The 280,581-nt window shown below is 50.1% G+C and overlaps 9 protein-coding genes across 25 annotated transcripts in view; 5 read left to right on the top strand and 4 right to left on the bottom strand.

Moving 5' to 3' along the window:
- The window catches only part of SEMA4C (semaphorin 4C), a 9,111-nt gene extending 7,248 nt beyond the window's left edge, over window positions 1–1,863 (top strand). For all 4 annotated transcript variants that reach the window (XM_082642659.1, XM_082642660.1, XM_082642658.1 and 1 more), the window contains exons 13-15: window positions 28–185; window positions 274–344; window positions 472–1,863. In XM_082642659.1, coding sequence (XP_082498785.1) covers window positions 28–185; window positions 274–344; window positions 472–1,301 — 1,059 coding nt within the window. In that variant the 3' untranslated portion in view covers window positions 1,302–1,863. The remainder of the gene's footprint in view (window positions 1–27; window positions 186–273; window positions 345–471) is intronic.
- A 1,689-nt stretch (window positions 1,864–3,552) lies between these two features.
- ANKRD39 (ankyrin repeat domain 39) lies at window positions 3,553–9,207 on the top strand. Its single transcript, XM_082642031.1, has 4 exons — window positions 3,553–3,740; window positions 4,789–4,892; window positions 5,230–5,433; window positions 7,970–9,207. The coding sequence occupies exons 1-4, from the start codon at window positions 3,641–3,643 to the stop codon at window positions 8,111–8,113; spliced, it is 552 nt and encodes a 183-aa protein (XP_082498157.1). The 5' UTR covers window positions 3,553–3,640; the 3' UTR covers window positions 8,114–9,207.
- Window positions 9,208–11,117: 1,910 nt separating this feature from the next.
- On the top strand, window positions 11,118–16,777 carry ANKRD23 (ankyrin repeat domain 23; the record flags this gene model as incomplete). Its single annotated transcript, XM_082643010.1, is given in 16 exon segments — window positions 11,118–11,144; window positions 11,812–11,905; window positions 12,197–12,323; window positions 12,517–12,577; window positions 12,779–12,905; window positions 13,325–13,425; window positions 14,050–14,079; window positions 14,083–14,169; window positions 14,418–14,516; window positions 14,607–14,705; window positions 14,803–14,830; window positions 14,833–14,894; window positions 15,037–15,122; window positions 15,124–15,133; window positions 15,210–15,227; window positions 15,231–16,777. Coding segments are annotated over 16 exon segments (1,131 nt in total). The 3' UTR covers window positions 15,306–16,777.
- On the bottom strand, window positions 14,977–45,774 carry CNNM3 (cyclin and CBS domain divalent metal cation transport mediator 3). Of its 4 annotated transcripts, none has more exons than XM_082642030.1 (8): window positions 44,339–45,774; window positions 26,650–26,793; window positions 25,504–25,653; window positions 25,040–25,209; window positions 24,758–24,854; window positions 24,269–24,402; window positions 23,776–23,914; window positions 14,977–16,920 (listed from the first exon to the last, which is right to left on the bottom strand). In XM_082642030.1, the coding sequence occupies exons 1-8, from the start codon at window positions 45,699–45,701 to the stop codon at window positions 16,907–16,909; spliced, it is 2,211 nt and encodes a 736-aa protein (XP_082498156.1). In that variant the 5' UTR covers window positions 45,702–45,774; the 3' UTR covers window positions 14,977–16,906. The 4 variants fall into 4 exon arrangements, with proteins under 4 accessions (XP_082498156.1, XP_082498155.1, XP_082498153.1 ...); XM_082642029.1 differs by lacking the exon at window positions 14,977–16,920 and adding an exon at window positions 20,427–20,623; XM_082642027.1 differs by lacking the exon at window positions 14,977–16,920 and adding an exon at window positions 21,358–21,673.
- A 3,210-nt stretch (window positions 45,775–48,984) lies between these two features.
- Window positions 48,985–84,825, bottom strand: CNNM4 (cyclin and CBS domain divalent metal cation transport mediator 4). 2 transcript variants are annotated; one of them, XR_014295909.1, is made up of 8 exons: window positions 83,329–84,825; window positions 58,585–58,728; window positions 58,164–58,298; window positions 56,982–57,151; window positions 56,623–56,719; window positions 51,792–51,976; window positions 50,579–51,492; window positions 48,985–49,786 (listed from the first exon to the last, which is right to left on the bottom strand). XR_014295909.1 is itself a non-coding variant. In XM_082642553.1 (7 exons), the coding sequence occupies exons 1-7, from the start codon at window positions 84,728–84,730 to the stop codon at window positions 51,295–51,297; spliced, it is 2,331 nt and encodes a 776-aa protein (XP_082498679.1). In that variant the 5' UTR covers window positions 84,731–84,825; the 3' UTR covers window positions 48,985–51,294. The 2 variants fall into 2 exon arrangements, 1 of the variants encoding a protein (XP_082498679.1); XM_082642553.1 differs by having other exon boundaries at window positions 48,985–51,492.
- Window positions 84,826–101,022: 16,197 nt separating this feature from the next.
- LMAN2L (lectin, mannose binding 2 like) lies at window positions 101,023–126,117 on the top strand. Of its 4 annotated transcripts, XM_082641865.1 has the most exons (9): window positions 102,449–102,554; window positions 103,040–103,120; window positions 104,844–104,887; window positions 105,598–105,715; window positions 106,527–106,609; window positions 120,527–120,688; window positions 120,940–121,054; window positions 124,219–124,338; window positions 124,669–126,117. In XM_082641865.1, the coding sequence occupies exons 2-9, from the start codon at window positions 103,078–103,080 to the stop codon at window positions 124,809–124,811; spliced, it is 828 nt and encodes a 275-aa protein (XP_082497991.1). In that variant the 5' UTR covers window positions 102,449–102,554; window positions 103,040–103,077; the 3' UTR covers window positions 124,812–126,117. The 4 variants fall into 4 exon arrangements, with proteins under 4 accessions (XP_082497989.1, XP_082497990.1, XP_082497991.1 ...); XM_082641863.1 differs by lacking the exons at window positions 103,040–103,120; window positions 104,844–104,887 and adding an exon at window positions 101,023–101,221 and having other exon boundaries at window positions 102,436–102,554; XM_082641866.1 differs by lacking the exons at window positions 103,040–103,120; window positions 104,844–104,887 and adding an exon at window positions 104,919–104,989 and having other exon boundaries at window positions 102,537–102,554.
- A 1,013-nt stretch (window positions 126,118–127,130) lies between these two features.
- FER1L5 (fer-1 like family member 5) lies at window positions 127,131–176,042 on the bottom strand (the record flags this gene model as incomplete). Its single annotated transcript, XM_082643009.1, is given in 55 exon segments — window positions 127,131–127,470; window positions 127,580–127,727; window positions 128,015–128,124; window positions 128,313–128,506; window positions 128,582–128,681; window positions 128,914–129,055; window positions 129,222–129,317; window positions 129,577–129,665; window positions 130,831–130,970; window positions 131,190–131,230; window positions 131,232–131,336; window positions 131,538–131,708; window positions 132,111–132,202; window positions 132,443–132,604; window positions 133,098–133,217; window positions 133,541–133,645; window positions 133,782–133,832; window positions 134,614–134,639; window positions 134,792–134,954; window positions 135,035–135,269; window positions 135,460–135,548; window positions 135,795–135,942; window positions 136,231–136,323; window positions 136,619–136,809; window positions 137,356–137,537; window positions 138,426–138,503; window positions 138,813–139,095; window positions 139,194–139,357; window positions 139,903–140,005; window positions 141,034–141,148; window positions 141,474–141,637; window positions 142,801–142,929; window positions 143,903–144,058; window positions 144,134–144,311; window positions 145,007–145,107; window positions 145,940–146,064; window positions 151,678–151,855; window positions 153,559–153,687; window positions 154,664–154,919; window positions 155,013–155,056; window positions 157,336–157,404; window positions 158,615–158,667; window positions 159,090–159,213; window positions 159,444–159,559; window positions 160,233–160,263; window positions 165,247–165,297; window positions 166,042–166,104; window positions 167,276–167,404; window positions 169,511–169,620; window positions 170,074–170,128; window positions 172,197–172,305; window positions 172,992–173,083; window positions 173,675–173,691; window positions 173,694–173,726; window positions 175,958–176,042. Coding segments are annotated over 55 exon segments (6,561 nt in total). The 3' UTR covers window positions 127,131–127,242.
- Window positions 176,043–182,126: 6,084 nt separating this feature from the next.
- KANSL3 (KAT8 regulatory NSL complex subunit 3) lies at window positions 182,127–224,827 on the top strand. Of its 6 annotated transcripts, none has more exons than XM_082641805.1 (21): window positions 182,127–182,173; window positions 183,184–183,448; window positions 186,664–186,834; window positions 196,930–197,020; window positions 197,166–197,351; window positions 204,386–204,517; window positions 204,746–204,862; window positions 205,088–205,189; window positions 205,286–205,357; window positions 206,525–206,599; window positions 206,779–206,936; window positions 209,358–209,421; window positions 209,851–210,051; window positions 210,258–210,414; window positions 213,387–213,578; window positions 214,043–214,127; window positions 214,422–214,552; window positions 215,667–215,776; window positions 216,176–216,398; window positions 216,753–216,886; window positions 222,277–224,827. In XM_082641805.1, exons 2-21 carry the CDS (start codon window positions 183,234–183,236, stop codon window positions 222,295–222,297), a joined length of 2,637 nt encoding a protein of 878 aa, XP_082497931.1. In that variant the 5' UTR covers window positions 182,127–182,173; window positions 183,184–183,233; the 3' UTR covers window positions 222,298–224,827. The 6 variants fall into 6 exon arrangements, with proteins under 6 accessions (XP_082497931.1, XP_082497936.1, XP_082497933.1 ...); XM_082641807.1 differs by lacking the exon at window positions 182,127–182,173 and adding an exon at window positions 182,227–182,265; XM_082641806.1 differs by lacking the exon at window positions 182,127–182,173 and adding an exon at window positions 182,406–182,583.
- A 27,737-nt stretch (window positions 224,828–252,564) lies between these two features.
- On the bottom strand, window positions 252,565–266,914 carry ARID5A (AT-rich interaction domain 5A). 2 transcript variants are annotated; one of them, XM_082641766.1, is made up of 7 exons: window positions 266,731–266,914; window positions 258,825–258,940; window positions 257,260–257,380; window positions 256,849–256,901; window positions 256,313–256,410; window positions 255,898–256,057; window positions 252,565–255,513 (listed from the first exon to the last, which is right to left on the bottom strand). In XM_082641766.1, exons 1-7 carry the CDS (start codon window positions 266,732–266,734, stop codon window positions 254,287–254,289), a joined length of 1,779 nt encoding a protein of 592 aa, XP_082497892.1. In that variant the 5' UTR covers window positions 266,735–266,914; the 3' UTR covers window positions 252,565–254,286. The 2 variants fall into 2 exon arrangements, with proteins under 2 accessions (XP_082497892.1, XP_082497893.1); XM_082641767.1 differs by lacking the exon at window positions 266,731–266,914 and adding an exon at window positions 260,104–260,667.
- Window positions 266,915–280,581: the final 13,667 nt, after the last annotated feature.

Genomic DNA, 280,581 nt, shown 5'->3' with positions numbered 1-280,581 from the left:
CACCCCCCTCCTGTGCTTCTGTGGCAGAAGCTACTCTTTGCGGGCTCCCGCTCCCAGCTGGTCCAGCTGCCCCTGGCCGACTGTGTGAAGTACCGCTCCTGCGCTGACTGCGTGCTTGCTCGGGACCCCTACTGCGCCTGGAGCGTCAACACCAGCCGCTGCATGGCCGTGGGCGGCCACTCCGGGTGAGCGGGGCTCTGCGCATGCTCGGACCAGCAGGGAGGGGAGGGGGGTTAGAGCTGGGATGCTGACGGCCTCTGCTTCCCCCACCAGATCCCTGCTGATCCAGCACGTGACAGTCTCAGACACCTCAAGCATTTGTAACTTCCGGGGCAGTAAGAAAGGTGAGCTGTTTTTCTTAGTCCCCCTCCCAGGGCGGTGGGCCCTGGGCCAGAGCCGGAGTGTCTGCATCCGCCCCCCGGCCTGGGTTTCCCGCACTGACTCTCCGCTCTGCTTTCTCTGCCGCTGCAGTCAGGCTCACGCCCAAAAACATCACGGTGGTGGCAGGCACGGACCTGGTGCTGCCCTGCCGCCTCTCCTCCAACCTCGCCCACGCCCGCTGGACCTTTGGGGGCCGGGAGCTGCCTGCAGAGCAGCCCGGCTCCTTCCTCTACGACGCCCGGCTGCAGGCCCTGGTGGTGATGGCTGCCCAGCCCCGCCACGCCGGGGCCTACCACTGCTTCTCGGAGGAGCAGGGGGCCCGGCTGGCTGCCGAAGGCTACCTGGTGGCAGTGGTGGCGGGCCCGTCGGTGACCCTGGAGGCCCGGGCACCCCTGGAGAGCCTGGGGCTGGTGTGGCTGGCCGTGGTGGCCCTGGGGGCCGTGTGCCTTGTGCTGCTGCTGCTGGTTCTGTCCCTGCGCCGGCGGCTGCGGGAGGAGCTGGAGAAGGGCGCCAAGGCAGCCGAGAGGACCCTGGTGTACCCTCTGGAGCTGCCCAAGGAGCCCACCAGTCCCCCCTTCCGGCCCGGCCCCGAGACGGACGAGAAACTCTGGGACCCCGTGGGCTACTACTACTCGGACGGCTCCCTCAAGATCGTTCCTGGACACGCCCGGTGCCAGCCCGGCGGCGGGCCCCCCTCGCCGCCTCCTGGCATCCCCGGCCAGCCCCTGCCTTCTCCAACTCGGCTCCACCTGGGGGGTGGGCGGAACTCCAATGCCAACGGATACGTGCGCTTACAGCTGGGAGGGGAGGACCGGGGCAGCCTCGGGCACCCGCTGCCCGAGCTCGCCGACGAGCTGAGACGCAAACTGCAGCAGCGCCAGCAGCTGCCGGACTCCAACCCCGAGGAGTCCTCGGTGTGAGGGGACCCCTCCGGCGGGGCGGCGTGGGAGGCGCGGCTCCTACTTTTGCACAGGCACCAGCTACCTCAGGGACATGGCACGGGCACCTGCTCTGCCCCGGACGGACCCTGCCCGGCACCGCCCGGCCATGAGGACCTGCTCTCTCAGCACGGGCACTGCCACTTGGTGTGGCTCACCGGGGCACCAGCCTCACAACAGAGGGCACCTTCCTCCTCTGTGAGGGGCTGTGAATCACAGACGCACGGGACCCCAGCAGCCAAAACCTTTCAAGGTGGAAGTTGGAGATGTGGGTGTGTTTGTGTACATACATGTGTGTCTGTGGACGTGTGCACGTATGTGTGTGTGGGTGTGTGACATAGTCTTCCTGTTTCTGTCAAGTCTTCCCTTGGCCTGGGGTCCTCCTGGTGGGTCACTGGAGCTATGAAGGGGAAGGGGTTGTATCACTTTGCCTCTCCTACCCCCGCCTGTCCCCAGTGGGGGGCAGCCATGTACATACGGGGGTGGGCTGGGCAGGGTGCTGTGCCTCTGGGGGAGTCCAGGGCTCTGGGGTGGGCCTGGTTCTACTCCCGGGGCTGTGAATGTTTTCAGGGTGGGGGGAGGGAGATGGAGCCTCCTGTGTGTTTGGGGGAAGGGTGGGAGGGGCCTCCCGCTTGGCCCTGGGATTCAGTGGTATTTTATACTTGTCCTCCCTGGCAGGGCTGGGAAAGGTGGTGTGGGGGGAGGGGGAGGGGGAGGGAAGGAGAGGGCGGGCATGCTGTGGATGCGGCACATCCTCTCCCAGCCCCAGGAGGAGGGCTTCTCACAGTGTAACTTATTGTGTCCCCGCGTATTTATTTGTTGTAAATATTTGAGTATTTTTATATGGACAAATAAAATGGAGAAAATGAAGCTGTTCCTGTCACGGAGATAAGACATTTGGGCCAAAACCTTCTGGGTGCCAAGAGGGAGACTCCCTGTGGGTTGAGTGGGGCTGGACTGCCCCCCCTCTCGGTCCTGGGGCAGCCGCCCTTTCCTTCAGTGGTCCCCCTCCTGCCTGTGCCCCTCTCTGGAGGGGGGACAGCCCAGGCGCCAATGTTTTCCCACAGTGGTGGTTCGGGCTGGGAGCCAGACCAGGGCCACAGCCTCTTGAGAGCCAGCCTTGGCTTCTGGCCAAAGGGAGAAGTCAGGGCATGGGGAGTTGAAGCAGGAGAGCGGGAGGGGCCTGGCTTCCCAGAACTCTGGGAAGGGGAAATGGGAGTGAGGAGGCCGAGGAGGGGAACTTCCTAGAAGCAGCTTAAGGTGGTGTGGGCTGGCTCGTGTGAGGATGGGGCTCCCAACCAGCTTAAGGGAGGAAAGATGACTTCCAGCCTTTACCCTCCAGACTGTTAGCCTTGAATGCTTCAGCTACACGCCATAGGGAACTTTCCCCATTGCCACCCGGTGGGCACCAAGCCCCTGTCCTATGGAAGGAGCCGTGCAGGGCCCAGAAAAACAGGACCCCGCCCGGGTTCTATAATTCACGCCCACACACAGAGGCAGCCAGTTCTCTGTATACCCTTGACCGGTCTGGGGGTGCCTGCTGTGGCTGGAATAGGCTGCTGCCGGGCGTCCTGCTGTTAAGAGAGGGCTGGCATCTGCTGACGAGCACGCTATGCGTCCTGCACGGTCACTAACCCACAGCCCAGAGAATGTCTTGGTACAAGAAGGTTGATTCGGTAAACTAGGTGCCCACTGTGGGGTTGAGGGTTCCAGGCCCTGCCCCCCGGGCCTACGTGCAGGTCCTCCCAGCGGCAGGACAGGTCATGACTACCTGCCTCCCACGGGGTTTTAAAAAGTGAGCAGGAGGGGCGAGAGGAGGGAGGGTGTCGCGCAGTCTTTCAAGTGGTCACCGCGCCGCCACGGTGACCCGTCTTCCTGGGCCCGAGTGGTGGGGGAAAGGGGGGGGTAAAGGACCTTGGGGTGCTCCCGGCGACCCCCTGCCCTGGGGAGCCCGGTGGGACGAAGAGAACCTGGAAGGGCGCCACACGAATGCTCCCGACCCACCCCACCCCCGCCCCACTGGGTTCCAGCGGGCGCGCCCCGGCCTCCGCTTAGCCTGGGACGCCCTCGCGTGGCCGCTTCGGGCGGGCGCGGCCAGGCACCGCCCCCCCAGGTCCCACCCCACCGCCGCGATTGGCTCCCGGGCTCAGACCCAGACGCTTGATTGGTCGGCTCCGTGGCTCGCGCGGACGCCGAGTGGCCAGGCCGGGCGGGTGGGCAGCGCTGCGCCCGCCCCGCCCGCCGAGGCCGCGCCAGCGCCCGTGCCCGTGACCTTACCCGCGTCCGCGCCCGCAAGCGGGTGGGAGGGCGCCGAGGGCGACATGGCTGTGCCGCGGCCCTTCGCCGAAGGCCCCTGCTGCTCCCGCCCCAGCGCGGCTCCCGGCGTGCAGCAGACGCTGGACGAGATGGACTTCGAGAGGGGTGAGGCGGGCGCGCGGCCCTACCGGCCCGGCGCCTTCCGGCGTCCCCAGGCCCCCAGGGCAAAGGAGGTGGCCGAGAACCGGGGCCCCCAGGGGGAGGCAGCCTGGGGACCTAGTCGGAGCGTTGGCGGGCGGTGGGTTCACCACTCCCGCGTAGTGAGAGCCCGCCAGGGACCCGGCGGGAGCTCGACATTAGAAACACCGGCTCGCGTGCAGGTCGGGAAACAGGCTTTGGTTTCAGGAACTTTCTCCATTGGTGCGGCTGGGCCCGGCTCCTCACCTGGTGCAACCCCAGGACACCCAGTCCTGCTCCCGGGTCTGCCCCTGGGCAGCAGAGCCTGCAGCCAGGGTGTTGCACCCACCCCGTGGGGATGGAGCTTCAGACTGGGGGGCTGCGTGTGGGCACTGCAGGCGTGAGATATGGCAGAGATGACCTCGAGGCAGGCGATGTCATCCCTACCTGTGGGCTCAGCGGGGTAACTCTTTTGCCCCAGACTATCCTTGCTGCTCCACTCGCCACCCCCGGCTTTGTGCACAGAGCCTGGCTCTGTCTGGTTTCTCACCGTGCGCACGGCCGACTTGGCTCCAGACGCTGCTCGCTCAGGCGTTCCAGCCAAAGCCCCTGAGTTGTGGGAGGGTTCTTAGGACTCTCGGGATTCCACAGATGGGGTGACTGTTCACCACTTTGGCTGTGGTTTTCACTTTGCGCTGGCACCTGGCAATGTCCTTTTCTTCCTTTTGACTGTGACTATATATTCAAGCATTTTAAACAGTACTTTATCCAACACTGGTGTGTTTGCAGTGGGAAGAAGGGTGACTGTGTCTGCCCAGTCTCCTGTCCTGGCTAGACAAGCCCCTTGTCTGTCTTGCTCACAGCGATGTCGCCAGCACCCAGCACAATCCTTGACACAGAGGAGGTGCTCGTGTTAATATCTGTTGAACCCATGAATTTCCACTTTATAGATGAGAAAACAAGAGGTCAGGAGGTAAAGGGAGCGCTGGAAGCCCCCAGTCATTCAGCGTTATTCAGTGCTCGGGTTGTCCTGCAGGAATCTGGTCTGCAGCCCTGAACGGAGACCTGGGCCGAGTGAAGTATTTAATCCAGAAGTCAGCGGACCCCAGCCAGCCCGACTCTGCCGGCTACACGGCTCTGGTGAGCTGGGGATGAGCCTCATAGGGTTCCTGCTCTCTGGGGGTGGGGAGGGGATGATGTTTGCATTTTCTCTTCTCACACCCTTCCTCCTCTCCCAGCAGGGTTTCTGTTTAAGCACCGCGTGAACCTGGGGTTTTTTTAATTAGCGTAAGTGCTTTGCATTAGTTATTTAACTTCATTCTCATAAGGATTCTGCGAGGTAGGAATGGTTATTATCTCCACTTTCCAGTGGCGGAAACTGAAGCTAGGAATGAAGGCTCACCCTGGTCACCCAGGTGCCAGAGGGGGCACCCCCCGCCGGGGTTCTGCCCCCTGACCCCGGCTCTGTTCCCCACAGCACTATGCCAGCCGCAATGGGCACTATGCCGTGTGCCAGTTCCTGCTGGAGAGCGGGGCCAAGTGTGATGCCCAGACCCACGGGGGAGCCACCGCTCTGCACCGGGCCAGCTACTGTGGGCACACGGACATCGCCCGGCTCCTGTTGTCGCACGGCTCCAATCCCAGACTGGTGGACGACGACGGCATGACCAGTCTGCACAAGGTGGGTCCCCTCTTGGAAGTTTCACAGGTTGCAAGAACTTGTCTTCTCTCATTAGAAGAGTTATAACATGGGACTTCCCTGGCCGTCCAGTGGTTAGAACTCGGCCCTTTCACTGCCGTGGGCCCAGGTTCAATTGCTGGTCAGGGAACTAAGATCCCGCAAGGCGTGGCCAAAAATAAAAAAGTAAAAGTTATAATGTGTTCACTGTAGAAAACATGGGGAAAACGGAAAAGCATAAAGTAGAAAATTGAAATCATTTGTAATCTCAGTGCTCACCTCTCATCACTTTAGGGTTAACGTATAATTTTCCAGCATGTCTCCTGCGCACATAAATTAGAACTAAACGTATGGCGTCGTTTTCTTTTTCTTCCCCTTGATGACGTGTCCTCAATGCTTTTCCACGTAGTTCTCTGAAACTTGCACCCACTCTTGCCTATCCCTCTAGTCTGCTTTCCACAAAATGATCAGAGTGATCATTTAATTAAATGTTTTCTGACTAGAAACACTTACCGCTGTGAACGGTTTGAGGAGTACAGAATGTCTACCGTGGACACAAGTTTCTTAGCCCCACTGATTTTCTCCCAGAGTGATGGTTTAAAAAGCAGTTCTGGGCTTCCCTGGTGGCACAGTGGTTGAGAGTCCGCCTGCCGATGCAGGGGACACGGGTTCGTGCCCCGGTCCGGGAAGATCCCACGTGCCGTGGAGCGGCTGGGCCCGTGAGCCATGACCGCTGAGCCTGCGCGTCCGGAGCCTGTGCTCCGCAACGGGAGAGGCCGCAACAGTGAGACGCCCGCGTACCGCAAAAAAAAAAACCAAAAAAACCCCAAAAACAATAAAAAGCAGTTCTGACCGTGCCATGCCTTAGAGTCCTTCGGAGGCTTTTGCTCTTACCAAGTCCTTAAGCTGGTTCACAGGCCCCCTGGGGTCAGCCCCTGCCTACCTGCCCGCTTGTCCTTGCCCCGCTAGTCGTCTTCAGTTTCTTGAACCTGCTTCTCTGTCACGTGCAGGCCGTAGACAACATCTCTTCCCATCCGGATGCCTCACGTCACCCTTTTCCCTCTGGCTTGTGTCTGTCCTTCCTTCTGGATTGCAGCTTCTACATCACGCCCTCAGAGAGCCTTCCCATTTCCTCAGAGGAGGACAGCTCACGCACCTGGATGCCCGGAGGCACCCTGTGCTTGACTTCTGACTCTTCTCTCTCTGGAAATTCCCTGTGTGAGCTCCGTCTCACTGGAGGCAGCTGGGATTGGTCCTGTTTCCTGCTGTGGCCTCAGCACTGAGCTCAGGTGCTGAGTGAGCAGCTGGGGGTTGTTTTGTTTTGAGACCCTTGCTGGTTGGAGAGGCAGGTTGCTCGTTTCTCAGTGGTCTAAACTGGTGTTGGCTTGAGTGTTTCACTGCCACAGCTCACATGATGGGTGTTGATAGGCAGGACGCTGCCGTGGTTGGACCTAGCTGGTGTCACCTGCACTTGCGGCATTCTCGTGAAATTGAAGGAATGCATGTGTGTGAGGAATATGAATCGTCCCTTCCTTTCAGCTTGCTTGCCTCCCTCCCTTGCTTCCTTCTGCAAACATTGGCACCTTCTTTTGCCAAAAATTATTCGGAATTCATCTTACAACTGCTCACAACACACTATTGCCTGAATTGAAGCAGTAAAATTGAGAATCCCAGGTCTGTACTCATCAAGGTAATATTTATGCTGAATAAAGATTTAGATTCAAATTTGAGATGGTGTTTGGTACTAACATTAACTTTGATACCTTTCAGGAGCCCCCGTAGCCCTTTAATTTGTCTCTTGGGAGGAGTAGGGAATATAGTGATATGACGTAGCTATTGAGAGTTCGGACTTTGAGGTCAGACAGACCTGGCTTAGAATTCCCCATGCTGCCACATTAGCTCTGTGACCTTGGGCGAGTTACTCAACTTTTATAAGCTTCAGTTTTTTCATCTATAAAGTGGAAATAATGATACTTCCTACCTCTGATGGTTATTGTAAAAGTTAAGTAAGATAATCTGTGTAAATCACTTAACACTGTTCTTTTTTGGAGGATGTAGGTTAGAAATTGACATCCAGATTGGGATCGTTGATCTCCGAGGGGACGAGGAGAAAGCTGGGTACTGGGCCTGTTTCTCTCCGCTCATCTGAAAGTTCCCAGAGGGCAGGGGCCGTGTCTGATGTGTCTTGTGCCCACGGCACCCAGCACCCTATAGACAATCTGAATGTTTGTAAAGATGCTTAGAGATCCAGGGTTCTGTCCTTGTTCTTAATGTGCAGGCCTGGGCAAAGAAGCATGGCCAGTGAGCAAAGGACACAAGGAAGAAAAGCTCAAGCTGACTGCCCAAGTGGCACCAGGGTGCCCCACCACCCTGCAGCACATCATTGCACTTTGGCAGGGGTTAGGGGAAACCGGCTCAGACGGCCAGCGCCTCCACTTCCACGAGACCTTTTCTTGGACTAAAAGGGCCCCAGAAGTGGAGCAAGAAAGTACAGGGCCCAGTGGGGTGCAGCTTTTGATCCGGGCCTCTCTCCCCACAGGCCGCTGAGAAGGGTCACGTGGACGTTTGCTCCCTCCTCTTGCAACACAGCCCAGCCCTGAAGGCCGTCCGCGACCGGAAGGCACGACTCGCCTGTGACCTGCTGCCCTGCAACAGTGACCTGCGGGACCTGCTGGCCAGCTGAGTCTCCCCGCTCCTGTCACGGGCTGCGTGTGGGGTACACGGACGAGCCCTCCAAGCCCCCGCCTCGGTCAGCGCCCGAGCCACAGGGTGGGATCCTGAGGCTGGAGGACCCCGGAAGAGCCCCATTCTGGCCACTGGGGAAGCAAGGGCGGCGATTTGGTGGGGCGGCCGGTGTTCCAGCCTGGACAGATGACCGTATTCTAAATTAGTTCATGTGGAAACATCTCTCCGTTTGGAAAAAATAAAGTTATATCCTTACCTCATCCCACGCACAAAAATAAATTTCGAGAAAAGACCCAAATCTGAAGATACAGAAGTATGTAAGCATGAGAAGAAACTGTGGAATATGTGACAAACGAACAGCTGCTTTCTAGCCGAGTGACCTTGGTACAAGTCACTTTACCCATCTGTCCTGTGTCCTCATTTTTTTTTTTTTTGCCTCGTGGCATGCAGGATCTTAGTTCCCCTGACCAGGGATCAAACCCGTGCCCCCTGCAGTGGAAGCGCAGTCTTAACCACTGGATCGCCAGGGAAGTCCCCTGCGTCCTCATCTCTAAGGTGGGAGTGACTACAGTGGGGCCGCCTCAGAGTCCACATGGGGGTGAGACGAGTGAATATCTGGGGAGTGCTGGGGAGGGTGCCCGGCACCGTGCGGGCCGTGTATGGGAGCTCCCACCTCCCCAGAACCTGACCAACACTTGCGTTTATAGCAATTTCATTCATTTTAACCATCTGATAGACTGCCAAGTGCTACTGCTTTGTTGCATCGCTAATTGCTAGTGAGGTTGAACACCTGTCTTCTGTGACCTTCCTGTCTGTACCCTTTGTCCATCTAAAATTTTTCTCTTTTTTGATTCATAGGAGTTATTTATATATTCTGGATGTTGATCCTTTGTTATATATATGTATGTACATAATTATATATATCTTTTTTCTTTTCTCTTTGATGCTGTTCCTTATCTTAACTGTGTTTGTTTTTATCTGTTCATGGAAATGGGTTACCGCCGGTGTGGATGGCAGTTTGGCAATACCTATTAAAATTGAAGTGAACAGGGCCAATACATTGATTTCTCTGTAGGTCCCTAGAGAAATATTCATCTGTGTGCACAAAGATGTTTGCTTTTGGGGGGTTTTTTTGGCCTCACCGAGAGGCTTGCAGGATCTTAGTTCCCCGACCAAGGATCGAACCCATGCCCCCTGCAGTGGAAGCGCTGCGTCCTAACCACTGGACTGCCAGGGAAGTCCCCAAAGATGTTTATTTACAGAGGCATTTTCAAACATGTGGATTGGAGCATGGGGTGTTCGCAGCACGGGGTAGGTGAGGTTCTGGCACTTTTGAGTGCGGCGTACGCTACTGTGGAAAGAGTGCTGAGTCGTGAGTACGTAAAGCATGTAGAAACGTGTAGGTGCGTACACACAACACACAGGAGGAGCGTGAGGAAGCTGTGTGTTAAGCTGTACCCGTGGCTTCCCCAGGCTCCATGGCAAGAGTACTTAACCAAGGGGGTCCTGAGCTTGATCTGCTGTGTTTGGATTTTTTACCAGAAGTAAGTTTTCTCTTTGATAAGTTATACCAGTATTAAGTTAATACCAATTAGTTTCACGTGAATGCCAGTAAGTCTTCTGCCGAGAATTTCTGATGCAGCTTGTCGGTGCCCTCGCCCTCGGACGCTGGAGGAGGGGAGTCTCTGTGCGGCAGGCAGTGGAGTCCAGAGCTGAAGTCCTGCTTGTTCTTGTCGGTTTCCCCTCACTCTCCTCCAGGTAACCGTTTCCCTCCTCAAGAATCACCTTTGACAAAAACACCCTGGAGCATAAGGATGGAGTTTCTCTCAAAAGCTCTGGGCTCCCTGGGTCTCAGAGCTTGGAAGCAGTCACCAAGAAGCCAGCTGTGGGCTGGGCCTTGGGCTGCCCTGGATCCACGGTTCTCCCTCCCACTGGCTCGTCCTGGTCATCTCTGCTCATGTTGCCCCGAGTCTTACTCACTAGGCAATCTGATGGCTAGTGAATAAGACTCCAGAATCGGAGTGACACGAGCAATCAGATTTCCCTTCAAAGGTCAAGGCAGAATTCAAGGCACAGCTGGGTGGAAGACGTGCTTGGTGTCTTAGGGAGAATTAGGAAGTTTGGCTTTGGTAGCTGCACACTGATTGCTTTGCAACTGGATTAATGGTTAACGTTCGTACTTGGACCTGGAGCGGATCTGAACCTCACCTTCCTGGCGAAGGGCGTCTCCGTGCCCAGGTCCACCAGGTCCCTGGTGGGGGACCTGCGTGTCGGCCGTGGGAGGCTCTTCAGGAGGCATGAGGGGCTGATCACAGGCTGGGCTTGGCTTCTGATGGTGGCCTAGCTTAATCGTTGACCTTGACCGTCACAGTGGTGAGGGAGCAGGGTGGGTATCTGGGGAAGGAAGCCACCACCAGGAGCAGCCTAAGCGGCCTAGAAACTGGCCGGGAGTTGGGAAATCACTTGATCTCCTCCTGTAGCAGCCAGGAAGCTTCCTGAGGCAGAGGTCGGCCTCTTGTGCCTGTCCTTTAGAGGTCCTCTTTAGGAGTCTGGCTTCCTTTTGCCAGGGCAGTTGGGCTGGGTCTCCCAGGGTTTTAGGCGGCCAGACCTACAGCAACGTGGAGGCTCACTTCTTTTTCTCGAGGGCATCTACACTTAGGAGAATGGGAGCTATTTCCCCCTGAACCTGGGCTGGTGGCCCAGCACCCAGGATGTGTGTTTATTGGTTGAATCACTTCTGAGTAGGTGCGGGGTGGGGGATGGCACAGGTGCAGGATGGGGGGTGTCTGAGGATGCAACTGACTCAGCTCAAAACAGCTCTTTCTCCCGCGCCCGCAGTGGGCTGTGTGCCCACACCGGTACTTTGGTGGGTGTTACGGAGCCACGGAGTTGTCTGGCCGGGGCCCGAGCCTCTGCCCTGCCCCCCCGGCCCGCAACAGCTCTCCTATAAAAGGGCTGAGCTGCTCGGCTCCTCACTGGGGTCGTGACGAGCAGGGGGCGCCATGGACTTCGTCAGCATCCAGCAGTTGGTGAGGACGTGGAGCGGAGGCTGGGCAGCTCCTTTCTGGTGCCTGAGGTTTTAGGAGTAGAAACCTGTAGTTCTTTTCCAGCCTGTCTGCCTAGTTCTCGTGTGAGGTGGTGAGGGGCCAAGGAGCAAGAGAGAGAGACAGTGAGAAAGGCGTCTGGCGATGGTAGACGAGAAAATCCTTGAGTGTAGTGGGTTTTGCCCTGGACTGTGATGGCCAAAGAGGAACGGGAAGTGGCGGGTTACCCCGGGAGACACAAGTGTGGCTGGGTGTTGGCTGAGCTTAATTGTGTTGATGGTCTTTGCTGGGGAAATGGTCTGGAGGGTCTGGCTGCCTTGGCTGGGGACAAGGAGAAGGGCGCTCGAGTTCCCTGGGCAGTGAGAGAAGCAGGCACACCAGTGACACTTTGGGATGTCTGTTGTGAGGGATGGGGCATGGAGGGTAGCGAGGCCCGGGGCGTCACTTTGCCCCACAAGCCCCACTGCGGGCCAGGGCCCTGCTGGCCGCAGCCCAGGACAGCCGCTGCTGGGAGGCGGGTTGCAGGGCCCAGGAAGTGTTAGGCTGCCCGAGTTTGCTTTAGAAGGGAATGGAATGTAGTTCTACGTGGCTGGAAGCCCTGCCATCGTATCATTCCAGCCTTTTCTCTCCCCTCAACGTGCTTATTCCTCAGGGCTCCCCAGCCACTGAATCACGGGGCTGGGGGCCGGGGGAGGAAGAAAAGAACGGACCATTGTTGGGTGGGTTCTGCCCTAAGCACAGCACCGGTAAGTCATTTCATCTTTATAGCTCCAAGAGGTAAGTGCTAGTTTTACCCCATTTTATCATGAAGAAACATAGCTTCACGAAGAGTGAAAATTTGAACAGAGGAATTCAGAATTTTATCCGGGAGGCACCTCCTTTGTCCCCCCGGGCTTGGAGTCAGGTGGCAGTGTGGTGTGATCGGGTAGGAATGTAAGGACAACAACCCAAGAGGGAGGCCCTGAGCTCACCTGGACGCAGCCCAGCAGCATAAATAGATGCGGCGTCAGGCCCCGGCCGCAGGGTTCCTGTGACAGGACGGAGTGAGCAGCAGTCAGCCCCCGGGCCTCGGGCGCTGCTGCAGGTGGTGAGAGCCAGCGACAAGCACGGGGGTCAGGGAGCCGGCCGGGGCCCGCTCTGCCATGGGGCTTTGAGAGGGGTCAGGCCAGCTCTCAGATCCACATCCAGATCACTAATCTCTGTACGTCAGCTCCTGGCAGGACCCCCCCGTCTGGCACAGTTGTTTTTTCTAAGGGCTCCTCCTAATTTTTCTGATTCTTTGTCTGTTCCTATAGGTAAGTGGAGAGAGTCGAAAGGAAAGAATTGGGACGTGGACATGGAGTGTCTGATCCTGGAGGCTGGGGCCCCAGGAGGCCGAGGCCCGGGAGAGGCAGGAACTGGACGAGGAGAGGAGGAGAGTGAGTGGCGGGGGGCAGGGGGCACGGGCAGGTGGAGTGGGGGTGCTGTGAGCCCGGGGCTCGGGGTCTGACAGCCTGGGCGCGGCGCTTCTCCTGCGGCTGGGAAGACGAGGGTTAAAACAACCAGGAGCTGCCCCGGGGTTGCCGTGGCCAGCAGCCAATGGCTGGCGTGGGCCTGTTTCTGCCCGCTTTCCGCCCCAGCATGAAAGATTCCACAGTCCCAGAGCTAACTCGGAGAGTTTGGCTGACCTGGAAACGTTGGTTCGAAGACGGACAGTAAAGCGACTGAAACGCAGAGTACGCCAGGGCACCCGAGCCAGAGGTCAAGGTGAGCGGGAAGGCGGGTGCGTGGGAGTCCACACCAGGGCTGGAGTGCCTGAGCAGGAGCCCCCCCACCCCGTCCCTGTGGGAGGCCTGGGGGGGAGTGACACTGCTGCCGCGGCTGCACAGCCCGCACCAGGGGGCCCTCCGCCCCCGGCGTTGTTTTCCACGGCTGCTGCCGGAACCAAGTACCCCAAACTGGGGGCTTAAACAACAGCTATTTATGGTCGTCTCAGAGGCTGGAAGTCCAAGATCAAGGAGTTGGCAGGCAGGGTTGGTTCCTTCTGAGGCTCTGGGGGCGGATCCGTCCACACCTCTCCCCAGCTTCTGGGGTTGGTGGTGTTCCTTGGCTTGTGGCCTCGTCGCCCTGATCTCTGCCTCTGAGCTCACGTGGTCTTCTCCCTGCCTGCGTGCCTGTGTCCAAAGGTCTGTCCCTTCTCAATAAGGACACCACTCGTATTGGACCGGGGCCCACCCTACTCCAGTACGACGGCATCTTAACCGATTACAGCTACAATGACCCCATTTCCAAATAAGGTCACGTTCTGAGGTACTGGGGTTAGGACTTCAACAATATGAACTGGGGGGCGGAACACAAGTCAATCCGTAACCCCGCCCAGTACCTATTCAGTCAGAATCTTCTGGGGGCAAGTTTTTTTGTTGTTGTTTTTTTAATTAATTTATGTATTTTTGGCTGCGTTGGGTCTTCGTTGCTGCGCGCGGGCTTTTCTCTGGTTGCGGCGAGCGGGGGCTACTACTCATTGCCGTGCACGGGCTTCCCATTGCGGTGGCTTCTCTTGTTGCAGAGCACGGGCTCTAGGTGCACGGGCTTCAGTAGTTGTGGCTCGCGGGCTCTAGAGCGCAGGCTCAGTAGTTGTGGCACACGGGCTTAGTTGCTCGGCGGCATGTGGGATCTTCCCGGACCAGGGCTCGAACCTGTGTCCCCTGCATTGGCAGGCGGGTTCATAACCACTGCGCCACCAGGGAAGTCCTGGGGGCAGGTGTTTAAATCTATTATTTGTATAAACCGACAGTGCGCTGGTCCTCCGCCAGCTCTTTGGAACCACTTGGCTAGACTGGTGAGGCTGTGTGTCCCAGAGGCCTAGTGTGGGGAGTGAGTTGGTCTCATTCTTGAACTTATCCAGCTGTAGCCCCTGGCCCAGCTGGAGCCCGGGGACCTGTAGGCGTTCCTGAAGGCAGCTGCTGAGAACCAGGAGGCCCTGACTGACAAGTATCTGACAGACGGAGAGGACCCCAATGCCCACGACAAGGTAGCGAGGGTGGGTGCAAGCGTGCGGCCTTCAGCGTGGTCCAGTCAGAGCCTAGAAAACTGCAGGGCTTTTCTGTTTTATGGGGCACGGGTCCCATGATGCCTCCTGAGTCTGGAGGGAGAGGCCCTTCACACGACGGGGGAGTAAGCAGCTCTGTTCAGGTTACCAGCTCTGAGAACGGGGTCGCGGGTGGGACCTCCGGGGGTGGCCATGCTCCCTGCACCTAACTCCCGTCCGCAGCACCCCAGCTCCACCACACGGCCTGGCACCGGGCCTGTCCGAAGGGTCACAGCCAGCTTGTGAACAAGCTGCTGGAAGCGGGTGCCACCGTGGACGCTCGGGACTTGGTGAGAACCAGGGAAGGGCCATCCCCACGGCAGACCCCCCTGCCTGGCATCTCTGCAGGTCAGGGTTACTTTGGTGCTTTTGTTTTGCAGCCGGACGGGACCCCTGTGTTCTGGGCCTGCTGTGGAAGGCACCTGGACATCCTCAAACAGCTGCTTAACCGGGGCGCCCGGGTCAATGCCCGGGATCAGGGGAGGGCACAGGCTGTGGGGCGGCCCAATGCTCTTCCTGGGGTTGGGACACGGCCTTGCCAGCTTGGAATGACACTGAGCCTCACCACTCCCTTAGATCTGGGGCATGCCCCTGCACATGGCCGTGTGCACCGCGACTGCCTGCAGCACCTCATTGCCTGCAGGGCCTGCGCTGACGCACAGGACAAGGTAGGCGTCTGGTTGTCCCGGGCTGGGGTGGCTTCATCCCCGGGGGCCACGACTAAGGCAGCCTGAGCTCAGCGACAGTAGCTGCTGAGCTGACCCTCCCCGGGAAGTGGAGGTGAGGAGGACGCCGCCCCTATCTCGACGGGAAGGGGACACGGCTCTACATGAGGCGGTGCAGCCCAGCCACTACAGAGCTGTGAAGGTGCTGCTGCTCTACGGGGCGGGGCTGGCCTGAGGATGCGGTGAGTGCCAGCGAGCAAGCGGGGCAGGCAGCTCCGGGGAGGGGAGTGGGGACTCACCTGGAGTCCTTGTCCCCAGGCTTCAGTGACCCCAGTGTAGCTGGCCCAGGACGGGCAGTGGGGCATCTGGGAAGCACTGCAGGTCCACGTGGGGCACCCCCGTACCCAGTGCTGACAACAGCTGATCCTCGGGGCCACTCGCAGCCACCATTCCATCCCGTCATCTCCACCCCCGTGCCACTCACGTGTCTCACCTGCTTGGTCTTCCCTCGGTCACGACTCCCCGCTCAGGGCTGATTCCGTGCCTCCAGGCAGCCCTGTCAGACCAGCCTCCCTGGCTTTCTGTCCCAGGCTGAGCCGGTCCCCGCTGGGGCGCAAACTGGGGGCTGACACAGAAGACCCAGGGGTGGCAGGCGGGTGCAGGAAACAAAGTGGGTCCAGATGAGGGGAAGTGGAGGAGTGTGGGGGCCCAGGACGGAGCAGCACGGGGACAGCCTCGAGCTCCCTGGGGCCTGTGCCAGGGCTCCTCAGTGCCCACTGGTTCTCGGTCCAGGAGGCGGCTAGGCTCTGCCCTGCACCAGGGCCCTCCTGCCACCAGGTGGTGACTCGGTGCATGGCCAGCAGCAGATGCCCTTGGGCGCAGGTTTCTCCAGGGGCCTCCGTGCCTGGCGGGTCTGGCCGTCTGGAGGGGGCTGCTGGACGGCTTTGAGCACCCCTGCACAGAAGGCCAGCCCCAGCCTGCTTGCCTCAGAAGCCCCAAGGCCGACGAGCTGGAGCTGTTTATTTTAGGGAAACCTTGTGCCCTCTGTCGAAGGCTTCGGACAGGCCTGCCCGCTGCCCTCTGGTTGGCCATCTGGTGGCTCCCCTTGTAGGGGGACATGCCCGGGTGCTGGGGATTGCTTGCGGCCCACTCAGCTTTTGGGGCGGTGGCCTGTAACCCTACTCCGCCTCCGGCACTGACGTCACCCCGGCCCTGGTACTAGAGTGCGTGCTCTCACGTGGCCCCTGCAGCCGCGGCCGTGCTGCTCCACCCTAACCCTCGGAGGCAGGACGGGGAGGACTCCGAGCTCACCTGCTCCTTTCCCTCCTCCACCGACTGGGGGTGGCCCGAGGCCCCACCTCCACACGCTCCCCTAAAGCTTCCCCCGCTCACTGTCCTTTCCTGGTCACGCTGCATTGGTGCAGACCTGTGCTGTACTGCTGGCGGGCAAGGTCCTTACATGCCAGAAGGTGAATCTTAGAACAGCTCTGCCCTAAACTGAGAACCACAGGCAGAGGGTGGGGCTCCAAGATGAAGGTTAGCCTCCCTCACATAAGGAACCTGGGTTGATATCCATTTTGCAGCAGTTACTTTTAGTCTAACTGGTGGCCTTCTCAGGCCAAGGACAAGGCAATTTCTATTCTATGAAAAAGCTGACAAGAGCTCCCAACAGGGGCCACACGCCTTCCCCTCACATGGGCACCTCCTGCCCTGTCCTGACAGAGGCCCGTGCACCCAGACGCTGGGGCCATGGGAGAAACAGGCGTTCAAGTCCATGGACAAGACACTTCCCATCTAGGAAATGGGGACACTTAAGTGACAGACAAAAATACCTTTTTATACGTATCAGTAGTTTTTGTTCATTAAAACTGGTTGATTATCCATCACGGCCTGGTTGTTTTTTCTGGGCTGAGAGGGGCCAGTTCCTCAGAAACTCAAGCCTGATAACCATGCCGGCCTGACAGCAAGACAGGTCCCCAGGGGCAGAGCATGTAGGCAGGGCGGTCTGGGGCTTCTCAGCCTGGACTGCCTATTAGAATCAAGAGGGAAGATTTTAAAAATCCTGATGTCCAGATGGATTACATCAGAATCCCTAGGTTTGGACCCAGATATCAGCATTATCATACAGATGACATGCTTGTCTATGTAGGAGATCCTAAGGAATCTACAAAACCAAAAAAACGGACTTTCCCGGCAGCTTAGTAGTTAAGACTCCAAACTTCCACTGTGGGGGGCGGGGGGCGGAAGGCAGGAGCACAGGGTTGATCCCTGGTCGGGGACCTAAGATCCCGCATGCCACGCGTCGCAGCCAAAAAAAAAAACAAACAAAAAAACCCCACTTAGAATAAGGGAGTTCCAGCAAGATCTCAGGATACAAGATAAACATACAAAAACCTTTTTTCTACATACTAACAATGACTCTGAATTTGAATACTAAAATTAAACACACAGTACCATTTGTAATTGCTAAAAAGAAAACCCACTTAGGTGTAAATCTAATAAAACATCTAAGGACCTGTATGCTAAAAACTACAAAATGCTGACGAATGACACCAAAGATTTAAATAAATGGACACATACACATGGATTGAAAGATGCAGCTGAGTAAAGATGTCAGTTCCACCCAAATTGATACACAGGTTTAACACAGTTCCTACCAAAATCCCAACAAGACTTTTCTTTGTATATGTAGACAAGATTATTCTAAAATTTAAAACTAAAACAACTCTGGAAAAGAACAAAGTGGGAGAAATCAGTCCACTTGATTTCAGGACCTAATAAATTGCTGTAATAATCAAGACAGTGTGGTACCTGTGAAGAGATAGACGCATCGGTCAAACAGAACAGACAACCCAGAAATAGCAAATATGCCAAAAGGTGCAAAAGTTATTCAACGGAGGAAAGATATGCTTTACGACAAATGGTGCTGAAAGAACTGGACACCTATAGGCAAAAAAAATTTTTTTAAAGAAACTTAAAATGGATCACGAACTTACTTTCGCTCTGCAAAAGAATCCTGTTAAGAGGATGAAAAAATAAGCTACAGATTAGGAAAAAATATCTGCCAACCAAAAACCCAATAAAGCCTAGTATTTAGAATATATAAAGAATTCTCAAAACTCAGCAGTAAAAAAAACAATCTAATTAGAAAATGGGCAAAAGACATGAACAGACATTTCACCAGGTCAAACAAGCACATGAAAAAATATACATTCGCCATGATGGAAATGCAAATGAAACCCACGATGAGAAAGCACTACACACCTACCAGAGTGGCTAAAACAGAAAATAGTGACAATACCAAATCCTGGAGCGGATGTGGGAAAATACTCACACATTGCTGGTGGGAATGTAAAGTTGTACAGGCACTCTGAAAAAGTCTGGCAGTTTCTTTTAAAACTTAAATATGCAGTAACCATACAACCTGGCAACTGCACTCCTAGACATTTAGCTAAGAGAAAAGAAAACCAATGTTTACACAAGAACCTGTAATGAATGTTCATAGCAGCTTTATTTGGAATAGCCAAAAACTGGAAACCACCCAGATGTCCTTAGGACAGTGAGTATATGATGGAACACCACACAGCAACTAAAAAGGAATGAGCCATTGACACGTGCAACAGCCTGGAGGAGATTCCAGAACATTATGCTGAGTGAAAAAAGCCAGTCCCGATGGTTACATACTGTAAGATCCCATTTATACAACATTCTTGAAATGACAAAATTATAGAGATGATGGACAGATTAGTGGTTGCCAGGAATTAGGGATATTGGCCAGAGGGGGTGGGGTGGGGGCTCTAAAAGGGTCTGCTGGAGGGAGATCCTAGGGAGGAACAGTTCTGTATCTAGATTGCAGTGGTGGTTACACAAATCTACATGTGATAAGATGCTGCAGAACTATATGCCCACGTTGCACCAGTGTCAGATTCCTGGTTTTGATACTGCATTGTAACTATGTAAGATGGAATCATTGAGGAAAACTGGGTGAAGGGTACATGGGACCTCTATCTTTGCAACTTCCTATGAATCTGTTAATTATTTCAAAGTAACAAGTTACTTAGGAAAAAAAACCACAATAGCTCTAAATGCAACTTGGTATCCTGGATTGGATCCTGCAACAGAAAAGGGACATGATGGAAAATCTGATAAAAATCCAAGTAAGGTCTGTAATTAACAGTTTTGTACCCATGTTAATTTTTTAGTTTCGATAAATGCACCAAGGTTATGTGAGATAACGTTCAGGGAAGCGGGTGTGAAGGGTATATGATCTGTGAACCTAAAATAATTTTAAAGAATAAAATCCTGATGCCTGGACTGATTAAATCAGAATCCCTGGGGGGTGGGCCCCAGGTATCAGTATTTTTAATTTGCCAGGTAATTTCCTATGTGCAGCCAAAGTTAAGAACCACTGTTCTGGAGAGAGAGAATTTTAAAGTATCTACTTCCCACCTGGGTTTGCTCCTGGAGAGAATTCCTTGAGAAGAGTCTCTCAGTGAGCATGGCACTGTGTTTTGGCCTTCATTCCCACTGATCCTGGATAAGGACCCAAATGCCTTTGGGAAAGGTTCCAGAAATCCTCCCCCCTCCCCATCCTCGGTCCCCGTGATGCCCTGGTTTCTGCACAGCTGAAGCACTGTGGAAGGTGAGTTTAGGTGAACCAGAAGGCGAGACAAATGCCTTCTCGTTCCCGCTTCTCTAAAACCCGAGCTAGAACAGAAAAAAAGCAAAGAGCTTGAAATGTTTCAGAGATCTAAGAAAGACTCCAATGTCATGTTCTTTTTTCCAAAGGACGGAGAGGGTTCTACCTGGATCACAACCAGCCCTGGCTGCCCTGGCCGCCCTCCGCGCACCTGACAGCCGCACAGCGCCCCTGGGGGGGCCGCGGGCTGCCCTCTCTGGAACCCCACGACCAAGGCTTAGGTGCAGCAGAGCGGTCCCTTCCTCCCACGTGTGACCTTTTCTTAAAACACAGGAAACGACAATACTGTTAGTGGCGACTGAGCCAGGCAGGCGGAGGAGTGGCAGGAGGAAGAGGTTCCTCAGCCCCGCGGGGCCAGCGTGAGAAAGCCACCTGCACAGGCGGGAGCGGGGCTGGTGTGACAGGCTTGCGTCCAGGTTTGGCACATGGGACAGGCTGGGCGCATGCTCTGAAGCATGGCATCGTAAGGGGAGCCAAAAAGGTCACGGTGGCCAAGACCATGGATGTGAACCCCCAGCCCACACTGGTGCTCCTGGTTTGCTCAAAAAGTGCTGCCAGCAGCAGAAGGCTGGCAAACTAAAAGCAAAGAGAGTACAGGTCACGGCCACAGAAAGGCAGTAATTGTGCACTCACATCGTGGCTTGGCCAGGAGAGGTATAAGTACACTGCACTGTCACAGGGAGGCTGGCCCAGGGACTGGAGGTGGCACTGTGCCTTTCATTCCGTTCGGAAGCAGGCCTGGAGGGCTGGCCCCAGCGGACCCCCATCTCCTAAAGGGGGGCAGGACCTGCTGAGGCTCCTGGCACCGGCCTCTGGTTCTGAGGGCAGCCAGGACCCGCATCCATGAGGGCCATCTAAAACGTGGCCTGCAGGGGATGGGGACAGGCTGGCAGGAAGCCGCTCCTTGGCTCGCTCCAGTTCCCCACGTGATTGTCCGTTCCCCAGACTCGGGGCTGCCTGCCAAGCGGTTAAACTCCCGGGTTCCGCCCAGGGCTCTCCTCCGCCGGGAGGCCGGGTCTGCTGTGGCTGGACCCTAGAGGGGAGAGGGGAGGAGGATCAGCATCGAGCCAGTACAGGCAGCGGGTCCTGTGACACCAGGTGTTAAGTCCTCTTTAGGACGGGAAGGGGCGGGGGGGCGGGGGGGCCGAGGAGCCTCAGGCCTCCTCGGGAGACATCAAGGCAGAGCTGGGAGCGTTTAGTTAGGAAAATGCTCAGCCTCATGAGAGAAGACCACTGCCAGGACGGATGCCATCACTGAGAGGCAGGGCTTCTGCCCGTGGGAGGCCGAGGCCATAAGGCCAGGCAGGAGGCAGCTGCCCAGACAACACAGCAGGCACTGGGAGGGAGCTTTTGTTTCCAAGGCTGAGCAGGCATTTCATGGTCCCTCCTGCCCTCCAGAAAAATGAGATGAGAAGTAGCAACAAGGGACAGGAAGCACCCACTCACCCCCATGGAGAAGTGCCCCCCATCTGGGGGGAGAGGTCTGCAGTGCCCCCCAGCAGCTAACAAGCTGGCAAAGGAAAGCAAAGAGAAGGTAAAGTAAAAGGCAAGATATTTACCTTGCGTGTTGTCTTAAAACAAAAAATGCTCACTAGTCCACAGTCAATTATCAACTGCAGTTTCCAAATGTGCCAAAGAGGGAAAGGCCTACTGGGAAAGCTAGAGAGAGGAGAGGGAAAGGGAGAGGAAGGGGGAGGGGGGAGGGGGAGGGGAGGGAGGGGGAGGGGGAGGGGAGGGAGGGGGGAGGGGGGAGAGGGAGGGGGAGGGGGGAGAGGGAGAGGGAGGGAGGGAGAGAGAGGGAGGGAGGGAGAGAGAGAGAGAAGACCAGCTATGGAGCTGCTCCGGCAGAGCCGCTCCACTCGGGCAGCTTGGGCAGCACCACAGAGTCAAGGCCACGGGGGCGAGAGGGGCCCAGGAGGCTCGGTGTCAAGCTCGGACTCTCCCTGGGAATCCCGCTCTGGGACTGATCGATGTGGAGGGGATTTTCCGAATGAAGCAGTGGACCAGGGTTCCGGAAGGTGTTTCTGTAAAGGGCCAGTCTTCTTAGGCTTTGCAGGCCTCGGGGGCAACAAGGCAACTCCACCTGCAGCCGAGTACAATCCCTCAGCAGATGGGCACCCCCAGTAAAACGTTACGAGAACAGGCAGATCTGGCCCTCATGCCATTTGCCGACCCGGCTGAAGGCAGCTCAAAATCATCATGCTTTCCAAGCATTTCAGACACTTCTCTGCTGGGGAAGCTAGAGCCAGTCACCCAGAGGATGGCTCTGACCTGCACCATTTCAGCAGCGCCCCGGGGACACGTCCAACATGTGTGGCGACACTGAGCTCCCCGGGCAGCAAAGCAACAGGTTAACAGAGATAAAATGCAAGACCCTGAGGGCTGCCCAGGGCCAATGTCAGGCCGCACTTAGGGGAAAATCTCCAACATCATGACTACAGGACAGGGGCTGGTTGGTAATCCGTTACAAAGAGGAAATGACCCATGAGCCACCAAAAACGATTCTCTCAGAGGACTGCCTCACGAGCCGCTGAAGCCACAAAAGGATTGAAAAACCCCTGGGTATGTGATAAAAGATGAAATGAAGGGAAAAACCAGGATTCTTAGACTTAAGTTTGTACCTTATACACAACCCGTGCAATCTGAGTAGCAGGTGGAGCCAGAAAAGGCTCACATGTGAGAAAACCAAAACCAAAAGGCTCACATTTTGAAAAACAAAAACGTCCTGGCTTTCGAGACCCGAGTCTAACTTGATGGTGCGAACCTCTGTGTGAGGGGTGCCTCACAAAATAAAAGACCAGTCACAGTGGGTAAACAGAGGAGCGGGCTCCGCCCTAAGAGGTGAATGAAGGGTCCGTTCATTCCAAAAGGACTGCGACCAGGCCCGGATCCAGGACCCAACACAACCCCCCAGGGTCCTTCACCAGCACCACAGATGGAGCTCGCAGGAGTGGAGCCACCGACGCAGCTCAGGAAGCACCTTTCCATTATAAAAACACGTTTCCCTTCTCAAACGTGGGTCCGGTAACCAAGGGTGCGCCCAGCCTCCAAGCCAGAGTGCCCGTCTCTCCCGGCCTCCGACTCTTCACCTGTAAAATGGGCGTGACAACTACCACCTCTCAAAACTTCAGGGAAGTTTTCTTAGTTGAGTCAGGACGAGGAGAGCCCTCAGCACAGCGCTTGGCCTGGGAAGTGTTCAGTAAGGGCTCGGCGTCCCCACTGCAGGGTAAAGGGGATGGAGCACAGGCAGTCAGGCCCCTGCAGTTCCTTCCACGGCCTCTCCCAAGCCCCGCCAAGCCCCGGAGGACCTCAGACCCCAACCTAGGAGCTCGGTCAGCATAAAAGTACCTTCTTGAATAACAAGGACAAGAAAGTTCCCTGCTGTTTTACCACTCCCATCCAAAGCCCACCCTTCACAGGCTCCTTTTTTATTTTCCCTCCTTCCCACTCTAAGGGTGGGGTTTCCCATCCCACTCTGCAAAGTCTGTTTCTTCCTGCTCCCAGTGGAACGCCTGGATGGGACCAAACGCCTCAGGAGGTGGTCTTCTGGGTTTTGGGGATGGTGTCCACCAGCCACCTACCTTCTGAGCCAGGCCCACTGGTGACCCAAATCTTCACTTTCTAGGTGACCTAACCCTAACCCCAGATGACCCAATACAGCGCCTGAACGTGACCATACTCCCATTTAGCAACTACGGTTGACCCCTGAACAACTCAGGTTTGAACTGCGGGGGTCCACTTATATGCAGATTAGTTTTCAACAGTAAATACTACAGTACTACACAGGCTGTAGCTGGTTGAATCTGCGGATGCAGAACCACAAATACAGGGGACCGACCACGTCACACACAGAGCTTTGACTGCGCAGAGGGTTGGCGCCCCTAACCTGCTGTTGGTCAAGGGTCAACTGTATTCTCTGATTAAATCAACCCACCCTACAGGCCCTGGAGAGAAAATGCTGACTTACATGCTCTACTCAAAATGTCAGCTGACCTATAGCTCAGCAGTGACGAATTATTAAAAACACAAGAAGGGAGAGAGAAAAGGACAGGGAGACAAAGGGAAAAAGAACGAATGTAGGGCAGGGAGAGGGCAGAGAGAGCAGGTGTGTGTGTGCAGCCAGGACGGCAAAGGGCACGCTCGCCCTGGGGTCAACGCCGCGGGATGCAGCCGCACGGGGCTCACCTGTGGCTGCAGCTGTCTTGTCACCAAGGAGCCGGGTCTGGCTGCCTGGGACGGCCTGCAGGTCCGCGTTCTCAGGGGACTGCGGCAAGGCCTGGGCTCGGGAGGCCAAGAGTGCATTGAGGTACTGCAGCCGCGTGACCTGGGGCACAGGAAGCATTGCAACTCGTGCAGCTGGACGGAGAAGGTGAGGTGAGGGGCCACACCCCTCCCTCCTGCCCTCAAGCCCCCGAACGAGGGGTGGGGGGTGGGGGTGGGGTGCGGGGCGGAAGCGTTGTTAAGATCTCCAAGGAAGCTGGGTGCTTAGGCCACCAGCAGACAGGGGGGCCAGGCCATCCACCCTTCACAGCAAGTACAAGGTCTTGCTCTGGGAAGTCTCAGATAGACTCAATCAGAATTTATTCTTAATCCACTCAAATGTGTGACCAGCTGGTCTAGCCCTCGGGGATGCAAAGCTGGTTAAAAGCCAGCACCAGTGAGCAGCCCAGACAGTCACCTTGATGAGCTGCAGGTCAGAGAGGGCCCTCACGGTGTAGTCAGGACAGTAGGCAGACAAGCGGGTGCCTTCGGCGGGCTCAGGCAGCGGGTCGTGGCGGATGGACTGGAGCGAGGACACCGGGGACTGGTGAACTATGAGAGGACAGTGGGTGACGGAGCAGGCCAGCCCCACCCAGCCTCTGAGATCCACCCCACAAATCACCTTGGTGAGGGAATACAGCCAGGGGCTCTGAAAAGGATGGCAAACACGCTCCTCCTGGGAAAAGTTGTGCAGGGGTGGGGAGGGCAACAAAGATGAGCCCCGAAGAAACGCTGCCCCACCCTCCATGCAGCCCGGAGAAGGGCCAGCAGGTCCCAAGGCAGACTGCCTTGCAGGAGGCATGGGCTCTGCAGGAAGGACAGGCCAGACGCGGGGCACTGGAGAGCCTCGGCAACGCCCACCCAGCCGCCGGCCCTTGCCTCCAGCTCTGGGACGGCTGCAGCTTACCCGAGGATGGCGCCGTCAGGGCGGACACTCCGTAGTAGGTGAAGGCCCCATTCTCGAACTTCAAGCCCTCTTTCCCGATCTCCACCTCAACCCTGCCCTGGGAGATCGGGGAAGAGGGGGAGGAAAGAGGTGGACAGGTTATCCGTCCTGCCAGCCAAGAGCACAAGGAGAGAGCGCCGACCCCACTCATCCAGGGCGGGTGCATCTGGATGTTCCTTCCTCTTCTCAGACCCTCCCCACTTCCTAAGCAAGTGGTGGGCTCCAGGCCGGGCTCGCAGGTACCTGCAGGATGAGGATGAAGTAGTCCACTGGCTGGCTGCGCTGGTACAGGTAGTGGTGGGCGGCCAGGCGGTCGCTCTCGTCAAACCTCACTTCCTGGTTGACGCTGGGATGCTTCAGCAGGTGCAGCAGGACCTTCTCGGAGATTCGCAGCGGGCTGAATACATCCACCTCTGCCCCACAGGGGAAACAGGTGCGGGGACAGTGTCCACCGGGCCCAGCGCAGCCCGTGTAACCGCCTGCCTCCCGCTGCATGCCTCGGCTCCCCCAGCCTCCCACAACACCCACCCGGCCGCGGCTCCCTGCCACCCACAGAGGAGCCGCTTCAGGTGACCCGAGCTAATGACAGGGCAGCAGAGAGAGTCGCCGAAGTTCTCCTGGACACCCTCCTGCTTACTGGGAATGGGGGGGGGGGTCTCCTGATCCACCGGCCGGTGAGCAGGGATGAGGCCCACCCTCGCCCTCACCTCGGGAAAGGAAGCGCTGGGTGGCCAAGAGCAGCTGAGGCGAGATTTTCACTTTATAGTCATCGTCAGACACCTTGAACAGGGAGAATTCCTCTTTCTGCCTGAGAGGGGCGCTCAGAGACGCAGGCTTCTTCTTCACCACGGTGTCTCCTGGGGCGGGGAGAAGAGGGCCTGCTTAGGCTCCAGCAGTCCTCCATCAACATGACCGGACCAAGGGGCACGTTGCCTCTCCCTCCCCCCAAGGCCTTGGGGCTCCTGGGGGGGGACAGCATCAGGGCACTGCTGTCTTGACGGCACCTGGCGGCCACTCCACCCAGGCAGTGATCTGGTGCCCGGTCAGAGGGGCAGTAGCCTGCATTCCAGCGATGTCCCAAGAAGTAGCAGAGAGGCCTGCTCCCTCCTCGGAGCTGGGAGAAGATAATGCTGATATGAATGGCAGACAGCTTATGTAAAACAACAGGCCCCTCGCTAGAAAGCACATGTTGGAGGATTACTGGTGCCAAACAGCCGCTAACCTGCAGACCCCCTGCCTACGGCAGTCTGAGATGCCAAACCAAAATGCTGCATTTGGGGGGCAGACACGTGGGCAGAGATTCACTTCCAAGCTCACAGGGCAGGCAGCTCAGTGTCCCAGGGGGCCCACGTGAGGCCCGCCGTCAAGCATGGGCTCTGTGTCTGCCCTGCAGACCGCAGCTGCCATTCCAAGAGTCAGGTACTTCTAAAACAGAATCTCGGGCCCCACGATCATCTGTTTGGGGAAGAACCTCTCAGCAGTAAAGAATGGGCTTCTTTGAGAAGACACTTCTATACAACGGAACAAGAGAAAGCAAACGGACCACGGAAGATAAACACTGGGAAAAAGCCCGTTAAAGGCAGAGCTCCGGGCAAGCCCTGGGACTGCAAAGCCACCCATGGGACGCGCCCCCATGGCTCTGCATCCAGGCACAGGTATGAGCCCTCCCTCCTGCAAGGGGCAATCCCGGCCCACGCAGGGGTAAGGAGACGGGGCCTGGGTATGTGACGGCTCTGACCCGAGATCCAGCCCCGCTTCTGACAACACGGAGACCCGCCATCCTCTGATACACACACGTCTCTGTAAGCTCGAAAGACCAGCTGAGCCGGAAAAGCGCGAGGGCCAGGACTCACGGTAGTCTTCAGACTCGTCCAGGATCTCGGACTTGATGATCTCCTCGATGACGTCCTCCAGGGTGACCAGGCCCAGAACCTCGTAGAAGGGGTCACCTTCACCCTCGTTGTTCACCTTCTGCACGATGGCCAGGTGGGACTTCCCTGCGGGGAGGGACACTTGCGTTACAGCTTGCTAGGGGGCCTCCTGTTTTCCTTAGTCCCATGTGACTGGCCCACCACAAGGACAGAAGCTGATGTCTATGTTCCCACAACACGCCAGGCACCAGGAGAGACTCTTCCTAGGTGCCCATGAGGAGTAAGTCTCAGACCCCACGTCCACCTGCCCAAGTCCCCCCAGGCAGCGGCGGAGCTGGAGTCACCGCGGGTCTGTGCGACTCCACGCCGTAAACGTAGTTTAGACAAGGATGCATCCGGACCAGAACTGACACCGTATACAGCAGCAACCGGACCGTGGACACAGGGCGCCGACACCAAAGACGCTGGCTCCCCGGGGACAGTCTGAATGCAGAAGTCGAGAGGGCCACCCCGCCTGAGTCTCCAAAGGGAGCGTTCCCAATTCTGAAGCTACCCTGTATTTCCAGAAGCCGAGGTGCATGAAAGTCACCCAGGGAGATGAAGATGATGGTAATCAGCCAGTCAGAGCCCAAACTGTGCAGGAGGAAGAGCAGGAAGCTGCAACTCCTCTCCTTCCTGCTCTGCATCCTCCTCAGGTGAGCTAACTGCTTGTTTTACGAGAAAATGTAAGCTTGAGAAAAGCCCAGCCTCAGAGTGCTGGGGAGTGTTAGGGAAACTTCAAGAATATACTCTGTTTCAGGTAAGTGCTTTTTCTCCATAAAGCTTTATGCTTGTCCAAAAGCCACAGAATGTGGGACTTCCCTGGCAGTCCAGTGGTTAAGACTTCGCCTTCCAATGCAGGGTGTGTGGGTTCAATCCCTGGTCGGAGAGCTAAGATCTCGCATGCCTCAGGGCCAGAAAACCAAACCATAAAACATAAGCAATATTGTAACAAATTCAATAAAGACTTTAAAAATAGTTCACGTCAAAAAAACCATTAAAAAAAAAAAAAAAAACCAAAAAGAAACAGAATGCAAGTCATACAGGTAATTTAAAACTTTTGAGTAGCTACATTAAAAAAAATTAAAGAGACAGAAATGAAATCAATAATATTTTATGATGAACTCAATATAATCAAAATATCATTTCAACATGCAGTCAATGTAAACATATGAATAAATATTTTTCCTTTTCTGAGTACTAAGTCTTTGATATCTGGTGTGTGTTTGGCACTCCCTGCACATCTCAGTTCAGACTGGTTACCGTTCAAGAACTCAGCAGCCACTTGTGGGTAGTGGCGACTGGACTGGACTGTGCAGGTCTAGGATATGGAACTGAGAGCAAACTCATCTCAACCATGCCCCGCCCCCTTTTTATCAGTATTTTTTTTCACTGAAGTACAGTTGATTTACAATATTATGGTAGTTCACACTGTGTACAGCAAAGTGTTTCAGTTATATTTTTTTCAGATTATTTTCCATTATAGTTATTACAAGATTTTGAATACAGTTCCCTGTGCTATACAGTAAATCCTTGTTGCTTATCTATTTTATGTATAGTAGTTTGTATATGTTAATCCCATACTCCTAATTTATTCCTCACCCCCTTCTCCTTTGGAAACCATAGTTTGTTTTCTATGTCTGTTTGTTTTGTAGAGATTCATTTGTATTATTTTTTAGATTCCACATAAAAGTGATATATAATATTTGTCGTCTTTCTCTGTCTGACTTACTTCATTAAGTATAATATTCTCTAGGTTCATCCAAGTTGCTGCAAATGACATCACTTTATTCTTTTTTATGGCTGAGTAGTATTCCCTTGCATATATACCACATCTTATTTATCCATTCATCTGTCGATGGACATTTAGGTTGCTGCCCCTTTTTATTACTAGTGAATAAAGCACAGGGTAAAAGCCGGCCTGGACCTGCATGTAAAGGGGTGCTTGCTTCAAGAATCCTTTGGTAAAGCAAAAAGTCAAGCTCACCTCTTTGTGTGAATCCTACTTTACACACCTTGGGTTCAATGACAACGTAGTGACTGGGTTTAGAAGCACATGCTTTGGAAGCAGCTGGCATGCCTCTGCCTCATTCTTTCAGCATCCGTGCCCCCTGCCCCGCCCCCAGTAATCAGGTATAGGAAGATCTCTGCTCCAAAGTTGGAGGGAATGAAGATGTCAAGAATCAAGCAAAAGCTATTATTATTAGACCACTAACCAGATATCAAGAAAGGAAGGAGGCTGTAAAAGAATAAAAAGATCACATTTACTGTATGTCATCAAATCCAAGATGTCATCAATCATGAGACATCCTGGTTACAGAGATGTTAAAATGCAAAAAAAATGTGCATCTGAGAATTGAAGAAATGCAGTACAGGGCTACGTCATTTCAATGTGCTTCGCAGATACTGCTTTTTTTTTTTCCCAACAAACTGAAGGTGCGTGGCAACCCTTCGTCGAGCAAGTCTATCAGCACCATTTTTCAGACAGCATCCGCTCACTCTGTGTGTCACATTTTGGTAATTCTTCCAGATTTTCAAACTTTTCCATTCTTATTAATCTGCTATGGCGATCTGTGTGTTACTCTTGTAATTGTTTTGGGGGAGCACCACCAAGTGCACCCACGTAAGACGCGGAACTTGATAGATACTGTGTGTGTTCTGACTGCTCCACCAACTGGTCATTCCCTGTCTCCCTCCCTCTCCTCCCCTCTCTCCCTGTTCCCTGAGACACAACAATATTGAAATTTAGGCCAATTAATAACCCTACAATAGGCTCTTAAGTGTTCAAGTGAAAGGAAGAATCACAGGCCTGTCACTTTAAAACAAAAGCTAGAAATGATTAAGCTTAGCAAGGAAGGCATGTCGAAAGCTGAAACAGGCTGAAAATTAGGCCTCGTGCACCAAACGGCCAAGTCGTGAATGAAAAGGGACGGTTCTTAAAGGAAATTAAAAGATCTACTCCAGGGCTTCCCTGGTGGAGCAGTGGTTAAGAATCCGCCTGCCAGTGCAGGGGACACGGGTTCCAGCCCTGGTCCAGGAAGATCCCACATGCTGCGGAGCAACTAAGCCCGTGCGCCACAACTACTGAGACTGCGTGCGCTCTAGAGCCCATGAGCCACAACTACTGAGCCCACGTGCCACAATTACTGAAGCCCGCACACCTAGAGCCCATGCTCTGCAACAAGAGAAGCCACCACAATGAGAAGCCCACGCACTACAACAAAGAGTAGCCCCAACTCGCCACAACTAGAGAAAGCCCGCGCGCAGCAACAAAGACCCTAAACAACCAAAAATAAATAAATAATAAATAAATAATTTAAAAATTTTAAATAAGAGCTGCTCCAAAAAATAAAAATAAACAAACAAGCAAATAAATAAGTAAATGTGCTACTCCAGTGAACACGTGAATGTTAAGAAAGCCAAACAGCCTTCTTGCTGATATGGAGAAAGTCTGAGTGGTCTGGATAGAAGATCAAACAAGCCACAACATTCCCTTACCCAAAAACCTAACCCAGTGCAAGGCCCCACCTCTCAATTCCATCAAGGCTAAGAGAGGTGATGGAGCTGCAGATGAAAAGAAGCTACCAGAGATCGGTTCATGAGGTTTAAGGAAAACTGTCTCCATAACATAAAAGAGTAAGGTGAAACAGCAAGTGCTGATGTAGAAGCTGCAGCAAGTTATCCAGAAGATTTAGTTAAGATCGTTAATGAAGGTAGTTACACTACACAACAGATGTTCGATGTGGACAAAACCACCTTATATTAGAAGAAGATGCCATCTAGGACTTTGATAGCCAGAGGGGAAAAGTCAAGGCCTGGTTTTAAAGCTTCAAAGGACACGCTGACCCTCTTGTTACGGGCTAATGCAGTTAGCACGTGATTTTAAGTTGACGCCAATGCTCACTTAACATTCCAAAAACCCTAGGGGCCTTGAGAATTATGCTAAATCTACTCTGCCTGTGCTCTATAAATTGAACAATAAAGGATGACAACACATTGGTTTACTGAATATTTTAAGCCCACTGTTGAGAGCCACTGCTCAGAAAAAAGATTCCTTTTAAAGTAGTACTGCTCACCGGCAATGCACCTGGTCACTCAAGAGCTCTGGCGGAGCCGTATAAGGAGATTAATGTTATTTTCATGACTGCTAACAAAACATCATACTGTAGCCCATGGACCAAGGAGTAATGTCAACTTTCAAGTCTTATTTAAGAACTACATTTCGTAAGGCTACACCTGCCATAGATAGAGATTCCTCTGATGGATGTGGGCAAAGTCAATTGAAAACCTTCTGGAAAGGATTCACCATTCTAGATGCCATAAAGAACATTCATGATTCATGAAAAGAGATCAAAATATCAACACTGATAGGAGTTTGAAAGAAGTTGATTCCAACCCTCATGGATGACTTTGAGGGGTTCAAGACTTCATGAAGGAAAGTAACTGCAGATGTGGCAGGACGAGCAAGGGAACTAGAATGAGAAGTGGAGCCTGAAGGTGTGACTGAATTGCTACCATCTCAGGATAAAACTTTAATGGACGAGGAGTTGCTTCTCATGGATGAGCAAAGAAAGTGGTTTATTGAGATGGGAACTACTCTTGGCAAAGATGTTGCAAAGACTGTTGAAATGGCAACAAAGGATTCAGAACATCATATGAACTTAACTGATAAGGGGTTGGGGTTGGCAGGGTTTGACAGGACTGACTCCAATTTTGGAAGAAGTTCTACTGTGGATAAAATGCTATCAAACAGCGCTGGGTGCTTCAGAGAAACCGCTGGTGCAGGGAAGAGCCAATTGATGCAGCAGGCTTCACTGTCATCTTAAGAAACTGCCACGGCGACCCTAATCAGCAGCCACCACCCTGATCAGCCAGCAGCCACCAACATCGAGGCAAGACTCTCCCTTATCAAAAAGTTTATAACTCGCTGAAGGCTCAGATGGTGCTTAACATTTTTTAGCCATAAAGGTGTTTTAGTTAGATTTTCCAGGGGACCACGCTGCCCAGCATGTGGGATCTTAGTTCCCTGACCAGGGATCAAACCTACACCCCCCCCTTCAGTAGAAGCACAGAGTCTTAACTACTGGACCGCCAGGGAATTCTGCCACGTTTTTGTTTTGTTTTGTTTTGTGGTACCCGGGCCTCTCACTGCTGTGGCCTCTCCCGTTGCGGAGCACAGGCTCTGGACGCACAGGCTCAGCGGCCATGGCTCATGGGCCCAGCCGCTCCGCGGCATGTGGGGTCTTCCCGGACCAGGGCACGAACCCGTGTCCCCTGCATCGGCAGGTGGACCCCCAACCACTGCGCCACCAGGGAAGCCCTGCCACGAAGTATTTTTAAATTAAGATAGGTACATTGTTGGGACTTCCCTGGCAGTCCAGTGGTTAAGACTGCACTTCCAGTGAAGGGGACACGGGTTCAATCCCTGGTCGGGGAACTAAGATCCCGCATGCGGCATGGCACAGCAGCCCCCCCAAAAAAGATATGTACTTTTTTTAGACACAATGCCAACTGTACACTTAATAGACTACAATATAGCATAAACATAGTTTTAAAAATAGATCTTTATTGGCGTATAATTGCTTCACAATACCGTGTTACTTTCTGCTGCACAACAAAGCATATCAGCCATATGCATACACATGTCCCCATATCCCCTCCCTCTTGAGCCTGCCTCTCACCCTCCCTATCCTACCCCTCTAGTTCATCGCAAAGCACCAAGCCGATCTCCCTGTGCTACACCGCTGCTTCCCACCAGCCAACTATTGTACATTCAGTAGTGTATATATGTCGACGCTACCCTCACTTTGCCCCAGCTTCGCCCTCCCACCCCATGTCCTCAAGTCCATTCTCTATGTCTACCTCTTTATTCCTGCCCTGCAACTAGGTTCATCAGTACCCTTTTTTTTTTTTTAGATTCCATATATATGCCTTAGCATACAGTATTTTTCTCTTTCTGACTTACTTCACTCTGTATGACAGACTCTAGGTCCATCCACCTCATTACAAATAGCTCAATTTTGTTTCTTTTTATGGCTGAGTAATATTCCATTGTATATATGTGCCACATCTTCTTTATCCATTCATCTGTTGACGGACATTTAGGTTGGTTCCATGTCCTGGCTACTGTAAACAGTGCCGCATTGAACATTGTGGCACATGACTCTTTTTGAATTATGGTTTTCTCAGGGTATATGCCCAGCAGTGGGATTGCTGGGTCATATGGTAATTCTATTTTTAGTTTTTTAAGGAACCTCCATACTGTTTTCCATAGTGGTTGCATCAATTTACATTCCCACCAACAGTGTAGGAGGGTTCCCTTTTCACCACAACCTTTCCAGCATTTATTTATTTATCTATCTATCTATCTACCTATTTATTTATTTATTTTTGCTGTGTTGGGTCTTTGTTTCTGTGCGAGGGCTTTCTCTAGTTGCAGCAAGCGGGGGCCACTCCTCATCGCGGTGCGCAGGCCTCTCACTGTTGCGTCCTCTCTTGCTGCCGAGCACAAGCTCCAGACGCACAGGCTCAGTAGCCGTGGCTCACGGGCCTAGTTGCTCCACGGCATGGGGGATCTTCCCAGACCAGGGCTCGAACCTGTGTCCCCTGCATTGGCAGGCAGATTCTCAACCACTGCGTCACCAGGGAAGACCCCAGCATTTATTGTTTCTAACTTTTTTGATAATGGCCACTCTGACTGGTGTGAGGTGATACCTCATTGTAGTTTTGATTTGCATTTCTCTAATAATTAGTGATGCTGAGCATCTTTTCAGGTGCCTCTTGGCCATCTGTATGTCTTCCTTGGTGAAATGTCTACTTAGGTGTTCCACCCATTTTTTAACTGGATTGTTTGTTTTTTTGATATTGAGCTCCATGAGCTGTTTGTGTATTTTGGGGATTAATCCTTTGCCTGTTGTTTCATTTGCAAATATCTTCTCCCATTCTAAGGGTTGTCTTTTTGTCTTGTTTATGATTTCCTTTGCTGCGCAAAAGCTTTTAAGTTTAATTAAGTCCCATTTGTTTACTTTTGTTTTTATTTGTTACTCTAGGAGGTGGGTCAAAAAAGATTGTGTTGTGGTTTATGCCAAGGAGTGTTTTTCCTATGTATTCCTCCAAAAGTTTTATAGTGTCTGGTCTTACATTTAAGTCTTTAATCCATGTGGAGTTTTTTGTCCTGTTTTTGTGATACGCGGGCTTCTCACTGTTGTGGCCTCTCCCGTCGCGGAGCACAGGCTCCGGACGCGCAGGCTCAGCGGCCATGGCCCACGGGCCCAGCCGCTCTGCGGCACGTGGGATCCTCCCAAACAAGGACATGAACCCACGCCCCCTGCATCGGCAGGCGGACTCTCAACCACTGCACCACCAGGGAAGCCCTGGAGTTTATTTTTGTGTATGGTGTTAGGTAGTGTTCTAATTTCATTCTTTTACATGTAGCTGTCCAGTTTTCCCAGCACCACTTATTGAAGAGACTGTTTTTTCTCCACTGTATATTCTTGCCTCCACTGTTGTAAATTAGGTGCCCACATGGGCATGGGTTTATCTTTGGGCATTCTATCCTGTACCACTGATCTATATTTGTTGTTGTGCCAGTACCATACTGTCTTGATTACTGTAGCTTTGTGGTATAGTTTTAAGTTGGGGAGCCTGATTCCTCCAACTCTGTTTTTCTTTCTCAAGATTGCTTTGGCTATTCAGGGTCTTTTGTGTTTCCATATGAATTGTAAGATTTTTTGTTCTAATTCTGTGAAAATGCCATTGGTAGTTTGATAGGGATTGCATGGAATCTGTAGATTGCTTTGGGTAGTACAGTCATCTTCACAATATTGATTCTTCCAATCCAAGAACACGGTATATTTCTCCATGTGTTTATGTCATGTTTGATTTTTTTCATCAGTGTTTTATAGTTTTCTGAGTACAAATCTTTCACCTCCTTAGGCAGGTTTATTCCTAGGTATTTTATTCTTTTTGTTGCAATGGTAAATAAGAGTGTTTCCTTAATTTCTCCTTCTGATTTTTCGTTGTTGGTGTATAGGAAGACCAGAAATTGCATTATGATTTTTGGCAAGAGTTTTCTGTGCATTAATTTTGTATCCTGCCACCTTACCAAATTCACTGATTAGTTCTAGTAGTTTTCTGGTAGCCTCTTTAGGATTCTCTATGTATAGTATCATGTCGTCTGCAAACAGTGACAGTTTTACTTCTTCTTTTCCGATTTGGATTCCTTTTATTTCTTTTTCTTCTCTGATTGCTGTGGCTAAAACTTCCAAAACTATGTTGAATAAGAGAGGTGAGAGTGGGCAATCTTGTCTTCTTCCTGATCTTAGAGGAAATGGTTTTAGTTTTTCACCACTGAGAATGATGTGGGCTGTAGGTTTGTCGTATCTGACCTTCATTATGTTGAGGTAGGTTCCCTCTGTGCCCACTTTCTGGAGAGTTTTGATCATAAATGGGTGTTGAATTTTGTCAAAAACTTTTTCTGCATCTATTGAGATGATCATATGGTTTTTATTCCTTAATTTGTTAATGTGGTTTACCACATTGATTGATTTGCATATACTGAAGAATCCATGCATCCCTGGGATAAATCCCACTTGATCATGGTGTATGATCCTTTCAATGTGCTGCTGGATTCTGTTTGCTAATATTTTGTTCAGGATTTTTGCATCTATGTTCATCAGTAATATTAGTCTGTAATTTTCTTATTTTATGATATCTTTTTCTGGTTTTGATATCAGGGTGATGGTGGCTTCGTAGAATGAATTTGGGAGTGTTTCTCCCTCTGCAATTTTTTGGAAGAGTTTGAGAAGGATTGGTGTTAACTCTTCTCTAGATGTTTGATAGAATTCACCTGTGAAGCCATTGGGTCCTGGACTTTTGTTTGCTGGAAGATTTTTAATTACAGTTTCAATTTCATTACTTGTGATTGGTCTGTTTATATTTTCTAATTCTTCCTGGTTCAGTCTTGGAAAATTGTACCTTTCCAAGAATTTGTCCATTTCTTCGTGGCTGTCCATTTTATTGGCATATAGTTGTTTGTAGTAGTCTCTTATAATCCTTTGTATTTCTGCAGTTTTGGTTGTGATTTTTCCTTTTTCATTTCTAATTTTATTGATCTGAGTTCTCTCCCCTTTTTTCTTAATGAGTCTAAGGGTATATCAATTTTGTTTATCTTCTCAAAGAACCAGCTTTTAGTTTTATTCATCTTCGCTATTGTTTTCTTCGTTTCTATTTCAGACATGGAGTTAGCATCTCCCCACAACTAAGGCACCTGCTGTCTGCTTGTGGGGGACTCTGACCCCCAAGGAGACGGGAGGAACCCCAGAGTGAACCGGTAGGACACAGGGGGACCGAGGGGGGAGGAGAAGTGGAGGCCAGACAAGATCAGCGCCCCTGAGGCCAGGAGATCAGGAGAGGCAGGTGGGAGGGACTCTCCAGGAAGAGCAGGAGAGGAGCGGAGGGCAATCGCATGGCCCACTTGGGCCAGGGAGCCTGCTGAGCTCCCAAGCTGGTTCCCCCCTCCAAAGCCCCACCCAGGCTGCGTGGGTCCTGGGGGCACAGGAGGGAGAACAGGGAGATCAGGAGAGGCAGGTGGGAGGGGTCCCGCCAGAGGAGCAGGAGAGGAGTGGAGGGCAACTGCCCCGCCCACTCAGGTACAAGGAGCCTGCTGAGCTCCCAGACCAATCCCCTGCCCTCCAAGGCCCCTCCAGGCTGCGTGGGTCCTTGTGGGCATAGGAGGGAGGCCAGGTGGGGATCAGGAGAGGCAGGCGGGAGGGGCCCTCCAGGAGGAGCAGGAGAGGAGAGAAGGGCGTTTTCCCCACCCACTTGAGCCCAGGAAGCCTGCTGGGCTCCCAGGTGAGGTCCCCTGGCCTCTGAGACCAGGGGTGTGGGGCACGCCTGGGCTCCTTCTGTACCTTGAGCCTAATAAGCCCCACCCACCACAGCCCCCAGGGCCTTTTCCAGCCCTGTGGGTCCTGAGCATAGGCCCCGCCCACTGCCCAAACCTTGCCCTTGCTTAGGCCCCGCCCTCCACAGCCAAGACCTTCCCCCACCACCTTTTTTTTTCTTTTCCCTCCACCTCTTTTTTACTACTGTGGTACTGATGTACCTTCCCATTGTTGATTCATCTATATTTTTATTTCTACATTCTTTCTAACATATCTGTTAGTTTCCTAGTCTAATTTTATTTTTTACTTTGTTATTGTTCTTTTTTATTTTTTATTTTTGCCACCCCACATGGCTTGCAGGATCTTGATTTGCAAGCCCAGGGTCGGGCGGAAGCTCCTGTGGTGGGAGCTCTGAGTCCGAACCATTGGACTAACAGAGAACCTCAGACCCCAGGGAATATTCATCGGAGTGAGGTCTCACAGTGTTCAGCACCAAGACCCAGCTCTCTCTACCCAACAGCCAACAAACTCCAGTGTTGGAAGCCTCAGGCCAAACAACCAGTAAAACAGGAACACAATCCCAGTCATAAAAAAAAAGAAATGGCAACAAAATATGTCACAGATGAAGGAGCAAGGTAAAAACCTACAAGACCAAATAAATGAAGAGGAAATAGGCCATCTACCTGGAAAAGAATTCAGAGTAATGATAGTAAAGATGATCCAGAATCTCGGAAATAGAATGGAAGCATGGATTGAGAAAATACAAGAAATATTTAACAAAGATCTAGAAGAACTAAAGAACAAACAAAACAGAGATGAACAACACAGTAACTGAAATGAAAAATACACTAGAAGGATTCAATAACAGAATAACGGAGGCAGAAGAACAAATAAGTGAGCTGGAAGACAAAATGGTGGAAATAAATGCCAAGGAGCAGAATAAAGAATGAAAAGAATTGAAGACAATCTCAGAGACCTCTGGGACAACACTAAACACACCAACATTCGAATTACAGGGGTCCCAGAAGAAGAAGAGAAAAAGAAAGGGTCTGAGAAAATATTTGAAGAGATTATAGTGGAAAACTTCCCTAACATGGGAAAGGAAATAGTCACCCAAGTCCAGGAAGCACAGAGAGTCCCATACAGGATAAACCCTAGGAAAAACACACCAAGACACATATTAATCAAGCTAACAAAAATTAAATTCAAAGAGAAAATATTAAAAGCAGCAAGGAAAAAACAAAAAATAACATACAAAGGAGTCCCTATAAGGTTATCAGCTGATTTTTCAGTGGAAACTCTGCAGGCCAGAAGGGAGTGGCAGGATATACTTAAAGTGATAAAAGAGAAAAACCTACAACCAAGATTACTCTACCCAGCAAGGATCTCATTCAGATTTGATGGAGAAGTCAAAAGCTTTTCAGGGCTTCCCTGGTGGTGCGGTGGTTGAGAGTCCGCCTGCCGATGCAGGGGACACGGGTTCGTGCCCTGGTCTGGGAAGATCCCACATGCCGCGGAGCGGCTGGGCCCATGAGCCATGGCCGCTGAGCCTGCGCGTCTGGAGCTTGTGCTCCGCAACGGGAGAGGCCACAACAGTGAGAGGCCCGCGTACCGCAAAAAAAAAAAAAAAAAAAAAAAAAAAGCTTTTCAGACAAACAAAAGCTAAGAGAATTCAGCACCACCAAACCAGCTTCACAACAAATGCTAAAGGAACTTCTCTAAGCAGGAAACACAAGAGAAGAAAAAGACCCACAAAAACAGACCCAAAACAATTAAGGAAATGGTAATAGGAACATACATATCGATAATAACCTTGAATGTAAATGGATTAATTACCCCAAACAAGACACAGGCTGGCTGAATGGATACAAAAACAAGACCCATATATATGCTGTCTACAAAAGACCCACTTCAGACCTAGGGACACATACAGACTGAAAGTGAAGGGATGGAGAAAGATATTCCATGCAAATGGAAATCAAAAGAAAGCTGGAGTAGCAACACTCGTGTCAGATAAAATAGACTTTAAAATAAAGACTGTTACAAGAGATAAGGAGGGACACTACATAATGATCAAAGGATCAATCCAAGAAGAAGATATAACAATTATAAATGTTTTTGCACCCAACGTAGGAGCACCTCAATATGTAAGGCAAATGCTAACAACCATGAAAGGAGAAATCGACAGTAACACAATAATAGTAGGGGACTTTAACACCCCACTTACACCAATGGACAGATCATCCAAACAGAAAATAAGTACGGAAACATAAGCTTTAAATGACACAACAGACCAGATCTAATTGACATTTATAGAACATTCCACCCAAAAGTGGCAGAATACACTTTCTTCTCAAGTGCACATGGAACATTCTCCAGGATAGATCACATCTTGGGTCACAAATCAAGCCTTGGAAAATTTAAGAAAACTGAAATCGTATCAAGCATCTTTTCTGACCACAACGCTGAGATTGTAAATCAATTACAGGAAAAAAAACTGTAAAAAACACAAATACGTGGAGGCTAAACAGTGCGCTACTAAATAACCAAGAGATCACTGAAGAACTCAAAGAAATTAAAAAATACATAGACACAAATGACAACGAAAGCACGACCACCCAAAACCCATGGGACACAGCAAAAGCAGTTCTAAGAGGGAAGTTCATAGCAATTCAATCTCACCTCAAGAAACAAGAAAAATCTCAAATAAACAATCTTACCCTACACTTTAAACATAACTTTTATATACACTGAGAAACCAGAACACTTGTATGACTTGCTTTACTGTGGTGGTCTGGAACTGAACCCACAATATCTCCAAGGCATGCCTATACTTAGGGCTTGCTTACTGTGTGCCAGCCACCAAATGCTTTATTCATTTATTAACTTACCAAACCCTCTGGCAACTCTATAAGGCACGTATTATTATTTACATTTTACAGTTCACAGAGAAAACTGAGGCCAAAAGAGGTTCCGTGACCCTGCCAAGCTGGAACCCAGGCAGCTGGCTCTGAGTCCACTCTCCTAACACCCCCCCCACCCCACTCAAGTGACTTTCACTGAAGAGAACAAAAGACCGAATCTTAGGAGCCCCCTCCCCTCTGGGAGACAGGCATGGTGCCAAGTGCAGGGCCCCGCTGAAGAGAAGCCAGCAGCCCTCTTTAGGGGCTCTACCATCCTGGAACAAAAATTAAAGGTGGAAATGCCCACATTAAGTTGCCTCCCCCCTTCCCAGGAGGAAGGGGCTAGGGGTCCCTGGGGAACTGTCTGCCCATTCCTGCTGAGACAGAGGCACTGAATGAGGAACTTGGCATTTCCAGACGCTTCCCACCCCTTGGTGTTTGGGCTGGAACGGCTCACACCGGCAGGCAGGCAGCACTGCTACGAGGGCCCCAACAGCTCTGCCACGGGATACAAATCCGTCAGGCCACATCAGGAAGGCTGAGGCTCGACACACAATGTTGGTCAACGGTCTTCTGGGGTTTCGGGAGCCAAAGCCCAGGTTCTACGTGGCCATCTGGGAGCACAGGACCCACTTCAGCCCCCTTCTTCCACAAAGCCAGTCCCTTTGGCAGGTTACCTACAGGAATGACTAAGTTCTACCTTGCTTTCAAAACTTCTATAAAATAGGCGCAAGGTTCTCAGTGATGAGATGATTCAATAATGAACAGAAGAAAGAAGAGCCCTTGCAAGGTCCCCCAAACAGTGGCCACGTGATCTAACCTTAAGACAGAACGTTTGAGGGGTCCAAAAGGCAACCAGGAGAAAGGAGTAAGGGGCACACAGAGAATGGGAAGCTGGAGGGATTCAAGTTTCTCATCTGATAGGACAAAACGCCCTGAAGATATGGAGCCCCCTGGCTGGCTGGCTGACTGCAAACACGGACACAGGCCCCGAGACAGGTGCCGTCAGCTCTCCCCGCGAAAGCTCTACAGAGCCGCAGGCCAGGGGTAGATGGCACACCTGCCGACGTCGACCAGGAAGCTCTGAAAAGCTCTAGAGTTCTGATTTTACTTAGCAGGCTCGAGAACGCTCACAAACGACAGGGATGCTAGAGGACCCTTCCATAATGCCTATTTTCTAGGACATTCCTAAAAATGCAATTGGAGTTGAAATTCCTCTGCCTTCCCTCTTTAGCTTTTTTTTAAAAAAACTGTCTGAACGTATCCTGTGAGAAAAGTACTATGTGACCATCCCTCACAGATGTCTGAGCAGGTCTGACTCTTCAGAGTTGGGGCAATCCTTTGGCTTCTGACAGGCAATGAACCACAATTCAGGGTTTAAAGCCGACTCCGAACAGCGTACCCATCCTAATCCCTCCTTTGGCTGTATGTCCTTGAGGTCACTGGGGGTTGACAAAGAAGGCAGGGGTTAATAGCTTTAAAGAAAATACATGCTGGGCTTCCCTGGTGGCGCAGTGGTTGAGCGTCCACCTGCCGATGCAGGGGACACGGGTTCGTGCCCTGGTCTGGGAGGATCCCACATGCCGCGGAGCAGCTGGGCCCGTGAGCCATGGCCACTGAGCCTGCGCGTCCGGAGCCTGTGCTCCGCAACGGGAGAGGCCACAACAGTGAGAGGCCCGTGTACGGCAAAAAAAAAAAAAAAAAAAGAAAATACATGCTACTTACTACACCTCCAAAGTACGCGCTCCCCCTGGCAATGCCTGCACAAAACAATCAGCTGTCACCTCAAGTCTGCACGGTGACTGAGGGGCACCTCACCGGGGAAGGTGCCTCTCCCAGACTATACAGTTCCAAAACCGTGCTCTGAAGGAGAGAAAGGAACAGGGACCGGAATGGCAATAACTGCCAAGATGCCAGGGCCTCCAGCTTCGGGAATTCAGAGGGACCACCGTCTCATACACTTGGCAGAGAGACAGGAAGGGGATTGGTTCCTAAAACCTCACGCACCAGGGAGGCTGCGATATGCCCTTTGTTCATAAGCAGAGGAATGATGAAGAGTGTTAGGCTAACAAGGACTTCAGCGAGGAAACATAAAGCGATCTGCCAAAGGACTGCACTGCACGGGAGCAGAGAAAGCTCAGGATGTCACAGGAAAGACGTGGCCATCTTGCCCTGAGAATGGCCCTCACTCTCCACGGGAGTCAGGAGGTCGAGGGGACTGAAGAGCCCCCCATTCAACCTCCACACTGCACCCTTCCCCCACCGCCTTCTAGAAGGAGGCTCTCCAGAGCCGCCCCAAGGCTACCACCCCAGAACAGAAGCAGCCTGCACTGGCCTTAACTTCCTACCAACACTCAGACCTAAACCCACTCGACTCCCCCATCTTAAGATCCCCCATCTCAAAACCAAAGAGCAGAAGGCCTCCTGCCCGCCCAGCCTCTCCCAGCCACTGCCCCCTGGCTTACGCTCTGCAGCCATACCTCCCGGAAGGCCTGTCTCCTTGGGCTTGTCATACTTCAATCCCCAGCACCCCACTCCATGGCACCACAACTGCTCTGCAAAGGTCAAGGGCATCCTGGTTGCTGGATCCCAAGGACATGATGCCAGCCTCTCTCCTGATCACTCTCCTTCCCTTAGTTTCCAGGGCATTCCAGGGTCTGGCTCTCCTCAGCAGCCCCTCCTCTCTGCCCTGCACCCCTTCCCTGCTGTGCCCCTCTTGAGGCTCCGCTTCCTAGGACCACTCCAACACAGACGTCCAGATCCTTCCCTCCTGCCTGGGACTTCCACTTGCATTTCACTGCACATCAACTAATCCTAGGAGCCTGCCTCTCGGGCCACTGCACAGCCACAAATTCCAGTGTCCAGAAGGAACTCGTCTGCCTGCCACCCGCCTCCGTCCCCAAGCCCTCTCTCCCCTGCGTGTGCTCTGCACACGAGAAGGTCAAGGCCACCACCAAGCCAAAATCCACATTCATCCTCGGCTCCTCGTCTGGCCCCACAGTCGCTGAGCTGACCACAAAATCCTCCTAAGCCCACCTGCAAATGCCCTCTTGGGTTACTCCTCTCCAGGCCCGCTGTGCACCCCTGTCCAGGCTACCACCACCTCTCACTGCACCCCCAACCACTGGGACCCCCCAACTGTGGTCTCCACACCAGTCAGTGATCTGTGCAAACCACTCAGATGGCGCCACGCTCTGCTCAGCCACCGCCCTGGTGGTCAAGCCCGGCCTCCCCAGGGTCTCAAGCTGGAAGGTGGCAGGGGCAGGATGGCACCCTCCACTGCTGACTCCAGGGCCTGCACGGCTGGCCACCAGACCACGAGAATCCCCACTGCCTCAGAGACTACAGTACTACTCGGAGACAGAGTACTTGCTACTGGGGGGCTCTGCCTGGCCCCCGACCCAGGCTCCTCTCCCCAGTGAAGGGCTGCATGGCTACTCTCTGAGGAAACAGCCAGGAGCTTATCAGAGATTCTCTAGCAGAGCAGCCAGGGCTGCCCATCAAAGTCTCCCACCGAGATCCCCAGATACCGTAATAACAGTTACTGCCTAACTTCAACACCCAAGCATCTCGCAAAGATTAAAGGAGATGGTGCACGAGAGCGCCCACTAGTGGCCGCCATACAGCAGTGCTAATGCAGGAGTAACGTGGTCACTACCGCAGAGCTTGGCCTCCCTGCCCTGACAGTCAAGGGGCTCACAGGGGCCTGGAGACTTCACAGCTGCCAGGAAGATGAGGGGGAGCTGCTCAGTTCTCGGCCGCAATTATGCAGCCTTTAGGGTGAAGCTCATCCAGAGCCCTGAGGTGTCCCCAAGCCCATCCTGCAGTTCAGCTGTGAAAAGCCTGGCTAGTGGCCAAGACATGGCCAAGCTCTGGGAAGACACCAAAGCCCAACAACGGAGAGGGGGACTGCAGGGGAATTCAAACCTTCACAATGCGAGGGTCTCATTTTTTACCAGGGTGAAAGGAGAGGGTGAAAATATGGAGTTAAGAGAGAACTTGAGACCTTACTCGGGGTTTTAAAAAAAAAAAGTAACGGGAGACTATTGGTATCCATCAAGTTGCTTCTGATGAAATTACAGTGGAAGTTTTTTCCACACCTGTAGAAAAATATTTACCAATCATTCCCTTTATCTTCCTTTTACCAATCAGGAAGGTAGCAGCCCATCAGTGACCTTAACAATGATGCCCTGGAAACATCACAAGACCTTTTATATTATATGTGTGCAGACAGCAGCGTCCAGGTACCTGAAGACTATATACTCTTCTATGTTCTTTCAGTTTCTATCCAAGAGTTTGGACCTGCTACAAAGCCAAAGGCCACAGAAATGACCTGGTAAAGAGCTGGAGAGTTAGAGCCAAGTAGACATACCTCCCCGAACTGGGGGCCTGCCAGGAGAAGGGGATTTTTTTTTTTTTGCGGTACGCGGGCCTCTCACCGCTGTGGCCTCTCCCGTTGCGGAGCACAGGCTCCGGACGCGCAGGCCCAGCGGCCATGGCTCACGGGCCCAGCCGCCCCGTGGCACGTGGGATCCTCCCGGACCGGGGCACGAACCCGTGTCCCCTGCATCGGCAGGCGGACTCCCAACCACTGCGTCACCAGAGAAGCCCAGGAGAAGGGGATTTTTGCTATCTATAGCACTGTCAGTTTCGGAGCCACAGCCTTTAAATGATATTTCGAAGGGTCATTCGGAGCTGCAAAGCCATACTCTTCATTAAAAGGGCCCTTAGAGGCTTCCCTGCCCTCCACGGGGGTGGGACCCTTCCCCAGAAGCTTCCCTAAACCCCCACTCCTTCTGTAGGGGGCTGACATGCGAGTCCCCTCCGCGATTCCCCGGCCGTTACCTCGTTTGAACTCCTCCAGGACGGCGTCCAGCTTGGTGTCGTTGAAGACGAAGTGGAGTGGGTGGCTGTAGAAGCGGGTGATTGTGCTGAGCGGCGTGCAGTCTTCGGGGTCCACGAAGGCCAAGTCCTTGAGGTAGAGCATGTCCACGATGTTGGAACGCTCGTCCTCGTACACGGGGATGCGCGTGTGGCCGCTCTGCATGATGCTGGCCAGGACGCCGAAGTCCAGCACGGTGCTGGCGTCCAGCATGAAGCAGTCCTCGAGGGGCGTGAGCACGTCCTCCACGGTCCGGCAGGGCAGCACGCGCTTGCTGAGATCGCTGTAGGGGTCGTTGCCGCCGCGCGCCAGTTCCAGCACGCGCTCGCGCAGCCGCCCTGGCCGCGCCGCCAGCTCCAGCAGCTGGCCCACGGGCAGCGCCACGGGCAAGGTGAGCAGCACTGCCAGGCGGCTGAGGATCAGCGCGCGCGGCGCCAGCGCCAACGTCCAGCGCCCGCTCACGGCGGCCGGCACCACCTCGCCCACCAGGAACACGAGCCCCGCGCTGCCGAGCACTGCAGGCACGGCGCGCTGGCCGGCCGCGCGGTACAGCAGCACCGCCAGCGCCGCCTGTGCCAGGCTGGCCAGCAGCAGCAGCGCGCCCAGGGCGCAACCGGCCCAGCGCCGCGCGGGCTCCAGGCGCCGCGCCGCCGCACGCTCCGCCTCCGAGCCGCTCTCGCGCAGCACCTGCACCTCGGCCGGCGCCAGCGCCAGCGCGCTCAGCTGCAGGCCCCGCGCCAGCGCCGCCAGCGCCAGCAGCCCCGCCGCCCCCAGGCCCAGAGCCCAGGGCGGCGCCGCCTCCTCGGCTGCCCCGCCGCCCGGCTCCACACGCACGGCCAGCAGCGCCGAATGCGGTCGCACGGCCTCGGCGCGCAGGCGCAGCAGCACGCGCCACTCGCCCGTGGGGGCCGCCGCCTCTTCTGCCGCCTCGCCGCTCGGCTCCCCGCGCACCGCCAGCAGCGCCGAGTGCGGGCGCACAGCCTCAGCGCGCAGGCGCAGCAGCGCGCGCCACTCGCCCGTGGGGGCCGCCGCCTCGTCGGACGCCGCGGCCGGCCCGCCCTCGGGGCAACCCGCCCCCTCAGGGGCCACCCAGGACCAGGAGCTGTTGGCGAAGCCCGAGCCGAAGAGGCGCAGGCGGAAGGTGGCCTCCGGAGCGGCCCGCATCTCCCCTCCGCGCGCCCACCCCGCGCCCGCCGCTCCGTCCTCCTCCAGACAGACACCCAGCACTCGCGGGCCGGACGCCGCCTCCCCGGCGGCGTTGCCCAGGCAGAGCGCGGCGAGCAACCAGCCTAGCCGACCCGCCGCCGCCGCCGCCGCCGCCGCCATCGCCTGCTGCCCCCTCTCGGCCTCCCGCGCAGCCTACCCCTCCGCCTCCCCCGGGCCAATCGTCGCCAGCCCTGGCGCCTCTTCCGCCAATAGGCGGCGGGCGGGGGCGGGCCCCAGGGTCGGACTAGGCTGCGCCGGGGAGTAAACAAGCCGCGGCGCGATCCCGGGGCGGGCCGGGGGCGTGGGGCTCTCGGCGTGGGGCTCTCGGCCCCGCGGGGCTCGGCCGCGACTCCCGGGGCTGGGGCTGGGGCTGGCTGGCGTCCGGAGGGCGCGGAGCGGCGAACTGGCCCCCCTCCGCGGGCGTCTGGTTCTCACCGGCAGTCCCCGCTCACCGGGAGGCCGGGCCCGTGCTTTGGGAAGTCCCTGGCTCGGGACTCGGGCCGCAGAGCGGAGCGGCGCTCCTGAAATTGCAGGCAGAGGATTCAGCCAAGGGAGATGGGCCGTTTTCTAAGAAAGGGACCCCCCGAACCACCGACCTAAAGGGCGAGGAGGGCTGAAAGAACCGGTGACTGGGCATCGGAAGCTAAGGTTTATTGAAAGTGTTTCTTGATCGCACCCGATTCTGCTATAGGTCTGGGACGTGACACAGCCCCTGCCTTAAAGGCCCTTGCATTCCTGCCAGGGAGAACGATGGTAAATACGTACACGCACGAAATCACTACCTCATTGGATCCTCACAGCTACTACATGTTATGAATATATTTTACCGGAGAAAAGTGAAGCAGGACTCAGGCACGGATGTTGGGTTTCAACGCGACCGGCCTAATATCCTGTTCGCCATCCCAGCCACATTAGGAGATGGCAGCTCTGTCAGGAATTACCGTACAGTATCTGGTCACTCCACTTCTAGCAGATCATCCTTGAGAAAATAATTCCTAAAGACCAACAAGAACTATTCAAGAGAATCCTCCCAAAGACTGTGTGGTCCTTGACAGTGTGGAATGTTCTTCAACCTATTATATGTGAACTTTACCTGGTTGGAAGGAAATAGACAACCTGCTAACAAGACTTCTCTATAGGCGTCCAGATGAAATGGTTTTTTTTGTATTTTCTTTACATTTTTATGTATTTTCAAGTCTTCTAACATACATAGACTTTCGTAAGGCCGTCCATGTACTTGTCATTTAAAATGGTCTTTACAAGGATTCTATAGAAATTCATGTGCTGTGTCATGAAAACACTTTAAACAACAGTTTAGGCACTGTGGCTGCAATTAAGTAAAATACGTTTGTGTGGAAGGTAATGTGCAAGAATGAATAAGCCCGTGGCGAGTGACCGGCAGAAATATTGTGTGAAAAGTTCCAGAATAAGCCGCCAGCAGAAGCAATAATGACTACTGAGCCTTTCCACTGGGCTGGCATGCCTCTTTTGAAAAAAAATAATAATAACAGTACACTCAACCCCTTTGGTTCACACTTCTATCTCCAAGTCCAGATAAAATGCTGACACTGAGATAGAATGGACAACAGGCTTGAAATGAGTCATGTGCCTGAAAAGTTAACTAGCAAAGACCAGAGGTAAGATGGGGAGAACACTCGGTATACCTAGACAGGGCTCTGACCTTTGACAAGTTACTTTTCCCCTGGTCTCGGGCTCCCTTGGAAAACAACCTGTAACTTATTTGGGAGGGGGGAAACCTTTGAGAAGAAGAACAGTTGGATCACGCTTGGAAAACACAAATAGTGAGTTAAACTGTGAGACCCAAAGACAAAGGATCCGGTACAGAGCAAACAAAGCTGCTCACAAGTGACTTTCTGTGAACAATAGAGGCCCCAACACTGCTTTGCCAGCTTCTTTCTTCCTTGGCTCTGAGTCACTCTTTGGCCCATCATCACAGCATCAGTGGAGACACTTGTCACCGGGCATTCAGTTCCCCCATGGGCGATTTTTCCTTTCTGATCATTTGGTTCAAGGCATTTCCATGTTTTATCTAGTATTCTTGAGTTTCAAACCCATAACTATTGTGTGTGACCCCTGGCTAATTCCTTCTTCTCTCTCAAGTCTGCAAACGTCACTTCCTCCAGCTGGTTTTCCTCAACCATCTTCACTAGATTGGGTCAAGGTTATGGGAGCATTGTACCCCCCTCCAATAGCATCCAGTACTCACTTTCTTGTAAGACCCATTCATTCATTCAACAACTATTTCCTGCATCCAGTGCCTGCAATGTACCAGGTACTGTCCTAGTGCTGGGACTGCAGTGGAAATAAGAAAGACCCTGACCTGCTGGAGGTTAAGTTCTAGTGTGAGGACAACAGAAAATATACAAATCCGTATTTTAATATCTGACAATAAGTGCTATGGAGAAAAACATGGCAATATAAGATGGACAGAGGGACTGGGGCCAAGATCTTTTGGATGGGGTGATGGGAGAAGGCTTCTTCAAGGAAGTAGCATTTGAACAGAGGCTTAGATGAAGCAAGAGGGTGAGCCTCACAAAGACCTGGGAGGAAGTTCCAGGCGGAGAAGACAGCCTGAGGGGTTGGTGGCACCTGGCGCGTAGCAAGGGCTTAAACATGTGTGGAACAGATGGATGAATGAAATTTATTCTTGCCCACCTATGCACAAGACTTTGTATTTGTTATTCCTTTTATCTGAAATGTCCTCTTTCCTTTCTGCCTACCCAGTGCCTCCCTTTCTTTAAACATTCCCCCCACCAAGTTGGCCCTGTCAAGCCAGGCTTGCTTGAGCCCCTGGCCTGGGTGCACTCGACTGCACACACAGGCCGAGGCACCTGTGGGCAGGAGTCTGCCTGGCTGAAGCCTTGGGAGCGGATACAGTGAGGTCCCTCTCAGGCGGGCTCTCCAGCGGTGAGCGCTCCAACTGTGAAACCACAACCAGCCCCTGAGTATGGACTGAGAGGCACCTGCTGCTATAAGACAATGTGATCATACTTTTGGATCAAGGTCCTTTCTCCTTCAGCCCCCAGGGGAGAGGGGAGGGGCAACCTGCCCATCCCAGCTGCCCCCAGCCCTCTGGTGTCCATTTTACTGGATTCCTAATGGTGGCAGTTGAGCACACTTGCCCTGTCTGTCTGGCAGCAGCTGGCACTCTCTAGCTCCTGTGACAACAACCTTGATGATATATATTTTTGTAAGTTACATTTCTGCTTCCTTTTTACTGCTAAACAGTCCCAGAATGCTGGCCCCTTGCCCTGTCCTAGGTGACAGCCAGGCACAGCCACTTCTAGCTCTATGACCGGTACCGAGTATCGACAGAACTCAAACAGGCCAACTGTAAACTCACCAAGATTTATACATATTTCTTTTTTTTTATTACCAATCAAAAATAAATTCCGTATATCGTTTAGCAAATATTATCATTGTTTTGTGACAAAAGACACAAGAGTCATAACAACAAAACTCCCCGAGAGTCAAACTCATAACAATGCCAAAATAAATCACAAAAATATACAAATTAAAATCTTATGCAAAATAAATATGAGTTATTTGCTACGGTGGCTGTAACTCGCCTACCCAACCAGAGGCCGTTTGCGAAGGTCTCCCTTCCACAGGAAGACACGCAGGGCTGGGCCAGGTCAGGGTACTGCTCAGCCCAGGAACCAGAGATTGGAATAGGAGGTGGAAAATTGCACTGGGAGGAGGAAGTCATCGGACCAGTAATATGTGGAAATAATCATGACCCTCTGCACAAAGTGATTATAAATGGGGACGGGAAGAGGAGGGGAGGCGGGACCATCTCTTGAAAGTAACTGTGCGTGCAAAGAGGTAGCCGTGGAAGTGTGTGCACCTGCTCCTGTGGCTTCACACACACTCGGTTCAGGCCGTGAGTCTGCTCCATCTGGCACTCAGGTCCCAGGAACACAGCTCTGCGAGCCCCTGTGTGGACTCGGAAAGCAAGCTGCTCCTGGAGAAAACTAAGGGGTTTTCAGGCCCCAATGGGGGACAAAGGTCTGGTGTCTTTTTTCCTTATGACTTGAGAACCCATGGCTGTCACCACCTTCTCTGCAGACTTGTAGGAATCAATTCTGTGTCTGGAGGACTTTAAAATTACCAGGGGCCAGTATACTTGGTGCAAGACATTTCCTGGTCTCCAACAGAGCACTTGGGGTAACAGGACTCACAGGCTGAGGAAAGGAGTGAATAAATAACACTCAGGAAGGCCTGTGGAGTCTCCCTCGCCTGATCTTGGGCCCCCCCGCCCCCGCCAGCAACTGTTCCACCCAACCAAAGGGCCACCGTGGACCTTGGTCCTACAGCTTCCCCGATGGTGGGAAGCCTGCAGCACAGGGAAAAGGTGCTGGGGCAGGACTGCACGTGGGGCTGGGGCTCTAAGCGCCCAGGACCACGAGCTTCAGCAAAGGCCAGGACGATATCTCACACTAGGATAACACACACGTGGGGGAGACGGGGCTGCCAGCTGTGTGCCTTTTAGTTGGATCTGTAAGCGTGTGAACAAAGCCAGGTGAGCCTCAGCCACAGAGGAAAGGGCATGAAGAACCAGCTTAGGTTGGCTTCCTACAACATCCTCTTGTCCTCAGTCCCCAAGAGGCACTGGCGTTTTGGGTTAGAAACCGGGAGTCCGGAAAGAAGGCCTTGGTGGGTCGGTGGCTGAGACCTGACTTTCGCTGTGGGGTGGGAAGGGGGTGGAACGAATTGCTAACGACGTAGATGCCCATGACCAGGTTCCCTCCTGGCCCCGAAAGGAGCATCGCAAACAAGTCCCCTCTAACGCAGTCGCTCCCCCAGCCTGGGGAAAACCTTTGGTGAAAGTGAGGTCAGGGCCTGGGGAGCAGGGGTTAGCCATCTTAAAGGTGTGAGACCCTAACACTCGGACTCAGCCCCATTACAAAGGGAGAGTTGTCCAGAGGGGCAGATATGAGGGACAGGGCGAGAGTCCTCGGCAGAGCCCAACTCACCAGAAGGGCCCATCAGCAGAGTTCTAGGAGATTCCCGGGTCCAGCGATTACGAGGAGGAGGTGTGCTCCTCTCTGCAGTTGCGAGTGTCACGTGCCTGATCACAGTTCCCAGAATCCCTCGGCCTCGGTGACACCAGGTGAGCCTCAGCGCGTGTCCGGGCAATTGTTCTCAGCACTATTTGGTTCTTTGCTTCCTGGGAAGAACTTTCTTCCCTCCCAAGAGAAATCCTTCCTCCAGCAGGCCCCTGGGATGCCATCTCTGGAGGAGGCGGAGGAGAAGCAGAAAGAGTAGGCTTCCTGAGTCAGGGACATAGCCGAAAAGGTCACGGCTGGGAGCAGATTATGGCTATTGCTTCCCGGGGTGAGAAACCCTACCCCTTTTAAAGTTTTTGTGGGAAAAAAAAATTGTTTTTAAATAAAGTTCCTTAACCCTGTCTTCCCTACCCCATATGGTATTAAAAAGAGGTGAGATGAGCCTAGTTTAGAAGCACTCCTGGTCGCCGGTCCACTGCCCCACAGTCCAGGGTGGGCAGCCACCGGCTCGGAGCTGTTCAGAGGTCCCTGTCGGAGGCCAGATCCCCCTCAGGTCGGGGGCCATCTGGCTGCTCAGTCTGACAGGCTATCTGTACCCCATCCGGCCTAACAGGCTCCCTGTCTTCGTGTGGGCCCACTGGGGAGGCCCCCGCGGGGCTGGCGGGGGACCCCGGGCCCTCCCGTCAGATGGCGCCCTCAAGGGAGGCTCCGTGCAGCAAGGAGTTGCGCTCGTTCAGGAGAGTCGTGGTCTCGTCCACCAGGGGCAGGTCGGACTTGTCGGTCAAGTTCTCGGTACAGATGGTGCAGCCATCCGGGGGGAACTGGGGGCAGTTCTCCATGCGTGAGGCCAGCAGCCCATTCTGGTACTGTTGCCGGGTGATCTGCAGGGGGAAGCGGGACGGCCTGGTTCATTGACAGCAGGGCTGGGGGGGGCCAACCCTACAGGAGACCCGGAGAAACGAGCAGCCAGGAGTCCAGGAGAGAGGGCGTGACCCAGGGGGCGGGGCGGGGGGGTGACCAAAGAGCGAGGAGCTAGCGCAGGAGGGACACGCATCCCGTGTCCTCCGTGCTGGGTGTGGTGGATCAAAGAAAGAAGCTGCCGGTCAGAGGCAGAGTGATCCAGACGCCCAGGATGAGGAGGATGGTGCTGCCCGGGAAAAGGGCCATGGGGAGCGCTCACCTTAATGTACTGGAGGTCCATGAGCGCCCGGACGCTGAAGTCGGAGGTGTACTGGCCCAGGATGGAGCTGCCGAACTGGTTGCTGCTGCCTGCCAAGGGGGCTGTGCTCGACGCCGTTTCTGAGCGGTCCGGGTAGCTGAGGGAGGCCGAGCGGCTGAGGGGTGCGGGGTGGGATGGGGAGCGGTCTGTGGAGGGAGAGAGGCTGTCAGGCCAGGGGCCAGCCTGGTGCCCCTCACAGCCTCCCGTCCAACCTTGTCCATGGACACCCGGGCGGTGGTGCCCCCACCGGCAGCGGGAAGTAGTTCTCGGGCACAAACGAACGGAAGCTCTGCCTGCAGAAGGTCCGACCTCATCAACGCCAGTGAGTTAGTTTGTTTAGGACTGTGGTGCAGTAAGTATTAAAAAGTCTACCCAAACAGATGAACAAAACAGAAAACAAAAACCAGAGACACAGAAAGTTTACGGCTACAAAACCCCTCATTTCCCCAACAGCTGATCAGGCAAGGGTGACACAATGATGACCCGAGCATGGCAGAGGAGCCACTGTCCCTGTCTCGATGACAGCTTCTGTCAAGGGACATAAACTGCATACTTTTAAATTATATGAAAAGGAAGAACCTACAGTTTGCACTCTCTCACCACACATCATACAGCCCCCAACATGACACCCTGTTCACATCTCAAGATGCTCATAAGGGCTCAAGTGTGTTCTGCACGTAACCTGTTGTGTGTGGAATAGTCCTGCCCTGTGTCTGCTGAGCCCAGCCAGTCTGGCAGGGGGGTGGGGTGCAGCAGGTTCCTCTCAGAGGAACCTAGAGGCCCCAGAGCTCCAGGCTTCCCACTCTGGGGTGTCTGGCAGAGCCTGGGGCAGCGGTGTCAGTGCCTCTTCCCGCCACTAGGGGAAGCACAGGCCTCCATTCGGTCGACTGTAACCAGGAGAGGGGAATGGCTCAACCCCCAGCGAGGAAGGAACCAGCTCCTTATTTTGGAAAAGGAAGGGCACACACATTGTTGTACATCATTAGCTCGTATTTTTGGGAACACTCGGAAAACAATGAAATGCACCAAGAAGTTAATTGTGGAGGCATACTGGCTTGTTTTAAACAAACAGGAAGTGGACTAAGCTGATTTGCTTGGTTAACTAGTAAGTTACGAACTACTGAGTTAGCTATTCTAACAAACAGACCAGTGAAAAGAGCAACCATTGAATCTGGGTGGCTGAATCAAGTGCAAATGAATTGAGTAATACTCTACGTTTGAGTTTCATTCATAAAACTAGGAAAATACAGTCTGGATATTCTATGATTAGGTGGTATACAACCACTAGAGGACCATGCGCATGTATCACTCATTCTAACTTAAGCAACACCTCTGATTAAGTTCTAGCAAAGAACAGAAACACTAGGCATACTGCTTAATATTTAACATTAATTATTTGGATGATAGAATGCTTTTAATTAATGCTTATTAACACTCCAGGAACAGGAACTGAATTTAAACCAACATAAATTAGTCACATGGCCTATTAAAAACAGAGGTCTAGAAATATAACAAAATATGAAGTGCTTGTTTCTGAATAATGAAATTATGATGCTTCTTAATTTTCTTAAGATTTTTTTCCACCTTCCCAATTTTCTAAATAAGCTATGTTACTTTTATGATTAAAACAAAACAAAACAAAAAAGCAGGGGGTTTGACTTGGTAAGTCCATTTCTGGAAGAATGTTCTAAGGACATAATCTTAAATACAGAAGAAGTTTTTCCGTAAAGAGGTTTACATCATGCTGTTAGACTTAGAATATAGACCCCCATGAATATGCATAAGGGGGAGAAAACCAAATGAAGGCACACCTGCTTGGTGAAACCCTGTGTAGCTCTAACTAGAAAGCTTATGGAAAAGTGTCTCGGTTCCCATATTAGGTAAAGACATCAGGATTCAAACCATGTATGCATCAACTCCTGGCCATCTATGAGACAAAAGCAAGGGCAGAAGAGGAGAGTGAGGCTGAGGGGTTGGCCAGTGAGGGCTGACATGGCCCATTCTGTTCTCATCAGACAGCCCCCTGCTCGAAGACCATTAATTGCTTTGTACTTCCCATCACTGCCAAAAGTGGGCTGTGTTTGAACGGGCCAAGTGACTTCTAAATCACCTTTTTACTTTTTTTTTTTTTAAAGAGGATCAATTTTAAAAAGTGTGTTTTTGTACATTTAAGATGGAAAAAAACCCAGCTGTACAAACATAATAGGGGAAACAGTTGACTGAAGTGATAGGTTTTTAGCACTGCTGGGGCCCAGCGACCTTCTCTTAAGTTATGCACTGAGACCGGAGCTCAGAGATACCCGTAATGCTCTTCTCCTCCGGGCTCAGCAGCCCAGGCCAGAATCCCGACATCAGGACCTCTGCCGCCGCAGTCTACGTGGGATAGGAATCCCTCGAACTGAGTGATTCTGGGGCCAACACAGTTCCCACCGACCCTGGGACAAGGCTCGGGAGTGTGACATATCAAAGGCCAGAAACAGCATGTTTCTGTGGCTTTCGGAATTTTCCTAAACACTTTCTGATTGGAATGTCACATTTTGGTTGTAATAGAGAAAAAACAAACAGCAACTGAGCTCTAACTAAACATTTTATATCAATTCTCTCACTGCTGCCAACAATTCTAAGAAGTGGGCACATGTATTGCTCCCATTTCACAGGAGGAAACCAAGACCTAGAAAAGGTAAGTCAGCTCCCGGAATCATTTAGCTGGTGTCTACGGAGACCCCATTCAACCAGGGCAGCATGACTGCGGCCACAGTTCTAACCACCCAGCTGATGCCTCCCCCTGGCAGGTGGAACCAGCAGCCAAAGAATGAAAACCAAAGCCTGTGAGGAAAGCTGGAAAGTTTTTTAGAGAAAGCTGATGGGGTGACAAGTCATCCTGCGGAGGCCTGTGAGTGGCGCTGAGCAGCTGGGCTCACTTGGCCTGGCCGGGAGCCACCCTCCACTCCCAGCCTGTCACCTGCGTGCGTGTGTGTCTCTTCTCAAAGACCGAAGGACCTCTGGGGAAACCCTTCCAGGACCTGGGCAAAGGCACATAGTAATTGGGCCCCAGGCCAAGCACAGCTAGCACTGGTCAGGCTGGCCCACAAGTGTGAACAGGTGGGATGGCACAGGTGCTGGGCGGGGACGGGGCCCCCAGTGCCTGCTGGGAGCGGTTAATGCAGCTGCAGTGTGAGGGCTCAGGCGGCAGGTGGCAGTGCAAATTCTCCAGCCATGCCATGTTACCTGAGAGCCGGGAGAGCAGGGAGTTCCGCTAGCCAGGCGGACACCTGACCAGGGTGGAAGGCACTGGAGCAAAAGAGGAAAAGGTCAGTGATGGGTGGGGTGGATATGGAGCCATAGGAACAGGATGGAGAAGCAGACTTGCTGGGGGCCAGGTTCCCTCGAGCAGAGAGGGGGCACAACAGTAAAGGGGGCCCGGCCCTGACAGGGAGGGTGCTCAGAGCCCCCGGAAGTCATCGCCCCTCCCTTCCAGCCACTGCAAGTGGGAACCTGGGGCCTCCACATCCAAAGACAGAGCCCAGGACCCTAACCAGGCTCTGAGGCATGGCTGCAGAGAAAGGGTGCTTGGAGGGACGTCCCGTGACTGTGTGCCCTGCTGCACAAGATTTCCCCAAGCTGGACCGCAAGAGGTGCTCGCAGGAGGGGCAGAGAAGTCCTCCCCAGGCCTGAGGCACCTGGGCAGGGGCCACCTGTTCCAAAACCCAGCTCTGCAGCCTTGTTTCCCACTCCCCTCCCCCAGGAGCCTGCTGACACTGGTGGAGGAGCTGAGCTGTGTCAGCCCCCCGCACGGGGGTCCTCTTTGTCAAAGGACAGTGACAGGCACAGCGTGGAGGCTCCCCAGGGGCTGCAGCAGCCCCCTCACCATGTGCCTGTCCCCGGCACCAAAGGAGACTTTCACTCTCCAGCCCGCGGCAACCTGCGGCCGGAGGGGTCACACGACGGGCGAGGCGCTGAGCCGGGCAAGACTTGGGCCTTGTCTGCAGGGCACCCCCTCCAGCAAGGGGAGCCTGAGCCACCCAGAACTGGAGAAGCAGAGGGCACCGGGGTGGCCAGTGGCCCTTCTCAGAGGCTATCCAGTCCTTTCTTTGCCCCCAGGTCCCTTTATTCCATCAGAACGGCCCCTTAACCAAAAGGCAGTGGCTCAGCCCCCTGAAAAGCTGAAGCCATCTGCAAACTGCGCGGCCGAAAAACGGGCCCTGGCCTGGCCTCCAAACATGGGAGCTGTGGGCTCCCTTCCCCCACCCTGACTCCCCTGGCCCAGTCTTCACAGGTGAGGCCCAGCAGCCTCCCCCCACCTGCCTCCCTCTCGACTGGCCTCCCGCCGTCACGGCTAAGGAGGGCCACTGTGGCCCGCTTGCCCAGTTGGCCCACTGCTGTCGCAGGACCTCCTGCTCAAGGGCCACTAACGGCCTCCTGCTTCGTATCGCAAGCAAATGCCATCAACTTCCTGCAGCTCCCTGACTCATATCCACCCTCTTCCTCATCTCCTGGTGGGCTGGTCTCACCACCTCTGAACACGCTCTCAGCTCCCTCCGGGCTTTCGTCAGAATCTCCTCCTCATCTCTTCCCTCCAGCCTCTGAACTCTGTCCCAAGGGGCGGGTCACCACTCTTCCAGGCCACTTCCTCGAGGCCCCGGCAGCTCTGGCCCTCGCTGGCCTCCTCTCCCCCCGAGAGCCACCTGGGTTATGACCCTTCTAGGCGGCCCTAGGTTCTGGGGGGGCCAGTCCAAGTCTCTCCCCTTCCACGAGTGCTGGAGGGCGGCCCAGACACGGCCCAGAGACCTACCAGAGGGGGACGAGGACAGGGCCATGGTCCCGTAGTAGGAGAAGGCACCCGTCTCAAACTTCATGTTCTCCTTCCCGGCCTCCACCTCCACCTTCCCCTGAAAGAACACGGGTCAGGGTTACAAACAGAGTTGAGAAGGAAAAAACACCTGGGAAGAAAAAGCCTGAGGCACGAGGGAGAAGCGAGGAGTGAACAGGGCTGTGGGCCCCGTGGAGGAGCTAGTTCCAGAGCCCTGGAGACCCGGGGGCTCAACGGTGGCCTTGCAGGAGGAGGACGGGCAACGGGGAGCAAAGGCTCAAGGGCAGGAAAGCAGGTGAGCGGGCAGCGCGGGCACGGAGGGCGGGGCGGGGCAGGCGCACCTGCAGGACGAGGATAAAGTAGTCAGCCGGCTTGTTGCGGGTGTACAGGTAATGGCGGACGTAGTACTTGTTGTGTTCATCGAACTGGAGCTCCTGAATGACGTCTGGGTACTTGAGCAGCCGCAGCAGGATCTTCTCTGACATCAGAGAGGGGCTGAACTGGGGGACCTCTGGAGGAGGAGAGAGGAGCATCTCATACGAGGCCAGGCTGGGCCAGGCAGTGCCTGGAACATGTTCGCTGCTGTGCTGGACGGCTCCTCACTGCCTGGCCCTGCCTCCCCAGAGGGCATGACCTTGGCTCCGGCCTCCGTACACGCAAGTCTGTCACCGGTTGGGCCCTGGACAGTGGCTCCTGCACTAATAAAACAGGACCTCAGGCAAACACCTTCACCCGTGCCTCAGTTTCCTCATCTGTAAAATGGGGATTTAAAACTTCATGGGGTTGCTGTTTGGTGAAATGGGATAACAGATGTAGGACGCTTAGACACACGCTTGCCACATGCGAAGTGCCTAATACACGTGCCTATCACTACTGTCAGTATCCACATCATCAACAGCCCGGCAGGAAAAGCACAGGAGAGGGAAGGGTCACAGCTTTAGCAAGTGAGGGCTGGGAAGGAAGTCAGACTGAGGGGAGAGAACAGAGCAGGCGGGCGTTTTCCGAATCGATCACCCGGGTCTCCGAGGGAGCTTTGAGTCAGGGGTGAGAAGAGAGAAAAGTCATTGACCTAGAAGTCAGGTCCCGAGGGGCCCAGCAGATGCGGGCAGAGGGGAGGCAGAGAGATGAGAAGGGAGCTGGATCCAGGACCTCAGAGAGGATGAGCAGGCAGGGCTGTGGGCTGTGCCCGGGGGGAGGGGGCATACGGAAGGGCCTCCTTCTCCCACCTCAACGGGGAGCCCGGTGCCCATCTCAGGTCCTCCCAGCACAAAACAGCCAAAACAAACCCGGATGGTTCCTGGAAGTTTGTAGCAGCAACCCACTAACGGGGAAAACAAACCGCAGGGACCTTCGGTGGGGATGGAAGGAAAACGCCTCGCCCCCTTCCAGAGGCAGCCGCGCGTGCCCCAGGCCCTTCATCTGCTGTAGCCCTTGTCCCCTGGGGAGGAGTAACCAGAGGCCCAGTACGTCTCCCTCCGGGGCTGTATCCCACCGACACCCGAAGGCCCCCCTCATGCTCTTACCCGTGGACAGGAAGCGATGAGCAGCCAGAAGTAGCTGAGGTGAAATTTTCACCTTGAGTTCATTGTCAGCGTCCTTGAAGGCCGAGAAGTCACGCTTGTTCTTCTCAGATACCCGTTTCCGGCTTCGGTTGTCAGCTGCAAGAGAAGGAATCTGGAACTGAGAACAGCATCCCCCAAGGACCAGGGAACAGACTGGTACCCACCCGCCGACTCCCAGCTCCGTGGGCCCTTCTTCCGCCAGAGGCAGAAGCAGCAGTGTCTGCGCTGAGACACAGATGCCGGGAGGAAGGCAGGCGGCTCCTGCGGATGCTCCGAGCAGCCCTGGTTGGTGCCCAGCCTCCGGTCCCCACGGCGGCCTTCCCACCTGGGGACAGCAGGTGCCAGTCTGAGCAGAGCAGGGCAGGGTGGGAAGGGGACTCACTGTACATATCAGACTCGTCCAGGATCTCGGACTTGATGATCTCCTCGATGACGTCCTCCAGGGTGACCAGGCCCAGCACCTCGTAGAAGGGGTCACCTTCGCCCTCGTTGTTCACCTTCTGCACGATGGCCAGGTGGGACTTCCCTGCGGGGACAATAGAATGAGTCAACCAAGAGCAGAGGGACCAGTCACGAGACTCCTCGACCAAAAGTTAACACATGTGGGGTCATAAGTCCCTGGGGTGGGGTCATAAGTCCCTGGGGTGGGGTCATAAGTCACTGGGGTGGGGTCATGAACGGCCTTTTTTCCCTTTTCTGCATTTCCTGAAGCTTCTATTGCAAACAGACATTGCTTTCACGGAAAGGAAAACCAACAGCATTTTTCAATTTAAAGGCATTTAATTAAGGACCATTTGTTTCAATAGAATGAAAATGGCAAGGCCCTGCCTGGTGCTGCGCATCAGGGGCTCCTAGGACCCCTGGGAAGGGGAGAGACCCACCCTGACAACTCGTGGACAGAGGCAGCATTGGTCAGAGCCCTGTGTGCACCAGCTGGACATGGGGCTCCCCAGGGGGCCCACGCCTCCCCCCCATGGGCCTCAAAGGCCACTCACGTTCCTTCATCCAGTGCTCCCTGGCCAAACTTCCCTGCATGTACCCAGGGGCCGTGATCCTGCCCAAGGCAAGGGCTCTCAGTTCCCAGAGCCATTAACAAATTAGCCCAGGCTATAATTAGGCCAGGCAGGTACTATAATTAGAGGAGGGCCACCCTTAGGAGCAAGAAACAAAGTTAGGAGCAGAGGGTGGGGAAGAAGGACCCTCCCCAGAAGCTCTGTGGGGCGGCAGGACTTCCCAGGCCCTCCTTTGGGGTCCCACACTGCTCTCGTGCCCCTCGCCCCAGCGCGTGACAATGACACGGTGACAGCCAAGAAGGACCCGGCCCCACTCTGGGTTGAACGGGACTGTGTGACCCACACATGAGGACACGGGTCTAGAGCAGCCTAAGGGGAGAAGGCCCGGAGAGCTGTGAAGGTCAAGTCAGGGTCTCCTGCTCAGCTTCCCCTGCATGACCCCGTCTCAGCCCTGACTCTAGCACATGGTCCACAGGATGTTCTCCAGGTCTCTAAGGCCTCAGGGAATCCCAGCCCCAGGATGCATCTCCATAACTCCTAGGGGCCTCTGAGGGAGAAGAGAGACATGCCAGTTCTCCGGACCAGCATTTTTAAAAATAAAGTGAAAAATCGCAGAGTACACCACATGGGGGCAAGTACTGTTTTTTGTTTGTGTGGTTGGTTTTTGTTTTGTTTTGTTTCGTTTTAATTAATTTATTTATTTATTATTTATTTTTGGTTGCATTGGGTCTTTGTTGCTGTGCGTGGGCTTTCTCTAGTCGCGGTGAGCGGGGGCTACTCTTCGTTGCGGTGCGTGGGCTTCTCGTTGCGGTGGCTTCCCTTGTTGTGGAGCACGGGCTCTAGGTGCGCGGGCTTCAGTAGTTGTGGCACGCAGGATCAGTAGTTGTGGCTTGTGGGCTCTAGAGCGCAGGCTCAGTAGTTGTGGCGCACGGGCTTAGTTGCTCCGTGGCATGTAGAATCCTCCCGGACCAGGGATCGAACCCGTGTCCCCTGCATTGGCAGGCGGGTTCTTAACCACTGCGCCACCAGGGAAGCCCTGTGTGGTTGGATTTTTTTTGTGTGAAACTTTTCCACAAGGTGCCGGTCACTGTGGTATCCTTATTTCCAGTCGTGGCCAAAAACCTTTCAGCACTTTGCCAGGAAGAACCATGGGCTCAATTAAAACTTTCCAGTGTCTTCCAGAGCTGAGCCAGCAAGACCCAGAGCTCGGCCAAGGTCCTCAGCAGGCAGCAGCCAGTCAGGGCCAGAACCCCGGTGTCCGGCCCCCCGGCCTCTTCACCTGCCAGTGCTGCCCATGCAGGAGCGCTCTCTGGAGACAGAAACGATGCTCTGAGGGGCCTGGGGCAGCCAGTTATGCTGTGGCATCAGGCAGGAACCAGAATTAGAGCAAGGTAGCTTTTGCTGCTTCCAGACAGCACACCCTAATAAGCCTGGGAGTGCCCGGTGCTGGGGAGACACGCAGGCCCCCACAGGCACTCTGGTGGGTGGGCAGGTAAACGGGCACTCATTTCAGGAGGCCAAGTTGGCGGCATGTCTCAGAATTCAGGGTCCCTAAGCTTGGATTTGGAAATTCCATGGGTAGGAACTTACTCTACGGATGTAATTTTCAAAACGTAGAAAGACAGAAAAAGCAAAAGGGTTCATCAGAACATTCTTTTTAACAACCTCAAACCTCGAGAGCAATGGAGCAGCAGTCCTTAACAGGAGCCACTGCTGTTCTGGGGAGAATGCGGCACAGCCGGATCAACCACGCTGTGGAAGGAAGCCCTGGAGAGGCTATAACGGGACAGAATGCATGCTGCCATCTGCCTGCGAGGGCCGGTGAGGTGTAAACTACCCTGTTAGTGTCTTCGGGGATATTTGGAGTTTGTTATCCCTTACTTTATACCCTTCTATAGTGTTCTACTTGCTAGGCATGTTTCACTTCTACAGTTTTTTTTTTTAATTGAGAAAAAATGAAGGGGGGAAAACAAAATTAAAGTGAACAAAGGGAAACTGGTAAGAGGGGGTGAGCAAGGACCCTCCATGCCTAACCTGCCGCAGACTGAGCCCCGGAGAACAGGGTGGGTGTGGCTCAGTCCGCAGGTCCTTGCTCACAGCCCAGAAGTCAGAGCCCCTGCAGAGAAGACACAGCTCCAGTAATCTGAGAAAACGTCCCCCTCCCCAGTGAACCTTCTGATTAACCCACAGACTCAGAACAAGTCCTGACCCACAAAACAGTCACGGGTCACACTGGGCCTCACAGGGAAAGGTGGGTGGCTTCTGTGAAGGACCGAAATGCCCCTCCTGTGGATGAAACGAACAGATTCCTTGAGCCCCTCTCAGCCCTCCCCGCTCCTCTCTGGGGCACCTTGGTTTGTGGAATCCACTGGTGGGTGTGGGCGCCCTCTAGTGGCAGCACCTTGCAGACAGGTACCCTGTAGGTAAGGCAACCTGGGGCACGGCCCACGGCCAGCCCTGCTCTGCAGGCTAAGAGCTTGGAACACTGCACTCACTGTGGCTGGCCAGTTGGGCCCCATGCAAAGGTGCTGGGCTGGGGGCCAGTCAGTCATCCTCTGCTGGCCCGGGCATAGGACCCTGGGCCATGTCTGCCTTCTTCTAATTTATCTGCCCAGAGGGGCCATTCTTGGGTCGTAGCAGAACCATCTCCCCCCCTGTCAGAGAACCTCTCTTGCCAAGGTCACCAATGACCTCCAACGGTGGGGTCTCAGTCTCAGATGACCTGCCCAGGCCACAGTCTCTGACAAGGGGCCAACTCTCTCCCTCCCCCTGGAAATCCTCCCTCTCCTCGGCTTCCAGGACACGGCTCTCCTGGTGTTCCTCTGACCTCAGGGCTGCTTCTTCTCCTTGAGAAGAGAGGGTCCCAGGGCTCAGTCCTTGCTCCTGGTCCCTTGCCTCTGGACTTTAAATACAAACTATACGTCAAGGCGTCTCAAATAAGTATGAGCAGCCCAGCCCTCTCCTGTGCCCTCCAGACTCACATATCCAGCCAGCTGCTCGCCAACAGCTAGCTCCACGTGGATGTCTAACATCTTGAACTTAACTCGGCCAAAACCTAGCTCCTGCCCTTCCTCCAGACCTCCCCAATCTCCATCCGTCCAGCGGATGAGGCCCTGGAGGAATAAACTTTGCCACCTCTATTTCTTTTCTTCTCTGGCCACGCCGTGTGGCATGCGGGATCTTAGTTCCCCAACCAGGGTTCGAACCCGGGCCCCCTGCAGTGGAAGCGCAGAGTCCTAACCGCTGGACCGCCAGGGAAGTCCCTGATTCCTCTGTTTCTCTACCCTTCTACAACCAACCCACTCAGCGGATCCCATCAGCTCTGCCTGCAATGGACACCCAGAATCCAACCTCTTCTGGGAGCGTCCACTGCTACTGCCGCGTGCTGAGCCACGTGCACCTCCTCTCACCCAGAGGGTGAGACCCCAAGTCTTCATCCTGGACCCGAGTGTACTCTCAACACAGCAGCAAGGGGGACCCTCTTACAGGAGAAGTTATAACGTCACCTCGTGCTGTGCCCCAAACCCTCCAGTGGCTCTGTCACTCCAGGTAGACAGCATACTCCTCGCAGCGGCCTGGGGCCCAAAGCCCTCCTGCTGCCCTGCCCTCTCACACTTGTGCCGCTCGGCCTCCTGGCTCTTCCTCAAACTCCTAAGGCTGCTCCCTCAGCCTGGCCTGCTCCTCCCCCACACACCTGCCCAACTCAGCCTGCTTCGGGTCTTCCTTCACTGCTCAAATGTCACCTTGGCCTACCCAGAGGGCCTCACTGAGTACTGCAACCTTTCTCCAGCCCCGCAACCCTGGTCTTTAGTTTATCACCTACAATAAATAATAGAGGGCTTCCCTGGTGGCACAGTGGTTAAGAATCCGCCTGCCAATGCAGGGGACACGGGTTCGAGCCCTAGTCTGGGAAAATCTCACATGCCGCGGAGCAGCTAAGCCCGTGCGCCACAACTACTGAGCCTGCACTCCAGAGCCCGAAAGCCACAACTACTGAGCCCACGAGCCACAACTACTGAAGCCCACGCGCCTAGAGCCTGTGCTCCGCAACAAGAGAAGCCACCGCAATGAGAAGCCCACGCACTGCAATGAAGAGTAGCCCCCGCTCGCCGCAACTAGAGAAAGCCCGCGTGCAGCAACAAAGACCCAACGCAGCCAAAAATAAATAAATTTTAAAAAATAGAACATGCTTGTTCCTTGTGTTTGTCGTTTTACGGCCCATCTTCTCCCACTAGATTGAGAGCTCCATCATATCAGAGGCTGTCATCTGTGTTCCCGAAACTCAGAACAGCAAGCAGCACACAGCAGGTGTTCAATGAACATTTGTGGAATGGATGACACAGTTCATGTGGATGTGCCTTAGGAAAAGAAACATAACCAATGGGGGAAGGGAGAGAGGGACGGAGACTAGACAAAGAATTATTCTGACTTTTAGTAATCAAGAAGCTTCTGTAGGGACTTCCCTGGTGGCACAGTGGTTAAAACTCCACGCTCCCAATGCAGGGGGCGCAGGTTCGATCCCTGGTCAGGGAACTAGATCCCACATGCATGCCGCAACTAAGAGTCTGCATGCCACAACTAAGGAGCCCATGTGCCACAACTAAGGAGCTGGCGAGCCTCAACTAAGACCCGGTGCAACCAAAAAAAAAAAAAAAAAGCAACAGGGGGGTGATGACTTTAAAAAAAAAAAGCAACTTCTGAACAGTAATTCAGAAATTACTATTAACTGATTTACCATTTAGAATAAGAGGATCAACTTAGGACTTACATTTATGATTCTCATTGTATGGAATTTAAATCTAATATAGAATTTCGTTTTAATGAGTTACCTCATTTGATTATTAGTATCCATTCAACTGGATAATTGGATTTTGGGGTGAGAAGTGGGGTGAGAAATGAAACATGAAAATTGACATAATACATCTACTCCAAGAGCTGAGAATCCCACATTTTCCAAGGCAGTCCTTATTCGAAGAAAAAGAGGCTGAGAAAATGTAGCAAAATGATTATATTTGGCTGACCCATATGAAATTGCTGATATTTGACTATTTTTGACCAGAAAAAAAAAAAAAGACAATTTCAATTCATATGGTTTAACCTAACAGTATGGGGGGTTTCAGTATGGTTTCTGTTTTCTTTTTTATACTTCCCTAAATAGAAATTCTAAAATTTCCATAATCAATGGTATAATTAGAAAGAAACACATAAGAAGAAAGAAACTCTTAACAATACTCTCACACTGCTTTGCTAGGGCTTGGGGCTTCCTCAGCCTTCTAAATTCAAGCACTGCTAGGAAGGGGCAACCTGGCTGTGGGGAAGGGAAGGAGGCACCTTGAAATTGCTGTCCTGAGGTCACCTCTGGGCCACATCTGGCTGCAAGCTTGCCCTCTCCGCCCTTGTCAGCCTTTGTCCAGGTCAGAAAGCTGCACGAGGCCTCTAGAAACCCCCGCAGGATCGGCAGATGCAGACAGCAAGCCTGGGCCTCTCTCACTGCCCTCTCCCACCTGGAAGAGGGGGCAAGCAGAGGGAGGACCTGCCTGAGTCCCTCAACAACCTCTTTACCCTTCCACCAGCCCGTCAGCACTCACTGCCCCCACGCTGCCCCGCCCCAGGTCTTCCTTTCCCAGCACTTGGAAGGCCGCGGACTGTGCCATCGGCTGCCTGGCATCCAGCTCCCCACAGACCAGGACCAGGATGCAGCTCAGCCTGGCCTGCACCGTGATTCACTTCTCTCCACGAGCCCCCCGTCCCTCGCCCGGTGCACAGCAGATGCTCCAAACTCTGCTAGAAACATACAGGGAGGTCTCCAGGCGCCCTGGAAAGCCCAGTCCTCCACCGCCCACAATGCCCATTTTAGCAAACAGCTGTGTCCTCCTCCCCCCCGTAAAAAACCTTTATAGTCTCTCAAAGATCATAAGAAAAACACATTACTAGGTGCTGGGTTTCAAAGTCCACAGGGCTCCGAGAGGCCCTACTCGCCAGCTCCAGTTGCCTTTTCTCATGGGGAAGATCCAGGGGCCCCAGATCAGACGTGGGATTACCGCCACCCAAGATGGTGTCCTTGGCATCTCTCTCTGGCCTCCCTCGCCGGCCTCCCGGCAAGTCCCACCTCCTGCCATCCCAGGTTCCAAGACTGGCCCTGAGGTCTCAGGCACCCCCCACAGGGAGGGGAGCTGGCCAGGCAGCCAGCTGCCAAGTGCAGACCCATCGCCCAAGACATAGCCCTAGGCGATGGGTCTGCACTTGCAGACAACGGGCACCCTGATTTCCTGGGAATCCCCCTCCTCCGCCTCCCTCCACTGGCCAGGGCAGGATTAGGCTGATGATTAATAGCACTGACCTCAGCCAGCAGGAAGAGCCTGTGGCCCATCCCAGCAAGAAGCCAGGGGCCAGGGTGACAGAGGAACCAGAGGGGAAGAGCACGGCCCTCCCAACTCAGCTCCAAGGGGGTGGGAGAGTTACATGCAAAAAGAATACTGCAGAGCATCCAGAGCAGAGAGGGCCGGCTGGACTGGGGAGGGCCGGGTGGAAGTTGTTTAATCAATAAGCCATTTAAAAGAACAGTGAGAAAAAAAATTTTAATTTTTTTAATTAAAAAAAAACACTGAGGAGGTCCTTAATTTTAATATAAATTAAAATATAAGACTGTGGTGACTAAAAGAGTGCAGTACTGGAGAGAATGACATTTTTCCGTCATGACCTGGTCATGACCTGGCTGTATGCGTCAAGATGTAAAATGTGTAAGACCTTGGACTCCACCGTTTCTTTCACTTCTAGGAAAGACCTTAACACAAAGGAAGTGCCCAGGCCATGTGCAAGGTGTGCCCCAGAGGGTCCACCCAGTGTGGTTTATGACACAGTACTGCAGCCACTAAAAAGGCTGATGTAGATATAGATTTATTTTAAGAGACGGTGGTTCACTGTTTGTGTAAAGCAGAAAGTTACAAAACAGGACAGTAAAAGCAACACTGGTTTCTTTTGCTTTTGCTTGATGCATTTTAAAGTCAACATGCATTACTTTTTAATCTTTACATTTATAATCATAAAAGAGAAGAAGGATGTCTCATTTTGAGGGGGAGAAGCAATACAGTTCATTGCTGACTCACTAGAAGAAAACGCAACAAAAACATCTGGGGTGGTAGGATGAGGGTGACTTTGACTTTTATTTCTTAATCATTTTCCACTTTTCTAAAAGTTTCTACAATAAATATATTACTTTTTATTTTAATTAAAAATACAAGGTACACTTTTCTGCACCTCGCGTGTTGCCCTCAGAGAGGTCACTGGAGTGCAGAGCTACTCCCCACTCGGCGGCCCGAGAGCTCGGATTGTGGGCACCAGTATGCATGTGGATCTGACCCTCTCCCTTCTGCTGATGGAGACATTATTGTTGCCAGGTTTTTTTCTACTGCAAACAATGCTGTAAGGATAATCCCTGTACGTCCACCATTTTTGGCCCACGTGAGATACATTTATAGTTGTGGAGTCACAGGTCAAAGGGAAAATTTGATAGAAAACTCCCAATTGCCCTCCCCAGCGTGGGTCCCGGTTTACACTCACCCGCAGAAATTATATTGGGCGGTTCTTGACTCATGCCTCCTTGTCCAGATGAGGCTCAATATACAGCAGGTGCCTGACAGGCAAGCTAGCCAATGAATATCACCACTGAAAATACCGCATTTTAGCGGGTTATGTTTTTGTTTGGTTTTGATAAATTTATTCATTTTATTTTTATTTATTTTTGGCTGCATTGGGTCCTCGCTGCTGCGCGCCGGCCCTCTCCAGTTGCAGCGAGCCGGGGCCACTCCTCGCTGCAGTGCGCAGGCCTCTCATTGCGGTGGCCTCTCCCGTTGCGGAGCACGGGCTCTAGGCGCGTGGGCTCAGTAGTTGTGGCTCGCGGGCTCTAGAGCACAGGCTCAGTAGTTGTGGCACACGGGTTTAGTTGCTCCGCGGCATGTGGGACCTTCCCGGACCAGGCCTCGAACCCATGTCCCCTGCGTTGGCAGGCAGATTCTTAACCACTACGCCACCAGGGAAGTCCCAACGGGTTATGTTTTAAAAAGGAAAGAAATGAAAATGTAAGGCAAGACAAAAGGTAAAACAGAGTAAAGCAGAAAAAATAAAGCAGAAAAAAAAAAAAAGACAGTGATAAGAGGACAGCTGCATGGAAAAGAGAAATGGAAATGGAGACACTGGGGCCCACTTGCCAAAACAGACAGGGGTCTGCAGGTAAAAGGGGTTCTAGAGACTGACCAGGAGATCGACAAGCCGAGCCACCCCGAGCAAGACAACAACGCAGTCACGGCCCGTCCGGGACCTTTCAGAACAGGGTCTCCCAAGGGGGTACTCATCCCTTACACAGTTTCTGTTTATTTTTAATCCAAGATAAATAAGCAACTTTAGCTTTTGTTTCTACACAGACTGACCACGGGTGGGCCTGGACCAGGCCTGCAAGCCAGCTGGTCACCAGTCACCACAGGTGACCACGGGGCTCCGGATGTCCTGCACACACACACTCACTCATACTCCAGCAGACTGGGAGGGAGCAAGTGCAGACAGGGATTTACACACGATGTGGAGTACACGGGACCAAAGCAAAGCTCGCAAAATGGACAGTTGCTTAACAAGATCCGGGCAAGGAAATCCCAGAATGAAGAGCACACATGCCAGCAAAGGCCAGAGCTGCCCTCTCACCACCTGCTGCCCCAACCAGCATCGGGGGGAAATCAGTAAGGACGGAGTCAGGGCTGAGTGATTGGCCAAAATGATTCAAAACAAAGAAAACTATGTGAAACGCAGACCGCCAGCCACTGTCAGTAATGATGAATCCCAGCAAAAGGGTATTTTGTGCCTTGAGAAAGTATATAAAGTATGTGCTAGAGATAATAGGAAGTGATAACGATTAGCAAGACATTTTAAAATAATGGTTATTCCATTTTGACTTCTTTAAAATTGGTTTTCTTTGTTTTATAATATATGTATTAGAAAAACAGTACACGTATATAATTTTTGAATGGAGATACAAATTAAAAAAATTTTTTTTCCTAATAGGGTCCACAATCCAAAAAGTTTAAAGAGCTCTGTTTAGAACAGCCTTGAAAAGGTGGCCACACCTTCGCTGTCCCTTTGCACCATAGACGCTTGGGTGTCCCCCCTCAGGGTCTACTTCCCCCCCAGGCACTGAGCAGTCAGGGCGAGCACTTCTGGGGGAGGAGGGCAGGGTGCTGTCCCGCCCTTCCCCTCCCCCCATCAGAGCATCTCCTACGACCAACCCCACTCTTCACAGGAGGAAACCCTAGCTCAGAGAGGTCCTGCCCAGAATAGCACTGTGAGGAGGTGAGCAAGCTGGGATTCAGAAATGGGACTTCTCCAAATAGCCTTCTTTTAACCCAAGTGCCCCAGGGGTCAAGCTGTTGACAAATGGATGTCGGAGAACCCTAAGGCTGTTCTCTAATTCTCAGGACAGGTCTTCATGGCTTTGATTTTTCAGTTAACTAGTAGTCTCTAATTTTTAACCTTTTATGATGGAAAATAAAAGCATATACAAAAGGAGAGGAAATAATATCATTACACCCTTCACCTACCTTAAACAATTAACAACTCCTCTGGCCAATCCTGTTTCCTCTTTCACCCCACCAGCTCCACTGGTTTATTATGAAGGAAGTCCCAGATCTTATCTGTAAACATCTGTAACTTTTACCCAAGCATTTTGCTAAGTATCTCTAAAAGTTAAGGACCCTTTAAAAAAACAAAACCGCAATAGTATCACCACAACCAAACATATAATTCCTTAAGACCGTCAACAGTCAGCACTCTAACTTCCCCAATTTTCTTGTAATTTTTTTTTTTTACATCTAACTAATTTTGACTTTTTTTTTTTTTTTCTGATTGTGGTAACAAAAGTAGAAAGAAGGAAATTAAGATCACTTTTAACCCTACCTTCCAAAGATAAGTACTGGTAACTGCTTGTTTTCTTTGGTCTTTTAAAATTAACATACATAGATAAAATATTATATATTTTCTCCACAAATTGGATCATAATGTAAATAGTTTTGTACTCCGTTTTTTAAATACTTTGCATTCTTTGTATTTGCCCATGTCACAGAAATATTTGTAAAAATTGAATGGCCTGATAATATTTCATTGCACACATGTGTACATAATCTCAAGCCCCACTGGGCTCTTAAACTGTGTCCTTCCCCTTTTTCTGCCAATATGAAAATCCTCGTAATGAATATATTTGGATCTATCTCCATGTCCTTAAGATGGATTTCTAGAAGGGGAATACCTGGGTCAAAGGAGAGGCTTTTTTTTTTTTTTTTTTTTTTTTAAGTTTCTTAAGTTATCTAAGGAGTGAGCTCAGACCAAGTGCTGGTGTCTTGGTCCTCAGAGATGTGGAAACCTCTCCTGGAGGACACAGCCAGGGATGCTGCAGAGGGTGAGGAGGAACACAGAGAACTAGAGCCACATTACACAGTGGAAAGAAATAAAGTGGAGAGAAGATGCTGGCCCGGCTGACATGCCTGTGAGCGGAGGAAGGCACCACCGGCCTCCTTTTGACTTTGGACCCTTCCAGCAAACTGCTTCTCTCTCTTTCCACCCGTCCTCTGGTCTCAGGAGCCCCCCTGGCCTTTCCCCCTGGAATCCCAGCTCCTGGCCCTCTGGCCTCCCGCCCCAGCCCCCGCCCCCGAGGAGAAGCCCCTTCCTCACCACTCCCCGCAAGACGGCTCACAGACTCAGCACACTTTCTGCCTTCAGAGGCACCTGCTTTTTTGGATCTGTTTGTGCAACCAGCTAATAATCTACGGGCAAATCAACCTAAAAACTGGACCACTGTTAAGGAGCCTACATGTTGCCTGTTATTCATGAAGATATAATAGGAAATTCTCTTAAATGTTGACATCAAGATAACATTAAGTCTGGGACTAGTTTTCTCCTGAACTAACCTAGTAATCCTATACCCCGTCACACAAAAAAAGGTTTTTTGTTTTGTTTCCATTGGTGAAGCCCAGGTGGTTCCTGGTAATCATACACGTTTCCAAATAATTTGTAAACTATTAAAATCATTCTAGACCTTGATATCAAAATCTGAAGGAGAAAAGAAAAAAAAAAAACCCTAAAGAAGGAGAAAAACTGCAGCAACATTGCCCGTGATGTAAGACGCTTATACTGGTTGTCTGAAGGAGAAGCAGGAAACGGGGAGGGAGAGGGTGAGATGATTACTTGCTACGTTCAAATTTGCTCGCCTAAACTGAAATATTAGTTACAAGAGGGAAAAAGACTCAATTATTAAGCAATTATTTTTCCTGCCACAACAAACAAACAAACAAAAACCTAACGGGGACACCTTGTAATAATATCTTCCTCAACTGTTTTTTTTTAATTGTTTTTTTTAATGGCAGAACAAATACTTATAGGCCTATCTCTCTCATGAACGTAGATGCCAAATTCTAAACAAAGATATTGGCAAATCAAATCCAATGACGCGTAAAAAAAAGAATACATCAGACTAAGTCAGGTTTATTCCAATTATACAACAAATATTTAAGGATTAACGTTAAAAAATCAATCAGTATAATTCAGAAAAAAGGAGATTAATCATTCAATCATCTCAGCAGATACTTAAACAAGAATGCCCACTGTCACCAGGTCAACATGATCCTATATGTCCTAGGCAGTGAAAAAGGCAAGAACAAGGTATAAAATATATGAAGTTTAGCAGTAAATAAATAAAATTGCCACTATTCATAGGCAACATAATTATATGTGTACAAAAGCCAAAAGAATCTAAAATAAACTATTTGAATTAAATAGCCAGCTTGGCAAGGTCAATGAATTCAGAGTCACTATACAAAAATTAACTAAATTTCTCTATACGTGTGAAGTATAATAAAGCATATATCTGGTCTCTGACCCTAGTTCCTGGCAGGGAGCTTCAAAAACCCTTGGATTTCCTGAGTGACAGGAGTGTCTTTGTGATGTTAATAAGATGACTCTAGGGAATTCCCTGGCGGTCCAGTGGTTAGGACCCCGTGCCCTCACTGCTGAGGGCCCGGATTCGCTCCCTGGTCGGATTCGCTCCCTAAGATCCCACAGGTTTCGGGGAGCAGCCAAAAATAATAATAATAATTTTGATGACTCTAGCTAGGTGGGACCCTAGAGAGAGACTGGAGACAGTCACCAGTTAAACTAAAGAGGGCACAAAAGGCCCTACCTCCAGGGAAGGCCAATGACTTTATCAAGCATGCTAAGGAAGTCCTGATAATAAAAACTCTGGATCCCAAAGCTCAGTGGAGCGTCCAGGTTGGTGAACACACCGATGTACCAGGAGGGTGACACACTCTGGCTCCAGAGGGAGAGGGCATGGAAGCTCCCTGTCCCTCAGACAGACCCCATCCTAGGTACGTTCTTTAAAATAAAACTGTAATCGTAAGTGTAGCACTTTCCTGAGTTCTGTGAGCCATTCTAGCAAATTATCAAACCTGAGAGGGAGTCATGAAAACCCCTGAGCGTATAGCCAGTTGGTCAGATGTACACAGGTGGAGGGGACCCCACTTGAGGCTGGCATCTGAGGTGAGAGCCGTCTCTGGAGGACTGAGCCCTTACACCCATGGGGACTGATGCTAATGCCAGGTGGTTGGCACCAGAACTGAACTGCAATACACCCTGGTTGGAACAATCTGTAACAAACAAATGAAAAATAAAAATTTAAAGACACTGCTTAAAATCACCAAATACCTAGTAATAAATCAAGAAAAGAAGTGTAAGACTTCTACACAGAAAATGACTATATTATTGAAAGAAATTAAGAGAGCATGAACTAATGGAGGGGTAACCATGTTTGCAGACTGGAAGATTCATTACTATAAAGATGTCAAGTCTTCAAGTTATCTATAGAGTCAATGCAATTCCATAAAATTCCCAGGCAAAAAAGGTTAAGAATAGTCAAGACAATCTTGAAGAACAAAGAACAAAGTATTGAACATTATCAGGTACCAAAGCTTACTGTAAAAGTACTGCAATTATGTCAATGCAGTATTGGAACAAGGAAAAATAAAGAGACCAATGGAAGAGGGTCCAGACCTACATATATACCATGGTTCAGTGAGGAAAGGACAGTCCTTTCAATGAGTTCTACTGAAGTAGCTGGACATCCATACGGATTTTTTTAAAAAAGAATCTTGACCTGTAACACATCAAAAACAAAAATAGGGCTTCCCTGGTGGCACAGTGGTTGAGGGTCTGCCTGCCAATGCAGGGGACACGGGTTCGCGCCCCGGTCCGGAAGATCCCACATTCCGCGGAGCGGCTGGGCCCGTGAGCCACGGCCGCTGGGCCTGTGCGTCCGGAGCCTGTGCTCCGCAACGGGAGAGGCCACAGCAGTGAGAGGCCCGCGTACCACAAAAAAAAAAAAAAAAAAAGAAAGAAAGAAAATTACGGAAGGATTATAGATCGCTAAGGTAAACAATACAGCTTCCAGAAGATAACACAGGATTCTAGCTTCCTGACTTTCATATAGGCAAAGAATCTTAAACAGGGAATCAAAAGCGCTAACCACCACAATAGATGATAAGCATATGAGAATGTGCTCAGCATCATTAGTCACTAGGGAAATCTATATTAAAATCACAATGAGATACTACCACACACCTACCTGATGGGTTAACTAAAATAAAATAAATAAAGAGCCAACAATACCAGAGTTGTGAGCATACGAGTGGAAACAGATACAAGCACTTTGGAAAACTCTCTCCTCTATGCCTATACAATGCCCTAGCATTTCTACTCCCAGGCATATTCCCAACAGAACTGGCTACATATAGTCACCAGAAGACATACCAAGAGTGTTCTTAGCGGCATTATTTGAAAGACTCTCAAAGTGGAAACAATCCAAACGTCCACCAACAGTACCATGGTGGTGTGTTTCTATCATGGAGTACTATACAGCAACGAAAAGAGAATGAACTACAGCTACAAGCAACATGCATGAAGTTCATAACCTTAATGTTGAGCAGAAGGACCCGGACGTAAGAGTATAAACTATACGATTCACTTATAAAAGTTCAGAAACAGAAAAAATTGACCCATGATGATCTGTGGGGCAGGGGCAGTAACTGGGAGGGTGTGCGGGGGGCTTCTAGGATATTGATAATGTTCTATTTCTTGAGCTAAGAGGTACTTACACAAGGGTGTTCCTTTGCAAAAACTAGCAAGCTGAATACTTATGATTTAAGCACTTTGCTTCAACAGAAAGTTTACTTTAAAACAAATCTAGGAGCTTCCCTGCTGGCGCAGTGGTTAAGAATCTGCCTGCCGATGCAGGGGACACAGGTTCGAGCCCTGGTCTGGGAAGGTCCCACATGCCGCGGAGCAACTAAGCTCATGCGCCACAACTACTGAGCCTGTGCTCTAGAGCCCGCGTGCCACAACTACTGAAATCTGTGCACCTAGAGCCCGTGCTCTGCAACACGAGAAGCCACCACAATGAGAAGCCCGTGCACCACAACGAAGAGTTGCCCCCACTCCCGCAACTAGAGAAAGCCCACGCGCAGCAACGAAGACCCAATGCAGCCAAAAATAAATAAATTAAAAAAAATAAAAAATAGAACAAATCTAGGTGGTTGCCGAAAGTGAGAGGTTGGGCAAAACAGGTGAAGGTGGTCAAAAGGTCCAAATTTCCAGTTATAAGTCCTTAAAATTGGGGAGGGGGCGGGGGGAGGGGAGGGGGAGGGCGGGGTTTTTTAAAAGCCCTGGGGATGTAATGTACAGCATGAGCACTGTAGTAAATAGTTAATAAATAATATGTATTGTCTATTTGAAAGTTGCTAAGAGAGTAGACCTTAAAAGTTCTCATCACAAGAAAAAAATTTTTGTAACTATGTGTGGTGATGGATGTTAACTAGACTTATCGCAATGACCGTTTCACAACACACACATACAGCAAATCATTTTGTTTTATACCTGAAACTGACATAATGTAATCTGTCAATTATATCTCAATTTTTTAAAATGTAGAACTGACAGTAAATTTTCTAGCCTGGGGTTACTGGAATATCCCAATCTTCTGATCTCTTTCTCAATACCTACAACCCCCCTGAGAAGTGACACAGAACAGCAGTCAAGGGCTTGGCCCGTGGAGGGGAGCAGTCTGGGGTGGCCACTTAGCTGTCATGTGGCTGAGAAAGGAAGATTCTCAGCCTCTCTGAGCCTCAGTTCCCTGTCTACAGTGCTTGAATTCAGTATTCGACAAAGGCTAACCGTTCATGAAGGCACTTCTTCCTTCTTTAACGATCCCTGCTCTACCCTCTTCCAGAGCTTAGGTCTGGGGCATTTCTGGGGAGACTGGGCCTCTTGGGGAGCCTCAGTCCCTTGGATCTCCCTCTTGTTCCTGCTGCTTTTCTATCACAGCCTCTTCCCTCCCTAACTGGGGCACCAGGGAGGACAGGTGACTGGTGGATCCTGAGATGAAAGAACCCACATAGGGGCGCAGCTGGTAAATGTGGCCACGCTCCTTTCCCAGACATCTCCCCAGAGCAGCGACCCCCAGCCTGTGCTTCTGCAGTGAGCCCACAAAGGCGCTGGCCATCAGGACGGCTGCCTGAACTTTTCCCAACGTGCGGGAAACAAACAACTGAATGAGGAGCATCTCCTCAGTTTTAAGTTACTCTTCTGGACATTTTTTTTCTTAAGCTCTGGCTTCTGTTACCCTTCACATACACGCTAGGGTCCAGATAAGATGCCATCTGAATTAGCGTGCAATTATATAGCAGGCTCTTTTGACCTCAATGTATTCATAATTCCAAGAAAGACACCACGCCCAGACAGTGAGGCAGCTGCCACCCAAGCCAGTATGTAAGAACCACCGTGGCCCAAGTGGGTGTCAACACCAACGGGGGTACCTTTTGGATGGTAATAACAATAATTTTTAAAACCGCTGACATTTATTGCACGACAACATGGTGCCAGGCGCTGGGCTGAGCCCTGGACGTGCCCTGCCTCGGTCTGTCCTCCCCACAACCTCCAGGTTGGGTGTGTCACTCACGTGGACGACCAAATCACCAGTCACCAGAGAGCAAGTTCTCTGAGCCCAAAAGTCAGTCACTATTTTGAGCCTTTTACAAAATAAACTCCACTGCACAGGCGTTTGCTCCCTTTTTAAACTTACTCTCGAGAAAGTTTGATGAGAGACGGACATACATTTAAAGCAGGACTCTAGGTGACTCTGCATATGTGCGTGTGTGTGTGTGTGTGTGTGTGTGTGTGTGAGAGAGAGAGAGAGAGAGAGAGAGGAGAGGGAGCGCCTGCCTGGAGTGGATAAATGTGTGTGTCTGTCTGCTGGTGGGCGTGGGTAAGAGTGTGTAAAAGGATGCCTGAGTGTGTGTGGGATTGAGCCTGCCTGTGTGTGAGTGGGTAGGTGGGTGCATATGTGTGCATGTATGTGTGTGCGTGTGTGGACGTGGGTGTGGATGTAGGTGTGGGGTCGCGTGTGTGCGTGTGTGGATGTGGGTGTTCGTGGGTGTGGATGTAGGTGTGGGGTCGTGTGTGTGAGTATATGGAGGTGGGTGTGTGTGGGTGTGGATATAGGTGTGGGGTCGTGTGTGGACGTGGGTGTGTGTGGGTGTGGATGTAGGTGTGGGGTCATGTGTGTGCATGTGTGGATGTGGGTGTTCGTGGGTGTGTGGGGTCGTGTGTGTGTGTGTGTGTGTGTGTGTGTGTGTGTGTGAGTATGTGGAGGTGGGTGTGTGTGGGTGTGGATGTAGGTGTGGGAGTGAGGCTGCCTGGGGCGGGGCAGGGGTGGGGGGAGGCTTCCTTCCAACCAAGGCTCCTGGCTGCCAGCTGGCCAGAGACCAGGGATTCCAGAGAGCCCGGCGAAACCAGTCTTTCGAGAACCCTGCCCAGGTCACCGTAAATAGGCCCTGCAGCAGGGAAGAGACTCTGGCTGTAACCTCTGGGGAATGCTCCAGCAATCCCAGGTTTAACCCCCAACAAAACAGGCTGGCTGCACACCCGAGCCCTCTGGGCTCACCGTGTCAGCCACAGTCCAGCCCTCAGTCTGTGGAAATCCTCCTAGACGCTCCTCCTAAGAATCCCAGGGATAAAAAGGGATTTCACTTTTTATCAGAGGAGAAATCTGAAGAACCGATCTAAACTGTGTTCCAAAAAGCAGAGCACAGAATTGTACGTAGACAGTGATTTCAATGTGAAAACACGTAAGGGCAGCTAGTGAGAGAGAGCATGGCTGTAAAAATGAAAATGATTTTGAGCCTGTTGTCTTGTTACAAGATTTTTTAAAATAAAAAAAAAAGATTAAATTTCTAAAAAGTTATCAAAGTAAATTAAAATATTAAAAGTGCTTCTTGGGGTTTCCCTGGTGGCGCAGTGGTTGAGAGTCCGCCTGCCAATGCAGGGGACACGGGTTTGTGCCCCAGTCTGGGAAGAGCCCACATGCCGCGGAGCGGCTGGGCCCATGAGCCACAACTACTGAGCCTGCGCGTCCGGAGCCTGTGCTCCACAATGGGAGAGGCCACAACAGTGAGAGGCCCGCGTACCACAAAAAAAAAAAAAAAAAAAGTGCTTCTTTCTAAGTCACAGGCTTCTGGATTGTTTGGTTTTGATTTTTGCCTGTTTTCAAAGGTTCTGATAATGATATGTAGGTCTTTTTAATTAACATTAAGGAAAAGAAATTCCATAATAAATGGAACAGGAATACAGTAAGTAGTCCAGAATCCAGTCTATGAAATGAGCCAGGAGTCCTTTCTGTAGCCACAAAGCCTTTTACAGCTGGATGTCCTGGGACGCTCAGGTGTGATGAGAGGGGTAACCCGAGGTTCAGGACAGGAGAGCACCCTGTCATAGGGCAGCTGTGCCCAGTGGCAGATGGAGGGGCTCGGAGAACAAGGGGAGAGGACTGGATCTAACGGCAGCAACAGCACCAGGAAGCTGCTCCCCGTCCTGTTAGCTGAGGGCCACCTTGGGCACCTCTAGGAAATTCCATAAGCCTCATATCCTCCTGGCAAGTTCTGCTGAGGAGCTCAAAACTCCCTGAGGCCAAAGGAAGGCAGAAAGAGAGAGCCAGCCCTAGGACAGGCAAGGCAAGCTGTCCCTCCCCGCAGGCTGGGCTGAAGGAACCAGGGGGCTCCGCTAAAATCAATCACCAAGTCAGCTACAGAAGGGTCCGGTCCACCCTCCCCCTCTAGGCACACTCCCCTCTAAGAGAGTGTCTGATAAACAGGCTTGCGGCCCCTGCCCTCGAGGAGACAGACTGGCAGGAAAACGTCATGCGAGGCACCATTCCTCTCCCTCAAGGATATCCTAGCTGTTCAGTTACCTGGCTCATCAGTATGACAGCACTACCTCGGGAGACGGGCACACAGTGGTGGCACCTCCCAGCCCCTCTGGAAAGGGCTGAGAGGCGGTCACAAGATGCAGAAGCAGTTTCCCGCAAAGTTGGCACCAAGGACTGAGCAGCTCAGGTCTCACCCTGTGGTCTCGTCCACGTGCCCCCAGAACAAGAGGCACAGACATGAAAAGTGCTGTGTCTGTTCCCCCTCGAAGATCCAGCTGAAATGTCAGATTTCTACTGACAAGACAAGCAAGGCTCGGGCTTCCGGAGGGTCCCCTGCCCCCTATCCATTTCTCCTGCAGGACACAGGAGAAGTGTGGTTTTGTGTTTCTGTGCACTGTTTTCAATATTAAACATCTGTCCAGTACCTCCTGTCCTGACCAGAGAAGTCCAGGAAAACTCTAGAGCTGGTCTTTTGAATTAGAAATACAAGACTTTTGACAAGTAAAGATCTAAGAAGCTCTTATTAGGGCCTGGCTGTAAGGCAGAGCCTTCCAGTACACAAATAATAGCTTTAGGAAGAGATCTGTAAAGAGAAGACGGGTGAGGTGCTCCCAGCTCTGGCTCCTCTATGGAAGCTGGTGCACGGGCTGCACACGTACCACAGTGAAGAGAAAGTGAGCAGCAGCCTGGCCAGTGTTTTGTCAGTTGCCCTGCTGGCATCTCTGCCCCGACAGGCAGCTCCTGTCACTCGCTCAGATATACTTGCCCCCGGGGAAGCTTCTTGAGATCAGATCACCAGCTCAGCTCAAGAGTGTTTCTAGGTGGAGCTGTCTGAGATCAGGTGTAGAGCTGCCTTCGCTCTCCACTCTGGAGGCCGCCCTCTCCCAGAACCTCGTGACCACTGTCCCATCCCACAGCTGGGCTCAGCACTCGCCCTATGCGACCTCCCCAGGAGGCTCCCCAAACCAGGCCTGCGTGGCTCTTTCTCATCTCGCCAGGGAGCCGCTGGGGCCAGGCTGCTCCGTGCCTCACACGCTCTGCCTGCTCTCAGCTGGCTCCCAAACCTTTCAGCCGGGTCCCCGCCTCACTCCCGAGCCCCACGTGGCACTCCCCCTGCATACCTGCCTGGATGGATTGAACCCTCGTGCTGCTTGGGGTGGTCCAGGGCCAGCAGCACGGGCATCATCTGAGAGCTTGTCAGAAAGGCAGACCCTTGGGCCGCACCCCAAACCCACTGAGTTCTCATCTGCGTTTGAACAGAATACCTAGGCAGTGGGACATTCGTTGAAGCGCCAGATGCTCTGGTGCACACAGTGCTGGGCACAGAAGTCTGATAAAGGGTGACACCACCGTTATTATTTAGCACCACCCCTCCCTCCGCCCTCACCAAACTGGCTCTGTTCCCTACTCTGCCCACTCCCCATCCTCAACTTGAATCCCCGGCAAAAACCTCAGATGTTCACAACTACTTCCCACCCCGACTCCAACATCTCCGTAATAATCACTGGGCCCTGTCATTCTGACTGCAGAAGCGTCTGGAGGCCTAGGCTTTCCCGGGTCCCACCGCGCCTACCTGTCTCCCTGGTGGACAGCGGCTGCTGTGAACAGGGCTGTGTTAGTCCTCTGACTCCCAAAAGCTAGCACACCGTCTGACACACAGGCTTCCAAAAGTTAGATGTTTGTTGAACAAATGAAAAGAACAAGCAGGTGGAGGGAAATAAGATACTTAAGGTGCGCCAGATGGGAGGAACCCAAAGCAAATGCAAAAATTATGCAGTGTTCTGTCCAGCCTGTATAAAGTTGTTTCAGGAATAATATTAAGCAGGCGGGGAAAATGTGATGTGACATAGCTGGAAATATGGGAGGAGTTCTCAATGAAATTATTTCTAGCTTTTTCCCTCCAAAATATAACTCACTAACTGTCTATGTATGAGGAGCAGTAATAGGTGCAAGGTTACCCCAGGGGTCGGTGACCAAAGACTAAAGAAGAGCTGAATGCCTGGGAGGGGCAGGAATGCCCCAGAGGGAGGGGAGGGAGGGGCACAGCAGAAGCTGGAGGGGGAGTTTCAATGAGGGGCGGAGCTTCCAAACTCTCAAGTGGAGAGTTCATTCATTACTGTGCTTCCAGAGTCTGGGGGAGCATCTGTGGTGAAGGAAAAACACAGCAGGGCCAGGAGCAGCCCAGGGAAGCCTCGTTTTAAGATTTCGAGCTGTAACCAAACTCAACCCAAACTCCCAGGACTGCGAACATTCTAGACGAAGTTTAAGTGGAAGGACCAAGGTTCAAATTGCAGGAGCCTCTCAGTGGCCTCACAGCTCTCACCAATTAGCGGGTCTTACTCCTGAGGGCCTGCAGCACCAGGCGTCATGTCTTGCACATAGCACGGGGTTCAGGAAACAGTGACAGCTGCCCTGAGTTGGAAGGCAGAAGCGGCTGGGAAGCTGTTGCTTTGGTCCCTAGGCGAAGCTCAGCGCCCCCAGGTCTGCAATGACTCTCTGAGCCTGTCTCTAAGTGTGTAGGCGTGTATTCATGACTCCCACTAATGAGTGAAGCCAGGTCAGCTCCTGATGGTCAAAGACCGCTTATTCGCTGAGAACCTGAGGCACGGGAAAGGAGAACCAAGGCTCCACACTCTGCTTCTCAGTCCCTGATCTGAACCTCTGATACATGTGTCACTGCAGGAGCACCTCCTGGCTTTCTTGGGGCAGCTGGAAGTGTCAAGTCCCTGGATAACAGCACAACACACCCATTTTTCTTTAGCCCTTATCAGCTCGTCAAAATTCTAACACTTCTGGAATGCGGATAATTCTCTCTCAAACCTGACAGGTCATTAGTTCATTCAGTGACTTTTTATTGAGGTCTTACTATGTGCCAAGAACCATGTTACGTGCCAGGGGTATATTGGTGAACAGAACTTAGAGCCCTGCCCTTTGGAACTTACATTCTAGAGGGAAGAGACAGACAATAAAAAACAAAGTAAACTGGTAAATTGTACAGTTGTTAGAAAGTGATATGAGAGAAAGAAAAATGAGCACAGGGTAGGTCAGGGTGGGAAAGGGGTTCCAGTTTTAACTAGGGTGACAGGAAGGCCTCACGGAGAAGGTGACGTTGAAGCAGACCTGAGGGAGGGGAGAGTGAGCCATGCAAAGTCTGGGAAGAACATTCCTGCCTGAGGGAACAGCCAGGGCAAAGGCTCTAGGGTGGGAGTGTCCTCAAGGCCAGCAAGGCTAGCAGGGCTTGCCAGAGAGAGCCATTCGCTTGTTGCTCATTCACTGGTTAACAAACATTTACTGTTAATTTCTTCTGCTAGCAACTGAGTGGAGAAAACACTAATAAGGCATGATCCCAACCCTCGAGGAGCTTATAATGCTGGTGGGTAAGATGGAGATAAAATGACCTTAAAAGAGGATTACACCCGCAGCAGCGGAAAGACTCTGGCAGAATTCAGGACCCTCACCCAACTTGGAGGTGCCAAAGGGTCCCCTGAAGCGCAGAAAAGACCCTCGGCTAGACTAGGCAGGCACCCTGGCCCCGATTTTGGTGCTGCTGCGGACGCTGGCTGTGTTAACCTGGCTTGTTGGGTTTTCTTAGCGAAAAAAGAAGCCTTCCAAACACCAGATTTGTAAAGAAAATCCTTTAAGTTGCAGGTGTACACTAAGCGTTTGCCGCGTCCTAGAGGGCCTTAGACTGAAAAGGTAGATGCCAGATGGAAAGACCTGGCCGAGGTCACACTGCGGGGAGCCCAGCATGGCAACGAACAAGGAAGTGATGGTGTAACACCCCGGGTACGTTCACTCGGGGTGACCATCCCTCACACTTGCATCTCCAGGGCCTCACACTGCACAGGGCAGACTGTGCCTGTGTTTCCATGGAGTTACCAGCACCCCCTCCAGGCCTCGGTCTCAGGCTGCAAGCCTGTTAAGGAGGAGAGTCCAGTGGACTAAAATGTGCATCTGCAGAGCCCCACTCAGCAGTGCTCTGGCCTGAGAGATGCTAGCTCCGCTTCCTCAGCTTCAGGAAGCGGTACTTTTTTTTTTTTGAGTCCAAAGGTGGCCCTGCCAAGACCCAGGAAGCTCCCACCCTGCTGATCAGGGGCTGAGAAGCCTGACCAAGCCAATCCATACAGGTTGGATCCAGATGCGGATTGAAGGAGGCAAACGTGCTCGTCGGGCGTGTCACCAGCAACAGTCCCAAAGACCATGGAGGTGGTAAGGAGGAAGCTGCCCTGGAGAGTCCTAACCCGGTTCCCGACCAAGCAACATGGGAGAGGAGGTCCTCTGGGCCTAGAGGCTGCAGGGTGGGATGGGGCACAAATCCTCAGTGCTCTTCTGTTCAGACTCCGAAGCTCCCCCCAGGCTGTGCCGTCACCACGGGTCCCTCTGCAGTGAGACGACCTTACTGGGCTGTCTCCCACTCAAGTCCTCCTCAGCTCTGACGCTGAGATTCAGTCTGCCAAACTGAAAAAGGGAAGGGACCTGGCCCTGACCCTGACCCTGACCCCAGCATCCTTGCCAGGCCAGCTCCTCCCAAACCCACTCCATCACCCACTGATCCAAGCCAGTTCAAGCTCTCCTCCACTCTCGGTTCCAGAAATGACTGAAAAGGGTCTGGGCGCTTGCTCCCAGCTAGAAGCTAGAAGCCCTCAGCCAGAGGGAGTTCCACCAACGGGAAACCCAGCAAAGTCCCCAGGTTTAGGATAAGGTCCCTCCCCCTCTTCCTCCTTCCCTTTATAAGGACCTTCCCTTTCTGCCTCCTCTCTCCCTTTGGCCTAGGAGGCTTTTACTCCATAATTGGTTTGTTTACTGTCACTCTGAAGGCTTTGGAGTGGCAGAGGTAGGAGAAAAGTTTTGTTGGAAGTAAGGAAAGGGGTGTGTGCCCTGAGCTCTGAGGCTGGTGAGTAAACCCTCCCAGTGTCTCTCTTAACTACCTGAAAATTGGCCAAGAACCCGTGTGAGAAAAAAACACAAGGCAACGCAAGGCCCGCTGAAGATTCCCAGCAGACCACAGGAGGGAAGCTTCTGTTTGGCGCCTGGGGAAGACAGAACAGTAACCAAAACTTGATCGGCTTTTGCTTCTGCTGAAGAGTCGAAAGCGTTACTTGGCATTGTTCTGGGCGGGGAGCCAACTAGAGCCCTCCTAATTTGGCTTCCGTGGGCCACGAGCTCCAGTGACACTGTTCCCCTGCTCCAAAACCTTCCATAGCTCCAAGCTTCCAGCAAGCTGACTGCCCTGACTTTCAGGCTCTTCCTGAGGCCCCGGATGGCTCAGTCTCTCCCCCACTGACCAGTGATCAGCAGAGCCTGTACCCATGGGAACAGGACCACCTGCTGGGCCACAAGCACATCCTTTGCTCCCCAACTCATCTTCTCTGCTCGAGGGGTTCCCTCTGCCTCAAGTACCAAGTCTCCCCACCTTTCAAGGCTCTCCTCAAACGTTCTCTCCCCTGTGAAGGTTTTCCCAGTTCCCCGGCCCCTTCCCCACCCGACCGCAGTGAGACGTGCTGGCTCCGGTTCCTTGCCCTAATCTCCATGCCCTGGTGTTGGCCTCTTTTGAGGCATTAGCTTCCCTCTGTCTGGCTCCCATGTGGGTGAGTGTGTCTTGCTCTGCTTTGATTCACCTGAAGCACAAAGCACAGTTCCTGGCAGACAGCAGATGCTTAAGAACTGTTTCTGCTGCCCTGAGTACCATTCACCTCAGAGGCATAGGAGGTGCTGAGCAAAGGGACACTGAGTCACGCGAATGGAACGCTAAGATCAGCAGACACAAAGCAGGCAAGGATGCGCGCGACACCACAAAGAGCGAAGTGGGAGCTGCATCAGGCCTTACCCTTCTTGAACTCCTCCAGCATGGCATCCAGCTTGGTATCATGGAAGACGAAGTGCACTGGGTGGTTGTAGAAGCGGGTGATGGTCTTGAGGGGGGTGCAGTCATCGGGGTCCACAAAGGCCAAGTCTTTGACGTAGAGAATATCTACGATGTTGGATTGCTCGTCTTCATACACGGGGATACGCGTGTAGCCGCTTTCCATAATCTCCGACATGGTGTTGAAGTCCAGGATGGCATCGTTCCGGATCATGAAGCAGTCCTGGAGCTGGGTCATGATATCCTCCACCGTTTTGGTCCGGAGTTCCAGGGCACCCTGGATCATGTTCAGCTCCTCTTTCACGAGGTCATTATAGGGCTCCGTCACCTTCAACATCTCCATCAGCTTCTCCCGATTGTAAACGGTGCGGATCTCCTGACCCAGGAAAAAGTCCAGGAGCTTGCTGATGGGGAAACTGAGGGGGAAGGTGAGCAGCATAAAGAATTTGGTGAGAATGATAGTGTTGGCGCCCACAGCCAGCCCATGTCGGGAGCACAGGGCCTGAGGCACAATCTCCCCAAAGATGACAATGCCTATGGTGGAGAAGGCCACGGCCACCAGCCCAGACCCGATGAGGTTATCTACAAGGATGGTGAGGGAGGTGTTGACCAGCACGTTTCCCAGGAGCAGGGAGCAAAGCAAATAGTTGCCCTTGCGTCGGATGGGCTCGATCTTGCGGGCATAGCGCCTCTCCTTCTGAGTGCCACAATTCTGCACGATGCGCAGCTCCATGGGGTCCAGGGCCATAAGCCCCAGATTGAGGCCAGAAAATATGCCCGACAGCGCCAGCAGCACCAAAATGAGGAGGATGTGCAGCCAGAGGGGCAGGAACCGCCCAGCCTCCTCCACCATGAAGAGCAGCGAGTCCTTGTCCGTCCACTTCTGCCAGGGTCCGTCCACGCCGGCCCGGGTGCACAGCGCATACAGCTTCACGTTCTCGCTCCTCCGGAGGAACTTGGTGAATACCACCAGCATCCCGGACGTGTCCCCGCGGCTCACGTTGACCAGCTTCTGGACCACCAGGTCCTTGGTGAGCTCGGGGCAGCTGGTGGAGTTGTGGATGGTCTCGGCGTTGTCCACCTCGGTGAAGGAGATCAGGTTGCTGGAGAAGGAGCCCAGCCTCTGGCCGTACAGCCTCAGGTTCACCGTGCTGCCCTCGGACACGAAGATGATGCCATCCGAGTTTATCCCACACGATTTGTTGCAGCTCGCCAGCCTCATGCCCAGGATCGCGCTCCGCTGGGGGTCGCCCTGGCCGCGGGCCCCCCGCGCCCACAGCAACACCAGCAGCACCGGCGCCACCAGGAGGAGGCGCCCTCGGGCCGGCCCGCCGCCCGGGCGCCCGCCCCCGCCCACCGGCGCCATGTTGCTCCGGCTCGGCCGCCGCCGCTCCCCGCGCCCCTCCGCGCAGCCCCTCTCACGCCGCAGCTCCTGCCGCTCCGCCGCCGCCGAGCCAACTGCCCGGGCCGCCTGCCTGACGTCAGGTCAGCGGCCCGCCCGCCACGCCACGCCACGCCCCTCATTTGCATGGGAGGCCCCGCCCCTGGCGCGCAGCTCCAGCGCCCTCCCTTAAGGAGGTCCGGCATTTAAGGTGGCGCAGCGTGGGAGCGCGGGAGCCGCGGGCGAGCGCAAGCCCCGCCCTTCTCCTCGCACGCCTTTCCGCTCTCTCGGCGGGTCCCTCTCTCCTCCTCCTCCGCGACCTGATCTCTCGACCACGTAGTTCCTCTTCCGCAGCCCAGACTGGGCTTGGTTGCTGGGCTCCTTCCCCATCCCCAGAAATCTGCAGCTCGGGCGGTGGCCCTTTTCTGCAAGAACCTCTCGGAAGCAGCACCGCGTTGTGCTCGGGCAAGAAAATTGATTTTCTGCTATGAAAAAAGAAAAGGAGAACCTGAGGGCATAGGCCTGAGGGAGGTCTTCAAGTCCACCGGCATTGTTCTGGAACTGCCGGGGGTTTTGCCCACCTTGTCCCAAGACCAGAAGTGGGTTCCCCAGGCCCAGGCCCGAGGTCTCCTTCGGGGGCCAGTGGAGGGAAAATCTGGGGAACTGAAGCTGTAGGATGTACCCACAGATAGAAGGGCCAGGGTCTGACCTGGGCTTATCTCCTGTCGTTTCCATTTAGGACACAAATATTGAGCACCTACTACGGTCACTTGTTCCAGGCGCAAAGAGTACAGCAGTGAATGAGCCAAAGTTCCTGCCCCCTGGAGTTTGCAGTCTAGGATAGAAAACCGGCAATAAACAAACACATACATAATATTTTTTTAATCTTCCCAACAACCCTAAGAGGTAGTGTTATTCTTTCCATATTACAGATGAAGAAATTGAGTCTAGGCACAAATCAGAGCCCACCCAGACTGTTATCTTAAGAGCAGGTCTGTGTGACTTCGGGTAAGGCAAGTTGGAATGTCTCTCAGCCCCATTTTCTTCATCTGTAAAATGGGGATAAGAATGATAACACAGCACCATTCCACTAAGCTTGTGGGAACAGCTGGCCTAGGCACTGAACAGGACAGAACAGCTCTGTGAATGTTCTTTGTGCAGCTCTTGTGATTGTTGCTGTTACCATCTGCCCTACTGGGACCAAACCCCTAACCCCAAATTGTGGTGACTGACCCTGGGGCAGCTGCCTGTGGAGACAAGCTGAGACGCGCAGCACCAGGCCCAGCCCTGAAATGACTGCTTCCTGGGCGGCCCTACCTCGATGTCAGTCGGCAGCTATGAATTGAGCACCAAGCACTCAGGGTGTAGGGGGGAAAGACCAACCGCAGCTGCCATCCAGTTAGGGAGAAGGAGAGAGACAGACAGACATCCTTATAATTGCAGAGGTGCGCTGACAGGAGGATCGGGTACCAGGTTGACCGCTGGGTCTTGGAGCAAGTTTTTTCCCAGCCCTGGAGACAGAATCCGTTTCACTCTCTCCCTGCAGGAGCACTTGTGTTTATTTTTATTACGGTATACTGTTTGCCAATAAAAGCAACAATCAATACCAGCCGGAAGGAGACTAAACAGAGAGGAACAATAATATAGTGTTTTAGGAGGAGGTGTGGTGGCAGAGGCCTGATTCAACTAAGCCCTGTTAGCAGGGGGAGAGGGTGCTGTGTGCTAGGCCAGCCTGAAGCGACCCCTTGCAGGTGCCTCACTTCATATTCCATAGTGAGTGTCCAGCCTGCCAGTTTTCCAGAAAACAGGAGCCTCAGATGGGCACTGGCCAACACAGAATAAAAGCAGAGGGCTTCCCTGGTGGCACAGTGGTTAAGAATCTGCCTGCCAATGCAAGGGACACAGGTTCGTGCCCTGGCCCGGGAAGACCCCACATGCCGTGGAGCAACTAAGCCCGTGAACCACAACTACTGAGCCTGAGCTCTAGAGCCCGCAAGCCACAACTACTGAGCCCACATGCCACAACTACTGAAGCCTGCGCGCCTACAGCCCGTGCTCTACAAGAGAAGCCACAACAATGAGAAGCCCGTGCACTGCAATGAAGAGTAGCCCCTGCTCGCCACAACTAGAGAAAGCCCGCGCACAGCAGTGAAGACCCAACACAGCCAAAAAGAAAGAAAGAAAGAAAGGAAGGAAGAAAGAAAAGCAGAAAGCAGAACTTTTGACCAGCTGTTCCCTCCCATGTCCACTGACCAGCATGAGCCACCTACATCACCTCGGAGCAAACCCAGCTCTCAGGGATGCTTTTGCCCTCATCTCTTTCCAGCCGGCTTTAGGATCAGTGCCCTCCCCCACGGTACTTAGAGACTTTCCCACTCTATTATCGACCCACTGGCTATTTTTATTTTGCCCTTTTCAGACTATCTGTACTCAGAAGCATTCTATGCATGCCCTGAGCCCAATGACAGAAGCCAGCAAAGGGAAAGAAAAAATAAATTTTCAAGATACTTGGGTTAAAAATGCCAGAGCAGGTGAGGATTTGGTAGGAAAAATCAGTCTCTGCTAAAGTTCATTTAATTATGCCCATCCTGGGCTTCCCTGGTGACCCAGTGGTTAAGAATCCACCTGACAATGCAGGGAACACAGGTTCGAGCCCTGGTCTGGGAAGATCCCACATGCCGCAGAGCAACTAAGCCCGTGTGCCACAACTACTGAGGCTGCGCTCTAGAGCCCGCAAACTACAACTACTGAGCCCACGTGCCACAACTAGTGAAGCCCGCGTACCTAGAGCCCGTGGTCCACAACAAGAGAAGCCACCGCAATGAGAAATCTGCTCACTGCAACGAAGAGTAGCCCCTGCTCGCCGCAACTAGAGAAAGCCCGTGCGCAGCAACAAAGACCCAATGCAACCAAAAATTAATTAATTAATTAATTTAAAAAAATTACACCCATCCATGATTATATTCACACCCATGATTAAGTGAATAGAGCAGATGCAATGAAGTAAAGAAAAGAAATTCCCCTTTCCATGCTACCCAGGCAGAGGTCCATACGCCCTTGTTCTGAGTGCCCATCGTAACTTAAAGGGAAGCTTTCACAATGTCCAGAATGCTTGATGCCCTGCAAATGAAGGAGGAGGCGTCATCTGTTATTAAGTAGTTTATACAGTTAAGGAAGGAAGGGAGGGAGGGAGGGAGGGAGGGATGAGGGGAAAGAAAGAAAAAGAAAGAGAGAAAGAAAGGAAGGGAGAAAGAAGGAAAGAAAGAAATTCTTCTTTGCCCTCCCAGGGCCTTCAATCTGCAGGGGAGACAAGACTCCCTGGGTAATAGTTAAATGATACAACCCAGAAAGAGTCAGAGGAGGTATCTGAGTTGCAGACTGGAGTCCACGTTCATTCTCTGCCTGGCATTTGTCCCTGGTTAGGGCATTAAACCTTTCCTCATCTGCAGAGTTGAGAAACTTCCAGCAGCGTGGTGGGAACAATGTGGAGATGGAGGTGTATTAATGTGCAAAGCAGGAAGCCTGGACCATGTCTGGCTCCTGTGAATGAGGCTGTAAGAACAGCAGAAAGTGATGTGCATGTGAGAAGCCTCTCTCCTTTAGGGGGCAGACCTGTTCCTCTCCCTGGGGTGGAAGTCTTTACTCAGTTGCCTGAGTTGCCTCCATTTGAAAGTAAGGAGTTTGGAGAAGGTCCTTCCCCAACGGCTCCTGATACCTGACCCCCAAGCATCCTAAAGCACTCCATTCACTCCATTGGGCCTGATGGGTTCTTTCTGGGACCTATGGCAGCATGTCTACACCTCCTGTGGTTGAGCCCCCTCCTTTCTGGTCCTGTGTAGGGAGGCAGCCTAAAAGGTTTATTGCCCCTTCTGTACCTTGGCATTGAGCTGACACCGAGGATCCAGTGATAAACAAGGTCCTGAATTAGTAACCTGGGATCTCCTTTCCCACTTCCTAGGCTGGGATCCTCCCAGCCTGGATTCTTAGCCGTTTTCAATCTCTGAGTCTCCACAATGGGGAGCTGTGGGCAGAGAAGCTGCCCATCTGCTGGTGGAGCTCAGAGCCTGAGGTCTGCCATGGCCCCAGGCTGGGCAGGCCCTTGGGGCATGCCGTGGGCCTGGGCTGTGAGAGCCTGGCTGGTAGCAATGGGACACCTTTTCAGAGTGAGACATGGGCTGGTCCACGCGCAGTGATGTTTACAATTAACTGATCACAACCAGTTACAGAGTGAGACATGAACCATCCTCAGTACCTGCCGTGGTCTGTTTCACCACTGTCTATAAGTCTATAGTAACCCTGAGCATTTGCAGGATACATCCGTGCCATTTAATTGTCTCAGAAGGGGGCTTGCCTGGTAGTGCAGTGGTTAAGAATCCACCTGCCAATGCAGGGGACACTGGTTCGAGCCCTTGTCCAGGAAGATCCCACATGCTGCAGAGCAACTAAGCCCGTGCACCACAACTACTGAGTCTGCGCGCCTGGAGCCCGTGCTCCACAACAAAAGAAGCCACCGCGATGAGAAGCCCGTGCACTGTAACGAAGAGTAACCCCCCTCGCCGCAACTAGAGAAAGCCGGCATGCAGTAACGAAGACCCAACGCAGCCAAAAATAAATAAAAATTTAAAAAAAATTTTCTCAGGAGGGAAGGAGCAAGCATGGGGTTAGCTGGATGCTGCCTTTTTTTTTTTCCTTTGGCTGCACTGCACAGCATGCAGGATCATCTTAGTTTCCTGAACCGATGCCCCCTGCATTGGACGCACAGAATCCTAACCACTGGACCACCAGGGAAGTCCCTGGATGCTGCCTTGACACATCCCAACTCAGGTCATCCCAGCGAGTGGGGACATGAGGACCCGGTGTGTGAGACAGATACTTCATTGAGCCAGAGAAGGGGATGAAAACATCAGGTCAGCGGATCCAGGCCAATAAAAGGATGTGCCTCTGAGAAGCAGTCAAATGCCAAAGCAGCAAGGGGAAGGAAGCATTTGTATTCACTGGGTAGGCTTCAAGGCTCCCACGGCCATAGGACAGGTTGTTCTCCTCTGGGACAGACTCACGGGAGGCAGGATGCCCCACCATGCGGGTTCAGGCACAGCTCTGGAGGCACGATGGGGGTGCTGGCTCGGCCACAGATTGCCTGTGTGACCTGGGACTCCGGGACATTCTTGAGTGTGGAGTGAGAGGATGTCTGGCCCATGGTTAGAGCTCAATACCGTGACAGTGATGGGAACGATGCAGCCAGGATTTTTAGAGGACACACAGAAGTCCTTAGCTCTGCTGTGTCTCTCCATCCAACTTCAGCCAGTCTTCTTGTCCTTTCCCTTCCCTTTCCTGCGGAGGGAGAAATCAATAGCGGATGATGGGGAAAACCAGAGGCGAGGGGGAGATCATCGAGGACTGAACAAGACCACATGTGGGGGCTTCCCTGGTGGCGCAGTGGTTGAGAGTCTGCCTGCCGATGCAGGGGACGCGGGTTCGTGCCCCGGTCCGGGAAGATCCCACATGCCGCGGAGCGGCTGGGCCTGTGAGCCATGGCCACTGGGCCTGCGCGTCCGGAGCCTGTGCTCCGCAGCGGGAGAGGCCATAACAGTGAGAGGCCCGCGTAATGCAAAAAAAAAAAAAAAAAGACCACATGTGGCCTGCTTGGGCCTCCGTGCGGAGGGAAGAAAGGAGGCTGGGGTTAGGGGAGGTCGAGCTGGTGGGGGGCAGGGGTCTGGGGGTTACACACAAGCTCTCAGGCTGCTGGGAGGGAGAGAAGCCTCTCACTCGGGATCAGAGAGACCTGACACCCTGCGAGCCCAGGCCTAGGGAAGCCCCTGCTGTTCCAGAGCCCCTGTGGGGAGCCCTGGGCAGCACTGGGTGTGAGAGGGGCCTCCCGGACCTAGGACTCTGCCCACTGTCCTTCCCTCCTGCTTCCCTCCCTGTCGGGTGCACTGGAGCACCCTCCGTCCCCAGGACTAGCTACCTCAGCAAGCTTTACCTTCTGCCTCCCAAAGCAGCTGCTTTTCTATTTTTTAAAATAAATAAATAAATTAATTAATTAATTTGTTTATTTATTTACTTTTGGCTGCATTGGGCCTTCGCTGCTGCACGTGGGCTTTCTCTAGTTGCGGTGAGCGGGGTCTACTCTTCCTTGTGGTGTGCGGGCTTCTCATTGCGGTGGCTCCTCTTGCTGCAGAGCACGGACTCTAGGTGTGTGGGCTTCAGTAGTTGTGGTGCACGGGCTCTAGAGCACAGGCTCAGTAGTTGTGGCACACGGGCTTAGCTGCTTCACGGCATGTGGGATCTTGCCTGACCAGGGCTTGAACCCGTGTCCCCTGCATTGGCAGGCGGATTCTTAACCACTGCGCCCCCAGGGAAGTCTGACCCTTTTCTATTTTAACAGATTAACTGCTCATCGCTAGAAAAACACTAAGAAGAGCAAGCTAACAAATGCTGAGTATTTATAGAGGCTTAAGAACAAAGTTTTCGGAGTCATTGTCCCTAGTTTCTGACCCTTTTGCTTAGTTGGCAGAAATGTCACGGGCTCTGACCCTTACCATCTGGTGAATTGGGGCAAAGTGCTTGACCTCTTAGGGCCTCGGTTTCTCCACTTTAAAAATGAAGATCAAGAGACCCTTCTCGCTGTATTGAAAGGACCAAATGAGCCCTGGTTTGAAAACACTGCTCTGTAAACACTGGTTTCTTTCCCTTCCCCCAGGCCAGGACTTTCACATTGCTGTAACTTTCATTCATTTATCCATTCATGTAGTTTTATATTTTTGCTGGGCTTATAAAATAGGTGTTATACATGTTCATTGCAATAAATTCAAATAACACAGTGTGTATAAAGTAGAACACGAAAGCTCCCCTACCCCCATGCCACTGCCCAGGGGTTGTTTTTCTGTAAAGTATTCAGCCACTGTCTGCCCTCTTCATTTTCTTCTCTTCTCTAATCTGGACTGGAGGCCATTTCCCACTGGGCTGAGAACTCTTCAGGGCAAAAACTGTGTCATAGTCATCTCTGTATCCGGAATACTCAGCATTCCATATGCGTTTGTGGAATGAAGTGGATTTCCCTTTAAAAAGAGGTCAGGGGCTTCCCTGGTGGCGCAGTGGTTGAGAGTCTGCCTGCCAATGCAGGGGAAACGGGTTCGTGCCCCGGTCCGGGAAGATCCCACGTGCCGCGGAGCGGCTGGGCCCGTGAGCCGCGGCCGCTGGGCCTGCACGTCCGGAGCCTGTGCTCCGCAGCGGGAGAGGCCACAACAGTGAGAGGCCCGCGTACCGCAAAAAAAAAAAAAAAAAAAGGACAAAAACAATACTATTGGGGACCAGGGATGGGAAATGAGGAGGAAGCATTTAGCCAGTAGCTTTATATATAAAATTGTAACTTAGAAAGCTGTTTCACAAGACAATATTTACCCCTTGATATCATTTCTGCTCTGTTCTATTTCTTAGGAAAAAAAATCTGATCTTGACCCAACTAAATTGATTTCTTTTTTTTTTTTTTTTTGCGGTACGCGGGCTTCTCACTGTTGTGGCCTCTCCCGTTGCAGAGCACAGGCTCCGGATGCGCAGGCTCAGCGGCCATGGCTCACGGGCCCAGCCGCTCCGCGGCACGTGGGATCTTCCCGGACCGGGGCACGGACCTGTGTCCCCTGCATCGGCAGGCGGACTCTCTACCACTGAACCACCAGGGAAGCCCTAAATTGATTTCTTGACAGGGTCACAACTTGAAAAATACTGGTCTCGTGCGTTGCTCACAGCCATCCACTGGAAGTCCCTTTGGGGGAAGCCTATGAGGATGGTGGGAGTTAGAATGCTCTCCTTGTAAATGTCCTCCATGCCAACAGTGCATTCCATAATCCACATGTGGCAATAAATCAGCCCAGGCAGATCAGTGAGCCAATTTCCTGATTCCCAAACCTTATTGGCTCCTAGCCCGACCCAGAAAGGGAGACTGCCTTTCAGATCTTCATTTCCAAGTGCCCAAACAACTGCCAAGTCACCAAATACCTGTAGAGCCTTCAGCAACCAGCTCATCTTGCTAGCCTCAGGGCCTTTATCTTTAAACTGAGGGAACTGGATCAGATAATTAGGTTCTATCCTAATTTAAATTCTTTGATCTACGATTCTTTCTGGACAACCAAGGGAGGAAGGTAAAGGCAAGACCAGCAAGACCAGAGGTAGTGGGCATCAGTGGTTCTGGTCTGTTCAGCTTCCTTCCCCTCCTTCAGCAAATGGCACCTCCCTTTCCTCTGGGAACCTGTCCCACCTCCATTTTCATGGGTTCTAGTGGGGATGGGCAACTGACCAGGCCTGGACAAAAGTACCCCAGGCCACAGCCATTGACCTACGGTGGGTAGGACACCAAGAAGGGCCAATCAGGAGCCTGGGTTTTTATATAAGGGGAGGGTCCCTACATGGAGGTAATAGAAGCCTCAAACTGTCTGTTACTAGGTCCCCTCCCCCTGCTGAGGGCAGTATTTCTGTTCAGCTTCACCACAGCACTAAAAAGGGGGAACCATTAGTCATCTCCTTTCACAGATGAGAAAAGGGATATTTGGAAAGCTGAAGAAACCTGCTCAGGGACTTCCCTGGCAATCCAGTGGTTAGGACTCCGCACTTCCACTGCAGGGGGCACGGGTTGGATCCCTGGTCAGGGAACTAAGATTCCTGCATGCTGCACAGCACAGCACTCGCTAAAAAATAAAGAAAGAAACCTGCTCAGGATCACACAGAAATGGATTTCGATACTGTTCCAACCTGTCTGGACTCCAAACCTTCTTAGCCCTCCTGCATGCGCTACCCAGCTGAGGACTAGGGTTCCAGGAACAGATCTGTAATTGGCTGACTGGGGAATTTCAGTTGAGTGGGGACTTAATACGACATGGTTTTATTTCTTTTCTAATCAGGGCTTTTAACCAATCTCTGTCAAATTTCCCCCTTCCAGCCCTCCTTGAGGTCTCTGGTGGGTCCACCATCTTTAGTGTGACGTTTAGTATCAGGAATCCAGTCAGGTCCATTAACAACTGCCATCTCATTTCTGACTTACGTCACCTGTGCCCCCTCCCTGTCATCCTTCTCCAGGCGTGGGGTACAGGGTCTGCTCCACGGACTTGGAGTGGGGAAGGGCCTTGGTCAGCCTTTCAATCCTCCAATCACTGCAGCCAGTTTGGGGTGAGTGTGTATGTGTGTATCTGGTGTCAAGTGGAGGGAGTTACTTCATTCTTCCTCTTCAGTGTCAAACTTCTCCAGCACTGGGGCCTGGTAGGGCAAGGGGGCAAGGGGAAGGGCAATTTCTCTTTACTTAACCTCCCACAGATTAGACCCCCTCCCCTTTATGGCTGTTGCTGCTTGACTGAGTGTGGCTTGTGTCCAGTTATTGGTTTCTTATAGGGGGAGGTTTAGCTCAGCTTCTGTTGGGACTCCTTGCCCCCAGCTTCTTGCTGTTGGGGTTACCTTGGCCTGGCAGACAGCCCCTCTTGAGTCCACCCAATGGATGCTGTAGAGACCACTCCACTGATGACCCCTCTCTCTGCTTCAGGTCTTCAGTTCTCTCCTCCCTTTGCTCTAGGAGTCACAGGGCAGAACAGCAAGTCTGGTGCTTATGGTGGTATAAGATGCCAGTCCCTCTTCTTGCAGGAGCCCCCAAGTTTTCTTAGAGCACCCCCTTCACCTGAGTTTGAAAAGTATGTTAGTTACCTATTGCTGCATAGCAAATTATCCCCAGAAGTTAGTTGCTTAAAATAGTAAACATTTATCATGTCATAGATTTTTAGGGTCAGGAATTAGGAAGCACTTTATTTTATTTTATATTTTTAAATAAATTTATTTATTTTATTTATTTATTTTTGGCTGCCTTGGGTCTTCGTTCCTGCGCGTGGGCTTTCTCTAGTTGCAGCGAGCGGGGGCTACTCTTCGTTGCGATGGGTGGGCTTCTCATTTCTGTGGCTTCTATTGTTGAGGGGCACAGGCTCTAGGCGCGTGGGCTACAGTAGCTGCAGCACGCGGGCTCAGTAGTTGTGGCTCGCAGGCTCGAGAGCACAGGCTCAGTAGTTGTGACGCACAGTCTTAGTTGCTCCGTGGCATGTGGGATCTTCCCAGACCAGGGATCAAACCCATGTCCCCTGCATTGGCAGGCAGATTCTCAACCACTGTGCCACCAGGGAAGCCCCGAGGAAGCAGTTTAGCTGGGTGGTTCTGGCTTAGAGTCTCATGAGTTGGAATCAAGACATTAGCTGTGGCTTCAGTCATCTGAAGGCTTGACTGAGGATGGAAGATCCATTTCCAAACTCGCTCACATGGCTGTTGGCAGGAGGCTTCAGTTCTTTTTCATGTGCCCTTGTCCACAGCACTGCTCACAACATGGCAGCTGGCTTTCCCCAGAGTAAGTAATTCAAGAGAGAGCAAGACAATGTAGAAACCATGATGTCTTTTATGATCTAGCCTTAGAAGTGACATATCACCAGTTCTTTCCGATTCTATTGGCTATATGTACCAAAACTGACGCACTATGGGAGGGGGTTATCCAAGGCATGAGTAGCAGGTGTCATGGACTACTGGGGGCCATTTGGAGGCTGGCTGTCACAGGAGGTGAGGGAAAATCCTCTACTGAATACTGATCAACTAACAAACGTCCCCCAACCCTGACCCCCAACAGCTTCTCTTAAAAATTGGGAATACGGTCTTACTGGGTTAATGGTTAGGGTTGGAGAGCCTGTTCTCTGCTTAGAAGTCCAATAGACACATAAAGCCATCATCACCAAAATTAAAATATTGATTTTTCCTTCAAAACATATATCTCTCATAATTTCCCTTCTATCAGTATATGGCAATTCCACCTTTCCAGTTGCTGTGGCCAAAAATCCAGGGTCATCCTACTCATCTTTTTCTCTTATGTCTCTGTCTGATCCATCAGCAAATCCTGTTGGCTCTACCTTGAAAATACATCTAGAATCTAGGTACCTCTCTCCACTTCGGCTGCCACCACCCAGACTCCAGGCACCTTCCTTTAGCACCGATATAGCCTCCTACCTGGCCTCCTTATTCCTATCCTTTCCCTCCCACATTCTGTTCTCAAGGCAACAGCCAGAGTGATTTTTTTTTCTTTTTTTTTTCTGGCCGCACCACATGGCTTGTGGGATCTCCGTTCCCCTGACCAGGGATTGAACCCCTGCCACAGCAGTGAAAGCCTGGAATCCTAACCACTAGGCCACCAGGGAACTCCCCAGAGTAATCTTTTAAAAACATAAATTATAAACCTCTTCTGATCCAAACCTTCCAGAAGCTCAGTTTCTTTTAAAGTAAGAGCTAAACTCCTGACATTGGCCTATACACTAAAGAGTTTTGTCTTAATCCTATCAGGGAGGAACAAAGATTCTTATTGGGGAAGTGATGTAATGGAAACTAAAATTAGGTCAGTGTATTGGGGAAATGGGGTGGGAGTGAGTCCAGCAAAGAAGCTGCCATTGTAATTCAGATGTGAAGGGATAGGTAACAATTAATAAAAGTGACCTCCCATTTATTCAGTGCTATGTGCCAAACACTGTGCTTTCCACACCTTTCCTCATTTAAATATTTATAGCAATTTTGTGAGGTAGGTGTTATTATTATTCTCCTTTTACAGGTAGAAAAACCAGGTCCCAAAGAGGTTACATAACTTGTCCAAGGTCATACAACTAGGCAAGGTCAACAGAGCCATGTATTGAAACCCAAACCTGTGTACTGCCAATGCTTTCCAAGCTGTCATTTTCATCGACAAATGTTGAAACCCAGGGACATCATAAGAGTTTTCATTACAGAAAATAGAAATCTTTATTATAAAACATCCGTGTATGAGCCTAGTTGTTTAAAGAAATTCCAAGTGGAATATGATTTAAAGAAATAAAGCCATGTCTTTATAATTGGGCTTCTTACACATTAATCTTCAGTTTTTGTCTTTTAGTGTGTAGTCTAACCTTGACTTCTTGGCTCTCTCTCAGAGCCAACAACCCTCCATCTGACTTTGGAAATAGCCATCATCAGGCTGGCTTAAGACTTCGGGCCAGGTTAATTTCCGAAGCCACAGGATGGCTTCCTTTGACTCCATGGCATCCACTCATCCTGAAGAGCCTGCCATTCCTGGCAGAGATGGGCTCTGAATTCTCTGCACAGAATGAGAATTTCCATCCTCATCCACCCCCTCCCAGGGCTTCTGTCATAGCTGTAGCTCAGCTGTATCCATGCACTTCTCTACACATCGAACTCCTGGAGAGCTCAGGGCTCCTCCATCTGTTCATCTTCCACAGGAAGAAGGAGAGTGAGGAGAATTATACCCAACAAAGCCTTTACTTAGCTGTTTGACCTTCAAAGCTATAGCTTGTTGTATTTCTAATTAGAAACCCCAGTGATAAGATTTGCACATTACACACTTCCACTCTGCACCCCAGATCCCCAAACAATATCCTCAAATAAGCCAGGGGTTTCTACTTCATTTATAAAACTACTTCTAACAGGTACTGTCTTTCAAAGGGACCAAACCCACTTTCCCAGAACACAGTCCAGAACACAAGTGAGCAAGCCATAGCAAAGCTTTACAAACAATACTAATCTGTATACTTATAGAAGTCTTTAGAGTCAGCAAGGTGCATGTGCATCCTTTATACATTCTTTGGTTTAATGCTGTCAACAATCAAGTGTGGTAGGTTTCATCACACCGAATTTACAGGTAGAGAATTTGAGGTTCAGAGAGATTATGTAATTTGCCCAAGGTCATACAGTAGAGCTGGGTTTCAAAATGGCAGATGTTTTCATCCCAACTCAAACATGCCAGACTTCTCCTCCCCCCACCCCCATTCTGTAATTCTTGGTGACGCTTATATCCCAGCTCTGTGACAAGCAGGCATCTGGATGCCTAGAGGCAGTCCCTAATTCGTAAGAGTTCTCCCACTTCATCCAGCCATCACAGATCTAAGATCTGATCCTTAGGATATTGGTTTTTATTAATTCACTGATGGATTAACAGATTGGAGAAGGTAAGTCACACTAACTAAGCAAGTAACTAAGTGATAAACCCAAATATGAATTTCTTAACTAATACTGTGGCTTGTTGGGAGGTCAGAATTTGTAAGTTGCCACTGGAAAAGAGTTGGCCAGTTAGTGTTGGAGCTACTGTCCCTTGCTATGCTCCAAGTTCTGCTGGGAGAACTGGAAATGGAGGGGGGTGGGGCCAGGTCAGCTGCAACTTTAGGGCTGAAGATGGGCCCAACCCCAAGGCTCAACCTGGATCTCTGAGGAGGGAGGAATGGTCTACCTGGTTTGGGGAGGGCTGATGTTAGGTCCTGCTTTGTGTCCTAGGTTTGGATGAGGGTAGATTTAAATAGACTATCAAGGTTTAGAACTGAAGGGTGGTACTAACGCAATATTGTAAATCAACTATACTTCAATTAAAAAAAGGGGGGGGGGGAATTGTAGGGTGGAAGGGAGGGGAAGGATGGGGCCAAGATTCTACCTTGGAACCTCTTTCATGGGGTGGGGAGCATCAGGCTTTTAGGTGCTCCTGTTTGACCTTGAAGACAGTAGAGTAGGAATCAACCAGAACTCTAGAATTCACAGCTCACTTTGCACACGAATGGCCCCCACCTTGGAGCTATGCAGCCCTAGATTGTGACTCCCTGGAGAAAAAGAGGGATATTAGGCAGCTGAAAGGGTGGTTGGTCAAGACCTGACCCAGCTTTCAGAGGTGCCTCTATGTGTGTGTAGGGCAGTGCTGGAGGGGGGCAGGGCTCCTTTTTCTCTTTCTTCCACCTCCCCTCAACCCCTTGACATGTTGGACTTTATCTGAACCTTGTACTTCTGGAAAGCAGCTACAGTCAAGAAATGCCTCCCCTGCTTTGTGTCCCCCCTCACCCCATTTTGAGTTCTGAAAATAGCCAACTTCAAAGGACTCTCCTGTTCTAGAATATTCCAAGATAAGACTCCCTTCCACCCTTCCTCACTGACTCAGATAAGACCCTCTCCAGCCTTCCTCACGATGACTCCCTTGTTTACCTGCCTCTATAAAACCCCAGTTCTTCCTTTTCTTTGATGCATTCCTCATTAGTGAGCATTCTCCCTTTTGCAACAGTCTGATTTATTGTCCTGTGCATTTTGTCTTTCACACCCTTCTCTTTTATTCCCTTTTTATTCATTGTAATGAGTTTCATAATGAGACATCTCCTGACATAATCTACCAAAAATCAAGCTCACGGGCTGCACAGCAATATGAATGTACTTAATGCCTCTGAACTGTATACTTAAAATGGTAAACTTTATGTTATGTATATTTTACCACAGTAAAAAAATTCCAGCTGCTAGAGAAATACAATGAAAATAATTTTATTCAAAGCAATGAGAATCCCTACTATGTGCTGGGTGATGGGTTAGGGAGTGGGGAAGTGGGTGGGGCCTGGGGTAGGAGATGAGTAAGATCTGCTCCCTGTGGTCCAGGAGCTCTCAGACTTGCTGGGGAAACAAACACATAATCTGCTAATTGAGCACCATAATTCAGAATGACACCCATTGTAATAGACATGTGTACAGCCTGATTTGACTCAGGCTGAGCAGGGCCTTGAATGTTACACTAAGGAGTTTGGATTTTATCCTGTGGTAATTGGGAGGCATGCATGGTTTTAAAGCCAGGGTATGACATGGATAGATGTATTCAATTCCTAATGTCTTATCACCAGTCATCTGCTTTGTGTGGAGTGTGTAAAAGATCAATAGCTGTGACAGCTTTAATTTTAAAAAGTTGATCCCCCATAAAACAGGCTCATAGTCATATATCTCCTATTAAATATATTTATGCTCAGGAAAGAAGGATTTAACTTTGGTCAAGTCTATTGGGAAGACAGAGACACAGAGCTGGCAAGTACTGTGTAAGAAATGTGCTTGGGAACACTGAGAGCTCAGAGTGGGGCACTGCCCGCTGGCTGAGGGAGTCAGGGAAGGCCTCCAGGAGAAAGTGGGCTGGGGCAAAGGAGAGGGAACAGGGGAAACTGGAGCATATAGACAAGGAAGCGGGCTGTGGGCCAGATGGCAGATGGCTTTGTGTGCTAGGTTGAGGGGCCTGAATCTCTTCCCCACAGGTGATGGTGAGCCATACTGGGCTCTGTTAATAATCATGGTGATGCTGCTGACACTCTAGTGCTTACTACATGGCAGACACTACTCTAAGGAGTAAGAGCTTTACCCGTATGGACTTAATTAACCCTGACACTCAGGAAAGTGCATGGGTAGATGGTTTAGATCACTTGGATGGCCATGTGGATAATGGTGGCCAGAACAACAGTTGGGACACTTGTTGTGGTTCAGGGGAAAGACAAAGGGAGGGATGGAACGGATGTGATGGCTTTGAGAAATAATGAGGGATAAAACCATCAAGACATGATTATTTACTGTTTCGGTGGTGGAATTGCTGAGAAAGAGAATGGAAGCTGGGATGAATCTCACTTTTTTGGCTTCGGGGCCCGGATGTATTATTGCACCAACGGGTAAAGGATTGATTACTCTGTTCCATTTCTCAGAGGACTCGCTGAAGTCGCCCAGTGCCTCCTACTCCCTCACGAGTAATTTAGAAGTTAGTTTAATTTCCAAACATTTGGAGATTTCTCAGAAATCTTTCTGTTATTCATTTCTAGTCTAATACTGTAATGATAGGAGAACATCCTTTATGTGCTTTCAATTCTTTTAAATTTGTGCAGGTTTGGGTTTTTTTGGTTCAGATTATCTTGGGAAATGTTTCTTTTGCAACCGAAGAAAATGTGTCTTCTGCTGTTGTTGGCTGGAATTTCTATAAATGTCATCAGGTCAAGTTGTTTGATAGTGCTCTTCAAGTCTTTTATAAATTTGATAATTTTCCTGGTAATTTTCCGACTACTTGAGTTGTGAAGTTGTCTATTTCTCCCTTCAGTTCTATAGATCAGTTGATAGATCCGCACGGTCAGGAGAGTACTATGGCAGAGAGGCTAGAACGTTTGCGTGGAACTGGAAGAAACATTTTATCTCTTTAAATTTACTCTAGAATGTATAGACGAAATGGAAATCACTACGTACCTCAGCAGGCCTAGTGGCACTCAGGACTAATGCAAATAAGGGAATCGAGGCATTCGGCCGCGCCCCTTTCCTGAGTTGGCAAGGCAAACTGGTACTCAAGCCAGCCAATCGGTGAAATGCTCACCTGTGGGGGCGGGGACTCGACGAGAGCCAATAGGACGTGAAGCAGGTGGTTCCATGGACCAATGGCTTGGACGACGGGGCGGGCTTTCGATGAAGGGAAGGCAGTGGGAAAGATGGCGGCGGCCCTGGAATTCTCTGGGTGGTCGCAGCGGTGGCGGCGGCGTTTGTCGGCTCGGGATGGGTCCAGGATGTTGCTCCTTCTCCTTTTGTTGGGGTCTGGGCAGGGGCCACGGCAAGTCAGGGCGGGTCAAACGTTCGAGTACTTGAAACGGGAGCACTCGCTGTCGAAGCCCTACCAGGGTGAGGCGCCGGGGGCGAGGTGGTCGTGCATGGGGAGAGCTTCCGGACCTGAGCTTGTCCGTACAGGCGGGGGCGGTGAAGGGCTTCATGGCCCCGAGGATGCTGCCGGCTGTGGGTGGGGGCACCGGGGGCTCTCGCTGTGTTTGGGAGCCACGGGTACGAAGGGCAGGGGCCCGTTTACCCTCCCTCCCACCCCGGAGTTAGCGCTGGAAGTTTCCAGCAGGTCGAAGCCGCGCTCTCGGATGCCACTAGCGCCGGGCCTGCAGGAAGGGGAGCTTAGAGTTGGACAGGAGGAATGTGGGAAGGGGAGAGAACTGCGACCGATGGGAGTGATTGAGGGCCACTAGCAATGAGCCGGGCTCCGGATGGAGCCGTGGATGTGCTAGAAATAAAGCAGGCGGCAGAGGTAGGGTAGAACTCGGCCGGACTGAGAAGATAAAATTCTGTTGTCAGTTAAGACACGTGTTCTTCTCCAGTCCAGGAGTCCTATTGATGAAAGAGGCTGGTTAGCTTTGCTCTGTTTAGTGTTCGTAGGCTGCTAGGCACAGCTTATCAACCAGAAAATTTACATGGTTAGCTACAAAGAAGACCAAATCAGTGTAGATGGCTTAATTAACACAAGCCTGTTTCCCCACTGGAGGATATGGGGACAGCAAACAAACAAAAACACAAAGTGCAAGAGTGTATACACTGCTGCTAAGGGTGATTATTTACTTAGCAGATGCATCCAGTGCCTTCTCGTTGCTAATACTGTGGGTTATACAGACACAAAGTTCTCTCTCTCAAGGGGCTGATAGTCTGAGGTAAGGAGAAAAGTAGCTTCACGCTTGGATTGTTCAAAGAAAGAATGTGATTAAGCCCCAGAGCCCCAAAGGGTCGAGCTCTTTTGGTATAACTGGGGAAATTTTTTTATTTCATGGTGCTAAAATTTACTCACATACAAAATGGGGAAGAATGGATCTGAACTGTGGCTACTGTGGCATGGATAAAGTGACAGCCCTGATGTGCTCTGGGGTCTTCACCTGAGGAAGTCTTTGTGAAAGGAAACTGTAAAGATGCTAAGGAGTTGAGATGTTATGAGCGACAGAAGATGGGAGATCGAGTGACATGAAAGGGGAAAAAGCAGTGATGACTCCAGCTTTCGGAGGGTCCATGGTGGCTTTCCGAACGGGTTGGTGTTGAAGAGAATGAACTGATCTGCTTCCTCTCCTTAGGTGTAGGCACAAGCAGTTCCTCCCTGTGGAATCTGATGGGCAATGCTATGGTGATGACCCAGTATATCCGCCTTACCCCAGATATGCAAAGTAAACAGGGTGCCCTGTGGAACCGGGTGGTAAGAATCTTTCTCCCTCCTGTGAGGCTGACCCAGAAAGTACTAAAAAGTTCACCGGTGGCATACTGACTTAATTTCACTGTCTATCCCAGTATTCTGTCTTCTGTGGATATCAGGGATTTTCATTTCAGAGATGATCATGACCTTCATAATGAAATCAGATATTTAGGGAGATGCTCTGTTGCCCTAAGTATATTAAATAATCAATTTTGATTCTATTTTGTGAAAATAGAAAAGTAGCAGTCTTTAATTCCTGATTGACCTGATAGTGTTATTTTGCAGGTTAATAAGTTAACTCATGTTTAATTACTTTGCTTTATGAAATAGAAGACTGCTCTTTTAAATTTATCTCAAGCTTCATCCCAGTAACACCACCCCCTACCCCTTGTTATTTCCCTTTGAGTCGAATTTTAAATTTTATTTTCGTGTAAAAGCCACTTTGAGCCCTTGATCATTTTATTTGTCCTTCTCTGGGCCTTTTTTAGCTACATTGTCTTCCTTGAGGTATGGCGGCAAGAAGTGAATGCAGTATTCCTGGTGTGGCTGCACTGTGATTTTGTACAAGTGTAAGATGATGCTTTCTTTTCGGCTTCCAGGGCTCTTTCTCAATCTTTTAGGACCACTTTTAGGAGTGACCTTGGCATCCTTTAACACTTTCTCATGGGTTCGCAGAAGCTAAGAACTTACTTGTACATGGTTTTTATCATTAGTTGTAGACAAGTGAATCTCAGAAAAGGAAATGATTTATTTCCCCTGTTCATTTTGTGTGGCAGAGAATTCTAAAGGAGCAGCGGGATGGGAAGTTTCTACGTGGAGCTATTTGCACAAGCTGGCCCCTTATCCCAGATTACAGTGCTGAACTCGGTCTTGGACAGAATGCAGGGCAGTGTGTTCTGGTAGAAGAGGTGAAGGGCTGGCAGTTGAAAGACTTGGGTTCTCAATCTAGCTGTGTCACAGACCCACTGTGAGCCCTGGCAGTTATTTATCCTCTCTCAGTTTGCAGTTTCTCCAACTGTTAAATGAGCTTCATAATATCTGTTCTACTTGCCCACCAGGGTTATTGTGAGAATAAAATAAGGCAATAGACATGAAAAATCTTTGGAAAGTTAAAATGGTTATAGAAATGTGCTGTTGTTTGTTACACCTCTGTTACAAGGTTCACTGGTACAGGTCTATAGATTGTAAATGATTGTGTCCAAGACTTTGCTGCTGTCTTTCTAGCTGTCTCTACGTAACCCTTTTATGTAGCAGTGATTCTAGTGTAGGATCTAGTTATCTTGCTCTTTTTCAGATTCTCTGATACCTGTGTTTTTTGTTATTTGACTCTCAGAATGAGCTTTGGCATTGTTTCTGAGTTATTTGAATAGGATGGATTTGTTTGAGCAGTTCTCAAATTTGGCTGTCCATTGGAGTTGGTGGCTGGGTCCCACCCCCAGAGATTCTGAAATAATTGGAATGGGGTGCAGCTTAGATACTGGGATTTTTAAAAGCTCTCTAGGTGAATCTAATATGCAGCAAAGTTTGAGACCCACTGTTAGACATAGCCCTGAGCAAAACTGTATAGCATTGCGCTACACAAGGCTGTATAGCATTGCGCTACACAAGGCCAAGGATAAATGGCAGACGCCTCTTGGCTCAGTGTGAACTTCTCTGGCCCTGCCCTTTTCCCAGAGGCATCATACCTACCCATTGGCTATGGGGCAGCTTCCTGCCATTGAATTTCACTCTTGCTATGAAATCTAAATGAAATAGCAGAAAGATGAGAACCCCGAATGACAACACAGGGATTGGGCTCATCAGAGGAGGGAAAGCTATTGGAGATTTCAGGGTTGTTTGGTGAACTCAGAAGTATCCATACCCCTTTTATTTTTGACTACGTACTCCTAATACTAACACTTTTGGAAGATTTCCCAGAAATTAAAAATGAAAACAAAATAATCTAGCAATATGTTGCTCAAGAGCCAGGACAATCTTTTCTTTTTTTGGCCATGCCACGAGGCTTGTGGGATCTTAGTTCCCTGACCAGGGATTGAACCCGGGCCCTCGGCAGCAAAAGTGCGGAGTCCTAACCACTGGACCGCCAGGGAATTCCCCAGAACAATCTGTTTGGAGGGCCTTTGGCTGGACCCCACTGGTCTATCTGCTCTTCTTTTCCTTCTTTCTTCACGGTGAACTTTAGCCAGGAGCCTCTGTAAATCAAATACCCACTCTGGTTTGAAAGTCGGTTAAAAGTGTTCAACTATTTAGAACACTTAACCATCCACTTACCTCCTTCTCCATTTTTCCAAGGTTTTGATACACAGTTCAAAAGAAGAAAAACAAGAGTCTGTTTGGTAACCACCTCCTTAAATGTTTTTCCACCAGAGGCTGTCCCTGTGCTGGGGATGGTGGTGTTCTCCTTTGGTGCATTTGTGCTCCTTGGCTGTGGGCCTGAGGTTGGTGGGGGCATAGCTTACCCCTTCTCAAGGGAACTCTGGGGTGCCCCTCAGCTTGGCATAGGGCCAAGTCTAGCCAATTAGAGTTGTTTATAGCATCTGCTAATTATTCCTGGAGACCTTTGCAGAATGACTTAGCTTATCTTTTTCTTTTGTAATGAATGGGGCTTTGACCCTTCTTGAAATCCAAGCTTTTTAGAGTCTTTCTGTCAGAGGGGTGATCTTAAGTTGCCGATGAGTGTGTTAATTAATCAGCCACCTCTGCTCTGTAGGTTGAGATCCTTTGCTGGGTGGATGTAGGATCACAGTGCTCTAACACGAAGTTCTCTTGTCTTTTCCAACTTTGGAGTGCTATCCTGTTTCTGTTGAGAGATGGTGAAGATAATGGGGAGGTTTATTCACTTTTCATATTAAATATCATATACAGTTGAATGGCTCAGTCTGTTTAATTTTACCACCCAAACACTTAGCAAGTCTTAGATCTCGGTTTTACCCCTTAGCCCCACGTCACCTGCGTTTGTGTTTTCTGAGCCTGTAGACTGTGGATGAGGGCCTGAGGGCTTCGCGTTTCATGTTCCTCATTGATTCTAGGGTCTTTTTCACTTTAGCCATGTTTCCTGAGAGACTGGGAGTTGCAGGTGCACTTCAAAATCCACGGACAAGGGAAGAAGAACCTGCACGGGGACGGCTTGGCGATCTGGTACACGAAGGATCGGATGCAGCCAGGTACTGGGACCCTGGGTTGCTCTTGTGGGGTGTGTGACAGGCCTGCTTTTTTGTGTGCCCTCTTTTTGAGAAGGGTGCGTCTCCACAGTGCCAGCGGTTTTCCCTCTCCCTTGATGTCTGTAGATAAAGACTGGCCTGTCTAGTCTCTAGAATGGGGTCTGAGTCCTAAAAGCAGCTGAACTTGACTCATCCCGGGGTGATTTCTTGCTAATTGGTAACTTCCGCTTTCCCTTTGAAACCTCCCGGCCCGTTGGCCGGAGGAAGGCACTGCCTGTCCCGACGCTGACATTGGGCACGCTGGTTTCTTCTGGGCATGCATAGTGACCGATCTCAGAACTCCTGAGTCAGGAGAAAGGAGAAGAGTTATCTATTTTTCCTCGTTGTGCGGGAGCCATTGCTCCAAGTTATGGCAAAACTCGGCCTGATTTGACCTGATCTCTTCTGCAACAAGAAGTGGAAACTTGGGAATCCAGTTCTCTCAGGGGTGTAGTCGTCACCAAGTGTTTGTGAAGCAGAATTCTTTAGGGGCGCCTTAGCAACCAGTATGGATCAGGGAGCAACTGGGATGCTAAACAGGGTGGTGCTGGCCTTCTCTCTTTCCCCGCCTTTAATGACAAACAACTGCAGGTGCTTACTGGGTGCTTGTTACAGGCCGTGCCCTTCACTGGGTGCTTTTACAGCTGTTTCCTCATCTTAAGGAGAGGCTGGGGAGTCTTTTGAATTTCACTTTTTCCTCTATCATAGTGATGTATTATTCCTTTATCAACTCTTGGCTTTATTTCACTGTTCATCATCTGTTCTCTCTCTCTAGGGCCTGTGTTTGGAAACATGGACAAATTTGTGGGGCTGGGAGTATTTGTAGACACGTATCCCAATGAGGAGAAGCAGCAAGAGGTAATGGCAAGTGTCAGAGCTTAGGTCAGCTGCCCTGACGTCACAGCCCTTTGCCTTAGGAATGTCGTTCAAGAGGAAACAGGGGAAAGAAAGTGAGGGGTTCGGTTCTATTTTCTTCACCTGCTGAACTTCAAGAGTTAACATCTCTGTCAGGGTTTTTTCTAGATAGAACTGTTTATGGTGCACAGTCTTGGGAATGGCTCTCACGAATGGGGGCTTCTTCTTTCGTGTTAACAGTGCGCTCTCTTGTGCACGTTGGGAGCCCCTGGGCTTGAGCATGCGTGGCTGGTTGGTGCGCCTAGGCCAGCACAGAGCAAGCTGAGTTTATGTACCTCCACTCCCCTGACGTCCTGTATCACTGCTGAGCTCTCTTCTGCAGCTGCTCCCCCTTGCCAGCATCCTCTTCTTCCTCTTCTCAGAGGACTGCACAGCAAGTCTCCTCTCCTCTAGGAAAGGCTGTAAAAATAAATTGATGAAATCTCAGCATTTTGTTGAAACCCAGTATCTGGCTGTTGGCAGAAGCTTCTTTTTGTTAGCTGACCCTGAGTGTTCTTAAGTACTGTCTTACACTAGCAACAGGTCTGTGCTCGCTCTCTGCCTAATGGCCCTAAGAGCAGATGGTGGGAAGATGATTAGGACACGTTGTTGCTGGGTATCCTGTTGCTAAATAATATTTAGCAAGAAAGGCAGGATTAGGAATGGAGGCAGAACTTACTTTACTTTTTTCCCCAAAAGTTCTTTATGAAAAATTTCAAACTTACAAAAAAATTGGATGAACAGATCATTGTATATACAACACCCAGATTCAACAGTTTTTCACATTCCCCACAGAGTTCTGCTTAGAGGAAGTGGAAAGTGAGACCTGAGTTAGGAGAGGAACCTTTGTTGTGGGTCAGTTATAGACTTGCTTCTCCACGCTGCTTCTGGGCTCTTCCTCCGTCCATCAGACATCAAGCACTTTTCAAGGTGCCAGGCCCTGGGAATTAGCGAGACCAGCACAGTCCTTGCACTTAGTAGCAGGGGTGCTGATGTAGTAGTGAGGGTGCTGATGGGGGTGCTCCAGGGGGGGCTATAGGAAGACCCAGCAGGAGCATCTAACCTGGGGTGGGACGGTGATGGTGGGGACAGTGGTTGGGAAAGACTTCTTCCAGGAAGTGACATGGACGTTGAAATCTGCAGAATTAGGAACCAGTGCAGAGGGAAAAGCCATGTGTTAAGGTGATAAAGTTAGAGAAGGGAAAGTGGATGTGAGGGGAAAAAGGGGGGTCAGGGAGAGAAGAGGGTAGAAAGAAAAACAGGGCCCTCAGTCTCGCCATGTTCCAGGGCCGCCATTCACATTGCATTCTTTGCTGCTAACACTCTTCCCTCTTGAGCAAGTTAACTGGCCTGTGAGATTGAGCAGTGTCTCCTTGGGGGGTTGGTGACTTGGCTGTTTAGACCGGCAGCAGAGCATCCTGAATGTAGGTGACTCGTCCTCACCGTGCACATTGTGGGGCAGGTTCTGAAGGGTGGTGTGTCTGTTGGGGAGTCTGGGTTTCTAAGTATTTTAAGGGGGTAAGTGCATTAAAGGATTTTAATGAGGGGAATGTCATGAGAAGGTTTGCAGTCCCGCTGAAGAAATAGTGGTGGTAGTTAGAAATACATCTGAATAAGAGGTGTGGGCTTCAGGGCTTGACTAGAGTTTTAAACGTGGCTCCCTGTTTCTCCCAGAAATAAATCGTTCAGGCTCTTTTAGCTTCCATGTCTCCATCAGATAGGAGTAATTCTGGTTGAGAGGGCAGATCTGATGGGCCTCATTTTGTAAGGAGAGTAGATGTGAATCAAAAAAATTAGTTTCAGATGGTAAAAATCGGGACTTCTTTTCTGCCTTACTCCCAGCTGCTCTTGGAATTACCTGGAGAGCATTTAAAACTATTGATGTCCAGGCCCCAAGCTCAGAAAGCCTGATGCTGTTTTGTCTTAGGTGCAATCTGGGCAACCTTACTTTTTCAAAGATCTCCAGGTGAGAGTCCCGTACATAACCAGGATGAAGAACCCCTGGATCAACGTCAGGTCATTGTTTCCTTATTATTTATTAAACAAATTTATTTATTAACACTAAATTTTTAAAAAATGAATAAAAGCGGTTTCTGTTTTTTAGTGGCTGTTATGTGCCGGGTACTTTACAGTTCTTACTTTGATCCTCATCAGATCTCCTTATAGTCAATATTATTTTTCCCACTTTACCAATGCATACACAGAAGACTGGAGCAGTGTCTTGTCTAAGGTGACAGCCACCTGATCCCACGGGCTGCACTTTTAATTACGGTGTTCTGCCACCTGCCATCCGTTTCTTCCTCATGCCAGGATGATTTCCTGGAGAACGGAGATGTTCCTTCTCGGAGTGATCTCCTCTGCAATTTCAGTTCTCAGAGCTTATGCTCAGTGCAGAGAGCGGAGAAAGTGTACTACTCCTCTCTACATCCCAACGACCTGGTACTGTCTTAGAGGGTGAGGTCAAAAATGTGTTTTGTTAGCGGCATGGTTTTCTTTGACATCGTACTTAAAGGTGCTAGGCATTGTTTTAAGTGCTTTTACATGCCTTACCTATTTATCCTAACAACCCCTTGGGGTAGATATTATTATTATCCCTACATTATGGGTAAGAAACTGAAGTACAGAAAGGTTAAAAAAAAAACTCGTCAGTGACACCCAGGTAGTGGGTTTGACTCCAGAGACTGCAGTCTCTTTATTTTGCTTTATTATCTTGAGCTCATAAGGAGAGGGTGACAAATATAGTACCTTTAAAAAATTTGGAAACGTCGTGTGTTGAAGATGTGCTGGACGAGGAGGACAAGGAGCAGGCAGGAGGGGCTGTGGAACAGTTCAGCAGATCCCTCAAGGCAGTGGTAAAATTGTCTCTCTGGTTTCTTGTTTCCTTGTCACCAGAGTGCCCTTGACATCGTTGCTCAGTTCACTGTCTACCACATTTGTTTATGAGGAAATATTGGGAAAATACTAGCAACATTAATGCATCTGAGAAGGGGGTGAGGGAGTTTAGGATTTAAGTTGTGTTTAGGCTTGCCTCCCTGAAATCAGGACACGTTCAAAATCACATAACCTCAGTTCCCCCATGAGCAATATAAGAATTGTTTAGGTAAGTCAAGAGCTTTAGTATTTGAAGAACAGGGTGCCACCTGTGCCACAGTGAGATTGTCAGACCATAAATGGCTGTTAAAATGATAGTTGAAGAAATAGAAAATCTGGATAGACTGAATTGGTAATTAAAAAGTGACTCACAAAGAAAAGCCCAGGCCCAGATGGCCTCACTGGTAAATTCTACCAAACATAAGGTAGAATTAATACCAATTCTCAAACCCATATGAAAAATCAAAGGAGCGGATGCTAACCAATTCATTCTTTTTTTTTTTTTTGCGGTACGGGGGCCTCTCACTGTTGTGGCCTCTCCCGTTGCGGGGCACAGGCTCCGGATGCGCAGGCTCAGTGGCCACGGCTCACGGGCCCAGCTGCTCCACGGCATGTGGGATCTTCCCGGACCGGGGCATGAACCCGCGTCCCCTGCATCGGCAGGCGGACTCTCAACCACTGCGCCACCAGGGAAGCCCCCAATTCATTCTTTGAGGCCAGTATTATCCTGATACCAAAGCCGGATAAGGACATCACAAGAAATGGAAAGTACAGACCAATATCTCTTGTGAGTATAGATGTAAAAGTCATCAACAAAACACTAGTAAACCAAATCTAGCAACATATAAAAAGGAGGATACACCATGTATAAATACACTATGTTTATGCTAGGAATTCACAATTGGTTTAATATCTGAGCATTAATATGATAGACTATATTAATAGAATAAAGGACAAAAACCATATAATCATATAAATAGATATAGAAAAAGTATTTGACAAAATTAAATACCTTTTTATGATAATAAAAATACTCAACAAATTAGTGATAGAAGGGAGCTTAACCTGATAAAGGGCATTTATGAAAACCCTACAGCTGACATCATACTTAATTGTGAAAGACTGAATCCTTTCCTGCTAAGATCAGGAATAAGGCAAGACTATCTGCTCTTGCCTCTTCTTTTTTTTTTTTTTTACAATTTTTTTTTTTTTTTTTTTTTTTTTTGCGGTACGCAGGCCTCTCACTGTTGTGGCCTCTTCCATTGCGGAGCACAGGCTCCGGATGCGCAGGCTCAGCGGCCATGGCTCATGGGCCCAGCCGCTCCGCGGCATGTGGGATCTTCCCGGACCGGGGCACGAACCCGTGTCCCCTGCATCGGCAGGCGGACTCTCAACCACTGCGCCACCAGGGAAGCCCTGCTCTTGCCTCTTCTATTCAACATTGTACTGGAGGTTCTAGTCAGGGTAGCTAGTCCAGATTGGGAAGGAAGAAGTAACAATTTCTCTTTGTAGATGATGTGATCTTATCTATAGAAAATCCTAATGAATTCACAAAAAGCTATTAGAACTAATGAATTCAGCAAGGTTATGGGATATAAGATGAACATACAGAAATCTATTGTGTGTTATATGCTTGCATTGAACAATCAGAAAATGAAAGTAAGAAAACAATTCCATTAACTATCATCAAAAAGAATAAAGTACTTAGAAATAAATTTAACTGAAAAACTTATACTCTGTTGAAAGAAACTGAAAAAGAGCTAAGTCAATGGAAAGACATCCCATGTCATGGATTGGAAAATTTTATATCATTAAGATGGTGATACACTCCCCACATTGATCTACAGATTTGAGGGAATCCCTGTCTTTCAAATGCCTAGCTGGCTTCTTTGCAGAAATTGACAAGCTGATTCTACAATCAGTATTGAAATTCAAGAGAACCAGAATAGCCTCCTCTTGATTAAAGAGGAGCAAAGTTGGAGGACTCACACTTCCTGTATTTAAAACTTACTGTAAAGCTACAGTAATAAAGACAGTGTGGTACTGGCATAAGGATAGACATATAGGTCAATGGAGTAGAATTGAAAATCCACACATAAATCCTCACAATTATGAACAAGTGATTTTTGATAAAGGTGCCAAGTCAATTCAATAAGGAAAGAATCATCTTTTCACCAGATGGTGCTGAGACAACTGGATATCCATAGGCAGCATAATGAAGTGTTTCCCTACCTCACACCATACATAAATGTTAAGCCAAAGTGGATCAGAAACTAAACGTGGGCTTCCCTGGTGGCACAGTGGTTGAGAGTCCGCCTGCCGATGCAGGGGACACGGGTTCGTGCCCCGGTCCAGGAAGATCCCACATGCCGCGGAGCGGCTGGGCCCGTGAGCCATGGCCGCTGAGCCTGCGCATCCGGAGCCTGTGCTCCGCAACGGGAGAGGCGACAACAGTGAGAGGCCCGCGTACCGCAAAAAAACAAACAAACAAAAAAAACCAAAAAAAACGTGAATCACCAAAATTAAAAAGTTTTATACTTTGAAGGACACTATCAAGAAAGTGAAAAGACAACCCGTGGAATAGGAGAAAATAAATGTGAATTGTATATCTGATAAGGGACTTGTAATAGTTCTTTATATATTCTAGGTACAACTCAGTAATTAAAAAGATGGCCCAAGTGAAAAATGGCCAAAGGATCTGAATAGATTTCCCAAAGAAGAGATATAAATGGCCAATAAACACATGAAAAGATGCTCAATGTCATTAGCTATTAGGGGCATACAAATCAAAACCACAGTGAGAAAAAAAAGACCACAATGAGATGCCACTTTATATCCACTTGTCTGGCTAAAATAAAAAAAAAACATGATAACGAGTTTGGTAAAGATGTGGAGTAATTGGACCTTCATACACTGCTGGTGGGGATGGAAAATGGTACAGTTGTTTTGGAAAACTATTCCATAGTTCTTCAAATGGTTAAATGTAGAGTTTATATGATCCAGCAGTTCCACTCCTAGGTATATACAGCCAAGAGAAATAAAAACATGTCTACACAAAAAGTTACATGAATGTTCATAGCAGCAAAATAGCCAAAAATGGATCCAACTCAGATGTCCATCAGCTGATGAATGGATAAACAAAATATATCTATACAATGGGATATCATTCAACATTAAAAGGAAATGAAGCATTGATACATGCTTCAATGTGGATGACCTTTGGAAAGATGCTAAGCAAAAGAAGCAAGTCGCAAAAGACTACATATTGTATAATCCCATATATAAAAAACGTTCAGAATAGGCAGATCTATAGAGATAAAGTAGATGAGTGGTTGCCAGGGTTGGGGGCTGGGGTGGGGAGAGTGCACAGGGTTTCTTCTGGGGGTGATGAAAGTGTTCTACAGTTCATTGCGGTTATCATAATCTTACCTGTGAACATACTAAAACCCATGGAATTGTAGATATTTTTTAAATTTTATTTATTTATTTATGGCTGTGTTGGGTCTTCGTTTCTGTGCGAGAGCTTTCTCTAGTTGCGGCAAGCGGGGGCCACTCTTCATCGCAGTGCGCGGGCCTCTCACTATCGCGGCCTCTCGTTGCAGAGCACAGGCTCTGGACGTGCAGGCTCAGCAGCCATGGCTCACGGGCCCAGCCACTCCGCGGCATGTGGGATCCTCCCAGACCGGGGCTCGAACCCGTGCCCCCTGCATTGGCAGGCAGACTGTCAACCACTGCGCCACCAGGGAAGCCCCCGAATTATAGATTTTAAATAGGTGAATTGTGTGGTATGTGAGTTACATGTTGGCATTGCTAACTTTTTACAATGTTGATTAAAACACAACCTGATCATCTTTTCTTGGCACCAGGAAGTCATCAGCTGATGGTCATCTGTTTCTCAGGAGAGCCCAGATGTTGTTGAAAAGTTGCAGAGAACTCAGTAGCAGTCTTGGAGTAGGAATGTCTTCTCTCAGTTGAAATGAGAGTATGGTGGCAAGGGGCCTTCCTGGAATGAGAGCCCAGAAGTGCAGCCCTTTGCAGCCTTGGCCCTCATTCTTCCCAGTGGGACCTTCGGGCCTCACCCCTGGGGGCAGAAACAGCTGGTTGGAAAGCGTTGCGAGCAGCTCACTGCCCTTCTCAGATCAGGCCAGCTTGGAAGTCTAGTTTGAGGTGCTTCCTGTATTTTTTTAATGTGATGATTGTTTTTCCTCTTTTGAAACTGGAAGAAAATTAACAATAATACGCCATTCCAATTGAAAAGCACATTCCCTCAAGTCTTTATGTTGATGAAGACACTAATCCCTTTTGGTCTCTTTATTGTTGGTGGACAGAGTTTTTACAGTATTAAAGGAACTCCATAACTTTTAAATTCTCTTGTTATACTACTTGGATGTGACTTAGGTTTTGTTTTGTTTTTTTCTCAGTCCTTGGTGAGGCAGTGTTTTCTAAGAGACACTCCTTTGGAAACTAGGTCCAGCAAGCTCTCAGATGTGATTAGGTAGTGAGGCTGAGCTTCATTGGTGAGAGCTAGTTTTCAGGGGAAGTAGAAATGTACGGCTTTCTGGTAGATTTGAATACAATAGGATTTTATATACAGTGTCAGGAGATTCATGGGTTCCCCACAGTAGAACTATAGACAGGATCTCCTATTCCATAGAGTTAGCAAGAAGTATTCACATACTACCATAATGGTGGTTAGCAGTGAGATTAAGGTGTTGCCTCTTAGGCTGTGTTCTGCATCTTGGCCCTTTAATCTGGGTAGGTGGTTATGAACTTCAGTGTTTGGGGCATACTTAGAGTTTAAGGTTTCCTGATTTTACAGTACTCTATTGAAGTCCCCACATTACATGGTTTGGGTTTGTTCTAGTTGGGGATCACAACTAAGATAAATGGGATTAAAATCATTCTGTGAGTTTAAGAGTTCATGATAATTAATGTTCAAGTATGTGAAGCACTTCCAGGCAGTCAGCTGGCCTGGAGGCTGCACTATTCCGTATCCTCCAGTTGAGGAGCTTTGACACTTGGAGACAGAGTTACAGCTAGTCTAGTTTAGTAGGAGTTTGGGGGCTTATGGAGCAGGGGCCTTCTCATGCTGCTTAATCTCACTGATGTTACCCATTCTAAGTAGGATGGGTATTGCTCAGTGAACCAGTCACCTCTATCCAGATTCCTGCACAAAGGGTTAGTTGGATGAAGAGTACTGTAGGACCAGCGACTTAGAAAGTTTTGAAAGTCTGAAAAGTATCTGTCTGGGAAGTGGCAGTGAGTGTGTTCTTTTGGTGAGCCAAGGGGCGGGTCACACGGAGGTGTGAAGGGAGGTGCTGTAGAAGAGGCGTTTGTTTTGTTAATTCTTATTTTTATGTAAAAGCTCATTACAGAAAAATCAGAAAAGACTAAAACAAAAACAGAACTATACACACCTTTTTAAAAATGAAAACATTGCATCATATTTAACATACTTTTTTAAACCTTTTTTTAATTTTGAAATTTTTTAGACAGAAAAATTGAAAGTGTGGTAAATACTAGATTCAGATTAATCATTAAAATTTTTTTAATTTTGATATAATTTCAGACTTACAGATAACTAACAGTAATGCAACAAAGAATTCCAGAATGCTCTTCACCCAGATTTCCGAAAACGTTAATGTTTTAGTACATTGGCTTTGTCCTTTTCTTTTACTTGTATATGTGTATGTTTGTCTGTCCCTGTGCTCATGCGTGTGTGTGTGTGTGTGTCTGACCTCATACATATGTGTATATTTTTTCTGAACTACTTAAGAGTAAATTGCCTTCATCATGTTTACCTAATCCTAAATTCTTCACTTGTTTTCCCTAAACACAATGATAAAAATCAGGAACTTAACATTGATAACGATATTATTATCTAATCTACTGACCTTATTCGATTTCACCAGTTGTCCCCACTGTGTCTTTTATAGCAAAAGAAAACCCCAGATCCTGTGTTGCATTCAGTTGTCATATCTCTCCTTTCCTTTAGTTTGGAGCCATTTTCCAGTATTTCTTTGTGTTTCAGGGTATATTAGAGACCTAGGTTTTTTGTTTGTTTGTTTGCTGGTTTTGGTTGTATCTAAGTATATACCAACCATTGTTCGATACTGATTGATCTTGAGAGCAGTGTGGCGTAGTGATTGAGCCAGGGCTCTAAGGCCAGACTACTTGGTTTCAAACCCTGGTTTCACTACTTAATACCTCCATTATCTTAAACAAGTTTTCTTAACTGTGAAATGCAGATACCGGTACTACCTCTTAGGGTTGTGAGAATTAAATTTATTTATTTATTTGTTTTTGGCTGTGTTGGGTCTTCGTTTCCGTGCAAGGGCTTTCTCTAGTTGCGGTGAGCGGGGGCCACTCTTCATTGCGGTGCGCGGGCCTTTCACTGTCGCGGCCTCTCTTGTTGCGGAGCACAAGCTCCAGATGTGCAGGCTCAGTAGTTGTGGCTCACGGGCCTAGTTGCTCCGCGGCATGTGGGATCTTCCCAGACCAGGGCTCGAACCCATGTCCCCTGCATTGGCAGGCAGATTCTCAACCACTGCACCACCAGGGAAGCCCGGGGTTGTGAGAATTAAATGAACGCATATGTGTACATTACTGAGTACAGTGGCTGGCACAGAGTAAGCTTTCAAAAAACGCTAGCTATTCGTATTCACACCACTAGGTGACATTCCCAGGGACATTTTACCGACATCTTGGCAGTAGCTGGTGTGGCTCTGTGCTCTCCCTCTCCCCTCCCACCCTCCTTTTTTTCACATATAGGTTCCAGGGAGCAAACTTGGCCAGCTTCCTCAACTGCACTGGGGTTTAGGTTGGTAAACCTGCTTTAAGAGAGTGGCTCCTAGATGCTGGTTCATAGACTCATATTGGTTGGTTACAGAGTTTCACTGGTTTAAGAATAGAAACAGTGAAGTGACTTTTCATAAATGAGAAATGTTTTATTAATTATTTATTTATTATAAAATTATATAGTTCTTTCTTTTTTTGGATTAAAATGTTCTTTTAAAAAATGATGTTTATTATAGATGGTTGTCCTGTCATTGATTATTATATTTTAATATATTTAGTAGGCAAAAAAAAAAAGCAAGAAAAGGCAAACCTATTAATCCCAAAAATATGCTTAGAGATTTTAGTGGTCCATGACAGCCAATGGTCTGGGAATTACTGCTCTAAAAGACATATGTTTGGCTTTGTGTTTATATATGAACACCTGTGAACAATATATCTAAAAATTCATTAATTTAGTCATTGGTTGAATGAACATTTATTGACTCCCTTCTGAATACCAGACACTGTACTAAATGCTTTACATATTTCATTTCATCTTCGTAATTAACCCTGTGAGCTGTGTATTGTTCTCCCTGCTTACAGTGAGGAAATAGAATCTCAGAGAGTGGTGTAACTGCATTTAGAACCCAGGTCTCCCTGATTACAGAGGGCCATGTGTGCTCTTTTTTACACCTAGTGGTTTGCAGCCTGTGTGCTTTGCACCTGTGGAATTTCAGCATAGGATCCACACAACCACAAGTTCATGAGTCCCTTTTCAATCAAGTTACACTGAAGGTGCAATACCGTGTGGAGGGCCTTGTAATACAAAAAGTTGAAGACGTCTCCCCACCTTTCTGACATCAACCATTTGGACAATAGGTAGGAGTTCCTAATTTTTGATGACTCTTAAATTAGGAATGAAACTACCACCTTTGCCGGAGTCAGGGTGATTCTTCTGCCTTTGGTTCTGGCTACATATAGGCTGCTTTCCAAGGAAACAAAATGAGCTGCTCTGTCAAATGAGTGGGTACCCAAGGAACCCTTCAAGAACTCCTGACTGGGCATAGACGTTAAGATGGCATTTAAAGACATTGTTAATGTGAGGTGGAAGGTGGAAGGCCAAGTCGGGAGTTGCTGAAGTAGACAGATTCCAGCTCCAAAGCTGTGGGACTCTGTCTAAGGCAGTATTTCTTAACTTGGGCTGCACATCCCAGTCGTCTGTGGTGCCTCTTAAAAAATACATAGTCCCATGCCCCATTCTAGACCTACTGAGTGAGGCTCTTTGACTGCGGGACCCACGTGTATGTGCAGTTGAAAAGCTCCCCCAGGTCATCTTGATGCCCAGCTTGCCTCTGGCTGATACTGGCTGATTGGCTGCTTCACCAGCCTTGGGAAGAGTAAGGTCCCCTTAGGTTAAGGATCGCTGTCCTAGGCACGCCCTTGAAAGTTACAACTTCAACTTCTTTTTTTTTTTTTACAACTTCAACTTCTGATCACAGGTCAGGTGCTGGGGTTGATAAATGAAGCAAGCCTTGGGATCATCAGAGCTCACGAGGGCATTTTCAATCCCTTCTTTCCCTAATTGTTCACTGAAGTTACGGGCTTTCTTGTCAGAAGCCCATCTCTGTAAACTGCTGATAACATACTCATGATTCTCTTTTCCTGAATGATAGTTGTAGAAGAGTAGTTTTCCAGTAGTTTAATCATCCACTGATTCATTTCATACCTTTCTGTAATCCTGTACATATGCCACCAGTGGCACAAGAGAAGAGCCGCTGCTCTGAGGCTCACCCCAGACCCTTGCTGTGGCCTGTGAGGGGCTGGTGTGAGCTGGCTCCCTCCTCAACTCACACCAGCCCCTTCTTCACTAGCTGGGTTGAAGACACCCCTGTCATCTCCTGGTCCTTGAATATGCTAACCTCATGCTTCCTGTGCCCTCAGATTTTTTGGTGGATTCCCTCTAACTACTTGGGTCTCAGCTCAGATGTTGTCTCCTCAGAGAGATGTTTCCTCATCAGTCTCTATTGTGTTACCTGTTTTATTTTCATCATAGCATTTATCAGTCTCAAATGATTTTATTTACTTATTTATTGTTTGTCCCCTCCACTTTAATGTCAGCTCCATGAGAGCAGATGTCTGCCTATCTTGTTTGCCATTGAGCTCCCAGCATCTGGGACTGTGCCTGGCTCGTAACAGGTGCTCACTAAGTATTAGAGGGCAGGAACGCTTTGGGTTCTCCACCTTTGCCCACACTTCCTGTAGGGCAGGGCCGAGCTGAGCTTGTACGGGTATCTCTTATTGCTCGTAGCTTAGAACTGTAGCAGTTTTCTGGAGCAAAGCTCAACATGCTTGAACCTTGTGATTTTTCTTTCTAAGTCTGTCCTGCTGCAACGTTCCCACAGAGCTTTTTCTTGCCCACATGTTGTCGGTTAGAATAACTGTTTGGAAATATATGTCCATAAGGCTCAATTACAGGGTAAATGATCCCTTTGGATTAGAGTTAATTTGATAGCCTCTCAAGTGGTGGGATTTTTGTCTTCTGGGCAAGAGCTATATCCTGAGATCCTGGGCAGTAAAGGACATCTTGAATTTGGAAGAATTTAGCCCTCTTTATCACTCCTGTCCCTCCCCTTGCTAAAGAAATACTGTAGTCTGGGTACAGACCAACTCATGGCCTGACTTTTGGACTGTCAGAGACATAAGTGAGACCTGCTTGGAGAGTGTGATGCTGTGTGTTTTATAAAGTTACAGAGAGTTTCAGGACCCCATGTGGGTTAGAGGGGTCTTCCTAGTGGACCCCTTTGAGAATCTGACGATAGCAGCAGACCCTCTCCTTAGAAAATGTACAAACACCTATGCATATAGTTTTGCCTGTAATTTTGAGGGGTATGAGGACTTGCGAAATGCCTTCCATGGACCCTGAAATTCTGTTTGGGGATTTAGATGGGTTTGCTCATCCACCACAGCTGGGTCATAGCTCTTCCATGGCTGTTTCTTTCTGACTTGGTCTCCTGTCTTCTGTGCCCTCTCTTGTTTTTATAATAACCTGCTGGACCCTCTCAGGCCCAGAAGAGACGATATTCTCCCGGAGTCCAGGTACTCAGTTCTTGACCCACCATGGCCATCCCATACTCCCTATGTGTCCATCCAACATTTGCTACTGTTTAGAATCCGTGTGGCTATTGTCTCAGGAGTCACCAGTCTCCGATTCTGACTGCATCTTCACCTTGCATGTTGATTGTTTAGGACAATGAGGGACTCACCAAAGAAGTGGCATGTCTCATGTTTCCTGTCCTTTCATCCCCCTGCCTCTCTGCACTGCCTTAGCACTGGGCTTGTTCTGGAATGGTTAGCTCATTATTTCTAGGGAAGAATTTGCTCCACGAGTCTATTGGAGAGAGAGGGCCTCTGAAGTAGGTGGGAAAATGGGTGGCATGTGGGGCAACTTTCAGTGGGAGAACCTCGCCCTGAGTATTAGTGGGAGAAGTTATGTGTGGTGAAGCTTAAATGGGCTGGATGGTCTTTTGACTAAGAATAGTCATCTGTGGCTGGAGAACACCACCTTGCAGCCTGGTTCTGACACTGCCCTTTCTGAGTCCTGACCCATTTAGCATCATATGCTTATAGAATTTTAGAATTTGAAATGTTCTATCCTGAATGGAAAGATTTCCCTGATTGAACAGGTATTTTCGCAGTACCTCTGTGTGCAAAATACTTGCCCTGGGCGGGGAAGGGATGGAGCTAAGGTGGACACATGCAGAGAGGCATAATAAATGATTTTTCTCTTCAAGAAGTTTACATGGCCATTACACACACACACACACACACACACACACACACACACACACACACACACACACACACACACACACACACACACACACACACACACGAAGAAAAACAACAGTCTTGGGTAGACTATAAGTGCCAAGTGGCGATCTTTGGGAGGATTGCAGTCAGACTCCAGAGTGTCAGAGGGGCCATTTCAGACCCACCCCAAATGGGTGCAAGGATTCCTGAAGGCAGGTAGAGAGGTCCGTCACTTCTGGGCCATGTCCCTCGAGTGACCATCTCAGTGTGGGTTCTTGGGGGCTGCTAGTGATGAGACAGAGTGGTTGTCTGGTCTGCTGTGAGGAGCTCAGCTTTATGTGCAGAATTCCTGATGCTGTTTGCACAGGTGTTCCTAAGAGTACTTCCTCACCGTTCTCTGCTTTTCCTTCCCTGCTTTCCCAGCGGGTTTTCCCCTACATCTCAGCCATGGTGAACAATGGCTCCCTCAGCTATGATCACGAGCGGGACGGGCGGCCTACAGAGCTGGGGGGCTGTACGGCCATTGTCCGCAATCTCCATTATGACACCTTCCTTGTGATTCGCTATGTCAAGAGGCATTTGACGGTGAGTCCCTGTTCTGAAACTGTTGGCGATATGGGCTGTCTCGCTCCCGCTTCCGTGGCCTGGCCCTGATTTATCTCTTCTTTTTTTTTTTTTTTTTGCTGTACGCGGGCCTCTCACTGTTGCGGGCCTAGCCGCTCCGCGGCATGTGGGATCTTCCCGGACTGGGGCACGAACCCGTGTCCCCTGCATCGGCAGGCGGACTCTCAACCACTGCACCACCAGGGAAGCCCCATCTCTTCTTTTTATTCTAGATAATGATGGACATCGATGGCAAGCATGAGTGGAGGGACTGCATAGAGGTGCCCGGTGTCCGTCTGCCCCGGGGCTACTACTTCGGCACCTCCTCCATCACTGGGGATCTCTCAGGTACTGCCATGTGCACTCCTTACTTGCCCTAACTGAGGTCACGTCTCGATAGGCAGCCTGGGTGAGGCTTCTCAGAGGGGAGAGCCAGCCAGGCAGAGCTCTGGCAAACAAATGCCCTGTGAGCGCCTATCTTCCTGCATTCTCGTGACCAGATCCCTTAAAAGCCCAGGCGGGGGGTTATCTAGCACAGTTGTCTTCAGGAGATGTTTGGTGCTAATGGAAAGCAGTGTTTGCCTCTACCTCAAGCCAGCTCTTCCAGCCTGTGTTTTGAGTTCTGTGCTTTCCTATTTCTTGTGCCTCTTTTTATAGTCAGGTTCCTGTCCTTTCACCTAATGTGCTTAGTTCCCTTTCTGTTAACAAAGCTCTTCCTCGACTCTGCCCTCCCTCTTCCGACCCCCAGACTCTCCCTTGTGCCCAGACTTTTGAATGTGTTGTGTGTGCAGAGGCTTGTGTTTCCAAGACATCCACCTCTGTGAATTTACCACATGGTAAATGCTGCACTCGGGCCTGTGCCTCCGCCCTGCTATTAGCACAAGTATTTTTGTAAAAGCTCCTAATGTTTCTTCGCTGTTCTGTGTGCTTGCTGTTTGTCCTCTCTTCAGCTTGTTTGACCAATTACTCTGAAACCCCTGCCTTCCTTGACTTATGTGGCGTTAGCAGTACCGGGCTTTTCTACTGTTCTCTCTCCTCTGGATTTTCCTCCTACTTGTTTCCGATTAGAAGCTTCTTTTATGTGCTTATTCTCTCCCTTGGCTTTAGCATCAATCATAACGTCTTTTCAGAAGAGGTAAAGCATTAAACTTTTGGTTCTTTTGATATAATGTATTATGAGTGAAGCTAGGATGAAGTAGAGCTTGCTTCTGGCAAGAAAGAAAGGCAAATCCCCATCTGAAATGGGCAGCGTCCACTCAGTTTCAGCCATTGTTGCCAATAGAAAATGTGGGCTCAGTGAGGCCATGTCTTCTAGTTTTTCAAGAGAAGCTGGAAATCTGGATTTTTTTAATGAAATCTGATTCTGTAAATCCTGGCAACTAATTTTTTTAAAAAAATCAACCTTATTGAGATATGGTTTCCACATAACAGAAGTATATAGCGTGAAGAGTTTTGACAAATACTTACATATATATAACCACCATCCCATTCAAGATACAGAATGTTTCCATCAGGGAAAAGTTCTCTTGTGCCCCTTTGCAGCATTCCTCCCTTACCTTGCCTCCAGGCAATCATTGATCTGCTTTTTGTCACTTACAAGAGATTAATTTTGGCAGCTAGTTCTAAATACTGTGCAGGTAGGCCAGAGCTGTGGGACATCTTACCTTGGCACAGGTAAGGGGAGGCACAGGCTGGAGATCTTTGCTATGGAATCTTGTTACGTGACTCAAGTTGAAAGAGGTATCCCTGTCCACAAGTTTCCTTTGAGCTTGCAGGCTTCTGGGACCTGCTCAGTTAACCTCCTGTTGTACTTGTCAGTGGGAAGTTGTTCCCAACTGTTGGAAATGGCCAAAGAGAATAATTTTTTGTTTATCCTAAGGAGTCCTTTGTTCTAAGTTCTTGGCGGTAATGCCTAGGTTAGTACGTCCATGTTCTCCGCCTGTAGGATACCCCTAAATACAAATTGCGTCTTTCTATTAAGGTCTTTCTTGTTAACATCTTAACTTGTTTTGCTGTGGCTTATTGGAAACTGCTGAGAAAGGACACATCACAGCTGTCCCAGCCTTTGATGCCCCTACACTGTGAGGAGCATCACTGTGGCTCTTTATCCTGTCCCGTGGTTTAATCTCAGTCCTGGCAGAGAAAACATTTTTTCTAATTGAAGGTAAATCCAGTTTTTTTTACCTGGGGGTCTGCCGAAGATTCTAAGGGTCCAAGCAGCTGTAAGTGCCATCCTAATAATAGAGATGGCAAGAAATCCAGCCTGCAATAACCAACCTAGCAGCAACGAGCTCCCCTAGCACTCACATTTGTGGTCTCTGAATACGAATACCAGTACTAAGAGGAACAAGAGCGTCTTGGGGATATGGCTATTGCCAGGTCTAAGGCAGGAAATACAGGCTGAAAACTTCCTAGAAAAGCAAGGAAGCAAAAACTTCTGGGTTCGTGTAAAAGGACTTGGGAGCCAACTCCAGTAGGCTCCCACTGGATAAAGTTGGGTTGGGTTGAGCTTCAGTAAGAGATACAACTTCGGTGTATTGAGACGCGTCAAGTATGTTTGACTGTCTGAATTTATAATGTTACTTTAAAAAAGGAGAGAAAAAATTGAGTCCCTAACTTCTTCATCCTTCTCTGGTAATTAATAGTGAGATTCAGGGTCACCGTTACTGCAGAGAATTAGGCACAGTCCAGAAGGGAAGTGTGTTCCAGGCCAATAGCCGTGCCCTGCTCATGGCCCATTGAACAGCTGCTGTGAGGCCCTCTCCTGTCTTGCTTGTGTGTGTTGTCCGTGTTAAAGGGAAGCTGTGGGGCTACTGTGTCTCCTTTCACTAGAAGGTTTTACGTGTGATTGGGGGTTAGTTCTTGTATCGTCTCTAAATTTTATTTTATTTTTATTTATTTTTATAACATTGACTTTCGCTTTTTTATATATTTTATTTACTTATTTATTTATGGCTGCGTCGGGTCTTAGTTGTGGCTCGCGGGATCTTCATTGTGGCATGCGGGATCTTTCGTTGTGGCACGTGGGCTTCTCTCTCTCTAGTTGTGGCGTGCGGGTTTTCTCTCTAGTTGTGCGCGGGCTCCAGGACGTGTGAGCTCTGCAGTTGTGGCGCCGCAGCTCCAGAGCGCGTGGGCTTTGTAGTCTGCAGCACGCCGGCTCTCTACTTGAGGCGCATGGGCTTAGTTGCCCCGAGGCATGTGGGATTGTAGTTCCCCGACCAGGGATTGAACTCGCGTCCCCTGAATTGGAAGGCGGATTCTTTACCACTGGACCACCAGGGAAGTCCCTCTCTAAATTTTAAAATTGTATAGGTAATGCATGCTTGTTGATAAAAACCATAAATACAGGATAATGTAGAATATTCCCTGTTCTTTGTCCTTACTTTTAGATGAGAAACAGAAGTTTCAGTTATTTTTTTTCAGGTCACTGTTTGTTAGCCGTGGATTAGAAGCTTGAACCAAGACAGTCTTTTCAGGGTGGCTTGAGTAATCCTTGTTCTCTTTTTCTTTAGACAACCATGACGTCATTTCCCTGAAGTTGTTTGAGCTGACGGTGGAGAGAACCCCAGAAGAGGAGAAGCTGCATCGAGATGTGTTCCTGCCCTCGGTGGACAACATGAAACTGCCCGAGAGTGAGCACGGGGGATCCTGGGGAAAGGCCCCAGGGCCAGTGAGGAGGTTGAGGGCTGGGGGGGGTCTGGGGTGACATGCAATACAGCTGGCGGGGCTGCCTCTTTTCGGGGTTCTTCTCCGAAGCGCTTGGAGCACTTGCCCCTGCTTTCTCAGTTGTCTCCGTGTTCCAGATGAGCAGACTGTGGGCTGTCTAGGTTTTAAATTGCGGCATCCGGAAAGGGAGAGTCTGCGCTCTAGCTCCCAGAAGTGGGGACTCGATAGCTTGTTGGTTGGTCCTTCCCACCAGGCGGGCTCCCTCATTCTGACTTGCTTCTCTCTTGCTTCCTTAGTGACAGCCCCGCTGCCGCCCCTGAGTGGCCTGGCCCTCTTTCTCATCGTCTTTTTCTCTTTGGTGTTTTCCGTATTTGCCATTGTCATTGGGCTCATACTCTACAACAAATGGCAAGATCAGAGCCGAAAGCGCTTCTACTGAGCCTCCTGCGACCACGACCTCTGTGACTGTCACCCAGGAGTGTGGGAGGAGCAGGCACCGGCCTGAGCACATAGCCAGGCGGGTCAGGGACTCGGTTCTGTCACTGGAGCCTTGAGTGCAGGGACGCTGTGTTCCTCTGGTCACCCGTGAGGATGTCTAACTCTGGATCAGGAAGCCCACCCCCCCGGGCCACGCTGCTGTGATGTGCCTTTCCCCGCAGTCCTGCCACTTGGAAGCGAAGAGGGATGGAGAGCATACAGGCTGTCATGATGCCAAAACCACCGGAAAGAGTTTCACAGCCCAGGCTGCCTTGTTGTTGGGCTCAGAGGACCCTCGTGCTTCATTCTTCAATCTGCAAAGACTAGAAGACTGATAATTCCTCATACCTTCCAGCCATCTATCCACTGGTGTTTGCTTTTTGTCTAAGCCTCTCTCCACCTGAGGAGCTTTCCTTGGAAATCTGGATGGAAACTTCTACCCTGCCTTGCCTTCCTCTCCCTCCATTCATTGTCCTCTGCAGATGCACCCGGAGCTGGAAAAGACATCTGGCTGCCTCCCTCTTGGGGCCTGGGGCTGCAGAACAAACTTGAGTTTCACTGACCTCATTAGGTGGCCGTAGGGAGGGGGCATTCTGCTGGGGCTCACTGCTCTAGCCTGTGTTCTTGCGGGTGGATCTTGGTTCTGTTGGTGTGTTCATGACCCTCCCAATTAGGTCCCTTTAGGCCCTCAGCCAGGTTTGGCTGAAAGCTGGTGTGCAGGTCAAGAGAAGCTTGGGAGACGTCACGGATGCAGTGGGACTGTGAAACTGACTGCTCCACGTTTTGACACCGAAAGCAACATCTGTCACATGATCTGACCACGTGGAGATGTTTCTGGACTCTCTGGAGCCTGCTTAGCTGCATGTTTTGTGTTCATCATAATTTTTGGAATCCTACTTAGAGTGTTCAAAATGTAAGGAAACTTTGTTCTTATAGCTTGAGCTTGGATACTCCCCAAAGAGGAAACCTGGCTTCTCTTTCTTAACAGAGAAGGAATGGTTGTTGTAAATCTGGAAGCAGTAGACCCCCGTCATCCGTGCCTGGAAGAGTTCATTGTCATTTGAGCAGCCGAGCCTGAGTGTCCTCTGTGGGTCAGCCCTGATTCCACTGCCTTACCTGATGAGGTGTCACGTGCTGCTCACCTGTCTGCCCTGTGATTCCATTGCTAACAGGCTGGAGGCTCCCTGGAGGGCTTGGACTCTGAGCTCTCCTAGCCCTGTGCTTCTGTATCCTGAGGGAAAGTCTTAACATGGCTGATGGACACCAAACGTGAACTTCTGAGTGGCGTTCCTTTTACGGGTGGGTTTGGCTGAGCCTTAAGCCATCCACCCTTGCCCTGCCTTCTGGGTTGGGAAAGCCCTCTGCTCAGCCCTGAAGGAAAGGAGGGTTACCTTGTCTGGCTGTGGGTTTCGGTTGTCTTCAGCTTTCTTGTATCCTTCCCACAGGCGGTAGTGCTCTCGTGCAGGTGGGATGACTGTGGGACCCTCCTGACCTCCCCCCATGGCAGAGCGGCTCCAGAGTGCCAGAGGGTCAGCTGGGGCCCCGGGCTTGGCTTTCGGACCAGGTGGAACTGAGAAAGCAAATGGCTGTTCTGTGTTTTTGAGTTCCAGGGGAGATTGGCTAGACCCCTGTAGTGGGAGGACGCCAGTGGGCTCGTGAGCTGGCCCGGGCAGGGGTGCAGGAGGGGCAGCTCAGCGTGGAGATTGTCACACTTGTGGCCTTTGTGTGATTCTAGCTCATGAGGTCCTTGAGGCTCTGTGAAGAGGGCCGGGAAGACGTGAAATGCAGTGCCCCCACTCCGGCCGGCCTCAGAGTAGTGTGTGGTGCAAGGAAACAGTCTGACTAGCGTGGTAGGTTCTGCCCTGGCTCTTCCCTTTTGTTCTAGAAACATGCTTCCCGTCGTGAGTGGGGCCGAAGGTCGTTCTGGGCGCTGGAGTCCCAGCTGTGTCCCAGAGGAGGGGGCCCCCTGGTCACGTGAGGGGTGAGAGCGGCGGCCTCGGCCGGCTGCTTACCCCGCATGAGCCACCCTTCCTCACAGGTGCCCTTCCTTGCCTTCTGTTTTCCTGTGATGTCAGGGTCTCTTAGAGTGGAAGAGTCCCTGGAGACTCGAGGAGGTGCGTAAGGGTGACATCATTCCCCATCCTTGTGAGTCTCGTCTGAGAGCCTGGCGTTCTCAGCCTTTCATGGTGTTGTGAGCCCCCCCCAAATTACAGGGTGGCTCCGTTACAAAAGTTGTTTATTTCAGTGGAAAATTACAACTCTGCCCTTCTTGTTGGAAGGGGTCTGAACAGAATGGTCGGAATATCCCTAGACCCCGGAAACAAGGAACTGGTAGGAAGCCCAAGGGTAGTGCTGTGGATGGGCAGGAGAAAAGCCCGGCAGACACGGGGGAATTAGTCTGGTGGGGCTGGAACTTCTGGGAAAATAGCTCGCAGGTGCATTATGTGTCCCTGGAGGAGTTTCAGCTTATGGCCTGTTGCAGATTTCAGGTTCTGACGGGGAATGGGGAGGTTGGAAGAGTTGGCGTTGCTGGTGTTTAGTGAATTGATGATATTGGCGTATATTTGAACGGGACCATTCAGCCAAAGTTCAGGCTTGACCCAGCTCATGGCCAAATAGTTCTAGAGAGAATAGGTAACAGTTAGCCTGAAGTAGCAACCTGAGGGCTCTCTCTCGGGTCATCCCGAGAGCAGCTGTGCCTTTTCCCCTGTCTCCAGGGTTGTCACTCACCGGAGCTGAATAGATAAAGTTGAACAGTAGAAGCCCCATAAGCAGTATGATTGAGATGGCTATGATCTTGAAGCGGTAGCGTTTCCAGAAAACATGGATGAACCTTGCAATGGGTGACCGGAGCCACGTGAGCAAGGTATGGGTGCGTCTGTGCAGGAGCAGAGATGGCAGAGTGGAGGGCAGAGGGAAACTTCAGGTCAGGTAACCCAGAGCAAAGGTCTTTCATTTTAAAAAAGCAACTGCTGCTTCAGCCCTCCCCCGTCCCCAGCTGTTCTCCCCGATTGAGCCGGAGTGGGGAGGTGGGGGGGATAATTATCCCTCTTTACTTGTCAGCCTCCTTCCCCGGTCACCACCCCCATACAGACTGCTAGGCCCAGCAGCTCAGCTTTGTGAACGAGGAAGAGACTTGGTGCCTTTGCCCTGCAGGACCCTTACAGGGGAGGATGGAGTGTAGGGTATTGGTTGGGTTCCGACTGGCCTCTTCCTGCTGCCTTGATTAAGGCTTCCTTCTCTGTCAGAATCTCCAGGGTCATCTTCATTTTACCCTAGAAACACCATGGGTGGTGGGAGCTGAGCTCAGATGGCAGAAGCAAGGATAGTTTTAAAGGCCTCTTCCCAGGGTCCAGAGAGGGAAAGGGATTTAGCTCAGGCCCCCAGAGTCTGTCAGAGCCAAGTTATGCAGCACAGTAGTCAGCCCTGTTCCTAGGTGATAGGCACCTTCCCCAGCTCCTACCGACAAGCGCCATTTGCCGCCATCGAGGGCCTGGCAAGGCCACCAGCCGCTTACAGTCTTCATCTTAAAGAGGGAGCAGTGCTTGTACTGGAGGAAGTGAGGCCTCTTGGGGTCAGCATCCATCATCCTGATGGAGCATAGCTTGGCGTGCCGGGCCGGGAGGGGCATGTCAGACAAATCCAGCTCCAGGACCCCTGAGCCCAGAGAAAGGCCATCAGCAAAAAGAAGCTCCCTGTCCTGTGGTCACGGGCCCTGTGCCAGGGTCTCACCTAGGAAGTCATCCGCGGAGATGATGTTATTGTCCCAGATCTGGATGATGAGCCGGGCTGGGAACTTCATCACCGTGGGATCCAGGCTCCATATGTAGTCCTGGAGGATGGCAGGAGAGTGTATTTCGGGCCTGTCTCCTCTGAGAGTTCCTATGGCCACTTAGCCGCCCATCACCCAGCAGTGATGGACCGTTGAGGAGGAGGAAAAAGTCGGGGAGGGGGCGGGGGGAGCGGGGAGTGGTTCCACCCAAGGCCACATTCCAAGTGTCTTGGTGCAGCTCGCAGGCTCTGAGGGGAGGGGGAGGAGTGCATCCCGCTCCTGGGCCTGTTACCTTCTGACTGAAGACGCACGCTTGCTCTGCTGCCAGGTAGTCCAAGGTGAAGATGAACCGCCAGTTGAAGATGCCCTCCCCCGTCAGGGAGTGGTAGTGGACATCTGTCTTCTGCATGTCCTTCTCCAGCCCGAATAACCACCTGGGGCCAAAGTCCACTCACCTGGGGTTCACTTGGATCGTCCCCACCCCTAGCTGGAGCCCTGGGAGGAGGGCTGCCCAGTAGATGCCAGGCATGGGTGGAAATGGAGAGACAGAACTGGGCGAGTCTGAGGGCACTCTGACGGAGCCCCGCTCCTCTCCCTCACCCTTTGACATAGATGTTGCTCATCTTCTCGGTACTTAAACTGTTTTCCTTCAGGTCCACGTGGGCAGTTTTCCAGATAATGCAGCGCAGCTCATACCTGTAGCCACTGTTCTCTGAGACTTTGCTGAGGAATAGCTCCCCAGCTGCAGCCTCGGTGAGGGAAGAGGCCTGGGAGGCTGCCCTCTGTGCCCACCCAAGTCATGCTGCGTTTGGGGGACCACAGGGAAAGGAGGCTCCGCAGATTCCCAACAGAGGAAAAGAATCACCGTGACTCAGTGTTGGAGCCCACTGGTGCTCCGCACGCTGGGAAGGCCACGCTGAGTGGTGCAGTTGCTCTGGAGATGGGTGTCACTCACCTTCTAGGCTTTCTGGGCCTAATGTTGAATGGGGGGCCAGGAGGCCCAAGCTGCTTGGGGAAGATGTCCACCCGCATTTGCACCTTTCCCTAGAGTGGAGGTGGATTAGCTGGCTGGGGTTGGCCAGCCCCCAATCTCAGCATCCTGGTCTGGAGGGGGGCGCCCTGTCTCAGCTTCTAGGTCTGCTGAGGCTGTGTTTCCAACACCGAGTGGTGGGGTATCGAGGCATCTGGGAGGTGGGATGGACTTCAGACCGGAAGTCAGCACACCGCCCATCAGCTTCCACTTGTTTCTTTTTTTGGCTGGGAGAATAGTGCAGTAAGGCAGGGAGCATACGACGGCTACGAGGCTGATGGCTGTGGCGCACGGATGTCATGTGTAACTGGGGTCTGGAGGGTTGATGCCATTTAATAGGCCCTGCTGGACAGCCTCTCTGGATGGGGCTCCAGAATGGGATTGGGGCTGCAGTTATTAGCCACCTTAGTGGCCCTGAGTAAGAGTAAACTAGGTGATACCCAGGTCATTTTATGTTGTGGAACCACATCCTAAGGATGTCAAGCTATCCACAAAGCACAGAGGTCTAGGAAAGAAGGGTTGAAGCTGGTAAGAAAAAGGGAGACAGAGAGTTAAGAGGGTAGAACTACCAACAGTGGAAGATAGATCCCTTCAAACCATGTGACCTAGTTTTATTCTTCTGAAATTGGCCCCATTTAATGAGAAAACAGGTTTAATGAGGATGGTTTTTAAAAGTGCTCAGTAGAGAACTTTGTATCTAGAATGTGCTATCAGCTTGAGAGATGTGGAGAGTGAGGTGAGCCGTTCTGGTGGCTGGAGGGTAGGGGATAATTAGGGTGCCTGTGGGGATTTTTATTCCTCCTGTTTGGGGTTCCTTGCTGTGGAGAAAACACAGCCTGCACTTAACAGCCGAGCCGGGGCTGTGATGCCTGCACTCTGACCCCAGGTGCTGCCTCCTTACCCTCCCTCAGGAGAGACTAAGGCAGTGCTGGCACCGGCGGGGAAGGCCCCGAAACACTTCCACAGCTGACACGGGGCCTCGGTTTCTCGTCGGTGATTTTCCCAGCTCTGAATGTCTCCATTCTAAGAGACACCACTGCGACTTCTTGCTTATTAACATGCGCAGAACGTGCCTGTCTTCTTTTCATGTACATCTGTGGGTGCGCAGCCTCTCCTTCCCCTCTTGTCCTGGATGGGTGGGCTTCCCCACCTCCTGATCCAGCCCCTCCAGTCTCATACCTGGTCGATGCCCGGCTGGCTGTCGCTGTACAGTGTGCGGGTCTCCACGTGCTCAGGTACCAGTCCCTGGGTGTGCAGGAGGTACAGCACAAGGCGTTCTTTCTTAGATCCCAAAAAGCGAGCAGTAGGGGGCTTGAGCTCTAGATTGGAGGGGGGTGGAAGGAGGGGATCACGAGGTCATTAGCCTTCCCGTCTCCCACGTAGGCCCCTTCTCCACCCTCAGCCTGGGCAGTGGACTTGGTTATCCGTTACAGGAGAGAAGGGAGGCAGGGTGCCCTCTGGCAGCTCCTCCATCCTGTAGCCCCACTTGTCGCAGAGGCCCGGCTCTGTGCTTTCTGGCCGTGTGCTGTGCTTCTCACCAAAGCTTTGCAGTCTGAATTTTTTCCCATTGTAAAACAGAGTCATCCTCAGGGCTGAACAGAGGCGGAGGCAGTCCTTTCTGCTTGGCGTGGTGTTCCAAGAGCAGGCTTGGGGGCATCTGATCCCGCCACCTGAAGGGCCCTGACCTGTGGGGAAAGGGTGGGGAGATCTGGGTACTGGAGAAGCCTCTGCTTTGAGCTGCAGGCTGACCAGTGCTGGGAGCAGGGGTGCAGACGGACACGGGCCCTGGTTCCCCAGCCTGGGATGCAGGCATCTTCGAGGGGAGCCATGGGCCTACTCTTCCACCCACCCCGTGCTCCCTTGCTCTGGTTCAGGTCCACGCTTACTGGCAGTAGGATTTGGAGAGCCCACAACGAGCTCCAAAGCTGGACAGGAGTCGGTTTTCAAGGTCGATGACTGTGGTTCCAATCTTATCATCAGGTGAAAATAGGTCAAAGTCATATAGCTGGATCTCTAGGTCCTTCTCCAGGAGGATGGTGCAGCTCATTTCAAACATCCTTGGGTGAGGGTGTTGGAGACACAGAGACCGAGGACCATGTTATCTACACAGCTCCCTGTCCAGCATCCCAACCACACGTGTCCGTGCTCTAGCCCGTTTGGCCCTGGTGAATTTGGAGAGCGGAGCCTGGGATGGCTCTTGTCCACCAATAGCCATCCCTCAGTCGTGGCTGGGAGCAACTTTTGACAGGCCTGGGGGGTGGGACTCTGAGCTCCCTTCCCAGGCAAAGTGTTTGAGCGGGGAGGGGAGCGCTGGGCTGCCCATCGATGCATCTTCCGTCTGCTGGACACTGTGCTAGGAACGTGGAGGCTAGAAAGGAACGTGAGAGTTCTCTGCCTCCTGGAACTGCTCCCGGCACAGAGAGCGGGGATGTGGGACTGGGTGCGTTGGGGCATCTCACACGCCAAAGATGGGGTCCAGAGTGTTGGGCTGGTACTTGTCCCGCTTGCCAAGCTTTGTCTCTCCCAGTTTCAGGATCACGTAAGGGTCACACTGGGGTTCAGACAGACGTGAGAAAAGGACAGGAAATGGAGAGTCAGCCCAGGTTGGTCAGGGAGGGTGGGAGTGGGGCAGAAAGGAGCCCCTTGTACCAGATGGGGCCTGTGGGAAGCTGGCAGTCTGGGTGTCAGCCTGAGGGAGCTCTGGGATGCTGGGGTGTAGGGTGAGGGGAGGGGGTGCCCGGGCTGGGGGGGCTGGGGAAGATGAGCGCTGCGGTTCAGGGCTGCTCGTTACCAGGCCATTGGTATCTTGGGGCTGCAGGTTGACTGCTCGCACCACGTACACCCACACCAAGCACTGCTGAGGGAAGTCCTCTTTCTTAGGCCAAGGCAGGAACTGGCGAGGGGGCTTGGGGGCTTCTGGATTCTCAGGAAAAGGGTAGACCCGGAATTGGCCCTGTGTGTGTGTTGGGGAGGGAAGGTATTGGCCTCTGGCCTGGCTCAGTAGAGCCCTCCAGGAGGTGCCCCTGGTCCAAGGTCAGGAGAGTGGGTTGTGTTGAGGATGGCAGGGACGCAGCCTGTGAGGACGGGTAGGGGCACGTGCCACAGAGATGCTCTGCAGGGACTGCGTTGTTGTTTTCCGCTGAAGGGAGGTCTTGTTCCACCCCCACCCATCCCTCGGTGTCCGCACTTGTTTTCGAAGGCTCTCGGGCCTCCGAGAGCAGCACAGGCCCGAGCTGGGACTGAGAAGCCCTCGCCCTTCCTGCGTTGGGTGATGCCACCCTGAGTCCCTGCAGAGGTCAGCCTCTGCCCCCCACTCCCAAGACTGTCAAGCCCTCCGTGCCCCATCCTCATGCCGAGCGTATAGAACCAGCACTCCTATCAGAGTCTTCCCTGGACAGAAGGGGCACGAGGTGACAGGTGCAGCTAGGCAGGGCTGGGACACGCACCTTGAACTCCCCTACCACAGGGCTGTCCAGCTTGGGCCATTCTTGGTAGAGTTTGAAAGTCTGGCAGAAGTCCTGCAGGCCTTGGAAGGCTGGCACGGCCTCCAGCTCGCAGTCGTATACCTGTGGGAGGGCGTGTGGGACCCGGCTGTGGCGGGGAGCTGGCCAGGGCTTGAGGGGACCACTCCTAGGATCAGGGGGTTGAGGGGCCACCCAGGTCTCGCCCCAGAGCATCTGTCCCGGGGTCAGCAGAGCTGCTGCTGGTGGGCAGCCCTGGTTCCTGAAAGGGTGTGGCCTGTGGCGGCGTGGCCAGGCGTCTTGTGAAAAGACGAGGAAGCCACCCCCCGACTTGGTGGTTCCCCAAGGACTCGGGGCTGGGTTTGTCAGCCTCTCCCCGCAGATTTTCTCCATCCTTCATCAGTCTCCCCTCGTAGGGGCCTGCAAACCTTCAGGGTGTGATACTCTTTGTACTTGTACTTTAGGTACTGGGGAGCATCTCCTGTGGCCCAGAACAGCTTGCTCAACCAGTCCACTTCCTGGTCGTATTCATCCTGGCAGTGAGGAGGAGGGGCATTTTGGCCCTTGGGGAGAAGGCACAGTGGCCTTCCTCTGCCCGGAGTCCTGCTGTGCCACCTCCCTGAGCTGCCTGGACTTGTTCCTTATTCCCCGGGGCTGAGCCTACATCACCTCAGCTTTGCTGGACTTGAGCCAGAACTTTTCATAAAGGTAACCTAGGAGCTGAAAAATGATTGCGGGTGAGCAAGGCAAGGCCTGGCCGCCCAGTCCGCCCACCGCCCCTGACTTCCGAGATCAGAAGGCGTTCGAGGCCACGGCTTCCTTCCCTGCCTCCCTTGCCCTTCACAGAGGCTTTTTAATTCAGGGATCCTCAGACATAGGACTGGGGCCGAGAAGGAGGGTCAGGTCAGTGCTTGGTTCTCCTTGCCCACAGCTCCACACTTAACTCTGGAAGGGCTCAGACTTTCAGAGCCTCAAGCCCCACCCTAGGCTTCCTGAAGCTGAACCTGCTTCTGCTCAAGCTGCCAAAGGATTCCTGTGCATTCGAGGTTGACAGGTGCTGCTCTAGAGCAGCAGTTCTGAACTTCGGAAACACTGGAATCACCTGGGGCGGGGGTGGGGCGTAGGTGGTTTGGGCTTGAATAAAATAATTGCTGCTTCTGGTTCCTACCCCCAGCAACTGGTCAGAAGCCATTTTTTTGGTGGGGCGGGCTGTGCAGCACGTGGGGTCGTAGCTCCCCGGCCAGGGATCGAACCCATCCCCCCTGCAGTGGAAGCGCGGAGTCCTAACTACTGGGCCTCCAGGGACGTCCCTCAGGATTTTTAAAAACTCTCGGGCAGTTCTGATGTGCAGTCCAGGTTGAGATCACTGCTTTCGAGCTCTCGTGAACAAGCAGGCCTCACGCTGGGGGCGTGGATATCGGAACCCTGTTTAATCTGTACCCTCCTCAGGCACAAGGGCTGTTTCCTCTAAATGGCACGGGGCCTCCAGCCCTTTACTCACCTCCTGGTACTTCTTCACGGACAGCACTGTGTGGAGAAAGCACAGTCATGAGTCTCAGGAGAAGGGAGAAGTGGGGGTGGGGAGGGCCACCAACCCGGCAGGACAGCCCGGGCCTTGGCCAGTCCCAGTGCCAGCTTGTTGGTGAGGTCTGGGGAGGGGCAAGGAGAAAGGGCCGTACTTGGAGGCCGTGGGGGCATGTAGTCCTCAGCCCAGGGGTCACAGAAGTAGGGCTGTAGGGAGTCAACGTTGGCCTGACCCACCACGGTCTCCTGGCCGAAGTCCTGGTTGTCCACCACCTTTAGCACCAGGGGCAGCGCGAAGGCCTCATCCGTAGGCACGTACTGCAGCCGCAAGGAGAGGCCAGAGCGTGAAGCTTCCCACGAGCCGGGGCTGCCCCAGCCCTGGCCCAACGCCTTCTCACCAGCGTGAGGAAGAGGGCTGACTGGGTGAAGTTGGGATTGGTCTGGAAGTCCCTGATGGGCTCTGTCTGCACGGACTCTTCCCAGCATTCCACCAGGAGCCGGGGCGAACGCACCCGCTTCATGTTCCGAAGGCTCCAGACCAGCATCCGCCAGAACAGGGAGGGAGGGTGGGGAAAGGGGCAGGCGGCCCCTCTGATGGGGTCCTGGCCTGGGAGCAGTGGGGCCCCAGGGGGCCTGCAGGGCCAGGGCATGAGGCTGGGTGAAGGCAGAGTCTGAAGGCTCACCCAGGCCTCCTGTCCTGTGAGGGATGAGTCCTCCAGGGCTGGACGCTGTTGTTGCTCCTCCACGAGGGAGGTGCCCATTAGGTATTGCCCTTCCTCCCCTGCTGCCCGTCTGGCTTCTAATCATCTCTCTCAGGGCTGACTTCCCGCTGCCGGCTGCCTCCCAGGCCCGCAGCAGCTGGAGCGCCCCAGGGTTCTTGGGCACCTCGGTGCTGTCCAGCTCGTGGCTGACCTGGATCCCACAGGACTCCACGGCCAGTCAGCGAGCCAGCACCCTGGGATCTCACTCTCAACAGACAAACACTGGGTACCCCAGGAGCTGTCCACACCCTACTCATTGGGCCGCCTCAGGGCCAGAGTGGAAACCAGCCAGGTGGTCTGATCTTGGCTCCAGTGCCGGGAGGACCTGACCATCTTCCGGTCTTTGCCAGGTTTGTGGCAGGGCACGTAGGTTCTGACCTGGGGGCCTCCATGCTACTTTCAGAAGAGGTTTCAGAGAAACATCCTGGCATTTGGAGTCAGGCAGGGCCGGGCCTAAACTCTGGCGCTGCCACTGAGCCCGTGTGTCACTGTGCGTGGATGTGTTGTTTCTCAGAGCCTGAATTTCCGTCTCTGGAAGGTCGTCCCTACTTTTTGCACAGGGCCCTCATGAGGCTTACATCCGGTAGGTAATGAATGCTAAAGCCCTTACGACCCACTGCAGAGGTTTGCATTAAAATACTTCTAAATGTTCTATCAGAACTTCATTTCTCTCCTGTCTCCCTCCATCTCTCACATGGTATCTTCTCGGGGTCCAAGCTTTGGAGCAGGTAGGCAGGAGGCCCAAGAGGGTCAGCAGAGAGCACACCGTGGTGCTCGACTGCTCTGGGGGTGGCTTGCGCCCTGCCCACCCGCCCTGCTCCACGTTTCATCACCTCAGTAGCCATTTCCTTAGCTTGGGCTGGATGCTCTTGGGCAGGATGTAGATCCCATTCTTCCAGGGAACACTTAAGATTGGCAGCTGCTGTCTGAGACTCTGAAGGGATGAGGTGGGAGAGCAGGGAGCCTGAGGCCCTGTTGGGCTGGTCCTACTGTCCCCCCCGCCATGCAAGCAGGACCCTAAGAGGCTCAACTGCGGCAGCCCCGGAGCCCTATGGGCAGAAGCTGGCAGGGGAGTTAGGGAGAGATTGGCCAGGCTGGCACCTCCCAGCCCAGTGTTCTTGTTCCTGGGCCCCAGGACTTTGCTGAGGGGCTGCGGTTGGGGGCCGCTGCCTGTGGAAACGTGGCAGGGGAGTGGGGCAGGGTGAGCGCACTGAGCACCACACTCCCAGCCGGGCCCTCTCTCCCGGCACCTCAGTCTCGAGGATCAGCTCACAGGATGCCAAGATCTCGCCCTCTTCCTCCTCCAACCCTTTTACAAGGGGGTGCCACCTCATAGGGGGCAGGATCCGGTTTTGGACATCCAGCCAGACCACCGGTGACCACATGCTCCGTCCCCACAAGCTCTCATTGCCCTGGAGGGAAGGGGAAGTTCACAAAACATGGAGGCCAGGCTGGCAGGGGTCTGGCTCCTCCTGGGATTCTGACAACTCTAGGATCAATGCGATGTGCTCTGCGAATCAGGTCCCGCTGGAGCACTTTCTGAATATTCTCCTCTAAAATAAAAGCTCCTGGGCTTCCCTGGTGGCGCAGTAGTTGAGAGTCCGCCTGCCGATGCAGGGGACGTGGGTTCGCGCCCCGGTCCAGGAAGATCCCACATGCTGCGGGGCGGCTGGGCCCGTGAGCCATGGCCGCTGAGCCTGCGTGTCCAGAGCCTGTGCTCCGCACCGGGAGAGGCCACAACAGTGAGAGGCCCACGTACCGCAAAAAATAATAATAATAAAATAAAAGCTCCTCACGGAATTCCCTGGCGGTCCAGTAGTTAGGACTCTGTGCTTCCACTGCAGTGGGCACAGTTTCCATCCCTGGTCTGGGAACTAAGACCCGGCATGCCACACGGCACGACCAAAAAAAATACATTAAAAACTTCTCAGAGCTCTTCCCAGCCCAGCCCACCTTACCTGGGGGTCCCGCTGCCACAGTTCCACCACCACAAGTGGCGGTCTCTCTTTGGTGTCCTGGGGGTTCTCGTACAGGAGGAGGTGCTGGAAGATGAGCGTCTGGGCCCACGTAGGGGCCGCAGAGCTCTTCAGGGTTTGGGTGCACTGGCTGTGGTTCAAGAAGACCAACCAAATGAAGGGCGCTGTGGGTGGAAGGAGAGCCGTGCCTTTGAGCTGCCGAGTGAGGCTCTCCTCTCTTCTGGCTGCTGCCGCCACTGGACTGGGTACCCGGGGAGGCTCAGGCCAGACAGCCACAGCCACTCCAGCTCCCCAGAAGGCCATCTCACAGTAAGCCACAGAGCACATGGGCTTATAGCTAGAGGCCCCTTATACCATCATGGTTGGGGCCTAGCTGTCACAGACGCAGAGGGCCCGGCGGCTCCTCTGGAGCGGTTCTGGGGACCAGGCTACACGTGGCTGCCCTTGCACAGCATCAGCAAGTGGCCTTGGCATCAAGGAACATCACAAGGCCCTCTCGACGAGGGTGCTGATGCCCAGTAGACACAGCTCCCAGCAGACACCCACTGCCCTGGCTCAGCCCCCTCATCCAACAGTCTGGCTCCCAACAAACAGGGCCACTGCCAGCCCAGGGCAGGAGCACGTGACTCACCTGAAACCTCCCATGGGGCCTCCACACAGGGCTAGAAATTGCCACCCCTCCTCCCCACCCCTCATCTTCTGTCCAGCACAAGGGACAAGTGGTTCCCAAGCGTGTCATCCTCTCTCTCGCCTTTGTGTCTCATCCTCCCTCTTCCTTGTCAAGGCCCAGCAAACTCCTCCTTCCTCTTCTAGGCTCAGCTAAGTGGCCTCCAGTGGGATGAAGCCTCCCTGTCTTGATTCCACAGTGTTGGGGACACACCTCAAGAGCGGTCCTGCCTTGTATTCCTTGTTCTTGTGTCTTTTCCCCAAACCAGGGCCATGAGCTGCTGGGGGCAGGGGTCTGCATGTGTGTCACCCCCTCCTCGCCACACCCTTTATACTGCTGGGTGGCCCCATGGAGGGGCTGGGGGAGAAGTGGTGCCCACGCCTACCCTGGAATGTCTGGATGTGGTTGGACATCAGGTTCCGGGCCTGGTAGATGTAGCAGAAGAGCTGGTAGTAGTGGGGCTCTGGGTAAGAGAGGAGCTGTGTCCGCCACCCGCCCCCAGGATCCCCACCCCATGCCCCCTGCTCCCTGCCCTCAGGGGCTGGGTGATCTCTGGGGGAGCCCTCCAGGAGCTCCTGATTCTGTCCAGTCTCCGTGTCGACGACACCATGTCCGCTTCCCTCTTAGCTTGTTGTTTCATATCTAGACTCTGCCCAGGACAGACTCCCTGAGGCTCACAGGTGCCTTTCCTGTCTCCCCCAGCCCAGGCCCAGGTCACCCTTCTCCCCATCCAAAGCCTGAGGATGTGGCTCCGGAGCCCAGGTCCCCCCACCTGCAGTGGTCAGTGCATCTGGCCACACGGGGCGTCTCTGTTTGCCTGGCGCACCAGGGGGCCCTGGCTCCGGAGGTGGGGTTGCAGGGAAGAGACACCCAGCCCACTGGGGCTTTACCAAGGATCCTTCCAGGAGGAATATGGGTGCAATGCCTTTGACCTTGTTGGGGGCCAGCCTGCAGTGCCAGCGGCGGCGACGGAACCGGCTCTGGGGCTGAGGGTTCAGGTGGAACTTGGAGCCGAAGACGCCGTACTCCCAGCCTGCCTCGTCCTCAGCCAGGCTGGGGTGGTGCTGCGGGGAGAGCTGAGTCGCCCTCTCACCTGGCCGAGGGTGGGTCCCACCCATGGTCCCACCAGGTCCCTGACCAGGCGGCCCCTCACCAGCTGCAGGAAGGACAGGGCCTCCTGCTCGTGGCTCAGCCTCCTGTGGTTCCGGTAGCGCACGTGCGCCCAGCGCCGGCGGCGGCAGGAGTAGTAGGTCTTCTCCACCGAGTTCCAGACCTGGGGCAGCCCCGAGGGCGGGATGCCCACTCCGTACTCCCCGCCTGAGGGACCAGGACACAGCCCGTGGGTGCCCAGGGGCCCACAGGCTCGGGGGCTCGGACAGGCCTGAGATATAAGCCCCGGAAGGGCAGGCCGAGGGGACAGTGCTGTCCCTCACGTCCAGGTCTCTCCAGCCAGAAAGGAAGGTGTGGTCACACTGCGTCACCCGGGTGGCCTGGGCTCAACTGCCCATCTTACAGACAAGGAAGGTGAGGCTCACAGGCGTCCTGGGACCCGCACAAGGTCACACAGCCCGTAAGCAGAAGAGGCTGCATCTTGAGCCCAGGTCTTCCGACTCCCAGCCCACCGCCCCTTCCCTGGAGCCACCTGGGGTGAACCAGGCTCTGGACGTGACCCCAGTTCACGTGCTCGGGAGGCGCGTAGCACCTGCCCTGTCTTAAAGCTGGGGCCCACGTCTGTGGCAAGGGTGGAGGCCCTGCTCTCCGGAGACTGAGGACCCCCAGGAATGCAGGCCTACCCCACCTGACAGCCTGGCTACTTTCAGTTCCAGGCCCTGCCGCCCTTAGCCGCTGCCCAGAGGACTGACCCTCATTGTCCACCACGTGATTCAGCTCCACAGCCCAGTTCTTCTTCGCGTGCCAGCCTTGGGGGCACGTCACATTCTCCCAGGCCTCCACGGGTTCTCCATTCTGTGCGTGGACAGAGAGGGTGGGCCAAGGGCCGTCTTGCTCGCCTACTACAGCCATTGTGGCCTCCAGCCCCCAGGAGCAGACCGCTCTTTTTACATCAGACCGCTCTTTTTACATCTGATGCCACCCACGTGTTCACTTAATACACTTTTACTGGCTTGCCTTTCCGAACCGTACGTGTATTTTTTAAAGGAAACTTTATATAAGCAGTGTCAGTGGAACCACTCACCATAAATAGGAAACAACCATACAAAAGACTGTGAAAGCAAAATAGTGTGACTGAATCTCAGCTGGACGCTGCTGCCCGCCCAAGGAGGCTCTTGGGAAGGGGAGACCAGCGTGCGTGACAGATGGGTTAAACCTCACTGTACAATCAGTGGCCACCAGCCTCCTGGGGCTCCTTAAATTTAAGTTCGTTAAAAATGAAACAAGGGCTTCCCTGGTGGTGCAGTGGTTGAGAGTCCGCCTGCTGATGCAGGGGACACGGGTTCGTGCCCCGGTCCGGGAAGATCCCACATGCCGCGGAGCAGCTGGGCCCGTGAGCCATGGCTGCTGAGCCTGCACGTCCGGAGCCTGTGCTCCGCAATGGGAAAGGCCACAAAGTGAGAAGCCGTGTACAGAAAAAAAAAAAAAAGATCAGGAATTCCCCTGTGGTCCAGTGGTTAGGGCTCCACGCTTCCATGGCTGGAGGCCCAGGTTCGATCCCTGGTCGGGGAACTAAGATCCCGCATGCCGTGCGGTGCAGCCAGAAAAAAAGAAACAAAATTCAAAGTTCAGTTCCTTACTGAATTCTGGGTAAAAGCGCCACCTTCGGAAGGGGGAAGGAAAGGTGCCCACTCTGTCGTTCTTCCAGTCCCATTTAGGGGACCTCTCCCCACCACCTTGGGATACAAACCCCATCAGCGCTCACCCAAGGTCACACCAGGGAGCAGGGCTCAGATGGCAACGCCTGATCCAGTGCTCTTTCCACTCAGACACCCCAGCTTCCAAGGTGCCCCCCTGGTTGAATCGCTTGCCCCCCCGCTCACCGCGTCTGTGTTGGGGATGGCGGCAGGCACCCACGCCCCCGTGGCATCCCGGTGCTGGTTCTCGTACACCTCCTCCAGCACCTGGCTCTTGTTGATGTCTGTGTCCAGGAGGAGCCTGGGGGCAGTGAGACCCCAAGTTCCCAGCATATCTCCCTGAGCTAACAGGCCCCTGGGGTCCTCCTCTGTTGGCTGAGCGCTGCCGTACCTGGCAGCCCCACCTGCTCTGGGCAAGGCTGGGCAGCGGGGCCTGGCATGCAGGGTAGGGTGGTGGGCAGGTCCCCCTGTCCTATGCACCCCAGCCCCCGGGACCAGGCTGCAGTGGCTGTGTGCCCGCCTCTCTGGGCTGCTGCCTACTGGCCCTCCTGGGTAAAAAGAAGTGTCAGCTCCAGTGCTGCCTGTCCAGGGGCACACAGGCTCCGGGTCCCGCATCCCAGCCTTACCTCCGCTGAGGTTCCACTGTCCGTGGCCCCTGCCAGTGCCATCCATGGGGCTCCTTGAAATCCTCCTTGAGGAGGGCCTTGTGCCCCATGACGTCCGAGAAGCTGGGGCAGTGCTGCAGCCACTGCTGTCCCCACTGGTCCTTATGCTTGGCCTGGTTCTCGTACTGGGGGAGGGGAGTCCATCAGTGCCTGCTGCCACCCCCAGCATACCCAGCACCGGCCCTAGGCCCCCCACTCTGGGCTGTAGGCACCTCCCAGAAATGTGGTAGTCAGGCAGAGGGCCATGTGGCACCTGCCCAGGGGCAGGAGCTGCGTTGTCGCTTGTAACGGGACGGCACTGCCCCCGCTGTCAATCAGCACAGACAGCTGCCACTCATCAAGTGCTCACTGTGGCTGGGCCCATGCCAAGGGCATTACATGAACTATCCCCTTTCAGCTGCACACTCCCATTTCACAGGTGAGGAGACTAAGGCTCAAAGGTCACCTCTACCCCAGGCGGCTCAGCTCTCGAGGAGTGGAGGGGGGTGGATGCCTGTGTTAGAGCCTGGTGGTGCCTGCGATGTGACCTGTCTGCCCTGTGTCACTGCTGACCCTGGGGAACCTGGTCCTGCTCCACCACTGCCCCGTCTTTGCTGCCTCTGGACCTTTCTCCCACATTCCCCTTCTGGGCACACACTCATCCTAAATCCCTCTCTGTCTCAGCACCTCCAAGTTCTACAATCTATCCACAACATGCAACTTAGGAACCATGAAAACGTTTTGACAAAGTAAGTTAAAAAGCCCGAAACTCAAAACTTATTTCTCTTCTGTTCTCAGGACCTTCGCCTGAGCCACGTCCTCCCCTCCTCTGATTGCAGAGCGGCCTCTGGCCGGCTGCTCACACACCTCCTGGGTTTACAGTTCTAAGGGAACATGCCTCATTTCCGGCTCCTCTGACTGTCCCAGGCCTCCCCCTCCCCGGGACCACCAGGCTGGCCTGCAGGACCCAGCTGGGGTCGGCAGGGGTCCCGGGCTGTCACGCTGATGATGGACGAGACCCCCCTGCAAGCAGTCCGAGCCTTGCTCACCTCACACATCCTGAACTAATTGGGAGAAACTCCCAATAAACCTCCATCTGGGTGAGAGTGACCAGCCCCAGGGGACCATTCAGCTGCTCTCCTGTCACCACAGCCCATGGCTTGTCAACAGGGGACCTCTTTAGTTTCTGCCACCTCTCTCAAGCCCCTTTCATGGTTCTCAGATTCTGCCAGTGATGTTCTTCTCCACCTTCGGAGCTGGGCTGTTGCCGGGTCACCCTCCCGCCGGCCCCACCCGGGGCCCCGCTCACCGTCTCCGCGGACACGACCACTTCGCCCTGGCGGAGCAGCAGCAGATCCTTGCTGTCGGTCACGTTGCCGAGCCACATGCAGACCCGGAGCTGGGCCGGGAGCGTGTCCTTTCCTTCACCCTCTGGGTACTGAGCCAGAGGCAGGTCAACAACCATGGGGGTGCAGGCCCCCAGGGGCAGGGGTGCGGGTGAGGGAGGGGCACACACACCAGCCCCTTCACCCTGAGCCCTGGGAGCAGGGGCCTCACACTGAGCTGGGTGATGGCCATAACAGAGGCTGGTACGGGTTGTTGGGGGAGAGGGTCAGTGCCTCTGGGGAACCTGGGAATGCTCCAGGGAGGACTGGTGCTGATGGTGCCATTGACAATGATGCTTGCTATGTGCCAGGCAACGTGCTAAGTGCTCTGATCCTCACACACCACCACAAGGCAGGCATCATTATCGCCAGGCCCATTTCACAGAGGAGCAGGCTGAGGCCAGACACGGTCAGGAGTTGGCTCCGGCTCACACAAGCCAGTGAGTGGTAGAGCCAGGATTCAAGTCTCAGTGATTCTTGCAGGATGAGAAGGACTCAGGTGGGCCCTTCCACCATGGCAGAAAGGGCAGTAGGGAGCCAGGGACATCTTCGAGACGGAGGCAGTGTCCCCCACCTGCCTCCCAGGGGGAGGGCTGGAAGCACAGGGCCATCTTCAGGGCAGGGGACTTGTGGTCAGTCAGCCTTATTTATGGATTGTGTCTGATATGAGGGGCTGGCACCCAAACCTTATAGGTATTAAATATGTAGATAGCAGCCAATCGTGGTCCACGGGAGACAGGACAGGGACAGGACCAAGTGAAGCATCAGGATGATGGAGGGGACAAATTTGAGGAATACTTATGGGTGGCATGGACTTGGTGTCGGCCACATGCTGATGATCCCAGGCCCCCGCCTTCCTCTGGAGAACTGTTTAAACCCTATTTCACCTGGTAAAGGGCCTGACAGAGAGGAAGTGGGCATGCCCTTGGGAAGCTCATGGGGGCTGCCCGGGGCGGGGGGGTTCAGGGCTTCTCCCTTGGGACGTCCTGGGCCCTCTCCTCCCCTGAGGACCCCTGGCCTCCCCACCTGCAGGAAGAGGGTCTGTGTCTTCCCACAGAACCTGCCGGAGTGCCGGGTCCTAGTCCGGGAGAACAGGATGGTGTGGGTGGGCACCTGTGCATAGGCCACTCGCTGCTCCCGGGACATCAGCCAGATCATCACGTCCGGGAGGTTCATCTGGGGCTGCCGGATGGGAGAGCGTCAGGCCCACGTGGCCGGCTCCAAGGCCCGCTGCCGGCCGGAGTGTCCAGCACCCACCTCAGGGAGCACGGCATTAAGGCGGTACAGCCAGCCCTCTACAGTGGCCACCATGTCCCTGGGCTGGGCTTCCTTGGCCTTCCGGGCCAGCTCCTGCAGAAGGAGGCTGCGGAGCTGCCACCTCTTCTTGTCCAGGTCGGTTGCTTTGGGCTGATCAGTCATGCAGGGCAGTGGGTACCTGTGGCCAGGACCGGGAGGGCGGGAGCTGACCATGTCCCTTGCTCACCATCCTGCCCAGCCTCAGTGCCCTTCCTAGACCCAAGATCCTGCCCCACGCCTGCTGGCCTGACCCGGGGAGCCCTGCCCACCCTCCTTAGGAAGCCCACTCACTGCGGTCCTGGCCCCTGGGCCCTCACCCTTCCCCTTCCCATCCTCCCAGCCCCTGTAGTGTGCCAGGCCCGTGCTCAGGACCTCCTCGTGGACAGAGGTGTGAGCTGTGAGACAGGGGCCAACCAAACCCGGCGGGAGTGGGGAGGAGCCAAGTGGGCTGCCGGGCCAGGAGGAGCAGAACAGGCAGAACCCCAAAGAGGGCCTTGTGGATAGAAGGAGCGGCAGGGGAAAAGGTGCGGGCCGGGACGGTGCCGGGCTTGTCTGGACAACGGGGAGGCTGGTTTGGGGGGAGCACCAGGCATGGGTGTGGGGGCAACAGTGATGGGTGGGGAAGTCAGGGCCATTTTGGGGGTCCCTGAATGGGAGAGAAGCGGCTCTGTGGTTTGGGGAGAGATCTGCGCAGAGCTCATATTTCCTGCGGAGGCAGGGGTGCGGAAGGGTGGCGGTGAGGGCTGTTCTGTAGGGTCCTGTCTGCGCCCCAGACCCTGTGTGAGCCTGATCTGGCTCAGCCCCAGCCCCGGGTGAGGGGCCCACCGCCCCTACTTGCAGTCCTCCATCAGCTCCCTCAGCAGTTTCTCCCACTGGGGAAGCAGAGCCAGGTCCCTTGGATTCCTCATGGATTTCAGGGTGTCCAGATTGGCTTTCTGCTCAGCAGGAGAGAAGTGGCAAGTGAGCATGGGGCTCCCTCAGGACAGGCTGCAGGGCTGATTGGCCCAAGATGGTTTCAGCCAGGACTTGGGGACATTTGAGGGGTAACCTGGGGATGTCAGTCCGAAGCGGTCACACGCCCTTGCAAGGCTAGGATTCCCACCCACCCTCCCAAGGGGTGGCGGGAAGGAGCCAGGACAGGGTGGGACCGTGAAGAGGTTACAGGGCCCTGACGCTGGGCTCCCTTTCTATCGGTGCGAGAAAGTCGTATCTGAGGCGGGGGCATCGGGTGGCTCTCCTGCCTACAACTGCTCTGCAGCTTCCTTCCTTAACCGACACGAAGACCTTTTGTGATCGGACCCTTCCCAGCTTCCCTGGCCTTCTTTCCACGTCACCTCCAGGCCCCCACCACCCCCGAACTTCCTATCACCATGGCTCTGCCTGTCGTTCCCTTCTCTGCACCCCACCACTGCCCCCAGCAAGACTCTGCCCCAATGTCATCTCCTTTTTGAACACCTCCTCTGACTCTCCTCTCTCCCCCGCCCCAATCTCTCTGCCCCCATGGTTCTCCTGCATCTCCACCGCAGCCCTGCTGCACTGCATACCGCCTATTTGCATATCCGACTTCCCTGCTGGCGAAGACTGTGTCTACCCATCGTTGTGACTTCAGTGCCTGTGTCTGGCACGTCCGTCTCAGTTGGTGTGGATTGCATGAGAGAGCTGAGTGACCGGGTTCCTAAGACTGCGGTTCATTTTCCCAAGTCTCCCATCAATGACCCGGGTCCTTCCCTGTACCACCACCCCATCCCCCACCCCCACCCCACTCACCAGGCGGTCCCGAGTGAACTGGAGGAGGTTGAGGCAGTTCATGTGGAAGCTGACGTCCTCCCAGTAGGAGGTCACGGCCACAACGGGCTTGGTGTTGTACCAGGGCACATAATGGTAGATGTTCCCTGAGACACAGAGACACGAGCAGGGGATGGGGGCTGGAGGTCTGAAGGACAGTGTTCCCTCACTGTGTCCCCTCAGAGGACCTTTCTTGGGCTACTTCATTCCTCTAGGATCTGCTAAGCATCCTCACTGGACCCCTCCTACTGGAAGGTGGGCTGCAGGCCAGTCCAGGATGGATGCGCTTTGATGAGCACAGCCGGCTGGCCGGAGCATTCCCTGTGCTCAGTGTCACACAGCCTTACAGAGTCCCCAGTTTACAGGTGGGAAAACCCAGGCTAGTGATTGGAAGTAGTTTCCCTGTGGTGGCACAACCAGGTGGTATAACGCAGGCATTCAGTTCCAGAGCCCGTGCCCCTAACTCAGGCAAGATGTCAAGGCCAGGGGCCTGCCCTGAGGTAGGGTCTTCCTTCTGGGTGGTGGGTAGGCACAGGAGGAGTGGGTCCTGGGTTCGGGAGCCCCAGGGTTTGGTTGACGTGGGCAGACATCTGACATGAAGGGCCTGCCGTGCAGAGGAGCGAGCGTGGACAAAAGCCAATGATGGGCTTGGCAGGCCGGGCCTCCTGGCCATGATCCTTATTGAAAAGAGCGGGGGACTTCCCTGGTGGAGCAGTGGTTAAGAATCCGCCTGCCAAGACGGGAATAAAGGCACAGACCTACTAGAGAATGGACTTGAGGATACGGGGAGGGGGAAGGGTAAGCTGTGACAAAGTGAGAGAGTGGCACGGACATATATACACTACCAAACGTAAAGTAGATAGCTAGTGGGAAGCAACCGCATAGCACAGGGAGGTCAGCTCCGTGCTTTGTGACCACCTAGAGGGGTGGGATAGGGAGGGTGGGAGGGAGGGAGACGCAAGAGGGAAGAGATATGGGAACATATGTATATGTATAACTGATTCACTTAGTTATAAAGCAGAAACTAACACACCATTGTAAAGCAATTATACTCCAATAAAAATGTTAAAAAAAATATAAGGTGGTTCAGCAAAAACAGATGAAGCAAAAAAAAAAAAAAGAATCCGCCCGCCAATGCAGGGGACACGGATTCGAGCCCTGGTCCGGGAAGATCCCACATGCCGCGGAGCAGCTAAGCCCGTGCGCCACAACTACTGAGGATGCACTCTAGAGCCCGTGCTCCGAAACAAGAGAAGCCACCGCAATGAGAAGCCCGCATGCCTCAACAAAGACCCATCGTGGCCAAAAAATAAATAAATAAATTTAAAAAAAGAAAAGGGGGGAAAAGCTAGGTGAAGCATAAAGGAACCTTTTTTTTTTTTTTTTTTGGCCACACTGTGTGCCTTGCGGGATTTTAGTTCCCCGACCAGGGATCGAACCCAGACCCATGAGAGTGAAAGCACAGAGTCCTAACCACTGGACCACCAGGGAATTCCCAAGGAATTCTTTTTATGAGATGTATTGCTGGGTTGAGATAAAAGCAAGAAATCCACAGAAACCAAAAATAAAGTAAAAGCAGAAAGTCTGTGAGGCAAGCGGAAGCAAAGCAGACTTTTCTCCTCTTAGTTTCTGGCAAATCTTGGAGAACCGGTTCTTCTCTTTGACGACTGCCAGGGCCCAGGAGAGAGAGCCGAGCACTGCCCGGGGTGGGCAGTCTAACAGGACACCCCATGTGACATGGGTGGAATTGCATCCCCTATAAAACTATGCTGAAGTCCCAATCCCTGCTACCTTTGCATGTGACCTTATTTGGAAATAGGGTCATTGCAGCTGTAATTAGGTAAGACGAGATCGTACTGGACTAGGTTGGACCCTTAACCCATAATGACTGGTGTCCTTATAAGCAGAGGAGAGGGACAGAGAGATGACAGGGCTGTAGAGACACAGAGACAGAGGCAGAATGCTGTGTGGAGATGGAGGCAGAGATGCAGTGATACATCTACATGCCAAGGAGCACCGAAGATGGCAGGTAACACGCAGGAGCTGGGAGAGAGGCGTGGAAGAGATTCTCCCCCGGGTCCATCAGAAGGAAGCAACCCACCAACACCTTGATTTCAGACGTCTAGCCTCCAGAACTGTGAGATAACTCATTCGTGTTGTTATAAGCCGCCCAATTTGCGGTACATTCTGATGGCAGCCTGAGCAAACTAGTCTGCTATGCAGAGCTGGCACTGCAAACCCTAAGCCCTCAATCAGTGAGAAAGAATCCACCACACGGAAGAAGACAGTAAGGAAACTCGCCCATCTCCAGCGTGGCTCCGGGTAGAGGGGCAGGAATTTTCCCGAAAATTTGTAACCACAAGTGGGGCCTCATGCAGGTTGCATTCTGCACTCATGCCACCTGCACCGTCTGGAGAAAACTTGACGCAGTCTCTGGTTGGCAATGCCCCAGGTAACTAGAGGAGGCAAAGACAAATCCTCACTGGAGCATGAAATTTGGGTCAAGTCCCAAAGGATTCCCACAGATAAAGTTCCAAGAAAACGAGCAGCTAAGAAGCAATATACATACCCTCTACCCCAGCAATTCTGCTCCTAGGTATACAACCAACAGGAAGGCATAGAACAGCATTATCAAAAGAAAAGTGTTCACAGTGGCATTACTCATAACAGTCCAAAGTTAGCAACCACCAAAATCTCCTTCAGCAGTAGAAGCCATAAATAAATTACGGCATTTGCACAATGGAATACTATACAGCAATGAAGATGAACGAGCCACAACTACAGCCAACAGCATCTAGGTTTGTGAATGCATGTCACAAGTAAAATGATGAGCAAAAGAAGCCAGGCACAAAACAATACACACTATAGGATTTCTTTTATATAACGTTAAAAACCAGGCAAAACCAACTGGCAGTTAGGAGAGGGATAGCAGCCCTTGGTAGAGGGGGATTGAGGGGCTCAAGGGGCCTCTGGGATGTTGGGACTTTGTTTCGTGGTCTGCATGTTGTTATGTGGGTATGTTTGCCTTGCGATAGTTCATTCAGCTGGACGCTTTGGTTTGTGTACTCTTCCATAGATGTGTTATACTTGAGTCAAAAGTTTACTCAAGAATTTAAGAAAATAGTGGGAGCAAAAAAGGCAACATACATAAAATACAGTGTGTCAAGTGGTGGAAAATGCTATGGAGAAGGATGAAGTGAGGGAGAGGGAGAGGGATCTGCCAGAAGTTTTTAATAGAATGGTGGATTACCTAAGGCCTCTCCTGAAAAATCTAGAAGAAATTATGCAGAATGCAGCCCAGAGAGATGAAAAACGTAGAAGAAAGTTTTTTTTTTAATGGTCCATATTAAATGGACCAGATTTAGTAGCTTTCTTTTCTTTCTTTCTTTCTTTCTTTCTTTCTTGGCTGCACTGGGTCTTTGTTGCTGCGCATGGGCTTTCTCTAGCTGCGGTGAGCAGGGGCTACTCTTCGTTGTGGTGCCTGGACTTCTCAGTGTGGTGGCTTCTCTTATTGCAGAGCACAGGCTCTAGGCACATGGGCTTCAGTAGTTGTGGCACTAGGGCTCAGTAGTTGTGGCTCACGGGCTCTAGAGCGCAGGTTCAGTAGTTGTGGCGCACGGGCTAAGTTGCTCTGCGGCATGTGGGATCTTCCTGGACCAGGGCTCGAACCTGTGTCCCCTGAGTTAACAGGTGGATTCTTAACCACTGCGCCACCAGGGAAGTCCCAAAAGATTTTAAAATGTGCAGAACAGAATGAGAAGTTCCACAGAGGATAGAGTGAATTCGAGAGAGAGCTAGGAAAGAAAAGGGGAAGAGGTAATTTTCAAAGAGAAAGTATTTTATAATTATCCTGAATTGTTGAAAAGATGCCAGTTTCAGACCCTGGCACTGAGTGAATCACTGGAATGATAAATAAGCAGAGATCTATGACTGGGGCTCTCAGATATGAGCGTGCTGATACAAGACAGCAATTTTCTTCTTCTACTCTTGGAGAGCATACAAAAGCAACAAGGAGAAGGAAAATAACTCCATTTTCAGCAAAACAAGGAGACAGATATAATCTGCAGGCTCAAAATACACATAAGGGCTGCCAAAAGCAACTGTGAGTGCCCTAGGAGCTGCAAATATTAAAGGGTGGCAGAAGTCACCTGCGTGGAATGAATAACAAGACAGACAGAGAGAGTCACGGCTTGATGGGAGCCGAGTGCAGAACGTGCCAGCAAAAATACACCCCCAGAACGAACTCGGGACTCAGACAAGGACATGTGAGCTGGCAAAACTCAGAAAACGAATAGAAAAAAACCAAAAACATCACAGGAAGGAAGACCACATGAAAGGAAGCCCAAGGGACATTAGACTCTGCAGACAATCCAGTGAGAGGCACAGAAATAAGAAAAGCGACCAAAATAAGATGGAAATAAAGAGCCAAAAAGGATCAGGGAGAAAATGACAGATACAGAAGAAAACCAAGGAGAATTATTAAGCCCATCAGTGGAGACCCCGAAGTAGAAAACCTGAACAATGGAACAGAATATTTAAAAATATAATTAAAAAAAACTCACATGGCAAAAGGATAGTCCTTTTAACAAATGGTGCTTGAAAAATTGGATACCCGTATGCCAATTAATTCAAAATGAATGATACAGATAAATGTAAGAATTAAAACTAAAACATTTTAGAAGGAAAAATTGGAGAAAATCTTCATGATCCTGGGTTGGGCAAAGAGTTCTTAGATATGACACGATAAAAGAAAAAAAAATTGAACTTCAGCCAATTGAAAATGTTTGCACTTCAAAAGACACCATTAAGGGGCTTCCCTGGTGGCACAGTGGTTGAGAGTCTGCCTGCCAATGCAGGGGACACAGGTTCGTGCCCCGGTCCGGGAAGATCCCACATGCGGCGGAGCGGCTGGGCCCGTGAGCCATGGCCGCTGAGCCTGCATGCAAAAAAAAAAACAAAAAAAAAACAGGCAGACAAGGGGGATGCATGGGAAGCCCTTCATGGGTAATGAGAGGGTGAAGCTGACAAAGATGAAAGTGAGATTGTGTTCCTCTAGAGAAGTGGTTCTCAAACTTTAGCATGCATCCCAGTCACCTGGAGGGCTTGTTGAAACACAGATTGCTGTTCTGTTTTCTGCTTCTGTAGGTGTGGGGTGAAGCCAAGAATATGCATTTCTATCAGTTCCCAGGTGATGCTGATGGGGCTGGCCTAGGGACTGCACTTCGAGAAACTTATAGTGCCCCATAGAAGTGTCCAATGAGTATACATTGGATGAAAGGATGGATGGGTGGATGGGTGGTTGGTTGGATGATTGGGTTAGTGGATGGGTGGTAGTTGAATGGATGAATGTGTGGATAAGTGGATTCCAGGATGGATGGAAGGTGGGCAGGTGAGTCGTGGATGGTAGCCACATGGCTGGATGGGGGAGGTTCAGAGTAGTAGGAAAGACATGAGGTTGGGAAGCTGTGGCGTGGAACGTAGTGTAGAGAAGGACTTGAAGTCAAAACCTAGTTTCAGCTCTTGTTGTGGGTTCTCCACCTACCAGCGAGCTGTGCAATGTTTGGCAGGTAACTTCACCTCCCTGAAGCTCACTTTCCTCACGTCTAATGTGGGTTGACAACGCCTATGAATGTACCGTGAGCTAATACCATTGAAACGACCAGCACAGAGCCCGGCATGCACTGGCTGCTCTCTGCTCTTCTGTTGGTTCTGACTCTTACCATCATATATCACTTGGCTGTACTGTGTGGTGGAGACGAGAGGCTTGTAACTCAGGTCCATCTTGTTTCCATAGTGACCAATGCTGACCTCGAATTGGATCAGGTCCTTAAAGTTGGGCATCATGGTACAGGAAAGGAAGATGACGCACAGCCCATACTTCTGGTGGTTCTGGTGCTTCTAAAACAATAACCTACCACATCCCCAGTGCGTAAGCCAAGGGATGAACAAGTCTATAGGGACAGGCAGGGAGGCAAACATGAGGTGCCCAGTTTCTTTCAAAAGCTACCTTTGCTTCTATTCAGGGTGACCTAGACCATCACCGAACCCCTGCCTCCTCTCAAAATCCTGCCTTGACTCCCACTCACCTGGCTGATCAAGGGAAGTTCCTCCCAGGACTTCCATCACCTGGTCCCCTCCACCCAGCCAGCCCTGGTTCCTTCTCTTCCTGAAATCAGGCAGGAGGGTCTTCTCCCTGGTCAGGCTAGACTCTGAGTTGGGTCACCCCTACCCCTCTCTGTTTTGCCTAAATGCCCCCCATCGGATGAGACCGAGTATGGGCAGGGGTGCGTGGTGGAGGATGCATACACACACACATCTGCTCTTGGCTTTTCTCAAACCCCGTCCTCCCACCGCGAGTCCGTCTGCTCAGCTCCTCTATCCATCATGTGAGCCCCTCTCTCATTTCCACTGTCAGCCTCTGCCCTGCTTATGCATTCTCCCAGTCTGTTCACTAGCTCAAGTCTCCCCCTCTTAAAAAATAACCCTCCTTCTCCCATCTGAGCCACTATTTAGCTGTAACCTGATCTTATCTCCTTCAACTTTGCAGCCAAGTTTCTATGCACTCGCCTCTATGCACCGTCTGTAACTTCTCCCTCCCGCCCACAGCAGCCTGGCTTCTCTCCTGACCCAAGGCTACTGGTGTCTTCCTAATAACCAGCGCACACTTTTGGGTCCTCAGCCCTTCTCTCCGCCACATTCAGATCACTGATCGCTCCTTTCTGCAACTCTCCCCTCCGGAGGCTGCCTCAGTTCTCTGCTTTGCAGACTCCCCCTCCGTCTCTCTGCAGAGTCACCCTCCTCCTCCTCCAGTCTCATAGGCTGTGCTTCCTGATGGGCTCCAGCCTCAGCTCCCTTCTCCTTTCACTCCACCTACTCCCCAGGGCAATTCCTCCAGAACCTTGGATAGATCCTTGGATGTGTGTTGATGACACATCTGGCTGTCTAGCAGCCTTGGGGATTGGTCTTCGTGGGTGTCTCACAAGCACACGTCAAAGGTGGGATTCATCATCTCTCTCAGACCTGTTCCTCCTCTGGGGAGCCCATGTTGATGTACACCCCCCACCTTCCCACCTCGCCACCTGAGGCAGAAAAGGGGAGTCAGCCTCACTTCTTAGTGTCCTGTCGGTCAGTGGCTCTGATCGTTGTTTCCAAAGGGTCTCTGGCACCTGCTCCCTCCTCTCTAGTTCTCCTCCCCTGTAACTGTGTCCCCATTTCTCCTAAGTGGGTGGCCCAATTTACTCCCTTCCAGTCTATTCCTGACTCTGTTCCTCCTGACCCTTCCTCCCTCAGTGACCCTCCTTGGCCTTCAGGAAGAAATCCAGGCTCCTTAGAACATCATTTCTCCTTAACTGGATTACACATCTCTTAAACTGAAGCCTTGTCTTTACTGGGTCCCCTAACCTCCTGGGATTGGCACGGCAGGAAGCCCCCATAGGGGCTTAGCAAAGACTCAGGTGGATCGACCAAACATCCTCACACATCCAAAAAGCTCATTCCACTGCTGGCCAGGGCCTCTTGCAATGTCAGAAACGGGACCCACAGCAGACCAGGGGCAGGCAGAGGAGCTCCTTCTTCCTGGGTTACCTGACTCCTGTGGTTACCTCTACGCTGATCACATCTCGGGAGAGATCCTTCATCTTAGCATCTTGACGGGACTTGATGTGGGTGATTAACTCCAGGAAGACTCGGCCTCGATAAGCTAAACCATCCTTAACAATGTTGGGAATAGTCTAGTGTTGACAGGAAGGAAAACGGCGAGAAAAGGGATGAGAGAAAAAAAAAAACAACCAGGAAAGTCTCCCCTGAAACCTCTGTAGGAAGGACAGGGTTGTCCTGTAACTTCCTACCTAGGGCCGACCACAATCCCAGGGAGGAATTCCAGAAACTCCAGTCACGGCCATGACTGGAAACCTCTGGGCCCTGAGCCATCTTCTACACCCTTAGGTCCACTCTTCCGCTTCATGCAGCTCTACCTGCTGGCCCACCTGAAGGGCCCTGTTCCTGGTAAACCCCTCATGCTCGGAGGGGACCGTGGTAGCTATTGAATTATCCCAGCCTGGCCAATCAGGACAGGCCCCGCCTCCTCAGCAACAGTGATTGGTCCAAGGGGAGCACACATGACCTAGGAAGGCCAATTAGAATGCTTCCCTGGCCTTCCCTAATAGAGGCTTCTATGGTTCTCTTCCCAGCAGGGAGGCAAGACTGCAGTAGGAATGAATGAGGCCCAGGAAAGAGCAGGAGAGATGAGAGATGGAGCGAGCGTGGGAGAGTCTCCGAATGGCATTGAGGTCCTGGTTTCTGCAGCTCTTCCTCACGCAGATTCCTTCCCAGCCCCATTCCCTTCTTTTGCCAACTGGCTTTCTGGCATTTACCACTAGTCTTGAATAACCCAGTGCTTTTCCACATTTACCTGTGCTGTTTCTTTTGTTGCCCATGACTTTCCACCTGCCGAAACTCTTACCTGAGGTCTCATCTCAATGTCCCTTCCTCAGTGTCTGCCCAGAGCACTGCATCTGTTCCTTTCTTGTGCCACAGCACATGCCGCGTATTTATATGGCCATTTATGTACAGCCTTCAAGTCCTCTACTGGAGTGTGGTGGACAGAAACAAGGGCCTGGCCCTCCCCAGGCATTTCCCAGGCCCCGGTGCCTTACACATGGTTGGTTTTACCTCCTCTCTTCCCTAGAGCTGACATGAGAAGCTTACAGCATCTTCCTCCTTGATCCTGAAAGGGGCCTTTTTACCCCCACGGAGAGTCAGGAAGCTGGGGCCAAAGCAGGGGAGGAAGCCAGAGTACATGCCTGCAAGGGGAGAGGGTGAGAAGGGTCCCCAGGTCTGGGTGGGAGAGGTGTAGGAGGCGGGGCCGGGGGCTTGCTTGCCTTCCATTTCTGCTCCAGTGGACGAGATCTGGTTGAGGGACAGGCTGACCGTCCCGATCTCATCATGGCACTTGTTCCCGGGGCTGGAGAGAAACACACCCTGCAGGCTGAGCCCCTGGCCCAGCTCTGATTTCTTCCTCTCTGGCGTGTTTTCCAGTCTCCACCCAGTTGCTCACCAGTCCAAGACTCTGAACTTGATGTAGCTAGAGAAGCAGGGCAGCTGCAAGGGGCAAACGAGAGGGGCAGTGGGTGCCTGCTCGAATGGCCTGGGCCTTGCTGAAACTGGGATCAGGGGGAAAGTCCTGAGTCTGGGTCAAGGCCTGGCTCGGTTACCAGTGAGCCCAGTGGGACTGACCACGGGAGCTTACGGACCTTTGGCTGTGGGCCCCCCACTGCATCGGCCCTTTGCAAGGGCCTGGGAAAGGCCTTGGACTGTGTCCCATGATCATTTTGTATTCTTATTCTTAAAATGGCCCCTCATTACATAAGTTCCCTAGTGGACCTGGCTTCCCTGGTGGCGCAGTGGTTAAAAATCCACCTGCCAATGCAGGGGACATGGGTTCGAGCCCTGGTCTGGGAAGATCCCACATGCCGCAGAGCAACTAAGCCCGCGAGCCACAATTACTGAGCCCGCATGCCACAACTACTGAAGCCTGTGCACTTACAGCCCGTGCTCTGCAACAAGGGAAGCCATGAAAATGAGAAGCCTACGCACCTCAACGAAGACCCAACACAGTCAAAAATAAAAACAAATAAATAAATGTATAAAATTTATTTTATAAATTTTTCAAAATAAATTGGGTCCTAGTGGACCCGAGTCCACACTACTTTGGGCTGCATGATCGCAGTCCACACACGGCCCTTCAGTCTGGAGGCATGTTTACCAAGCCTCATGGGAAGGTTGTAGGCCTCGAATGTCTTCCTCACATTTAGCAGTTAACCTTTATTTATTTATTTAATTTAATTTAATTTTTATTTGGCTGTGCCCTGCAGCTTGTGGGATCTTAGTTCCCCGACCAGTGATTGAACCTGGGCCCTCAGCACTGAGAGCACGGACTCCTAACCACTGGGCCACCAGGGAATTCCCTAGCACCTAACCTTTAAACAGCGGGACATCTATCTCCTCAAAGAGTAAATCATAATAGCTGCCACTCTGGGGAGGTTTCTGTTGTCCCCAGCATGTCCTGGATGGTCTACGTGGATCACCTGAGAGACCCACCCCACCTACAACCCCAGAAGCCAGGAGCTATGATTATTCCCATTTTCAGACAGGAACACTGTGGCACAGAGAGGCTGAGTTACTGAAGTTCTCATGTAATATGCAGAGCCCCTACCCACTCTGCCATAAGCCAGCAAGGCCTGATTGTCCCTATTTACTGAGCGGGACTGAGGCCCAGAGAGGGACTTGCTTGAGATCGCACAGTAAGGGGTAGAATCAGGATTGGAACCCAAGCTTCTGAGTCTTATCTCTGCTCTGCCCTCAGTTATAAAAACAAAAAATCCACGTATAAAACAGAGCCGTTGGGGGTGAGGCCTGAGTGGGCCCCAAATCCTCTCAGCTGGAGCCTCTTCTCTGCTCACAGCAGTTCCTGGGGTGTGGGTTGGGGTCCTCAGTTCTCCACCCCCCTCTCCTTCTCCCCTTGCCACGGAAGCCGAGGGTCAGGGGGAGCGGGGAAAGAAAGGGCTTTCCAGCTGAATATCTGGTTAGTAAGCTACGAGGAGATCACCCAGGTTAAGGAAGGACACTGGAAGTGGAGAGATGGGAGTCATTGGGCATCCAGGTCTTCCAAAGTACCAAACCCTCCAAACTTGATTTTATGGTGGAACTATCTGTTCATCCATCCTTGGGAAGTCTCCTCTCCTTTACCAGTTCCTTGTCTTGATTCCCCTCCTGCCCGGGAGCCCTTGAACTGCTAACTGACACAGACCATTTCAGCAGCACACCCCCTGCAGCCTGCCTTGCTGGGGCCCTGACCAGCTGGTCTCAGATGCCACTGGCTCACGGGCCCAGCCACTCCACGGCATGTGGGATCTTCCCGGACCAGGGCACGAACCTGTGTCCCCTGCATCGGCAGGCAGACTCTCAACCACTGCACCACCAGGGAAGCCCCATTTCTTTATTTTTTTTTTAACCTAGCCTCCTTGATCATTAGCTGAAATCATCTGGGTCATTTATTGGTTTCCTTTTTTTTTTTTTTGGCCTCACAGCACTGGTTGTGGGATCTTAGTTCCCTGATCAGGGATCGAACCCAGGCCCTCAGCAGTGGGAGCATAGAGTCCTAACCACTGGACTGCCAGGAAATTCCCCCCATTCATTTCAAGTAAGGTTCTCTGTAATATGTCTTGGGCTTCCTCATGCTCCCTATCAGGCAGAGTCCCCGCCCCCTCCCGCCGTGCTTCGTGGCCCCTACCTTCCATCCACACCCCCCCACAAACACCCAAACCCTCTTCTGTTTGTGGTGCAGGAGGAAGAGGGCGGGCGTGATGGCACAGCAATACCTGAATCCGGAAGGTCAGGATCTGGTTCCATGTCGGGTTCTCGGTTTGCATCTGCACCTGTGTCTTGAGCTGGGAACATCCCAAAGCAGTGTCAGTGCCAGCCTGTCCCCTCCTCCCTCCACTGGCCTCACCTCCCAGCCCTTCCGGTCCAGCCCACAGGTGAACCTGTCTGCAGCACAGGGCTGGTCTTGGGAATCCCTGGTCCAAAGACACTTTGACAACTTCTCATCCGCTACAGCTCTGGTCCTTTGAGTAGCTACCTAGATCCAGACTCCTTCATATTTTCCCTTAAATCAGCTTTCAATTAACTTTTAAATAGATACAGGGTTACTAACTTTATTACATCAGTGCAAACACGTAGATTTGGTTCGATAAACTCTAAGATCCCAATAAAAAGTCAGCAATAACAATGCGGGTGGTATCCCCCTTTCCAAAACATCACTTGACTTCATTTTTAAACCTAGCCTTATTCTAAGCAATCATGTCAGTGAAACCAAGGGTCAGTTGATCTGCTTAAACTTTTTCATACACTCTAAGAAAAACACAGAAATACTAAAATTTTTGAAAAAATGTGTGCCCCTACCACCCAACAGTATCTCACCTACTTCCAGGGTTCCTAAACCACTCACTGGGAAATAAATACTCAGTATGGTGGCTTCAAAATATGTCCACACCTCCCTTTGGTACTCTCCCCTTCAAAAGGTGGACACTAACCTCCCTCCCCTCATGTATGGGCTGGATTTAATGACTTCTTCTAATAGGTAGAATATGGTGGAAATGATAGTTGATGAATTCTGAAACAAATCTAACCCAGCATTCCCCACATTTGATCATGCGATCTTTTTTTTGCACTTAACATCCATCAACACCCTTTGGAAGATGCTACCATATGTTCATAGAGGTTCATGGAATGTTAGCAACTCTCTTGCCCAGAACCTTCAACTTCTAGATGAAGAAACTGAGGTCCAAAGCGGACGGTGACAGTTTCAATGTTGTGCATTTGCGGGCATGTTGTTTCACCCACTTGTCCACTCATCCGTGCATTTGGATGTTTGGTTTTCAGTGGGCATCTTCTCTATGCAGGGCACTGGGCACAGCTCTGGGATACAGGCTGACTAAGCCATGGCCTCCACCTTCACAGAGGCCCGGGGCCAGTGGGATCATATCACCCATAAATGGAAGAACTGGGATACAATACCTGGGGTCTTGGCCACATTTCCTCCACACCATTTTTTTTAGGTGCCAATTTCTCTAAGTCTCAGACCATTGTTACGCTTACCTTTTCCCCAATTAGTTCCACCTCCAACATAGGACTCACTGAGTGGTGTTTCTCTAAGAGCAAAGAAGTTAAAATATTTCTGAGATGCAGTATTTTTTTTTTCAGGAGAAGGAAATGGAGAAGTGACAGAACAACTTAAAACCCTCCCCCATAATTTGGTTTGGTGCCCCCTGAGCAGACACCTCCCATTTCCACTCTGTCTCCATGTGCCGTTGTGTGTCCTGGCACACAACAGCAGCGGGGGTGGGGCCTGGCATAGGGAACCTTGAGTCTGCATCTGGGCATCAAAGACAGGGCAGGGGTACATAGCCCATTTTAAAGGGACCTTCATAAAGCCATTCTTGGCAGATTTCAGTCTCCCTCTCTCCCCCACCCCAAATCGTAGTGTCAAAACGGAACTGGGGAGCCCCAGGAGAAACCAGAGTGCCACCGGGAAGGGAACTTCAGGGTCACCCCCTCCCCTGCCCTGACTGACTGAGGTGGAGATCCTCGGCGCAGTAGATGAAGAACTGTAAGTAGGCCATGTTGATGGGCACCACCGATGACTTGAAGATCTGAATGTCAGTGTCATCAGCCCTGTAGGTCAGCTTTTGATCTACCTGGAGAGACCAGAGAGCTAATAGGGTCAGAGTCTTAGGGAGGTCACGGCCACCAGACTTGGCTTCCCCAACCTTCCGCTTGGTTGGGGTGGGGATGGACAACCCTGAAGGGACACAGTGGACAAATGAAAGCACGTGAAGAGCAATGGCCTCTTGAGGGGCCCACAGGGGGCCCCACGGAAGCAGCCAGGGTAGGAAATGTTCCTGGGGTGTTGGGGGGACAGCCTCACTGGTGCCTGGTCTCCCACACCGAGGGCAGCGATGGTGACTTTCAGGTAGCCTCTCACACCACTGCTGGGCTCATTTGGCTGGCAGAGGCCAAGCCATTTCCTCAGGAGCGTGTGACCTGGAGAGGCAGAGGGCCCATGGGAGACCAGCCTCCAGTCTCTATTCTTCTTCCCTGAAACCAGCCTTTGCTTCTATAGGAGATGGGTGTGGAAACGTGTCTCATATATTCTGGTTCCCAGCCAGGGGCAGGGGGAAATGGGAGTCACTCCTACCTTTAAGCAAAAGCTGCCAGCTATTGCCTTTAGGAAATAGGGACCCCCCTTCCCCATCCAGGGAACTTATAGTTGTTACTGTCCTGGTCTGAGAGAGGCAAATATTTTCCCCAACCCTAAGTCCCAACCTCAACCTGGTATGTATTTTATGGTCAGGTCTACTCAAAATTCAAACACTGGTCACACATTGTAAATCAACCATACTTCAATTAAAAGCAATTAAATAAACTACAACAACAACAAAATTCAAACACTGGCATAGAAAACTAGAAATTCAACCCAAGGCTGCAATAAAAAATTAGCATTTGACCCAAAGAGATGCTTTGATTTTTGTAGAGAAAGACGTTATTATAAAACAAGATAAAATACCATGAAGTGCAGTAAAATGTGAAGTAAAATAATTCACACCTTCTAATACTCTCTCCCCATGTGTTGAACATACAGGGATTTTGAGATGATTTCAACACCTGACCTGGCTTTTCTCAGAAGACACACATATTTCCAACAACTGCTACCTACCTGGAGAGTTGTAGATGAACCCAATATCTGTCTGAAAAGACAAGAATAGAGTAAGGATGAGTTAGGGCCTCCAGCCGACCAACGTGATGACAATACACGTACTCGTTCCACCCTAATTCCGTTAATCTTCACAATGACCTGGAAGTTGGGCCATTATCATAGTGGAGGCCATTATCACCTCCACTCTGCAGAGGAGGATACTGAGTTTGAGAGAAGAGCCCAAAGTTTTACAACTAGTAAGTGAGGTGGCCTGGATTGAAGGGATTCTTGACCACCATCAGCACTGCTGGGCAACACAGCATTGTTCTTCCCACCCCTGGGGGGTGGGGAAAGGTGTCTCCCGTCCTGGGGAAGAGGATGGTCAAGGGAGGATTGGGCAAAGAGACTATGGGTTTTCCCTTTCCCCTGGGAGACAGTTTTGGACTCCCTGAGGCCTGAGGGATGCAGTACAGGATTGAAGGTGGTGTGGGGCAAGGTACTAAAGGACATTCAGGCCACCCTTGGAAGGGTCCATAGAGCAAGCCCCAAGTTTTGTATGTAGGCCTGCTTTAAAGCTCAGTCAGCCCCTTGGGTTAGGTAGGCAAAGACTTCTTAGATCCAACAACAAAAACACAATCCATGAAAGAAAATTTTGATAAATTGGACTTCATCGAGATGTAAAACTTCTGCTCTTTGAAAGACACTGTTAAGAAAATGAAAAGAGGGCTTCCCTGGTGGCGCAGTGGTTAAGAATCCTCCTGCCAATGCAGAGGACACGGGTTCGAGCCTTGGTCCGGGAAGATCCCACATGCTGTGGAGCAACTAAGCCTGTGCACCACAACTACTGAGCCTGCGCTCTAGAGCCTGTGTGCCGCAACTACTAAGTCTGCGTGCCACAGCTACTGAAACCCGTGTGCCTAGAGCCCGTGCTCTGCAACAAGAGAAGCCACCACAATGAGAAGCCCGCACACCACAATGAAAAGTAGCCCTTGCTCGCCGCAAAGCCCGCGTGCAGCAACAAAGACCCAACACAGCCAAAAATAAATAAATTTATTATATTTTAAAAAAAAAGAACCCTTAAGAAAGAAAAGAAAATGAAAGGAGACGTCATATACCAGGAGAACATATTTCCAAATCATTTATCTGATAAAGGACTTGTATCCAGAATATATAAGAAAATCTCAAAACTCTATAGTAAGAAAACAAACAACCCAATGAAAACCAGCAAAAGATTTGAACAGACACTTCATCAAAGAAGTTAGATAGCAAATACTTGAAAAGATACTCAACATCATCAGGGAAGTGTAAATTATAATCACAACAAGATACCACCACACATACTTAGAAGAGCCAAAATTTAAAAGATGGACAGTATCAAGTTTGGATAAGAATGTGGAGCAACTGGAACGCTAATATATACTGCTGGTGAGAATATAAAATGGTAGAACCTCTCTGGAATTTTTGGGAAAAAACTACTAGGAATTTTCTTTAAAAGTTAAACACACACCTACCATATGAGGTAGTCATTTCACTTCTACATATTTACTCAAGAGACATCAGAGCATAGGTCCATACTAAGACTTATACATCAGTGTTACAGCAGCTTTGTTTTAATAGCGCCAAGCTGGAAACAATCTAAACGTCCATCAGCAGGTGAATGGATCAACAACCTGTGGTATATCCATAAACGGAATACTATTCAGCAATAAGAAGGAATGAACTATTGATCCATGCAACAACATGGATGAATCTCAAAATAATTATGCTGATTGAAAGAAGCCAAACAACAATAAAGTACATGCTGTATGATTCCATTTACATACAATTCTAGAAAATGCAAAGCAGTGTGGAATTACAGAAAGCAGACCAGTGGTTCTCTGGGGATGGGAGCAGGAAGGATTGGGGGAAGAGGGAAGAATTACAAAGAGGCACAAGGAAACTGTGGAGGGTGATAGATACGATAGATATGTTCATTACCTTGATTGTGATCATGGTTTCATGGTTGTATACATATTTTAAAACATGAAATTATACATTTAAAATATGTATAGGGAAGTCCCGGGCAGTCCAGTAGTTAGGACTCAGCATTTTCACTGCCTTGGCCCGGGTTCAATCCCTGGTCGGGGGACTAAGATCCTGATAAAATAAAATAGTATAATTCATTGTATGTCCATTGTACCTCAATAAAGCTAGAAGAAGACAAACCAAAATGAAACTCAGTCACCTCTAACGAAGCCATAGATCTAGGCAGCGATCATCAATAGCTGTTAACAACATAAAAAGAGACCAACAGTCGTTCTGTGTCTCCTGGTGACATCATCTTGCCAAATAATTGACCCAAGTCTGATCGAGCCTCTAGATAGGAAATACCTGGGCAGAGAGACGTGAGAAGTGATCCCCAGCAAAATCCAGACTGAGGGAAAACTGCAGGACAAACTACCCAGTTGCTTCAACAAATAAATGGCAAGGTAAACTAGGGAGCAGGACCAACTGAATAAAATACACCTAAAAATAACATTTTAACCAACTGCAGTGTGTGCACCTGGTGTGGATCCTGATTTGAACAAACTGTAAATGGAATTCACAAGACAATTAGGGAAATGCGAGCACTGACTAGATAGTTAGTGCTATCCAGGAATTATAAAGGTGTTTAGATGTAGTCATTGTCTTTGGTTGTGCTTAATAAAATCTGTATGTTTTAGAAACAGGTAATGAAATATTTAAAAATAAAATGGTGTCTGAGATTTGATTCAAAATCTGTACGGGAGAGGGAGGGGGCCAGGTGTAGATAAAACATGATGACATGACTGACAATGAATTCGTGAAGGTGAGTGATGCGGATGGGGGAATTCATGATACCATTCTCTCTACTTTTGTGTATGTTTGAAATTTTCCAAAAAAAGAATATATATATTTTTAAAAGCTCAGGTTTTTCACTGACCTCTAAAACGTATTCAACAATCGGTCATCGTCTGGAAGTCGCACGGTGGCCTTTGTCAAAATGAATGGATAAAGAAGATGTGGCACATATATACAATGGAATATTACTCAGCCATAAAAAGAAACGAAACTGAGTTATTTGTAGTGAGGTGGATGGACCTAGAGTCTGTCATACAGAGTGAAGTAAGTCAGAAAGAGAAAGACAAATACCATAGGCTAACACATATATATGGAATCTAAGAAAAAAAAATGTCATGAAGAACCTAGGGGTAAGATGGCAATAAAGACACAGACCTACTAGAGAATGGACTTGAGGATATGGGGAGGGGGAAGGGTAAGCTGTGACAAAGTGAGAGAGTGGCATGGACATACATACACTACCAATCGTAAAATCGATAGCTAGTGGGAAGCAGCCGCATAGCACGGGGAGATCAGCTCGGTGATTTGTGACCACCTAGAGGGGTGGGATAGGGAGGGTGGGAGGGAGACGCAAGAGGGAAGAGATATGGGGATATATGTATATGTATAACTGATTCACTTTGTTATAAAGCAGAAACTAACACACCATTGTAAAGCAATTGTACTCCAATAAAGATGTAAAAAAAAAAGCACATTTTGACCTCCTGCTACCTAGCCACTCTAGAATCTCTTAATTTCTAAACCTGTGCTGCTTCCTTGAGGGTTAGGTGGGGGAGGGGCTGGTCATGACCCTTCGTGTGCTTATTACAAGTACTGTAGTGAGAAAGAAACCTTACTCTGATTTGCCCTAAATTTGCCTTTCCCAAGGGCTGGGCCCTTTTCCATGAGTTGCCAACTTTAGCAAATGAAAATACAGATGGCAGCTTAAATTAGAATTACAGATAAACAATGTGGTGCTTCAAGGACAAAGGACGACCCTGCCTGAAAAAGTTTCAGCGTTACACCCCCCTTACCAGACTCTTAATCACCCTCCCTACCATGTTACAATGGTTAGGAAATTCCTGAGCCCACCTGGGCGACGGGGACCTGTCCCAAATAAGGAAAGGCATCTGCCCTGTCCCATTCCCAGCCTATAGAAGGAAGGTATATGTGCCTCAACCAATCGGTAAAGGAAAATTTCACCTCGGACCATTCCTTTGTTTTCTGGCTATAAAAACTGATCACTAGCACACATTTGGGCTTGACTCTCCCAGATTACTAGGAAGTTGGCCCTCTGTTCTGGCAGCGACCCTTCCCTCTAATAAATTCTATCTTCTTTACATTCTGCCTTATGTCTGGAAATTCTTTTCCAACCCGCGTTCGGACAACGACAACTTTTTTAGTATACGTAGGTCCCAAGCAATATTTCATGAGGAGCCATGAAATACTGGGGACATACTTATATATAAAAAGTACCTGTTGTTTAAGATTCAAAATTTCCGGGGCATCCTGTATTGAATCTGGCAACCCTACCTTTTCCTGATCTTCCTGGATTTGGAGAGTCTTAGTTTAGCCCTTCATGACCATGTGAACTTTCCTCACTTCTCAACCTGGGTCTTTCCCAAAGCAAACCTTTTTACTCTGTCTTCATCTTTCTCTAGGTTTCTCCAGCAATTTGTCTGACCTTTTGAGTCTCTGCTTCCACAGTGTTATAAGTGTGGGGGGATTCAATGTGGCACCCAGTGCTTTCATAAATGTTACATACTTTAATCCTCACAATGACCCTGTGGGTTGAGTATATTATTATCCCCATTTTACAGATGAGGAAGTAGAGGCTCTGAATAACTTGTCTAAATCACCCAATTGGTAGGTGGATCCAAATCTGGATCTCGTAGCATCAAAATCCTTTCCCCTAGGGCTTCCCTGGTGGCGCAGTGGTTGCGAGTCTGCCTGCCGATGCAGGGGACGCGGGTTCGTGCCCCGGTCCGGGAGGATCCCATATGCCGCGGAGCGGCTGGGCCCGTGAGCCATGGCCGCTGAGCCTGCGCGTCCGGAGCCTCTGCTCCGCAACGGGAGAGGCCACAACAGTGAGAGGCCCGCGAACTGCAAAAAAAAAAAAAAAAAAAAAAAAAAAAAAAAAAAAAATCCTTTCCCCTAGACTTAGCACCAAACCGCACCTCCTCCATCCAGTGCTCACTTGGAATCTCCCGATCTCTGCATTGAATCTCATCACTGAGGAATTCATCACCTGCAGGGGAGTTTCCAGAAAGATCTCAATTATTCACAGCCCCAATTTCCCCCAGCCCCATGGGAGGAATCATAAGGGTACATCTGGATTCTCCAGGATTTACTCAATGCTTCCTAATGGCTGACACTTCCATGTAGTTTTTCTCATTTAATTCGCAGAGGAGCCCTGTGAAGTTCATATATTGAAGCTCCATTTTACAGATGAGGAAATTGATCAGAGAGGACAATTCACTTTATCTCCACAAAGCAAATTGTTGCACTCAACTTTCTCCAGTGCATGCTGTCCTGGCTATTTCTCAAGAACATGTAAACTCTTCAAGGGAGAAGCCTTGCTCTCTTTAGCCCTGTGCTGGGCACATAGGAAGCGCTTGATAAATACATGCTCACCATTGTTACCGGGCTCCCTCTGATTGGAGAAAGGGATGTCCCATGTTGAGGGGACATTTGAAGGGTGGCATGAGAATCCTGGCATATGGGAAAGGCCTGCTTTGTTCACCTTGGAGCTGAGCTCAGGGCCTATCAGTTGGCTTTCCATAACATTTGTTGAATGAATGAATGAATGAATGAATGAATGAATGAATGGGGTGTCTGATTGCCGGGGTAAAGAAGGTGGCAGAGATGCTGCCTTGGGGTCAGAAAGACCATCTGATGTGACTCTAGCTCTACAGGTAAGGATGCGGGGCTGACGCATTTTCCAGAAATGAGGTGGGACAAGAAAGTGGACCCACCCTGTCCACCTCTTCACCTGGATTAAGGTGGTCTCGTCGAAGAATTTTGCAGGAACCTCATAAAAATTCTGAAAGAAGATCTGAAGCAGAGAGTCAGGGTGTGGGTAGGAGACATTCCTTCCACCACTTCCCCCAGGGACTCAGCAAGCCTGAAGCCTCAGACTAGCAGGTTTCTGCCCCGCTGTTTGCCCATTTCAATGGCTTTCAGCTCACTACCACCCGCACGCTCCTCCCACGGAAGCAGAGGCCTGCCAGGTCCTGGAGGGGTTTTCTATCCAGAAAAGGGCGGGGTAAGGGATCCCTGGAGGACTTGTCAGGAGCAGCTCAAGGCCCAGCTAACTGCCCTGGGATGGAGATTCAAGCCTCCGCTTCTTTCTAGATCGCCCTGGGAATTCCTTGGCGGTCCGGTGGTTAGGAGTCTGTGCTTTCACTGCCGAGGGCCTGGGTTCAATCCCTGGTCAGGGAACTAAGATCCCACAAGCTGAGCAACGCGGCCAAAAAAAAAAAGATCGCCCTGTCTGTCCACTGCACCCCACTCCCTGCTGCAGCCAGAACCTCCTCCCCCAGATGCAGACCGGGCCCTGTCACCCTCCTGCTTGACTCCCTCCATGGCTCCCAAGTCCCATCCATGATGGGGCCCCAGGGCGTTTTGAAGGCTCACCTCCGGCCACTCCCTTCCAACTACACCAGTGTCTACAGTTCTGCTGCTTCTCCTTTCCAGGCCTCTGAGAACACTATTCCTTTTTCCTGAATTATCTTTCCCCATCCTGCCTTTTCGGAGTCCTCTTCAACCCTTGCTCCCTGCTCCCACCGTGCTTTTATCTCTTCTTTGGTGGTCTAGTCATCAATTCATTTGGCGCATGTTTATGGAGTTCCTACTGTGTCAGACACGATGCTAGGAGGTGAGGCTTCCGCACTGGCCAGGGCTACAGAGGGCCTGCATTTCGCGGCTGCAGTCGCTATGCACTGCAGTCTTGCCCCGTTGTCACCCTTTACGTGTTCACATATGCGGGCGGCCCCCCACAGACCACTGGCTCCCCCCATGCAGGGCTCGGAATTACTCGCTCTCTATTCCCTGTGCCAAGCCCAGTGTTTGGCCCTCCACGTCCAGTAAGAGTTTGTGGAACAAACAAATGAAAGCACCCGTGTCAGGGAGCAAGCTTTCTGGCTGCCGGCAGGAAATGCCCAGCCCTTGGCTGGCCCTCTTGGCCCAAGTGCCCCATTCGGCTCTGAAGGGCGTGTGCTGCCCGCCTCATTGAAGAAAGGGTTATTTCCCATCTTGATCCGTGTGTGGTGCTGGTAGCCTCCGATGACCACCTTCACCACCGGCTTGATGTCATTGCCCATGAGCTGCCGGGCTTCAAACACATTCACTCGGACCTGCAGAGGAGGAAACAGGGGAACTTGACGCTGGGCTCCCCTTCCCCAGTGGGGACTCTTCTCTAGAAGAACAATATGTTCTGATAAGAGACATCTACTGCGGATAGAAAGTGACCCCATGGGCTCTGGGAAGGCCACGGTTCCTTCTCTTTCCTTTTCTGGGAACTGTCACCTCCACTTTGCCCTTTTCATCTTGGGTGTTTCTTGAGTGGTGGGGACTTGTTACAGAATAAAGTCTAACATTTCTCAGTTTGCTGTCTTTTTATGTTTGTCTGCGATCTTTTTAGGGAATCGAACATTTTAAAGTTCTATGCAGTTGAATCTATGATCTGTGATTTGATCTCTGATTTGTGATTTCTTCTTCTTCTGCTTTTATATACTTTCCTGAGACTCAGTAAAGGGATGATGAAGTCTGAGCCTAGAATTAGAAGGTGGGAGGGAGAAGAGCCTGTAAGATCCAGGCTGGCTAAGGCCCCAGGGGAAGGAACTGGAGATGGCGGTGGCTGGCAGGGCACAGTCGTGGGAGCCTGTCGTGACTAGAGGTAGTAACAGCATGCAGCTCTCCCAGCCCAGCCCGTGGATCCGGCCATTCTCCATGAGGCCTCCTGTGTCTCCATCAAGTCCAGGGGCCCTTCAAGGATTAATACACATGCAGCTACCTGACCATCAGAGACAAGAGTGGTCAAACCAGGCAAACAGCCCTCATGTCAGAACTTTGCCCTACGCACTAGTACATAGGAAGGGTAGAGATTTGGGCATGCTGACCTTCTATCCTGTGGCCAGCTAGCCTCGTGAAGAGGGACAGGGCCAATGGGGAGAGGGAATGTTCTCCAAAGGAGGCGACAGCACGTGCAAAGGCCTGGTGGCTGGGGAGAAAGTCTTGAGAGTGGGGACTGTAAGCTGTGCAGGATGTTACAGCAGGGTGGGGCGGGGCAGGGCAGGGGACAGAGTGGCTTGGGGGCCAGGTTTGGGTTATCAAGGGCCTGGGAAGCCATCGTAAGGAGCTTGGGTTATGTCCTGAGAACATTGGGAGTCCTCATTTTTAAGAACATTTTTAGGCACATGCATGGCATGATAAGAAGGACTTTATTTTATTTTATTTTTTTTTGGCCATGGCTCACGGGCCTAGCTGCTCCGCGGCAGGTGGGATCTTCCTGGACTGGGGCACGAACCCGTGTCCCCTGCATCGGCAGGTGGACTCTCAACCACTGCGCCACCAGGGAAGCCCAGGACTTTATTTGTTTTTGGCCGCGTCATGCGGGATCTTAGTTCACTGACCAGGGATCGAATCCATGTCCCCTGCTTTGGGAGCATGGAGTCTTAACCACTGGACCGCCAGGGCAGTCCCAAGAATGACATCTTGGAAAGACCACTTGGACTGAAAAATGGACAGGAGAGAGCTGGGGGCTGGGAGTTTGGGAGGAGCCTATTCAAGGTGGTCCAGAGAAGGGATGCTGTTGTCTGGGACCAGGGGATGGAAGAGGCAATGGAGAAATGGGTGCGGTCAGGTGATATGAAGAGCTAGGACTTGGCCACTGACTGGATGCAGGGTTTGGGGGGTGAGGAGGAGGGGCAGCCAAGGATGACTCCCAGTCTCCTGAGCACGTGGCTGGCTGGGGAGCAGCTCCAACCATGGCAGAAATGTTAGATTACAGGCTAGAGATCAGAAGGAAGTTGGTAAGCCATGGTATGGGGGTTCCAGAATCCACAGTGGAACCCGTGGAGCTTCCCAGGGATCCCCTCGAACTCTCCTGAGCCTCTGCTGTGCAGCTCATTTCTCCTTGCCCAAGGCTAGCCTTGTATGCCACCTCCTGAAGGGCAGGGTCCAGGCCTCAGCCCTACCTCCCCAGCATGGCCAGGGCCTGGTATTCACTGCCCACAGTGCTTCCTGTCGCCTCCCTGGAGCTGGCTCCAGCCTCAGCCACACACAGAAGTTTCCCAGAATGGCCCCTGGAGGAGCAGAGGGTGTGGTGAAGAGCTGAGGACCTGGAGCCCAATCGGAAGCCCTGACCTTCCTCCATGACCTTGTGGAGAGGCAGGGATGGCCTGGGAACACGGTGAGGGTGTTGGCCAAATCACGTGGGCTTTCACCCTGGACGGCCTCGCCTGGAAGTGCTGAGGCTTTGGGGACAGAGCCTTGTGTACGGCGGAGCTGGGAAACTTCCGTTTCTGCCTGGCCACCTCTTGTGCCATGATGGCCAGGTGGTCTTCATCGCCTCGGGAAACATAGTCCATGGTGGGCTCTCAGAGGCTGGGGCTCAGGAGACCTGGAGGCATTTCCCCCATTTCATTGTTCTATCCCCAGTGACCAGCTCCTGACTAAAATCATGGCCAAGAGGCCCTGACAAGGGCACATACCCTCCCCAGACATTCCCATGGTCTCCACCCACCATGGGCAACCCTCACACTCTACATATGGGGGCCCTTGGAAATGGCCATCCTTGCCTCTCTCTGCAGCCCATTAGAGGCTGGGTCTTCTGTCTACAGACGACAAGTGGACACATTGGGAGGACAGGTGACCTCAGGCAGGTGTCTGGAGATCTGGCCTATAGACCCTAACCTGGTCACTATCCTTCTGTAGGGCTCAATGGTTGGGGCTCCAAGATCCCCAAGAGCCCACCCAGCTATGCTTGGTGAAATGCAGGGCTTAGCCCCATGGAAGTACATACCTGTCTTCTCGATATCCTTGTAGGTCATAAAGTCCACCTGTAGGGTGAGAGTGCACTGCAAGGCAAAGGCAGGGGAGCTGTCAGATCCTGCAATCCTTGGCCAAATCATAGCACTGGAACCTGGTCCAGCCTGGCAGGGGCCACACCCAGTCTTCCCGGGTGGAGTGATGCTGGCCATGGCACAGGACCACACCATGGGGGCCTGTGCGGTCTGGGATGGAGGGAGGTTATAAACTGGTGGGGAGAGAGCAATGGGTTACCATGGATGGGGTTTGAAGAATAGAGGAGGCACACATTAGTGGTAGTGACAGAAAAGGATGCAGCAGGGTGGGGAAGAGAGAGAGAGTGGACTTGAGACCAGTCTAGAACCACTGATGCTAACCTCTGAGCCTAACATCTTATGACCTCATGTGGGAACTCCAGCAAACACCTAACTGACCTCCTGCCTGCAAGCACTCTCACTGCCCGTCCATCCTCCAGACCATCGTCAGAATCGACCCCTAAACACTCCCTACATGCTCTAAACTACCAGGGTAAAGTCACAACTCATCAGCATAGACCACAGGTCCTTTACCTCTGGCCCCTGGCCGCCTACCCAGTCTCAGGTCTCCCTGACCTTTCACCCCTTCTGCCCCCTCCCCCGGTGCCAGCAGTGCAGGCAGCCCACCCTCCTGAACCTGCAGTGATGCCTCTTTTCCCTCCAGCCTTCACACATGTACCTCATACCCCTGCCTTGGATTGTCTTCCTTTCCTGTCCATTGGGCAAACTCATGCCCCTCCTTAAAAACCATCCATAGGGCTTCCCTGGTGGCGCAGTGGTTGAGAGTCCGCCTGCCGATGCAGGGGACATGGGTTCGTGCCCCGGTCTGGGAGGATCCCACATGCCGTGGAGCAGCTGGGCCCGTGGGCCATGGCCACTGGGCCTGCGCGTCCGGAGCCTGTGCTCCGCAACGGGAGAGGCCACGGCAGTGAGAGGCCCGTGTACCGCAAAAAAAAAAAAAAAAAAAAAAACCCATCCATAAAGGGCTTCCCTGGTGGGGCAGTGGTTGAGAGTCCACCTGCCAATGCAGGGGACGTGGGTTCGTGCCCTGGTCTGGGAGGATCCCACATGCCACGGAGCGGCTGGGCCCGTAAGCCATGGCCGCTGAGCCTGTGCTCCGCAACAGGAGAGGCCACAACAGTGAGAGGCCCGCATACCGAAGGAAAAAAAAAAAAAACCATCCATAAAAATGGGACTCTGACAGGCAATCTGTAGCAATCAGCTCAGGAAACTAACACAGTATCTATAGTAACTAGCCCAAGAAGTCAGCTTGCAGTGAGTCAGACTCATAGGAAGTCCAACCATCAACTCTAGCAACAAACAGTCGGGATTTGATTAATAACGGATAGATCCCTTAATTTTGTCCCCTCTTCTAGCTCAAGACCAATGGGAGAAAGACAAATATGCACCCCTAAGCGATCACATAGGATGCCCGGCTTCTAGTTGGTCCACTTACAGCTTCCCGACACCAACAGCCTCCAATCAGGGCACACCTGAAGCCTTCCCTTTTTTCTACCATAAAGCTTTCCCACTCCTCTGCCTGCGTTTGAGTCTCTGTCAAAACCAAGTGATGATGGCTGACTCCCTTGTTATATAGCAAGCTCTGAATAAATCGCCTTTGCTTGTTCTCATCTGGTTGGTCTTCATGTGTTTCCACACATCTTAATCACCTCCCCTGTAAAGCCTTCCATTTCCTCCCAAGTGGAATCGTTCATTCTCTCCTGACCTCAGTGAAATAGCTCACTGACCTCAATATACATGTGCTGGAGCACTTGTCACCGAGAGTGACAACAGATGTGGGCTTCATTCAATTTTGTATCCCAGGCCTTGCATAGTTGCTGACACCAGTGGACAATCAACTGAATACTCAATCTCAGTGGGTGGACGAAGGGTGGAGATGTGGGTAGGTGGATGGAGGGCAGCATGGGGAAGTTGGGGAGCTGATGGGAAGTGTGATGGGTCCCCCGCAGGGCAGAAAGTGCTCTCTGGGTTGGGGGCACACTGGGACTCTGCTGGAGTGGAGAGCTCAGCTTCACCAGCTGCCCCCTGCTCCTCCATGCACCCTTCCTAGGGCCCGACTCACATCTGTGGGCATCATGGAATGGTTGAGCAGGGTCAGGTCCTTCACGAAAAGGATCTTACTTGGCTTATTCACCAAGGGCTTGAGTAGTATTGTGGCCAGGCCAATGAATCTGGGGAGACAAAGAGCAGGTATGAGCTCCTGAGCCAGAGGAAATGGTGTCCTTCTCCGTCCCAGGCATGACTTTATCCAGAGATGTCTTTCTCTCCTCGAAGCTGTGCTGTCCACCGAGGCTTAAGGAAGGATGCAGTTGACTGGGTGCGTCCACCAGAGGGCTCTCAACTCTCTGGGAATTGGCTTTGGGGTTTCCTGGACAGTGGGCACCCCAGTTACTGGCTCTGCCCTGCCCAGCCTTTTCCCAGAAGTTCTGCACCCACACGCCTCCGGAATGGGACCTGTGCTGAGTAACAGCTGATTGGACCACGAGGTGGGCACCTGACCAAAGCTGTCCTGGGAATTTTGACCTGGGATGCCATAGCCTCAGTCTCAGAGAGGTACTAGAATGGGGCTGTGATGAGAAGCCACGGTTCGGCAGAGAGAAAGAGATTTGAGATTCTGTGCCTTCAGAAGAGACAGAACTGCCCCTGGGTCCCCAGTTTCCTAGTTCTAGTTGATATGTCCATCTATATACCTAGCCTTCATACACACACACCCCCTTTGTGTTTTTTTGCATTAGCTGTCTGGAGTGGATTCTGGTCCTTGCATCTGAGTGAGTTACAGATTAGAGACAGGAGATGCAGCATCTGCTGTAGCTTTAGTCAGAGAATCAGGCTCCTCCTGTCTCTCTCTCTGCCTTACCTTTCCTTCTTTATTGAGCCCACGTCCAGAAGGGTGATTTGCAGGAAAGAGTCCTTCTGCAGGGGGCGGTTCCAGAGGTGCCAGATGAGGGTCTGTGGGAGGCACAAAGAGGTCAGCATCCTCCCTCCCCCCTCCCTTTTCCATCCTCCTAGGAAATTAGAAAAGATGCAGGGAACGGGCTGGCACTGTGTTTCTCAAACCGTGGAATATCTCTCAAGTCTAATTTCCTAAGAGGATGGCATTTGCTACCTTCACCAAGGGACCAGGCATCCTACCTGGGCTCCCACAGCTTAACTGCAGTATTGTGGGCTTGTTAGTAGCTAAGGGGTTTGGGGACTGGGTGGGGGGACATGGATGGATGGGAGATGAGAGGGGATCCTACACAAGGAGCCCTGTCTCTATTTCAGGTTTCTGGGAACATCAGGACAGCCGGGTTGGACAAGATGGGTCCATCCCCAGAGTGGGTGAGATGGGCCAAGAGCTGTGGGCAGATGTGGCTGCTATGGCCCTGAGACCTGCACAGCCTTCTCAGCTTAGAGGCTACTCGCAGGGCACGATGTTCCAGCCTTGGGAAAGGCTGATGAGGCTCCCTGTCCCCTCCCTAGACTTCTGGGCACGGTCTGAACCCAGCCTCACTGTTGGGCTTGTCATTGCCTCATCTGGGCTTGCCTGATGTGTTTTACCTCATTCCATATGGGTGATTGCCTTCCACCTCATGAGTTGTCCTCTTGACATCTGCAAAGACACCAAGGGGCCGGCATTGGTGGTAGGAAATATTTCAAAGTCTAGGTTCAAGTGAGCAAAGAGAGATAGGACTTATCTTGATGTAGAAAACATCAAGTCTACATTGGCAGATGTGATACAGCACTGATTCTTTCCTACTCTGGAGACTTCAAAATTTCTCACTTTTTATAAGAGCGACATCACCCCATGTGACAGGTAATGTTATGTGTTTATTTCATTTTCTTCCTGGGTACATAGTTCCCAGCCATCTTGCAGCCGGGTGCGGCCGTGTGACTCGTTCTGGCCAACGGAGTATGGGATCCATGCTCACCACAGCCTGGACTGGCTCCTAAAATCTCCCATGAGAGTCTCCGTTCTCCTCCCCACTCTCCACACGCGCTCTCACCATCTGCTGGCAGGGTGGTACCTGGTGACTTTGCAGCCACAAGCAAAGAGCAGCTGGTCCTTAAACTACTGTTTGGAGGAGTCATTCAGGATTGTTGCCTGATCTGCACAGTCAATGCAGCACTTGGTGTGGGCGAGAGGTAAACTTTTGTTGTGTTAAGGCACTGGGATTTAACGGTTCCCTTGTGACCGGTTCCCTTGTGACCGGAGCAAAGCTAGTGTACCCAAACATCCCAAAACATCTCTAATGGGTTGACAGCTCTTTATCCACTAAAATATGCCTTCCCCCAGAAATATCTTTTTATTTTTTTTATTTTTTCTTTTTTTTTGCGGTACCCGGGCCTCTCACTATTGTGGCCTCTCCCATTGCGGAGCACAGGCTCCGGACACGCAGGCTCAGCGGCCATGGCTCATGGGCCCAGCTGCTCCACGGCATGTGGGATCTTCCCGGACCGGGGCACGAACCCGTGTCCCCTGCATCGGCAGGCGGACTCTCAACCACTGCACCACCAGGGAAGCCCCAGAAATATCTTTAACAAAGAACAGTCTATAGCCCTGCAAAGAACCTCTAAATTGCTAAATTTGAGATTCTTCCCAAGGAAAGAATGTGTGTGAGAGAGAAGAGAGAGGAGACAGACGGGGCTGGGGGGAGAAGCAGGGGACTCTCTGTGTCTGTCCAGTAGTGGGAAAGGGGGACCCTGTAGTGGATGGTATATGGGGGAAGTGGGGCTGGAAACGACAGGTGAAAAAGGAATAAAAGATATCAAACAAACATTCAGTTATAAAAATGTGTAGGCAAATCTGGGGGCAAATACAGGATTCTGGGTTGTAGGCATCTTTGTAAGAGAGATTTCTAGGAGGAGAAAGACAATGCCTGGGAGGTGACGGGGAAGATGGCTTGGAATCAGATTGCCCGGCTCACTGTAAAATTAGTTTCAGGGCAAAGACATGCTGAACTTCCACTACACCTCTTTCAACCTGCAAGCTGGGGACATAAACCTACATCACCCTGTGCACCTGGAGTCCTGAGTGTTCCATCTCTGAGTGATAGCATACTCAGCAAGCAGAGTTTCACAGGCCAGAAAAAAATTTAAGGAATTTCAGTCTTCGCTCATTTCTTTTGGAAACTACTGTGTCCTATTTTCTCTTGGCCCCAATTTTCTCACTCCCCACACTTCCTGGAAAACCTCATTTGCCTATGTCCACACGCCCCTTTCTCTCCTCCAACAGACTGTTCATCTTTTTTCCCTTTTCCCCTTTTTGTTCCCAGCTCTTTGTTATATAGATACACTTAACCTTTTTCATTTTCTCTCATAAATCCTTTACACCACCCCTCCCACCTTTCTTGGACTTTTTTCCCTTATCTATGAAAAATTGAGACAATAAAACTTGCCTCATAGAATTGTTGTGAGGATCAAAAATCATTATATTTATGATAAGACTTTGTTGATTATAAAAGTAACTCATACAATTGAGCAGTTATCACTAGAAGTTGTACAAAGATCTGTCTGTATATTATCTTTTCAAATCCTCACAGCCATCCTATGAAGCAGGTACTTGGCTTTTTTCTCACCTCAGTTTGTGGCACAGCCCTAGTTCATAGAAGAAACTCAAGAAGTATTCATCTTCTTTTTCTCCAGTAGCCATTCTCCGGAAAACATAGGAGGCAGAGGAGTCATACCAAGAGAAATAATAACAACAAGGATGATAAATTTGAAAGAGCCAGACGGTGTCTACCTCGCCTTCCTGTGACACAGGGCATCTTTTACCTAGTAGGGCACTGATAAATCTAGTTTTTCATTGAACATATGTTGCCTCTCGGGGCTCCTGGCTCTCACCTCTGAAGTACGCGGACACGCTGGGTCTGGGTGGGGGGCTCAGGGGTGGGCTAATCTTGGCCGACCACACGACAAGCCGCAGCATCTCTTCCACCTACTTCCCTCCATCCTTCTCTGGCAAAGCTTCCTTCTTGGAGCACCTTGGTCCAAGGCTTCTCCCAGGGCTCAGGGGGTGAGGAAGCTCCCAGTGTGTTGCTTAGCAAGAGAGGTGATGTCGCAAAGGTCAGTGGTTCTTGGGTGGTGGTTCTTGGTTCTGGAGAGGAATGAGGAGAATGGGAGGAAGAAGAAATCACAGGGTACGAAGCCAGTGGTTTGAGGTGAACAGGGCTGTAGAAACAAAACAATTTGGCTGAACTTCGTTTCCTCTTTCCGTTCTCTTTTCTCTCTCATTCTTACTGTTCTCCTGATTTCAAGATCAGGTAGAAGGATAATAACTGCTCTTTATACAAGCAAGTTATCTGGAGTGAATCATTGCCAAAGTCACCCAGTTTAGGTGAGAAAATAGAGAAGGGAGGTGAGTGAGAAAAGAAATAAGGAAATCAAAGATGAGTTCAGTGGTGTTTCAGAAGTCCTTCCTAATGTGGAAGCAAACATTTAGGCCTCCTTTTTTCTAAAGGAAACGTGAGTCTAGATATGAGTCTCTCTTTAACCAACAGAAACTAGCTTTCTCATCAGTGAGCTCTTACGCCAGCTGGGTTTGTAAGGTTAAAGAAAAATCTCACTGACATATTATCTTGCTGTGGCATCTAAATTGCCCTCAAGGCCTCTCAGCATGAGGATGGAACGGGGTCATTGCTCTTGCTGTCCCTAAGCTTTTTCTGCTTTAGGGTTGAACATTATATAAATTATACCTTATCCAATAGTTAGCGTGAAAATTAATAGATGTTTTTAAAAAGTATATTAGTTGATGAAACAATTTAGCAGTAAGCTTACTACCCATTCTAAAACATGCATGGGTATGTTTTAGAGCAAAAAAACCCCAAAAAACTGAACGTGTGATCTTGGTGTTAGGACTGCTTTCAGCAGGTTTAAAAAGTACTTCCTGACAGTTTTTCTTGAAATGTAAAAACAACACAATGCTTGTTGCTTTGTTAATAATTTTCCAAACTAAGCATGACACAAAAGGCAAACCCAGGAAAAGGAAGAGAACCATAGATTTGACCACATAAAATTCAAGATTCTTGTACAGAAAAATATACCTTAAAAGGTATATCAAAGTAGGGAATATTTGCAAAAGCTCTTATAATTCAATAAGAAAAAGATGAATACTCCAAAGGAAAATGGGGTAAAGTGTAGATTAGATGATTGTCCAAATGGACCAAAAAAAAAAAAAAAAAGGTGTAAAAAAAATTTCAGCCTGTTTAATAATCAAAGAAACACAATGAGAACTTCCCTGGTGGCGCAGTGGTTAAAAGTCTGCCTGTCAATGCAGGGGACATGGGTTTGAGTACTGGTCCGGGAAGATCCCACATGCTGCGGAGCAACTAAGTCCATGCACCACAGCTACTGAGCCTGCACTCTAGAGCCCGTGAGCCATATCAACTGAAGCCCACGTGCCTAGAGCCCATGCTCCGCAACAAGAGAAGCCACCGCAGTGAGAAGCCCACACACAACAGAGTAGCCCCCGCTCACTGCAACTAGAGAAGAGCCCACGCACAGAAACAAAGATCCAATGCAGCCAAAAATAAATAAATAAATAAACAAATTTATGAAAAAAAATAAAAAAGAAAGAAACGCAATGAGATACTGTTTATCACTTTGCCAAATTGGACTCAGAAGCCCAAAAAACAAAAAAGATGTTAAAAAAATTCAACCTCCTTAATAAGCAAAGAAATACACCAAGATATCATTTATCACCTCCCAAATTGGCAAAGAATGAAAATAAATGATAAACCTGGTGTGCTGAGGAAGGAATAGGGGCAGAGAAAAGATACAAATCCATACACAGCGCTGATCAGAGTATAAAGAAAAAAACAGCAGAACGAAGGCCCAAGATAAGTGCCAGGGAAAGAGAATTAAGCGTGGGGAGAGATGGACCAAAGGCTGCTCTTTTCCTATCATCCTAATAGTAGTATTAACCTCTATATCTCTAAATACATATTTAAATAACATCCCTTGAAGTTTTCACTTTGAGACACTGTCTATCAAGTCATCTCTTTTATATCATCTCTCACTCCTTTCCCACCTCCTAGCTTCTCTCTCCCAAACTTCCCCCAACTCATCACTTTTAGATATTATCTACTGCTGTTTATCACACCATGGCAGCTTTCTTACACCTGCCTTTCCTGCATCCTGTTCTCATAATTGTATCTCATTTGGTAGCTAAATCTATATTCAGTATTTTCATTTTTATAATAATGTATGTTTTTTTAACTGCAGATCAAGTAGTACCCTCCAATTCCACATCCTTTCTTTTTTTTAATTAATTAATTAACTTATTTATTTTTGGCTGCATTGGGTCTTCATTGCTGTGTGCAGGCTTTCTCTAGTTGTGGTGAGCTGGGGCTACTCTTCGTTGCGGTGCACAGGCTTCTCATTGCGGTGGCTTCTCTTGTGGCAGAGCGCAGGCTTAGTTGCTCATTGCTTAGTTGTTTCAGTAGTTGTGGCACACGGGCTCAGTGGTTGTGGCTCACAGGCTCTAGAGTGCAGGCTCTAGTTGTGGCGCGTGGGCTTAGTTGCTCTGCGGCATGTGGGATCTTCCCGGACCAGGGCTCGAACCCGTGTCCCCTGCATTGGCAGGCAGATTCTTAATCACTGCGCCACCAGGGAAGTCCTCCTCCTCCTTTCTAATACAACTTTGTGTTTTTCTGTAATTTACAAATTGCTTCATTTTTTCATTTGCTTGCTTTTCTTAAAAGTCTGACCAAGTCTTCTAACATCTTTCAACAGCTCTGTGATCTCCTTTTAATACAATCTCCCCCAGGTTCAAATCCATCAGGTATTTTACCAGTTTTTTCATTTACCCTGAGTCCTGGGGAGATCTCTCCTGGCCTCCTCTCCTCTCTAGTCCAGCCCTGTAGCACAGCTATCATCCTGGGGCTTCCCTTCTTCACCACCAGTTTTAGAATTCCCCTGTTCGTATCCTGTGTTGGACTCTGTTTCCCAGATCCCTTCCTCTTTCTTGAGTTACTCTCTCATCTTAGTGGAACACGATTTTCCATAGCTTTCTGAATTTTTTGAGTATTCGTAGGTCTGCACATGTCTTTATTCCGCCCTTGCACTTGACTGATAGTCTGGCTGGATGTATCAGTCAGGATGGGATATGTTATGCTGAGGTAACAAACATCTCCAAAAATCTCAGTGTCTTAAAACAATAAAGCATTTTTTTTAATCGCAGCTTTGCTAAGATATAATTCACATACCATAAATTCAGTCTTTTAAACAGTACTGTTCAGGTTTTTATTCACAAGGTTGTGCAACTGTCATCACTATCTAATTCCAGAACATTTCATCACCCTGAAAAGAAACCTCATATTCATTAGTGGTCTCTTCCCATTTCCCCCTTCCCATAGCCCCTGGAAACCATGAATCCACTTTGTCTCTATGCATTTGCTATTCTGACATTTCATATGAATGGAATCATATCATATGTGGCCTTTGTGTCTGGCTTCTTTCACTTAGCATAATGTTTTCAAGGTTCATCTATTTTGTAACATGTATCGGTACATTTGGCCACCCTGAATCCATGGGTTCCACATCCATGGATTCAACCAACTGCAGATGGAAAATATTAAAAAACAAAAATTCCATAAAGTTCCCAGAAGCAAAACTTGAATTTTCTGTGCATCAGCAACTATTTACATAACATTTACCTTGTATTAGGAATTATAAGTAATCTAGAGATGATTTAAAGTATTTGGGAGGATGTGTGTAGGTTATATGCAAATACTACACTGTTTTATGTAAGGGACTTGAGCATCTGTGGATTTTGGTATCCAAGGGGGGTCCTGGAACCAATCTGGATACCAAGTGACAACTGTACATCATTCCCTTTTATGGGCTGATAAATCCATTGTATGGATATACCACATTTTATTTATCCATTCATCAGTTGATGGACATTTAGGTTGTTAACATTTTTGGGTTATTATGAATAATGCTGCTGTGAACATTTGTGTACTTGTTATGTGTACATATGTTTTCAGTTCTCTTGAGTATATATGTAGGAGTGTAATTGCTGGGTCATATGGTAACTCTATGCTTAACATTCTGAGGAGCTGCCAGACTGTTTTCCAAAGAGGTCGCACCATCTTACCATCCAATCAGCGATGTACAAGGGTTTCAATTTCTCCATGTACTTGCCAACACTTTTTATCACATTTTTTGTTGTCACCATTGATTTTTTAGACATCCTAGCAGGTGTGAAGTGGTAACGATTTATTTTTCTTCTTGAACCACGTTTCTTGCCTTGGTGTCCCACTGTCAGTCAGTCAACCAACTGATTGGTCATCAATCAGTCAACACAGGATCCTTTCCCTATATCCTGGCTATGTTCTCTGAAGGATACAAAGAAGGTTAACATCCTCCACTTTAGGATCTACTCTCTCTTTACAAAACACAGAGGAAAATTAACTCAAAGCAATCTATGGTCAGTACCAGAATTCTTACTGGGGCATCTGGGGCCTTTTAGGGTCTGAGTTATGTCTGCCTCTCCAACCTCGTCTCTCTCCACTTATTGACCACTGCTTCCTAGCTACACTGTTCTTGCCACTTTTTTTTTTTTCTTTAATATTCTAAAGCTGTTTTCTGCCCCAGAGCCTTTGTCTTTGCTGTTCCTTCTCCTGGAGAGCTTCTCACCCAGCATCTACCATGTTACCATATTCTCTTCCTTTGGTTTCAGCTTTAAGGTCACCTTCCCAGGGACACCCACCCCATCACCCAAGCCAAGGCTGGCTTGCTGTTCTACGTGCTCAGATCACCATCCACTTTTCCTTATTGCAGTAGGCATGGTGGGGAGTGGAGCTGTGAAGAGGTTCTGAAGCCAGGCTGCCTGGTTCCAGTTCTGCCTTTGATACTTACTAGCTGTGTAACCTTAGGCAAAATACTTGACTTCTGGGCTTCCCTGGTGGCGCAGTGGTTGAGAATCTGCCTGCCAATGCAGGGGACACAGGTTCGAGCCCTGGTCTGGGAAGATCCCACATGTTGCGGAGCAACTGGGGCCGTGAGCCACAGCTACTGAGCCTGCGCGTCTGGAGCCTGTGCTCCGCAACAAGAGAGGCCGCGACAGTGAGAGGCCCGCGCACCGCGATGAAGAGTGGCCCCAGCTCGCCGCAACTAGAGAAAGCCCTCGCACAGAAATGAAGACCCAACACAGCCAAAATAAATAAATAAATTAATTAATTTTAAAAAATACTTGACTTCTATGGATATGACTATAATAGAACCTAGCATATAAAGTCACTGAGACGATTAAATGAAGTAGGTTATTTACGTTACTTAGAACTTGACTGGCATTCTCTAAATACTAGCCCTTATTATCACAATTATAAATTAAACAGTTTTTTTTTAAATTGAAGTATAGTTGATTTACAATGCTGTGTTTGTTTCTGGTGTACAGCAAAGTGATTCAGATATATACGCACACACACACATATATGTATGTATGTTCTTTTTCATATTCTTTTCCATTATAGTTTATTTAAAGATATTGAGTACAGTTCCCTGTGCTATACAGTAGGACCTTATTGTTTATCTATTTTATATATAGTAGTTTGTATCTGCTAATCCCAAACTCCTAATTTATCCCCCTCCCCGCTTTCCCCTTTGGTAACTATGAGTTTGTTTTCTACGTCTGTAAGTCTGTTTCTTAAACAGCTATTTACATAGATTTAAAAAGAAGGCAACTATACTCCAATAAAAATTAATAAAGAAAAGAAGTATGCCAGCCATCCGGCAATGCAACAACGGGGAGAGGCGAGAACAGGGGCTGCAGGAGCCAGCCTCCTCCCTCGCCCTAGTTTGCCCTGCTGAAGATGCAAGAGGCCCGAACTCGGGACTCTGCGCTGTCTTGCCTGCGAGACCGGCTCGCGTTCTGGGGTCTTCTCTTCCCCCGCAGCTATATCCGTTCCGGGTTTTGCGGCTCACCGCCCCTCCCTTCCCAGGCTGTAATCCACTTCCGCGTTTTGTTCGGTGCCCGGGGCGCCGGGGCGTGGAGGCGGTAATGCGCAGGCGCACAGGAATCCGGCCCGGGCCGACCGCGCGGCCGGGAGGTTGCGGGTGAGGGAAGGGTTGGCCGCGGCGGGGGTGGCGGGCCCGGGGGGGCGGAGGGTGGGTGTCGCGGCCCGGGTCGGAGTGGGCGCGGGTCTACGGTGAGGACCTCCGGGCTCCCAGAGCGCGCGGGAACCGGGCGGCCTGGGTCGGACGGCCGTGTGGGGCCGGGGGCGGACTCGGGCCGCCGTGACGCGTGCGCTGCGCGGGGCCGGGGCGGGCGGGAGGCGGCTCCTCTTCGTCGCGAACTCTCGGTGACCTTGGCTAAGTCACTCCATCCCCCTGAGCCGGCGCCTCCGTCTGTAAAGTGCGAATCACAACCCCTGGCTACCAGCTGGCGCGGTTTTGAGGCTCGGTGGCTGGACCCCCGAAGGGTACCTGGAGTAGAGGGCGGTTCCCCAGGGACCACCCCGGCCTCGGTGAGGGAGAGGGGTCTTCCTCGCATAGCATTGTTACAGATTTTGGGGAGGAGCTGTCACCTGTATATCTTTAAAACTCGAGAGCATTATGAAGTCGTTGCGAAACTTTTGTTTAACACCAACAAGAGATGTCAAGGGCTTCCTTGAGGCCCACGTTAAACAGCTGTTCCTGGGATGCTCACTCTCCTGCTGGAGACGGCTCTGGGAAGCTTTCGAGAATGGTGTGCAGCCGTAGAGACCCTTAGCTTCAGAATTATTAGTCTTTGTAATTCCTCTTGTTTGCCAAAACCCGTCCCGCCCACGTAGGAAATTGGGGCGCTGGCCAAGCAAGTTTAGTATCTGCCTTGGTGAACATTGGAGTCCCTCGGCTTTGCAGTGGACCAAATTGTAGAGATTGAGGATGGAGGTGATCCCGTAGCCTTTTTTTGGTGGTGGAGTGGGATCTCAGGAATCCTCCCTCCATGGGCAAGGGTCTGTAGTGTGATGGATACTCAATGACGAATACTGGAAGGTCACAAAAGTAAGAAGCCTGTTAGATGTTCTAGGTTGGAAGAGATTCTGAGCATCGGAATTGACTTAAACTGGAACTTTTCACTGCAGGTGACTAGCATGCAGGTACCCGTTCTCTGACTTGCTGCCCCTCTTCTGACATGGCCCACCGCGGTGGGGAGAGGGACTTCCAGACGTCAGCGCGGCGCATGGGCACCTCACTGCTCTTCCAGCTTTCGGTGCACGAGCGGGAGCTGGACCTGGTGTTTCTGGATCATAGCTATGCCAAGCCATGGAGTGCCCACCCAGATGCCAGTAGTGCCCGCCCCACCCGCATGCTCTTTGTTACTCCCCGGAGGCAGCACGAAAGTACCATGTGAGTTTGGGCTTCTCTCCTAAGGGCGGCCGTTGCCCTAACTGGGCAGTGATCAGATGGTTGGAGATTAGAGCGGATTTTACTGCGGGAGATTGTAAAGGGGGGTGGGGCTTGGATGTTTAATTCAGGTATCACTGTTAAACATCGTGAGGTTATCAGGCCTATGTGTGGTCATCTGCATTCAAGACATCTAATGAGTTAGGAAAACAAGATGTTCAGAGGAAAGCAAACAACCTGTTGCACTTAGCTAACAGGACTTGTCTGGGAAGAGGAGTTGAAGAGGATTGTTTCAACTGTGAAGAAAAAGACTGAAGAGTTGACTTTTTTTTTTTTTTTTTTTGCGGTACGCGGGCCTCTCACCGTTGTGGCCTCTCCCATTGTGGAGCACAGGCTCCGGACGCGCAGGCTCAGCAGCCATGGCTCATGGGCCTAGCAGCTCCGCGGCATGTGGGATCTTCCCGGACCGGGGCACGAACCCGTGTCCCCTGCATCGGCAGGTGGACTCTCAACTACTGCGCCACCAGGGAAGCCCTGAAGAGTTGACTTTTAAAAATTGCTACCTAGGATTAGACTCATTCCCTTAGTCCAGTGGTCTGGCTCCAACACTGGCAGCAATAACCTTTTTATGGTAATTCGATTTGCTTTTCCTGGCTTTACCTGGAAAGTTGAGGAGCATATGCCCAAGACCTTGCTTTCTCTCTTAGCTTGTTACAGAACTGTCACCATGGGTTGATCTTAACCCTTCCTAGGTATGGTTACATAGTCAGCCCGCCTACATTATAGGGTAAGGACTTTTTAATAAACTTGCCGTGTAATACGTGATACAATTACATCTGGCCTAAATAAACTCATTTAGCAGTTCTTTTGAGCTTTAAGGTGTTCTGATTACTGGTGTTTCAAGATTTGTTGATATATTCTATTTTGATGCTTAAATCATCCCCTTAATAATTTTATAAACTTTTATTGGGGAGAGGTTTTTTTGTTTGTTTTACTCTGACCTGATGTTTAATCTTCCTCTGGCACAGGTTTTAGGTTTGTTGGAGAATAGAGATCTCGTGTTTTGCTTTTTTAGATCCCCCAGTGAGCCTTAATGAGCTAGAAGTACCATAACGTGTGTGTTCAACACGTGTAGAATAGTGGTATTTATTTCTTTTCCCAGTGCGGGCAGCATTTTGTTGGCCTACTTTGAATGTACAGGGCATAGGATCTGTGACTTTAGGGAATAATCCAGCATAATCCTGATGCTTCTGGCCTAGGGCATAACTGAAGAGCTCTTCTAAATAGAATTTGAGGTCTTTCTCTTAGTTATGTAATAGCTTCTTGATATTGAGACTCCTGTGTTCATATCTCATGATATTTTCTTAAAGTGAGATTTTGTGGATTTGGTCATTTTAGTACTCAGAAAATTATTTCCTTTTATAGACTGACTCCATATATTGGCCCTGAAAGTGGGAGTTTGGCATGTTTTAGGAACTCTTTTTAGGCCATTGGGTCTCCAGTGTGGTTGCAATGGGGGTGTAAGTGGGAGCTAAGGGAGAAGTTGACAGAGGCTACCTCATGTAGGAATTTGATTCTAAGAGTTGGTAAGAAGTCATTGAAGGATTTTAAGCTAGAGATTGGATTTTTATTTGAAAAGATCACTCTGAATTTTTGTTGAATAGATTATAGTGCAGGAGTGGAATAGAGAAGCCCTGCTAGGAGACCACTGCAGTGGTTGGGGCCAGAGATCATGAGCCTGATGGAGCAGGAATAGTACAGGTGGAGAAAAACGGTTGGCCTTGAGGTGTATTTTGTAGGTCGATCCAACATGCCCTGCTGTAGTGAATTGGAAAGAGTGGCCAGGGTTAAGGGGAAAGGCAAAATTAGGATGACTCAGATTTCTGGCTTGAGCAGCTGGGTGGTGCCATGAGTTGGGGAAGGCTTGGGGAAGATATGGCTGGAATAGTGAAATCAGGAATTCTATTTTAGGAATACAAGTCTAAGTATCTTGTCCAATGTCTGGTCCACAGAAGATAATCAGCTCTTTCACCCACCACCAAATCTAGCTGCACATTATTTCACTTCATTTCATAATGATGTAATTATTCCAGCCATTGGGAATGGATACAATAACATCATTGAGGTCAGAAAGTTAAAGTGATGTTAGGTAGATGGCCAGTAGGCCAGTTTGATTGATATCGTATTTTGGGTGACAAAGTTGGTGCAGTGAAGGACCCTCATGGCACTAGGATTTCTTTAACATTTTAAAATATGAAAGATACTTCAGGTATCCACTTGTGTTTGTTTCTGTCGTAGGCTCCTTACAGAGTGAGTAAGCTAAGGAGTCTGCATTCCAGGTCATCTGTCTTAGACAATCATAGGCTTTTATAGCATATCATTAACTACCAGTTGACTTGCTAAGGAAAGGGCAAGTTTGTATGAATTTATTTAAAACTCTAGACCAACACCGCCCAACAGAACTCTGTAGTGATAGGAATGTTCTATATCTGTTCTGTCCAACATGGTAGCCTTAGGCAGATATGTCTGTTGAGCACTTGAAATGTGGCTTGTGTGACTGAGGAACTGAATTTTTAATTCTGTTTATTTATTTATTTATTTATTTAGGCCACGCTGCACAGCTTCAGGATCTTAGTTCCCCAACCAGAAACTGAACCCAGGCCCTCAGCAGTGAAAGCGCAGAGTCCTAACCGCTGGACCACCAGGGAATTCCCTCTAATTTTTATTAATTTAAATAGTTCCACGTGGCTTATAGCTACTGTACTGGAAAACACGTTTAGGCAATCAACTATATGCTTAGGGAATATATTTGTCCTTTTTAAAAAATAGCTTTCTGTCATTTTTGCATAGGTTCATTTTAAAACAACTTTGTGTTCCCCCAGCACATACCAGCATGTCAGAGGGCAGAGATCTAGACAAGTGTGGGAAAGATGACTTTGGATCATAATTTTCTTGTGGATATAATATGCTTATGCATACTTTAAAGCTGATTAGGGACCTCCCTGGCGGTCCAGTTGTTAAGTGTCCCCACTTCCAATGCAGAAGGCACGGATTCGATCCCTGTTCGGGGAACTAAGATGTCGCACGGCGCAGCCAAAACAAATAAATAAATAAAAGGTGATTATATTAAAGAGACATTTTTGGCAACCAGATGATCGTTAAATACCTGTGTTGTGTGAAGTACGTGTGGCTGGTCCTATTTCCTCACTTCTTTACAGCGAGTCAGACGTCCCAATAGATGTGGAGACAGTCACATCAACCCCTGTGCCACTTTATGACAATCAGAAGGCACGCAGCGTGATGAATGAGTGTGAACGGCATGTCATCTTCGCCAGGACCGATGCGGATGCACCTCCCCCTCCAGAGGACTGGGAGGAGCATGTCAACAGGTAGGCTGCTTCTAAGAGGACTGGGCATTCCAGGGTTAATAGTCACCGCTCTGTAAATGTTTTGTATCATTTTCACTGAAGCATATTTATTAGGAGCTTATTTCATCTGTAGCCACATGAGTCAGAATGTTCTCCTGTCTCTGCATGATAACTCTCAGCTCACTGTGCACTGAGCTTCTTGGGAGGAGAGTTTGTGTCTCAGCCATCTTTCCATCCCTGACACCTAGGACATTGCCTGGCACATAGTAGGCATATAGTAAATGTTGATTGAATAAATAAATGAGTTAAATTTGGTAGGTATGACTTGCTCTCTAGCGTATATAGTACATGTTATGTACTAACATACGTGTATGTCTGAGTTACCCAGACTGCTAGAAAAAAAACCCTGTTAAATAAATGTCCATTTGTATGACACTGTATTTACATTGTCTGTAATTAGGGTAGTGAAAATGTTCTGGAGTCGTACGAAAAGCTAAAAGATGTTTGACTTGAGTGGCTTTAAAAAATAGATTTGTAGTCTGTGGTTTGGGGGGAACACTTCACCCCATTTTCATGAGTTTGCTGCCTAGTTTTATTCTCTTACAGCCTACTCACCGTGGGGACTCAACACTCCTCTTTAGGTCATTTTGTTGTTCATTTGGCAGACATTTATTTCATAAAACTTTATTAAGATAAAATTTACGTACCATACAATTTACCTATTTAATGTGTACAATCAGTGGTTTTTAGTATATTCATCACCACACTCAATTTAATGAACATTTTCCTTAACCCCAAAAGAAACTCCATACCCATTAGCAGTCACTTCCCATTTCCTCCCAACCCCTCCAGCACCTAGCAACCACCAGTCTACTTTCTGTCTCTCGAAATTTGCCTTTTCTGAACATTTTATATAGATGGAATCATACAGAATGTGGTCTTTTGTGACTGGATTCTTTCACTTAGCATAACGTTTTCAGGATTCATCCATGTTGATGCATGTGTCAATATTTCATTCCCTTTTAATGCTGAATGATATTCTGTGGTATGGATGTACCACATTTATCCATTCATCTGTTGATGGATATTTGGGTTGTTAACACTTTTTGGCTATTACGAATAATGTCACTATGAATATTCATATACTTTTTTTTTTAATAAAATTATTTATTTTTATTTATTTATTTTTGGCTGCGTTGGGTCTTCATTGCTGCTGCGGGCTTTCTCTAGTTGTGGTGAGCGGGGGCTACTCTTCGTTGCGGTGCGTGGGCTTCTCATTGTGCTGGCTTCTCTTGTTGCGGAGCACGGGCTCTAGGCAAATGGGCTTCAGTAGTTTTGGCATGCGGGCTCAGTAGTTGTGGCTCGAGGGCTCTAGAGCTCAGGCTCAGTAGTTGTGGTGCACCAGCTTAGTTGCTCCGCAGCATGTGGGATCTTCCTGGACCAGGGCTCGAAGCTGTGTCCCCTGCATTGACAGATGGTTTCTTAACCACTGGCCCACCAGGGAAGTCCCCATATACTTGTTTTTGTGTGGACATACATTTTCATTTCTCTTGTATATATACCCAGGAGTGGAATTACTGGATCATATGATTACTCTGTCTAACTTGTAAGGAATTTTCAGATTGTTCTCCAAAAGGGCTACATCAGTTTACATTCCCACCAGCGGTGTATGAGAGTTCCAGTTTCTTCACATCTTTGGCAACACTTGTTTTTAATCTTTTTCTTTTTTTTCTTTCTTTTTTTTTTTTTTGCGGTACGCGGGCCTCTCACTGTTGTGGCCTCTCCCGTTGCGGAGCACAGGCTCCGGGCGCGCAGGCTCAGTGGCCATGGCTCACGGGCCCAGCCGCTCCGCGGCATGTGGGATCCTCCCGGACCGGGGCACGAACCCGCGTCCCCTGCATCAGCAGGCGGACTCTCAACCACTGCGCCACCAGGGAAGCCCTGTCTTTTTCTTATTATGACCATTCTAGTGGGTATGAAGTGACATCTCATTGTGGTTTTAATTTGCATTTCCCTCATGGCTCTCTCTATATGTATTTACCTACTAAGGGAATGTTAAGATCTTTATATCAGGGGTTGGTAAGTGGTAAACTTGCCATAATGTTGGAGAGCTCTTACTTTATAATAATGGAAGAAAAAGAAGTAACTTGGTAGAAGGAAGAGTAGGAAAATTTGAGGCTGATTGGCATGGTTTATGAGTTTGGCTGGAAGCAGGGAATGAGACTGAGCTGGTGTGCTTATGTGATCAGGATCGTAGCTGTTGAAGGAGGAGCAGTTCTGCACCTTGGCTGAAGAGCTTTTGAAGAAGTTGTTCGGGGTCTTGAATTGGAATTAACATTGTGCCCTAAGAAGGGGAAATGCTCTCTAGAACTTCAGATAAAGAGGAAAACTGCTGTGAATGAAGATCAGCTACTAGAGTATTACCAGAGTCAATGAATTCAGCAAAGTAGTTTATCACCACTGTTACAGTTAATAATACTAAAAATACTGACAATGGTAGTAACAAAAAAGAACTACCAATTGTTGAGTGCTTTCTAGGTGCCAGGCATTGTGCCAAGCGCTTCATATGCATTATCTCTTTAAATCTCACAACTCTCCTAGGCATATCCCTTCTTCATCTCTATTTTACAAATGAAGAAACCGAGCTCAGGGAGTTGAAGAAACCTTAGGAAGTTGTGGAGCAGGGATTTGTTTAAAGTGAGCAGTCTGACTCTGGAGCCCAGTGTTCTCAACTACTATACCTTCTCTTTAAGGGTAGTAAAAAGAGAGACCAGTTAGTTGTGGCTGAACAAGGTGGCCTCACACTTACGTGTCCTTATGGTGTTGGTTGCCTTGTCCTCAGTTTGCAGTTTCAGAAACTGCATGGGAGAATTGCATGAATTTTTCCATCAGTTCGCCCATGGTCATGATCAAAAGGTTTTGGGGGACTCTTCATGTTTACCAAAGTCATCAGAGACTTAATAATACATGTGAATACCAGTTTCTTAATTTATAAGGAGAGATACAACTGCAAGGCAGATGGGACACTAGGGTGGCCTGGCCCAGAGCATTGATTCTCAGTAGGAGAATCTGGGAAGCTCTTTGGTCCCGCAGTGGATGGCGAGTGGACAGTCTGCACAGGAGGCGCCCTCCTTCAGCAAGGTAGCTGGATGCACCCATCTTTGCTCAAAGCAAGACGGGCCCACAGAGTTAGGCCAGGGCACACCTCCACCTGCCCAGTCCTGCAGAGAAACACTGACAGATTCTAATCTTTGGCTTGTCTTTCTCCATGTGGACCTCCATCCCTGTGTTATGACATTGCCACAGATTGATATGATTAATTAGCGCTCAGTTTATCTCAGATTATTTGTCTTTTAGTGTCTGATGAGATTTTGGAGGCGTCCTTCTCCCATTAGCAACAGGCTTACAAACCATCTCTTCAGGTAGGTTACTTTTGCACACAGCTAATTTCATTATTTGATGGTACTTACTGGCTTCAATTTCAGAGGTCACCACTTTATGACCCTGTCCCCAGGTTCTGGATCTGTAGCCTGTTTGGAGGTTGCAGTTAGTTCTCTCTGCTTGATTATAATCATCTTGTTGCCATTCTTACCCTTGATTTGATTGTTAAATTGCTGCTTCTTTTCTTCCTGTATAAAATCATGTAAAATTAGTTTCCCACATCAAGAACTCATGGACTATATAGGACAGCTCCCTAGAAATGTGTTTTTCCTCAGAGAGATTACTGACCTCTCTTATCAGTGGATTCAGAAACTTAATTTTCTTTTCTAGTGCCCTCTTGAATTATTTTAGTAGCAACTGCCTTCAGATAACTTTCTATGTTTAGAAAATGAAGGCCCCCTACCCAGCCCGAACTGACTCTGAGTTTCTCTGTTAATGCCTGATATTTCATGAAACAGTTTAATATCCCTCTCTTCTTGATTTAATTGTCTAGGTCAGGGGTTGGCAAACTATGGCCTATGCGCCAAATCCGGCCCACTGCTTATTTTTGTATGGCCCATGAGCTAAGAATGGTTTTTACCTTTTTAAGCGGTTGAAAAAAAATTTTTGTAAGACACAAGAAATTCCAATTTCAGTGTCCACAAATACAGTTTTATTGGAACACGGTCATGCCCACTCATTTAGGTATTGTCTGTAGCTGCTTTTGCACTACAGCTGCGGAGTTGCATAGCTGTGATGGAAACCATATGGCACACAAACTCTAAAATATTTACTATCCAGTCCGTTACAGAAGAAGTTTGCCGACCGCTGGTCTAGATTGCATTCTTGTGTCTGCGTGCCAAAATCGTGTGACCTGGAGAACCTTTGAAAATGTTATGCATTTGCTGGTGTAGTAATGTTGTCCCCAAGAAGTTGGACCAGCTTTTTCCCCCAGATGTTTGTCAAGTGCCAAGTTTAATTAGATGAACAGCTTTTCAAAGACATTTAACAAAATACTCCTGACATATGATACTTCGGGGCATTGCTCTCAAATGGATTTTAGGACGTTGTCAACATTTCAGTAAAAGAATCTAGTGTCCTAAAGCAGGTTGTCTTATCTTAGAAATCAGAACTTCTGAATTCAATTGAAAAAAATTCTTCTTTTCTAAACTTGCTCTAATTATATCTCTCAATATTGTATGTATCTATATGTTAATCTCAGATGGATGTTTGAAATTTTGAGTTCAAGATCTTTGAGTTGTTTATTTTCCCTCCCTCTCCCTTCCTCTCTCCCTCCCTCTCTCTGTCCCTGGCATTCCTCTCTTCCTTTCTCCTGGTGTTTAAGCAAAGAATTTTATAATCTGAAAAAGTAAGTGTGACCTCTTTCTTCTCTCTGATGTTCTTTCTCTCTCTCTGCTTGCCTTCTGGTTTAAAAAAAATCCTTTAGACATTTTAATATTGAATTAGTATCAGAGAAAGAATTACCTTTGAAAATATCAGGTTCTGGGACTGATGTGACTTTTTGGCTGCTTTGGATAAGAGGAGCCAGAAGTCAGAATGTCATTCGGGTTCAGTGGGAGCGTGGAGAACATTAGTGTCTGATCTCATCTAAGCAATGGAGAGAAGGCATTTTTGCACTCATGAAAATTGAATAGGTTTAGGTGGGGGGAGCCTGTTGACTCACCACAGTTCCCATCAGCTATTTGACTGTTTAGACTTGTATTTAAAATTCTGTCTCCTGTTTTTAAATTTTTCCTTAATTATATCTTTTGTGTGCTCTTAATCTTGGGTTAGATCATTTTTTTCTGCCCACTTAATTTTCCAGCCTCCCACGAAACTGGCAAAATATAGAGAACGTGTTTCAGTTCTTGGAATCACTTTGTTATATATCCAGCAACAATCCTAAGAACTTTTTCTAGGGATTTTAGACTCTCAACATTGTGGTTTTTCAATTTAATTTCAGCTGTCATTGGTGTATGGTAGTAATTTCTAAATAGCTTGTAGTCCCCCTCCCAGGATGTGAATGATTTTGTTCACATCATTTTCCTTGCTCCTGTCATTTCGGGTTTCAGAATAAATGTAGAGTAAGAAAAACAAATAGAGAAGACATCCTGTTGTATAATAAAGAACAGGATAATTTTGGAAACACTGTCGGTACCTCATAAATAAAAATTATGCCTCATTCTCTCTCCTTGGGATTCAGGTTTGCAACATGATCAATAGGCTTTGAGAAAGGTCAAGAGATTGTTGAACATGAAGAAATTGTGTTCATTGTTTAACCTGTTTGATTATCACTGAGCATTGTTGCTGGGGGTAAGGCTGCAGTATAATACTGCTCTCAAGATGTCGCAGGTTCTTTATACGTATTATTTTCACAGAACTGAAATTCTAAAATTTTAACACAGATCTTTCATTTCCACTTCAAGAGATTGATCTTTCAGAGATACTTGCACAACCATGTAAAGATATAGATGGAATAGATGTGTGTTTGAGTGTATTGGGGAGAGGAGGGATGGTCACCGTGACAGTTTATAATAGCAATAAAAGGGACGCAACCTAAATGCCACAAGTAGGGTAGAACCAGCCATTAAAAGCAAAGAAGTTTATTAAAATGGAAATATCCATGTATCTCCAGAGAGCTTTTTATAACCACTTGTGGACATCCTCTGTCTCCTCCCACCACCACCAAATCCCCAAGCCCATCCAAGAATCACTATACATATGAGAGATGCTACTCATGTTAGTGTGTTGTACATTTAAATAATGTTGTGAAGGAAAATGAGATGATGAACCAGTGGGCTGGAAGATGCTGGTTCCCACAAACCTTCCTGGTCCCAAAGTATCCTAAGTCCCAACTTTGAGTAAAAGCTTCTACTCCCCCATCTCCCAAATCCAGAATCTCTGAATATCAAGCCACAACAAAAACTGACTAGATCCTAATGAAGTAGCAGAAATTAAGCCAAGAGAGCTATGGGAAAATAAGAAAAAGGACAATTCCAAGAAACCTGTGACTGCTTCTAGTATGCCACAAGGGGTCATAAAAGGATGAGAGGCTTTGGAGGTTAAGGTGGATTTAGCTCTGGCAACAAGAGCTACTGCAGGTAGAGGGTTCTCCGGAAGAACTCTGTGATCACGGACTTCAGCTGCTCTCATGGGACCTTTGCTCCCATCAGTAGTCATAGCTACCTGAGCTCTTCATTGTTAGAAGGAACCGTAAAGATCATCTAGTCCATCTCTTTTACAGTCAAGGAGACTGAGGGCACACAGCCAGCTCCTGGCTCATAGCTAGTGTTCTCCTGGACTCTGTAACTGGTAAGTTGTCAACCTGGAGACGTGGTAGGTGGAGGTTTTATTTTACAGAAGGAAAGGATAGTGGGATAACTGTGCAATGTGCATAACAAAGGGTAATTTGCCTTCTCTCTCCATGTTTACTGGGCCATGTTGTTAGTGTTAGAGAGATGACCTGTAGAAAAGAGGGTGTCTGGTTGGTGGGTTATGATGGGAAAGACGCTAGTCTGTTATAAAGTAAGAGAAATGGAGATTGCTGAAGTTGTTGGAAGCAACTTCCTTGTGGTTCAGGCACCCTGTATAGTGAAGGGCTCAATTTACGGTTGGCCCACGTGGTGTATCCGTGTTCCTCTGCTGCTCAGGACCCAGGCGCTTCTGTGGTAGGGAGTGAGAGGGTTTGAATTTGTACTCCACTATTTACAGGATTTAGAACATAGTATGTGTACAATTCATCCGTTTCTTTATTCAGCAGATGTTCAAGTCCCTACTCTGTGTCAGACACTGCTTTATATGCTGGGGATATAACACTTAAAATGGACAAAAATCTCTGCCATCTTGGCCTTTACATTCTAGCAGAGGAAGACAAACCAAGCAAATAAATAAAATGGATACAATGTGAGGTGGTGGTATGGCTGGAAGGGGGGATGGGGAATCCCAGGGTGGGAGTGAGGTGTCGGCAGTTTTAAGTACAGGTGCGTCAGGGAAAGCCTCAGTAGGTGACATTTGAACAAGGACCTGGAGATTGGAGAGGGAGCCATTGTTTCACATAAGGGGAATGGACGGTTAGGGCCCAGTCTGTGCTGTGGGAGCATGCAGGATGTGCATGGGGGAAGTAAGGGGAGGGGGCAGTGTGGGGAAGCACAGTAAGCTGGGGACAGTCATGGAGGATGAGGTTGGAGAGGCGGGGGGGCGGGGTCCAGACAGCCCATTGCAAGGACTTGGGCTTTCAGCTGATTGAGATGGGGCCATTGAAGGGTTTGAGCCGAGTGACATGATCTGATTTAGGTTTTTGATTGATCTTTTTCCAAAATTGGTTTTCCAAAAGGTGGTACTAATTTATATTTCCATCCACAAAGTTTGGGGGGATCTGTTTTCTTCCACCCTCACAACAGAGTACTGCTGAGCTTCTTATGACTGCATTTTTTTAAAATTAATTTATTTTATTTTTGGCTGCACTGGGTCTTCGCTGCTACGCGTGGGCTTTCTCCAGTTGCGGCGAGCGGGGACTGCTCTTCGGTGTGGTGCCTGGGCTTCTCATTGCGGTGGCTTTTCTTTGTTGCGGAGCACGGGCTCTAGGTGCGCGGGCTTCAGTAGTTGTGGTGCACGGGCCTAGTTGCCCCGTGGCATTTGGGATCTTCGCAGACCAGGGCTCAAACCCGTGTCCCCTGCATTGGCAGGCGGATTCTTAACCACTGCACCACCAGGGAAGTCCCTACATTTATTTATTAATATTTATTAATATTTATTTATTTGGCATCGGGTCTTAGTTGCAGCACCAGGTTCTTCGTTGTGGTGTGTGGGCTTCTCTCTAGTTGTGGCACACAGGCTCTAGAGCGTGTGGGCTCAGTAGTTGCAGCGTGTGGGTTCTGTAGTTGGTGGCGCACAGGCTCTAGAGCACAGGCTTAGTTGCCCCATGGCATGTGGGATCTTATTTCCCTGACCAGGGATCGAACCCACATCCCCTGCATTGGAAGGCAGATTCTTAACCACTGGACCACCAGGGAAAGCCCAAGGGGGTTGACTGCCTTTTCATGAACTGCCTTTTCATGTTCTTTGCCCATCGTTTTTGTTTTGAGTGTTTTGTCTTTTTCTTAATAGTTTTCTAGAGGCTTTTTCTATTTTAATGAAACGGTAGTTATTTTTTCATTGTATTTTGACTTCATTTATGATACTTTATTTTTTCCTTTACAGAAACTTGAAATTTTTATGTAGTTAAATTTATCTTTCTTCTTTTTATGGCTTCTAGGTTTTAGGTCATAGAAAGTTTTACTCATTCTAAGATATAGATTAGATAGGTAGATAGATTTTTTTAATTACTGTTTTTTCCTAGTACTTTGGTCATTTTATTTTATTTTTTTATTTTTTATTTTTTATTTTTATTTTTTTGCAGTACGCGGGCCTCTCACTGCTGTGGCCTCTCCCATTGCGGAGCACAGGCTCCAGACGCGCAGGCCCAGTGGCCATGGCTTACGGGCCCAGCCGCTCTGCGGCATGTGGGATCTTCCTGGACCGGGGCACGAACCCGTGTCCCCTGCATCGGCAGGCAGGCGGACTCTCAACCACTGCGCCACCAGGGAAGCCCTCATTTTATTTTTATTTAGCTTTCTATGCCACTTGAAATTTATTTTGGTGTAAAGAGTGTTGTGTAGGAATCCAGATTTTCTCTTTCCAGTTGGCTAGTGGTTGTCACCGCCCTATTTACTTTATCCCTGCTGATTTGGAGTGCTACCTTGATCTCATTCCAGGTTCTCATTTGGGTCTGGCATCCACCTAAAATTTTTTAAAGGAGGTTTAATCACCAGTTTATTTTTATGGCAGGGAGAGTTGGTAAACAGTTGGGCATCTTCTGTTACTTTTCTCCTAGTATCTTTAGGAAGATTACTGGCCGGAGTTGGAGTATGAGAGTGATTAAGATCGCCAGGAGTGGGGTGGAGGGGGCTCTAGTCCGCGCCACGCTGCTGTGCTGTGTGTCATTAGGTGGGGACAGGGGCAGTAGGACAGGTTTCTAATTGCAGGGAGTTGACAGCTGAGCTGGAGGAGGAACCATAAAGCCTTCCATAATCGAGGTGAAAGTGTGTCTGCTAGGGCTGATACAGAGCTAACTTATATGGAACAGACCATTCAGAAGTAAATTTGTTAATTGTGTGATATACAGGGGAAAAAAATGGAAAAGGGAGAAAGGTTAGTGAGGAGTGGATTATTAAGGAGTGGGAGAATAGCCACTTCATTTGTTATATTTTCGTTCCTAAAGCTGATTTAAATAGGCCTCTTATCTTAGTCTGAGGTTTCAGTACATTAAAATGCTTTCTCATCCTGTCTGCCTTTTTGTGTGAAATAGTAAACTTGTGAAATTCAAATATGTCTGTGCAATGGTGCCATGCTTCTGTTTACTAATGGATTATATTAGCCACTAGGTAATTAATTACCTTTGCTAGCACCAAAAAGACTCTGTTTGTGACTGGTTTTGACTTGTAGTGTGTATGTTAATACAAGTATACGTTGAGGTGATTCATTGGCAGGATTGGGACCAGAATCTGGGGGTTGTGCTTTAGCCTCGTTCTAAGCTACTTTAAGTTATACTGTTTCATAGTGGGAACAAAAAACATGACATATCTTCTTTGTACAGTGTACATGCATGGCGAGCATCCCCAGGGTTTGACTTTTAATTCCTCAGAGTTTCTCTTATAGGACTGGCTGGACAATGGCCCAGAACAAGCTATTCAACAAGATCCTCAAAGCCCTGCAGTCTGATCGGCTTGCCCGCTTGGCCAACGAAGGGGTAAGACTCTAGAAGACTGCCCACCGTGGGCTCCCCCTAGTTTGGGCCTCACGGGCTAGCTGACCTCACCCCGCTCCCCCCACCCCCACCCCACGTCGCTAACGAGGTGGCCCTCATACTTTGTCCCCCCGCTTACACCTCTCAGGCTTGTAACGAGCCAGTGCTGCGCCGTGTTGCCGTGGACAAGTGTGCGAGGAGAGTGCGGCAAGCTCTGGCGAGTGTGAGCTGGGACACCAAGCTGGTCCAGTGGCTGCACACCACCCTGGTGGAGACGTTGAGTCTGCCCATGCTGGCCGCCTACCTGGATGCTTTGCAGACACTGAAAGGGAAGGTGAGGCTGTGATGGGCGTCTGCCCTGTCCTGGGGTAGCCAGCCTCCGCTGTGGGTTCAGGAAGTGGGGTTGGGCGAGGTCATTGCCTGGTCAGCCTGGAGGGCATGACTGAAGCTAACTGGTTTGTTATCAGAAACAGGAGACATGGTATCATTTCGTGTTTTCACCTGGCGTAAGTGTCTCTAGCCCTCCTGAAAACCAGAGAACATGTTTAGTCTCTGCAGCCCTGCAGCTTGTGGTTTGAGGTGAGGTGAGAACGGAGAAGATGAGGGGTTTACCAGGGAGGGGTGTTGAGAGGGGGGCAGGAAGCAGACCCGTGGTGCTGAGAGTGTGGGGGTGCGCGCGGGGAGGAGTTCCGGAGCAGGGAGCGCCGTGATGTGATGCCTCGGTCTCTCCTCATCATGATGAGCCACACTTTCACTTTAATCACTCTTTATAAAGCGTATCGTTAACTTTCCTTGCTTTCTTACTTTGACAGTATTGCACAAAGTTAAACTGTTTTTCTTCGTGATTGCAGTTTCTTTTGGTTACAGTTATTGCACTGGGCGGTGTTCGGTGTGATTGGAGTCCAGGTCCTGGGGGCAGGCGGCTTGGCTGACCTCATCCTGATTACTAATTAGCTGTGTAATCTTGGATTAGTGCCTCAATTTCCTCATCTCTACAAAAATGGCTGATCCTAATACCTAGCTAGGAGTTTTGTGAAAATTCATTAATCGAGATAGAATGCTTGCCACAAAGTTTGGCACATAGGAAACCTACAGTAACTGTTAATGATTTATAAGTGGTACCATCATGTTTAGAGTGTTTTGCTCCAGTACAGCATGGCCTCAGGCAACTTGGATTAATTCAGTTCTTGACTTTTTTTAAGTGGTTTTCTTTTCCTTTGCAGGAAGCTGGCCTGTTTTGTTGGTATAATTTACCTGGCCAACAGCTTTCCCCAGCCATATTCCCCCAATTTCCAGACTTATTGTTTCCTACCTGTTTGTTACTTGAAGGTTGCTGAGTTTGTTTGAAAGCAAAAGAAGACTGGTTTAGTGTGGAAATAAAACAAAACTCAGGACCAGATGCGTTCATGAAATGCATGGTAGGAAATTTGACATTAATTCATACATTCAACTATCTTGTGCCTATAATGTGCCAGGTGCTGGGATGAGCAAGACAGAAATGCTGTCTACTCTGATGGAGCTTATTTTCTAGTGGAGAAAGAGACAAAAGAAAAGATAGTCCCAGACTTCCCCCTGTGCTGCTCCTCTGCAGTGGAGACCCTGGCCCAGGAGGTGAATAGGGGGCAGGCATGGGCACAGGGTGGGTGTGGAGCCAAGACAGGCCCCTGGCCGACAACAGTGGCGTGTGAGTATTTCAGGCATTTTAAATGTTCTCCACAGCATTCTGCCTGTGGGAAGAGTACGTCACTGGTGAATATCCCCTGAGGGATGAGTATTAGTAGTGCCCAGAGCCCACTTCTCTGCCTTACATTGCATGGCCAGTAGGCCTCGGAGGCCATTTCCCTCGTGAAGAAGTGTGCGCTGCTGCCCGACTGAAGTCACTGTCCGGGTGTTCCCACGTGAATGAAGTGGCGTAAGTGGTGTTCATGTTTACTGAGCGTGACGGACCACGGGCGGGACTCCGCAGGTGTGCACAGTGCATGCTGGCCGGCCCCGCTTCTAGGTCACGGTGTGGGCTAGCTGGAGTGGCAGAGGACACACCGTCAGCAGGGTCCCAGACTGTGAGCCGCTGGCCGTGTGAGGCTCTGCTCTCAGTGGTTCCTCTCCCTTCAGGCTCTTATTTTCCCATGACTCTCAGATTCACAGCAAATACTCAGGTTGTTTCCCACAACTTCTAATGTTCCTGCTGGATGAAAATGCAGGTGGATGGGATCGTGCTCTTGGCCCAGCTACTTTCGCCATCAGACCTATTGTAAGGGGAGCAGAGAAGGTATAGACCCTAGCCTCTTCATTGTCTGCTGAGACGCAGTGCTGGAGAGACCAGGGATGCTTGGTGTGCCTGGCTCCAAGCAGAGAAGTTGGTTATTGATTAATTATTTCTAAGTATTCTTATTTACAGAAAGTGAGTTTCAAGGCTTTGTCATTGGAGAGGTGTACTCTTATTACTGCCAGATAAAAGCTTTTAAAGTCTAATTCGGTCAGATCCTCTACCTCAAGGTGTTGAGTGACTCACAGTGACAAAGTAAGTTACAAGAAATGGCCAGTTTAGGGTGAAGATCCTTTGCAGTTGGGCCCTAGCCTTTGTTACTAGCCTTACATCCTCCTACTTCCTTGCTCAAATTCTCGACTTCAGGCCATCTGTGCCTAGAATAAGCCCTGTTCTTTCTTGCTTATATCTGGTGTCTCTGATTAGAAAGCTTTTCCCCATCTTCTGTTAGAATTCTTCAGAGTGCATCTCACTTCACGTGCTGCATCTTCAGATGAAAATTGCCTGCTCGCTTCCCTCTTCTCTGTTAGATGGTTTGAATCATAGTGTGAGGCTTATTTTTCTTTATGGCGCTTACAGCCCCTCCTCTTTTGTTGTTTGTGTGCTTGTCTTCATTAAGCCTTGTAGACTAAATTCCTTTGCAGTAAGCACTAGGCTGATGTCTTATAACAGCAGTGTTGGCGTTGCATAAACATTTGTTTCCTGAATTAAACTGAGAAAGTCTTATGGTTATATTCCCCTCATTTCTTTTATTTTTAAAAATTTATTTATTTGTTTATTTTTGGCTGCGTTGGGTCTTCATTGCTGTGCGCGGGCTTTCTCTAGTTGCAGCGAGCAGGAGCTACTCTTCATTGCGGTGCGCGGGCTTCTCTTATTGCGGTGGCTTCTCTTATTGCGGAGCACGGGCTCTAGGCATACGGGCTTCAGTAGTTGTGGTGCATGGGCCTAGTTGCTCCGCGGTGTATGGGATCTTCCCGTACCAGGGCTCGATCCCGAGTCCCCTGCATTAGCAGGCGGATTCTTAAGCACTGCGCCACCAGGGAAGTCCCTCCTCTCATTTCTTGTACAGAAATCTCTTTAGTCTTGCTCTTTCAAAATTAGGATCACTGTCCTTGCTTATCATTGCTTGGAACAGCTTATCTTCTTGTCCTATCTTTGCATTTTTTATTTTAATTGAAGTATAATTGACATATAGCATTATATTAGTTTCAAGTATACAATATAATGATTTGATATTTGTATGTATTGCTAGATGATCACCACAGTAAGTCTAGTTAACATATGTCACCACACATAGTTACAAACATTTTTTTTTTCTTGCGATGAGAATTTTTAAGATCTACTCTCTTAGCAACTTTCAAATCTGGAATACATTGTTATTAACTGTAGTCACCATGCTGTACATTACATTCCATGGCTTTATTTATTTTGTACTTTTTGATCCCTTTTACCCATTTCACTATCCTCCACCCCGTCCCTCTGGCAACCGCCAGTCTGTTCTTTGTATCTATGAGTTTGGTTTCTTGTTTTGTTTCTTTTTCTTTAGATCCACATACAAGTGAGATCATACAGTATTTATGTTTCCCTGTCTGACTTAACTTCACTTAGCACAGTGCCCTCAGGGTCCATCCATGGTTTTTTTGTTTGTTTTTTTTTTGCGGTACGTGGGCCTCTCACTGTTGTGGCCTCTCCCGTTGCGGAGCACAGGCTCTGGACGCTCAGGCTCAGCGGCCATGGCTCACGGGCCCAGCCGCTCCGTGGCATGTGGGATCTTCCCAGACCGGGGCACGAACCCATGTCCCCTGCATTGGCAGGCGGACTCTCAACCACTGCGCCACCAGAGAAGCCCAAGATTTCCTTCTTTTTTATGGCTGAATAATATTCGTGTGTGTGTGTGTGTATAGAAAACGTGGCATATATATATATGCCACATTTTCTTTATCCATCATCCATCAGTGGACACTTAGGTTGTTTCCAAAATCTTGCCTATTGTACATAATGCTGCAGTGAACATGGGGGTGCATATATATTTTTGAGTTATTGTCGTTTTCTTCAGATAAATACACAGAAGTGGAATTGCTGGATCATATGATAGTTCTATTTTTAATTTTTTGAGGAACACCCTTACTGTTTTTCATAGTAGCTGCACCAATTTACATTCTCACCAACGTGCACAGGGGTTTCCTTTTCTCCACATCCTTGCCAAAATTTGTTAATGCTTCTCTTTTTGATAATAGCCATTCTAACAGGTGTGAGATGATATCTCATTTTGGTTTTGATTTGTAGTTCCCTTATGATTAATAATGTTGAGCATCTTTTCGTGTACCTGTTGGTCATCTGTATATCTTCTTTGGAAAAATGTCTATTCAGATCTGCTCATTTTTTAATCAGATTGTTTATTTTGTTGATGTTGAGTTGCATGAGTTCTTCATATGTTTTGAATATTAACCCCTTATCAGATACATGATTTGCAAATATTTTCTCCCATTCAGTAGGTTGCTTTTTCATTTTGTTGATGTTTTCCTTTGCTATGCAGAAGCTTTTTAGTTTTGTAGTCCCACTTGTTTATTTTTGCTTTTGCTGCCTTTACTTTTGGTGTCAGATCCAAAAAGTCATTGCCAAGACTAATGTCAAAGAGCTTACTGCCGATGTTTTCTTCTAGGAGTTTTATGGTTTCAGATCTTCATTCAAGTCTTTAATCCTTTCTCAGTTAATTTTTGTGTATGATGTAATATAGTGGTCCAGTTTCATTCTTTTGCATGTAGCTGTCCAGTTTTCCCAACACCATTTATTGGAGAGACCGTCCTTTCCCCACTGTAAGTTTTTGGCTCTTTTGTTGTAAATTAATTGACCATATATGCATGGGTTTATTTCTAGGCTCTCTATTCTGTTCCATTCATCTGTGATTCTGTTTTTATGCCGATGCCATGCTGTTTTGATTACTATAACTTTGTAAAATAGTTTGAAATCAAGAAGCATGATGCTTCCAGCCTCATTCTTTGTTCTCAAGATTGCTTTGGCTACTCAGGGTCTTTTGTGGTTCCATACAAATTTTAGGGTTGTTTGTTCTATTTCTGTGAAAAAAGCCACTGGAATTTTGATAGGGATTGCATTGAATTTGTATAGTAGATTGCTTTGGGTGGTATGGACATTTTAACAATATTACTTTTTCTAGTCTGTGAGCACAGAATATCTTTCCATTTATTTGTGTCTTAGTTTCTTTCATTAATGTCTTATAGATTTCAGTGTACAGGTCTTTTACCTCCTTGGTTAAATTTAATCCTAGGTATTTTATTATTTTTGATGCCGTTGTAAACGAGAAAGTTTTCATAATTTCTCTATTAGTGTATAGAAATGCAGCAGATTTTTGTATATTGATTTTGTATCCCGCAACTTCACTGAATTTGTTTATTCTAATGGTTGTTTTTGGTGGAGTCTAGGGTTTGCTCTATATGATATGATGTCATCTGCAAATAGTGACAGTTTTACTTCTTTCTAATTTGGGTGCCTTTCCTTTCTTTTTCTTGCCTAATCGTTCTAGCTTGGACTTCCAATACTATGCTGAATAAAAGTGGTGCGAGTGGGCATCCTCGTCTTGTTCCTGATCTTAGAGGAAAAGCTTTCAGGTTTTCACTGTTGAGTACGATGTTAGCTATGGACTGAACTTTTACGGCCTGCATCACTGTAGTAGTTTTTATTCTCCAGTTTCTCAAAAAGTTTATTTTTCTGAAAACTACCTCTTTCCTTTCCCCTAGGTCATTTTGACCTCTTGTGGGTAGTATGGGATTCACACAGATAATTCTTCTCAGTGTAAGCATCAGCATGTCTGAAACCTATATTTACACCTCTGTGAGGTCACATTTTTGGTGAATCGTAATGGTGTAATGTGGAACCACTGATACGTAGGGCCAACTGTAAAGTTATACACAGCTTTTCAACTGAATGGGGGCTTGGCACCCAACCCCATGTTGTTCAAGGCAACTGTATACACAGTATAGTAGGATATATTATTTGGGGCACAATAACATACTTTTTTAACACTCCACAGTTTGAAGGCAGTATTCTAGAAGTAAGTGCAGAGTTTTGTTTTGTTTTTAATTTATAAAAAATCAACTGGTGTTCACTGAGGAAATTTAGAAAATACAGATGTCTGAAAAGGAAAAAAATTCATAACTCCATAAAGTTCATTATTAACCTTTTGGCATATTTTCTTGTATTTTTTCTGAGTAGAGATAATTTTTTTTTTTTTTTTAAGATGTTGGGGGTAGGAGTTTTTATTAATTAATTTATTTATTTTTGCTGTGTTGCATCTTCGTTTCTGTGCGAGGGCTTTCTCTAGTTGTGGCAAGCAGGGGCCGCTCTTCATCACGGTGCGCGGGCCTCTCACTATCGCGGCCTCTCTCGTTGTGGAGCACAGGCTCCAGATGCGCAGGCTCAGTAGTCGTGGCTCACGGGCCTAGTAGCTCCGCGGCATGTGGGATCCTCCCAGACCAGGGCTCGAACCCGTGTCCCCTGCATTAGCAGGCAGATTCTCAACCACTGCGCCACCAGGGAAGCCCCGAGTAGAGATAATTTTTATATTTTCTGTTTTACCTTTAACATTTTAGCAAATTATTTTCCTATGTTATTACAAATTGTTTTAAATATTTAAAATTAATCCATAATATCTAATTATGTAGTTAATTTGCTTAACCACTGCCATGTATATGCCTTTGTGTTGTGTCCACTTTTTGACTATTATTGAGAGTGAATTTGTCTTTTGCTTACCCCCCAGCCCCCGTGTGTGTGTGTGTGTGTGTGTGTGTGTGTGTGTGTGTGTGTTTCTGATACAGGTTGTTAAGAAAGGGATAAGAATAAGTTAAAGTCTCTTGATGCGTGTCACCAGATTGGTTTCCAGAGGACTGTATCCACTTATCTTTAATATGATGGGAGGCATATTTTTCAGCCATGCACTTATTTGTACTTTTGCTCGTGAGGAAAGTTGGGGAGCTGTAGTTGAAATCTTTCCTTGGCTCATAGTGGAGCTGTGTCCTCCCACCTGATCCTGGTGGTGGGGTCTCCTACTTCATGCTGGAAGCATCTTTGCTCTCCCTTGCTTCTAGATCCCTACCTTGATTGACCGGATGCTCGTGTCGTCCAACACGAAGACCGGGGCCGCTGGAGCCGAGGCCTTGTCCCTCCTCCTGAAGCGGCCCTGGGACCCCGCTGTGGGAGTGCTCTCTCATAACAAACCAGTAAGTTGGACTTAACTGTGGCCCGTGAACTTGTTTTTAGAATCCAGTCTTAGAACTTTGGCAGGAGGATAATGGCTTGTTTAACTGCTTTCATTAATAACTGGCTGGGTGTCGTGCTTAACGTAGTTTCCTGAGCAAATTAGCATTGGTTGGGATAAGAAAGGTGTTGGGGTTCCATGGAGGAGCACCTCTCATTCACTGGCTCTCTGGTGGGGTCTTTCTCCTTAGAGCAAACTCCCCGGCTCTCCTCTCATTCTCATTGCCTCCTCCGGGCCCTCCAGCTCCGTGTTCCCCACCTCACGCCGCCACCGCTTCTGGCAGTCTCAGCTGTCCTGCTTAGGCAAGGTATGTACTGGGCAGGAGGAACTCCTCCTGGGGAGGATCGAGCAGACAGAAACCAAGAGGGGGTCAAAACGGACAAACTTAAATGTGGAGCGTCCCCCAGGTCTCTTTTTGTCTAGAATGCCCATGGTGCTAACCCGAGGTTGAAGGGATTTAGGTAGGTTAAGCAGACTTGAGAGGAGATTTGGAACTTAGCTCTGCTCTCGTGGCTGCCACTCTTTCCTTTAGGTCATCCCTGTTGCCACGCATCTGCTGAACAATGGCAGTGGCGTAGGAGTTCTGCAGTGCCTGGAGCACATGATTGGGGCCGTGCGAAGCAAAGTGCTGGAGGTGAGAACGTCCTGTTGCAGTTCACTGTGGCACACCCAACATCCTGCACCAGTCTGTGGCCTCCAGTCTCACTGTCTTCTTTCTCTTCCCACAAAGATTCACAGCCATTTCCCCCACAAACCCATTATCCTGATTGGCTGGAATACAGGAGCCTTGGTGGCCTGTCACGTAAGTAACCCCCATCTTATTTGGAGGTTGTCCTGAGGTAGACTGCTGCTGCCCAGCTTGATGATAGTGACTGTTGAGCGCTTTTTAATGTTCCAGAGCACTGTGCTAGATGCTTTGCCTACAAACTTTACTGTTTAACTTTATTGTGGAAAATTTTAAGCAGAAATTGAAAGGGAGGATAGACTAGCATAATAAACCTCTTGGGCCCCTCACCCAGCTTTGCCAGTGATCAGCTCATGGCCAAGCTTTTTCTCATCTTACCTCTGCCTACTTTCAGTCTCCTCCAATTATTTTGAAGAAAATCTCATATCATTGTGTTTATATATATATATATTTCAGCATGTATCTCTGAAAAAAATTTTTTCTTTCTCCCCCTAGACATAAGTACTATTTCCCCACCTAAACAAAACAAAACAATAATTTTAGCCAGCAAAAATTTTCGTAGCTCTGTAATTTGATGTTGTGTTCCTGTTCTTTCCCTTTACAAGGCATCAGAGAACCTTTTCTTTATTATTTTACATACACTTGCATGTATATTAGTTTGTATAAGTGCCTCCGACCTGTCCAAAGCCCCAATTCTCAAGTGGATCAAGTAAGCAAAGTCTGTGCTGCTTCATGTAGTGTGAGTGACATCTAGGGGCGTGAGAGGAAGAAGGCCACCTCCCGGTGCTCCCTGGTCCCAAGGGTGGCAGTACCCTGTCAGCGACTGCTCTAAGAAATTTGGGGTGTCTGGGAGCTATCAAGTTCAAAAGGGAGAGGTTTTCTTCACTTAAGGGAAAAGAGCAACATTTGTGTTCTCCTGATGGCATTTGTTATTAGTGGAGGGAAAAGAGAGGACTCTAGCCTCGCAAACTGCCAGGCTGGAAGTATTAAACTTCCCATCCTATGGTTCAGCCCTCTTCTGGGGTCCGCTGAGGGCCCCAGTTCTCTAGGTGGTGGCTTCTGGTAGAACAGCACATCTTGTGTTCTTTGCTCTTACTGCTGCAACCCTGGCTGGTGCACCTAGGGGTTACGTCCTAACCTAGTTGTGTACACCTAGGGGTTATGCATGACAGCGGGGGAGGAGGTGGGACTGGCTGGTGGGTCTGGACCACCCCAGGATTCTGGGTAGGATGTAGCTGCAGTGAAGTCATTTGACCTTGAGACAAACCGTGCCATTATTTCCAGGTGTCGGTGATGGAATACGTCACTGCAGTTGTCTGCCTTGGGTTTCCTCTGCTTACCGTGGATGGCCCCAGAGGGGTAAGTGCAGGGTGTGGCTGATTTCTGGGTCACTGGCAGGTGAGAGTATGGGAGTGCATGCCTCGCCCAAGCTGCTGTTCAGTGACTGCAGTTGCCCAGCTGACTCTCTTGAGCATGCTTGCCGGGGAAGTACTCAGTGAATATGCACTGGCTGACTGTAAAACCTGGATCTGTTTTAGGATGTGGATGATCCCCTCTTGGATATGAAGACTCCAGTCCTCTTTGTCATTGGTCAGAATTCCCTGCAGTGTCACCCTGAAGCCATGGAGGACTTCCGGGAGAAGATTCGGGCTGAGAACAGCTTGGTGGTGGTTGGGGGAGCTGATGATAATCTCAGGTGGGTAGGTTCCCCCAGAGCTGCAAGAGTGCCATGTTGGAGAGATGCTTATCAGGTGGTGATGTAATAATAGCTAACCTGGTTCAGTGAAAAGAGGGCATTAAAAAACTTCAAAAAAAAAGTTTTTAAACTAATTCAGATTTCTAAAAAGTTGCAAAATTAGTACCAAGAAATTCCCTATACTGTTCACCCAGATTTCCCAAATGTTAACACCTTACATAACCAAAGTGTAATTATTGAAGTCAGGAAATTAACATGGATATGATACTGTTACCTAATCTACAGACTCACATTTCATCAGTTATCTCACTAATGTTCTTTTCTGGTCCAGGCTCAAATCCAGATCACACACTGCTGTTGGTTGCCTGCCTCCTCAGTCTCCTTTAATTCGGTACTGTTCCTTAGTCTGTCTTTGTCTTTCATGACCTCGACACCTTGGAAGACTTCTGTTTTGTAGACGGTCCCTCAATTTAGGTTTTTGACATTATCTTATGATTAGGTTGAGGGTGCACATTTTTGGCAGGAATGCTATGGAGCTGATGTGCCCTCGGTGCACCCCTCAGGGGCTACATGGTGTTGATGTGTCTTATTACTGGTGATGTTAACTTTGATCCAGGAAGCATCTGCCAGGTTTCTCTATCGTAAAGCTACTATTTTTCTCTGTAGTTAGTAGTCATCTTGTGGGGAGAAAATACTTTAAGGTGTTGTAATTATAGTCTTGGCCATTGTGCTTTCACTGGGGTAGGCATTTCTTCACGGTTTGTTCCTTACTGAGGATGAATGTGAACATAGACTTTATTTGTGTTAAGCATCCTTTTATATATTTTGGAGTATAAACAGCCAAAGTTTAGAGAGGATTTTAAATTTATTTTTTAATTTATTTTATTTTTGGCCGCGTTGGGTCTTCGTTGCTGCACGTGGGCTTTCTCTAGTTGTGGCGAGCAGGGGCCACTCTTCGTTGAGGTGTGCGGGCTTCTTATTCTGGTGGCTTCTCTTGTTGCAGAGCACGGGCTCTAGGTGTGCAGGCTCAGTAGTTGTGGCTCGCAGGCTCTAGAACGCAGGCTCAGTAGTTGTGGCGCACGGGCTTAGTTGCTCCACAGCATGTAAAATCTTCCCGGACCAGGGCTTAAACCCATGTCCCCTGCATTGGCAGGTGGATTCTTAACCACCGTGCCACCAGGGAATCTCTGGAGAGGATTTCAGGAGGACATCTTTAGTCATTGAGATGGCCATTCTTCTCTTACAAGGCTGGCTCCCTGTAGAGCCTTTAGTTATGTTTTTATGAAATGTACTGAAAAAGAGGTTGTATCCTTTACTGGTCTCCTTTTTTATATGCTCAGTCTTAGATATTAACTTCATTTGTGTGCTTTAACTGGAGAGCTTAAAGCGAGTACCTATTCCCACCTCTCTTGTCAGTTTCTTACCCAGAGATGCTTTGGAGAAGTCCTCCTGGCCTTTGTCATTTGACAGCTTCTTGTGGACCTAGAATCGAATCCTTTGATGCTCAAGGCAATGTTTGCTTGTAAATACATTATCTTTCTTACTAATTCAGACGTTCTTATCTATAGGAGAATAGACTGTGTGTGTTGAGTCGTGGTGAGGGAGCAGGAGAAGTGGAAATAACCCTTAGAGTTACGTTGTGAGGCTACTTATGAGACATATTTGCATGGTGCCAAGAGCATTGGACTGAGAACTGGGAGACCTCAATTTAGTCTTGGCTCCCTTGCTAAGAAGCTTGGGTAAAATACTTAACTTCTGGGACTCTGTCCTCATCCATAAAATGAGCATTGTTACACAAGGTCAGAGGCCTACAACCAGTAAATTGGGGTGTCAGAATTTGGAGGCTCAGAATGTTGTTCTTCATCCTGTCACTTGGTGCCCTGTTTCTCTCTCTGCTGAGACCCCCAGTCAGAAGCCAGGGGGTTTAAGGCTGGCTGGCTTTCAAAGAGGACAATGCAGAAACTGTGGTCAGTTTCTGTCATCCCTTTAGAACTAACCTGTGGCCACCTTACCTTCCCTCCTGCTAATCTCATTTCAGTAGCACCCAGTAATCTTTTCAATAGCACCCAGTAATCTCAGGGTTTGGGTCTCTGTTGGAGTGGAGATGAGGTCTTAGCAATCAGATAGAGTATACCTGTGAAGCCATAGGTATAGGACTTCTGAAGTATACCATCCCGGGTACTTTCCATGTATTCTTTGGTTCTTTACAAATGTTGTTTTGTGTCATCCCCATTAACTCCATGAGTGAGGTGTTACGGTTCCCCATTTTTCAGATGTGGAAACTGAGGTTCAGAGAGGCTGCAGACCTGCCTGAGGGCTAACATAGTCTTCCTTCTTGGGTCTAGAGAATAACCAACACAGAAGAGAAATGGTGCTGTGGAATGTTTGGAAAGTAAACATTTCCTCTTTTTTGTCTCTTAGAATAAGCAAAGCAAAGAAGAAATCGGAAGGGTTGACTCAGAGCATGGTGGACAGATGTATTCAGGTACACAGTAGCTTTATGTGGTTTTCTCAGCTAGGCTTGCCTTTCTGTAACCTTTTAGGCTCGGTCTTGTTGGCAGCAGCCTGTTGACTAAGGAGGATGGGTATCCACTGTGGCCTCTGTTGGGCCTAAATCATAAGCAAAGGAAAGGGGGAAAGGAGAGTAACGATCTAAGACATGAGCAGAGCATTAGGGGAGGAAGCATTCATTGGAGGAGTGGTAAAGCGTGACCACCCCAGAGTACTGCCTCACGGGTGCAGGGTGCTTCTGCCGGTCCTTGGCTGAGGCTGGGGTTTGTGCCAGGCTTTGTGTGGTAGGAGGGACCGACACACTGACATCAAAGCTGAGGTGAATCGATTTTAGTCGGGACTGTCGGGGTGGTTCCTGTTCTCCAGACAAGGACTCAGAGGCCTTGGCCCCTCTTTACACTAGGATGAGATTGTGGACTTCCTGACTGGAGTGCTCACTCGCGCGGAGGGGCATGTGGGCTCTGAGCCTCGGGATCAGGATGCTGAGAAGAAGAAGAAGCCCCGGGACGTGGCCCGCAGAGACCTGGCCTTTGAGGTCTCTGAGCGGGGCAGTCGACCTGCGTCACCAGCTGCCAAGCTACCTGCCTCACCCTCAGGCTCGGAGGTAATGCGGAAAGGGAGGGAGTGCTTTTGCTGGGGACGGGGACTGAAGAGTTGGTTCCTTCGCTTCCTGGGGATGCCTGTTGGCCTTGGTGGGCCTGTGAGTTCCTACGAGGGGAATTCCTGACCAGGGAATTCCAGGGGGACTTGACGATTGACAGTCAATCTGGACGACATTGGCTTGGCCCTTGTCCTTCTTAATCTACTCAGGATCTCTCCAGTGTGTCCAGCAGCCCCACCTCCAGTCCCAAGACCAAGGTGACCACAGTGGCCTCTGCCCAGAAGTCCAGTCAGATCGGAAGCACTCAGCTGCTGAAGAGACACGTGCAGCGGACAGAGGCTGTGCTGACCCACAAACAAGCTCAAGGTATAGCTGCCTGGCCCGGTGTCCTCTCTTGGGTTCTGCCTTCTGCAGTTGATGCCACGTGGCAGTTGGAAAGTATTGGCATCTGCAGCTTTGTCCCGACATTTCTGTCCAGGCAAACTGAGGCTGAAATAAATACTGAGGGCTGTCTTCAAGGGTAAAATCTCACAAAAGGCGATACTAGTACGACTGTATAGTCCCACTAGTTATAGCTTTGGCTTGGTGTTTGGGAAAGTTAGGCTTTATGAGCTGACTACACGTATATTAGCCTCAAATTTTTTACCAACTCCGGGCCCTGCCCAGCCTCTCCTGCAGTCAGGGAGCTCTTCGGGTCCCGCAGACAGGGGGATTGGCCGTGCTCATCAGATCCTAGGGCAACTGCACTGGTGTCGTGCCCGCCCTTTGTTTTGCCCTTGAAGAGTTAAGAGTCCCACACTGGGACTTCCAGTGAAGTTTTTCAGGAGTCTCTGCAGATAGGTTTTCGATTAGGCTGGGAAACATTTGATTGGTTGAAATTAGAGTTTGGAGAACAGTCAGCACAACGTAAGAAGCTGTGGAAAAGGCGTGTGCAGTGGGTGGAGAGGGGAGCAGCAGTGGCTCTACCCCTGGCCCACTTTGATCCAGTTGGGCAGCCGTGAGGCGAGGTCTCTTGGGCACTGGTGTCTGGTGATGTATCCAGGAGCGTGTACCGTCTGAGGGTCTCAGGTGCCCGGGAAGAGGCAGCAGCCAGGGCTGGCTGTCAGGTGGACGCACAGGAGGCGGGAGGCTCCTGTGCTCTCTTCCCCTGCGTTTCTTTTAATGGAGCCCAAGGATCAGGACTCAGACCAGGCCTCTTACGAGGTTGCCCGTATGGTGGTGCTAACAGGGAGCAGAAGTGTGAGTGGGTCGGCGCAGACGGAAAGGAGGCCAGGCCCCTCGGGTCCACGCGTGACCTGCATCCTCTTCAGTGCGGGCCGGAGCCAGGTTCCAAGTGGGCCTCGTCTTCTTGGGCTTTTGATGAAGAGAGAGCCAGCAGTGTGCCAATAATTAGTGGAGACTGTAAGGAGTTCTGGAAGGCTGACTGGTGCGCCGGGTTCGAGATGGGACCCGGAGCATCACGGAGGAGAGCCGCAGCACAGCAGCCTGGTCTCGGCAGAGCTCGTAGGTGGGGCAGTGAGAACAGCTCATGGTTATGGGCCCTCACTGCGTGCCTCGCCCTCTTCTTGGCACTTGGCTTGCTGTTGCTCGTGGAATGTGGGCAGTGGCCGCATGAGGCAGGTACATTTACTACCTTCTGTTTATGGGTGATTCCATGGTGCTGCTAAATGGCAGAGTCAGGTTTCAAACCCATGCAGTAATTCCAGAAAAAGCCCCTGTTGACCATTTTCCAGAACATTTTCATACCTTTTTCTTACTCCTTCTCTTTTTCTCCTTTCTCTGGCTGGCTGTGATTCTGTAATTCTTTCTGATTCATTCCAGCGCAGTTTGCTGCTTTTCTGACACAAAACATGCTGGTGAGGAAAGCTCTTCCTCCCGGCACCTCCTCCTGTCTCTTTGGTGAGTATTGCTCTTTCCTCACCTTTTCACTCTCTGCTCTCTGCCGCTCTCCCCTTCTCCCTCTTCTTTCTTTCCCATCCCTGCCTCTCATTTGTCTCTGTTTGGTTTCCCCCTGTTCTTTTCTCTCTGTATTTTTCCATCTTCTGTTTATTTTTCTCTGCTGACCCTTTTGCTTATTACTCCACAGTCTTTGCTTTTTCCCCCGTCTTTCTGTTTGCCTCTCTTGGTGTTTTTCTCCTTTAATCTCTTATTGTGGCTCTTGCCTCTGCTTCTCCTGTGTGTGCCTATAGGCCAGTGCCTGTGAGCCTGAATTTCCCTGTGTTTTTCTCCCTGCCTCTGATTTCCTGCTTCCATCCTGGCCTCTGCAAGCACTTACCAAGCATAAACCTGTAACTCCTTTCCCTTTCTCCCTCCTTCCTATTCTGATTTTAGTCGATGCAGTCCTTCCTTTCAGCTGGTTGTGGCCTGACTGTGGTCTGGAGTAGCTCCCTGGGGCCCCATGGCAGCCCCCCGGCCTCCCATTTCTCGTGTGACTCCTGCCTTTCCGCCCCTGATTGCCTGTGCTAAGAAGAAGGACCGGGGTGGGCTTCTAGGTTTGAAGAGGAGGGGAATCCATGAGGAGACCCGAAGGATAACTTCAGAGTCGGGGAGGCTTGGCCACGTGCAGGATGAGTCTGTCTGATGCAGTGGAGGGGGAAGCCCATGTGTGAACAGGTGGCCTTTCTCTGTACTAGTACAAATGACCTGGGGACTAGCTTGTGACATGGGCCACTGTTGCCCTGTTACCTCTGGGCAGGAACTGTAAAGTTGTCTCGGCTGAGAGAACCTGCCTAGGAGTTACTGAAAGCCAGCCTCAAGTCCTGGTGATGACCCTTCCCATTGTCGCCATTTGGCAAGCAAACCCTCAACCTTGGGCTCTGAGGGCAGGGTGGGACTCAGAGCTTTGAGGAAATCTCCCTTGTAGGGAGGACTGGGTAGCCTGCTCCTCTGTTGCTTCTCCAGAAACTGTTTGCTGCCCTCCAGCTGTGTGATGTGGGGAGGGCATGAGAATTGCCACATTCTTTGAGTCTGGGAAGCCCTCCCAATAGTCCTCTATTGTTTCTTTGGCCTTTGCCAGGCAGGGTCAGGATGTCTTCTCCTTTCTTTTTGTTTCCACCAACTCCAGGGCAGGGTAAGGGAAGGGGATGGAGCCATCTTCCTTCCAACTCCAGGGCAGGGTAAGGGAAGGGGATGGAGCCATCTTCTGAGAGGGCCAAGGTGGAGTTGCACCGTAGGTGGGCCCGAGTGAGGCAGGACTGCAGCATTGGCATTCTCCTTGTTCGTGTCGGGATGGTTCTTCCTGGTGTTCCCACACAGCCATGCCAGTGCTGGTATTGGCTGTCAGTATCTGTCGGGCTATTTTGGATTGTGGAGAATTTCACCGCAGCTCCATTTCTTAGTTCCTGTTTCATCAGAACAAACGGAGGAAGCCGAGAAAGAGGATCTCAGGGTCCAGCTGAAGCGGCACCATCCCTCCAGTCCTCTTCCTGGCAGTAAGACCTCCAAGCGGCCGAAGATCAAGGTGTCCCTTATCTCCCAAGGGGACACAGCTGGAGGGCCTTGTACTCCTTCCCAAGGAGGAGCTCCAGAAGGTGAGTTTCTCTTGGCCTCTTTAAATAAACACTGATGGAACTGTCCCAGGCACACAGTATTGCCCTCTTGGTGGCTACTTGCTGGGCGGCTCAGCCTCGCCTTCAGCACAACAGGCACCCGGAGAAGACAGCAAAGGTTGCACGTGGGGGGAAAGAGGGCAGCAACCTCATCTGAACTAGGATCAGGGAGGCCGAACGAGGATCCGAGGAAGCTGTGGGGTCGTTCAAAGCATCATACATTTTGTTCTTCTTTGGTTTCAATTAAAGATCATAAAATATTCCAGAAGGTTTAGAAAGTAGAAGGAAAAAATCATCCCAACTCTTCCTATTCTAATGTAGTTATCCTTCATTTTTCATCTTCCAGTCTTTTCCAAAATATCTTGGATTTAGCCTGGCCTCTGGAACCCTGAAAGGTCAGGACCAAACAGGACTGACCAGTGGCCTTGGGGTTTTCTGTTTTGCAGCCGCAGGAGGGAAGCCCATCACCATGACACTGGGGCAAGCTTCCGCAGGGGCCAAGGAGCTCACAGGGCTTCTCACCACAACCAAGTGAGTCTGTCTCCCGGTCTGTCTGTTCCCTTCTTTCTCTTCACCTTTCCGCTGGTCCACTGAGTGCTTACTTAAAATTTACAAAGAGTCCTGTAGCTCTTGCTTCAAGGCCTGAAGTCTCTCCTTGAGGCCTGACTTTTTTAGAAAGACTAAAGGCTGGATTCAGAAAGTGGGATGAAGAAACCGAAGTTCTAGCCTTGTGTCCATTGCTGAAAGCCTTGCTGGGCCCCATTCTAGACCTTCCCTGTGTTGGCAGGGACCTTTAGATAATGGAGCTCTTACCTTTGTCTCCAGGTCAAGTGCTGCTGAAGGGGGAGTCTCAGCCAGCCCGGCGTCCTCAGTGGTCTCTAGCAGCACTGCTCCCAGTGCCTTGCACACACTCCAGAGCCGCCTGGTGGCCACCTCTCCTGGCAGCTCCCTCCCAGGTATCTGGTAGCTCAACGTTCCCTGCCTCCCAGCGAAGTCTGTTTAGGCTGCTGCTGGAGGGTGGTCCTGGGAAAGCCTTGGGGAGCTAGGTCTGGAGGAGGATGCTCTGGGTCTCAGGCTTGTTGTAGAGGCTTGGCATGGAGTTGGCATTAACTTTGAGGTAGAGGAGTTTGGGGCCTTAATATCTGCAGTGAGTAAATGTCCCAATCTGCAGGTAATGCCTCCTATACTACAAGGAGAAGAAATAGCTGGTGGGAAATGTATGTACTGGTTTCATTTTGGTGTTTTTAAACACATCTGGTTGAATAAAACTGGAAATGGTGCTGTACTGGGCATTAGCAAAATGAGACATTTTTCTGCCTATGCTTGTCTCCTCACTTTCTCTGCCCTCACCCTACACTGAAAGGCTAGTTGCCTGAGCCCAGCAGGGCCAAGGCACTGCAGATGCCCTGATCCTTCAAGAGGACCTTCCTCTTTGCTTTGAGGCCACTAGGCTGTGTGTAAAGTGAAGTGTAAGTCAGGTGTTCGGGATTCTTTTGGCTTAAAAAGTCCTTCCTGGGCTTCCCTGGTGGCGCAGTGGTTGAGAGCCTGCCTGCCAATGCGGGGGACACGGGTTCGTGCCCCGGTCTGGGAGGATCCCACGTGCCGCGGAGCGGCTGGGCCCGTGAGCCATGGCCGCTGAGCCTGCGCGTCCGGAGCCTGTGCTCCTCAACGGGAGAGGCCACAACAGTGAGAGGCCCGCGTATCGCAAAAAAAAAAAAAAAAAAAAAAAAAGTCCTTCCTCTTCCCTGGGAAGGTGGGATAGATTTCTGAAAAGTGGGATTCATGTTCTCCTTGGTTTTCCTTAAACTGTCCAAAATTTAGGACAGGTGGTTTGGAGCAGGTTGGGGTGTGCAGAATGAATCCAAGGCAGTGTGTCAGGAATGGTACCTTTCCTCATGTGGGCGTCCAGCGTGCGTGTTTGGGGAGCCCTTCTGGCATCTTTCTGAGAGCACTGGGAATGTCCGAGGGAAAGAGCGTTGGTGTTTTAGTTGATTATTGCGGGTGGACAGGCACAGCTGCTCATGGAAAAGTGACTGCGCCTGTGCTGATGTCTGCTGTATCCTCTCCTAGGGGCCGCATCAGCCAGCAGCCTCCTCCAAGGCCTCAGCTTCAGCTTGCAGGATATCAGCAGCAAGACCTCTGGCCTCCCAGCAAACCCCTCTCCTGGGCCAGCCCCACAGGTGCACATCTGCCTTCCACTGGGCTGGGCAGGTGTGGGAGGAGGCCTCCTCAGCTTAGTTGGTTTTGGCAGGGACGCTGGGTCAAGGAGAAATAGCCTTCTAGCTTCATGGCTGGGAACTACCAAAGGTTAAGGCTCCACCACTTACTAAGTGACCTTGGGCAAGTTTCTCGATCTCTCTATATCTTTGTTTTCTTGTTTGTAAAATGAGGATAATGATAGTACCTCCCTCACAGAGCTGTTTTGAGGATTAAAGAAGGTAATATATGGAAAATACCTGGCAGAGTACCTTGCATGTGGTAGGCACTGAATACATGGTAGCCGTTAACAGTATGGGCCCTCCACACAACCGTTGCTGTTGGCAACAGCTTCTGATCACCTGGGCTTGTGTGTCCCACAGGCCACCAGTGTGAAGTTGCCCACCCCCATGCAGAGCCTGGGTGCCATCACCACGGGCACCAGCACCATTGTCCGTACCATTCCTGTGGCCACCACTCTCTCCTCCTTGGGTGCCACTCCTGGTGGGAAGCCCACAGCCATCCACCAGCTGCTGACCAATGGGGGCCTCGCCAAGTTGGCAAGCAGCCTTCCTGGCCTGGCTCAGATCTCTAACCAAGCCTCAGGTGAGTCTCTCATGAGAACCGTGGGGACTCCCAGATATGGGATCTTCCCCCAAGACCTTCCTATCTCTCATGGTCAAGGTATGATGTTGAACCCAACCCCACAGGGTCCTGGCCTTCGCCCTCAGGGATTCAGCTGTGTGGGTCCATCCCCCAGAGAGGTTGAGAGAACACAGGCTGTTCCTGTTGCCTTTCAGACTGACTGATAGGGCATAGATGACCCAGCTGGGGAGGAGGAAGCCGAGGCGGGAGGCTGATGGGGGTATGTTACGTGGGGAGGAAACTCTCCAGGAAAGGGAAGTGGAGGCTGTGACAAAAAAGCCTACTCCTCTCTCTGTCTGTCTCTCTCTCTCTCAGGCTTGAAGGTCCCCACCACCATCACTCTGACACTACGTGGCCAGCCCAGCCGAATCACCACACTGAGCCCCATGGGCTCAGGAGCAGCCCCATCAGAAGAGCCCACCTCCCAGGCGCTGCCCTCCAGCTCACAGGTGAGTCTGCCTGGGAAGACCGAGGACACAGCCTCCAATATTGGGAAGCGTGGGGCCGGCTGGCCGACTGGAGGAGCTGGACTTGTAGGCAGACCAGGTGCACATCCACATTCAGAGTTTGTAGCTTTGTTGTTGTTGTGTTTTGTTTTTGTTTTTGTTTTTTGCGGTACGCGGGCCTCTCACTGTTGTGGCCTCTCCCGTCGCGGAGCACAGGCTCCGGACACGCAGGCTCAGCGGCCATGGCTCACGGGCCCAGCTGCTCCACGGCATGTGGGATCTTCCCGGACCGGGGCACGAACCCGTGTCCCCTGCATCAGCAGGCGGACTCCCAACCACTGCGCCACCAGGGAAGCCCTGTTTTTGTTTTTTAATTGAAGTATAGTTGATTTACAGTGTTGTGTTAGTTTCAGGTGTACAGCACAGTTATTCAGTTATATATATTCTTTTTCGGATTATTTTGCCTCATAGGTTGTTATAAAATATTGTGTGTAGTTCCCTGTGCTATACAGTAGGTCCTTGTTGGTTGGAGTTTATAGCTTTGTGACTGAGCAAGTCATGGACCTCTTTGAGTCTCCTTTTCTGTAATGCTCCCTGGATTGTTGTGAGGATTAAATATGTAAATATGTTCAGTGCCTATTTAATGTTTCTTTTTTCTTCCCCTCTCCATCGTTTTCTCCTCTCATTCTTGGTTTCATCATTCAGAGGTTGGGTAGAGGCGAATTGGCTAATACTCCTTCTCTGACCAGCAACTTTCCAGCATTGTGCCATTCCAGATCTTTGCGTTCCTTGCTGTATTTTCAGGGTACAGTTAGGTTTTTAGAGCTCTTACCCGGGAAGTAAGTCACCGTGGATTTCTCTTAGCTGATCTAATTTCCATTATGACCTTTTCAAGTAAAATGTTTCTAATCTTAAATGGTGATCTGAGAGCCACCCAAAGATCAGAGGTTAAAGAAAAAAATAGTTTGACTCCAGTAGTGCATGTCCTTTCCTTCAGTGTCCACTTTTCAGCGGAGGCCTCCTGCCCGGGGCCTGGTGCTGTGCAGGCTGCCCTGACTGAGGGCCTGGCCCTGTGCCCTCACTCCCACCACACCGGCCCTGCCCGGGAGCTGGGCGCCTGTCCCTTCCCCGCTGTTTCAGGAGCTCTTATGCCTATTCCTCTGTAGGGGAAGATACTGCACAGAGGTTGTTGCCTGGCAATCACGGGGATCGTAGCTACCCTTCCCTGCCTTTGTGCAGAGAGGCGGAGGTGTTTTTATTTACTTTATCCCCTATTTTTTAAATTACAAAAGCAATCACTTATTTTAAATAACGCAAACATTACAGAAATAATATAATTTAGAAAATGAAAATTTCCCATGATACCACTCCCAGAGATGATATCCCCTTGTTGGTAGCTTGCTATGCATTCTTCTAGATTCTTCTTTCTATACACAGTACTTTATTTTATTTTTTTGACAAAAATTGGATCACAGAGTATGGCTGTTCGGTAACTAGCCTTTTTGTACAAAACATGTTGTGACGTGTTTCCCTGTTCCTTACATAGAGACCTATCTATTGCTTGTCAGTAGCTGCCTAGTATTTCACTGGGTGGATGTACAAAAACGTATTTCATCAGCTCCCGTTAGAGGGTTGGGTTATATTTTGGTTTTTGATATTGTAAATAATGGTACAGTGAATACCCTTGTTCATGATTTTTGTGTACCTCTGGGAGATTTCTACAGGTTAGAGACCAGTAAGTGGAGGGTCTGTGCATCTAACATCTGGCTAGCTGCTGACTAATTGCCCTTCAGAAGGTTTGCTCATTTACAGTTCAGGCCACAGTGATGAGAGTATCTGTTTTCCTAAGCCTTTGTCAGTTGTGGAAATCAGTATTTTTAATTTTATTAATTTGATAGGTGAAAAATGAAATTGTTTTAACGTGTATTTTCTTGATTACTTATGAGGTTGTGTGTCTTCTTTTATGAATTGCTTGTCATATCCTGAATCTATTTAATTCATAGCAGTTGTATATATGCAGGTGTTAATCCTTTATTTATTATACAAATTGCATATATTTTATTCCAGTTAATTGTTTATTTTTTTTCCTCTCTGTTGAAGTATTAAGTGCTTGTCTTTTAAGTTTTGTTTCTGGATCTTTTATCAAACAGGCATTAAAAATTTTTATGTAGTAAAATCTTCAAATTCTTCCCTTTATGGCTCCAAAGTTTTGGGTCTTAAGAAAGCTCTTCCCATTGCAAGAATATAATCTTATTGTGTTTTTAAAAATTTTTATTTTTAAAACTGTGGTAAAATTTACTTACATACAATTTACCATTTTACCCTTTTCTAGGCTTACGGTTCAGTGGCATTAAATGAATTCACATTGTTGTGCAGCCATCACCACCATGCACCTCCAGAACTTTCCCATCATCCCATACTGAAACTCTGTTTTTGTGTTTTCTTATATTGCTTTTGTTCATCTGCTTACCTTTAGTTGTTCAGTCCACCTTGAATTTATCTTTTTATGCTAAGTGAGGTAAGGATCTAACTTTATTGATGAGTCCATTCATCCTTCCTCTATTCATTTGAAATCAGCTGCTCTCACATTCTAGATTACTGTACACACAGGGCATGTTCTGTACCCTTGGCCTGTCTGTTTCTACACAAGCTTATTATTGTTTGATAATGCAGGTTCTCAGGTTAAGGAAGTATATCAATTATGTTTCTAGTTTGCTAAGATCTTTATTCTCTTCCTTTCTCTTGATAATGGGTTTTAAATTTTGTTCATTGCCCTTTTGGAATCAAATGAGCTGAATGAGTATAAACATTTCCTTTTAATCAGTTAAAATGATGAATTACTTTCAAAGATTTCCTAATATCGAACTGTCTAAATTCCAGATTCAGTACTTGTTCAGTATGTCCTATTCTGTTTGTTTTGCACATACCTAAATTTATTGTGCATGTATAGGAAACAAAACTCCATCAAAGGAGAACAAAAGTAAAAAAGAAAGAAGCAAAGTGCTTCAGAGGAAAAAAGCATGTCTAGTCTTGATTTGCTTTTATTTTATTTAGGATTTTGACCTCTATGTTTATTAGTAAGATTGTTCTATAGTCGTCTTCCTCTCCACCCTTGCTTTTTTGTGTGTATCCTTTCCTTGTCCAGTTGTAGAAAAGAGATAATTCTATCCTTATAGAATGAGATGGGAAACATTTTTTTCTCATATTCCAAAACATTTATATAGCACAGAAATTAACAGTTTCTTGATGGTTTGACGGAAATGACCTATAAAGCCATTTGGGCCTATTTTCAGGCAGTCTTATCCTTTGCTGGTGCCACATTTGAGGCACAGCTAGAACACAGATCCCCACCATGGGTTTCTCCTCCTCTCTTAGGTGGTCCTCTTCAGCTTGCTCTGGCCAGGGGGAGCTAGTTAGAGTTGAGAAGAGTAGAGGTCATTGAGAATCCTTTTCCATGGCTAAATTGAAGTACAGAATAAAGATCAAAATCTGACTTCTACCTGATAGTATTAACTTGAGAGCTCAGTTTTTATCTCAGTAGAATGGGTGTATAAAATTAGTAGGAGGGTTCTAGTGGTGATTGTTTTCTTTTAGACAAAGGAGGTGTTACTGGATTAAGACTTGCTGACTCAAAGGCGTCTAACAGTAACCTCATTGTTCAGACTGCTAGACAGTGTGATATCAGGGAAAGTATAGGCCCTCTGTCTTCAGCTAGCTGTGTGATCTGGGCAAATCACCTGACTTCTCTGGGCATTTTCTCATCTAGTCTAGTGAGGAGGTTGGCATAAGTCAGTGATTGTTGTGGTGGTGAGATAGTAGGGGCTGTCTCAGAATGTCCTCAGGTGCTGGGAATATGCATTTTTAAAGGTTGAAAAACAAACCACCCATTTTTGATATTTATAAGACACCTGGAAATTTGAACACTGACTGGATAATTGTTGATATTAAGGAATTGTTAACCTCTTTTTTTTTTTTTTTTTTTGCGGTACGCGGGCCTCTCACTGTTGTGGCCTCTCCCGTTGCGGAGCACAGGCTCCGGACGTGCAGGCTCAGCGGCCATGGCTCACGGGCCCAGCCGCTCCGTGGCATGTGGAATCTTCCCGGACCGGGGCACGAACCCGTGTCCCCTGCATCAGCAGGCGGACTCTCAACCACTGTGCCACCAGGGAAGCCCTGTTAACCTTTTTAATGTGTGATAATGGTTGTAAGTTTGAAAAATAACCTTTTTAAAAATTTTGGGTTATATACTGTAATACTTATGGAGAAAATGAATTTAAAATGAAAAAAGGTTGTAAACACTGGCTAGACTTCTCTAAGTTCTTTGCAGGCACTTAATTATGTGTTTTGTTTCTGGCGGTGATGAATATTTACTGTGTGTTTCCTTTATGGAACTGGACCATTATGTACACCCTACAGCTGAGAAGCTGCAGGAGGAAGGGGAGAGACAGAGACTGTGTTGTGCCCTGCAGCGGGGTCCTGGGAATGGACTCCTTGACCGTGATCACAAGGTTTTTCTCCTCTCTGGCCACACAGTGCCCTTGTCAGGCTGGCAGGCAGCCTCTAGCTGCTCCTGCAGCAGCCCCGGGCGAGCGGGCTCACTCTGGAGACCTCCTGGTCAGGATGGAGTGCTCATCTGTGCACAGCCCACCTTTGGGCAGGGTGAGGAGATGGGACGCGGATCCTTTCCAGTTTTGATTGTCAAACCCTTCTTCATTCCTCCTCTCCTGTGTCTTCCATCTTCCCCCCTTTATTGTATCCTCAGAGACCTCTTAGGAGTTTTCCAAAGGTGAAATCTAGAGAGGTGGGGAAAACCTTTGTGAAGAAAGGCCAACTCTCTCTACCTTGCTTCCTTCTTCCTAAGCTGCAGGGCTCAACAATCCATGGCATCTTCCACAGCACTTAAAAAATGGACAAGACCTGAAACAATGATATTGTCAGTACAGTCATGGAAAACTTCGCTTCAGCTCTATCACCCTTAATGATTCACCTGTTTCCTTTTTCCTGCATTCTTTTCTTGTTCTTATACATAATAACGAGCTAATGTTTGTGGTTGAACACAGACTGTAGGTGCTTTATGCAGTTTGTCTCATTTAATCTCACAACAACCCTGGGGAGGAGGTGCTGTCTTCTCTGTCTCACAGAGAGGGGAAAGGAGGCTCAGAGAATGTAAGTCACTTGCCCTAAAAAGTAGTAGAGGTGGGTCTCTACCTCCAGAGTCCATGTTCTATTCATCACTTGGCTGCTAGAACACATATCCTTGTGTATCCAGCTTTTTCCCTGTTGAGCATCATTTCTTCGGAATAAATTCTCAGGAGTGGGATATTGGGTCAGAGGGTCTGTATGTGTTAACCTGGCAAACTTCTGACCCTTGTTCCCTACCTCTCCTGCCACAGCGCCTGCCTCCAGCGCCCTGAAGATGCCACGCGATATGTCCTCCTTTACCAGGTTGGTGACGGCTTCTGCACAGTGAGGCCTGGCACGTGTGCTGTCCTGCTGAGCTGTACACTTGTTTGAAGACCTCTTTAAGACAGTGATTTTTGCCTCTCTGCCAACTGTCTTCAGGGTTGGGCCTCTGTGTCTTATGTAACCATTAGACAAGGTGATATGGCTCCAGCAGCAGGGGCCTTGTCCTTTAGCATCTGCAGGTCTGGTTTCCAGAATCTCCAGGTCCTCAGCAGATCTGGCCGTGTATGGATTGGAGGCACTTCTTCCCCAGCATTAGCTGTAACTTGACCCAAGTAGCAGTGTTGGACTGCTCACTGCATTTTAATAAAGGAGCTCCTCTTCGAAGTCTGTACTGCCCCATGCCAAGTTGGGAGGAGACGTCCATGTGGTCTGGGGCTGCACGAGTTGGGACTGAGAGCCCTATGCTGAGGACCGGGATCATCCTGCCCCACTGGCCAGTGGTTCAGTGCCAGAAGGGCTTGTTTTGTACATCACTGTTGCCTTCACCAAGCAGCCATGGGAGAGTGCTCCCCATGCAGCTCCCTCCTTAGGAGCCACATTGGATACTGAGTACCTGCTGACACCTGGGAACTCCTCATTTCAAACCCATGATAGGGCACAGAGAACTGGGCTGTCATCTTTCAGTCCCTTTGGCCACCTATAGATGTTGGGACCAGCTGTCGCCAGGAGGTGAAAGCTGGCTTCTTTCTTTTTTCCATCATGCTTTGGGCAGTTCTTGTATCCAGAAAGCCTGCGGGTCCAGAAAGGCTGAAGAAGAGGAAGGGAACAGCAGATGAAGTGGCTTGAAGGACATGTCAGTGGTGAAAACGATTTGGGCTTGAGGCTTTGCATCTGGTACCTAAGGAGCCATTGATTCAACTGGAGATGAGAAGAATTTGCCAAGCCAGAGGAGAGAAACCTCAGCCCCTGAAATTTCTGTCTCCAGTGCTTGGAAGTGGAACAGGGATAACTGCTAAGTTAACATCTTGGCTGTCCCGTGAAGCTCAGGCATCAGGATGACGAAGGCCATGCTTCAGTGTTTCTGTTTCAGCTCTGTGCAACTTTTCGTCTTCTTGCTTAGAAGTGGGAAAATTATTGGTATTGACTCTGCTGTGCAGGGCTCTTGGTACCAGCCTGAGCCCTGGAGGTGGAGGTCCCTGGAGAAGTGATCACTGAAGATGGAGCTCTGAGCCCCTCCTTACCTCCTCACAAGACTTGTGTGCAAAAAGTATTTTAGATTTGGCTGACAACCTATCCTCCAGAGCAGGCTCCTTTCCCTTCCATGCTCTAGAATGTTTCCAGCCAAGGCGATAAATAAGGCAACCCAGATATAACTCTTCAGTATCTGTACTGAAGGCAGGGAGGGCCCACGGCGTGCCGTGGCTGGACTTGTGGTCCAGGGTCCTGACCCTTATAGTGCATCGTATATCCAAACCAGGCCACCTGCATTCAACCCAGGAGCCTCACCTCCAGTATGAGTGGCAGCCAGGAGGGAGTACACAGTGTGCAGGAGTCTCAGACAAGGCTGTTTGGGGTGGTACAGGCAGGACCAGGGGAGTGTACATGATAGGAGAGGAGTGGGCAGATTATACACCGTACCCTTCCTCCCCAACCTCCTGCAGAGCTGGTCTCAGCAGTGATTCACACAGAATTAGGCTGCGTCCCTGTACTAGCTGGCAGGTAACTGCTTTCTGAAATTCAGGAGGCGTTTAGTAAGTTTGAGGAAGATATGAAATCAGAAAGAGACATCCAGTGTCGGGTTTAATAACTTTACAGGTAGGATAGTAACACACCAGTAGGGGTTGAGGACGGTGAAACTGTGAGACTATGTGAAGTTTCAGGAATCATTCAGGACAGAGGTTCCTGAACAACCCATTCATGACTTAAGAGTGCAGTCTAGACAGCACTGGAGGGGCTGCTCCCGAAAGATACTGGCCCTGTGTGTGCTGGGGCCAGAGGAGAAGCTAACGCATCATCCTGCATTTGTGGAAATCCTGGTATGTTTCCCATGGATGATTTCCTGAGGCTTGGGTTGTACACCTTAAAGAATGCCAAAACGAGAAGGGAAGTTGTAAGAACATTGATTCTTCTGCACCCTGGAGGGACAGGCTTAAGGAGGAAGTGGTTGAAGTCTATACAGTCATGTTCCCCAGTTCCATACTTCTCCAACCACACTTCTTGAAGTGTAAAAGGAAGCTTTCCTCTGCCTGTCATGTAGCAGACCTGGAGTCCGTAACCTCAGAAGGTGATACGACTGGCCGAAAGTGTAGAAGGATCAGGAGGGCTTTAGTTGATTTCTTGGATGACATGCATGTTGATGCCGTATGGAAGATGTCCTTGTTTTGAGAAGAGGTCACTGATGGAGGAAGACCTTTCTGTCCTTGGCTCTACCACTAGAACCGTCTTGGGCTGGATGGGTTATAGAACTGAGCTGCTGTGACGGTTCTGTTCTTCCATTAGCCAAAACACTAAAAAATAAAAATAAAATTTGGATTGCTTCAGTGTGTTTTTAGTTGACTTCTTCTGTTTATTCTGGTAACCACCCAATTGAGTGGCACAGAAAATAAAAGCTAAGATATTGTGGTAATTCCAGTGATCATCTTACTGTTGCCTGGAGCCACGAGGTGGGTACTGTAATTCCCTCTGAGGAAATTCACTTATAAGGTGAGGAAACTGAGGCACAGAGAAGTCACACAGCAGGAAGTGGCGGAAGCAGGACTGAACCCAGGCAATCTGATACCAGTGTCTGTCTGTCTGCTCTGCACTGTGCTGGGTTCTGAGATGGGAGACCATAAGTGGAGATGAGCACAGGAGGTGAGGACATGGTGGCTTGGCCTTCACGTGACCCCTTTCAGTTTACCTCCCACCAAGCCTAGAGTGATTATTGCTGCCCCGGTGGGCTCTTGGCTATGGCTGAGTCAGTAGATGGGGTCCCTCTTGAGAGATTGAAGTCCCTATACCTCTATGCCCTCCAATAAATAAATAATGACTTAGAGATGAATGAATGAATGAACGAATTCCAACCTCCACATTATTTGTAAACTTGTATCCAGGAGGACCTTCCTCCTTATCCTTAAATTCCAGGTCTCTACATTAAGCATTGGAACCCTCTATGGGTGGAAACTGTAGTTCAGATATACTGGTTGGAGAGTCTGGTATGCATGAGCACTTGTTTCCATCCTTAGTAGAGACCTGATCTTTCCCTCACTTTCAACTCTGGTCTCGCTGACTTGGGTGGGTCAGATGAAGTGAGAGATGAGGATCAGATTGTTTAAATGATAGCTGTCTTAAACTTTAGCAGTATAGGGACAGGGCCATAGCAAATTACAATGCAGCAGAAATTTTGTTACCTTTTTAATCTTCCCTTTCTACAGTATATGTTTTAGGGTTGATGGTTGCAAGAAGCAGAAACTATTCACCACCCATATTAGTTCTAAAAGAGAATATTCTCTCAATTGACATTTTCTCTGACAGGCAGCCTGACAGTTTCTGCTTCTTGCCACATGACATCAACTGACGTGGAATGGCCAGGGACCAGTTTTGATGCAGTTTTCACAGGATTTTTTTCATCCCTTTGCGTTTCTGTCTTTCAATTCAAATTCTGAACACAGTGAACCTGATTGGTTCAGTCCCACGTACGGGTTGGTACTTCTTATCCTCTCTTATCCCAGTCTAATAATAACATCCAGAGGATGAAGTCGTATGGTTCATATTGCCTTTCTAAGAGAGAAGGGATTTAAAGCAAAAAAACAGACTTGGGCTATTTAGATGTGTGTGTGTGTGTGTGTGTGTTTAACTTACAGTGATAGCATAGGGAGGTCCCATGTTCACTTCATCCAGTTTCCCCCAGTACTTAAAGCTCACATAAGTATAGTACAATATCAAAACCAAAAATTAACATCAGTATAGTATGTGTGTCTAGTTCTATGTCATTTTATCCCAGTAACCATAATCAAGATATAGAACAAATTCATCCCCACGAAGATCTCCCCCTTGCTACTCCTTTATAGTCATATCCATCCCCTTCCCCTCACCATTCCTAACCTGTAGCAACCACTAATCTTCTCTCATCTCACAGAACTGTATAAATAGAATCCTGCAGTACATTACCTTTTGAGATTGGCTTTTTTTCTACTCAGCATAATTCCCTTGGTGTCCATCCAAGATGATGTGTGTTTCAGTAGTTCATTCCTTTTTACTGCTGAATATGAATGTTCCATGGAATGGATGTACCATGGTTTCTGTAACCATTCACCTGTAGAGGGGCATCTTGATTGTTTCCAATTTGGGCCTATTGTAAATAAAGCTGCTATGAGCATTTATAAGCAGGTTTTTATATGAACATTAGTTTTCATTTCTCTAGAATAAATGCCCAGGAGTGTGATTACTGGGTCATGTAGTAAGTTTTTATTTTTTAAAGAAACTGTCAAACTGTTTTCCTAAGTAGTTGTACCATTTTATATTCCCACCAGTAATGTGGGAGAGATCCAGTTTCCAGCATGTGATACTATCTCTGTTTTTATGTTTTAGCCATTTTCATAGGTGTGTTGTGATACCTTATTACGGTCTTTGAAAATTTGTTGAGGTTTGTAATACGGTCCATGATCTGGTGGTCTATCTTCGTATATTTTCTGTAGGTGCTTGAAAAGGTATTCTGTTGGGTGGTTTTTTGTAAATGTTGATAAAATTCTGTCAGTTGATGGTTTTATTGAGTTCTTACACCTTTGCTGATTTCCTGTCAAGTTGTTCTATTGGTTGTTGAGAGAGTGGTGAAATTTCCAACTATAATTGTGGAATTGTCTGTGTCTTCTTCCAGTTTTTGCTTCATGTATTTTGCAGTTCTGTTATCTGGTACATACCATTAGGTTTCTGTCTTTTTGGTGGATTGACCCTTATCATTATGTAATGTCTCTCTGTACCTGGTAAATTTTTTTTGCCCTGAAGTTTATCTGACATACACATGTCACATCTGATGTCAATCTCTTGTTTTTTAATTGGTGTTTTTTTAAGACTTAATGTAATTGTAGATGTGTTAGGACTTAAGTCAGCCTTTTTTTTTTTTTACTTTTTTTTTTTTTTGTGGTACGCAGGCCTCTCACTGTTGTGGCCTCTCCTGTTGCGGCAGGCCCAGCGGCCATGGTTCACGGGTCCAGCCGCTCCGCGGCATGTGGGATCCTCCCAGACTGGGACACGAACCCATGTCCCCTGCATCGGCAGGCAGACTCTCGACCACTGCGCCACCAGGGAAGCCCAAGTCAGCCGTTTTTAGTTTTTGTTTTCTGTTTGTTCTGTTTTTTGTTTTTGTGTTTCTTTTTCCTGCCTTCAGGTGATTTACTTGAACTTCTTTTTTTTTTAGAATATTGTTTTGATTTATCTATAGTATTTTTGAATGTATTTTTTCAGTGGTTTCTCTAAATGTTGCGTTACATATACACATAAATTATTGCAATCTACTTGTATCCACATTTTACCAGTTTGAGTGACGTGTAGAAGCCTATCCTCCCTTTTTGTCCCTTTACCTTCTCCCACTTCTAATACAATTGTATATATGTTGAGAACCAAGTTAGACAATCTCCTAAAGTTTTGCTTTAAACATAATTTGCAAAACTCAAAAGACGGAAAATCTATTGTATTTACATACTTTTATTCTTTCCATTTCTCTTGCTTCCTTCCTGATGCTCCAAGACTCATAATTTTACCATTTCCTTTCTGTTTAGAGAACTTCCTTAGCCGTCCTTTTCAGGAAGTTCAGCTGGCAACAAAAGTTTTTGATTTTCCTTCATCTGGCAATGTCTTATTACTGAAGGATATTTTCTCTGCATATAAAATTCTGAGTTGGCCATTCTTGTCTTTCAGCCCTTCAGAAATACTAAGCCAGTTCTTTGCTTTCTGATGAGAAATCTGCTATCATTCAAATTGTCTTTTCTCCCTATGGGTAAGGTGTTGTTTACCTCTTTGTGCTTTCAATATATTTTTTTCTTTAATTCTCAGACTTGCTTATGATGTGTCTTGGCATGAACTCCTTTGGGCTTATCTTGTTAGGGTTCACTCAGCTTCTTAAATCTGTAGGCTTACGCCTTTTTGCCAAATTTGGGGAATTTTTAGCCATTATTTTTCAACCCCACCCTCTTTTTCCACTTCTCTAGACGCCAGTGACATGAATGTTAGATCTTTAACATTCCCACAGGGCCATGAGACGCTTCCATTTTTGCCCCCGCTCTATTTTCCCTCTCTTCAGATTGTGTAATTTCTACTGTCTGTCTTTAAGTTCACTAATTCTTTCCCCTGTCCCCTCTATTCTGCTATCGAGCCCATCAAGTTTTTCACTTAGGTGATTATATTTTTCAGTTCTAAAATTTCTGTTTTATTCTTTATATCTTCTATTTCTTTGCTAAGAATTTTTTTTCATTTGTCTCAGGTGTGTTTGCAATTGCTCACTGAAGCATTTTTATGATCATTGCTTTAAAATTCTTGTTAGACAGTTCTGATATCTACGGCATCGCAGTGTTTACCATCTGTTGATTGTCTTTTCTCATTTAAGCTGAGATTTTGCTTGTTCTTGGTATGTTTGTTATGTGATTTTTATTGAAATCTGATGTCTTGTGTATTATCTGTGAAACTCTAGATCTTATTTAAATCATCTGTTTTAGCAGGCCTTGTTTGTGACTACTCTGGTAGGATAAAGAGGGAGCTGCTTTGATACTGCTAGGTGAGATGGAAGTCTCGAATCCCCACTCAGCTTTCATTGACACTGGGGTTGGGGTGGGAGGCGAGCTTCCCTTTACTGCTGTGTGGAGGTGAGAATTTCAGCTCCCCACTTAGCCTCTGCTGATGCTAATCCAGCTGGGGAGGGGGTACCTCGTTACTCTTTCTCACATGGCCTCGGTTTACACCTGCAGGAGTTATGTGTCATTACTCCTGGGCAGTGGCGAATGTTCTGACTCTCCAGTAGGCCTTTGCTGATGCCACTCCAGTTGGGAAGGGAGTGTGACTTGTTACCTCGAGGTGGGGTGCTTGTCCAGCCCAACCATATAATCTCCCATAACACAGTAGGGATAGAGGTTGGAGGCCTCATCCCGTTCATTGGAACAAAAGTTTTGGTTCCCCACTGGCCTTCTTTGACACCAACCCCTAAATATCTAGACAGTTGAAGAGACAATCACCTTATAAAAAGGCAGCATGCTGGACAACATACGCCTTCTGAAGAAGATTATTGGAAGAGATGGATGAAGAAGTTAATATATGATGAATATATGTAGAGTTAAGGTTAGAAATTATCCAGATGGAACAATAAGAAAACATTAAAAAAGAACCAGATAGAAATATTAGTTATGGGAAATATATAGAATTTGGAAAAAATAGATAAAATTAGAACAAGATAATGGGATAAAAAGTAGGAGGAATATGGCTAAAAAATGTATTAATGGCTTGGAAGGCTACAATTAGGAACATTTCCAGGAAGCATTAAGTAAAGCCAAGAAATATAGAGAGTAGAAGTAGAAATAGTACAACACAATTAAGAGTCTTGGAGAGAAAAATGAAAATAAAACTAAGGAAATAATTTTTAAAAGAATGGAGAATTTTCAGGAACTAAGAGAAAATAGGCCTCAGTTTGAAAGGGTTCACATGGAGTCCCAAAAGGAGCAATAAGGGAAACCCACGTCTATACATATTATAGTCAAAGACAGAAAATCTTAAAGGCTTCCATGGAGAAAATGCAGATCCACCACAAGGTTTGAACCAAAATCAGACTGCTGTGACACATCTCAACATGACTCTTGGATTCGAGTCACTCATTAATGCTTTTTATGCATTCAAGAAAAAGAGCATAGAATTTAAATGTAAGGACATGATAAAAATGTTCTCAGGCATACAAGGCTTCAAAAGTATGCCACATAAAGACTCACATTGAAAGAAATATTTAAAAGTGCTCAGAAACAGAGATATCAAGATGGTGGAGTAGGAAGACACAAAGCTCACCTCCCCCCATGAACACATAAAAACTACATCTACACGTGGAGCAATTCTCACTGAAAACAAATGAGACTGGCAGAAAAACTCACACAACTAACACTGCAAGAAAGATCCACATGGAACTGGGTAGGAAGGAAAGAGAAGCAGTTGGGACCTGTACCTCTGGGAGGGGACACAGAAGAGGAGGAGGATTACATGGGCTTAGAGATCCTCCCTGGGGAGTGTGCAGTTTAATCTACACATTAGGTGCTCCTGGGGTCCAACACTGGGAGGACAAGTCCCCTTAGCTGGTTTGAAAGCCAGTGGAACTGACAGCAAGGCTGTAAGAAACCAAGACTCCACTCGTGAAGAGTGTGCACATACTTGCTTACTCCCAAAACAAGGTGGAGGAAGCAGATCGAAACTGCCTGGGGCTCTGGCTGGTTTCCTGCAACTGCCCAAGCACACGCCCCAGTCTGAGCTGAGTGCCCATTACAGCCCTGCTTACTCCGCAGTGCAACTTTCTTACTGTGGTGAAAGCTGCCAGGGGTGAGGACATTATGCAGCTGTGGGGGTTGGAATTGGCTCAGACCTAACACAGCATCTGAACAAGGCAATGGCAGCCATTACTGGGGCTTGCAGAGGCAGGAGATCAAGAGTAGTCCAGGGGCTTCCCTGGTGGCGCAGTGGTTGAGAGTCCGCCTGCGATGCAGGGGACATGGGTTTGTGCCCCGGCCTGGGAAGATCCCACATGCCGCGGAGCATGGCCTGTGAGCCATGGCCACTGAGCCTGTGCGTCTGGAGCCTGTGCTCTGCAACGGGAGAGGCCACAACAGTGAGAGGCCCGTGTACCGCAAAAAAAAAAAAAAAAAAAAGAGTAGTCCAGAACTCTGACTGCTAGGACCACCCCAGCCTATGCTCTGACCCCTGCCAAGGGCCTGCTCCAGCCCCTCTCACTCCAGCATTGCTTCTCTCTGGGGTAGAGGTGCCAATGCCTGGGTGAGGGAGAGCACACACTTAGAGGGAACAGAGCCAGCTTGGACCTGACCCTCAGGGCTTCTGCTTCAGCAACTTGGGACCTGCCCCCACCAGTAGGGTGATGTTGGCTACTGAGCAGAGGAGAAGCCCTGGCTCAGACTTGGCTCTGGCTCTAGCCCCTTCATCTCCAGCCCCACCTCTTACCAAGGTGATTGCTGCCAACACACCCTGAGGGAAGATGTGACTTCTGCTCACGTCGGATCCAGCTCTCCCACCAAAGCAACTGGGCACATGCAAACTGTATAGGGACACACCCACATAAGGACACCCTTTCAAGACTGTGATAGGTAACTGTTTTACCTAATTTCATAGAGACAGAGAAAGTTAAGCAAAATGAGAGGACAGGAATTTCGTTTCAAATGAAAAAAGAAAAAAAAAAGAACTAATGAAACAATCTACCAGATAAGAGTTCAAAGCATTAGTAATAACGCTCACTGAATTAGAGGAAAGAATAGATGAGCGCAGTGAAAATTTTAACAAGGAACGAGAAAATTTTAAAAAGAACCAGTCAGCACTGAAGAATACAATAACAAAAACTAGAAGGAATGAACATCAGACTAGGTGATGCAGAATGCCTAAATGATCTGGAAGATAGAATAATGGAAATCACCCAATCAGAAGAGCAAAAAGAAAAAAAAATATTTTTAATGGCACTTTAAAAAAAACATTTATTTATTTATTTGGTTGCACTGGGTCTTAACTGCAGCTCGCCAGCTCCTTAGTTGCAGCTCACAGGCTCCTTAGTTGCAGCATGTTGGCCCCTTAGTTGCAGCAGGTGGGCTCCTTAGTTGCAGCACATGGGTTCCTTAGTTGTGGCATGTGAACTCTTAGTTGTGGCACGCATGTGGGATCTAGTTCCCTGACCAGAAATCTCACCCGGACCCCCTGCCTTGGGAGTGTGGAGTCTTATCCACTGCGCCACCAGGGAAGTCCCAAGAAAAATTTTTTTAATGAAAACAGTTTAAGGAATCTCTGGGACAATATCAAGGGTACCGACATTCGCATTATAGGTATCCCAGAAGGAGAAGAGAGACAAAGGGGTCAAAAATGTATTTGTTGAAATTATGGCTGAAAACTTCCTGAACTTAAAGAAGGAAACAGATGTCCAGATACAGGAAGCACAGAGGGTCCCAAACAAGATGAACCCAAACAGACCCATACCAAGACATATCATAATTAGAATGGCAAAAGTGAAAGAATTCTAAAAGCAGCAAGGGAAAAAGAGTCATAAACAAGGGAACCTCCATAAGACTATCAACTGATCTTTTTGAAACTTAAGGTAAAAGGGGAGTGGCATGATATATTTAAAGTGCTGAAAGGGAAAAACCTAATCGTAGGATGTTCTGCCCAGCAAGATTAGCATTTAGAATTGAAGGAAAGATTAAAAACAAGCAAAAACAAAAAGCTTCTCAAACAAGCAAAAGCAAAGAGTTCATCAATACTAAACCAACCCTAAAAGAAATGTTAAAGGGTCTTTTCTATGTGGAAAAGAAAAGGCTACAAGAAGAAGTTATCTATCAGAAAGGAGAAATCCCACTAATAAAGGCAAATATATAGTAAAGGCTGTGAATCAACCACTTAAATAAGCTACTATGAAGACTAAGAAGTAAAACTAACTATAACTACAGTAAACAATTAAGGAACAGACATGAAGATGTAAAATAGAGCACCAAAAACGCAAAACGTGTGAGGAAAACACAAAATGTAGATCTTCTAGCAAGTATTTGAACTTTAACTACCAGTTTCAAACAAGTAGGTGTAGGTCAACATGTATGAACCTCACGGTAATCACAAATCAAAAACCTACGATACTCAAAAACTAGAGAGAAAGGAACACAAGCATACCACTAAAGAAAATCATCAAATCACAGAGGAAGAAAATAAAGAAGAAAAAGAACAGAAGCACTACAAAAACAACCAGAAAACAACAAAATGGTAGTAAGTTCATACCTATCAGTAATCACTTTAAGTGTCAATGGACCAAATGCTCCAATCAAAAGGTGTAGGGTGGCTGATTGGAATAAGAAAAAAAAAAGCCATCTATATGCTGCTTACAGGAGACTCACTTCATAGCTAAAGACACAGACTGAAAGTGAGGGGGATGGCAAAATATATTTCATGCAAATGGAAACGACAAGAAAGCTGGGGTAACAATACTGAGATCAGACAAAGTAGACTTTTTAAAAAGTTTATAGCAAAAGACAAGAACATTATAGAATAAAAGGATCAATACAAGAAGAGGATATAACACTCATTAAAACATATGCACCTGATGACACAAACAGATGGAGAGATATACCATGTTCTTGGATTGGGAGAATCAATATGGTGAAAATGACTCTACTACCCAAAGCAATCTACAGATTCAATGCAATCCCTATCAAATTACCAGTGGCATTTTTCACAGAATTAGAACAAAAATTTTTACAATTTGTGTGGAAACACAAAAGACCCCGAATAGCCAAAGCAATCTTGAGAAAGAAAAATGGAGCTGGAGGAATCAGGCTCTCTGACTTCAGACTATACTGCAAAGCTACAGTAATCAAGACAATATGGTACTGGCACAAAAACAGAAATAGAGATCAGTGGAACAGGATAGAAAGCCCAGAGATAAACCCACACACCTATGGTCACCTAATCTATGACAAAGGCAAGAATATACAAAGGAGAAAAGACAGCCTCTTCAATAAGTGGTGCTGGGAAAACTGGACAGCTACATGTAAAAGAATGAAATTAGAACACTCCCTAACACCATTTGCAAAAATAAACTAAAAATGAATTAAAGACCTAAATGTAAGGCTGGACACTATAGAACTCTTAGAGGAAAACCTGGGTAGAACACTATCTGACATAAATTGCAGCAAGATCTTTTTTGACCCACCTCCTAGAGTAATGAAAATAAAAACAAAAATAAACAAATGGGACCTAATGAAACTACAAGCTTTTGCACAGCAAAGAAAACCATAAACAAGATGAAAAGACAACCCTCAGAATGGGAGACAATATTTGCAAATGAAGCAACTGACAAGAGATTGATTTCCAAAATATACAAACAGCCCAGTGCAGCTCAATATCAGAAAAACAAACAACCCAATCAAAAAATGGATGGAACAGTTTGCAAGGCAGAAATAGAGACACAGATGTAGAGAACAAACGTATGGACACCATGGGGGGAAAGTGGCAAGGGTGGTGGTGGTGGGATGAACTGGGAGATTGAGATTGACATGTATATACTAATATGTATAAAACAGATAACTAATAAGAAAAAAATGCAAGTAAAATGTTTTGCTAAAAATAAGTCCAATGAGAATGAATAGTTCACAGTCTTTTTTATTTAAATTGCATCTAAATATTTAATGTGGTTGGAAAAACTACTTTTCTAAATTCTTTTGTGACTTTCAATAAAAGTTTCCCTTAACTGACGTCCACCCTAAAAAAAAAAAAAAAATGGGTGGAAGATCTAAATTTGTCTTTAGATCATTGCCTAAAGACATTTCTCCAAAGAAGACATATAGATGGCCAACAAACACATGAAAAGATGCTCAACATCACTAATTATTAGAGAAATGCAAATCAAAACTACAATGAGGTATCACCTCACACCGGTCAGAATGGCCATCATCAGAAAATCTACAAACAATAAATGCTGGAGAGGGTGTGGAGAAAAGGAAACCCTCTTCCACTGTTGGTGGGAATGTAAATTGGTACAGTCACTATGGAGAACAGTATGGAGGTTCCTTAAAACACTAAAAATAGAACTACCATACGACCCAGCAATCCCACTCCTGGGCATATACCTGGAGAAAAGCATAATTCCAAAAAATATATGCACCCCAATGTTCATTGCAGCACTGACAATAGCCAGGGCATGGAAGCAACCTAAGTGTCCATCAACAGAGGAATGGATAAAGAAGATGTGGTACACATATACAATGGAATATTACTCAGCCATAAAAAGGAACAAAATGGTGCCATTTGCAGAGACGTAGATGGACCTAGAGACTGTCATACAGAGTGAAGCAAGTCAGAAAGAGAAAAACAAATACTGTATAATATTGTTTATATGTGGAATCTAGAAAAACCAGTGAGTCAATGAATAAATCAAAGAGGAAATCAGACAGTACCTCAAGACAAATGAAAATAAAAACACAACTTTCCAGGACTTCCCTGGTGGAGCAGTGGTTAAGAATCCAACTTCCAATGTAAGGAACACGGGTTTGAGCCCTGGTCCGGGAAGATCCCACATGCTGCAGAGCAACTAAGCCTGTGTGCCACAACTATTGAGCCTGCCCTCTAGAGCCCGTGAGCCACAACTACTGAGCCCGCCCGCCTCAACTGCTGAAGCCCGCGCATCTAGAGCCCATGCTCTACAACAAGAGAAGCCACCACAATGAGAAGCCCACGCACTGCAATGAAGAGTAGCCCCTGCTCGCCACAACTAGAGAAAGCCCGTGCGCAGCAACGAAGACCCAACACAGCCAAAAATAAATAAAATTTTTAAAAAACAAAAAACACAAGTTTCCAAAATCTATGGGAAACAGCAAAGGCAGTTCAAAGAGGAAAGTTTATAGCAACACAGGCTTACCCAAGAAACAAATATCTCAAATAACCTAACCTACCATCTAGAGGAATTAGAAAAAGAACAAAGCCCAAAGTCAGCAGAAGGAAATAATAAAGATCAGAGAGGAAATGAGTAAGATAGAAACAAACAATAGAAAAGATGAATGAAACCAAGAGCTGGTTTTTTGAAAAGTAAACCAAAATTTATAAGCCTTTAGCCAGGCTCATCAAGTACAAAAGAAAGAGGATTCACATAAGATAAGAAGTGAAAGAGAGTTACAGAGATACAAAAAAATCATAGTACTACAAACAGTTACATGCCAACAAATTGGACAGCCTAGAAGAAATAGAAAAATTTATACAAACATAAATCTTCCAAGACTGAATCAGAAAGAAATAGACAAACTGAACAGACTGATCACTAATAGTGAAACTGAATTTGTAATTTAAAAAAAAATCCCAGCAAATGAAAGTCCAAGAATAGATAGCTTCACAGGGGAATTCTACCAAACATATAAAGAAGAGCGAATACCTATCCTTCTCAAGCTATACCAAAAAATTGAAGAGGAGGGGACACTCCCAAATTCATTCTATGAGGCCACAATTATCCTGATACCAAAACCAGACAAGGACACTGCCCCAGAGAGAAAAAAACTACAGGCCAATATCTTTGATGAATATAATTCTGAGATGCAAAAATCCTCAACAAAATATTAGCAAATTGAATTCAACAGTGTATAAAAAGAAACAAACACTATGGTCAAGTGGGATTTATTCCATGGATGCAAGGATGGTTCATTATTCACATTATCAATCAGTGTGATACACCACATCAACAAAAGGAAGGATACAAATTGCATGATCATCTCAATAGATGCAAAAGAAGCATGTGAAAGAAGCATGTGACAGGGCTTTCCTGGTGGCGCAGTGGTTGAGAATCCGCCTGCCAATGCAGGGGACACGGGTTCGAGCCCTGGTATGGGAAGATCCCACATGCCGCGGAGCAACTGGGCCCGTGAGCCACAACTACTGAGCCTGCGCGTCTGGAGCCTGTGCTCCACAACAAGAGAGGACACGATAGTGAGAGGCCCACACACCACGATGAAGAGTGGCCCCCGCTCACCGCAACTAGAGAAAGCCCTTGCACAGAAACAAAGACCCAACACAGCCAAAAATAAATAAATAAATTTATTTTTTTAAAAAAGCATGTGACAAAATTCAATATCCATTCGTGATAAAAACTCTCATCAAGGTTGATATAGGGGGAACATATCTCAACATAATAAAGGTAGTTTATGACAGACCCACAAGTAACATAATACTTAATGGTTAATAGCTGAAAGCTTTCCTCTAAAATCAGATATAAGGCAAGAGATAAAAGGAAATGTAAAGCACGCTGAAGCACTTGTCCTGTTCTGGGAAGATGTTAAGATGATGATGAGGGTATATGAATATAAGAATGGATATTAAGGCAATTAACCACTCTAAGAACAAAAATAGAATGTAACCTTTTTAAACCAATAAACGAAAACTTGCTAGGGAGTTCGCTGGCGGTCTAGTGGTTAGGATTTGGCACTTTCACTGCTGTGGCCCAGGTTCAATCCCTACTTGGGGAACTGAGATCCTGCAAGCCACACAGCGCAACCAACAAGAAAAAAAATTTTTTTTGGCTAAATCTATTGGAAAGTAAGAAAGAAGAAAAAGAGAGAGAGAGAGAGAGAGAGAGAAATACCCTAAGCAGAAAATACAGAATAAGTCCTATTACAGAAATTATAGTAAATACAGATGAATTAAATTTACCAATTAGAGTCCAAGGTAACTCGCATCTGATAGGGGCTGTTTTGTCTCGGTCTTTGTGATCCAGAACCCTGAACCCCAAGAACCATGGGGGCAAAACCTTGGAGATGATGCCTTGCCATGTTTTCCACACACCTGGCTCACTGAATTATTTTGGGATTTAAAATATGACCAAATCCTACTCTCATAGCTTCTGATTCAGGTCTGGGGTTGTGCCATAGAATTTGCATTTTATTTTATTATTATTTTTTAGTTATTTTCATTTTATTTATTTATTTATTTATTTATTTATTTTATTTTATTTTATTTGGCTGCCTCAGGTCTTAGTTGCAGCACGCAAGATCTTTGTTGCAGCATCCGGGATCTTTCACTGTGGTGTGTGGGCTCTTCGTTGTGGCACGCGGGCTTCTCTAGTTGTGGCACACAGGCTCCAGAGCACACGGGCTCAGTAGTTGTGGCGTGGGAGCTTAGTTGCCCCACAGCATGTGGGATCTTAGTTCCCTGACCAGGGATCGAACCCGCTTACCCTGCATTGGAAGGCGGATTCTTAACCACTGGACCACCAGGGAAATCCCAAATTTGCATTTTAATAAGTGTCTTAGGTGAGCTTTGGGGATCTCTGGCATCTGGTACCCTACCTCAATTTCCAGAGGAGGGATCTGAGTCTTGGAGAGAGGAAGAGAATTTTCCAGGGCCACACAGCTCATGGTGGAGGGCTGGGAAGGACCAAAATGTCTTCAAAAAGGGCCCATTCTGTTTCACTGACCCTGGCCTAACAGCCGGTGGCAGAGCTGGTTCTGAGCAGTACTTGCTACTGCTTCTCTAGACTGGCCTCATTCTGGGAGTGCTTGTTGTCTCATGGGCTGGGAAGCTGGATACCAGGGGGCAGACACAAAAGTCTTCTACCTCGTATGGAGCCCACTCTAGACACAGGAAGCCCTAAAACAATTTTCTGGTACAAGAGTGTCTCTGACATGCAGCGATTCCACATGGCACTTTCTAAAATGTAAACTTTTAATTCAAATATAGTGTACATGCAGAATAGTGCACAAGTAGAAAGTGTACAGTACTGATGAATTTTCCCAGCACACGAACACTACCACACTGTCCCCCTCCTACTTCAGGGTAATTTCTTTCATGACTTCCACCACTTATAGATTGGTTTTGCCTGTTTTTAAACTTTTTAATGATGGAATCATGTACCTCTTTGTGTGTCTGGCTTTTTTCAACATTATGTGAGGTTCATCCATGTTGCATATATCAATCGATCATTCTTAATGTTGTATAGTATTTCATGGTATGAATATATCACCATATGATAGTTCCTAGTTTGGGATTCTTATAAATAATGCAACTGTGTTCATTCCTTTTGATAAATACACATGCTCATTTCTTTTGGTGGAATGGACTTGCTGGCTCATAGGGTATACTTAAGTCCAGCTTTGGAAGGTACCACAGAACCAATTTTTGAAGAGATTGTGGCACACAGCCCTTGTTAAAGGAACATTTTCGATGGCAAGGCCTCTGCCTCCATGAGGATAAGAACTGGGCTGGGATTCGTCCTCTCTCTGAGGAGGAAGCTACTGTGCCAGCCATCAGCAGGCAGTAGGACAGGTTCTTTTCCTGTTTAGGTTCCAAGAACTGCATATGCGCTTGAGTGGATCAACACAGCTTTCTTTCAAATCTTATGCCCCTCTGGATGATCAGACGTGTCTTCTTTCAAAGAGTTTATTAATAGAGCTATCAGTGAACACCTTTGCAAGAAGAGATGGCGTACTCAAAGAGCACATCAGAATTAATGAAGAGACCATTTAGTCAGGGTAAGAGAAAAAACAAGGAATGGCGAAGCACCCAGGGACTCAGCAGTGGGAAACTGTTACCACCCATTGACCCAAAGGAGCACTGTTACTGTTGCCCTGTAGAAGGGCCGCCTGACTTTGACTGGAAGAGGAGTACAAGAGGGAGTGAGGTAGGTGTGTTACTGAGTCCAAGCTCTACTGCTTGTCACACAACAGGCCAATAAATCGAGAGATGAGGTGTTGGGACAAGGAATAGTGACTTTATTTGGAAAGCCAGCAGACCAAGAAGGTGGTGGACTGGTGTCCCAAAGAGTCATCTTAACCGAGTTAGAAGTCAAGCTTCTTTTTTTTTTTTTAAATCACATTGAGTATTTATTTATTTACTTACTTACTTACTTATTTATTTATGGCTGTTTTGGGTCTTCGTTGTTGCAGGCAGGCTTCCTCTAGTTGCAGAGAGTGGGGGCTACTCTTCGTTGTGGTGCGTGGGTTCCTCATTGCAGTGGCTTCTCGTTGCAGAGCATGGGCTCCAGGTGCACAGGCTTCAGTAGTTGTGGCTCGCGGGCTCTAGAGCGCAGGCTCAGTAGTTGTGGCGCGCAGGCTTAGTTGGTCCACAGCATGTGGGATCTTCCCAGACCAGGGCTCGAACCCGTGTCGCCTGCATTGGCAGGTGAATTCTTAACCACTGTACCCCCAGGGAAGTCCCTCAAGCTTCTTTTATGCTAAGTGGGGAACGGGTGTGGCTGGTTGTTGCCCTGGGAGTGTTGTGATAATCCTTTGTTCTTACAGCTGTCCACCGAAGTCTGGTCACAATGTTCCTGTAAACCTCCAATAAGACGAATGTTATTCTCTATTCTGCAACTTTTTATCTCTATATGAATGGAAAGTGTCATACCTTTAAAGGTCAAGCCTCGGAGACAGCCTTGAGAAAGGGGTATGATGTATATTTCAGGCTTTAGGCAACAGTCTATTATTACTTGAGACAAAGATGTAGAGCCAGCATGACTAGTACAGGCAACAGAGCACAAAGGTTAGAGCTAAAGGAATAGATCCAATGTGGAGTCAGGTTTGTTCTCTGTTACAGGTGAGCATTAGGAACAAATACTCCAGTCTCCTCTCCTGCCTCTCGTCTCCTGCTGGTGCTTCCCATGGGCTAAACCCAGGTGGAAGCTAGAAGGCAAAGCAGAAGTCCATATAGGTCAGCATCCTAGAATAGTGTCCTAGGACACAAAGCAGGGCAGAGAGGGAGAGGGATGAATCTGGACGGGCAAGCAAACAGAATAAGCAACACTATATATATATGTATATATATTTTAAAGGATCCCCAGGGGGATCCCCTTCTTTTTTGTAATAAATTTGTTTATTTATTTATTTTTGTCTGTGTTGAGTCTTCGTTTGCTGCATGCAGGCTTTCTCTAGTTGCAGCGAGGGCTACTCTTAGTTGCAGTGTGCAGGCTTCTTATTGTGGTGGCTTCTCTTGTTGTGGAGCACGGGCTCTAGGCGCGCGGGCTTCAGTAGTAGTGGAACACGGTCTCAGTAGTTGTGGCGCACGGGCTTAGTTGCTCCGCAGCATGTGGGATCTTCCAGAACCAGGGCTCAAACCCGTGTTCCCTGCATTGGCAGGTGGATTCTTAACCACTGTGCCAGCAGGGAAGCCCTATAGATATATTTTTAACTATAAAAGGCATATATATTTGGCATAGAAATTTTGCCAGAAGTACAGAAAAGTGTAAAAAAGAAAAGAATGCTTATAATCTCACAGCCAGTTGTGCCAGTTGCATCATTCATTCATATGTTGATGTGCTTGTTTCCAGTCCTTTTCTGTAATTTTTTTTTTTTTTTTTTCTGTACGTGGGCCTCACTGTTGTGGCCTCTCCTGTTGCGGAGCACAGGCTCTGGACGCGCAGGCTCAACGGCCATGTCTCACGGGCCCAGCCGCTCCGCGGCATGTGGGATCTTCCTGGACCAGGGCACGAACCCGTGTCCCCTGCATCAGCAGGCGGACTCTCAACCACTGCGCCACCAGGGAAGCCCATACAGGTAGCTTTTTATTTGTAATGAGCTGGCATTAGAATTTCTCTTGGGGAGAGAACTTGTGGTTTAGGGAAAGTTTAAGAAACTGAAACAGATGGTGTGTCTCTGACTACCTGAGTATTAGCAGAAGCTCAAGCAAACAAAGAGTGAGGAATTAATTTATATTCACTTGTGCTTCTGAGGGAGGTGGGACTAGGGAAGAGTCTTAATGGTAGGGTGGCCAAAGGATGTTTTAAGAATGGTATAGCAAAACTGATGGCTATTCTCCGATTTTCCATACTAATAAAATTCCAGTTTTGTTGAAGAATTGGGGGAAATCATTTTCTCAGGGAAAGGATTCAGCCCTTACTGAGAGGTGGGCATGTATCCCAGTCCTGGCTAGCAAGTTATAAGAGGAATGGGCCAGGGGCTACTAAAAAGGGTTTTCCCTCTCATAAAAAGGGAGAGGTATTTGAGGAGAAGTTCTCTGCCCTCCATTGACCTCTGTTTCCTTCCCTCAAAGGACATAGCTCTAGGAGCTGCTGCAGTCATCTTACAACCAGGAGAAAAGGGCCAAGACAGCATTGGGTTATTGTTAGGAGATGCACAAGATCAGGATTCTGGCCCCCAACTCAGCTCTGCCTCTGCATCATTTGTTTGTTTTTTGTTTCTTCTTTTTTTTAAATTTAATATTTATTTATTTATTTTTGGATGAGTTGGGTCTTAGTTGCAGCACGCAGGCTCTTCATTATGGCATGCAGACTTCTCTCAAGTTGTGGTGTGTGGGCTCCAGAGCGCATGGGCTCTGTAGTTGCAGCACGTGGGCTCTCTACTTGTGGCACGCGGGCTCAGTAGTTGAAGCATGCGGGCTAAGTTACCCCACAGCATGTGGGATCTTAGTTCCCAGACCAGGGATCGAACCGACATCCTCTGCATTGGAAGGCGGATTCTTAACCACTGGACCACCAGGGAATTACCTGCCTCTGCATCATTTGTTGATGCTGAGTCCTGCTTGCATCTAGGCCTTGATTTGTCCACCTTAGTAGGGAGAATAATAGCAAACACTTAGCACTTAAATTCAGGCTTTTTTCCAGGCAGTTATTTTTTCTTACTGTGGTAAAATACACATAAAATTTACTGTCCTAACAAATTTTAACTGTACAGTTCAGTGGTATTAAATACATTCCCTTGCTGCGCAACCATCGCCACCATGTACACCCATGACTGTTTTCATCTTGTAAAACTGAAACTCTGTAACTCCCCATTAAACAGTAACTCCCCATTCTTCCCTCCCCTTAGCCTCTGGCAACCACCAGGACACTTTCTGTCCTTATGATTTTGACTACTCTAGGAAGTACCTCTTATAAGTAGAATCATACGGTATTTGTCTTTTTTGTGACTGGCTTATTTCACTTAGCATAATGTCCTTAAGTTCTTCCATGTTGTAGCATGTTGAAGAATTTCCTTTCTTTTTCGTTTTGGCTGCGTTGGGTCTTCGTTGCTGCTCGTGGGTTTTCTCTCCAGTTGTGGCAAGTGGAGGCTACGCTTCGTTGAGATGGGCAGGCTTCTCATTGCGGTGGCTTCTCTTGTTGCGGAGCATGGGCTCTAGGCACGCGGGCTTCAGTAGCTGCAGCACGCAGGCTCAGTAGTTGCGGCATGTGGGCCCTAGAGTGCGTGGGCTTAAGTAGTTGTGGTGCGTGGGCTCAGTAGTTATGGCGCACGGGCTTAGTTGCTCGTGGGATCTTCCCAGACCAGGAGTCGAACCCATGTCCCCTGCACTGGCGGGTGGATTTTTAATCACTGCATCACCAGAAAAGTCCCTTCCTTTTTAAGGCTGAATAATATCTCATTGTATGTATATACCACATTTTGCTTATCCACTCATCAGTTAAGGAACACCTGGGTTGCTTCCACATTTTAGCTGTTTAATAATGCTTCTGTGAACAAGGGTATACAAATATTTCTTCAAGACCCTGCTTTCAGCTCTTTTGGGTATATACTCAAAAGTGGAATTGCCGAATCATACGGTAGTTCTATTTTTAAATTTTTGAAGAACCACCATATTGTTTTCCCCAGTGGCTATGCCACTTTACACTCCCTCAAGCAGTGCATAAGCTTTGCAATTTCTCCACATCCTCTAACCAACACTTGCTGTTTTCTGTGGTTTTTTTGTTTGCTTGCTTTTTAATAGTAGCCATCCTAATGGGTGTAAGCTGGTATTTCATTGTAGTTTTGCTTTGCATTTCCCTAATGATACTTGAGCATCCTCTCCTGTGCTTATTGTCCATTTATGTATTTTATTTGGAGAAATGTCTATTCAAGTTCTTTGCCTATTTTTGTTTTTTTTTTTTCTGTTGAGTTTTGGAAGTTGTCTATATATTCTGGATATTAATCCCTTATCAGATGCATGATTTGAAAATATTTTCTCCCATTCTGTGGGTTGCCTTTTTACTCTGTGGTTAATGTCTTTTGATGTAAAATTTTTAGTTTTTTTAACTTTCATGAAGTCCAATTTGTCTATTTTTTGCTTTTATTACTTATACCTTTGGTATAATAACCAAGAAATCATTGCTGAATCCAGTGTTGTGGAGCTTTTGTCCTGTGTTTTCTCTAAGAGTTTTATTGTTTTAGTTCTTACATTTAGGTGTTGATCCATTTTGAATTTAACTTTTCTATATGGTGTTAGGTACGGTCTAACTTCTTTTATGTGTGGATATTCAGTTTTCCCAGCACATTTTGTTGAAAAGACTATCTTTTCCCTATTGAATAGTCTTGGCACCTTTGTCAAAATTCATTTGACCATATATGTGAGGGTTTACCGCTGGGCTGTTTATTATATTCCATAGGTCTATATGTCTGCCTTTATGCCAGTCCCACACTGTGTTGATTGTTGTAGCTTTGTAGTAAGTTTTGAAATGAGGACTGTGAGCCCTCCAGTTTTGTTCTTTTTCAAGATTGTTTTGGCTATTGGGGTCCCTTGAGATTCTATGTGAATTTTAGGATGTGTTTTACTATTTCTGCAAAAATCATCATTGGGATTTTAATAAGGATTGCACTGAATCCGTAGATTGCTTTGGGTAATATTGACATTTTAACAATACATCTTCCAATCCCTGAACATGGGATGTGTTTCCATTTACTTAGGTCTTCTTTAATTTCTTTCAGCAGTGTTTTGTTATTTTCATTGTGTAAGTCTTCAACTCCTTGTATTTTGAAAAAGTGGGAAGGATTGGCATTAGTTCTCCTTTAAATGTTTGGTAGAATGCACCAGTGAAGCCATCACGTTTTCGATTTTTCTTTGTTGGGAGATTTTTGTTTACTGATTCAATCTCCTTACTAGTTACAGATCTATTCAGATTTTCTATTTCTTCGTGATTTAGTCTTGGTGTTGGTTTTGTGTTTCTAGGTATTTCCCCATTTCATCCAGATTATCTAATATTTCGGTGTGAAGTTGTTTATAACACTCTCTTATAAGTCTTTATTTCTGTAATGCCCCCACTTTCATTTCTGATTTTTAGTAATTTGAGTCTTCTCTCTTTTTTTCTTGGTCTAGCTAGAGATTTGTCATTTTTTAAATCTTTTTGAAGAACCACCTTTTTTTTTTTTTTTTTTTTTTTTTTTTGCGGTACATGGGCCTCTCACTGTTGTGGCCTCTCCCGTTGCGGAGCACAGGCTCCGGACACACAGACTCAGCGGCCATGGCTCACGGGCCTAACCGCTCCGCGGCATGTGGGATCTTCCCAGACCAGGGTTCGAACCCGTGTCCCCTGCATTGGCAGGCGGACTCTCAACCACTGCGCCACCAGGGAAGCCCAAGAACCACCTTTTGGTTTTATTGATTTTCTTTTGTTTTTCTATTCTCTGTTTTGTATATCTCTGCTCTAATCTTTATCATTTCCTTCTTCTAACTTTGGGTTTAGTTCTTCTTTTTCTAGTTCCTTAAGGGGTTTTTTTTTTGTGTGTGTGGGGAGGTTAAATTGAAGTATAGTTGATTTACGGTATTTGTTAGTTCAGATGTACAGCAAAGTGATTCATTTATATATATTTTTTCAGATTATTTTCCATTATAGGTTATTATGAAATATTGAATATAGTCCCCTGTGCTATACAATAAATCCTTTTTGCTTATCTATTTTATATATATTGTGTGTCTGTTAATCCCATGCTCCTAATTAAGATTTTGTCTTTTTTAATGCATTTATAACTATAGATTTCCCTCTTAACACTGCCTTTGCTGTGTCCCATAGATTTTGTTATATCATGTTTTCATTTTCTTGGGGTTTTTTTCAAAGTTTTATTTATTTTTCCTTTTTTATTGAGATATAATTGACATATAACATTGTATTAGTTCTAGGTGTACAAGGTATGATTTGATATATGTATATATCATGAAATGATTACCGTGATATTTAGTTAATATCATCACCACACACAGTTACAAATTTTTTTTCCTTGTGATGAGAACTTTTAAGATTTACTCTCTTAGTAATTTCCAAATGTACAATACAGTATTGTTAAGTATAGTCACCATGCTGTAAATTATATCCCCAGGATATAATTATAACTGGAAGACTGAAAATTGTACCTTTTGACCAACTTCACCCATTTTGCCCACCCCCTATCTCTTACCTCTGGCAACCACTAATCTGTTCTCTGTGTCTTTGAGTTTGGGGTTTTTTTAGATTCCACATATAAATGAGATCATATGGTATTTGTCTTTCTCTGTTTGATTTACTTCACTTAGCAAAATGCCTTCAAGGTCCATTCATGTCACAAAGGGCAGGGTTTCATTCTTTTTTATGGCTGAATAATATTCCACTGTGTATATACACCACCTTTGCTTTATCATCATTTGTCACTGTACACTTAGGTTGTTTCCATGTCTTAGCCATTGCAAATAGTGCTGCAGTGAATAGGGGGTACATATATCTAGATGGTGATTTTGTTTCCTTTGGATAAACACCCAGGAGTGTAATTGCTGGATCATAGGGTAGTTTGTTTTGTTTTGTTTTGTTTTGTTTTGGTGTGTTATATGGCTTTCAGGATCTTAGTGCCCCCTGCAGGGTAAGTGCAGAGTCCTAACCACTGGACCACCAGGGAATTCCTGTGGTAGTTCTGTTTTTAAGTGTTTCCATTTTCATTCATCTCTAAGTATTTTCTAGTTTACCTTGTGATTTCTTTTTTGGTCCATTGTTGTTTAAACGTATATTATTTAATTTCTACCATTTATGAATTTTCCAGTTTTAATTTTCTTATTGATTTCTAACTTCATCCCATTGTGGTAAGAGAAGATACTTTTAATGATATCTATCTTTTGCTATCTATTGAGACTTACTTTATGGCCTAACATATGGTATATCCTAGAAAATGTCCCGCGTGCACTTGAGAAAAATGTGTATGCTCTTGTTGTTGGGTGAAGTGTTCTATATATGTCTGTTAGATCTAGTTGGTTTATTGTGTTAAGTCCTCTATTTCCTTACTTTTGTCCGATTGTTCTATTACTGTGAGTAGGGTATTGAAGTCTCTATTACTATAGAAATATTTGTTCCTTCAATTCTGTCAGTTTTTGCTTCTTCTTTTTTTTTTTTTTCTGATGAAGCCTCTCTTCCTGGCTTGAAGATGACTGTCTTCTTGCTGCATCTTCACATGGTCTTTCCTCTGTTCAGAGAGAGAGAGACAGAGAGGGAGGGAGAGATCTGGTGTCTCTTCTTCTAAAGACACCAGTCATATTGAATTAGAGCCCCATCCTCATGACCTCACTTAACTTTAATTACCTCCTTAAAGGCCCTATCTCCAAATACAGTCACATTGGGGGTTAAGGCTTTAATATTTGAATGGGGAGTGGGGGACACAGTTCAGTCCATAACAGATCTCAATGGCCAGATCTGGGTCATGGCTCCCACCTGCCAGGAGACTGGAGAAGTGGGGAACAGAATTGTTATGATTGGCTTACATCCCATGCACACATCTGACTTGTGCTTTCCAAGGCCTGGTTCTATTCTAGTCCTTCACGTTTATGAGCCACCATCTCCTTTCCATCCTTTTCTTAAATTACCCAGCTGGTTCCTATTGCTTATCTTCAAGGAATACTACTAAATACTCATTTAAAAAATAGTAATGACATGTGAGATAGATATATATTTCCATTTTGCTGCATCGGGAGCTGGGAGCAGCACCTGCCACATGGATGGGGTTGAGTAGCAATTTCAAGAAGCAGTTATGGCTTGTGTCTTTGTTGTGTCTCCCTTCTGTCTTTCCTGAGATTTTAATAAAATCTTGTTTCTCTCCCTGCCTAGTTTCAACTGTGTGTGTGTGTGTGTGTGTGTGTGTTTAAGGGGGAAGGGGATGGGGCTTGGCCCATATTTCTGAAGCAGTAGTCAAGAGTTGGTTCTATCCTTTCTCCAAAGCCAGGTGGGGAGTTGGCCCAGGTTACTCCTCTCCAGGGCCACCAGCATTCTGGGCTGATGGGGTGAGGAACAGTTCTCCAGAAATAACCTGGGGATGGCTCCTGCGCACGTAAGAGCCCTCTGGGAACCACTCAGAGGCGGCTGGGGAACAGGGTCCTGATGTTGACTACTAGGCACAAGTACCATAATAATTATTTGGGTGGGCCTAAGACACCTGTCCTATGGAGGTAGGTAGGATTGGGGATTGGTGGTGAACGGGAAACACTGACTGCCCTCAGGGAGCCTATGGTCTGGGGGGAAGGTACAGACTTGTAATAGGTCCTGCACCAGCAGGATGGGAGAAGCACTGGATGCCATGAAGGCACATGGGATGGGTACCTGAGCCAGTAAGTCTTCCTCAGAAGGCCTCTGAGCGAGGCTGGAAGGAACAGTGGGAGCCGTGAAGAGAATGTTTTTCAGGTCAATGTTTTATGTGCTTCCAGATCCGAGGGAAGGCCAGGCATGCAGGGGAGCTGAGGTGGTGCCTCAGGGCTCAGCCCAGACAGAGGTTGCCTTGGGGGGTGGGGATGCCATGGGGGTAGGGAGTCAGGAGACTGGGAGGAAGCAGGGCCAATAAAGAGCCTTCCACACTAAGACATCTGGGGTTTAACTTGAGGGCAGTGGAGTGCATGGGCCAGGTTTATGCAGGGCGGTGTGCTGATCAAAGTTGGAATGATTCTTTTAATTTATCATCTCCTGACTTCCCCAGTACCCAAGGCCATCTCAAATGCACCGCAGTTCCTCCACAAGGGACGCTAGAATTGTTCCACTCTACTCTTGGAGTTGATCCTAGATATAATCTCTCTCCACACAGCCCACGTGGAAAGACTTTTTTTTTTTTTTTTTTTTTGCACGGTTGGGGCCAGCCTACCTGGATCTCTCCCAAGAAGATGCCTCCCTGATTACTACCCAGGCATTCAACTCAGTAGCTCATGGGCAGGTGATGTCCAACCCAAGCTTCTAGGATTTGGCTTCCCAGCCCAAACACTGCTCCTCCACAACCATTGCTTATGTGGGAGGGAAACCAGACAGCTCTGCACAGGACCTGCGGCTGAGACGTGGCAGTGAGGTCAGGGACCTAAGTTTAAGTTAGACAGCCCATCATCAGGTGGTCACCAGCTAGTCATCATGCATACATATGGCAACCCTGTGGCAGGTGAGCATCCTCTCTCTCCTGGGCCCTTGGCAGACATTACTAATCAATTATATCACTTTCACACTGAGTCAGCCCAGAGCCGCAGACAAACCACCATCAATCAGAGCTGATACCTGGGATGGAGCAGATTTGCCATTCTTGTCCCAGACCAGACAGGATCCAAAGGTCAGGGTGACTCTGAGTCAGAAGCCAGGCTGGAGAGCAGCGGTCAGTACACCAGGAATTTCAAAGGCCCTGAGGTAAGGAGCTGAGCAGGGGGTGGTCAGGCTGGCCAAGCAGAAGTGCAGGGAAGGAGTTGATTCACATTCATCCATAACTTTAGTTTACAAAGCACTTTCACTAAATGCCCATGACTCATATTACAGGTGAGGAAATGGAGGCCCAGTGAACCCTATTCGTCTGGTGTCACCAGCGTGGCAGCTACTGTTTTGGTCTACCTGGCAGACACGCTTCCTGTGAGGTAACACAGGTAAGCACAGGACCTGAGATCAGACTCTCTCTCCTGAAAAACCTGTCCTTACCCTGAGACCCCCGGGGGAGAAGGCAGCAGAGCTGAGCCAGATGGCAGTGGTGTGCTGGGAAATGCTGGAGCGCCGGCTTGGGGAGGATGTGAATCCTCTCACTTTGGCTTAGTTCAGGCTCCCAGCGTGATGTCGTTGAATGCAGGGTTGGGAAGAGAGGGGCCAGCGGGAGCCAGCTCAGGGCACTGCCCCGGAGAGGGGCGCAGGTTCAGTGCCCGCACAGCCTGGTTGGTCAGCTCTCCCTGCAGTCCTGTGAGCCACGCAAGCTCTTTTCTGCCTGGGTGGGAGCTCATTCCTGTTGTTTGCAAGCAAAGGGCCTGAGCATCCTTCCTGAACCGTGGGGGAGTGGGTCTCAGGGCTGGGGATCTGCCTTCCACCTCCTTGATCTTTCCTCCCCAGCCCCTGGTCCCTCAAGGGAGGGATGACCAGGCCAGGAAGGTGGTAGGAATGCCGAACACCCAGTCGGTCGTGGAAGGGGTGGAGGCGGGGAGGCAGCCTCTCCCTGCCTGGGAGCCCCTTCCTGCTCTCCCTCCAGCGGCCCCTTCCCTCCTGGGCAGCCTCACAAACACAGCTGGGCGATGGCTCCACTTGACATGGCCCAGAGTGGGGCAAAGGCTTTTGATACCTGAGGAGCTGGGCAGGGGGGTACCTGTGCCCTTGTCCCATCCACCCATCACCGCCTGCCCCTGCAGCCTGGAAACCAGGGGACACTGCACAGGTGACTGCAGTGACCCAATTCTGCCCTGCCCTCCTGTCTGGAAGCCCTGTTGAGTTTTCCAGCAGGACATTCTTGGAGTTACTTGCTTAGGAAGCAGGCCTGGCTGATCTTAGGACAACAGAGCGAAAGCCACATCTGAGCGGCTGCAGGGCTCCAGCTTGAATGTGGAAACGCCTGTGTCCTCGGGAGACTGGGTGGCCAACCCAGGCTGGGTCCCTCGGGCTTGGCGACAAGCAGGGCTGTAGTGGATGGGCAGGTATACCCTGACCAAAGGACAGCAGCCACCACTGAGCTTCAGGCAGTGACCTCCATGTGTCCGGAAATTCTCATTTTTAAAGAGAAGCCCAATACCCAAATTTTTATGTGAAATCTCTTGATTTTTAAATGCTGGCAACTAGTTACAAAAACATTTTTTACAATTACATGGGTCCAACTAAACACATCTTCAGGCCACCATCTGCAGCCTCTGGTCTTGAGCCTAAATGGAAATCTCTCACTTCCCTGTGGGGTCTTCCTAGCCAGCCCTTCTAGTACCTCCCTCCCACTGCCAGCCCATGGCTGTGCCCACCCTGAGCCCACTCCCCTGCAGCCCCTCCTACGCTACCCTACCCACAGTGGCCTGAGCCACCCCCTGCTTCCAGACCCCCTGGCTCTCCGCTTTGAAAGTCACACCAGAATAGGACACCCACCCCGTGTCCTTGCTGCAGTCGCCCACAGACCCTCGTGTCCTCCCCAGTCCTTGCAGACAGCAGTCCTCGCCCCAAACCGCTGCTGTCCTACTTGCGCTGATTTTTTGTTTAATTTTTTAAATTATTTTTTTTTGTTTTTTTGGCGGGGAGGCTTGCGGGATCTTAGTTCCGCACCGCCTGCAGTGACAGCTGGTTTCAAGGCTCCCGCATCTCAACTTCTCTGCTCCCGACCTCCTCTCCTCCAGTGATTTCTCTCCCACCCTCACACCGCTCAGTCCCACGAACTCACCCAATAACCAAAGTGATTTCAGCCGCCCCCTTGTGTTCCCAGCTCACCTCCTCTGGTGCCCATGGTCCTCTGAGCCCACAGGGACCTGTGTCCTGGGTCCCCCACTCCCTGCCGTCCTCACCTCCCCCGCCACTGCTCCCCGGGCTCACACTGCTCCAGCCTTGTAGCCTTCCAGATCCTCAGACACGTGTCTGCTCCTGCCCTGGGGGCCTTGATCCTCCCCGTCCCTGCTGCTCTGCCCCCAGAAGCTCCCAGAAGCCTCTGTCTCCTCCTCCAGCCATTGCTCAGATGCCACTTTCTACCTCTCTGGCCACTGTGTTTAAAACGCCACACCCTGGAATGGACAGTGGTGATGGTCGCCCACCATTGAGTGGTACTCAGTGCCACTGAATTGTACACTTAAAAATGGTTAAAATGGTAAAGGTTATGCTAAGTTACGTTTGCCATAACAGAACTGCACAGCCCACTCCCAGCCCTATTTTTCTCCCCAACACTTCTCCTGACACTCTGTATTTTATTCATTTTTTAACTGACTGCCTCCCCCATAGGGTGTCAGCTCCACGAGGGCAGAAACTTGAAGGTTCTGTCCACTGGGGTGTCCATCCAACACCTAAAACAGACCCACTGGAAATAGACTGTGTTTGTCAAACGGCCTCTACTTAGACTGTCCCTGGGAAAAGGGCTGGGACTGTGGGGACATCCCTTTCAGAGTCGCCTCCGCTCACCACCGCCGACAGCTCAAACACCACGGATGGTTTGGAAGGAGTCCTAAAAAGACCCTGAAACATGGTTTATGCCTCAAAGGCAGGTGCTGGCCTGTGGGTCCCCAGGGCAGAGTCAGGGACTGTTGGGACAGGGCAGGTGACGCCAAGGAAAGAGTATAAAAACCACGATGACCTGGGGTGCACCTGTCCGCCTAGGGCAGCAGTGCCAGGAAGCATGTAGACGGTGCCCTTCCAGCGAGTCAGGCACTCCACTCAGCCCAGCCTGGCACCTGAGGCTACGGGACCTCTCGGAGCTGCTGCTTCATTTGTAAATAGGGATGGTGCCATCCCCGGGAGTTGAGAGGAGTGAGGAAAATCATGGAAAGCTAGCACGCCGGAGCTACAGGGCACAGAGGTTTTCCAGGAAGCACGTCCACTTTCAGCCCTGGTGTTTGCTGATGCCCAAGCAGAGCCACAGCGTCCCCACCCACCCACCCCGCCCGGGGACCAGCTCAGCATGAAGATACTCACATGGAAAGGAGTATTTCCCAGAGCAGCCTCCAGAGGGCGCCACCATCACGGCTCTGAGCCACGAGAGCTCAAATTTTGCTGCCAGGCCACCAGCCCACCTCTGTGCCAGGGTGAGGGCGCTGTGGCTTTGCAGATGAAGGGGACCCCAGCAACCCTGCCCCATATCAGGCAGGGCCCCACACACAGCAGATGCCCCTATCCAGGGGGTCTGACCCCGAAGACCTGTAGCCCAGCACCCAGGGCACTTGCAGGGAGGGTGGCCAGAGAATTCGGTCCTCTCCCTGCTCCTCGTCAACCACGGAGACTCCAGAGGCTCAGAGGGATGGGAGCACGTGGGTGCTGCAGGAGTCGGGAGCTCGGGCTACTTGGGCTGGCGCCTGGCTTCGCCCCAAAGGAGGGGAATCCAGACATGTCCCTGCAGAGCCTGAGTGTTCACAACAGCGGTGACCACCTGCCAGCTACCCCATCGCCAGCTGATGAATCTGATGCCAGAAGTCAGGACCCTGAGGCCAATAGTGGCACTGCCCTTCCAGGAACCTGTATGAAGCTCAGCAGGCAGCTGTGCCCGGCTCCCGAGAACAGGCAGCCTGAGGAAGGGAGGGAAGCAGTGCTTCTGACAGGGGCACCCCTCCCCCTGAGACAGGCAGGGGCACACTGCTCCCCAGGCAGAGCCTGTAGGAAGGAGGACGTTAGGCTGCAGGGCTTGAGCCCCTGAAGCAACCACATCTGAAAAAAGGCAAATGCCGCAGGCCAAGATTGCAGCCCCTTCGCCCCTCTCTTTCCCTCCAGGTGCCCCCAGTAGGAACCTCCTGTGCCCCACCCCCTTGTGTGGCAGGCGGCTGGGGGTGAAGCGGGGGGCTCACCGGGAATACTCAGCAGCAGCCTGGCAAGTCTGTATCTACCACCAGGGCGGACCAGCGCTTCCTGCTCACACCCTCAGCCCCCAGGGGTGCGGCAGGGCATCCCGCCAGCCAGGCCCTGTGGCTTAGCTCAGAGCACGGGAGTCACGCCTGAGTGCACAGCGCTGCTCCCCCACTTACCTGCTGGGGAACCTGGGCAAGTCCCCAGCTCTCTGAGCCTCAGACCCCCATCTGTACCATGAGGTAGGCAAAAGGCAGCTGTCCTGAGGCGCAACTAGCCAATCGGATTGAAGGCGCAGGACGAAGGGCACAGCCTGCTGAGGTATGAGTGGGAGGCTGGGTTTGGCTCTGGGTCCGCTCTTCATTGGGGTGATGGCATCCCAGGCCCGAGCAGGTGCTGGGCAGGTCCCTCTCCCTGGCTCCCGTGTCAGCCTGTGGGAGGCGCCACCCGCAAGGATGCCCCCACCTTGCCCTTGCAAAGGTCCACGCCACACATACCTCAGGGCTGCGTGGATTCACAGGTGTTTTATTGGCTTTTCCGTAGGCAGCCTGGATAACTCACGCTGCTAACCAGCCCCTCGACCCCTCACCCTGCCCCTGGCCTCTGTTCTGGGGCCCCGGCTGGGAGCTGTCAGCCTTAACGTCTTCTCCCAAGGCCTTGGAACCACTGGGCCCCCAGCCCCTGGGCTCAGGCTGCCTCCTCAAGAGATAAACCCACTTTTCTCACTGTCTCTCTGTGGGCCAGGCTCCCAAGCCGAGGGCGCATCCCTGCGTCAGGCACAGCCGAGTTCTCCTGAGGAGTGGGCTCCAGCCCAGAGCCCCTTGGCAGTGCCTACCCATCCCAGGCTGAGTCAGACCCTGTACACAGTGTTGCGGGCTCAGGCCTACAGCTTGGTGTTGAGGTGGAAGAAGTGGGGCACTGCATAGGTTGTGGCAGGTGGCACGTGCCACGCAGATGAGGCTGGGCAAAGTCTGTGGCGCAGGGCACTGTCGAAGGATGCAGGGGGGAAGTGCATCAGGCCAGCGGCCATGGGTGAGGGTGCTGCACTGGCCAGGAGGTGGGCTGGGAAGGCCGGGATGACCAGGGGGCTGAAGGGGAGTGTGGCCTGGCCCTTTAAGGGGTCCAGGGTGCCGGCGAAGTTCAGCGGGCAGCGCAGCATGGTGCCCCTGTAGGCCTCTGGGAGGGTGGGCCCCAGAGCCGGGCCCAGCAGGCAGGAGACGGCCAAGTCGGGCCCCACAGACTTGGTCCCACACTCCTTGGCATCCACCTCTTTAAGAAAGGGAGACACTGCCCGCAGTTTTTTGCCGCCATGGACCAAGCCCTCTTCCTCCAGGCTGCGCTTGTTGCCCAGGCCTGGGCTGCTTGGGAAGGTGGTCAGGGGCACAGGGCTTTCGGCAGGGACCTTGGTCATGGGGGACACCCAGCAGGCTTTGGGTTTGGGGTAGGGGCCGCCCCTTCTGGAGCCGCCCTTGTGGAATGCAGAGGGGTGGTCGGCATCCCCACCCCACACCAGCTGGGGCTCTTTGGCTGGCAGCCCCTCCTCTTTGCTAGAAGGCCCTAATAACACCCCATCTTTAAGACTGGGGAAGAAGTCCCGGGGGTGCTGGCTGATAGGCTTCAGCACCTCGGTGGGGTAGGCGTGGAAGCAGCCAGTGAAGATGGGGGCCGACGGGCGAGGGCCCACCTGAGCCTCCTCCTTGAGGCTGCCACTAGGGCCCTGTGTTCCCTCCGGAGGCGTCAGCCGGTGCCTGGAGTTCTCAGCTGGCCCTCCTGGGCTCTGGGGAGTCTCCAGGGGCCGAATAGCTGGGGGTGCCTGGGGCTCCCCACCTGCCCCGTGGTGACAGCCCTCCTCCTGGCACTGCAAGGCCTCCGCCTTGCTCACCTGGGCCAGAAGCTTCTTTTTGGCCAGTGGTGACATGATACCATGTGTCCCTTTGCAGTAGAAGCTGGACAGAAGCCGCCTGTAGGCCTCTGGGCAGCCGCTGGCACCCACGAAGGGCAGAGAGGGCCCAGGGGCTGGGCCTCGCTGTTCCATGCCGTCCTTGGAGGGCTCCTGGCTAGGAAGCCTTGCCAGGTCAGGGGCATCTGTTTTGGTCTTTCCTGGCATCATCTGGAAAGAGAGAAAAGGCCAGGCCTCAGGGCTGGGTGTGAGCCATGCACCCTGACCTGGGGACCTGGTGACAGCAAGGTCCCAAGGGGGCACCCAGGAACCTCTGCCTGCCCTTCCAGCACCTTTGTGCAAAATTTTCAAAAGGTGTCCTATCCTCTGAATAGACACAGCCTGGGGTCAGGACATAGGGATTGGTGAACGGGGTGCAAACTGGAGTTCAGACCCCACCCATCGCACCCACCAGTGCTGCCCTCAGAGGAGGTTCTGGGTGTTCTAGGCAGGGAGCCCTGCGGCCAAGGTGAGGACAGGTACGGGGCGCTGTGAGGGGCAGGGCACAAGGAGGCCCAGGGTTAGCTGGTGGCCCCAGCCGGGCTCAGAGCTCACCTGGTCCACCCGCTTCTCCTCCTTGGCTTTCTTTGGCCTCTCAGTGGCCCCGTCATCCCCCCGAGGCTCCTTGGCCATCTTGTACTGCTTCCTGGGCTTGGAGGGGGGCAGGGGCTTGTCATCCTCTCCCTTCAGGTGCCGCACGTATGGGAGGACCAACCTGAGGGGGAACCGGGCACACTGACCAGGAGGCCAGGCTGGCAGCAGGCTCCCACCGCTCCAGACCCACCCGGCCTCCTCCAGTCCTGGACCGCGAACACCCCTGCCCGGCAAGCACACAGACAACCCATGGGGGCCCGCGCCGTCCCTCGTCTCGTCCAGGAAGACTGCAGTCTGCTCTCCCCGCTCAGGGCCCTGCTGGTCCAACCCTGGGGGGTGAAGGCCCAGGTCCTGTGACCCGGGGGCCTGGCCGTACCTCTCGTAGTGGCGGCGCGTACACGTGGCCGCGCTGGTGCTGCCTGGACTGCCCCCCAGCTCATCATACACGTTCTTCCAGAGGCGGCGGCCAGTCACCTGCAAGGATGCCACGTGAAGGCCTGGCCGGAGGGCACCCCCTGGCCGCGGGGTCCTCACAGCTCGGGGTCCCCACTTGGATGCAGTTTTGCTGCTTCTCCAGCAGTGGGGCGGCGAGGTTGGAGGGGGCTCCCCTGGCCGCCAGCCAGGTCTCCCACCCAGGGGCCGCCTGAGTGCTGGCCCAAGCAGCTTTCCAAGCACGAGGACAGAACAGATGGGAAAGAGAGGAAATCTTGCTTTGAGCAGCAAAGTAGCAGCGGGCAAGGCGGGTCCCTCCTCCCCGTAGCACACAGGGGAACTGGTGAAAGGGCAGGGTTTGGGACGCTGCGTTGTCCTCCTGTCTAGGGGCAAGGGCAGCTCTGTTGGGCTCACTCTCTTCCCCCAGCCTGATGTGCCAGGACATGCAGCAGGGTGAGGCCTCAGAGGTGCTGTCCTTACCAGCTCATAGGCCCCCAGCTTCTCCACAGCCTTGTAGATCTTCCACAGGTTAACTGGAGAAAAGAGAGGGCAGGGCCACTCTCAGTCTTGGCAGGAGGAGGGGGTAGCCAGCAGCCTGTCCCCCTGGCCCTGTCAGGCAGGCACAGAACCAGCACGTACCCAGACAGGGCCACTGGGATGGCTAGGCAGGCCACACCCCGTGCACTGGGGGCCCAGTGGCCTGTGAGGATGGAAATCCAGCCCCACCAACTGCCAGCCCTGTGCCTGGAGGGGGGCACCCTTTCCGTGTGCAACCCCCGTGTGCTGGCAGCGTCCAGGGTCACCCAAAACGGAGGAGCTCCCCAATGCCCTGCCTGGGTGGGGGTCCCCTGCCGGGCGCCCCCCCTCCCTGCCTGCACCCCAGGGACGCACTCTGCTTGAAGCCGAGATGGGGCACCCTCTGGATGGGCGTGTGTCGCTCCTTCATGAACTTGTAGAGGCTGACCAGGAAGGCCTGCTCCTCCTCCCGCTCCCCGCCTGCCTCGGGGGAGTCCTGGGGAAAGAACACGAGGCAGCAGCGTGAGCCCTCAGCTGCTGGGAGGCTGGGGACAGGCGGAACCTCTGGCTGCTGGGGAGGAAAGAGATGCGTGGCCCCCAGGCTCCCACAGGAGGGAGCAGACCCCCAGACCCAGCTCTGGGCTGCATTGGTTGTTCCTGGGGTCAAAAAGGCACAGTTGTCGGCTATTAGTGCCCAGAACCCCAGATCAGGGTCCACAGAGGCCCTGGGAGCAGCCCTGCACCTTCTCCAAGTTCTGACCACTTCCTCCACTTGCTCTGTACTTGTCACATCTGCATCTCAGCTCCTCTACCAAACTGTGAGCTCCTGGCGGTAGGCGCAGTGTCCCCAGGGCTCCCAGCGGCCCCTGTGGTCCAGGTTGAAGGAACAAAAGTGCCTGGTGCTCTCTGGCTCTGTGGCACCACGCCGCCAGGCCTGACTCTGTGACCCGCCCGTCCACGTGCTTAGGGAAGGGGAGACCCTGTCCTGGGCTCCAACTGGCACTTCTGTCAGATGCACAGGCCTTCTGGTTTCTGCTCTCGGGGAATTTCTGCCGATGCTGTTCGTGTGGCTGGTAACTCAGGGCAGGGGGCTATCGTTAGGCTGGGGCTGAGGTCCTGGCAGGGGAGGCCCCAAACACAAGAAGGACTAAAAACACCAGGGCCTAGAACCGTGCAGAGAGCCACGTGCTCCAAAAATACTCTATTCAAGTACCATGTCCGTGATTTTGACTAATCAAAGACCTCTGGTAATAAACAAGCCACCTCGTGTTAATGCACGAAATTGGAACACATTGGAGCCCAAGGCAGGTGTTTTCTGGAGCCTCAGAATGAAGGCGCTCTGACCACAGCTCTTCAAATGAATGTGCTCTTCTATTCCTCTTCTCTGAACTCCAGGCAATCTGTTAAAACCTGTTCCCACTTGCAGCTACTCTTCTACATAAATCAGGATTTCTACTCCAGCCTGTGCCACCAACGCAAATGGCTGAAAAGCACAACGCTGAGGAGTGGAGGCTGACCACTCTGACCACGCTGGTCAACACGGCTGCGTTGATCTCACGAGGTGCCTCTAAGGTCCATGTTATAAATTTGGATGGACGGAAGGATGTAAATGTAGTTTTACATCGTAGAATAGTGCTTTTATCTGTTTCATAGATCAGGGTTCCAGGTAATCCTCATTTGATAAAAGGGTTCTGCTATAGAAACCAAGCCTGAAACCCTAGCCAGGGGTGACGGGTGAGCCTTCCTGTCTGCCCAGCTCCTAGCGCCCAGTGCAGGGCCCAGGACGGTGGGGCTGGGCCCCTCTCCAGGCTCTCTGCAGGATGGGGAGTAGGGAACACATGTCCAGGGAGTCTCCACGTTCGCCTGGGAGGCTGCACACAGGTGGGGCGGGGGTGAGGGAGGGGCAGGGAAGAGGGCCCCGGGGGGATTGTCCAACTCACCTCCAGCTGGACGGGGCTCTGGCTCCTGTTCTGCTCAGCATCGGGTTGAGGAGACACAGGTGGGTCTAGGGGGTCACCGTCCTCTGACTGTTTCCTTTTGCCTTTGACAGGAGGTGCTGGAAGGAGAGGAAGAGGGAGAGAAGGAGGGAGGAGGGAGAGAATGTGAGATGCTGGCAGGGAGGAGCGGGCGGCAGGAGGGCCAGGTGGGGGTGAGTCCTTGCCGCCGTCCTCTGCACGCGGTCCCGGCTGCTACAGGCAGCCCTCTAAACGCACACAGGGCTCCCCCGACTCTGCCCTCCTCCCCTCTCAGCCCCACCAGGCCCCACCCACGCCACACCTGCCCCTTTTCCTTCCTCCATTCCAGCCCTCTGCCCACAACTTTGAAGGAAACCCTAAATCACCTTGGGGTCAAGTGAGAGGAGACCGGCACTGGGGCCGTGGTGCTCGGGGAAGTCACGTCTCCAAAACCCGCCCCACATTCAGGCAGAAAGTTTGGGAAAGCTGCGGAGGCTTCCATGTTTGTGGACCCCCAAAGCACCACGGGGGGCTGCTTGGACCATAAACCCTCCAGGAATAATCAAGAAGAGGGTAAGTTCCTATTTGTGAAGCACCCAGCCTTTGCCTGAGCATCAGCAGAGTCCTCACTGCCCCTAATTAGGCCACACGCTCCCCTCACCTGCACGGTCCCTGGTGACCCTTCAGGTCTCACCTGACAAGTCGCTTCCTCGGGGTGGCCCTTCCCAGCCCCCAGCCAAGCACAGCACTTCTCTCTAGTCATCCTCTAGCCATCCTCACACCATCCAGATGGGCCATCCAGACTGAGATGCCCATGGCTCATCTGGCCTCCTGAGAGTTTCGTGAGGCCGCCCAGCAACCCACAAAGTAGGTGGCAGGTAAGCGAGAATGACTGCGTCTCACAACAACCTGACAGAGGGGAGGGAGGAGCCAGGGGCTTGGTTTCACTAAGGGCATCCTGAGAGCTGATGGCTGCAAAGACACAGCACCCCTGCCGCTGCCAAAGTACAGCCACTGGGAGCTGCTCTGGCTGGCAGCAGGTGTGAGACCGGGAGCCCATGTCTTCTGACCACCTTTTTTCTTTTTTCTTTTTTTCTTTCCTTTCTCCTTTTCGTTAATCTTGCAAGAATTGTTCTGGTTTGCTCCAACTCAAGAAATCCTTACTGCTGGGAACCTGAAAGATTCCCCCTCCAACCCAGACAGAAAAAGAATATCCTTAAGAACAAGAAACCCGCGCCAGAGTGACCCACAAGGTCAGCAGTACCCAGAAGCACGAGCTGCAGAACCTCCGGCCGCTGGACAGTGTCCCCTTGGGTAGCTGTTCACAAGGGCGCTGTGCAGGTTCTTGGCTCTGTGTCCCTGGCCCTTTCATGTATGTTCTCTCATTGAGTCCCAGAGGAATCCCATTTTAAGGGAGGCTGGGGGGACTGAAGCCAGAGAGGTTAAGTTGCTTGCCGCCCTGAGGGACCAGATTCAAAACAAGGTCTGTCTGACCACCAGTCCAGGGGCCTGGCCTCGCCACCACTGCGGCTACTGTATCACCAACACTGCAAAGCCTTGGTGGAGAGTCCAAATAAACCTGGAAGAGAAACCGAGTCTAACACTTGTCAAGCATGAGTTGGGCCTGGGCCGTCCTTGCAGGCTGGCTCCTGACCACTGGAGACACAGTCAATCTCCAGAAATAAGTGGGTGCTAATGACTGCCCCCCACCAGACTGATGCCTTTCCAGCCAGGTCCTTGGGCAAATCTGTGCCTCAGTCTCCCCTTCTGTGAAATGGGGAGAGAAGGATGCTGGAGTCCTTTGCTGACTGTCCATGAATCCTGAAGCCTTCCAGGTCATGGGCACGCCTGCATCCTCCTGCTTTTCTCCTTTCCCTTCCTGCCTTCTCTGCTCTGCTTTCACATCCTCTCTCTCCCTTCTTGCCTGAAGGGAAAATGCTCGGCTCCGAAGGAGTCTCTCTGCCGTGTTCCTGTGATGGGGCTTCTCACTGAAGCCCTCTCGCAAATTTGCTACAAGTCAAAGTCACTGTCCTCGGGCCTCAGAGAAATAAGGTGGTGGGACTGGAATCACCTGGGGAGCATTTAAAAGACATGATGCCTGGGCTTCCCTGATGGCGCAGTGGTTGAGAGTCCGCCTGCCGATGCAGGGGACGCGGGTTCGTGCCCCGGTCCGGGGGGATCCCGCGTGCCGCGGAGCGGCTGGGCCCATTGGGCCATGGCCGCTGAGCCTGCGCGTCCGGAGCCTGTGCTCCACAACGGGAGAGGCCACAGCAATGAGGGGCCTGTGTACCGCAAAAAAAAAAAAAAAAAAAAAAGACACGATGCCTGTCTCCCACCCTACCCCCACCTGAGTTTGATTTAAGGTCTTGCAAAGGGCATCAGAGTTTAAAGCTCCCCAGGGGAGCTGAGAGGACAGACAGGTTGAGAGCCACAAGGCCAGGGTGGCCCTAGCCCCTCCTGCTCAGTTCCAGAGTTGGTGAGCTCTGCCTGGGCCACTCTCTCCTGGGAAAATCTCCTGGAGCCAGGCACTTGGGTTACCTGGAAAGGAGGTCACCAATCTGAGCTGTTTAACTCCAGACGGGAAAGGGATTATAGCTTCCCTCGAGCCACAAAGGGAAACACTCTATCTCTGTGTGCGGCTGAGTCCCAGAGTGAAGCCGGCCTCCGTTCTCTCCCACCCAGGACTGGTGTGCTCGCTCATCCTGGCAGGGCCTTCTGGGCCCACACCCTTGCAGCCCTGGATGAGGGAGGGTGGGGAGAGTCTTTGCCCTCCTTCCCCAGCCTGTCCTGTCCCTGGCTGTCCTGTCCTTCTCTTCCCCAATCCTTGGTAGATCAGGGTTCCGGGTAAATCTTCATTTGGAAAGAGAGTTCTGCTACGAGAAATAAGTTTGAAACCCCCTGCTATAGGTGCCGGGTGAGTCCTCCTGCCTCCCAGCTCCCAGCTCGCACACCTCGCAATGCAGGCAGGGCCCGAGACAGCGGAGCTGGGCCCCTTTCCTGGCTCTGCAGGGAAGGGAAGGGGCTTACAGACAGGCCATCCCAGTCTCCCAGCCACATCCAGCGGCAGAGGCAGGAGAAACCCACCTGCCGCTGAGTGACCGCTGCTGCCATGAGCCACTGAGTTCCTGTCTTGCCCCGAGCTTATGGGTGTGTGGATCCCCTCTGAGCACAAAGCCTCAGGTGCCCTATTGTAATAGAGGTGGATTCAGTTACAAAAAGAAAACCTCTGCTCTCCAAAGGCATGCCCTTCAGACATCGCCTTTTCCATCCAGGAAGCAATAATGACAATAATGGTTATTATTTATCTGTTTACTTTAATCTACCTGGAATCTGTAAGGTATGAGGGGCTTCCCTGGTGGCGCAGTGGTTAAGAATCTGTCTGCCAATGCAGGGGACAAGGGTTCGAGCCCTGGTCCGGGAAGATCCCACATGCCGCAGAGCAACTAAGCCCGTGCGCCACAACTACTGAGCCTGCGCTCTAGAGCCCATGAGCCACAACTACTGAGCCCTAGTGCCACAACTACTGAAGCCCGCGCACCTAGAGTCCATGCTCCTCAACGAGAAGCCACCGCCTTGAGAAGCCCGCGCACCGCAACAAAGAGTAGCCCCCATTCGCTGCAACTAGAGAAAGCCCGCATGCAGAAACGAAGACCCAACACAGCTAAAAATAAATAAATTTATAAGGTAAGAGATAGGGATTTAACCATACTTCCCCATGGGTGGGTGGTCCCAGTATTGACTGAGTGTGATCTCCTCCCCCAATAATGTGAAACGCTACTTTTCCCACAATCTACAGGCTTGTAAGGAACACTTTGGGGGCTGGTTTTGGACTTTCTATTCTGCTTGATTCACTGTGGAATGCTGGACTCATGCACAGTTTTAATTTCTGTAGCCTTGTAACACAACTTACTATTCAGAGCATAAGTCCCCCATCATTACTCCTCTTAGAAAATTCCTTCTGAAGTTTAGGATAATTCTGTCACACAGAAAGGAAAGAAGAAAAGGAAGGAAGGGAGGGAGGAAGCGGGGAGGGGAAGGGAGGAAGAAAAGAAAAGAAGAAGAAAAACCACTGAGGTTTTGATTGAATTGCATTTACGTTTAGAAATTACTTTGAAAAATAATAACACCTTTCTGACAGTGCATCTTCCTCTGCAGGACCACGTGTCTCCGCAGATTCAGGTCTCCCTCTGCAGTGCTCAGAGGTTCCTGCTCACAGGCCCTGTGCGTCCCTGTTGAGCTTATTTCCCGGAGTTTTGTGCAGCTAGACAATAGTGTGAGAAGAGCCCTGACAATGACAGCAGGGCTAAGCTCACAGCCCGCTGCCATTTCCTCATCTCGGGGGCCCTTGTGACCCAGCCCCTCACTGGCAGCGAGGGGGCGTGGCAGGTGCTGGGCAGTGGGATGGCTCAGGCCCCTCCTGTGTTAGGAATCTGTCTCTGTTCAGCTCCATGGCTCTGTGGAAGTCAAGCTTAACCCTAGATCCTAAAACCGCAGCAGTGAAGAGGTTAATTTCAGTCGCTGGCTGCAAAAGAGATTCCCGAAGTGAAGCCCACCTGTTCTCAGGCTCCTTTCTCCCTCTCTTTCCACACTATGTACTCCACCAACTGAAATCAGTCTCTGCTAGGCCCTGGACTAGGCACTTCTGTACACTAGCTCACTGCATCTTCCCAGCACCCAGTGGGTATTATTTCCCCCCCTTTAACGATACAAGACCTGAGGCTCTGAGAGGGTCAATAACTTGCCTGAAGTCACACAGCTTACTAGTGGCAAAGCTGGGATTTGGAACCAGTGCAGTCTGCCTGTCCCAAGACACTGAACCCTGAGATCTAGAGTTTTTTAATGGGAGCAGGGAGACCCCAAGTTCCTTCTCTGTGCTCAGAGGGTGCCCATTTGCCCACCCTCCCTGGGGGATCTGCAGTCTCCCACCACAGCATTCCCGTTAGTCTGCTGCCCTGCCAGATGAACTGAAAGCAGATGAGAGTGGAGCAGGAGGAGGGATGGGTAGGGGGCTCTGACTGCACACAGGTGCTTCTGTACCTTAGTTTACCTGTCTATAAGGTGGGTGTGTTAGACGCCATGGGCCCAACGTTCTAAGCAGAACAAAGCGAGAAACGAGGCTCCCCCTACCAACCACAGTTGACTGTGTGCACATGTGTGCGTGCATCCCTCAGTGGGGTCTGAGGTCTGCCCCTCCTGCTCACTCCCCGGTGTGTCTCAGCGCCTGGAGTCCTGCCCCGCAGAGAGCAGGTGCTCCAAAAACACAAGCCCCACTGAGCCTCACGGATGCAGTATGAGCTCCCTGACCTCAGATAGTGCTGATGCTGAGAGCCGCCTGGCTGTGACTAGTTCAAGGCCTGCCTCTCTCTCTCTTTCTCTCTCTCTCTCCCTCCTCCTCCCGCCCCTCCCCCGCCTCATTCACCCTTGGTGTGATGGAAAGGAAGCGACACTTCCTTTCATGAAAAGTCACCCACTGGGAGCACCGTGTCAATTACCACAATAATGGTAACAGCAGCCTCAATAACAACCAGCAGACGCGGCCACACCTCCTCGCCTAAGGCCGTTGGCTTAAGTTTCTCTGAGCTTGAGCTGGAGCTGAAACAAAGACAGCCTTTGAAGCGGCCAGTCCACTCTGTGGCCCAGGAGCCGGCTGCCTGGCAGTCCCCGTGTGGAGCTCGCTCCAGCGTGGTTTGGGGAAGGGGGACCTGCCAAGGGCTGTGCTCCAGCCAGCGCTAAGGACAGACGGACGACCGGGACATGGAAGCCCAGAGGGCACAGGGTGCAGCTCCCAACCCAGCCCTGCCTCTGGGTCTCAGCTGGGGGAAGAGGGGGGTCAGGGTCTAGGAACATCTGGGGCCAAGATGACAGCCTTGAGTGTAGAAAAGTGGGGGCATGGGGGCACCAAATACGACATTGCCAACTCCCAAGCCCTGTTGGAATTTGGCCGCTCTTTAGCCAGCTCTGGGATATCCTAAAAGACCCTGTTCCAGGATGGGGCTGAATCCCCACTGTCCGTCCCCTCCAAGTCTGGGTGATATTTGACAATAACAGTAACAGCTCCATCTATGGACCGTTTCCTGTGTCCTCACGGACTACATTTCCTGCACCTACTCCACCTATGGGGGAACCAGGCTTGGCAGCGGCTTGTCCAAAACACTAGCCAACAGTAGAGGCACAGCCAGGACGGAGCTGTGTCAGCTGCCTAACCTCTGCCTGGGGCACTCGTTTGCCTCTCAGCTTTTCCGCTCCGCTCCTAGAGCACCCCACACCCTCCGCCAAGGATGGCTCTCCAAGTCGGTACCGCAAGGTCCCAGAGGGAGGGTGGGCCATCCCAGGCCAGTTTCCAGAACCATTGCGAAGGGAGAGAGGGGCGGGGTCTTAGAGGCCTGATTCGTCCTCACTGCCAGACCAGGGCTGGTCTGTAAGCCTCAGTTTCCCAGACTGTAACTCATACAAGAAGGAGCTGATTCCCTGAGGTCTTTTCTACCTCTGCCGTTGCAAGTTCGAGGCCCCAGACGGGTCCCCGGGGCTTGTACGGACTCTGGAACTCCACTCCCGTGGCCCAACCCACTAGCTGCCATCTCCCATCCCTCCTCTGCCCTAACACGGCCTGTGGGCGCAGAGACCCCAAGCCCCCAACCCTGGTGCTCGGGAGGGGACAAGAAGCACCTGTTATCCTCTCCTCGGCCCCGCGGACCCCTCCTCGATAGCTGACGACCCCGCCAACAAAGGGACCCTGGGTCTGGCCAGCGAAGTGCCGCCGGACCCGCACCCTGAGCCTTCGGGGGTCCGGCAGCCGGCGACCCCCACCCCTATCCCAGCGTCCGCGGGGCTGGAGGACGGGAGCCCGGCCTGGCCGCGCCCTCTGAACACCCTGCGCAGAGACCGAGACGAGGCAACCGTGTCGTGGTCCCAGGCTCGGACTGTGCGCGAAGCCAAACACTTCTCGCACGCTCGCAGCCCGCGCACCGCCACTCCTCTTCTCTCCCCCCACCCCACCGCCCCCATCACTCCCGGGGCCGCCATCCCGTCCATCCTGGAGACCCGAGGAGAGAAAAAAGAGACAGGAGAAAGATGCGCCGAGCAAAAAGGGAAGCTACTTCTTCCCTGCCGTGGGGAGCGTGGGGGGGGGGCGGGGTGTGTAGAGGAGGGTGGACAGGAGACAAGAAGAGGAGAGACAAGAAAAGAAAAAAGGGAAGGGAAAAGAAAAAGAGAAAGGGTAGGGGGCGAGGAGCCGGTAACCGCCGAAGGATCAGCACGCCCCTCGGCTGAAAGAGGAACAGTTGATTCTTCAAAATGCATTGAGCAAGTTCTTCAAAGCCCGCGCAGAGTCACTTTCAGGAAACGGCGGCCGCAGTGGAAAACGTCCCGCGCGCCCAGCGGACCCCGGTGCCCCTTTCTCGGCGGCGCCGGCGGGTTCTGAGAACCACCGGGATGTGACGTCGAGAGCGGGTGGGGGGCCGGGGGGGCTGCAGGCAGAGAACTGCTGCGGACAGCTGTCACAACAAATTAGCTGAGACCAGCTCGAGATTGAAAACCACAGCAGGAAGTGGGATGACAGAACCGTACAGAACTTGGTAAATTTCAGTCAAAAGACGACAAGAGTTTCGAGATAAACGCCCGGGAAGCCCCTGGCCGCCAAAACTTTTTGTCTTTCTTTTTTTCGAAGAGCGCGCGCCGACACCGGGCCTCACCCTCCCGCTCGGGGCGGGGGGAGCGGGCGCCCCGGTCCAGGCTAGGTCCCCGCGTCCTTGCCCTCGAGTCCACCCCCGGCCCCGCTAGCCCCCCAAGGCAGCACCGACGGCTACGAGCGCCGGGGGAGACCTGGCGCCGCAACTTCGCCCTCCCACGGGGCCGCCAGCCCCATCCCGGGCCGGACCACAGAGCCGCTTACCCATGGCCCGGCGAGGTCCAGAGGCTCCAGCCCGAGACGCTCCGCACTTTCCGATCTCCCGACCCCGCACTCTCAGCGATACTGACCCGCCGCGCAGCTTGCCAGCCGCCTCCCCGTGGCCCCGCCTCGCCCCGCCCGCCCCCGCTCCGCTCTGGGCTCCGGTTGGCGGGTCCGATTCTTCCGCGAGGGGCAGGGACCGCCCCCTGAGGCAGGGGAAATCTGGGAGTTGTAGTGTGCTCTTCCCCTCCCCAATCTCAAACACCGCGCAACTAGGCTCCTCACCTGGAGGGACTGAGGCAGGACACCCAGGAGTCACTGCTGCCTTGTGCCTCTGGAGGCAAAACTCGAGCCTTGGAAAAATCCTCCTTGCTCCTCAGCAGGGAACTGGGGGTCTGGGTGGTGTGAGCAAAGCCCTTCTGACTTTGACTTGAACTCGGTGGAAAGCATTGTCCATCTCCCTCCCAGCCCAGCATATAAGTAGAGATGGTTGGTGTTAGCTAAACAAGGACCCCGCCCAAAGTAGCAAGTCTTTGGCCAAAGCTCTGTGGGGTCCCAGAAATGCCTGGGACAGGAAACCTGATATATGTGGACGGCCAGTGTCCACATATATCTCAACGACAGAGAGGACAGCTACAAAGTGAGCAGTCGAAAGAGGGGGCATGACCCCTGCTTGGAGGGGTGAGGCTTCGGGTGGAGTGGGGGCCCGAGGAGATGCTGAGCCAGCTGCAGCAGGGCTTCTGCTGGAGGGAGAAGTAACTCAGCCATACTGATGTCACAGAAGAGGAAACCGAGGCTTGGGTTTGAGAGATCAAGGTCTGGAAGCATCACTCACAATAGCCAAAAGGTGGAAGCAACCCAGAATCCATTGATGGATAAATGGGTGAACTGCGGTTTGTACACACAACGGAATATCACTCAACCTGAAAAAGGAAGGAAATTCTGACATGTGCTACAACATGAATGAACCTTAAATAGACCGGACACAAATGATAAATACTGTATGATTCCACTAATAGCACTTAGAGTCAAATTCATGGAGCCAAATAGTAGAATGGTGGTTGCCAGGGGCTGGGGGGCAGGGGGAATAGGGAGTTAGTGTTTAATATGTAAGGAGTTTCAGTTTTGCAAGATGAAAAAGTTTGGGAGATGGATGGTGGTGATGGTTGCACAACAATATGAATGTACTTAATGTCCCTGAACTGTACACTTAAAAATGGTTAAAATGGTAAATTTTATGTGATATATATTTTACCTCAATTTGAAGAAAGAGCCTAAGGTCTCAGCGTGTGGCTAGCTAGGACTTAAACCCTGTTCCTAACACAAGAGTCGGCACCCACAATTTTGTTGATTAGTTTTACTACAAACAGCTCTATGCATTTCCTAATTTTATAGGCTAAAACTGAGGCTCTCGGGAATTCCCTGGCGGTCCAGTGGTTAGGACTCCACGCTTCCAATGCAGGAGGCATGGGTTCCATCCCTGGTCGGGGAACTAAGATCCCACAAGTCTTGCGGCCAAAAAACAAACAAAAAACAAAAAAAAACGGAGGCTCTGGAGGATTAATCAGCTCAAGTAAATCAGCTGGTAAGTGGTGGAGCCTGAGCTAAATCCAGGCATCAGAGCTCCAGTACAGGCCCCTTCAACCGTTTCCCTCAGCATCTATTGGCAGTGCTGTTAACTGAATCAAGGACCACGGCCTGAGGAGGAGAAAGCGTAAGGGGGAAGATTTGAGTGCTGGTGAGGATGTGGTGGGTCAGCAAGATGTCCAGAGGTAGCTGGCACTGAGGCCTGGAATCCAGGAGCAAGGCGCAGATTGGAAATACAGATGGTTAAGGAGCCCTTGTACCCAGGCACCCACCAACCAGGTTTGCATCTATTACTGCCCAGCCATCACCCTAAACAAATGGACCAGGGTTGTAGGTTGGTGACCCTGAAACCCTGTCCCTTACGCTTTGGCTCTGAGATGGAAGAACTCTCCAGGCTCAGCCCAGAGTGGACAACACTGTGGGCTCCCTTGTCTACCCCATAATGGGTTGGTTTGTAAAAGCCAGTGCTTGTAGATTTGGTAACAGACACGTCATCAATAATAGTAACTGCCTAGAACAATTGTTATAATGGTGGTTATAATAGTGCACCCCACTTCCCAGTTTACAAGCTCTCTCCAGGAGAGCTGAGGCCGTGGTGGTAGATGCTACGTGGAATGCCATCAGGTAGCTTTGTCCATTCTTGTTTTCTTTGTGGCGGGGGGGGGGGGTGCATACTGCACGGCTCGCGGGACCTTAATTCCCCAACCAGGGATCGAACTTGTGCCCTTGGCAGTGAAAGCTCGGAGTCCCAACCACTGGACCACCAGGGAATTCCCTCGTCCATTCTATAAGGATTGTTTGCCCAAGGTTCAGGATGGAGACCAGGACGCTGCCCTCACCATCCCAACTAGGCCAACCCCACCCTCCCAGATTGGATAGACGCGCTGCCTGACAAAGCAGCAGCTCATCCCACACGGGATAGAGTTATTCTGCCATCCGGGCAGCCCAGCACACTCTTACAGGCAGTGGCTGCTGTGCAAAGCCTCAGCAAGTCCACACCTGCCTGTGCCAACCTGGGAACAATATGATCTAAATTTAATTGCCACCTGCGGCAGCTGTTTGCAATAGAAAGTAATTTACAACAGCCAATAAATCTTGCAGAGGAATGACATCTCCATTTGCTTCCCTAAAAGCATAAATACATCCATTGCTCAAGCCACTATCTCACACACCTCCACCTGCAGCCCACAGACACCCTCCTCCTGCATCTTCCAACCGTCAGCTCCCAGCCCACAATGGGCTGAGAGAAGTAGCCTAGGCCCTCAATGTCTTGGTGTCTATGTCTCAAATAAATTTTTTTAAAAAGCACCACTAATGAATGCATTCCTCCCATAAAGATATTACAAATAAATCGGTCCTCTCTGACACCACTCCAAACTCAGTTCCCTCCCTGACCCAGAGATAAGGACTCTATTATCAGATTGGGTAAAAGCTTCCAGAACTTTCCCTACGTATTTTAAAAAATACGTGGTGTAGAAAAATGTGTAACTTTGTTTTATGGGTGTTTTTTTAAAAAGTGATACAATTCTAATTGTTCCATTCTGCAACTTGCTTTTTTGCCCAACAACGTACCTTGGAGATCCCTCTGTCAGAAGACAGATCTGTTTCTCTCTCCTGGCTGTTAGGCTGCGGGACTTGGTATGACTCTACCACGGTCTTTATTTAAATCCCCTCTTTGGGGTGCTTGGTCTTTTTGCAATTACAGGAATCCTCTGAGGACATTCTGGACCGCCTTAGAACATTTACAAGGCTCCAGAGCTCACAAAGTAGTCCAGGAGACTGAGCTAAAAGCTGCTTTCTCCTACCTCCTGCCTCCAAATCCCAGAACCCCTTGCTGGCCCAGTTCTAGGAAGAAAACCTGGTCCTGGGGGGGTGATCCTCATCCCAGAGCTCTCAGAGCTGGAAGGACCATTCAAGATCTTCTTTCCACCTGGCCTCTTTTTGGAGAGGAGGCCAGCAGGCCCAGAGATGTTAAGCGAGTTGTTCAAGGTCACACAGCGAGTCCGTGTTGTTACTTCTGGGACCCACAAACCCATCCAGCACACTCAGGAAATAACACACAGCCAGTTTTCTGCTCTGGGAAGCTCCGTTCCCAGGCTCGGCAGTTGCAAAAGGCCCCCAGGGCTTTGTTTTCAAAGGAGAAATGAAGCGGGAAGTATTTTTAACCGCCGGCCCCGCCTGGCTCCTGCCTCGCTCCCTCGTGCTCGCTGTCCAGGAAAGGCCGGCTTCATAGTGGCATTCGCAACTCATGGAAAACAACAAACGCCCGAAATAGAAGATACCCAAGCTCAGGAATGGAAAAAATTGGCTCATGGCTTCAAATGCCTCTTTTAGAAAAAGCCGAGAATAGCTTTCGGCCTTTGGGGAACTGCCGGGGGTGAGGGAGTGGGGAGGTGGCGCTGGGAGGGGGATCTGAGAGCTTTGGTTACTTTGCCCCCCGGGGGCACGTGAACGCCAGCTTCCCCAGCTTTGTCCGTTCTGGGAGCACATCCGCACCTGGCTGCTGCCCCTTTCCCCCCAACCCCTCCCCACCCCGCCCTGCCCTCCAGCCCAATCTGGAACAACATCCTTTGTTGGGCTGGGCCTGGGTCCCAGCTGGGTAGAAACCTGAGATTCTTATGCTTCTAGAGCCTGAAGGGTGCAAGTCGAATTCCCATGTGTGTTGGGGGGGAGGGGGAGAAGGGGGGGTGACAAGGAGAGAAAATGTGGGTTTTCATCTCCACTCAGACAGCCCAGCTGCTGTGTGACCTTCTGTAAGTCACTTGACCTCTCAGAGCCTCTGGTTCCTCATCAGCAAAGCAGGGGTAATGATTTTTTTTTTTTTTTTTTTTTTTTGGCAGCGCAGCAGGTTATGTGGGATCTTAGTTCCTGGACCGGGGATTGAACCTGCGCCCCTAACCACTGGACCACCAGGGAAAGTCCCGGTAATTCTTCATTTATTCATTTATCTGACATTTGTGGCGCAGCTATGTGCCAGCACTGGGCTAGGGCTAGGCACTGGGGACATAGCCACGACCAGAACAAAGCTCCGATCTCGTGGAGCAAAAGCTATAGCTCTTGCCAACCTCACAGGTGCCAAGGATCAGCCATTCCTTCTTCAAACAGTTCCTGAGCCACGGCCTGGTGCTGGGAGGGATGACGGTACCTTTGACCAGTGTTTATCAGCCACTGCACCAAGCATCTTACACGGATTATTTCATTTAGTGTCACCCCAGCCCTATGAAGTGGGCACTATATTCATGCCCAAATTACAGTTGAGGACACCAAGGAGCAGAGAGTAAGTGTTGGATGAGATCGTAGACTCGTCTGCGCAGAGTAAGGAGTAAGGAAAGGCCAGCTGTAGACCAGCTCCCTCTTAAGCCCTGGAGACCTGGATAACCAAAGCCTGGTTCTTTGTGACACAAAATAGTAAGTCTAGACTGGAGGTCAGTACAAATACACTGGATAAGGTTTTTTTGTTTTTTTAAAAAAACGTGGGGTCTGTATAGAGCTTTTACTTAAAATAAGATCTCCGCTAACCTTTCATCCCTGTCGTATGACTGTCTCCCATTTGACAAATGAGTAAACTGAGGCATGCAGCGCTTAAGTAACTTGTCCAAAGACGGCACAACCGGGGTTCCTGCCGCAGGGTTTCTTACCCCCCTCAGGTTCCCAGGACTCCGAGGCGGGGGCGGGGGCGGGGGCGGGGGGAGGGGCCCGCGCCCGGGCCGGAGAGAACTACGTCTCCCAGGATGCCGTGCGAGGGGAGTGTAGGGCGGGGCCATGCGAGCACAAGGCTGTCATTTCTTGGTATTAAAAAAAAAAAAAAGTAGCAAAAGAAAAGAAAGAATCAAAGCCTCAAGCGTCACGTCTAGGAATAGCCTCGAAGCCAGGCCAAGTCATTATAGACGATGAGTAATCCGGTTAAGTCATTTCTCTAAACACCATTGCTTGTAAGAGAATTAAAATATCAGCTTACATCAGAGGGGGAGAGGCAGGCTCCAGGGGCCCGGGGCGGGAGCGCAGCCAGGAGGGGGCGCGGCTGGCGCGCCTCCGCCACTCGGCCCTGGCCGGGGCGAAGGCTGGACGCCAGCGCTGTGACAGCTGGGCCCTGGGCTCGGCCTGGCTGCCAGCTAGGGGGTGGCGGGGGAGCGGCCCGCTAGGCCTCAGTTTACCTCATTATTAAGGGCTTCGGTTTGGGGCTGTTTCCTCTCAGGAGAATCGGTGCCCTCGTGGGGGCGGTCCTGCGAGGTGAATGAGGGCCACGGACCTAGGCCAGACGGGGCTGGGGTTCCCTTGTCTTCAGTGTCCCCCCTTTCTCCCGGATTCCAGAGTTCATATCTCGATAGCTGCAGGAGCACAGGGCTGGGGGAGGGGGTGAACCGAACCTCACGGAGGTGCCAATTTTGCCCTAGACTGCAGGAGTCATCCAGGTTTTTGGTTTTTTGGGGTTTGTTTTTTGCGGTACGCGGGCCTCTCACTGTTGTGGCCTCTCCCGTTGCGGAGCGCAGGCTCAGCAGCCATGGCTCACGGGCCCAGCCGCTCCGCGGAATGCGGTATCTTCCCGGACCGGGCATGAACCCGTGTCCCCTGCATCAGCAGGCGGACTCTCAACTACTGCGCCACCAGGGAAGCCCAAATGGGCACTTTTGAAATTCCCTTTTCACCGAAAGACAGAGGGAGGCATGGAGAGGTTCACGACTTCCCAGGAGGCTGCACTCCCGCTCAGCCAGCCCACTGGAACGGGAGCCTCCAAGGCTCTGGGGTCAAGCCGACTGCTCCCCAGTCCTGGTGCCCTCACTTTCAGGTGATTTTGGATGAGTGACTCATCATCTCTAGTCCTCAGTTTTCCCACGTGTAAAATGGGTTTAGCAATACCTACCTTGCAAGGTTATTCTGAGGGTTAGAAATAACGGCCTTCAACAAACACCTTCTGTTGTGTCGGAGGTGTTATGTGAAAATAGCCTCCGACCAAGCCGGTTCTACGTACTCCTGGGCCTGTGGAAGAAAGAAGTAGATACTTAAATCCCGCCCCCCCAAACCCAACGATCTCTTAACACAGCAGGCATCTTCCCTACACCAGGGGACTGAGCCCTGGTCACACTGCTGGCTCCCCTGCACAGCACTGCCCTGTGTGCACCACAAACCCTGGCCTTAGTGACCTGAGCTGGGCCCTGAGACTCCCCATCTGATCAGGTTTTCTACGTTTGCAGGTAGCAGCTTCAAGGTCCTGAGGTCCTTGTTGGGGTCTTAGGGTTTGGCCAGGATGCCAGAATGCTGGGAGAAATTGTGCTCAAGGTAAATGATTTCTCTCCAACCTGAGTGGGCCCCATTAACCCCTTCAGTGTTGGAAGCCTAGGCTTGGGTTGGGGGCGGGCGTTGCTGCTCTAATTCCTGCTCCCCAAACGAACTCATGGGACTTTGCTGATATCACAGTGAAAGCTTCTAGACTTCCCTGATGGCGCAGCGGTTAAGATCTGCCTGCCAATGCAGGGGACACGGGTTCGATCCCCGGTCCGGGATGATCCCACATGCCGCGGAGCAACTAAGCCCGTGTGCCACAACTACTGAGCCTGCGCTCCACAGCCCACGTGCCACAACTGCTGAGCCCACGTGCCGCAACTACTGAAGCCCGTGCGCCTAGAGCCCATGCTCTGCAACAAGACAAACCACCGCAACGAGAAGCCCACACACCGCAACAAAGTCCCAACGTAGCCAAAAAAACGCTTCTAGGCTTGGGGTTGTCTGGGGAACATTGGCTCTAAGAATTCAAGATCGCTTAGAAATGTCATGCTCTCCCTGCACCTCTCCCCACACCCAATCCCATACCTGAAGGTCAGGCCTCTGCTTTCATCTTCTTGGTGATGAAACTGCCATGGGGTGGGGAGCGTGGGGTGCTGCCGTCCCTTCCTGACATCCCACAATGTTTGTTGGAAGGGAGAACCCAAGGGGAACTCAGGTCTACATGGTCCTGTCTATACCCCAGGCCCTCCTTCCTTCTCACTCTGCCAACCAAGAGCTCAAATTCTCCCCACACCTGGTGTACACCCTTTCTGCTCTTACATACCCAGGAGCATGTGTTCCAACCCGTGTACACCTGTGCATCAGACATGCATCCTGCATATCGAGGAGCCTGTAGCTCACACATAGAAGCACACATACACATATACACACTCAACTGTAACTCACCTGAGAGCCCACAGCCCCTGAGGCTTCCTTTTCCACATCTGGGGCACCACCTTGGCCTACCTTGGGAATGCTGAAAGGGATCAGATGGTTGTCCAGTCCCCCCGCCTCTCCTCAGCTGCCCACCTGTGCCTCGGTGTCTCCGGCATGGGGCTGGCCTGTGAGATTTTGCTCTGTTGCAACTGCCTTCTCTCCCTGCCTTGGCCTCAGCAGGCTCTACCAGGCCACATCTGAAGGGAGAGGGCTGCATGTAGGTGGTTTCCCCGGGGGGCGTCGACCTGGGGTAAGGACAGCTCCTGGGCATGGTGGTAGCTTGGCGTCCACCCCTCCCTGCCAAATCTGACAATACAGTCACACCAGGAGGACTGTCCTCCCCATGTCCCAAGTTCTGTTCCCGGCACCAAGTGTTTGCACGCGCTGTTCCCTCTGCCCAAGTGCCCTTCGCTGGCTTGGGAGATCCCACCTTATCCACCTGGAGAACGAACCTCTGCTCATCCTTCAAGGCTCTCTCCAAAGCACACATCCACACCCCCTCTGTGTCCCAGCGCTCCCAGCATACACTTCTGCTTGACATCTGCCACACCGAGGCCCCCGTGACCTGTCCCATGCCATCATGTGACTGGCCAGCATGTACTGAGCGCCTATCCCCAGTGAGAAGTTGTCTTTCCTATCAGCCAGCACCGTGCTGTTGGCGGGGCTGCCGCCCCAGGCCTCTGCTCTTCCGGAGAATAGACCCATGTTCAGAGATGGAAGGGACTTGTCTGAGCTCCTGCAGTAGGTTCAGGAGATCCTGAAGCCGGTGGATAAAGGAATTGGGAAGGAAGAGGAGGAAGTGAGAGGCCACAGAGGGCAGGCACATAGTAGGTGCTCAGTGGAGGTTCATAGAGGGGAATGCGGGACACGCAGGAGAAGAAGGGAGGAGGGAGGGGCAGGATATCCATTCCCACCTCCTCGAGCTGCCTTCCTCACATCACCACGTACCATCCAGCCTTCCCCAGGGCAGCACTTCCTAATTTTCAAGGGCAGGATAGTCTGTGATAGTTTGGCCTTGACGTAACACATGTTCCCGTCTTTCTGGAGCCCCCGGGCCGGGTAGCTCTACAGGTCTGGTGGTCATGCCATCCCTCCAACCCCAGGCTGGCAGCTGGGATCAGAGCCCCTACACTGGGTATCCCTGCTGCTGCTGGACCCTCAGTGGGGCCGCGAGTAGGATCTGGGGCCTTGGACTCCACTCTGGGCAGCGCCTGCTCAATCCTCTAGGGGACTCAGAGTCTCCCAGACCCTGACCCACAGAAATCTGCAAGAGAGAGTTTCCAGACACCCACTAGCCTCACTCTGGTGAGTGAGGCCTCCTTGTGGCTGAGAGGGATCTGACTCCTCCGTGGAGTGGGGAAAGTGATGGGCGTTCTCCATACGAAGACTGAGTGCCTGAAATCAGTTAAGTGCTTCAGGCTCAGTTTTCTCATCTATAAAATGGGCACGGCATAATAAAAGCCCACACACCTGCTAGTGCAGTTATGTGCACTGGATGAGTTATTTCTTATAAAGAGCTTAGAACTGTGCCTGGTGGGAGGAAGATCTCCATAAATATTAGCTCTTATCCACAGCCTGGGACAAAGCAGAAGGCATGGGGTGAGCCAGGGCTGGGGGAGGGGCACAGGGAACCTGGGATCCAGGTCCCGCTCCGAGGTAGCAGACAGGGTGTTCCTTCCCCACCTACCCCAGCTTCCCTCCTGTTTCTATGTGTCAATGTGTCATATTTTGTTGGCTTTGGGGCTTTTTTTTTTTTTTAATAAACAAGGGCTGCCTGAAACCCCTAATATTCTGGTTAAGTTTTGAAACAGCTCAGAAATCCCCTCCTCCCCTTGTGAGTCAGAGGCAGGAGCATTAAGCAGAACTCCTAGTGGCCTGCTGTGCTAGAAACTGCAAAATAACAGCTGGGCAGCCCTGTGACCCCAGCATCTGAAATGGGGGCTCAAAAATATTAGGGTGAGCTGGTGAGGCACGGAGGCCTGAGGGCTAAACCCTAAAAGGATCACGATGCCCACCCGCTCGCGGAATTTGAAATAAAAACAACTCTGAATGGTTCAGTTAGTGTAAGGAAGTCCCACAAGACTGGCTTTTCCCGGAACGGTGATTTCGATGCTCGCTTGGAAATATCGAATTCTTTCCAAGCAGTTTTCTTTTTCTATTTTGGTGCCTTAAGCACGTGCTTTGGGGAAGTGACGGGCAGCTTTCTCTTTCCAACCAGGCCCGCGCGCGGGTCCTTCCCGACGCGGGAGAGCTGCTTCGCCTGCTCCGGGAAGCGAGCGCCCCCGCAGCGCCCGCCCTCGGCGCCGCTCCACCCGGGCGCGGGGACTGCGGGGTCCGCGGGGGGCGCCGCCCCGGGGAGCCGAGCCGGGGTTCCGGGGCGGGGAGCGCTGCCCAAGCGGACCCGCGGCGCGGCCCGGCCACCCTCCCCCTGGCGCATTGAGCCAGGCGAGACGGGCTGGGGTTTCGGAAAGCGCTTTCCTTGCTCAGCCGGATCTGAGTCAAAAGGGGGAGCTGGTTCAAACCGAAAGAATAATTCGGCTAGCCAAGGCCGCCAGTATTCCTCTGGGGTCCCAATGTTTGCCAGGCAGGGAGCTGCAGAGCCGGAGCATCACTGGCCCCTCGGGCTTCGCTGAAAGCCCCGGGCCCCCAAGTAGTTCCTCTTTTCCCCAGAAAAGGGACCAGGGGGGCTAAAGGCAGAAAGGGCGGACTGAGGGGAGGGTGCTTCCTCCAGCCCCACAGGTTCTGCCGGCTCCCCAGGACCCTCCCCGGCCCTCCTTGAGGCCCAGATGATTGGGGCTCTCTGTCAGAGGTGAGTGAGGCCTCCCTCTCCTGCCCCAGTAGGCCCTTCTCAGGTCGTTCAAGAAGTCCCTCATGCCTCTGTGCACCTGCACACTCTGTTCCTTCTACTTTTCCCTCTCCACCAGCTCGCAAATCCTTGCACACCCTCCTGGGGGCAGAGATGTGAAGCTTTTCAGAAAAATTTCTGGGAGTCTCATATTGACACTCCTGGGACCTCTGTCTCCTCTTAGAACACGCCTGGCTTCGCATGGTAGAGACCTGCTTGAAACCAACTTGAAAAGAACCGCTCAAGTAGGTTCAAAATCCCCGACACTGGCCCCCTCCCCTCGATTTCACTGCCAGGCCCCTTAGCTCAGCAGGGCTTGCCCTCTGGCCAACATCCCAGCGGACACAGTGAGGCCCAAATTAACAAGGTTTTTTGAACCGACATTAACAGGGAGAGAAACGTTGATCTATACGTAGTAGCTAATCATTGTGTTTTTAGGCTGGACTCCCAGCGGGGAGTGGGTTAGTGGGGGCCCACTGGATTCTGACCCTTCCAACTCAGCTTCCTCAGCCTTTGCAGTCACAGAAACTCTCTGGCTCAGGGACTCTGTTGGACCCAAGTTTGTTCTGACCTCAGGACAGGTGTGGAAAGGAGATGCTGATGGTTCATCTTCCTGGGCCACCCAGAACACCTGGCCTGGCCTCTGCTGCAGTGCTGCCTCAGCCCAGCTCGCCGACTCAGCACAAAATTCGCCCTGTAAGCAGGACCGTGGTGAGCTCCCAGGCAGGGCCAGCTGGCCTTCTGAGGAAGAGCCCTGTAGACAGCAAGATGAGTGTGGCATACAGGGCCTGGCTGGTGCACACAGCACACAAGGACAAGCACAGAACATGTCCAAGGTCAGGGTCATGCAGGGTCATCTGAGCATGTGAGGAGGACACAGATTTCCCCCCCCCCAACACCCACCCAACACACACAGGCTCATGGGCAGGGCTGGCAGGGCGGGGTCAGCATGGCCACTGACCCATCAGAACACCTGGCATTAACCTGGCATTACCTCCATGTGGTTGCTGTGTTGTGGGAAAGTCTGGGGTTCCTGCAGCTCCCCTTTAGAACATCGTGCTCTGGCCAGCGGTGGAGACATACGCATGCACAAATCCGCACATCCAACATGCTCCCGCATCAACTGTCAGACCCACCTCCGTGCCCGGGAGCACCTTTCCTCTGTGTTTAGCGGTCACTGTTTCAGATTAACTCTAACCCCATGAAAAGGAAGTGGAGCTCAGGGGTGACTGAGAATACCAGGCTGTCTGCCAGCTGCAGGGCCGGAGCTGCCTGCAGTCCAGGTGGAGGGAGAAGAGAAGAGACCTCAGGGATCACTTCCTGGGAATGCTCCCACTTCCAGGAGCCCTCTGGACAGGGGAGTCTCCCAAAGGACAGGGTTCTGGGGTCATCATATAACTCCCTGAGGTTTCTCTTTTGTTTGGGGAGGGGCTGGCCGATTAGGTGCATGTGGAAGACTCAGGCAACTAAGGCCCAGAGAAATTTTATCTCAAGACTCCCAACAGTTTTTGCTTTGTTTTGTTTTTAATCTAATTGTCAACATGAAAAAAAAAAGCGGGGGCCGTGGTGGGGAAGTACTGTATAAAATTCTAGATCTTGGACTTCTCTTAAAATCAGATCCGCCTCACCAGCCACAGTGCCCTGATGGGGCCTGAGTAGCAGCTGCCCCTCTGCCGTCGGGTGGACGCTCTGTGGTTCCCTCAGCCCCTGGATGGCCTCCCCACTCTGAGGCCATTTGTCACTGGGCTTTGTTATCAGTTTTGTTATCCCCAAGAGGGATTTGAGTGTGGCCAACCCCTGGACGAGGCCTCCGTTTTACAGAAGACTTGGCTGGTTTTTGTTTTTAATCAGTGCTTTAGAGCAGGGGAATAACTGTTAATCCAGAGGGGCGAAGAGAGCCCTGGCTGCCAAGAAAAAGCTGGGACCATCTCCATTTTAAGGGGCTGAGTGAGAACTTGGAGTTACGATGGCAGGGAGGAGAGGTGGTTCTGCCTTCTTCTGGTACATTCTGGGAAGCCTCTCTGGCCTTGTTCCATTTTTATAGGGTTTTCTATTTTTAAGGGGTTGTACAAAAGCAAAAAACAAACAAAAATGAAGAATAGGGTTTCCCTGGTGGCGTAGTGGTTGAGAGTCTGCCTGCTGATGCAGGGGACATGGGTTTGTGCCCCAGTCCGGGAAGATCCCACATGCCGCGGAGCGGCTGGGCCTGTGAGCCATGGCCGCTAAGCCTGTGCGTCCGGGGCCTGTGCTCCGCAATGGGAGAGACCACAACAGTGAGAGGCCCGCGTGCCGCAAAAAAAAAAAAAAAGAAGAAGAATACGTGACTGAGATCTAAAGCCCCAAATATTCACTATCTGGCCCTTTTCATAAAAAGTTTGCTGACTCATGATTTTACACACAGGAAAACTAAGCTCCAGAAAGGCCACACAGCAGATTGGTGGCTGAGCTCTCCCTGTATCCACCAGTCTCCTGCTTTTCCTTCAACCTTGCAGTGAGCACAGGTAGGTGGCCCATCACCCCCAGGTCAGCACCTGTAAGAGCAAGGGGTTGGAGGGGGGACCCAGATGGATGCTGTGCCCCTGATGGTGGCCCATGCTTCCTATCCTTTCCCTGACAGTTGCTTTGAATAAGGTATGTTTTGTTACCTTTTACTTGGGGATCTCCAAGCACACGACTGAATTCAGAGAATATAGTCGCTGGTTTCTGTACATTTTCCCCCCTGCGGTCTGGCCTGTTCATCAAGAACTCTATGAATCAGACAATTCAAGTGCGTGCAGACACACACAGGCGTGTGTGTGTGTAGGGGAAATGACTTTTCTGGGTAACTGAGGGTTAACTGGAAACCTGTGTTCTTATGCCTTGTTGAAATTTTTTCTACAAATGATGAGCATTTCCCCAACTGAGTAGTTTGAAAAGTTCCACCACTTTCTAAATATGTGGCCTTGGTCAAGTTACCTAACCTCAGTAACCTCAGTTTCCTTATCTGTAAAATGCACCCAGTGCTGCCTCTCTAGGCTGTGAAAGGCACTAGAAAGACAGGGCACGTGCTCGAGCGATGGAGCCGCCCTCACTCTTATTATTGTTCTAAGTGAGTCAAAGGAGCGGCTGGTCGGCTGAGGCTCTTTGCAGGTATTTAGGATTATGGTTTGGAATCCATTGTGCATTCTGTACACGTTGATGTGGCGATTGGCCAGAACTGGCATCCATCTGCCGTTTCTGTCCCA

The sequence above is a fragment of the Mesoplodon mirus genome, assembly GCF_964341445.2.
Source record: "Mesoplodon mirus genome assembly, chromosome: 14".
In the NCBI taxonomy this organism is placed as follows: Eukaryota; Metazoa; Chordata; class Mammalia; order Artiodactyla; family Ziphiidae; genus Mesoplodon; species Mesoplodon mirus.
Note: the sequence above shows the minus strand (reverse complement) of the source record. Positions and strands in the feature narration are given on the sequence as shown.

Coding starts and splice junctions, on each gene's coding strand:
- ANKRD39 (XM_082642031.1), top strand. CDS start 3,641: ATGGCTGTGCCGCGGCCCTTCGCCGAAGGCCCCTGCTGCTCCCGCCCC. Junction 3,741..4,788: donor CGAGATGGACTTCGAGAGGG/GTGAGGCGGGCG, acceptor GTTGTCCTGCAG/GAATCTGGTCTGCAGCCCTG. Junction 5,434..7,969: donor GCATGACCAGTCTGCACAAG/GTGGGTCCCCTC, acceptor CTCTCCCCACAG/GCCGCTGAGAAGGGTCACGT.
- CNNM3 (XM_082642027.1), bottom strand. CDS start 45,701: ATGGCGGCGGCGGCGGCGGCGGCGGCGGGTCGGCTAGGCTGGTTGCTC. Junction 25,210..25,503: donor CCAGCGCTTCCTTTCCCGAG/GTGAGGGCGAGG, acceptor CCTGTGGGGCAG/AGGTGGATGTATTCAGCCCG. Junction 21,674..23,775: donor CAAGACAGCTGCAGCCACAG/GTGAGCCCCGTG, acceptor ACTCGGCTGCAG/GTGGAGTTGCCTTGTTGCCC.
- CNNM4 (XM_082642553.1), bottom strand. CDS start 84,730: ATGGCGCCGGTGGGCGGGGGCGGGCGCCCGGGCGGCGGGCCGGCCCGA. Junction 57,152..58,163: donor TCATCGCTTCCTGTCCACGG/GTAAGAGCATGA, acceptor CTCCTCCTCCAG/AGGTCCCCCAGTTCAGCCCC. Junction 51,493..51,791: donor TGGACCTCCAGTACATTAAG/GTGAGCGCTCCC, acceptor TTCCCCCTGCAG/ATCACCCGGCAACAGTACCA.
- LMAN2L (XM_082641863.1), top strand. CDS start 101,035: ATGGCGGCGGCCCTGGAATTCTCTGGGTGGTCGCAGCGGTGGCGGCGG. Junction 102,555..105,597: donor GTGCCCTGTGGAACCGGGTG/GTAAGAATCTTT, acceptor TTTTCACTTTAG/CCATGTTTCCTGAGAGACTG. Junction 124,339..124,668: donor CAACATGAAACTGCCCGAGA/GTGAGCACGGGG, acceptor TTGCTTCCTTAG/TGACAGCCCCGCTGCCGCCC.
- KANSL3 (XM_082641805.1), top strand. CDS start 183,234: ATGGCCCACCGCGGTGGGGAGAGGGACTTCCAGACGTCAGCGCGGCGC. Junction 183,449..186,663: donor AGGCAGCACGAAAGTACCAT/GTGAGTTTGGGC, acceptor ACTTCTTTACAG/CGAGTCAGACGTCCCAATAG. Junction 213,579..214,042: donor CCAAGGAGGAGCTCCAGAAG/GTGAGTTTCTCT, acceptor TCTGTTTTGCAG/CCGCAGGAGGGAAGCCCATC.
- ARID5A (XM_082641766.1), bottom strand. Junction 256,411..256,848: donor AGCTGGGGGCCTATGAGCTG/GTAAGGACAGCA, acceptor GCATCCTTGCAG/GTGACTGGCCGCCGCCTCTG. Junction 256,058..256,312: donor ACGCGCCGCCACTACGAGAG/GTACGGCCAGGC, acceptor GTTCCCCCTCAG/GTTGGTCCTCCCATACGTGC.